Below are 288,358 nucleotides of genomic sequence, written 5' to 3'. Positions count from 1 at the left end.
AGAGGTGTTAGTGGGGGTTCGAGCGGGATACAGAGGGCGCCCCGATTCCAGAGGCGCCCCTGGTTCTTTTAAGTGCCCGGTGTACAGCACCGATACACTGCACCCCCGTTTAACGTCCCTCGCGGAGGACTAGCTATAGGGGACGCCCTCAATTGACCAGTCGCCAAAGTATCGATCGCTCCGCCCACATTTTTCGATCAGCCAATCAGATATCGATTTTTCACACACCGCTCAGCAACGCTTATCTGGCCGCCATTTTGTCCGACAAACAAAGCGTGTTGTACATATGGAATGGACGTAATTTTTAAGAGTTTACAAAGATTTTATATCAAATGCATGATCATTACTGTTCGATCATTATTCAAAATTGTAGGTGCTATACATACTTTATAAAAGGTTATTATTTTAACTTTATTTCTTGAACATATGAACGAGTAAAGAGAAAACAAACACAATAAATAGTTTAACCACACCAGGTGTGTGTTCTATAAAACGTGTTATACCGTTTGATGCACAATATTATTAAGCAGTTTGGGCAACATGATAATATTGCCACACGTGCTTATTAATCTCAGCGTAATTGTCGATGATTAATAAATAACAGTATGTTGCGTGGATCTCAGAATGAAAGAACATTAAGGCATTGTTAGGTACTGTACACAAGAAAAGAAAACTATTTAATAACTTAAATGATTTCCAATTATAAATTTATTTTCTGTGGATCATAAACAAGGGAAATCATTATAAATTGTTAACTTAAATATTGTTTTAACTAAAGGTCAAAACAACAAAAAGGTGATTTCAACGCGGCTTAGCCAGCTTAAAGCGACTTAAAGTGTGAAATGTACGGCTTATAATACAACAACAACATTTCTAATACAACATATATTGCTACGGGGAGAAATGTGAAAATTGCAATAAATATATAAGGGCCATCTTGTTATAAATAAGCAAATGCATAAATGCTAAATCTATTCAATTCGAATGTTCGTGAACAGCACCGTAATACCAACATTTCATTTTTTGATAGTAAAATGTAACAGGTTCGCATTAAACATAAATGAAATAAAATGCATATTAGAATATCTGTTAATGAAACCACGAAATAAGCCTGTATTAAATTATGGTTACAATCAAAATTTAATTTATATCTAAATAAAAAAATCGGTGTCTTTTAAAAAATAACACAATAAAACAAAGATCTAAACATTTTTAATAAACAAAAAACCCATCATGATATGGATATGTCATTTGCATTTAATAAAAATATTTTTAAAATTATATATGAATAGCCACCGGGTTCACTGTCAGACGGTTGAATACAAGTTCAAAATCAATATGAAATAAATGCTCATTTTTACAACGCATTTTTCATCAACTAATATGTAGGGCCTATAAGAAACGTTTCTGATAGTCAGTCTGCCGTTAACTCATTTATTTTGATTACGCCATTTCTCTCTAAAGTATTTATGATTGTATTAACGTTTTACAAAGCAGTTTAGTTTAGTGTGCGGCTTTAATAATTTATATTATAGAAAAGAGCATAATACATCATTACAAATATAGAATTTCCCTCACGTAATCCGCTATAATTGCGATCTGCTTGTCGGAGTTTTCTAATCACTAGACCACGTGACTATGTGGGCGGAGCGATCGATAATTTGGCGACTGGAACCACACTTGAACATGCAAGACAAAATTTTGTCTCATCGATCATGCGATATAAAATTATCAATTTCTCTTGATACTGTCGACCACCGGTACAAACTCAGCAGTAACAATTGCTTTCTAAAGACACATACAAACCTCAACAGATCCTTATAAATTATCATGCATTATACCCCAAGAACAGTTATCCCATCGAATTCTCCACAGGTGGTTAGCGTGTGGCTATGATATTAATTAGTGAAAACATCATTTTGAATGATAAATAATCATATTATAACGAAAAATTAACTTTTCTGAAAAAAAAATTTCACTATCAAATATATATATAACAAGGTATGCAACTCAAAATCACCCCAAAACGGGGTGCATCGCTTTGAACAGCCATATCTTCATCAATTGTGCAGCGATTTTCACGATCTCGGTCTTATTCAACGCAGAAATGAATTTCCTTTCTGGAAATGTATATGTCTTGCAATATTTTTACAAATGCTGGGTCAACTTTTAAGAAATAACACGATACACAACACGCATGACCCAGTTGACAGTGATCATGTATTCTTTATGAATGAAATCTCCAGTTGTAAAGACACACCTCCGCATTGGACCAATGAAATCACTCGTATGTTTAAAATGTCAGTTAGTTGAAATGTATGTAAACAAAGGTTTCAAACGGCGCTGGACAGTTAGTCTTGATGCAGAATGTAACGACAAGAACGGTAATAATGTTTTTTCATACGTTTTATTGAATTATGGTATCGAACTACATGAACTTTGTAGGGAAGTTGCCCTTTACTCCGTGAAGATTTCAGTCTTAAAGACAGCATGATCACTGTCAACTGGGTCATGCGTGTTGTGTATCGTGTTATTTCTTAAAAGTTGACCCAGCATTTGTAAAAATATTGCAAGACATATACATTTCCAGAAAGGAAATTCATTTCTGCGTTGAATAAGACCGAGATCGTGAAAATCGCTGCAAAATTTATGAAGATATGGCTGTTCAAAGCGATGCACCCCGTTTTGGGCTGATTTTGAGATGCATACCTTGTTATATATATATTTGATAGTGAAATATTTTTTTTTCAGAAAAGTTAATTTTTCGTTATAATATGATTATTTATCATTCAAAATGATGTTTTCACTAATTAATATCATAGCCACACGCTAACCACCTGTGGAATTCTCTACCTCTCCACATGAGGCAGCCGCAGCAGAATTTTTCAAAAGCTTTACAAATATGCTGACATTTTCCACCTTATCCACAAATGTGGACACTTACAATGTACAGAATTTTACATTAACACCTAACTGAGAACCTTTGTACAGTTTTCACCCCTTAACCGGTACAAAATCTTTTATTTAGAAGAAGTGCGGAATCAGAGGAGAAAGAAGGGAAATATAAAAGATGATTGAGGAGGAGAAGAAGAAGAAGACGAAATATTCATGTCCTTTAGCGGTTCAAAAATTCAATGGAAATGGTTTCGAATTGTTACAAAGTCACTACGGTTTGTTGAAACGATCTGTTTTCTGGTGAATGCGTAACCTTTTCGTGCTGGTAGTTTGTTATTATATTATTAATAGTTCTCACAGGCACCGTCTGTCACACACTGGACAAGAATAATGCTGTTATTTTTTATATAAAAAACACTAAGGAAACACCATGGGTATTTTGGAAAAGATTGCTGATATTGAGGCCGAGGTAATAAACACATATAGATATAATTAATATATACAATTTTGCGAAGGAAATATCAACGAAAAACTTTTATGTACACAAGTGCATACATTCGGATGTGATATTTTCGGATATTTCAATATGGTGTATAGTGCTATTGTATTAATTTTATTATTGAAGAACAACTGTCATGCATTGTGTGATAATGAAGATTAAAATTAGGTTAACATGTTCTCTAAAACGATTCTTGGTCAGAGATACTCATTTTGTCCACGTTATAATTATTAGCCATGTAATATGTGTCCCTTTTAAAAACATATTTTGAATATTTTAACATTTAAGATGGCCAGAACACAGAAGAACAAGGCCACTATGTATCACTTAGGCCTGCTAAAAGCAAGGCTGGCAAAATTGAAGCGTGAACTGATTGAGCCCAAAGGAGGGGGAGGTGGTGGCGCTGGAGAAGGCTTTGATGTAGCCAAAACAGGAGATGCAAGAATAGGATTCGTTGGTTGGTCATCTATTTTTTCTCAAATCTCATAAAAAGTGTGAGCAAGAAAGCCTGAATGTTGATACTTTTTTTCTTGATATCAAGAAAATATTACTATTCCCAATATAAAATCTAATCAACTTCAAGGCAGTATCAAAATTACCATACATACTTGCAAGCTTTCGTTTTTATCCCTTTTATCGTAGAAGTACCTGTTTCCAAACCTCACCTATTTTCGAACCTTTCAGTTATTTACATTTTATTGGCATGTAGAGATGTGAACTACATCATGGTTTTATGTGTACTGGTGCTGGTGTTTTTTATCACTCATGCATAGCTTTCAAACAAAGAAAAGATGTCATAGACCAGGGCTTTCCACAGGATTTTTGTCAGGCACCCTGAGGCTGATAGGGGTGGTTCGGGAGGGGTGTCCCCTCCCGATGTTGATTAAAAAAATAATTAACGTTTAATTGACGTTCTGTGGTGCATTATAACTCAAAGAAAAACAGCTCAAAAGACGTAATTTGGTGCACTATGACTCTTCAAGAAAATCCCCCAGTCATTTAAAAATATATATATTGTTTAATTTATTTAAAACTTTCCTGCATAGATAGTAAAATCACGACTCGAACAATTCCTCCTATACATCTGTTTTAACCCGACTCTATTACTGTATACTTACTACTTTTCAAGTTTCTATTTATTACCCGATAATCCGGTTTATTCCATTTTTATAAATCACTTTCTGGTAAATATTTACGATAAAAGCTCTCAATTATTTCTTTAACACAAACCTTGCCATTTTTCTATAGTCTCAAATAAATTTTTAAGTTACTATTTATAGATTTGATGAAATATTGCCTCTGTACATGCGTCAATCCCCTGACGTGTTGTGTGCTTGTTAAACGCTCAATACACGCACGCTTTCTATGAAAATGACGCGACATTGTACATGCTGCATAATGTTCGCGCTCTTTTTAATTGAGAAAAAGATTCGACACAAAATAAATTGGAACTGCTATTTTGAAGCAAGAATATTTCAACATTGCGGTAACATTAACATTCAGAAGTGTGTTTCGGATTAAAAAACGCGTTTACATCGACTTACGGGAATGGGTTTCGGATTTCAAATTTAATTATTCCCATTTGAGATTTCAACAAATATTAACAGTTGTGTTATGAATTCAACGATAATTTGTTTAAACACTTTACGAGGTGAATAAATGTTTTGCAGAATCATGCATGAAATTCACGTTGTCCACGAGGATTACGGCCGGTTGCCATCATCAGTCTTCTAAGTAACTGGCTAAGATTTATGTGACAATTACATGTACGTCATGAGTCGTCTGCATTATTTAACTGCAGGTATTGCCTGCCTACTGCTGTCGCTCATACAAAGTGTGTGCTCTCATTGGCCAATATTGATTTTCTAATACAGCGACGCTCCGCCTTAAAGGTTAAGTTGGGTAAAGCGACAAAGGATCATAAATCGTATTTCCAAATTTTTGGCGCAGTCAATATCACTTTGAACTTAAGCTGCTATAACTATCAGAATACACTGATCGAAAAATTTCAGGCACCCCGGGGACTCTGATTTTCGAAATTCAAGCGCCCCGCTGAGGGATCATTAAATTGCCTGTGGAAAGCACTGTCATAGACATATAAAATATGCATTTTATATCTTAAAGTCGTAAAAATAAGTGCATTTCTTACTGCATTTTTCATCTATTTATATTATTACCAAAACAAATGTATAAAGAATGATAATTATTTAGTTCTGACCAACTTTCAACTGACCCCATTTGGCCGCTGCAACAAGTCGTCATGTGACATGTTTATTTTTAACTGGGTCAAAGTGACCTATCACCAAAATGTTGGAATAGATTCATGTGTGTCCTCACTGACTTTGTTTTTCATTTTTTTTATAATTTATTAAATTTAATTTATGAAAATAACAATTAAAACACAAGGAATATTCTCCATCACCTCTCATAAAATTATCTTATCTTGTTTAGAAATCAGGGATGCCTGATCAAACTGCCGAAAGTCAAATAATGTTGCAAACAGACAGGAGTCAGGTGAAATTATGCTTGTGTTATTATACTGATAAATAAAATGAAAAAAGAAAAAGACAATTGTTGAATAAAAGTTTGTATTTCGAGTTTTATTGTTACATTTAAGTTTCATACTATTATGAACAAGTCTAGAATAAGTTTTATCAAATTAACAGTAAACAACTGAAAGGTTCGAAAACAGATTCTCATATTTTTGCGGCCACGACAGTTTTACTTGGCAGGGTGATGTTGGCTACTTGTGATTTTAAAATAACAGCAACAGATTTGTCACTTTAATAAAGTTTGCAGATACGTAAGAATAATCTGTTTATCCAAATGAACACACTATTATCTTTTTAAAATATTGCAAGTTTTGTTTGAAACCCATCAAATATTAAGAGGTTTGAAAACTGGTACTTCCACGCTACTACACTCCTCCAAATTTCTGAAGACTCTTCTCAGACACTTGCTATCGGAAATGCTATCTTGCTTTACATAAATCTTTTTTAATTTCATGTCAGATATTGTCCAAAGGTTTGTCACATATTGTTATTATGCCCCCCTTCGAAAAAGAGGGGGTATATTGCTTTGCTCATGTTGGTATGTTGGTCTGTCGGTCGGTCCGTCCACCAGGTGGTTGTCAGATGATAACTCAAGAACACTTGGGCCTAGGATCATGAAACTTCATAGGTACATTGATCATGACTCGCAGATGACCCCTATTGATTTTGAGGTCACTAGGTCAAAGGTCAAGGTGACCCGAAATAGTAAAATGGTTTTTGGATGATAACTCAAGAATGCATACGCGGCCAACAGGGCGAACTCTGAACAATATAACTGAAGCAACTGGTCTGTAATCCTAAATCTATAATTATCAGTCCAATGAAACATCATCCTTTGAGTAAAATAAAACGGATCAGTAAAAATATTATCAGAATATGAGATTTTTTGTATATTTTGTATATTATGCCCCCCTTCGAAGAAGAGGGGGTATATTGCTTTGCTCATGTCGGTCAGTCTGTCGGTCGGTCTGTCGGTCGGTCTGTCGGTCCGTCCACCAGGTGGTTGTCAGACGGTAACTCAAGAACGCTTGGGCCTAGGATCATGAAACTTCATAGGTACATTGATCATGACTGGCAGATGACCCCTATTGATTTTGAGGTCACTAGGTCAAAGGTCAAGGTCACGGTGACCCGAAATAGTAAAATGATTTCCGGATGATAACTCAAGAACGCCCACTCTCACCCCCACCCCCCATACCCACCCCCCTACCCCCCCCCACCCCCCATTTTTTTAAACATCTAATAAATAAACCCTACCCACATTATACCCCCCTCTCACTCCCCCGACCCCCCCTACCCCCCCCCACCCCCCCATTTTTTTAAACATCTAATAAATTACCACACCCCACATTATACAGCCCTCTCACTCCCCCCTACCCCCAAACGCCCCCACCCCCGCACCCCCCCCATTTTTTTTATACATCTAATAAATTACCACACCCCACATTATTACCCCCTCTCACCCCCCTACCCCCCCCACCCCCCCATTTTTTTAAACATCTTATAAATTACCACACCCCACATTATACCCCCCTCTCACACCCCTACCCCCCCACCCCCCCATCCCCCCCAATTTTTTTTAAACATCTAATAAATTACCACACCCCACATTATAACCCCCCTCTCACTCCCCCCTACCCCCCCCCCAATTTTTTTAAACATCTAATAATTACCACACCCCAAATTATTACCCCTCTCACCCCCTCACCCCCCTAACCCCCCACCCCTCCCCCCCCATTTCTTTTAACATCTTATAAATTACCACACCCCACATTATACCCCCTCTCACCCCCACCCTCCCTACCCCCCCAACCCCCCCCCCTCAATTTTTTTTAAACATCTAATAAATTACCACACCTAACTTATTACCTACCCCTCTCAACCCCCCTACCCACCCCCACCCCCCACCCCCCCCCATTTTTTTTAACATCTTATAAATTACCACATCCCACATTATACCCCCCTCTCACCCCCACCCCCTACCCCCCCCACCCCCCCCTCAATTTTTTTTAAAAACATCTAATAAATTACCCCCCCCCCCCCTACCCCATCCCCCCACCATTTTTTTTAAACATCTAATAAATTACCACACCCCACATTATTACCCCCCTCTCACCCCCACCCCCCTAACCCCCCTACCCCCCCCCCCCCCCAATTTTTTAAACATCTTATAAATTACCACACCCCACATTATACCCCCCCTCTCACCCCCACCCCCCTACCCCCCACCCCCCCCCCTCAATTTTTTTTAAAAACATCTAATAAATTACCACACCTAACATTATTACCCCCTCTCACCCCCACCCCCCCCCAATCTTTTTTAAAACATCTTATAAATTACCACACCCCACATTATACCCCCCCTCTCACCCCCTACCCCCCTACCCCCACCCCCCTAGCCCCCCCCCACCCCCCCCCCCCAATTTTTTTAAACAGCTAATAAATTACCACACACCACATTTTACCCCCCTCTCACTCCCCCCCCCCCCCCGGCCCCCCCCCCAATTTTTTTTTTAAACATCTTATAAATTACCACACCCCACATTATACTCCCCTCTCACTCCCCCCTTGATCATGACAGATGACCCCGATTGATTTTCAGGTCACTAGGTCAAAGGTCAAGGTCACAGTGACTCAAAATAGTACAATGGTTTCCGGATGATAACTTACATTAGGTCAAAGGTCAAGGTCACAGTGACAAAAAACGTATTCACACAATGGCTGCCACTACAACTGACAGCCCATATGGGGGCATGCATGTTTTACAAACAGCTCTTGTTTTTTGTTTGGTTTGTCAAACTGTCTGATACATGTCATAGAGTGTTTTGAAAAATATCATTGTTAAATGGGTTTTTAACAAAATTTGGATGAACAATTGGCTGCCCATGTCTATTGTCCAAGAACCTCTGAATTTAATAATGCAGAATTATAAACATATTATTCCCCATTATTATTATGAACACATTAGTAATGTCAAATATTTATTTGAGAGATATAGTTTGTTCTTTATTTGTTTTAGGATCCAACCGTTTTACTATGTTGTCTTAATTGTTTGAAGGCTTTCCGTCAGTTGGCAAATCCACTCTGCTAAGTAACCTGGCTGGCGTGTACTCAGAGGTTGCTGCCTATGAATTCACCACTCTGACCACCGTACCTGGTGTAATTAGGTACAAAGGTGCAAAAATACAGGTATACTGAATAACCTTCTTCATATATTAGAATCTAGTAGGAACAGAGATTCACGGTGCAATATTTGAAGGTTTTTTCTAATATGCTGATGATGTTCTACATTGTCTTGGGTAAAAGAAAAAATTTGTTCCTGATAAATTGTTTTATGGCAAGGTGTAAATCCAAGATGGCCACCAAAAAGGCCAATCAAAAACCTAGAAAATATAGTTTTTCGCAAATGACACAGCACATATTTTACATACATTATAACCTTGGGTATAATTATGACATTTCAAATGAGATCAGCAATTGATAGCTTTGTAAGATATGCAACAAATATAATCAGGTAAAATAAGTGATTTTTAAACCAGTTTACACTTTAAAAAGAAAATTTTGTACACCAAATCAAATTCTAGAAAACTGTTCCTATTACATTGGGACTTGTTTGTTTTAAAATCATATCCTAAGTTTTAAAATCATATCCTACCAGTTACTTGCTGTCATTAGGAGTACTATTATCAACACATACATTTGGATCTGTTTCAGTTGTTAGATCTGCCAGGCATTATTGAAGGAGCCAAAGATGGCAAAGGCCGAGGGAAACAGGTCATAGCAGGTCTGGTGTTACGCAACAAAAACATAGCATTAGTCATCCAGTTGTTCATAGTTTTGTGTGTAAACTGACAGAAAAACCACTCATTGTGTTGATGCCATAATATCTACGTATTCAATTCAATGAACTGCATACTAAATTTTTTTCCTGTAATGGACTGATGCATATTTATTTCATAACCTATGATATACACACTGAGAGAGTAAATTATTTCATCAGTACATATAAATTATAAATACATAAATCATGCATTTATTAAATACAGGTTATGTTGTGTTTTCAGTGGCAAGAACATGCAACATTATATTTATTGTTCTTGATGTGTTGAAACCTTTACAACACAAGCGGCTTATTGAGCATGAGCTAGAAGGGTTTGGTATCCGACTGAACAGGGATCCACCAAACATTGTCTTTAAAAGGAAAGATAAAGGCGGCCTTAATCTGACAGCAACAGTAAGTAAAAAACAAATCTTTTGCTGATAAAACTAATTAATGTACATATGAAAAATAAGTTTCTTTACCTTTTGAAGCTTCACTGTAGTAAAAATATTACGAGGAATGCTTATATCAAGTATAAAATTCATTACTCATGGTAAGAGTACGGATGGCGGAGTGGTCTAAGTGATAGACTTTTACACCAGGGGTCAGTGGTTCGAGCCCAGTTGTGTGTTACTTTTTTTCTGTCTTTAATTTTATTCTTGTTTTTTTACTGGAGCTTTTTAGATCCAATGTTTACATTTATCAATAAAAAGCATTTAATGACAAACTTCAATACATGCCAAAATCTGTGAAAAGGTCCCTTTAAATGAATGTTAGGATCACTGAACAATTTACCATATTGATGAATTGAATCATTTGTGTTAAGACTCATTTATTGGATACTGCTGTTACACCATTACGTGGGGATATTGTGGTTATCTCCGCTGTCTGTCTGTCCGTCCGTCCTGGCCACTATCTCCTCCTACACTATAAGCACTAGAACCTTGAAACTTACACACATGGAAGCTATGAGCATATGTGCGACCCTGCACTATTTGGAATTTTGATCTTACCCCTGGGTCAAAAGTTATGGGGTTTGGGGTGGGGCCGGGTCAGAGGTTTTCACTAATTTTTTTATGTTATTTTACATTAACTTCTTCATTTCTACACCGATTTACTTCAAATTGATACTGAACATCTCTTATGACAAGGAAGTCAATCTCAACTATACATGGCCCCATTACCAACCCTGGGGCGCCCCGCCCACATAGACCACGCCCATCAAAAATTGTGTTTTACTATAATTTCTTCTTTTCTACACAGATTCACTTCAAATTGATACTGAACCTCTCTTATGACAATACAGTCAATCTCAACTATGCATGGCCCCATTACCAACCCTGGGGCACCCCACCCACATAGACCAAACCCACCCAAAATTGCCCTTTACTATAATTTCTTCATTTCTACACCGATTCACTTCAAATTTATACTGAACTTCTCTTATGACAATACGGTCAATCTCAACTATGCATGGCCCCATTACCAACCCTGGGGCACCCCACCCACATAGGCCACATCCACCCGAAATTGCCTTTTACTATAACTTCTTCATTTCTACACCGATTCACTTCTTATTGATACTGAACTTCTCTTATGACAATACGGTCAATCTCAACTATGCATGGCCCCATTACCAACCCTGGGGCGCCCTGCCCACATAGGCCACACCCACCCAAAATTGCCTTTTACTATAACCAAGTCATTTCTACACCAATTCACTTGTAATTGATACTGAACTTCTCTTACATGTATGACAATACGGTCAATCTCAACTATGCATGGCCCCATTACCAACCCTGGGGCGCACCGCTCACATAGGCCATACCCACCCAAAATTGCCTTTTACTATAATTTCTTCATTTCTACACCGATTCATTTCTAATTGATACTGAATTTCTTTATGACAATACGTTCAATCTCAACTATGCATGTCCCCATTACCAACCCTTGGGCGCCCCGCCCACATAGGCCACAAACACCCAAATTGCCTTTTACTATAACTTCTTCATTTCTACACCGATTCACTTCTAATTGATACTGCACTTCTCTTATGACAATACGGTCAATCTCAACTATGCATGGCCCCATTACCAACCCTTGGGCGCCCCTGGTTCAAACATGCGGCGTGGGGATACGTGTCGGCCTCTGCTGCGCCATTTCTAGTTATTATTGTTATGCCCCGGCCCCGGATTGAATGATCGAGGGTATATAGTTTTTGGCTAGTCTGTCTGTCATTTTATGTGTCTGTCCCAAATTTTAACCTAGGTCATAACTTTTGCAATATTGAAGATAGCAACTTGATATTTGGCATGCATGTGTACCTCATGGAGCTGCACATTTTGAGTGGTGAAAGGTCAAGGTCATCCTTCAAGGTCAAATATATTGCTTCAAAGCGCAGTTTGGGGCATTGTGTTTTACAATACAGCTCTAGTTTTAATAACAATTTGTGGTCATTTCATTCTTATAATTATGAATAAATATATATGTTAATGCAATATTATAAAAATGCATCAATATGATCACTTCTTTTGTCGTTTGTATTCAAGGGATTTGTTATCCAATGAGCAACATTTCAATTAAGCATTTGAACATTGGTATTAAATAAACATGATGCATACGGAGGGGTGAATGGAATTTTCATTGCTGTGTCTATTACACACTTGATTCACATTTAATGCCTTACAAGCCAGGAGGAGTCTGAATACATTTGTGTGTGTTTTTATTCATTATTTTGTTGATTTTAAGGAAATTTAAATTGCGTAAAATAAATTAAAAATGCAAAACGCCTTTCAAATTTTGTTTTGTATCTTTGGTAACATTGAGGTATCAATCACATATTTTTGTTATAAATTATTTTGTTTTACTAGAAAGGGTGCTTAAAGTATACTTGCATGCACAGTATCTAATCATCCAAATGGAAAGCTTGTGCATATTGATTGCTCTGCAAAATTTGTGATGCATGAAATATTGTAATCTTATTCTCTTTGCATACAAGTTTGATAGCGCATTTAGAGAAAATAAGGTTGCTTAAGAAGTCATTTTAACAACATTTCTATTTTCATTATTGGTATGACACAGATAATTGTGTCGCAATAAAAGCCTTCACCATCACTAAATTCGGATCAAACTGAACGACTTTAAGAGAATCTGATTAGATTACAAATTGTCTTTGTGTACGAAAAACAATGCCAAGAATAAAAAAAAAAATTCTCCACTTCAAGGTTCTTTCCCATCACTTTATAAAAAAATGTTTCCCACAAATAATAATGGTCTTTACAATGAATTCGTTATAATACCATATTATATATTGAGTTCCTTATACAGTTGGAATTTAACAAGGTAACTAAGTTTAACAATTTCCAAGAAAAAGCGCTGTTTTTTATGTTATTTTATTTCTAAAAACACCAAGTTTCACAATGTTGTAATGTCAGTTAAAGCTCCTTTGCATTGTTTCTGATCTATACCATGGACCATGATCCTGATTGAAATTATCATCGTAACCAAGTAATTTTTATATAAGCTATATGGCAAGGGAGTTGGAAGGCTACCGTTTAAAACAATATCCAGATTTTTAGATAATTTAAAACGATGCATTCGATTGGCAATGTGTTACTATTGATAACCCTTGACTCCTTCCCCTTTCCCATAAGGTGAGTCAGTCCGAGCTGGACCAGGATCTGGTGAAGACCATCCTGGCGGAGTACAAGATCCACAATGCTGACATCACACTACGCGGGGACTACACCACCGAGGACCTGATTGACGTCATAGAGGGCAACCGCATCTACATCCCTGCTATCTATGTCCTCAACAAAATAGACCAAATCTCAGTAGAGGTAGTAATATTGTCTAGGTTTCTTTGTTTCAACCTTTTCTGCCATTGCATAGTTTTTTTTTAATTCAACTGCTCCATCAGTTTCATCTTATAACTTACATGTACTTGTAACTTGCGTGTGAACAACTTCATTCTCATTATTTCCGTTTAAATTGAAAGTTTTTGTATTAATTGGGCAAGGAACAATAATTATTATTTTGCTTGTAGGAGTTGGACATCATTTACAAGATACCTCACTGTGTGCCGATCTCGGCTCACCACAAGTGGAACTTTGATGATCTGCTGGAAATGATGTGGGACTACCTGAGGCTGGTCAGAATGTGAGTAGTCTTCGATTGCAGTTATGTGTGGAGAGCTTGAAAAGGAAACGAATAGTCGTTGATGTCAAAAGCTTAATATTTATATTATGTGACAAGTCATGGATAGTTTGTCATGTGCCAGAATCTAAATAAGATATAAATAGTCTTTGATAGCAATCATTTGTCGGACACTTGAAAATGACATCAGTCGGTCTTTGATGGCATTTTACATGTTTTATGCTTCTTAAAGTCTTATGAGTCATTAACAGCCAATTGTTTTTCAGAATCTTGATAAGAGTAGTATGGTAGTTGTTGATAGCAGGTAATTGTTGATAGCAGGATGGCTTAAGCTATGCTCCCTCCCAATTTTAATTAGCTCATCATGCATCACAATTTACAGGTTCAGTAAAGAGTTTGATTCTTGATAAAATGAAAGTAGTCTTTTCTAGAAGTTTTGTATCATTAGTTTGATATATAATTAGCAGTCTTTCTTAGTCAGGCATGATAGCGTGTATTTATTACATGTACCTATGGTTTGCAGTTAGTTTTATTTTCACAGCTACACCAAACCTAAAGGACAGCTCCCTGATTATACATCACCAATTGTGCTTAAGAATGGAAAGAGTTCTATAGAAGATTTCTGCGACAAAGTTCACAAGTCTATCATCAAAGAATTCAAACAGTAAGGAAACCAACTACAGTAAAACAAACGATGGCTCGAACTCGCTAGGACCGACAACAAAAGTTGGAACCAACCGGAATTTGAGCAAACCGATTTTTTAATTCGCTTTTGTTTATGAATATGAATCTGCATAATTAGCATCTCCAGTTGAAGAGTATTCATACTTCCGTACTACTTTCTGATATTTAATGAATAAGAACCAAATATTTACTTCATACTTTTATAAAGCAATACATTTACTTGGTTTCACATACAATCAAACAAATATCATGTTATAAATTATATCAGCGCATTTTACTAAGCACATTTACAGAAACATGTAAGAAATATCATGGTATAAATTATATCAGCGCATTTTACTAAGCACATTTACAGAAACATGTAAGAAACCTCACTTAAAAACTTAACATGCATTTTTTACTCAAATCAATTTAGGATTGAGTTGATGACATGTCTGCAAATGGTGTGACATCAAAGATGGTGTGTCTTTAATCAAGCACTTCTTATCAATTATCAACCCTGGCTGTATGGGTCCAGTTGCCAGTTCGAGCCATATGAACAAAAGAGCGTGTGAAAATTGTGACGGGGACTTTAAAAACAGTTTTAGCCATCTGATAATTCAACCCTCGCGATTTCGAGCCATCGGACATAAATTTAAATGAATATTTAGCAATATAAAATTTGTGTTTTGAGGAGAGTTTGAATCAACCAGAAATTCGAGCCAAGCAGGTTTCGACCAATTTTGTTTCTACTGTATTATCATAAATTGGTCTTTACATGATAACAGCTGTTAAATATAATTTGATATGTTAACATAATTACCACCGTGCTTACAACACAGCGTACCTGTTCAAAAAATATAAGCATTGAATAATATGAACCTTTTGGTTGTATTTAATTTGTGTCTGTTGTTTGAGTCTTATTTGAAATAAACTATTCTTTTTGTATATACAGGTATCAGCTATATTGATGAATAAGACAACTGTTAAACATGAACATATTTGAAAAACATCGTAACTAAAGCAGGGATGGATGTTAATCAAAGCTGCATTCTCCATGAACAAGATAATTATAGTTTTTGTGTTAATAAGTATATAAAGTCAATAGTTGATTTCAGCTTACTTCACCGACTCTGCTTAGCTATGAAGCACTATGTAAGCCAATTTTCCTAATCTTTTTCTAGCGCTCTTGTATGGGGATCCTCTGTTAAGCATCAACCTCAGAAGGTGGGCAAAGACCACATTCTCAATGACGAGGATGTTGTCCAGATTGTGAAAAAGTAAGCACTTTTCTATCTCTTTTTGTTAAACCTATTTATTAAAACTCAAACATATCATGCCTATTACTTGTTGCTTAGTGAGAGAGATCTGTGTTAGATGAAAGGACTATTACATGAATGTGGGATCTGTTCAGGGTTAGATGAAAGGATTATTATATTAATGTGGGATCTGTTCAGTGTTAGATGAAAGGACTATTATATGAATGTGGGATCTGTTCAGTGTTAGATGAAAGGACTATGATATGAATGTGGGATCTGTTCAGTGTTAGATGAAAGGACTATTATATGAATGTGGGATCTGTTCAGTTGTTTTGCAAGCAGATTGTAAGAAGTTGTATTTCATGAGTCTGAAAGGTGATTGGTATGCAATGTCACACAATCAATCAGTGTGACATAAACCATTGAAACACCATACATTTTGGGTAAATATAATTTGTTTATGATGTACCTTCTTGTTATGAAAAATTGCATTTTCATTCTCAAGATTAGATTATCCATGTAATAAATTGTGAGGTCGGCTCCCCTAGTAGGGGTAAAACATGACATATAACAAGGGTTTACAATATATATAACTCTGTTGTGACTTGGCCCAGTTGTATTTGTTTTCAGTATAATAACCATTTAAAAAGGTGAATTTACAGTATTTTCTTTTCTCAATTTTAGTAAAAATATGACAAACATGTGAATAGGTGAGGTACAAACTGTGTGTGATATTTTAAGATTATTTTGTTTTAGGATATGAAGAGGAGTATCAACTTTCAGAATATGGTCCTGGGACTCTATAGTACTTCACAAGACTACACATCTTTTCGTGCATTCATGCAGATAAACTATACAGTTATATACACGAGGAGAATGTTTTAACCTTCTTGACAACTGATATTTATTTGGTTGCATGTATATGCAGTTTAGTTAAGGTTTGTTGATATTGCACACCTGTACATCATTAATTTGTTCATAAATATTCTCTAACTATTAAATGATTAAAAAGAATATTTGATTTGATATTGTATGATTTCATGATACAAAATTAGCTATCCTCCTTCCCAACTAACAAATTCAACGGAATAGAACTAAGTTGCAGTGGATGATTTTGGATATTTAAAAAGATGAAGCTATCTCTGTCTTAACTCGAGGATTCAGATGAGACATTTAAATGAAAAAGACCAGGCGAATATCAAGAGTACATGAATAAAAAGTATGCGTTTTATTTGCGTTAATCATGTAAGGTGAAAATGAAATGTTTGCAGCAATTAAGTGTTGATGACATTGTCTTCCTCATTGAAATTTTTACCCTGTTTGACTTAGTTGTAGTATTTTCAGATTGAAACCAGTTTAATTTTTACGATTTCCTGAAGGGAAAGAGCCTTAAATTGGCTGCTTTGTCTGTAGCTCGATAATAACATCGAAGCACAGGCTTGTCTTTATGAATGTATATGAAATGCCGAAGGAATTTTTTCAAATAGATTATTTGCAATGTAAAAATTGTTTCCTACTTTTGCCTAGCCCCAATTATATCCCCAAGGTGGATTAATTGTTGCTTGTTAATATTTTGATATCAAGTAATGCTGATGTCAATGGTTTTATCGACCGTAATTTTACTTGGAATTAACACATGATGCACAACGCTTTCAATGCATGGGCTTAACAAAGATAATTTGCTTGAAAAACTCGGATAATTTTAATAAAGTTTGATTTATATGTACAGTACATGTATACACCTCTTTCCGGTATTCCTGTACATTGAGATGGCGTCAAGCGCTATAAACGTTTGATTTTACCTGACCGAAGTATAGCTGCAGATACTTTATGACTACCTTAGCTACATCAATTCTTTCGTTCAGTATCATTCACGATTAAATGGACATTTTTTAGACTTAAAAACGTAACTTAAAATGTAAAATCTACGTTCATTCACAAATAAGCTTGACCAAGTTTCATGAAGATTGGACTATACATGTGACCTCTAGAGTGTATACAAGCTTTTTTTCTTTATTTTGACCTATTGACGAACGACGAACAAAGGTGATCACGAAAGCTCACCAGCAGCACGCTGTGTTCAGGTGAGCTGAAACATATTTCTGAATATCTATGTAAATCAAATACTTTTTATTTGTAATGTTTGTGTAAATGCAATATAAAAAAGTATACTTAAGCTTATACACTACCGAACGTTTGCAAGTTTAAACTTTTAACATTGAATAATTTAATTTGACAACATAAAAATTTAACAGTTTTTATGCAAACGTGCAAGTTGCGTGCATTTAAATAAAATCCGAACAAGGCCGGTGATCCCATGTTTTTATTTCATTTTTAAAAAACTTGTAATTTTTAATCATGTGCAGGCATCATGATCATAATCGTCATCAATAACATCAGCAGCAGCACGCATCATCATCAAGTCTTAACGAAGAATTTTATTTTATTATTATTTTATAAGCACGGAAGGATACGGAAGTCATTGAGAGATCAAACAAGATCAAGATTCGGGACGATCAGTGGATTTTTTAGCGTCGACTGTCTTCCCAAGACCGTCATCCAGGTGACAACACAGCACCAATGCGGACGAACCCGGCATCAACACGCAACCAACACAACGCTCATATCATGTTGTATATTTCAGTTTGTTCCAGTTCTTCAAGTTACTAGAGTTTTTATTGCGTCCGAATTGTATGTAAAATGAAATCATTTTGTACAGATCAAAATATATATGCACATTCAAAGTTGCATACGTAATATAATAAGCATGCCGTTTATTTAAGTTTAAGCACCGATATGTTCTGTCTATATGCACAAATAGTATTCATTATTAATTTAAAACATAATCTTTTCTAAACATAGATATTCATGTTTGCTATGACGACATTTTAAAATTGTTTCTTTTTAACGCATTCAAAAGGAAAAAAAAAATTATTGTCAATATGTTTGCAAATTTATTTAACACATATTCCTTCCAAACATAGAGCATACTTTTATTTAATACACGTTTTTTCTTCAATTTATGTCGATGTATTAATCACGATAAGCATGTACTGTTAAATCGTCAATAACATTATTTTTCTATTATATTATGCTCTTATCTTTGTATATTTATCTTTGTTAACAAAGGAAAATATGTGAGCGCGAATTTCGCGAATAGTTAAAACTACTTTTTCGTGTTGAGTCGGCAACTTAATTGACTCTTCGGTAAACATTCACCCAACAATAAAATAAATTGAAATTTAATACAGATTTATGTGAATGAAACGGAGATTTCACCCGCATTTTATGACTACCGTGTGGCTCTTAAGGCCCATATATCAATGTTTGGCATGTTCGCAGCAGACATTACCAGGGTAGTCTGAACAGTTTTATTGATACTGCATAATGGCTGGCGGTGTCTGTTTCTCGAAAGCAATACATAATTATGATCGTGATGATAGATATTTTATTACTGGTATGTAGATATAAAAAAATAAACAAACTATTTTGTGGTTTTCTATAACCAAGCTTTATTTGTTTTACATTGTATAATAATTAAAGCAAAATTATGATTCAATTCAAAGGCACATTTAAATAACGCTACATGTATGTAAATGGGTAAAATATAAAAGCAAGGTGCACGAATAAATTGTAACGTGTAGTTACTGGTGACAGAAAAAAACGTTCGATTGGCCAATATTTATTAAATATGTTTGCACTTGAAATTAAAATAACACTAATATGCACATGGTAATCAAATATTTGTAAAATCGATTCAGAAAATAATTTCGGTATCACCACTTGGCCGATAAATAAATCTAAAGCAATCATTTCTTGTATAATTAATAATATATCTGATTATACTAATTTACTACACACATTAACGGATATGAATGCAAAATGTATATACCCAAATAGCTTTGTATATGTGATACGTGTTTTAAATTGCTAGCCCTCTAATGTATAACTAAATCCATGTTTCTAGTCATGCGCCTTTTCACATTAATTTGTTACAAATGAGCGCTTATAACGGTTGTTATTTTTACATTATCTTAATTCAATAAGATTCCCAAATACTGTTTGAGTCATTCTTAATACAAGAAACCGGACGATACTGATAGGATTAATATATTTCTTCCTTTGGAATAATAGTCCAAAACATCATAAAGATATTACATTCATTAAAATATTTCCACAGGCTATACGCTTTTTATGTGTCAAAATATCGTATTTTTCTGGGTTATCTGTGAAACAAAAAAAAGTATATTGTATATAGTTATATATAACATAACAATTCTAGTGTTATATATTTCTTGTCAAATAATATTTTTCAAACAATAAAAAGCTATATGCATATATTTAAGGTTATACATAAATTTAACATGACTGAATTTAAAAAACATTCAATACGCAAATCACGCGAAATAAAGTCTGTACTAGTCGGAAGATATAGACCATATGAATTTATATAATAATTATACAAAAACAAGATTCACTGATTCAATCTCGGTATGGATTTATCTTTCGGAATTGGTGGTGTTTAGCCTCAAAGCGGTGTTCTGACCGGTCCTTCACATTGTTTACACACCGGTCTTTCTGTGACAATAACGTAGTGACGTCACCATCTATGTATATAATGCGGTCCTTCAGGTCATAATACACCAAATAGTTTCCCTATATAATTCAATGTAAAAGCGACAACTTTGAGCGAAAATAAATGCAACATTTTGCACATAGAGACCCCCATAACCATACCTTTTCTTAAAGGCCATTCTAAGCGGAATCGATTTATGCAATAAAAAAGATATGTCATGTACAATGCAAGAAAGAACTTGACACAAATCAAAATCGACTGTTTTTGCAACTTTTTTTTCGGCCGTTTCTTAGTGGAATGTAACCTTTTCTAGTGCAATGGTTTACTATAGTCTTCAAGTGTATCATATTTCAGGGATTCAGTAGTGAACACCTATTCATGCCCTACCATTATCTCCGCAAGATAACACCTGAATAATGGTAAAAAGTGTAAAACATGCCTTCCTGTCAACTATGATATTTTTTTAGAGAGTACAGCCCTACATGAAGCGTAATGAAGCGATCATTTAGTGTATTGTAACCTTCATATTCGCGGATCACTCTGGATCAGCTGACGATTTATTTCAGAAATCCGAGATAGCCGATGTATCACGATTGATTCGCGGATATGAATTGGTAGTTACTGATATTAAAATGCCAATGAAAAACGCTTTAAAATACCTCCGATCTGAACATTACACATGCACGGAATGTATTTTTGTTCATAGAACGATTTTCATATAAAAAATAAAGGAAAACAACATTTAAAAGCCATTATGTGTTCATATCCGCACTTTTCAGTCATATCCACGGATATGAGTCATATACGCACTTTAGTCGTACCCCTCCCGGTTAAATCTCAACAAACACGAAAAAGTGTTGCAAATGAACAATACATTGATGAGGTTGATAAATGCTATGACATTGGATCAATATTCGCCGTTAGATTTTCTAAAAACGAGTATTTGCATTAAAGTACATGTATATTTCTATTATGTGAAATTATTAAGAATATTTACATTCTTACTTGAGGTCGATTTACATCGGGGTAGCTTACGTCTAATTATTTGGACTATTACATTCTAGGTCAAACGCATATAACAATATCACAATAGTCTACATAAAAACATAGTTACACCACAGTTATTATGACAGCTGTAATTATCAAATAATATATAAATATTTAAATAAATTCAAATCTATATTTAGTATAACAGTTATAAAAATTAGTTATCAATTGAAATCCCTCCATTGTCAACAGAGCTAATGTTATCCCTGGTATAAGCGACCATGATGCAGTCCTGGTCAACACAAATACATCTGCCCGCATGAGACCTCAAAAACCTAGAAAAATACATCTCTTTAAAAAAGCAAACTGGGAGAACTTTAAGGCTCACATTAATGAACTGCATAAATCTCTTACCAGGTCAAACAACTATAAGACACAATCTGTAGAAGAACTTTGGCATTCTATTTCCAGTTCCATAGAAGAAGGGGTCAACACTTTTATCCCGTCAAAACAGTCATCCTCCAAAAACAAGCTCCCATGGATACAGGTCACCCTCAAACGTCTTTACAGGAAACGGGATAAATCATACAAAAAATACATGCAACACAAAACTGACAAACACAAAGAACACTACCTTGCTCTCAAACACAAATGCAAAAAAGAAACAAGACAAGCTTACCAAAACGAATTATGGAGGTTTCGGCGAAACACCAGTTCGGCGAATCGATTATAAATAGTAGGTGTTAAACCGTTTTGTATAATTTAATTAGCGATATTGTTTCACACTTATTATAAAGAACGCTTGGCTCAAGTGAGGCTGTCAAATTTCAACACCTGAAAACAGCTCACAATTTGGTATCTAGTGATGAATGTCATATTATGCTGACTACTATAAAAGGTCGACACTTATGTTTTATTCTAGCTATCATGGCGAATGAATACTCTTGTATAAAATGCTTGAAAAATGTGACTCGGCGTATGCACGCCGTAAGTTGTGACGGTTGTGGTCGGTGGCAGCATCGTAAATGCGACACCGGTTTTACATCTTAGCAGTACCGCTTGATGTCAAGCGGACAACTGACCATGGAGTGGTCTTGTGTGTATTGTAATTTGGACAGTGAGGTTCGTCAATTGTCGTCAACAACAGTGTATGACGAAATACCCCCTGATACAAGTATCCCTAATTCTCCAATCCGGGAACTGTCCCAAACATGCACTGTCCAATCTGATGGTGACTTAGACGTAATAGAACCAGAAGAGGATAGGATGGAAGAAGCGTCAAATACCATAGATGACCGGTCGTTCAATATATCGAACCGAAATATTGAGCGACTACATGTGTCGCTTGACGAATCACTACCCGATCGACCACTTGATGATGTCATTCCCAACGCGGTACCAACAACGTACGAAGTAGTGGAAAGTGGCAGTAAGCGTGGTGGTCGACTACTCGTGAGCAGTGACGGCTACACATACAACGCAAGGAAGACACAAAGTGGAAGAACGTACTTGACATGTAGTGTGAGAAATAAACAAGTAACATGCTTCGCTAGTGTAAAACAGTTTGGCGACATGTTTACAGCCAGTCTAAATGGACATACACATCCCGCAGATCCAGGGGCATATAAAATTTCTAAGATCAGAACAACTGATGCCATCCACGACGAAGATTGTTAAAAGCTATGCTCTCATGTATATTGAATTTTCTGTGTTGTATCATTTGCGAATTGATTACCTTAGTACATGATTGCCTTAGTACATGTGTATGTGTAAATGCATATAAATATTGTGTATTCAAAGTGTTTCATGTGTTGTCTTGTCATTGCATATATAATGGTGTATTGTATAAGTAAAAAAGGTTATTATGACTATTTCTTATGTACAATAACTTGCAAGTTAATTTGTGTTAATGAACATGTTGAACAATCGTTAAAGGGTATTTCAATAAAATATTACTCTACACACTGTTTTTCCTTTGTTTTATTCACACGATTAAATACTCATGCATACTGTTTAATTTCTCCTCGTGCGCTGATTTGAGCAATCAACTACAATAGTAAATGATCTGCTAATGGGCAACACAATAGTGTTTGCTAACACTTCGCCGACAATTTGAATGTGATAGCAATGCTGTACATCGATATATGCACACCTATTAAGTAGTTATTTAAAGGCGTAATCAACCATAAATCATTTCGCCGAACCGGTTTAACACCTACTATTTATAATCAATTCGCCAAACTGGTGTTTCGCCGAAACCTCCAGTAACCACCAAAACTACCTTGCAGACATTCTCAACATCAACAGTACACCAGAACATGAACACAGCAATAACAGACCAAACACCAAAAAACTATACTCATTACTCAAACATGCAAAGCAAGACTCCACTGGCATTGACTCACTCAAGAAAAACAATAAACTGCACACATCTGACCAAGACAAAGCCACAGCACGTAATGAACAATTTCAGTCTGTATTCACTTCTAAATCTCCTATCTCGCTCAAATCCCTGGCCGAAATGAAGGTACAGGACAACGCAGATACAGGAAGAGAGACTCCAAATGAAACGTTTAGCCCTCATAACCCCATGCCTGACATTGAACTCTCCATTAATGGTATTGAAAAACTCCTGAAAAATCTCAATCCTCACAAAGCTGCAGGGCCTGACCAAATTAGACCAATAGTCCTTAAAATGCTCAGTAAAGAACTTGCCCCAATCCTGTTAGAGCTATTCAAAAAGTCACTGCAGCATGGCTCCCTCCCTGAATTATGGAAAATGGCAAATGTGGCCCCAGTCTACAAAAAAGGCTCAAGGTCAGACCCAGCCAACTACCGCCCTATCTCTCTAACCTGTATCCTGTGCAAAACCCTGGAACACATAGTCTCATCAAGCATCACTAAGCACTTCACAAAATCTAATCTGTTCTATGAACTGCAGCACGGGTTTCGAGAAAAGAGGTCATGTTAATCCCAACTCCTAATGCTTATTGATGATATTCTTCAGGCTGTAAATCTTAGAAGCCAAGTTGACCTCATACTTCTTGACTTCTCAAAGGCTTTCGATATGGTCAATCACGAAAAACTACTTTATAAGCTGCACTACTACGGAATCAGAGGCCATACTCTTAAGTGGATAAAAAGTTTCCTCGACAATAGGTCACAATCTGTAGTTGTCGATGGCTACACTTCCAGTACCATCCCCGTCAGTTCCGGTGTACCCCAGGGTTCGGTCCTCGGGCCTCTCTTATTCCTCATCTATATAAATGACCTTCCTGAATATGTCCGCGCCTCTAAAGTCAGACTCTATGCTGATGATACTGCCATCTATCTCTCCCTCACCGTTGCTTCTCACTCTAGCCTACTCCAACAAGACCTACAACAACAACTTGAACAATGGGAAACAAAGTGGGACATGCAATTTAATCCATCAAAATGTCAAGTCATCCAAATCACAAAACGCAAAACAATCATACCAACACAATATCTCTTACACAACACCATTCTAGAATCTGTCCCCTCTGCTAAATATCTCGGCGTCACTATATCTCACGACCTTTCCTTCAATACACACATCGACAACATCACACAAAAAGAAAATCAAACGCTAGGCTTTCTCAGACGCAACCTCAAAGTGCATTCCACAGAACTCAAATCCACCGCATACAAGACACTGGTCAGACCCCAGCTGGAGTACAGCTCCTCCGTGTGGTCCCCGCATGCAGCAACCCGCATTGAACAGCTTGAGTCGGTTCAGCGTAGGGCTGCCCGCTGGGCCAAACATGATTTCAGTAGGCTGTCCAGTGTCACAGACATGCTAATTTCATTAAACTGGCGACGCCTTGACCACCGCCGTATCGACCAGCGCCTGGTTATGTTTCACAACATCCTGCATAACCAGGTAGCCATTCCTATACATGACTACCTCAAACCAATCACTAGACCATCAAGAACCTCCCATACAAAAGCATTCCAGAACATCCAAACCACAACTGATTACCATAAGTTTTCATTCTTTCCCAGAACAATCATCCACTGGAATGCTCTACCTCCTGACATTGTAAACCTCCCTGGACCTGAGTTCAGCCTGGCTGTTAGCCGGGTGGAACACACATCCCCATAGAATACCTGATCTGTTTTTAACCTGTTTTTAATAACTAACACACTCTTACTCTCTCTTTTATATCCTTTTATTTCAGACTTACTAACACTCTTGTCGGTCGACGCGCGACAGGTCTATGTCCTCAAAAGGGGTTCGACCTTAATGGAAGATAGATAGAAATGCAATATTTTTACCCATGGATAACCCATTAAGCTAAAAGCTTATTTCCAATGGGGTCCATTAAAAGTACGAGAACAAGATTATTGTAAAATGTTTTCTTAACATGCATTTCAAGATTAATTTTTTAAATATAATACATTAACAAAATGTATTTGCATTGAACATTTTACATATTTCATTTTATACATTAACAATATAGAGAGATAATACATATGTTACTATATATAGTAAAAAATTTGTACTGTTTTTCATGCCAAGTGCCATTATCACCATTGCAGGGTCATTATAAATAATCGGCCCTCAGAACATATGCTCGTGATGCCCAGTCTACGATGATCAATAACATTAAGCCAAAACTCAACCAAAGAATCGAACATAGTTATTATGACACATAGCACACAATTTGGATAATACAAATATCGATTGAAACTGAAACTCATCTGCACATTAAGTTGATGCCTCTATGTATGCTTTAACAAGATTTGTCAAACAGCAAAGTTTATTGTAAAAGACACACTTGACTCGATGACAACTTAAATCCGGTTCATATAAGACTAAAATAACAAAGATTTGTAATTCCATTTTCTGTTATTCCATTGGTTTATCTATATTGATTTTAAATCAAATTTTTTTTAAACGTTTGTATCGGATGTTAAACACTGTCTCCAAAAACACGATTTACCAAATCTAATTTCGAAGCGATTATAATAATTGTATTTCTATGGAAGCTCCCAATTATGCAAGACAAAAACACAATCCGATATACGTTTTGGAATAGTTTGATGCTTAAAAAATATTTAACTGTTAAATAAAATCCCTCCCAAGTCCGAATTGTTGTCCTTAAATCCAAAGCGTCTAGCTAGTTTCGTCATTGAAATGACGTCAAATGAGATACGTCATAAATTGCGTAATCAATTGAATGAAAATAAAAGTACGGAAAGCTGGTTCTTCATAAATTTTAGTGAAGGTCCAAAATAGTATGACTCAAAACCTGTGCCCATCTATAATTTGGTATAAAAGTAATATATATATATTATAGACGTTAAGACACTGCTGAGCAGGGCCGGGCAGTTATTATCGGCCCCAGGTAGCTGTTATGCTCCCTGGGGGCCGATTATCACTGCTTCCGGCTCAGCCCTGTATTATCCTCTAATTATTACATAAATATATTAAACCATTTCCAACAAATTGACAATATTTACAATACAAGGAACAGAAAGAACGTCACAAGATGTATTTCATTTAAAGATTTATTTTATATGTTTATATTATGCATTAACAATATGGAAAGTGAATACATACATATATTTAAAAAATGTTTTGATGCACAAGTACACAAATATATAAAAAAAATACAACAGCATACTATACACAAAGCAGATATATTACACGTTTCAGAATTCCTCATTGTTGTGTCCAGTCCCAGGCCTATGATGTGACTGCATGCCCTCTGGCTCAGTAGTTAAAAGTAAATCATTTTTATTTTAATATATATAATTATAATTGTTAACACTGTTGCAATTTACTACATTAATATACCTCCTGTTCTGATTCACACCTATACAGTATTATTCAGAATTATCCGGCCATATTTTATCAGTGGGACGAAACATCTGCCCATTTTCAACACAAATATCAGTGGCACATATTGGTAGTGGCAGGAAACGTCCATAAACCTTTATGACGGTAGAATTAAAGTTAATTCTATTAGTTTTATTGTCCCCTACAGGTGAAACCGGAAGGGACTTATGGTTTGCACTGTCTGTTTGTCTTTCAGTCAGTCCGTCACACTTTTCTGGATCCTGCTATAACTTTAAAAGTTCTTAATATTTTTTCATGAAACTTGAAACATGGATAGATGGCAATATAGAGATTATGCACGTCATTTCATTGTGTTCCTACGTCAAAAATTCTGGTCGCTATGGCAACAAATATATATAAAAAAAATATTTTTTTTACTGACAATTGTGGAGTTTCACCGGTAGGGGGCCATATTGCTTGGCAATCTCTTGTTTTAATTCAGTTTTACTTTAATAATACACATGATAAACACGAAAAATAATCTTTGATGTGTAAAAATGCCCATTGTGTTCATGAGTTTAAAAAAAGATTTAAAATAAAGTGTTGTTTGTTGCATGCTTATGTTTATTTAATTATTTATAGTCATTGTTTTAATATTTTATCAATTACAAGTTATTTGTCACCTTTTTCAATAATTATATTTAAGGTTACATTGAAAATGTATTGTTATTTTTTACTTATTGATGAGCTTGAAGCCATGTTCATGACCGCTAATAATTATTCGAACATGCTTACTAAGAGTAACCACGTTTGAGCAAAAACAAGTCAGTCGATACCATGATCATCACTATTACTTGATGATGAAACAAAATGGTAACAACAAAAAACACACTTTACTATGTCAAGATAAAGTTTCCAAAACCATGCATAAATGAATATAAAAATGTTTGTAGAAGATTGTATTCTTTCATTTGAATCATTCAGGGATTGGCTTCTATTGCAAAGTACCCATTACCCGGTATTGTTGACCAGAGCCCTATTTTAAAACAAGTTGGCTTCCTACCTAAACAATTCATATCTTAACGCTGCATACAAAAAATATTGAAAAAAAACCCACATGCACTAATATATCAAGATTAGTTTTTCAGATCAAGTTAATGTAATGATTGTAACTGTAAAGTGGTTTGCAATATTTTATACACATTTGTGTTGTGACCATATCTGTCTCATGAAATTACCAATGAATGAACATTTTCAGAATGACACATACACAGAAAAGTGTTGCGGCCTCCAAAAAGTTCAAAATGAGAAAACGAAAGACAGAAAGCAATACCTGGGAAAGTTACAATAAAAGCAAGTGTACAATTAGAAAGGACTTTGATTCCAAAACCCAAACTAGTGTTAACACTATACCGGCTAGGGTAAGTCCAGAGACATTAAATTCAGACCAAACAACAGATGACTTGAACTCTGTTTGTGTCAAAATTGAGACTGATGAATGGTATAATATGGCTGCTGATTTTTATTCCGTTTGTGCCAAATCAAAACAGGTTCTATGGGAAGAGAGACATCCAGATTGCAACAAACAAGATGGCTTCACCTCTGAATGTGTGAAATCAGAACAGACGGAATGTGAAGTTATGCGTCAAGATGTTACAGATCAGGGTTATATAACAACAAATGACTTCAATAATGAATGTGGTATAGCTAAACAGTATATAAAGACAGAAACAGACAATAAAAATACAACAGCAAATACAAGTACATATTCAAAAACACAAGAGAATCAAGCTAAACTGGTCGACCAAAATTCTGTAAATCTGACAAGGGAAGAGATTGAACTTTCAAATGTTGACAAACATTGTGCAAAATCAGCTGTGGGTGGAGGGACAAAACAAATGGACCAATTCTCCAACTTAAATGTTCCAAGACATTCGAACTCGGTAAAAGGTGACTAATTTTCATTTATATGCTATAGGAACACCAATGGCTGGCGGGCGATTTGGGGGCGTTCAGGTTAATTATGTCCACTCAATAACTCAAACAATTAACATGGGATCATCATGAAACTTTTTAACAATGTAATAATATCAAAGCACAGTTTTTACAACAAGCCAGATTGCATTAAGCTGTTCGTAGTTATGGCCCATTATTCGTAAAAAGGCTTAATTTACCTTCCCTGCTCACTTAATCCAATTGTTTACATGGAATCATCATGAAACATGGTGGCTATATTTGTGGGCATTAAATATCCAACAAGTTTGATAATCAGCCAAATTGCATTAAGCCCTCTTGTATTAAGGCCCTTGCATTATCAAGTATTTGCCAAATTAAAGTCGTCTTCTTGTCTGCTTTCTAATAGGCCGTTAAAAAGCTAGAAAAAATTTCATTGGAACCGAAATACAATAAAAGTGATGTGATGTCCCGGAAAAGCATGTTGAGGGTTAAATGTGAAACCGTTGTATCTGCTGAACATTTCTAGATTAGATACAGTAGTTTCACACTCATTGACTTGACCCTTTCTGTGGAGATCCAAGATGACAGTTAACACACATGAATTTTTTCTTCATTTCTTATTGCTGCTGTTGCTGCATTCAATATTTGACTGAAACGACTGCATAAGTATTTTATTGTCACTTGAACGTTTTATTAACCAGGTTTTCCGAAGGAAAAAACTGGTTATTAGATTGGCGATGTTGGCGGGCGGGCTGGCGGGCGGGCAGAACAAGCTTGTCCGGGCCATAACTTTGTCGTTCATTGTCAGATTTTAAAATCATTTAGCACATTTGTTCACCATCATTAGACGGTGTGTCGCGCGAAAGAATTACGTCAATATTTCCAAGGTCAAGGTCACAATTTGAATTTGATGGTCAAAAATGGCAATAAATGAGCTTGTCCGGGCCATAACTTTGTCGTTCATTGTCAGATTTTAAAATCATTTGGCACTTTTGTTCACCTTTATTAAACGGTGTGTTGCGCGAAAAAACTGCGTCGATATCTCCAAGGTCAAGGTCACAATTTGAGTTTGAAGGTCAAAAATAGCCATAAATGAGCTTGTCCGGGCCATTACTTTGTGATTCATTGTGAGATTTTAAAATCATTTGGCATATTTGTTCACCATCATTAGACAGTGTGTCACGCAAAAGAATCACGTCAATATCTCCAAGGTCAAGGTCATAATTTGCGTTTGAAGGTCAAAAATAGCCATTTATGAGCTTGTCTGAGCCATTACTATGTCATTCATTGTGATATTTTATAATCATTTGGCACATTTGTTCACCATTATTAGACGGTGTGTCGCGCGAAATAATTACGTCAATATCTCCAAGGTCAAGGTTTCCACAACTAAAAATAGATTGATTTTGAAACAACTATGTAACTATAAACAATCAGTAACAATGCACATTTTGATTTTGAGTTGTCTCTCTTTATCATACTTTTTTTTTCTAATTGAAATCAAGGTCAGTTTTACACATTGGGGTTAACAATACACATTTTAAATTGTCTCTCTTTATCAGACTTTTTTCAACTGAAACTGGTTTTGTGACAATTTTGTCCCTTGTTTTGAATCTTCTTAGAGGTGCTATGAATTTATTTATTTTTGTTGACATCATATTTAGTTGATAATGTTTACAAAATCTTGCATTTTCTTTGGAACTTGTATATGTGGATTGTTTAGAATGTCTGATGTAAGACTTCAGACTTGAACATTTGTGGGGCATTTGATTTCACGGATGAGAGGACCGAAAATCTTAACAATATGTTAATAATATTATATTTCACATTATGCTGCCCTTGTTTAAGTGTGCCAATTATGGATACTCATTACACTTGAAATCGCGTTTAAGAAAAAAGAGTCACACAAAATCAGTATTTTTGTGATAAAAGAGGGTATTGGAAAAGTTACTTAGTAATAACAGAAGTTTAATTTTAATGATATGCTTCCAGAGAATGCTGTGACATGGACTGCTCCCCTTTTTCTGGAACCAGCGTTGATTAAAAGGAAGAAAAAGATTGACCATGTGAAGAAAGTTAAAGTATGTATAAGTTTATGTACATGTTACCAGTATTTTGTTTTCCTCTTATTGCAATCTATTATAGGGAGGTATTGCACACTGTACTGGTCCATACCTACATGTGTCTGTCCTGAAGATTGTGGCTCCAACCTGTCTTTTACTACTGGGTGGATCTTGCTCAAACTTTCAATGTTGAATGACTTTCATGTGTGATTATTATCAGGGGGTCCTGCGTATACGGGAGCTTACCGCGTTTAAGTGAGAAAGTTGGAGCAAAACTTGAAAGATGGCGTCGTTTGTTGGGTTTTCTTAAAGGAAGGGAGGATATTTTCAACCGGTAAGCCCCTTTGTATTTATAATTATTTTAAATGAATACGCCGTTTCGGCCCTCGGGTGTTTGTGCTTCCCTCTGTTTTTTGTTTCAAGATCGTAGACGTAGAGATTAAAAAGTTATTGAAGGAAAAAGTCCACAAATCTGGTGTCTCCTTACGTGACGTTCAAGAAATGGGTTGTACAAATATCATTTTCTCTTATAATACACAGTATTGACGCACATGTACGGTAAAATATAACTAATCATGATTATTTCATTTTCCCGATGCCGTTTTATCTCTGATAACAAATTTATTGCAAAAAACTATTGGTTGAACCCCTCTTTTTGGAACTGACTTCCTTTTAAGCACATTTTGGAACATGACTTCCACATGACCAACACAGCTCATACCCATGTAAGAAGAACTTTCTGTCCTGAATGAATTTACCATTGATATGAATGTTTTAAAGAACGTTTCCTCTGTTTAAATGTATACCTCTTTCATACTTTTCAAAGATACGAAACCTCAAGCTACATTACAAAAGATGAAACATAACTTGTATTGTTATAAACTGCGACATTATACGCGGGGAGCTTCACTTTTTTTTGCATTATACATGTACTATTAAGCAGCAGAGCGCCCTTTTTGGAAGGGATATTATGTTCTGATGTTATGTAATCGACTTACCGGTTCGGAATCCATTTTAAACTGATTGGCAGGTGCACACAGCAGCGGATAATATGCAGGTCAAAAATAGATTTTACATCCGGTGATGCTGGTTTTGACACCCGACGCATATATACATTCATGAACGATGACGTCGCTCTGGGTTACCAGAAATATTCCCACGTACGGATTTCAACCGTCATTGTTTACAATCTATTAAGTGCACAAGTACTGGAATTGGTATAGCGTTTTTTAAAGGTGTATGTCCAGCGCGTGTGCCGGTAAAAAAGGGCTTAATGTATTTTTTTGTTCAGCTCTATAATATTTATATCAATTATGTATGAAAAAAGTCGGTGAACATTAATTCGGTGTTAATTTTTAGCTCTTCTATTTTTTGAAAAAAAATTATGAGCTATTGTCATAACCTTGGCGTCGGCGTCCGGTTAAGTTTTGCGTTTAGGTCCACTTTTCTCAGAAAGTATCAATGATATTGCATTCAAACTTGGTACACTTACTTACTATCATGAGGGGTCTGGGCAGGCAAAGTTAGATAACTCTGGCATGCATTTTGACAGAATTATGTGCCTTTTTTATACTTAGAAAATTGAAAATTTTGGTTAAGTTTTGTGTTTAGGTCCATTTTATTCCTTAAGTATCAAAGCTATTGCTTTCATACTTGCAACACTTACTAACTATCATAAGTATACTGTACAGGCAAAGTTATGTAACTCTGACTGGCATTTTGACAGAATTATATGCCTTTTTTATACTTAGAAAATTGAAAATTTGGTTAAGTTTTGTGTTTAGGTCCACTTTATTCCTACAGTATCAAAGCTATTGCTTTCATATTTGCAACACTTATTAACTATCATAAGGGGACTGTGCAGGCAAAGTTATGTAACTCTGACTAGCATTTGGACGGAATTATGGGCCCTTTATACTTAGAAAATTGAAAATTTGGTTAAGTTTTGTGTTTTGGTCCACTTTACCCCTAAAGTATCATAGATATTGCTTTCATACTTGGAACACTCGCAAACTATCATAAGGGTACTGTAAAAGGACAAGTTGCATAACTCTGGTTGTCATTTATATGGAATTATGGCCCTTTTTTGACTTAGTAACTTTGAATATATGGTTAAATTTTGTGTTTCGATCCACTTTACTTCTAAAGTATCAAGGCTATTGCTTTCAAACTTCAAATACTTTCATGCTATCATGAGGTTACTGTACCTGGCAAGTTGAATTTTACCTTGACCTTTGAATGACCTTGACTCTCAAGGTCAAATTATGAAATTTTGCTAAAATTGCCTAACTTCTTTATTTATGATTAGATTTGATTGATACTTTGACAAAACTACTCTTACCTGACATTCCACAATAGACTCCACCCAAACCATCCCCTGTGCCCTCCCCCCCCCCCCGAATCCCCCCCCTATTTTTTTTATTTTTTTAAGATCATCTCACAAATGACCACCACACCCTCACACTATACCCCCCCCACCCCACCCCCCAATTTTTTTTTTTTTTTAAACAGTTAAAAAACCCAAATATTTATTTTTATTATTTTATTTTTGAAATACCGTCCAACCATCGCACCCAGAATCCCCTCCCCCCCACCCTCCCCCACCCCCAATTAAAAAAAAAAAATTTTTGCATTTTTTTCCCGCATTTTTTGAAGATAATGTAATAAATGTCCACACCCCCACACTATACACCCCTCTTCACTCCACCCCTCCCTCCTTTGTGATTGAAATTGAGAGTCCCTTCACCTTTAAAAAGAAAATAGATGAGCGGTCTGCACCCGCAAGGCGGTGCTCTTGTTAAAAATATTGAGGCGTTCATTAATTATGGATCTAAAACAGAGCATTATCCATCATATTAAAAAAAGCACCGGGCGTATTGCATTTTAGTTCGGAGACATGAAACTATTTCGATAGAAAGCAATAAGAGGTTCAATTCTATATGAGCAAGTCTTGCTGCGCACGATTACGCTCTTACTTGTCGTATATAATTCACTCTTATGAATCTTGGCAAATACCTAGTGTTTCATTTTGCTTAATCTAAATTAAGTTATGCATCTATATGTACTTTAAGCAGCATAACATGACTTCCAAATGACCAACAGCTCTTTCATATGTGAAAGAGATTGACACGAAATACCTACCCATCTATAATAAAGTTTATATGTGTACTTCAATATTATAGTTTTATAGCATTGTATGTGGTGCAATATAAGTGTTTTCTTAATCATTTTACTGTAGAATTATAAAAATGCTGTACACAAAACCTGCTGACCAACTGAATCAATTCACCGATTTTAACTAAGATGGGTTGTGGGTTTGCTGATGTACGAGATAGTAGAATGTTCATCAGCCCTTTCAGTAATATTTAATTAATTAAATGTATTTTATTTCGTGTTAAGCTTATTCTGATATGAAATTTTCTTTAACCATTCTTTTACTGTCTTTTCAGATGATGAAGGTTAAAGGGTGATGTCATGTATTGTAATGTAAGGGACACAACTCGTATTGTCTTGTTAAAGCATGCAGTCATGAGTTATTTGTATTGAGGTTTATATCTGTGTGAATGTATGAATAAAGTCAGTTGTGAGTTACCCACCAACGAGTTCAGAGTTATTACATGGTGTCAGAATGGTTGTGAATAAATAGCTGGAATACAGAAAACAATAGATGCTAGACATTTATTGATGAAGTTTTAGACAACTGGGAGCAGTATGGCTGCAAAGGGAATTAGAAATTTGCAGGAATTTAATTCAGCAGATGCAGGAGCCGCAGAGTGGGAGATTTACAAACGTAATTTCCTAGTTCACCTGGATGCATTAGGTCTGCATGACAAACCAGGGCGTCGAAAAGTTGGAGTATTATTATCCAATATGGGTCGTGAATGTGTCAAAATTTATGATTCGTTTATATGGATGCCAGAAGTGTTGGCAGATGAAGACAACGGTATTGCACACAGACCCGCAGAAGATAGATATGATTTGGACACTGTGCTAACAAAATTTGATCATCATTTTGGTGTCCACAACTTCAGAAACATTAAGCGGCAGGAATTTCTGAACACCAAAAGGGGTCAATTATCTGTTATGGATTACATAGCAGAATTGCAACGAAAAGCTGAGTACTGCCAATATGGAACGCAAAAGGATGGTTTCATATGTGACATGATTATTAATGGGATAAACGACAAAAAGTGTTCGGAAAAACTTATGGAAATTCCAGCAGATCAATTAACATTGTAAAAGAGTTATTCAAACGTGTCGTCACATCGAACTCACAAACGCTCACATTAAGACTTTGCAAGAACATCCAGCTGTACACGTGGTGCGTCCGGACAAATATGGCAAACATGGTGGAAGACAAAACAGTTCCAATAGTATCATGTCATTTTGCCAAAAGTGTTGCAAAATGCATGCGATTAAAAATTGTCCAGCATTCTACAAAAGATGCGATGTGTGTGGTCAAAAGGGACATTTTAAGGCGTCTAGCTATTGTAGAGGACGTGCAACAACTCGAGGTCGTTGGCAGCACCGTGGTGGCACTAAGCCAAGCCGTGGCTATGGTCGTGGTCGTGCTAACGTTCGTGTTCACTTCGCAGAAGAAGACAAACTATCTGATATGTTCGAACAAAATACATCAACACATGATGTTTACACAGTACAAAACAATGGCAATGAAACGAATAACAAGGAGTGGACAGTAAACATGAAGGTCAACAACAAGCATTTGCGTTTGGAGATAGACAGTGGTGCACAATGCAACGTGCTCTCGAGACAAATCGCTGAGAAATTTTGTGCGGAATTTCCAATATTAAAGAGTGATGCCCGCATAAATGGTGTGAGCGGAACGCTGATCAAGGCATTGGGCAAAATAACTTTACCATGCGAATACAAGAACGTGAAACATAATTTAACATTTCAAGTGATTGATGGACAAAGAAATTTAAACCTATTGGGCAGAGATGATTCAGTTAAACTAGGCCTCATCATGAGAGTAAACAGTACCCAGATGGAAATAGAGCAACTGATCAAAGAATTCAGTGATGTTTTATGCGATCAAATTGGTTGTTTGCCAGGAGAGTATGACATCAAGATCAATTAGACAGTGACACTGGTGGTTCATGCACCTCGTTCAGTTCCAGTAGCTATACGGGGTGAATTTAAAGAGCAATTAGACCATCTTGAGCGATGCAAAATAATAACAAAACAAACAGAGCCGACAGAATGGGTAAATAGCATGGTGTGCGTGAGAAAAAAGAATGGCAAAGTTCGCATATGTATTGATCCAACTGATCTGAACAAGGTGATCATGCGTGAACACTATCCGATGAACACAATTGATGAAGTTGCAACAAGATTGCATGGAAGCAAATATTTCACCACATTGGATGCGAACATGGGTTATTTTCAGGTGAAATTGACTGAGAAGAGCTCAAAGCTCACAACATTTAACACACCATACGGTCGATACCGATACCTTAGAATGCCAATGGGTGCACGATGTTCCAGTGAAGTGTTCCAGAGAGAAATGGAGAAGCATTTTGGAGCAATGGACGGTGAAGAGATCGTTGTTGACGATATTCTAGTCCATGGAAATACCATAGAGGAACATAATGTGAGGCTACGAGCTGTACTGGAAAAAGCAAGGAGCATTAATCTAAAACTCAACAAAGATAAGTGTGTATTTGCACAGCCTGAAGTGAGTTACGTTGGTCACAAACTGACAGGAGAGGGGCTGAAACCGACAGAGGAACGCATTGCGGCGATTGTAAAAATGAAAGAGCCCGAGAATCAGAGTGAATTGCTTACGATACTAGGAATGCTTTCTTATGTTGCTAAATTCATTCCTGGATTGAGTGAACTGAATGCTCCTCTACGAGACCTTAAAAATAAGGAAAATTAGAATTGGACAAACGAAGCTAGAGAAGCCTTCAAAATGATAAAGGAAGCGCTTATGTCAACAGAAGTTTTACGTTACTTTGATGTATCAAAACCGGTTACGTTAACCGTGGACGCATCTATGAGAGGTTTAGGAGCTGCAATAATTCAAAGCAATGGGGTAGTAGCATATGCATCTCGTGCTCTGACATCAGCAGAACAGAAGTATGCTCAAATAGAAAAAGAAATGTTAGCGGTAGTATTTGGCTGTGAGCGATTTCACAAACTACTGTACGGGAATACAAGGATCACAGTGGAATCCGATCATAAACCACTTGAAAGCATACTGAAGAAACCCATACATACAGCACCATTACGGATACAAAGAATGATGCTGAAGTTACAGCCATATGAATTCAAGTTGATGTATCATGTATTTATAATTTAAAAAAAAAGAAAGACAAGGGGATGTCATGTATTGTAATGTAAGGGACACAACTCGTATTGTCTTGTTAAAGCATGCAGTCATGAGTTATTTGTATTGAGGTTTATATCTGTGTGAATATATGAATAAAGTCAGTTGTGAGTTACCCACCAACGAGTTCAGAGTTATTACAGGCGATAATAAGTGCATCTTTCGCTGCAGTATAAAATTACGTAATTAGGAATTTAAATTTTTTATTTTTTTATTATTCAATATCATACATACAATGTAAACATGTATATGATCATACAACATAGTGATTGTACAAAGCAATAAAGTTCAGACATGTTATACAAGATATGCTAATATATATTTTTTTAGAGAGAAAAGAAAAGAACAACAGAGGAATAGTTATGAAAAATGATGAGTTGTATAAAGTCGGAAGAAAGCATACTGGACTTGTGTGTTTTGTTGTATATTCACAATGATCTTGTCAGATTGAAAAATAAAAATGAGAAAAAAAAAAAAACTATTTTAGAGAGATAAACTAACATTAGAGTAAAATGTATATAAGTGGACAAAAACATTATGAGAGTTTAATCCGATTCCATTTTTGTTCAAAGATTTGTAATGTGTCATTACTGAGGGCTATTTCTTTCTCAATTTGGATTTTTAGTTTAAGACTATGGACAAAACAATTAAAATTTGGTACTTGTTTTTTGTACTTCATGTTTAATATAAAATATTTCATCAATATAACCATAAAATTCACAATATTATTACAGTCTATTGATTTCAATGAGTTAATTCCGAAACTTACATTTAAGAAAGATAGTTTAACGTTTAGTTGATTTTGTTCAAGAAAAGATATTAATTGATTCCAAATAGGCTGGATGTGTTTGCACTCCCAAAAAAGATGTTCTATAGTTTCAATGTTTTCACTGCAGAAGTCACACAGATTTGAGTAACATAATTTGCATTTAAAGAGATATTTATTTGTAGCTATAATTCTATGGATGTATTTATATTGAAAATTTCTCAGTGTGCTTTCAATAGTTGCTTTATATGGCATGGTAAATATGTGTTTCCAATTAAGTTCATTTTCTCCAAAAAGGACTTGCCATTTATTTTTGATTTTGGAGTTTTCTGTAGGGTTTTTAATTTGTAGTGTGTAAAATATTTTATTTGTTTTGTTTTTTCTTCCAAGTATGTTTTCTACAAATGTTGTTTGAGTACATGGTGTATTATTTGTATTGATTTCAGATTTAATATGTATGGGTATGCTTTTGATTAGTGTGTAGTACTTCAGAAAATTATTTGAAGGTATTCCGTATATGTAGCATATATTATCAAAAGAGTAGAAATCCTTAATTCTGTAGTCATATAATTGGTCGACATATTTAATGCTTCGTTCAAACCAGTCTTTATAGAAAAACGTCTTATTGTTTGAAGTTATGTCTTTATTATTCCATAAAATTGTTTTACTGCTGGTTTGGGTTTCTAAATTATGAGTGACATCACTCCACGCTGATAGAACATCAGACAGAAATATGTTTTCGTTTGCAATTTCATGTAAGATAGTATTGCTGATGTTACATTCAAAGAGTAAGGAGTCACCATATATTTTTAGGATTTTCTGGTAGAATAATTTCCATTTACTCGTGTTGGTATTATCTAGGTATCTTTTAACCCAGCTGCATTTGATTGCATTCAAGAATGAGTCAATGTTCGTTAATTGGATACCTCCATTTTCTACAGATTGAATTAACTGAGTTCTTTTTATTTTATCAGGCTTACCGTCCCATATGAAATTAAATATTGCTGATTTTATATCGTTAATAACATCATTTGGTGGATTTGGGAGAACTGTTAATACATATATTAATTTAGGAAGTGCAAACGTTTTCAATACTGTGTTTTTTTCCGATTAGTGTAAGTTTACGATGATGCCATGATTTTAAGCAGTTTTTTAAATTCTGTAATTTAGGTAGTATGTTTTTAAGAACTGTATCCTTTTCATTATTTGTGAAAGTAATTCCTAACGTTGTGGCTTCATCGGATATCCAATTAAATTTCATTTCTTTTTTATATTGAACATTACTTTGTTTTAATTTACCTACTCGTAGCACAGTACATTTACTTTTGTTGAGTTTAAGACCCGATGTCATTCCGTAAAGGGTGAGCGACTCTATTAGGTTATGGAAAGAATCGTAATTGTCATTTAAACAATAAGTTGCATCGTCAGCAAATAGGGATTGTTTGATTTCTTCTTCAGGTTCTAGTGATATGCCTTTTATGTGTTTATTTGATTGGATGTGATGTGATAGATACTCGATGCAAATAATAAATAGCGATGATGAGAGTGGACAACCTTGTCGAACCCCTCGTTCGATGTTAAAACTGTTTGAAAAGAAGCCATTGTTAATGATTATACTGTTAATATCGGTATAGAATAGTTTGACCCATTGAATGAGACTTTCACCAAAGTTCATATTTTCTAAGCAAGAGAACATAAATGAATGATCAAATGAATGCCTTTTCAAAGTCTGCAAAGAATATTAGACCAGGATTATTTGAATTGTTGAAATAGTTTATGCATTCTTGGATAAGACGAACGTTTTCACCAATGTAACATCCTTTTATGAAACCAGATTGAGATTTTGAAATGATTGATGGTAATATTTTTTTTATTCTGTTTGCTATACTTTTAGTTGCAATTTTATAATCATTGTTTAGTAAACTAATCGGGCGCCAGTTTGATAAGGATTCTAAGTTTTTTCCAGGTTTTGGAATAAGTGATATAATACCTTGTTTTTGTAGCGTAGTTAAGTTTTCGTTGTTAAATGAATAGTTAAGTGAATTAATTAGATGTGTTTTTATATCATTCCAGAATATTTTATAAAATTCGATTGTGATGCCATCAGATCCTGGGCTTTTTAAAATGGGAATTTAAAATTAGCGGAGGACTGGGATACCATTCCCCATTCATGGACCACATGAGCTTAAATGTAGAATATGCAAGAGAGAGTCCTTCAACAGAGCCGGACTAAAACAGCAAATAAAACAAACGAACCAAACAAACAAATGTACAGCTGATGTATTATGTGTTTTTGTTTGTTTGTATTATTTTATTATTTCTACATAGACAAGTCTGACATATAATTGCTATGAGTGCTACGTAATTACACGTTTTGTTCCGTATATGTCATGATGCTAGTTTCTCACTTTTTATGAAAATAAACTATTATCTTTGTTACGTCATTTCTTCCAACGATGTCTCTGCATAATATTCAATTGTATTCAGGTCTTACATACATGATAAAAAAATATTTGGGTCAGAATGAATTCGTTATGCATTTACCATATTAACATTACTTACGAATTTGAAGGCAATGTTAAGAACAAACGAAATAATCTTTCTAAGTTAACCAATACTTTATTCCCTCAATACAACAGTCTTAAATAATATGTATTCACATATGTATAAAAGAGAAAAAAGATACATGGTATATATTGATCACTTCTACTGAAATCATATCGTGTATTGCATTTGCACAAATCTTTCTATCCACTACAAAATTACTTTTTGCGATTATAATATAGTGACCAATTCAGAACTGGTTTAAAAGAAGGTCGTCCAAAATGTGTCACATCAAAGTCACATACATGTATCAGTATCGTTATGGTAAATTGCGTCAAATGTGATTGTATTAAATAAACAATCAATATTTAAGTTTTCATAAAAAAACATCCACCGATATGCATCTTCTAAGCAGATGTCAGGTATTCCAAATTGCTTCATGTATTCCGAATCGCAACAATGGCAGTATTTGGTTACAGCAACCTTATACTAGTATCAAACCGGCTTTACCCTTTTCTGTTTTTCATAACATTTATATTGCACCAATATGTGATTGTTTGGCGTGGTACTTCAACGTTATCTTGTTTGATTGGTGGGTTTTCATGTACCTATCGCTTTATAGAGCGGTACACACTTCGTTACACCGTCTTTTTATGCTCCCCCCCAAAATTTTGGGGGGAGCAAATAGTCGCCGCTTTGTCCGTCCGTCTGTGTGTCCGTGAGTCCGTCCGTGCACAATTTTTGTCCGGGCTATTTCTCAGCAACTAATGACCGGAATTCATTGAAACTTTATGGGAAGCTTCACTACCAAGAGGAGATGTGCATATTATCAGCGGGTTCTGGTCGGATGATTTTTCACAGAGTTATGGCCCTTTGAAATTTTCCATTAACTGTACATGCATGTATAGTGCAATTCTTGTCTGGGCTATTTCTCAGCAACTTATGACTGGAATTCAATGAAACTTTATGGGAAGCTTCACTACCAAGAGGAGATGTGTATATTATCAGCGGGCTCTGGTCGGATGATTTTTCACAGAGTTATGGCCCTTTGAAATTTTATATAAAAAAATTCTTGTCCCCCAACTACTGTGCCCTCAAGACGTTTCCTTTTATCTGAATATATAGTGCAATATTGTGAAAAAATTAACCTTTGGGGAGCATCACCCGTCTCCGACGGTTTCTTGTTAAATCTTGGCATCCTCAACATATATATAACTGGCGTCTTGATATCTGGAAATAGTAAGCATAGTTTTCCGTTTGATGCATATTCGAACATAAGTATGTCCATATGTGTAAAATAAACAGGTAAGAATTACACTGTGTTAATAATACCGTCGAATGTCTCATATTACACACACTAAATCATAGTGTTAAGTACGCGATAAAACATATAATAATAAAAATTAATAATATAACAATTAATAGAAAAAAGATAACTCTTGATTTCCTCAAGTGAAAATGTTTTCCAAAACATTCGCACCAATGCGGAATTCATTCAGAAAGTTATTTCGCATAAACTTTCTAACATAGGAAAGAGCTGTTTATCATTTGGAAGTCAGGTCCGAAAATGTGCTTAAAAGGAAGTTTAGTTCCAAAAATGGGGGTTAACCCGTTATAATTCGGCATTAAATGAATTAATAGACATACAAATGCGTCGAGATAATTAAATAATCGTGTTTTATGTTATATTTTACTGTAAACATGCACAAATACTGTTTATTATGAGAGCAAATGATATTCGAACATCCCACATCTCGAGGGTCAAGAAAAGAAACAACAAATTTGTCAACGGTTTTGCTTCAGTAACTTTTTTATTCTGACGTCTACGGTATTGGATCAAAAAACCGAAGAGAGCACAAATACCGTACAGCCTAAAAGGGCTTATTCATTAAAAAGAAATATAAATATAAACTGGCTTTTAAACTTATAAGGCTTATAAACAATTAATATTTAAGTTTTCATAAAAAAACATCCACGGATATGCATCTTCTAAGCAGATGTCAGGTATTCCAAATTGCTTCATGTATTCCGAATCGCAACAATGGCAGTATTTGGTTATAGCAACATTATACTAGTATCGAACCGGCTTTACCCTTTTCTGTTTTTCATAACACTTATATTGCACCATATGTGATTGTTTGGTTTGGTACTTCGACGTAATCTTATTGTGTGATTGGTGGGTTTTCATGTACCTATCGCTTTATAGAGCAAACACTGTTTTATGTGAATTGGGAATAAGACATCAATTTAGGAATAAATTGTGTTTTATCTAAAGTGCATAATATGCAGTTTTATATGTTGTATTTATCTAGTTTTACAAATGATAATTAAAACATATACTTGCATATATAATAGCATCATTTAAATTGATTTTACTTCAAAACTGGATTTTTTATAAATTAAAAAAAAATCCTCATGAAATGAAACTGTGTCCATGCCGCGCATGGACACGGTTTAAAAATACACTTTAAATGATAAAAATTCAATCACTGTTAATGAAAAAGTCATGGAAAATTTCTTATTAAGCTTAAATTATAGATAATATATTACACAAATATATGTAGATCATGAAATGAATAGTTTTGTTTGAGAAAATCACCAAAATGATGTCCATTCCCAGTTTGATGTCTTATTCCCAATTCACATAATACAGTGTTAGCAGTACACACTTTGTTACGCTGTCTTTTAATACTCCCCCGAAAATTTTGGGGGGAGCATATAGTCGCCGCTTCGTCCGTCCGTCTGTGTGTCCGTGAGTCCGTGTGTCCGTCCGTGCACAATTTTTGTCCAGGCTATTTCTCAGCAACGAATGACCAAAATTCAATGAAACTTTTTGGGGAGCTTCACTACCATGAGGAGATGTGCATATTATCAGCGGGTTTTGGTCGGATAATTTTTCACAGAGTTATGGCCCTTTGAAATTTTCCATTAACTGTACATACATGTATAGTGCAATTCTTGTCCGGGCTATTTCTCAGCAACTTATGACTGGAATTCAATGAAACTTTATGGGAAGCTTCACTACCAAGAGGAGATGTGTATATTATCAGCGGGTTCTGGTCGGATGATTTTTCACAGAGTTATGGCCCTTTGAAATTTTATATAAAAAAATTATTGTCCCCCCAACTACTGTGTTCTCAAGATGTTTCCTTTTATCTGAATATATAGTGCAATATTTTGACAAAATAAACCTTTGGGGAGCATCATCCGTCTCCGATGGTTTCTTGTTTAATCTTGGCATCCTCAACATATATATAACTGGCGTCTTGATATCTGGAAATAGTAAGCATAGTATTCCGTTTGATGCATATTCGAACATAAGTATGTCCATATTTGTTAAAATAGTAAAAATAAACAGGTAAGAATTACACTGTGTTAATTATACCGTCGAATGTCTCATATTACACACACTAAATCATAGCGTTAAGTACACGATAAAACATATAATAATAAAAATTAATAATATAACAATTAATAGAAAAAAGATAACTCTTGATTTCCTCAAGTGAAAATGTTTTCCAAAACATTCGCACCAATGCGGAATTCATTCAGAAAGTTATTTCGCATAAAACTTTCTAACATGATAGGAAAGAGCTGTTAATCATTTGGAAGTCAGGTCCCAAAATCTGCTTAAAAGGAAGTTTAGTTCCAAAAATGGGGGTTAACCCGTTATAATTCGGCATTAAATGAATTAATAGACATAAAAATGGGTCGAGATAATTAAATAATCGTGTTTTATGTTATATTTTACTGAAAACATGCACAAATACTGTTTATTATGAGAGAAAATGATAATCGAACATCCCACATCTCGAGGGTCAAGAAAAGAAACAACAAATTTGTCAACGGTTTTGCTTCAGTAACTTTTTTATTCTGACGTCTACGGTATTGGAACAAAAAACCGAGGGGAGCACAAATTCCGTAGAGCCGAAAGGGCTTATTCATTAAAAAGAAATATAAATATAAACTGGCTTACCGGGTGAAAATATCTCCACGAAAAACACTAAAACGACGCCATCTTTGAAGTTTTGCTCCAACTTTCTCACTTAAACGCGGTAAGCTCTCATATACGCAGGCCCCCCTGTATTATAAAGTAAGGAACATTGGCTGCAACAAGTTTTTACAGAATTATGGTCCTTGGTCTGTTTTTTCTGCATAAGAAAATATAGTCCCAAAATGTATGTGTTTTTAAAATCTTTAGCTGCTTGGCAGATTTGCTCAAACTTTCACTGCCTGATTAATCTTAATGTAAAGACAATGGTTTTTGTGAATGAGATATTTCATAGCTATAAGCCTGTTGCATGGAATGCTTTTTTTATTTGATTTAAAGATAAATGTTATCAGAATAAAATGTGTTAAATGTAATGTATATTTTAAGCTCATCTATTTTTAGAATTTTTTTATAAGGGGACTGGGCAGGCAAAGTTAGATAACTCTGGCGTGCATTTTGACAGAATTATGTGCCCTTTTTATGCTTAGAATGTTGAAAATTTGGTTCAGTTTTGTGTTTAGGGCCACTTTATTCCTAAAGTATCAAAGATATTGCTTTCATACTTGCAACACTTACTAACTATCATAAGTATACTGTACAGGCAAAGTTATGTAACTCTGACTGGCATTTTGACAGAATTATGGCCCCTTTATACTTAGAAAATTGAAAAATTCATTAAGTTTTTTGTTTTGGTCCACTTTTCTCCTAAACTATCATAGCTATTGCTTTCAGACTTGGAACACTCGCAAACTATTATAAGGGGACTGTACAGGACAAGTTGCATAACTCTGGTTGTCATTTTGACGGAATTATGGCATTTTTTTGACTTGGTTACTTTGAATAAATGGTTAAATTTTGTGTTTGCATCCACTTTACTTCTAAAGTATCAAGGCTATTGCTTTCAAACTTCACATACTTTCATACTATCATGAGGGTACTGTACCTGGCAAGTTGAATTTTACATTGACCTTTGAATGACCTTGACTCAAGGTCAAATAATTAAATTTTGCTAAAATTGCCATAACTCTGTTATTTATGATCAGATTTGATTGATACTTTGACAAAACAACTCTTACCTGACATACTACAATAGACTCCACCCAAACCATCCCCCATGCCCCCCCCCGAACCCCCACCCAAAGTAATTTTTTTGTATGTAATTTTTTTTTTTAAAGATCTTCTTATAAATTACCACACCCTCACACTAAACCCCCCACCCCCATCCAACTATCCCACCCAAGAATCCCCCCCCCCAATGTTTTTTGGAAGATAATGTAATAAATGACCACCCCCCCACACTATACACCCCTCTCCACCCCACCCTTCCATCTTTTTTGATTGAAGTATTGAGATAGGTCCCTTCACCTTTAAAAAGAAAAACAGATTAGCGGTCTGCACCCTCAAGGCGGTGCTCTTGTTCATATTCAACACCATTGCAGAGAATGAAGAAAACAAGGTCCCCAGAAAAAGACAAGACATACAGTCTTCAAGAGAGGAACGTAGCCAGCTTTAAGAACCTTCAACCTTTTGATGATGACCATTTTCCCTGTAAGCACTGGAACAAAACATCCATTTTCTTGCACTAGAAAGTCTTACGAAAGACCAACAAACATTATAATATAATTTTTAGCTCCCTGAGCACTTAGTTTACAAGTTGAGCTAAAGTGGTAAGTTCGGCGTCATGTGTTGTGCATGGTCAACATTTGGCTTGTTACCACTCTACTGACACCAGTTAAACCAATATAGAGAAAACTGTGTCAGTATGTTTATAGGGAAAATATTGAAACCAAGTTATAACCCAGGTCAAGTAGGTTAAAAACTAGGCTAATTTGTTAAGTCATAATGATTGAAAATCTGTATAGGCACATTTATTAATCAGCCTTGATGGAACTTGGTAAAAATTCTAAACTTGGCAAAATTGGAAATTATATTGGGTTAAGTTGAGTGATATCTAGGACAGCAGGTCAAATTTTGCAAACCTAACATTTTAAAGCCTTTTTTATGATTCAATCTTCATAAAAATTGCTCAGAATTTGTATATAACAATTTCAAGGCCAAGTACAACTATACAGTGTAGGTAAAAACTTGGTCACTGGGTTACCATATGACAAGCCATATAAATAGTCAATCTTGAAGAACATGTGTCAGAATATTTAACTTGGGAGTATGTAGCTGGTTAAATTTTCGCTCAGAAGTGGTAAAAAATTAGGTCCCTTGGTCAAATCTGAGAAAATTAGTGATAACACTTAAAATGCCTCATGTGTGGCTGTTTTGGATTAAACTTGTTTCTTTTTTCGGCGTAAGCTGAATAAGCCAGCTTTTCACCTTAGCCTGACCTTTGTAAGTGTCCAATAAAATTCCAATAAAATTTCCCGCGGCTAGGTACGAATGAATACACTTCATTTATTCCATTGGCTGATTTGAGTATACCACCAGAACATTGGAAACATATCCGCGTCTTTGTAACACTGTTTTACTGTATGAAACAATTTTATCTCGAATGAAAAGGCTTAATAGATAGAACAGTTTTACACTCAATTCTCGACATCAATACAGTTTGTGCGTACACCTTTTATTTTCAGAGTATTACCAGCGCAAGAGCGTTTATACTTAAAAGGCTATGTTCTCATATTTAGTACTTACTTCCTTATTCCTGTCAACATGTTAACATGTAAAAGTATAAAGAGCAATGGAAGCGAGGCCTCACTTTAAAGCATTGCATTTCAACCCGCGAGGTATATCGGGTCAATTCGCGGACATTCAGAGTTTATATACAGGTCATCACCGGAGTTGGCGGCCAGTAAAATAATCGTTATGTAATAAAGACGCTATCCGTGAACTAGGTGACCTGGAATTTTCTTTAGACCAGAAATATGTTAAATGAAGATATTCAGCAATATAATTATGGTATGTAAATAATAGATTCTTAATGTGTTTTCAACAATACAATGATAAATATTATTGTTGATAAATTTAACAATAATTATTCGTCCATATTGCCTAATGTACTAAAGTGATATTATGAGCATGTAACAGTTTATAGGTGTCTATCGCAACCGTTGATTATTTTTGATGTTTCTACTTCATATACACTTATATTAATTAATGCAGCATCATCATACTAAAACAATATACCAGAAAGAGAAAAATAATGCATTTGAATATCAACCGTACTTTCGGTTGACAACTGATCATGCGTTTACGAGTTGAACCTAAATTTAGTTTTAGTGCAGATTTGTTCATACGACACAAAGACACGAAATTGTTTTACGGATCATTTCAGCTTACAGGACTGGGTGGGTCACGTAAGAATATCAAATATAAAATATATTTTTATAAACAACTGGTAGCAAGGTGAGTTGCAGATAATTAATCAGTAACCACATTTTAACTAACTATTTTGACCTGTTAATTCTTTTCAGCTCAATTCAACAGTGCAAAATGCCCATAATATCACTTTAAGCATTAGCACGATGATAATTGATACTGTTAATAATCGAATCAAATAGCAATGCCGGACAAACCACTAAAACAGGTTTGTGCGAAGAACGCGCCTATAAATACGGATACTTCTCGTGTGGCCGGTTGACTCATATGTTTAAATTTCACTTCCATTCTTCTTTTGGTTTTCTGTTTTGTATCTATAGGTTTATGACCAGCAATATGTTATAATGTAAAATAAGCCGCGAAAACTCCCCGTAACATCCCGTACTGCGTGTGATGCAGCCAAGAACTGCACAGAAAAAGACATTCGCTATACTTGATCTCATTCATTAAACTATTTACGCCGTATATCTTTTTTAAAGATATTTCTTGTCATATCTAAGCTTAAATTAAAAGTGGGTCAAATGAAGTAACAAACTAAGTCACAAGGTCAAATTATTGACTTACCTTTACAAATTTTACTTTGAACTTTGGTCAGATTGAGTGTTGCAAATAACTCAGGAAGTAAAAGAACATTTGATGAAACGATATGAGTTATTATGTGAACCGATGACTCTGGGAATAGAAATAATGAAGGGTCTTGTGATGCAAAGGCTGTCTTTCAGATATTTTCTAAATTAGCGGTCTTATACTTTTCATTATAAATATAAGTGGGTTCTTTAAATCTGATGTTCTGGTAGCGGATATAAGTCTTTGACTTTGTTTGATTATTGCCCTGTGTTTATTTGCTCTCTTAGACTGTGGAGAATGCAGTAAGGAGTTTGAAGGGGACTGCCCTGTCCATGGACCCTATATCTACATACAGGACAAAGAGGTGAAGCTGTATTCACTTTAAAAACATAAACTAAATGTTATAGAAAATAAGACAAAAACAAACATATTACTATTATGGTATCATGATAAAGTATCGGTATAAAGTATCATGGGCATATGAGACTGTTACTTAGAAAGTGTTTTACCTTTTATAATTTCGATTAATGTAAAAAATGCCTTAAATATGCACTTATTGTTCTATGAATAAAATATAGTGTTTACACTACATATACTTTAATATAAACTGCAGGTGCCAGAAGAAGACCCTCTTAAAGCTGAGCATACCTTGCCAGATTGCCTTGAAATCAAAAGATCCAAAATAGCTGGAGCTGGTCTTGGAGTGTTTTCCAAGGAGGAACTGGAATCTAGGATCATGTTTGGACCGTATGGGGGAGATATCATCACTGACAAAAATAAGTCAGGGTATTGCAGGCAAGGGAAGGTGATGCTAAGCTTGATGCATTGATACTTATTATACTCCCATTACCATTGGTAATGGGGGCTATATAGGAGTCACTTTGTCGGTCGGTCGGTTGGTCGGTCAGTCTGTCCCAAAATTGCATCCGATCTTCACCAAATTTGGTCACAAGTTGTATCTGGATGATGTATAGGTAAAGTTTGAATATGGGTCATACCGGGTTAAAAACTAGGTCATGGGGTCACTAAGGGTGGGTTTTAAACCGAAAGTTTGTCCGGACCATAACTATGTCATTTATCGTTAGATTTTAAAATAACTTGGTACATTTGTTAACCATCATGGGACAGTGTGTCGCGTGAAAAAGTACGTTGATATCTCCAAGGTCAAGGTCACACTTGAAGTTCAAGGGTCAAATGCTTGTCCGGGCCATAACTTTATCATTTATTGTGAGATTTTAAAATCATTTGGCAAATGTGTTCATTATCATGGGACGGTGTGTCGCGCGAAAGAATTACGTCAATATATGGAAGGTTAAGACTGCACTTTGAGTTCAAAGATTAAACATGGCCATAAATGAGCTTGTCTGGGCAATAACTTTGTCGTTCATTGTGTGATTTTTAAAATCATTTTTGCACAATTGTTCACCATCATTGGACGGTGTGTCGTGCAAAGAATTACGTCGATATCTCCAAGGTCAAGGTCACACTTTGAGTTCAAAGTTCAAAAATGGCCATAAATGAGCTTGTCCTGGCCATAACTATGTCATTCAATGTGAGATTTTAAAATCATTTGGCATATGTGTTCACCATCATTGGACAGTGTGTCGCGCGAAAGAATTACTTTGATATCTCCAAGGTCAAGATCACACTTTGAGTTCAAAGGTCAAAAATGGCCATAAATGAGCTTGTCCGGGCCATAACTATGTTGTTTATTGTGAGATTTTAAAATCAATTTGCACATTTGTTCACCATTATTGGACGGTATGTCGCGTGAAAGAATAACATTGATATCTGCAACGTCAAGGTCACACTGGTGAGTTCAAAGGTAAAAAAGGCCATAAATGATCTTGTCCGGGCCATAATTTTTGTTTGAAATGCGAGGGTAAATATAAAAAGTCTAAATGTTTGAAAATAAAGTCCTGAATTTTCCACATATGAATTCTCTATCTAGAAGTGTATAAAGGGGATTTAATGTTTATTATACCTCCACAGAGTAAGAGGGATAAAACATTATACTTGCCCATCTGTCCCTCAGCTTGTTTGTTCACCCCATAGCTTGTATTTTGATAACTCTTTAACTAATGGTTTGATCTTGTGCATACTGTTTAATGACTTTATTGTGTAGATGATTGTAAAAAAAGGTATTGGACATTCCAGGAGTTTGGGCAGTATTATGTATTTTTTTGTCTAAAGTTTAAGTTCAATTCTGACGCATGTGTTGTCAATGCCTCTTTATCTATTTGGTGATCTTGTTCAAACTTTCCAATATGAATAACCTAAATGCATAGATGATTGCAACAACAACAAAAAATTTGTTGCCGCAAGTTCATGGCAGAATTATCACATTTCACTGTTTTACCACTATGGAAAATATAGTCACAACGTTGTTTTTTTCAACTCATCTTTAACTACCAGGTTGATATTAATCAAATTTTCATAGTGGGGTTATCATTATTTTCTAGAGATAATAGTTATGAAAGGAACGTTTTCTGTGACAAGATTGGGCCCTTTGTTCGGTTTCCACTATAGAATACAAAGTACCAAATATTACTTTTTAATTACACTTAAGTGCTTGGAAGAGTTTCTAAGACTTTAAATGTTGTTTGTGATTAGTGTGCAGATGATTGTTAAAAGAGAAATGTTGAGGGCAATAGCTTTGACTGAATAATGGCCTTTTTCTGTTTGTCTGCTATGGAATTAATTATTGCTTTGACTGTGTACGTATGTTGTTTGGTCATTAGTATCTGTGACACATTTCTAGCTGATATGTAATCATGCTGGGATGTAAATATTTCACACATCTTGTGAAGCTGATTCATTATATAAAATAAGTGTGTACTTCAAGGGGTTTAAGTACTGTACTAATAAATAAAAGTAAAAAAATAAGAACAAATTACTATGTATGTTTGTGCTGTAGAATATATTGTATGATCATTGCCGCTGTTTAGTTTATAAGTGCATTATTTGGTATTCTTGTCTATCAATGTTGCATTTTATAACAAGTATATAAGGTATCAGGTTTTCTTGTGTAGCAATTATATTGACTGTTGGTTGTTTATAGTAAGATTCTATTCATTTCAGATCTATAAGGATGGCAAAGGGAGTCACTTTGTGGATGCCCAGAACAAAGCCACCTCTAACTGGATGAGATATGTGAACTGTGCTATGACGGAGGCAGATCGGAACCTTGTAGGATATCAGTACAAAGGAGGCATCTATTACTGCACATTGAAGCCAGTTTCACCAGGTATAACCCCTGTTGTATGACTGAAGATATGAATGTTCAATGTGGATCTGTCTGTTTAGAGCAGTATCACCTTGGTAATACGGGTTCAATTTCCTGTACTAGCGGGTGGGAGTTTGTATGATTGTCTCCGTACGGGAAAGGTGTTATTTTCTCTGTATTCTCTGATTTCCCCCACAGCGCAACACAGCTTTATGAATATCTCAGAGGAATAAATAAATAGTTGGACATTGCAGCTTTAATTCAAATTTCTTCCCAATTCTGAGTGCTGTCTTAGACATACTCCAGGTCCTTGCATAAATTAATGCAGCTTCAGTCATAGAAAAACCTAATAAACATCATTATAAACGTCATTATATATACTTCATATACATTGTAAGGTAAATCCAAGTTATTGAAAAACCTTCTCACTATGTCAAAACAGTCTTGAACAAATAATGTTTGTTTTACCAACTTGCCTTTCTACTCCATCATTCCCTTTAAATTATTTAACATTCAGAAATAGCAAGAAAACACATAAATAACCAAAACTTTGAGTTTGAATTAAAACCTGTCCTATATTTCAGTCTAAGAATCAAAAATAGAATATGTTGAGATCAACAAGAAGAACGTACAATTTGTATGGAATAAAATTAACACATTTGCACATTTGTATGTCCCCGTCTGTCTGTCTGTCCGTCTGTCTTTCCGTCACACTTTGCATTGAGGTTTCGCATTTAGGTTTTGAAAAATGCTCATAACTTCTATGTCCCTTCACATAGCAACTTTATATTTGGCATGCATGTGTATCTCATGGAGCTGCACATTTTGAGTGGTGAAAGGTCAAGGTCATCCTTCAAGGTCAATGGTAAAAAAATATCAAAGCGACGCAGTAGGGGGCATTGTGTTTCTGACAAACACATCTCTTGTTATGATACAAATGTATCAGTCATATTTGTTACAAAGTTCTAGTTGAGACATCCAGTGTTTGTTGAAAAAAAGTTTAAGATTTGCAGATGTTTTATAAATAACTTGTTAATATTTCTCTTGGTTCAGGTGAGGAACTGCTGGTCTGGTACAGAGATGAATTAGCAAGAGAACTTGGCCTCATCAGACCCAAAAACCAGTCGAGCAGTTATTCAAGTAATAACAGTGGTCACTTTAAGGAACACACGAGTATACATGCACGAGAGAGACCGTACAAATGTGAGGAGTGTGGTAAAGCATTTAAACTGAGTGGTGACTTGAAGACACACATTAGGATGATACATTCAGGGGAGAGACTGTACAAGTGTAAGGAGTGTGACTATGCTTGTAACCAGAGTGGTCACTTGAACAGACACATCCAGATACATAAAGGAGAGAGAAAGTACACGTGTGAGGTGTGTGGTTATGCATGTAACAGGAGTGACTCCTTGAAGAGACACATGATGATACATACAGGAGAGAGACTGTACAAGTGTGAGGAATGTGGCTATGCTTTTAACCAGAGTGCGCTCTTGAAGAGACACATCCAGATACATACAGGAGAGAGAGAGTACAAGTGTAAGGTGTGTGGTTATTCATATAACAGGCAACAAACCCTGAAGAGACACATGATGATTCATACAGGAGAGAGACCATACAAGTGTGAGGTTTGTGGTTATGAATGTAACAGGAGTGAAACCTTGAAGACACACATGAGGATACACACAGGAGAGAGACCGTTCAAGTGTGAGGAGTGTGGTAAAGCATTTAAACACAGTGGTGACTTGAACAAACACATGAGGATACATACAGGAGAGAGACCATACAAGTGTGAGGTGTGTAGTAAAGCATTTAAACTCAGTGGTAACTTGAACCAACACATGATGATTCATACAGGAGAAAGACCATACAAGTGTGATGTTTGTGGTTATGAATGTAACAGGAGTGATACCTTGAAGACACATGTGAGGATACACACGATAGAGACCGTACAAGTGTGAGGAGTGTGGCTATGCATGTAACCAGTTTAGTACCTTGAAGACACATATGAGGATACATTGAGGATATAGACTTTACAATTGTGAGGAGTGTGGCTATGGTTGTAACCAGAGTTGTGACTTGAAGAAACACATGAGGATACATACAGAAGAGAGACTGTACAAATGTGAGGTGTGTGGTAAAGCATTTAAACAGACTGGTACCTTGACAACACATGAAGTTACATGTACATACAAGGGAGAGATTGTTCCAGTAGGATGTGTGTGGCTTTTCATTTAAACACAGAAGTCACTTGAAAAAACACTTGATGGCACATTAAAAAGAGAAACACGTGTGAGTTGTGGTTATGCATGTAAGAAGAGTGGTCACTTGAAGACACACATGAAGATACATTCACGAGAAAGGCTGTACAAGTGTGAGGAGTGAGGTTCTGCATCTAACACGAGTGGTAACATGTAGAAGCACATGAGGATACATAATTGAAGAAATATCTAAAACAGGAAAATATCACTAATCTCTGATAAAAGAAGTGTTAAGGCTTCTTGGGATTAATATAAACTTGTATAATCAGATAACTGAACAATCTTTCCTTAAACGATAAGACATGAATGTTTAACATTTAAAAGTAAAATAATATTGTGTTCCTCTACCAAGTTTGTTAAAATCATGCCCCTATGGTAAAAACTTGCCTTGTCCTGAATATTTTTTATGCCCCCTGAACAAAGGTTCTGGGGGCATATTAAAATCGCACCGTCCGTCAGTCAGTCAGTCCGTCCGTCCGTCCGGATTAGTTTCCGCTCAATAAGTCAAGCAATTGTCATCAGATCTTCACCAAACTCCATGACAATGTGTAAGGAAATAACATCTAGGTCAAGTTTGATAATCGGCCAAATTGACTCAGACACTCTTGAGTTACGGCCCTTGAATTATCGTAAAAAAAATTATTTTTAGCTCACCTGATTGCTCAGGTGAGCTTTTGTGACCGGTCTTTGTCCGTCGTATGTCCGTCCGTCCGATAATATTTGCTCATAAACACTATATAGGCCACATTTCTTGTCCCATCTTCATGAAACTTGGTCAGAAGCTTTGTCCCAATGAAAACTCGGCCGAGTTCGAAACTGGGTTGTGCCGGGTCAAAAATTAGGTCACTAGGTCAAAAAAAAGAAAAACCTTGTAAACACTGTAGAAGTCACATTTCATGCCCAATCTTCATGTAACTTTGTCAAAATGTTTGTCTTAATGATATCTTGGTTGAGTTAAAAAGTGTTTCCGATCCTTTAAAAAACATGGCTGCTAGTGGGCGGGGCAGTTTTCCTTATTTGGCTATAGAGAAACCTTGTAAACACTCTAGAAGTCACAATTTTTGCCCAATCATCATGAAAGTTGGTCAAAACATTGGTTCAATTTATGTCTCGGACGAGTTCGAAAATGGTCGAGATCGGTGAAAAAACATGGCCGCCAGTGGGCGGGGCATTTTTCTCTTTACGTATATAGTGGCAGTTTTCCCTATTTGGCTATAGAGAAACCTTGTAAACACTCTAGAAGTCACAATTTTTGTCCAATCATCATGAAAAATGGTCAAATATTGGTATTATTCATATCTCGGATGAGTTTGAAAATGGTCAGGATCGGTGAAAAAACATTGCCGCCAGTGGGCGGGGCATTTTTCTCTCTATGTATATAGTGAAAACATGTGAACACAGAAAAAGTCACATTTTTGGCCCAATTTTCATGAAATTTGCTCAGAACATTTGTTTCCTTGATACGAGAGTTGAGTTCAAAAATGGTTCCAGTCAGTTGAATAACATGGCTGCTGGGAGGGGGGCAGTTTTCTGATTATGACCCCCCCCCCCCCCCCCTTTGGAAGAAGAGGGGGTATATTGTTTTGCTCATGTCGGTCCGTCCGTCCACCAGATGGTTTCCGGATGATAACTCAAGAGCGCTTATGCTAAGGATCATGAAACTTCATAGGTACATTGATCATGACTCGCAGATGACCCCTATTGATTTTCAGGTCACTAGGACAAAGGTCAAGGTCACGATGACCCGAAATAGTAAAATGGTTTCCGGATGATAACTCAAGAATTCTTATGCCTAGGATCATGAAACTTCATAGATACATTGATCATAACTCGCAGATGACCCCTATTGATTTTCAGGTTACTAGGTCAAAGGTCAAGGTCACGGTGACCCAAAGCAGTAAAATGGTTTCCGAATGAAAACTCAAGAACGCTTATGCCTAGGATCATGAAACTTCATAGATACATTGATCATGACTCGCAGATAACCCCTATTGATTTTCAGGTCAAACGCCAAGGTCACGATGACCCGAAATGGTAAAATGGTTTCCGGATGATAACTCAAGAACGCTTAGGCCTTGGATCATGAAATTCAAAGGTACATTGATCATGACTCTCAGATGACCCCTATTGATTTTCAGGTCACTAGGTCAAAGCACAAGGTCACGGTGACCCAAAATAGTAAAATGGTTTCCAGATGATAACTCAAGAACGCTTATGCCTAGGATCATGAAACTTCATAGGTACATTGATCATGACTCGAAGATGACCCCTATTGATTTTCAGGTCACTAGGTCAAAGGTCAAGGTCACGCTGACCTGAAATAGTAAAATGGTTTCTGGATGATAACTCAAGAACGCTTATGCCTAGGATCATGAAACTTCAAAGGTACAATGATCATGACGCGCAGATGACCCCTATTGATTTTCAGGTCACTAGGTCAAAGGTCAAGGTCACGGTGACCTGAAATAGTAAAATGGTTTCTGGATGATTACTCAAGAACGCTTATGCCTAGGTTCATGAAACTTCATAGGTATATATCATGACTCGCAGATGACCCCTATTGATTATCAGGTAACAAGGTCAAAGGTCAAGGTCACAGTGCCAAATAACGTATTCACACAATGGCTGTCAAGGTCACGGTGACTCAACTTAGAAAAATGGTTTCCGGATGATAACTCAAGAATGCTTACGCTTAGGATCATGAAACTTCATAATTACATTGATCATGACTCGCAGATGAAATAATTATGAAACTTGACCAGGATGTTTGTCTGGACAATATCTAGGTCAAGTTTGACATTTGGTAAAGATTGAATGAACCGACTCCTCTCAGGTGAGCGAACTAGGGCCATCTTGGCCCCATTGTTTTCCTTATGTTATGAAGTTGTGCATGTTGGATTGTTATTGTCCTATCTCAAAACTTTACTTTTTTGTCCCCGGGTAGGATGGTATAAAGCAGTCGCACTGTCCGTCCGTCTTTCTGTCCGTCTGTCGCACTTTTGCGTTTTGGTTTCGAAAAATGCTTGTAACTTCTATGTTGATTCAGACCTTCATATTTGGTATGCATGTGTATATTGACAAGGCCTTTTCATATGCACACAAATTTTGACCCCTTTGACCTTGAACTTGAACTTAGGGTCAGCATTTAGGTTTCGAAATCTGCGTTTAGTTTTCGAAAAAGCGTTTTTTGGGGGCATATGTCTTCCGATGGAGACAGCTCTTGTTGTTTCCATATAACTTATATATTGAACACTTGAAAGATCTTTCTCTCTGAAACTATAAGGCCCAGAGTTTTGGTATTTGGCATCTTACATAAATTGAGCTTCTGTACTTAGTTTTGTTCACAACCGGCACTTCCTGGATGTAACCTGTGTTCCATATATGTTGTAAAACTGTGGTCGGTCAAGTATTTTTATATGGTTACAGTGAAACATAGTGAGCAATGTAGAATAGTATAAATATAACGGTTACTCGAGTTATTATTAGTTATGTGCATTAATTGTTTATATTAATGACCTGGCTAAAATCACATACGAAGGGCGAATTTTTGTATGTATATGTACAGCAAAGACATTATTGGCATGTGAATTTACCCAAAATTAATAATGATAATGAAGAGTATTGGCAGCGGGTGCTGGAGGTTTCGGTAAATGACAAGTTCGGTAAATTGGATTTATATAGTGAATGCCGTGGAGGTTTCGGTAAATTGGTTTTTATAGAGGTGGTATACCTACAATTAGGTGTTAATGACACCTATTATTGGCTTACAATAACATCAGGGGCTTATATTTGCAAACTGTGGATAAATTTTTAGTCGAGTAATTAATGCTATGCCTACGGTAAAGAATTAAGGGGCATTTAATTTAATCTGAACTTTTTAAAACGAATTCTTTTAGGAAATTGTTGGTACCAAACCAAAAAATATAGATGGAATTTAAAATGAAACTCTATAGAAAGTAAATTTACGATATAAACAACTCAATACTATTTTTTTTAAATAATTGGTGCTTTTATTTAATTAACAGAATAGTAATAATAAATGATGATTTACGATGGAATCAATGTAAGATCTTCAATTAAGTATAACGCTATTTAAAAAAGGTTCTTGTAAATTATTGTAGACATGATTTATTAAAAATGATTTAAGTTTAAATATAAAGCGCAATAGTATTTTAGACCACCTAAAAGCACTTAATTTCTCAATATATATACATGAGGTAGTTTGCCAACATAATGAATATGTTGCCCAGCTCTTGCCACGTGGAGGCGACCTCTTGTAAGAGCCAAATGTTGAATTTTATACTACATAATACAATACACCATCAGCGGCCGAGCGCAGAATACGCTACATAAATTGTGGGTTGCTTCAAATTAAAGGTCGAATTCCGAGTGCGCTTTATATATAACACTGTTTTATTATTTCTTTCTGGTTGAGAAAAACACAAGAATTTTTTTATATAACATATAATACGTGTACGTAATTTATAACAAGAAATATAATGATACGCGTTATGTTTTATAATTTTGTTAAGTGCGCGTGCCATTGAACGGTGAGTTAAGCGAAGAGATGCGAACTAAATTACACATAATTAAAAACTGATAAAAATGACATCTGACATAACGCTAGCAGACCCGAATGAGTACACTGTGTATTAGCAACCTTCTGTGGTGATCCCTATCTTATCAGCTTAATACACAGGCAACTGGCTACTGTATTGGAACAATGGGATTTATGGCCAAAATAACTGATTTCATTTTTTGCCTGAACAAATCCGTTGAATAAAAAAGTACTAACTGATTAACTTTGTAATCCGTTTTATTTACCACATAATATAAATAAGACTACCTTTTTTATGTGCTGACCTGCTTGTAGTAAAAAGAATCGAAAATTTTATTCATATATATATAGGATAAAATTATTATTATTTTTATCTGATTCACTTTGAATAAGATTTTCCAACTAATTGTATAAAAACCTATATTAAAAACAAAAAATCATGACCTTAAGATAAACTTTTAATATATAAATTACCTCCCTTGATTAGAATATCAATAGGTTGCAAGTCTGGATATTTAATATTGACACTTTGCAAACATCTCTAAATTGATAACATCAACTCATTACATTTTAATCAGATAATTTAATTAGTGCCAAACAACTCAATTTATGTACACGCTTATCAACTAAAGGTGCGATAATCCCTATTTATACCAATTTACCGAAACCTCCACGGCATTTACTATATAAATCCAATTTACCGAACTTGTCATTTACCGAAACCTCCATAACTCTTGGCAGCTAACTACCCACTTTGCTCGTGTACACACCCCTGTAACATAATTCATGTGCTTGGAATTATGACACTTTCTGTTACTAAAAGACGTCACTAGACTATTCACTACATGTTTTAAAACCCTAACACGACTCCTTGTGTAATTAAATGTCTTGCGTTTGCGTTTTTCAATGTAAAGGCTATATTTTATTATGCTCCCCCAAAATTTGTTGGGTGAGCATATAGTCGCCGCTTCGTCTGTCCGTGCACAATTTTTGCCCGGTCTATTTCTCAGCAATCAATGACCGGAATTCAATTTAACTTTATGGGAAGCTTCACTACCAAGTGGAGATGTGCATATTATCAGCCAGTTCTGGTCGGATGATTTTGCACAGAGTTATGGCCCTTTGAAATTTTCTATAAACTGTACATATAGTGCAAAAGTGCCGGACGGACGGAGGGAAAGACGGAAGGACGGACAACGCCAAAACAATATCCCTCCGCCTATGGCGGGGGATAGTAACCTGTACATGACCCTAGACAAGGGTTAGAGATCAAAAGAAAGGACAAACTACTTTTGTGAGTAACACTTACTATTCATATTAACCCGGGGCATAACAGTTTTATATAAAGCCTGCAGATTGGCAGGCTAGCATCATTTCTTTTGAATACGCCGGGATCGGTGGCTCTTCGTGTCGTTTATGTTTACGAAACTGTTTTTCTTTATTATTTATCATTAGGCTGCACAGGGCATGCATTTTTCTGTTTATGGACAGTGTTCTGGCTACAGTGGCCAGAGAGCTATATTGTCTTCCGTGTCCTAGTTGCGAGGAACGACTTCTGGAGAGAGTCATTCGAAATGAGCTGGCAATGGAAAATTTACAAAAAGAAATGGGATCAAATTAAACGCCATCAAAACCGCGATGGCAAACATATACAATGCCGTTTCAGAGATGACACAAAAAGCGACAATGACTGGGTTGCAGTTGAAGAAGGTATGTTTTAATAAAATAGCATAATATAATAATGCAACTTACAAACATCTAACGAGACTTATGTTGATTTTGTTGATTTTGATTGATAGTCTCTGAAATAATTTGCTTTTTTGATGTTCGAAAGGTGTTACTCAAAATTTACTCAAAATTTCTGATTCGACGTACGATGTTAAATTAGACCTGCATTTCACTACACAATTGCATTTAACATGACGTAAAATGACAATTACATGTTTACCTTATATTTGTATTTTTCTAATCTTTCGCAAAAAACAAACGTTCAATATGCAGGCAGTGCAATAGCGAAAGTAAAACGCTACCTACATGTTTTCAAATCTTAATTCAAATAGTATTTATTGGATGATTAGAATGCAAAATGAGTGCATGGCTCATACACACTGTAAATTAACAAATGCAGGTTACTAGAACATAAATTAGTACCAATTAAATATAAACTTTAATTAAGAACAGCCCATTATGTCACTTGAAAGTTACACTTATTTGACTATGCCTTGTAGAAATCAAAATCATGATAATGATTGTTATGAAAAGTATATGTGTTATTTGTATTTTCTGGTCATATATGTTTATTTGATGTTCGAACATGATTTTCTTCTGTGAATATATAATGTTGATTATTCGAATTATAATCGTGTCCGCCTGTATATTATATAGATTGCATAAGTGACAAACGCGTTCACAAATGGTACATACGTAGATTTTAACAATGCATGGTCGCAAACAGTTACTGACGTAAAATCCTGCTTTTTCAGATAGAAATACATATACTACGTTGTTATCTGTCGCAATTTGTTGAGACAGCATTTATTTGTAAAAAGCAAAACTATGCGCTGTCCAATGTTTGCTTAATTTGTAAAACACGCGGATTAATACTAAGAAATATTACGAAAAGATCGGTTAAATGCAGACGTCTTTATGACTGAAAAGAAGTTATACTGTACAATGAACGTACAAATAACGTTTTTAAAGTACACCCTGGTCAAACGGTTACAATAAAGTCCCGTTGGTTATAAGCTGGTTCTTTTGCTTATAATACGGAACTCTTAGAATCAAAACGCTTACATACGCATACGATTATATTTTATAACTTTCTGCTTATATTTTGTTACACCTAACCGTTATTTAAGAATATCTCAAAATCTTTATATTAAAAAAAGGCTTATGTTAAAACTTTTAAAAAATCCCCTAGAGCGGTGATATTTTTCGCAACATAATAACACGTGGACCTCGGCCATGATTGCTGTAATTTGGGCTCTGGGATCATTAAGTTACAAAGCATATTTAAACAATGGATCATATCTCGTTAAACTGACTGAATTAAATATCCATAATTAAATAACAAAAGCACTACCAATACTGGTCTATTACGTCGATATGTTAAAATGTTTTAATAGTATATACCGCAATGCATTATATTTGAAAATGTTTAAATCTTGTATAAAAGGTAAATTGCTTAGAATTGTGAAGGATATGTATGCAAATGTTAAGTCACGTGTTAAATCATGTTCATCTTATTCAGATTATTTTAGTTATGCTGTTGGACTGAGGCAAGGGGAGGTAATGTCCCCGATTTTGTTTTCTTTATTCGTTGAGGATCTTGAACTTTACATTCAAGACAACATTAACTCTGGTTTGAATATAGATGATATTGTGTACATAGAACCTTTTCAATAATCTACTTGTAGTTATGCTTTACTAAGTGAATTAAATAGAGTCCCTTTAGCCGTTTAAGCCAAACTAATGGCATTGCGTTATTGCATAAAAATTGTAAGTAATCAAAATTTGATATAATATAAACTGTTTATGGAACTGATGAATATTTTAACAAATGTTAATTGCAAGAACAATAATCTATGGTGCCATGCTTTGAAATTAAATATAGACAACCTTGGCGTGGCTATGCGCTGAATACTCCTGAATTATCTGGTGACATTGAATACATGTTAATTCGAAGACTGGAAGATCAATTCGAACAAGAGTGGAATGATACGTTAGACTTGAGACCAAAACGTACTTCTTCTAAAATTAAAAAAAAGTTTTGAAAACGAAAAATACACTGACTGTATATTAAATAAAAATTCAAGAATTCATATGAGCAAATTAACCAAAACGGACTTCTTCGAATTAAAATAAGTTTCGAATTCGAAAAATACGTTGACTGTTTATCAAATGAGAATTCTAGAATTCAAATGAGCAAAAGTCGATCAAGTTTCAATTGTCTTAAAATAGAAGTTGGCAGATATAATATGACATCCCAAGAAGACCGGAAGTGTAAATTTTGTAATCAGAATGTTTATGAATAAGAATGTCACTATGAATGTGTTACCCAGTATATAACGAATTGCGTAAACAGTTTAACATTAGGACATCCTGGCCTACCATAAAACATACATATCAATGATGTCTTGCACAAATGCGCAAAAGCTAAAAAAAAATGCAATTTTTGGTAGAAGCTTTTGAATTTAGATCTCATAACGTAAATCTTTTAGCTGCTGAATAATTGCATGTGTACGCAATGCATGTATTGCATTGTCTAACATGTTATTTGCTTTTATGCAAAAGTTTTTTAATTGTCGTATTTGGTTAACCTCAAATATGTTATGTTGCAATTTGTATGCTTCTCTGTCTTGGCCATCTCTCGTCTGTATATATGTTCTTGGCTAAAGGCAGAATATCGGATTGCCAATAAACTATGAATGAAATGTTATATCATAGTATCTATTACACATCTGGCTCTGATATTGAAAATATGCGTTTAACTATGTTTATTGAATATCATGCCTTACAGTCTCACGACCACTAGTGATGTTTTGCTTATGTCATGTCCGTTATTTTCATGTAACGTAATAGAAGTAAAGATATTGTGTGTGATATATTTTCAACAAGTTTATATATAACAGTCGTTAATAATTTTGACATTCTGCTCACTAACGTAATTTCTCTGTAATTATATACATTGGATACGGAACCTTTTTTGACGGCGGATAATAATGGGGGATAATAATACCTTCAGTCCAATGGTCCGGTAATTAACCGGAATTTATTATATTGAACAAATCAAATATTTGAGATGAGAGAATATCATTAGATTATATAATATATTCATTTAAAACGCTGTCACTTCCATAAGCTTTAAATCGTGTAAGCGATTTGAAAGTAGTTGTTATTTCATGCACCACTATCGGTTCATGTTATTCAGGATATACCTTATAAGGAAGATTAAAATCGTAACATCAAGTCGAATTTTCCGATTCTGAATACGATGCACCACAATTATCCGAGCTAGTCCTCTACAAATGACCCGTGAATTCCGCTAACGGTATATTATAAGATCCATAGACTTTTTTTAACTTGTAGTGTTTTAAAAATTGCATTGGTTAAATTTTCATTAATTCTGTTATTTTTATCCATTATTCGTTTATAATCGCAACATTTTTCTTTCTGACAATATATTGTAAACTTGTTTCTTTCACATAAAACTTGTCTGTTTGTATTAGATTGATCAGTGTTGAAGCATCGAATTGCATCTTAATGACGCACATCTATGCATTCATTGTCAAACTACAAATTGCATCTTAATGACGCGCATCTATGCATTCATTGTCAAACTACTCCATCTATGGATCCGGATAAGGCCAAGTTGATTGTAGCGTGTCGACCTTCGAGGTCGACGCACGACATTCATGCGACGCACGATATGACACTCGACATTTAAAGTCTACATGCGACAATCAAGATTTGAGTTTCGCATATCGCGCTGGGTGTAAGAAAAAAAATATTGCAGAAAATCTTGACTGTCGACATAATTGTCGACTGTCATATCGTGCGTCGCGATGAATGTCGCGTGTCGCTTCGCATGTCTTCAATTTTCGCATGTCGACATCAATTGTCGTGTGTCGACCTTCTAGCGTGACACTCGACTCGACCTCGAATGTCGTGCGTCGAAATCGAAGGTCGACACGCGACAGTCAACTTGGCCCTATCCGGATTCCGTATCCATTTGTACTATGATAATCTAAAGCCGACATCATCTCTTAAATTACACTCTTTAGAAAACAAAGGGTCAGCTATATCACGAATACTGTTCGTAAATACAAGTAACATATTGTTAAACGAATCCCTGCTTAAACAATTTGCAATATTAACAATGTTATTATTATACCAAGGCATAATCCGTGAGCAATATAGCTCTCTACACGTGGAATCCCATTTTTATCTGGTCTCTGAAAAGTATGAACCAGCATGGGGAATGTTATTACAATTTAGCTAAAAGGGCAATCGAGCGTGATCACTCCACTCATTGAGTGGGCATATTGTAAATGATTTAATCTAAGAAAAATTACATTCCTTTGTTAACTAGTTATCGATATATGAGCAACCATGATGGGACAAAAATGTATTTTGGTCAGTATTGCTTATACGACCGTTAATAAATCTTTCAAATAGATCGAACAATTTTATCTCGTGGTTATTATGTGACATGTCATTGGATGCCCGTGTAGGTGTGTTATCGTAAACATAATCAGAACTATCACAACATTCATTTTAATGTCATAAATACTGACCTGTTATCGTATGCTTATACTTTCCAAGGGGAAATAACTCATCCGGAATTTTAACTGGGAATCCGCCACCTCAATACCGTAATACAGGCCAGGTTAAACATAGTGCAATGCAACCTAGCCAAAAATCGGTAACCAACCCTCAATATTCTTTCCGGATCAACCAGGTGTATACGTGTCTTTTACGGCTCTGAATTAAAATATTGTTTTTCGATTTATTTCGCTTGGTTGATTGGGGTTTTGAATAGATAAATTGTGTTATTTATCTTTTTATTTCTCATTCGGATTAATTTGTGTGGATTTAATGGATTTTGTTTCATTTGTAACAAGAAATATCTTTAAAAAAGATATACGGCGTTGATTGTGGTCGATGTTTATGAATGATCAAAAGTTATCTCTATGAGATAAAAAGTAGCGGATGCCTTTTTTTCTGCGCAGTTCTTAGCTCCATCACAAGCAAATCAATTACGGGGTGTTGCGCCAGATTTCGTGGCTTATTTTGCTTTATGTGATATTATTACTTAGATATCTATATTTACAGAATAGAAAAACACAAAAAACATGAAAATAAACGAGTGCATATAGGTCAGCCGGCAATACTCGAATCTTATTTAATTGCATAATTATAGTATAGTGAATTATTGTGCTCATGCTTAATAAACTGGTCTAAATGGATAAATATTTCTACTTAATTTTATCAAAATTGGTCCTTATCATGCAAATGTTGAAAACATATTAAAAATCGATGATTGACATACCACAATAATATCGCCGAATATCTTTATTTAGTATCTTTCTGATCAAAACAGACTTCAAGTGCACAAAGTTTACGAGACGGCGTTTATATAAAGATTTCTGCAACTGACCGCAAACTGACCTTGATACCTTGCGGATTGGAATGCTATGCATTAAAGTTAGGTAACAATTCTCTGCTGAAACAACGGCTTGTTTACGCCAACTGTACACGACCAAGGCAACAGCTGTGCCTAAAATATTGATATATCGACAAAGCGACTAAACGAACTATTTACTCAATCAGACAAAATAGCATAGATTCCAATTTTTTCCTTCAATGAAAAGATCGCAACCCCTTCTGCGAACTCCGGTGATGAGCTGTATATAAACTCTGACTTTCACACACTGGCCGCGAATTGACCCGAAACCTCGCGGGTTGAAATACAATGCAAGTAAGTACTAAATATGAGAATATAGTCTTTAGTATAAACGCTTTTGCGCTGGTAATTCTCTGAAAATGAAAGGTGAACGCACAAACTGTATTTATGTCGAAAATTGATTGTAAAACTGTTCTATCTATTGAGCCTTTTCATTAGAGATAAAATTGTTTCATGCAGTAAAACAGTGTTACAAAGACGCGGATATGTTTCCAATGTTCTGGTGTTATACTCAAATCAGCCAATGGAATAAATGAAGAGTATTCATTCGTACATAGCCGCGGGAAATTTTATTTGAATATTATTGGACACTTACAAAGGTCAAGTCAGGGTGAAAAGCTGGCTTAATACAGCTTACGCCGAAAAAGGCAAGCCATGCTTGTTTTTATCGAACAATGGTTTATTTCTACCATGCTGGGTGTTTTCAGGCGCGAACGACCACGTGCAAAGCGTGCTCTTCTAATACATTGCTAGAACGTGCAAAGCATGTTCTTCTAATGTGTTACGAGATCGCGCAAAGCGTGTTCTTCTATTGACAGACTGTTTATCATTTGCCATTGTGTGCAATAATGATTTTAACGTTCCGTATGACAATCTAATTGATCGTCATTTTATTTTTCATCTGTTTTGAATTAAACTTTTGTTTAATTTATGATCTACGGCAGTATTATTATAATTTGCATTATGGTCAAATAATGATTTTATGTGCCGTATGATAATCTGGTCTGTGACCAGTTTATGGTTGAATATGCTTTGCTCTTGTTTTTCATATATTCGACTACATGATGGTCGCAGAAACAAGAGTGGATAAATACCCGGTGACTTCGCAGATCATGGATGATAGTTGCAGTATCAGTCACCGGGTATCGGGCACGATCGCGACCGTACTATGCTAAGTCTCTTGGACAGTCGGTCAACATCAGACCATATGGCGACACCCGTCAGCCGGTCTTTGCCCGATGGCATTGGTCAAGGACATCGACCAATGCCGGACCATTTGGCATTCGCCATACGGTCATTATCCGGTGACAACACTGGTCATGATATGACCGGTACGTCACCAGGGACGTTGATCACGGACCTTTGATCGACGTCTGACCGGCCGGTCCGGTCACCGGTCATGTCACCGGTCCGGTCCGGTCATTGATCACCGGTCCGGTCCGGTCACCGGTCATGTCACCGGTCCGGTCATCGGTCATGTTACCGGTCCGGTCATTGATCACCGGTCCGGTCCGGTCACCGGTCATGTCACCGGTCCGGTCATCGGTCATGTTACCGGTCCGGTCATTGATCACCGGTCCGGTCTGGTCACCGGTCAAGTCACCGGTCCGGTCACCGGTCATGTCACCGGCCCGGTCCGGTCATTGATCACCGGTCCGGTCTGGTCACTGGTCATGTCACCGGTCCGGTCATGTCACCGGTCCGGTCCGGTCATTGATCACCGGTCCGGTCAACAGTCATCAGTTAGGCCTGCCACCGATAACACCAGTCACCGGTCAAGAAGAAGAACTCGGTCTTCTTCATTGAATTATTCTCCTATTCGTCGTCGAATACATCGTCTTCATCAAGGAGTAGACATCGGACACGCTCTTCTTCGTCGAGCAGTTCTCATCGTCGCGGCTCTCGTAAGCGGTCACGTCGTCACTCACGGAGTCGGTATTCTAGAAGATTTCGGTCTCATCGCAGCCGATCCACATCTCGACAGCGCAGCCGATCCAGATCTCGACATCGCAGGAAACGAGGACGTCGTCAACCTTCACGTAGACATCAGCGGACTTCATTGAGCACAACAGGATAGTTATCGAACATACCTCTCCTTCATTGAGCAGTTCTCGGCGTTGATACGCTCGTAAGCGATCACGTCAATGCTCACGGAGACAATATTGTAGAAGACAATATTTCCAGCGTAGCAGAACAATATTTCGGCATCGCAGTTATATGGATGTCGCCACTTCTCACGTAGGCGTGAATGAACCTACTGGTCATATCGACGTTCTCCATTTTATTCCTTTAGGAATATCATGTCTCCATTCCACGTGTGATGGTTTTTCTTATGGCATCCACACATGTTGCAGTCACCGAGCCGTAGTTGTATACGAACACTAGTTCGTTTAACTTTCAGGCTTCGGGATAAGCTGTTCTTTTCTCCACTACGACTACAAGGACACTTATGCCTATTAATACTGATAATCGACCGTTGTTTTCCGGTTATTATTATCAGATGACTTCGTGGATGGACATTCTTCTGCACCAGATATTTCCATTCTGACGCAGTTATATTATACCGGTCCCAATCACCGGACATCGGTCACCATTCATCGTTCATATCACCGATCACTGATCACCGGTCAGAATAAGTGATGTCTCATCGCCATCGGATTGGATTTTTGGCACGATCTTCTTTTCCGAGCAGTGCTTGACATTGATATCAGACCATATGGATTCCACCATTTTTCGGTCTTTAACTGGTAACGTCACCGGTCATATTATGACTGGTCCGTTCACCTGGCTACAGTTACCGGTCATTGACCGGTCCGGTTCGGTCACCAGTTACCAATTACCGGTATTTCACTGTGTTTTCATCGGTCAATTTTTAGTATCACGGTTATCGTCTACATTACCTAGTTGTATACCCCTGGCTATGATTGTTTTGAATACTATATTTTATGGATTCAACAATCTACATGACTTTTTGTGTTTTTCAATACTGATGTTCTACTGGCGACGGTTACCAATCATGCTATATCTGTTATTTGTACTTCTATCTCAACCGGCTACATGCAGACTACTGGTCTTGCAGATAGATCGGCTGAAGTGGGCTCGGAGACTAGCATTGAGGTCGAACATTACTATTTGACCTCTATTAATTTATGTTCGAGACCCGAAGGATGAATTGTTTTAACCGCCTTTACCTGTCGGCTACAGACTTTGCAGTCAGTGTCACGGAACAGTTGGGACACATTAATGACGCTAGCAGGATTAGCAAGACGACATTTTGTATCGACTTCTGCTTTTCTATTGCTCCTACGACAGTGCATATTTTCAAGCTACTGGAATCAACAAGAGTTCTGATACATAGGATTGCCTATCAGATTGACCGCATAGCGGCTACAGTCTTGTAGATGGCTTAGGACATATTGAACTCAGATCTTAGATCCAAGGATCTGGAGGGACCTCATCTTAAGTTATTCTTCTATTACACTTCTGGCCATAACAGGCCGTCTTCCTATAACTGGTCGTATTCCTTCGTCCCGGTTAGGAGTCTTGAAGTAAATGGATTAATCAAGTCAGAATTTAAGACTTCCATGCATTCTACCGGCAAGCGTGGACCCCCTTAAGGTTACTCCTAGGGTTTTAACCTTTTTCTGCCATCACACCTCCGATTCCGGAGGTACCACTGTCAATCATATTTCCGTACTTCGCAAATCAATGACTTCACCACCTGTATTCTCCAGGATTTTAAAGGCGCCTGTTATTGGTTCAAGAAGAGGCTATATTCTGTAGATAGGTCATAAACTTATAAGTGTTAAACACTGTCCTATTCTACCAATTTTCAAGTGTGTTTGGAGTGGGAAAGTTCGGCTTGCCGTGGTTTCTTTGCCCACCCATGTTTGACAAATGGTTCCGGTCACCGGTCGGTATTTACCGGTCCGGTCACCGGTCTTTCTGCTGAGACGTCTTTTCTTACGTCCGTTTCAGCTTTATTTTTTAAGTTAATTGTATTAATCTCGGGATTATTCAATGACACAGATTTCCATCTTTTTGTCATTATTTACCACTATTCAGTGGTGTCTAGACTAGAAGATTATCTTGGCAAGAATATAGTTTATTCTACCACAACCTTCCTAACATCTTATACAGATGTGAGCAGAGAAGGTTATGAACGATCACATAGAACAACGTATCTTGATTTTCTCAATTATGTGGTATCCTAATGAATATCACCTGCACATCTACATCTTGAAAAGCGAAAATTCTTTTTAGCTGTTTTTCATTTACAACACATTTTCACGATTCCTTTGTGATGGTTTCAACTATCACACATCGGTCGTGGTTTACTTACAGACACGGAGGTGATCATATTATCACTCCTTGTAACTGGAAATCAGGAACTTATTCGTTCTTTGCAAGAACAACACATTTTCTCTATCGTCTTACTCATACCAGGTCGTCTCAACGCCCTGTTGGACGTTTTGTCCTGCAGTACTTTCTTTCGAATTATTTTTCCGTTGGGTTCAAATAATGTAATTGCGCATGCGCGGCAGTGAAGTTGCATGGTGTACATAGTATATCAAAGAATGTTGTTTATCATCAAAAGCTAGTAATTAGCGTTATGCGATCGTATATCGCAGTATATACCGGTATGCTGAACAACGTCAATAATGCAGTTCACAGAAATCGATCCAGCGGGGTGTGCGATTGTTATACATTTGTCCATTGACATAAACTGGAATATATTGCCTTCTTGGTGAGTTTTTGCAATAACTGAGTTTTTGCCATAATTTTATGCAATATACTTAATGAACCATGGGATTATGGTTCTACGACCTTTTAAGTCTCCTGTACAATTATTTTCAAGAAACTTCTTCACAGGTCAAATATCATATCTCAGAGAGACATATTTTTACTGATCCAAACATGTGCCACTACATGTCTGGCCATTAATAACTTTTAGTTATCTCTACAGAAGAACGTTTTTCTGTTAGAGTTTCAATCCTTGTTACTTGTGCAAGGATAATTCCATCAGAACTGTATAAAGGTTCTATGGAAATTCATTTTTGACTGGGTATTCGAGAGCATAGTTATTACCTTAATCACTCTGCTAGATACATAGAGGTTTTTCTCAACTTTTTCTTGATGATAAGAAATTTGTTCTTTTCTTCATCAAAGGATAGAGATTATGCTTTCGTATACCTTGTTTTGTGTAAGTCATCGCAACTCTGTGCTGTCTTACCTATTTTGGAACTGATCCAAACTATGGAACGTCAACACTATGTTTTTCGTTCCTTTACCTTCTTAAGCGGTGTTGACTTGTGTTACACGTTGGGATGCTTAATGAGCTCCCTATGAACCTTTTTCATCAGGCTTATTAACAGTTCCAATATAATTTTAAGACGGTTTTCCTTCTTATTATGGCTTTTACCATACGGAGAAGTGAAATTCATGCTATTTCTGTTGAATACGACCAATGCCAGTTGGATCTATTGTCGTTTTCACTTTGTTGTGTCAGCCAGGATTCCTTGCTTAATATCAAGTCCTCTATATGGCTTCTACCTTCAAGTTTCCAAGTTTTTCTTAAACTGGTAGTCATGAAGATGAGGATAAACTTCTTTGGGCAATCAGGGCTTTGAAGTTCTATCTCAGCAGTGTTAGTCGGAAGTCCATTCGAGGTTCTCAAAAGACACTCTTCATTTCCTCAAAAAGGGGGGGGGGGGAGATGTGTCTGCGGCTTCTATTTCTTCTATTAGACCTCGACTAAGGAAAGTTACTCTTATCCTATCTAAGGATTCATTCCTTTTTAGGATCTGACCGCATGAATTAAGAGCTCTGTCTGTTTTGTGGGCATATATTAATCACACCCCACTTTTTGACGTGCTCTAAGCTGTTTTCTGGAGGAATCCGACCACCTTTGTCATCTTTTTATCTTCGTTTTCTGAAGTGCCAACAATACAATTTGTATATGTTTGGGCTTGTTGTGGTTTCACTAACGGTAGTGTCTTCTTTATGACATAGACATATTACTCTGTCCGAGAAGTCATAATTAATACCGTTTTAACGAAGATTACTTGATAACCCTTGTTTAGGGTTGTGCTATCATTAGCTGATAACCCTGTTTATGGGTTCTACTGTGTTGGGAAAATATATAAGATCCTTCCCACCGCAGCTGCAAAATCAGCATACGATAACAGGTCAGTATTTATGACATTAAAACAAATTTTTAAAATAAAATTCATTTTAATTATTAAATACTTACCTGTTATCGGTAAGTCCCACCTCCCACCCCGCTTTTCGATTAATATTTTTGTATATATATTGAAAGAGTATTGAGGGTTGATTACCGATTTTTGGCTAGGTTGCATTGCACTATGTTTAACCTGGCCTGTATTACGGTATTGAGGTGGCGGATTCCCAGTTAAAATTCCGGATGAGTTATTTCCCCTTGGAAAGTATAAGCATACGATAACAGGTAAGTATTTAATAATTAAAATGAATTTTATTTTAAAGAATTGTTTAACTTGTGAAAAATAATATAATCATTTTTCGGACCGACTGAACTGTTTAAACCGCCGAAAATAAAACACTACCTAGGCTTCAGGGATGCGGTGTTTTAAACAGCCAACACGCGGCCGATCGCAGACAAGACATGCGATTAAAAGATGATGCCGTGTGATCTAGTTAATTGGCATGACACCTTATCACCTCATAACAATGCACAGTTCATTGGCATGTGAAAAACAGCGTCCATCTCCTGCAAGTGACTCTCTCTTCCCACCGCGAGCGATTGCGGACACGTATTACAAAACACGTAGGAAAAATACACATTTCTGAATCAAACATTCTAAGTACTCAGAACTTAGCTCCATCATGCAGCTTTCTTATTAAAGAATGATTAATTTTATTAATACAATAAAGGAAGCCAAAGAATCACCGTATACCCTTTGTACGCATTGAATGTTTTTCCGTTTGATATCACTGTCTCTGAAGAGTGTTTGCCATTGTAATAGGAACTATGATTGTTCAGTTAATGTCAGTTGGTTCAAATAACATATTGAATTATTATATGTTTTGCTTTTTAATGTTGTATTATGAATACTGTTTGTGATCATTATGTGTTTTCTACTGATATTTGAGATTATATATCTAGCGAGGTGCTTTCTATTAAGAAGTATCACATAAGATAATTACTTGTCGAAATGTTGTAAATGTAACAAAAATTTTCAAAATTGTAAAATTTATTAGTTCGATAATATAATAACTGTCCAACATGTTTAATGCCTCTATCAAGCCTATTATTGTTGGCATCATGTTGTTATTAACTTTGATATCATTTTTGTTCCAAAGTATTATTTTACACACATTTGTTTTGCTATATGCTTTACAATATTTGTCCATACTTCTAATGTATGGTGTAACACATTGATTATTTTATTCACTTGATCTCGGAGTTGCATCCAAAAATCTATTTTTGTGCATACTTTAAGAATAGAATAGAGCATATCTTTATTTTTGTTTTCATGTCACATAAAACATGATACATACATTGTCACAACAGGTTAGCGTCTAGTTCCCCAAAAACTATTCACAAAACAAAGGTTCAAAAAAACAAAACAATGAGGTCACTATTTGGGGAAGGTGATCAGGAGATTTACTAATTAATTCCTTTAACAGTATCAATCAGTATTCATTGTTTTATCTATGAAATATGTATATAAAAATGAGTCATCAGATAGGGATAGTAACAATGAATTCGATGATTAGGAATGAGGTAATCCAACATTTATTAAAGCAACTTATTAAATGTTATAAGATAACATTATATTAGAGATTGCATTTATTCCCCAAAAAAATACACAAAAAAAAACCGTCGAAAATCAAAACAAAACAAATACATTAAGCAAAGTTGAACGTGCGAAAGTAGGAGCTTGGTTTAAGTTAAATTAGGGTTTCGATTTAGTAGTTAAAAAGTCGCTGAAAAATTGAATTCAACATATTCACTTTGTTTATGTTAAAATCCCTTGCTATACCAGACTAAAAATAGGTACCAATTAGTGCAAACAGTATAATGAAAGGGGGTTAATAAAAGCAATTTCTTATTAGAACATCATTTTTAATGTTGCAAATTACGCAATAGTATCTTATTCGTAACATCATAAAGATCACGGAGCATGCATTACATTATCGGGAGGTTAACTTATGAATTGTCATGTTAATGTTATTGGCGTCGTACTGAAGTGCGGCGACTCGTATGTAATACGTTTTTTTTTCGCTTATGGGAGGAGAAGTTATTTTACGGATCAATGTATATATTTTAGTTGTCAGAATATCTTGCATAGTGGTGATTTTTTTGTGTAAATTAGTGTAAATCAGTACTGCATTTGTGCCTATTACATTTACTACAACATTTATTGCCAATAATGCAAAGCTAATTCTTTTAATTAATAACTGATCACAGGGACTGGGCAATAATAAAAGATCACAGGGACTGGGCAAATACGCGAACCGGTGAAACTTTCTGGTTTTGTATTAAAACAAAAATAATCAAAATATATTTATTTTGTGTTTTTTTCTAACAATAGCGCAGAATTTTGCTGTTCGAGTTTTGTTTAACGCGTATTTTCTTCAATTTTACAAGACGACAGCGATAACACTGTTAATTGCTTAATTGATAACCGAACACTACAGTCATTTATTAATATCCTAGTTAGAAGGTGATATTTCAAGCGGTTCCTTAGTGTAGTGGTTACACACTCGCTTCATATGTGATAGGCCCAAGGTTCGAGCCCCAGTAGAATCAAATTATTTTATTTGTGTTCTATGTTAACTTTTTGTTTTGATGTAGACATTTTAGTTTAAATAAATATGCTGTTTTATTGTGACCATTTTTTGTTGTTATTATTCCCATGAAATATATATGTGTGAGTGGGGGGGGGGTACGTAAACACATTAAAACTTTAACAGTGTTTTCATATCAATGAGTACTCAACCCCTATCGTAAATGAGCAACGTAAGAATAAGTTCAGAAAATCATCTCCCCTTGAAGTTGAGAAAAATATGAAATTACGCTTACAAGATGAAGCAGATTTTTAAAAACCTACACAGTTGTGTTCCATTAATGAAAACTGCACACGGATGCCAGTAAAAAAGGATACCAATGTAAATAAAATGAACTATGAAATATTTGGGGGTTACAACACAAAATCATAGATAATGGTTATTTGGGGGTTATAACACAACATCATAAATAATGGTTATTTGGGGGTTATAACACAAAATCATAGATAATGGTTATACCAGTATCTTTTTCTATCTTGTTTAAAATAATCGGCCAATATATTAATATTTACAGTAGAAAAAAAATCGTTCAATGTAACTTCATTGAGTGCCTTTTACACTGAAATTCCCGACGCCCTTTGATGCTTTGCATCAATACTTATCTTGTAAATAATGTACAGCTAAGATCAACGTGAACAGAGTTTAGGTTCAATTGGCATTTCATGTACGTTGAAAAAAAGTTCAACTTAGCGGTTTTTACCCTTCAAAATCTGTAACACAATATCATAACTTTTAAAACATAACGTACAGAACAGTATAAAATTGTTAAGCTAGAATCAATACACAATGTTTGTCAATTAGGAAGATTCACAAAGTACTGAATCATATACATGACTCGTTAAATTATGGCCTTCATTTATTGACATTCATTCGGGTGTTAAAAGCTAAAGATAGGCGACTTGTGTGTTAATAATAAAGCATTTCCAGCTTCCATTATTTTGTTTATCAAGCAATCGCTTGACCCGGCTAGTTTTTATGGAGTTAACATATGGTTTTATATTTCTTATTCTTAGACCGTCTTATTCTATTAGTTGCAATCAAATTATTCCTTGTTATTTTGTGGTGTTTTTTTTACATCCCTATGAAATGACTTATAATTATAACATTTGTTATCTACATTTTGAATAGGCAATACATTTGTTCAAACATAAACTGATTTTTATAGCGAAAACGTTCCTAAAACTAATATATTACCAATAAGAGTTTATTCAAAGAGCTGTCAGCTTTTTATTCAGTTTAAAATTTGTTGTAGATGTGTGGTTATATTTTGGATTATTGTTTCGCTTTTTGTTAACTGTTATGCAAAGAGCAGTGGCTTCTTTTGAAGTCCAACCAAATTTCATATTCGTTATCAATTCAATGTAAGTGTTTTTCTACTTTCCAAATTACAGTACATTTATTCTTTTAAAATTAAGTCCTGAACCTTTTCAAAGCATATTAGTGTTTGAAGTTGGTATTCTGTTAGAAAAGTATTGGGTAATAACAAAAAAATATTTCCTGATATAGTTTCTGAAGTTTCTTAGTTTGCTTTATCACATGCCATACCCTGTTTCCCATGTAATATAACTATTGCGAATATTTTTATCTTACACATGTGTAATAAACTTTTTAAGCGTTTTTATGGGCTTAGTTTTAGTTTGATTGAACAATCGCATTTTGTTATTTTGCTGAAATGACGTTGCATCGTCAAATGACGTAACAAAATGTAAATAACATTCGAGATTTATCATTTTGTTTGCGTAAATATTCATTTAATTTGCTCATTTAAAGCATGTGATAAAAAGATATGACACTCGTTGTCATATCATTCGATATTTTATTAAACTCGTCCAGGAAATTCGATAGTAAGCTCGCCAAAGGCTCGCTTACGAACAAATTCCTGAACTCGTTTGATTAAATATGGTATGATATGAAAACTCGTGCCAGATCCTATATATATATATTAAATACTAAATTAGTCATATGTGTTCCGTGTGGTTGCAGTAGAACGTTACCCCATACATATGTCCGATACTTACGACACTAAGGAACTTAAAGATGCCATACTATTTTCTCGCGTTTTGTTTCATTTGATGTCCTCATCCTGGAAAATAGGGTTTTGATTCTGGATGACAGGAATATCCCCCCCCCCCCCCCTAGCTATATTGATACATGTTTTTTAAAGTTTTGTTAGATCTTACATAATTAAATTCAATACGAATTTAATGCAGATTATACATAAAGCTTGTTATTGCAATGCGATTATTTCTCCAAAATGAAGCGAGTTATTAAAGGATGCAGCTGAGTTCTGTTTGATATTGTTCTAAAACAGTTTGAAGAATTCCACGGTTATTTAATCCTAGCGTGGATTTGTTTAAATTGAGACAGTCAGAATTGGCTGGCTGCCAAAACCCACGAATGAATGAATTCCCAAAAGTCCGATTTACCACTTGGCGGTCATTCATGCGCAATCAAAGAAGTTCTTCGCAGATCTCAATAACCCGCCTTGTAAATACAGACCTTCACTATATAACATGACAGTGTCATAAAACGTGTAAAAAAATATTATTGAAGCAAAATTTCTAAGCATCGGCTATGACATAGTTTTTATTATTGTTTGCATATTCATGCGAGAACAAGTTCCTCACTTGACGATCCAGGCCGAAAAGATACGAGTGTCTACGGAGACAGTAATTGCTTTTCTTTTCGTCACAGTTCAATAAACATGCGTGTTTACTAATGCACGAGATTTTCGTGAGTTTTGGCGGGTATAGCGTCATTTGAGGTCCGCTTACAGGAGACAACGCACGTTGTGGTTCAATATATTTGTTTAAAGTTTGATATTGTGTTGGAAAAATGTCGGAAAATCAAGAAGTTGTGTCGGGGAATTTCAGCAATACATCGACTGTGGAGCAGTCGTTGCTCAGCAGGGAAGTAGAATGTTCATTTCAGTGTAGAAAATAAATAAACAGTATCAAAAAGTTTAGGGATTGATAATTTGTATTGTTTTTTATGTTTGGCTAACGTGATTTACATACTTTAGTTTATTCTTTGTTTTTTCGATAAAAGCGGACCGCTTTCTACATTTGGTGTTGTAATGTTTGTTGTCATTTGTTTGCTAGTAAGCAAAGAATTAATTTATTTTCGGACGAACGAAGTGAGAAAGAAAAGAAGATTTTTTTTCTGATACATTTTTTAAGACATTACATTTGGTATTTATAAACATATTTTAAGATATTGTTATTTTATTTTGCGTAAACGAGACATCTAAGAAAAAAGAAAATGAAAAAAACAACAACAAATATTCATGATCATTCTCGGAAATATACGAAGTTACCGGATATGATATTTCACTGCGCAGATCGAGCACGCAAATCGAGCGCAAAAAGTTCTACGTGAGACAACGTACACAATCTGTACACCTTTCTTTATCAGCGTAAAGGCCCAGTCTCACTATGATGCCGACGGAGCCCCGGTGCGTGATCCGCTATCTACCGGGATAAACCGGGACTCTACCGGGATGAACCGGGGCTCCATTTGGGACGAGCGGGATGAACCGGGGAAAACCGGGGCTCCACCGGGAAAGTATTAAAATGTTTAATACCTCCGGGATGAACCTGGAGTCATCGGGAAGGACCGGCAACGATCGGCGCGGCATCGGGAAATTACCGGGACGGCACCGGGAACAACCGGGACGGCACCGTAGCTCCACCGGGGCCCATACAGACCCCGGCAGAGCTACGGCAACGCCAAGGTGAATGCCGTTAGAGTCCCGGTATAGCTACGGTATATTAGAAAACCGGAACGCCACCGGCATTTACCGGGGCTCCGCCGGGGCATTACCGGCGACGACCGGGGTGAAACCGGGGCTTTGCCCTAGCTCTGCCGGGGTCTGATGCCGGTATAGATACGGTGAGTGCCGGCGGTGTTACGGTATACCGGGGCTCTGCCGGGACGCTGCCGGCTTTCACCGGGGCTTAACCGGGGCATAACCGGCGACAACCGGGGCTATGGCGGGACGCTGCCGGCTTTCACCGGGGCACTACCGGCGATAACCGGGGCTTCACCGGGATAAACCGCAGCCAGTCCGGGTTGGCCGGGACTCTGCCGGGCTGTTGACCGGCTTCAACCGGGGCGGCACCGGGAAATAGTGTGACTGCGTTAAAAAAAATCTACGAATCATCCCGGTCCTCGCCGGTCGACCGGCGTTAGCAAACCGGGATGGACCGGGGCTCCACCGGCAAAAGTGATACTTGGGCTTAAGTGGATTTTTTTGTATACACATTAAAAAGGAAGTATGCGTGTTTTCCTGATCTGTTAATAATGTAATAGAAAGCTATTTTAGGCTATTGAAAGTGATTTATTTGACGCCAACAATAACCGTTTTTTGCGGCCATGTTGTTGTTGTTGTATATCTTCACCGCCTATGTAGACGAACCTCTGCCAGATTTGTAGAGTTGAACAACCGGTTATCGTTCTCACAACAAGTATCGTGTTGTCCTACACCGTCTATGTACACTGTAGTATATACGCAACTATTGTCTTTTCTTGCAGTATCTGAGCTTCTGCACTCAACCGCTAGGGTCAATCCGTATAAATTCGGACAAAGTGAGAAATTCGGACAAAACATCCTAAATGCATTTTACGTCACACTAAACCTAGCCCCAGGCCTTCAGCGCCTTCATCGCTTTGATTTAAGATCTTGTTTACATTCGTCTTGTGCAAGCGGACCGTCTTCCATATCTTTTGTATTTTGAGTATTGGATGGGGTATTTAACAATGAAGAAATCTCAATACGCCTTAGTGAATACATGTACATAACAGATCGTTGTGCGTCTAAGAGATATGTACATGTGGTTTATCTCTTCATGCTTGTAAAGTATTTTGTATTTGTTTCGTAATGTTCGAAAAAATTGGCATTACCTCTGAATAAGATTCCAATTAGTTTATTATAATGTATACCTTCAGATAAAATAATCTAGTCTGCAAAATATTATAGGATTGGAATTAGAATGCCATGTATATGTGTGCTCATCGGATGTAATGTACGCTAAACGTCAATAAAATCACCGTTCGTCCAATACATGTAAATTATTGAAAATGTTGCTGCTGTTTGGATGCGAGTTTAATTTCATAATTTGTTTGTCCATTAATGGCTTAATGCTGTGTTTAAATCAACTAATATTATTACGTTTTTGCCAGTGTTGTCGATTATTTAAAGGTGCAGATTTTCATAACATTGAGCATCATTATTGTTGTGATCATGTATGCTGTTAATACGAGTATTACTTATGTCGATATTTGATGCGAGCCATTCTGTCCGTCGTAATCTAATAAAATAGTTTTACTGTTATACCATTTTGTTTCCAATTAGAATATTGCAACCTAAGTGTTCTCCGCTATTTAATATTTGACTGCCACACACACCGTGTTAATTCTAGTTGTAGATCAGATTACTTTCTCATAATGAACAAATATGAAATTGTATGATGTAATCATATTTGTTAACGATTTATTAATCATAAAAAAGACAAACCAAGTAAAACATTAATATGAGAAAATCAAAATCGTTCTTGGTTTAGATGATCAGAAATTGTGTTTGACCGAATTGGAAGCCTTCTGATTGGCATGGGTGCGTCATTTTGACCCGCATACATTTGACACTGTATGTGGTCAGTTAACCAGCTTCAGGTCACTTCACCTCAGCAGTTTGGTAATACAAACCAATTGATATTATTGTTTAATTGCATGCTCAGAATTTCCCTTGTTTTTATCATACTATGTGTTGTACTTCAAACAAGAAAATTATTATTATGTAGTAATTTAAATATGTGATAAAACACATCTGCAATATGTTTTTAAGCTCATACAGTTCGAAAGATAATGACATCAATTTAGTCAATGTTATCCTTATTGTCAACACTTACCCGACCATTGGATACACTTATTCCCTTATACTAGTAATTGCTAGTGTTCATTAACTTTGTAAACTACACGCCACGATCAAATCACATTAATTAGGATCTTGAACGAAACAACAACAAAAACAAAAACACGTTATCCCTCACATTATCGTTTTAACCACTGACTCAGATGCGATCGTTAAGCGCATTTGATATTACAAAAATAGATTCGGAAACATATTCAACAAAAAAAAAGTAAATTAAACTGTCAAATGTCAAACGACAAATTAATATTTTTTGTTTATTTTATTGACGTTTTGAGTCATTGAACATTAAAATGCACAAAAAGGAAATGTAAGCTTCCAAAAAGTCAGCCGCGTTTTGTAATCGTTTTATCAATGGAAACTACAAATCTCGATTTTGGAAATGGAAAAATGGTCGATTAAATTTGGCAAAAATAAATAAACAGAATACATGTGGACAGCTATGAGAAAGGCAAGTGCTATAATGTTCACAATATTTAGAACAAGTTCTTGAATGTTATAATGACAAGACATAAACACACAAAGCAATATATAGTCATTCAGTTGTGTGCACTTCTGTTATATACGAATAAATAGTGTTAGTTACACGGCTTTTCTGATCCCGCACGGTGTTATACTCAGTAATATATTAGCAATGAAAGCAAATGTTATGTGCTGTTAACTGTCAATATTATTTGCCTGAACGTCGGTTTACGATTTGCATTATTTGAAAAAATGTTTCTATATTGTGAAATTGGAGTGTATTAACAATAAATGATACATATAATACTATATTGAATGACCATAAGAACTTAAGATTTTCGTTACAAATATACCAACGTGGTGTTTAAGAAGTGTTCATATCGAACAGAACAGAACAGACTTCAGTATGTTAAGCTCATCATTATTACATATATATATATATATATATATATATATATATATATATATATATATATATATATATATATATATATATATATATATATATATATATATATATATATATATATACAATAACAGCATGAAGTCACTACCAATCATGCATCATTTCGAAGACAGATAAATCTACGATATCATAATAAACATGTTTACGTGTTTTCGAGAGAATATTATTACATAGTGACCGCATAATGTGAAACGTAATTTTATAATTTCAACACGTATTACATTATTCTGGACAAAATTTCATTCATTAAAAAAAAATATCATTTAACAATTATTTTAAACTTCATATATGATATATTTTCCTCCTTTTTAACATTCAAAACTTTAAGGTTTTTTAATCATAATTTTACATTAAAATGAAGCTAGACAAAGGACATATATAAACGCATACATCAAAAGTATTCTTGAATCTTATTTTCACTCGTATTAAAATAATTTTAGAAATATAAGATTTAGAAATAATGATAACGTAAAAGCTATTTTATATAAAATAATACATTTAAACGTATTATCCCTCAGTTGACCAACTATATGAAAAAGAAACTATAGTTGGTCTATAGGAATATGGTTTCTCAGTGAATAACATCATTTTATCAAGAGAGCAATCTTTAAGTATTATTTTTATATATCCACCAATATACACTTATCAATTTAATTTTATCATACACTAACATCGACCTTCTATGCGAAAAATATATAGATGATCTAGGAAGTATTTTGCTCGTAGAAAATTAAATAATATCGCACCATTTAGACAACACGTGCGACAAAATTACTTTAAAACATTAAAGAATACATTCAATATTTGAAAAACAAACAAACAGCATATATATATATATATATATATATATATATATATATATATATATATATATATATATATATATATATATACATATGGAGAAAGATATGCGTGAACAACCAGATACACAGACAAACAAACAGACATACATATTCCTATTGGAGACTTCGGCGTGTGCGCCTAGCTACGATGCAGAATGAAGCAGACATACTGTGAAATCCCCATCCCCAAGAAAATGATGGTTCATTCACAGTTATATACCTCACACTTGCACCGCAACACATCTTCCAACGTTTGAACAGTTTGCATACACAGAAGGGACATTTACATGAACATGTATTTACAAACATGAAACCATAGTTGTATTTGGGCAGGATCCGATCAGGATTCATAACTACCCTAACACTATGTTAGAGACACAGCGGAAATACGTTGGCACTTAAGAACAAAATGGAACTCGTCTTCAATTTTATTAAGTTTTCTATCTTTTCATTTCTTGGCATATTATATAAATATATTCTTTCCGGATATGGATATATATGAGGCACTAAAGGACAAAATGGAACTTGTCTTCAATATTATTAAGTTTTCTATCTTTTCTTGGCATATTATAGTGACGACCGATTTTACTATTAAAATTGTGGGATTATTAACATAATTTGGCCAATATAGTTCTGTATTTTAGATAATATATGCTGATTTTTCATAAACAAGTTTTAATGTTTTTGTTTACATCAATAGACGTAGTTTTGTCTAGTCCTGACCGCAAATTACTAATATAGGTATCGCGAAATCGGGTTCTTAGCTTTGGGATGAATGTTTCTATTTTAACTTAGTTCAGATATATCCATATTTCAAGTAAACTAGAGCGTTTAAGTATAAGGAGCATCTGTCAGGCCCAGTTTGTACAAGAATTGTTAACGTTTATGTTATTATACAGTTTTTTTTAAATGGTATTTAAAATACAATGTTCTCGTTTAACCGAGTGAATCTTTAAAAAGAATTGCATTATTCTAATGTGGCTTTCGATATACAATGTACAAAGGAAATCTAGCCTACGCTCTATACAATGCAATAATTTTTGTAGAGGCTTTGAAGAACGCAGTTACAAAACTTTGTGTGTACTCTTGTTTAAGTATCACCGTGATCGTTACCCCAAATTTCTTACTTAAACAAAAAATTTAGACTGATAGTACACACGCGTCGAATATGTTAAACATGATATTTAGTGGCACTTAATTAAATTCATTAGTGAATATACGGATCGCAATCCTTTTCCCGCAAGTGTGTTCATAGCTTACTACTTTTGCCCTCAACATACACACCGTTCACTAAAATTTTATTTGGCAATCTCACTCCGGAGTTTTGATCATTGTCATTATTAGATATAATTTTCAAATTTTTCCAAATATGTGCCGTACTAGTACCATTTTTAACAGCATTGTTGTAATATTCTTTCTTGCTTTTGTGAATTAATGCCGTAGTTTTATTTCGTAACAGTTTATAATTGCCCCAGTCTTTAATTTTGCGGAAATGATCTCTATCGCGCATACTTTTAATCACTTCTTGGTTTATCCATTTTGGCATATGTGTGCTTTTTATTCTCTTTTGCTTGTAAGGGGCGTGCTTTTTTAAAACGCTATTCACAATTCTATATAAAGATTGAAGGGACATATTTGGATCGTGAACAGTTTCAATTAAATTTAGTTGCGAAATCGATATCTCAAACAGGAAATCAGATATTACAAACTTTGTAAAGTATCTATATCTAATATTAGAATGTTTCGAGATTTTATAGTTAATTTTCCTTGTCATGCATACCGGATAGTGGTCGCTTATAGATATTTGTGGGACATAAGTAGTACTTACTCTGTTTGTTCGATTAGTATATATATGATCAATTATTGAAGACGATTTAACTGTGACTCTGGTTGGTGTGTTTACCAGTTGCACGAAGCCATGCTTTAATACAGTTTTTGACCACATTTTGCATTCATAGGACTTGCTGTCAGCAATGAATTTAAAATTGAAATCACCTAATATGTGATACTCAATGTTTAAACCCTCAAACTTATCAAGTAATGCATCAAATTTTTCTATCCATTTCTGCGTCTCATTAGGTGGACGATAGATAAAATTTAATAGAAAAGATTTTGTGTTTTTAACGCATATCTCAATACATACAGATTCAATCTCATCAGGCTCTAAGTCTGGTCTATGTTTAAATGGTACATGGTTACCTATATAAAGCAAGATTCCGCAACCCTTTTTTTTACTTCTGTCTTTACGAATGTATGTAAAAATTCGGAATATTTAAATTTACATCAGACAAATTTTCGTTTAAAAATGTTCACAAAAACCAATAACATCCACATTACATTTTTGAGACAACAAAACGTACTTAATTTCATCAAGTTTTGTCAATAAGTGTTGAATATTTAAACTAACGATATAAAGTCCCTTTTTAGAAAATTCTAAGGTAGACCCTGTTGAATCATCTTTATCCTCGCAAAAATTTAATCTTTCATTTGCAATAGGGTTTGAGAATGAAACATCATTATTATTGCATGGCATATTATTACATTGTTCTGAGTAATCAGAAACTTTAATACTGGCATCAAAGACAAGGTCTATATCACCATATTTAAGCACTATTTTGGATTCATTACATATACAAATCTTAAAATTACAATTTTCATAAACCTTGTTAAGTGCTTTAAATTTGTTGTGTATCAGTACATGTTTGTGTCTGTCTACGCGTTCCTACTGAGCCGAACTCATTCGTCTGCATTCACTAGTGTAGTGATTATTGTAATGACAGTACTCACAATGTCTTTGTTGTTGCCCATAATTGCTATTATTCTTATATTAATGTAGATTATTCTTCTTGCCATCCCTACCGTCACGTGAATCGCCATTCCTTGAGCCTTTATTCGATGCGTAATTTCGGAAACCGTTACTTCCTGATTGCGTCTGATAGTCATCTCGCCCGTCACGTGAGTCGCCATTCCTCAATCCATGACCTGGTGCATGATCTCCGTAGCCGTAACTGCCGGTTTGCGTCCGAAAACTGCCTCTTCCGTCACGTGAATAGCCATTTCTCGAGCCTCGTCCTGGTGCGTAAATTCCGTTTTGCAATTGATAGTCACGTGAATCGCCGTTTCTCGAACTGCCTTGGCCAGGAGCATAATTAACGTAACCATTACTTCCGGATTGGGTAGAGTGAGGGGTTACGCTACGATTAGCTTGTCGATCTTTTAGTCCGCTCGTCTTCTGTTTTATGATGTTTACGGCTTTGTTTATGTTAGCCACTAGCGTACTGCAGCCTCTAGCGTGCAGATGTATCCCATCTCTGCCATACAAATGTTGAGCCATGTTACCATTTCCACAAATAAAGGATGTACGCAGTTCAATAGATTGCGCATCAGTTTTTTCGCATATTTGTTTAATTATATCATTCAGTGGAACTACATCTGCGTCTCGTCTTGGGGCAACTGTGCACAAGTATACAGTGCAGTTATGTCCATTAAGTTCATGTAGCAGTTGCTTTATTTCACGGTATGCTTTTCTTGGGTCTCCTCCTTCCGCCATGTCATTCCGACCAATATATATTATCACTTTTTTTGTATTTTGTCATGTCCCATGAATCCAGTGTTAAACGAATGTCTTTAATTTTCCGCCCTGGTAGAGTTTTAATGTGTGTATTTTTATTCAACCCACGCCTGTTAATTCCACTTAGAATTGAGTCACCTATTATTAGAGTTTTATCTGATATATCTGTCGTGTCCACAGTATCAGTATTTTCATCGAGTTTTTGTTCCGTTGGAGACTGTTCTCTCTCTTTTCTTTCATTATTATTATTTTTTCTGATTGAGTCGTTTCCGTCGTAGCTCTTTCGCGTTCACTGCGTTCATTCTGTACCAACCGTTCCACCATATTCGCTGTCGAGGGGGTTATTTTCTTTATAGTATCATGCACTGATTGTAATTTTCTGTGAAATGCGTCGTTGGCTTGTTTCATATCTTTACTGAGTTTATCCGTACTCTGACTAATTGTTTGTACTTTATCTGTTGATTGCTGGTTAGCTAACGAGATTGTATTTTTAACACTTGCAATTTCATCTCTTAACTGTGAAAGTTGCAATCTAGTCTCCTGTTGGAAATTGTTCAATCGGAATTTTTTTTCTAACAGCAGTTCATTCATCATCTTCATTTCCTTTAGAATGGCATTTCCTACCGAGTTTGTTTGGGTGGCACAATTAATATCAAAACTAGCCACACATTCTACTTCTAAATCAGTCTCTGTATCTTCAGTCAATTCATCTCCAGCTTCTGTCGCTATCTCGATTACCGGGACAGATTCATTCTCTTCTATTTGGGAGTCATTGTGCACTACTCGGGAGGCATTCTCTACTGTTCGGGAGTCCTGCTCTACTACTAGTGGGGCATTCTCTTCTACACGGGGGGCATTATCAACTTCTTGGGAGTCATTCTTCTCTTTTCGGGAGTCCTGTTAACAAATACTGTTTAGAAGCGTGTCAGATTCATCAACTCCATACGTTACAGACATTTTCGGTGTTGGGCGCTCGGGATTTCTACGCTCCAAGTATGATAGTATTTGCTGTTTCATGTATTCATTTAATTCACCTATTGATTTATTATTTGACTGAATGTCAGTTTTCATTATTTGGAGAATTTTTGGAAGGTCTGTGTCAAAGAAGTGAGCCACGTTTCTACCATTTATCAAGCATGATGAAGTCGTGTGGTACATGTTAAACGTGTACAAGTGGTTCTTCTCATCCGCGACTTTATGACTAAGCTCCACTTTATTGGATTTTTTGTCCTTTGCTGGTTTACATAAGTACTTATACTTAAGTGAAATAATAAAAAAATACTTTTTGCTAGCAAATTTTAACAGTTCATAAGTACCTGTCTTTAGTACGAGTTTTGTTCCTCCGTTTGTTTGTATAATTTCTAACGGTTCCTTTTCAGTAGATCTTAATTTCTTCTTCATATTTACATTTTCATTCACACTGTAATTTTTCACTTCCACATATTGTTCGCCCTCGCCAGAATTAATTGTCAATGGCGTAAGTTCATAATTATAAATTTTTCTTTCTTTCTCTTCCATTTTTAGTTTTTTCTCAACAGGCGAGCGTCATTAATGTCAAATAATTTGATTTTTGCATGAACTTCCGGTTGATCTTGCGCGACCGCTGAATCTTCGTTGTCCATTTTTTGCCGTCAACAATCACTTACGAAAATAGTTTTAACATGTAAATGTAGAGAATTTTTAAAGCTTTCTTCCACACTATTTTTGTTTAATTTACTTTATTTATGACCGAAATATTAATTATTTTCCATTTTAACTTAAGTTCCTTTTATAATTGTTTATCCGGACGTGACGTCATAATCCATTGTGTTCTCGGTCGCGCAAAACAAAATGAAACTCCATCTGTATGAGCAGCTTCGAAGCGCTCAATGGACAGTTCTGCATGTTCCTATATTAAGAATTTTACTGCCGCATGTATACATACATGTATACATTTTACATAGGAATTCGTCTTTTCCCTACACGTGTATGTGAAAACTTGAATGTATACTTAGATTTAAACTGGAAATAAAATATGGATAATGAACAGCAACTTCCATTGGGTGTGTACTCGAGTATCCAGTAGCAAACCGACGCTCAACGTTTTGTAGACATAACAACCATATATCTTAAAAATCTGTGTGTGTATAAGTATAAAATGCAACTATAATATATTTATTAATAATATATTTTGACATTTGCGTAATACGGGAAATTACTCTCTATTGCACCAAAAAAATAAAATATAAATTATATAATGGACATGATATATGTGTACATGTATAAATATATGCTGTTTAAAATCTCAAATAGCTTGCTCAATAAGTCATTCAATGTGCTTCATTGTCAACCTCTGAATCGCCGTGGTAGCTCGCTGCCTTGTTTCGCCCTCAGAATTTCTATGAAAGTTAGTTCGTCTTTTATCATGAAATCACAATCGTCATACGTGATGTTAAATTGCTCATTCCATCGAGTCTCCAGCATGTGCAAGGGCTCATCCACATTTTGTTCAATACTATCTGAGTTGCAAAATGCCGATACTTCTTTCAAAATCTTTTTAAAATTGAGCACTTCCATATGAATATCGTTTGATTCAGCTTCAAATTGTCGCCAAAATCGCTCGAAGAAGAATCTATAAACAACGTAGTCAAGTTTATTGCGGTTCCGAAACGTGTTAACGTCCAGCAGAGAGAGGTCATTAATGGAATATCCATTCTGTTTACGTACGTTGTTAGCGATGAAAATGATGTCACGAACCTTCCAACTCAAATACCGTTTCATCAAAATCAGTGACTCGTCAAAGTGTTCAACAAGCAAAACAACAGTAAAAATGTTGTTCAATTCTCCTATTTTGTTCTTGACTATATCAACGTCTTCAGATTTAGGGAACCCAAAGTCTCTCGCCATCGCGTTCTTTGTGTATGAAAAGAAATCCATATCATATCTGTGATTTCGAATAAGGTTTTGCACTTTATTTCCCGGAACGGCGCCAATATATCGAATTAACTGCGATTTCTGAGAGAAAAAGTTAACACTTGAAATGAATAGGTCTAAAGGGTCTCTAACGATGGCAATGTAACGAGTGTCTGATGGAAGCAGACGAGAAAATGTTGAGATATTGAACACCGCGTGGTTACATAGAATGTCATATCCGTTCCTGAACCTGGGACGTATCACTGGCAAATGCCTCGATGCTTCTCTGGAAAAGTAGTTTGGATGGTATGTGAATACGAAGCTCAGATTGCGAGCCATTCCAAACCGAAAGAACATATTCTGCATCGTCGTGCTCGCAGCTTTGTGAACTTTTAAAAAACCAATATGGCGGACTTCATTATTTGCATGTCTGGAAAGCTGTTCCGGAAGTTTGTAAGATCCGTATGTGCATGCATCCGAAGAAAAACATAAATTTTCCGAGAGAAAGAACTGGTAAATAATTGTCGAGGTTCTATTTCCGCCAGAGAAACCTTCCGGATTGAGCGCCCTCTTTCGTTCGATTTGAACTGCCCTCGGAGTGTTCGTCTGGGTTCGGGAGAGAAGCAACACTAAAGCCACTCCACAGATCAATAAACTGGAATGATATAAACGAGTGACATAGTTAGAAACAAGGGCTGTTTGTAAAACATGCATGCCCCCCATATGGGCTCTCCGTTGTAGTGACAGCCATTGTGTGAATATGTTTTTTGTCACTGTATGTCAATGACCTGTGAAATGTATCCAATTAATAGTGCAAAAACCAATCAGGACCTATACTAATCAATTATATCCATTATATGATTGAGTCTTTGATTTTTTGGATTCCTTTCACACATTTTGACTTATTTGACAATATGTGAAACGTGCACACAATTTGTAATGTTTTATTTATTAATGGTAATGAAACATGTTATTTATAGCAGTTAACTCCCCTAGTCAATGACCACCATAGATAGCAATGCAATCTGATTAAAAATAGCCAAGGCTAGTGTTGTGTATTGGGCAAATGTATACAAGTGCAACTTGACCACATGACCAGTATCATGTGTTTACCACACACAGAAGTCAGTTATGTAATAGACCATTAATTCCGCTCCCAACTTTGGCCACTTGCCAAGATACTGACCAGTATCAGATGGGGTTGTGAAACTGTGTAAACAGTGAACACCAGTCCATGTCATACTGGCCTACCACTTGTACTAGTTGATTTGGAGTTAATACAGTAATGCATGTACAAATGAGACACTAAGCTCAAAAGTTAAAAATATTGACTGGTAAAGCAGTACATTGTACTGAAATCAAAGTTGCCATGGAAACAGTTTCATTGAACTGTTCATTTGATACAACAAAACACAGTTGGTACACTTGGCTCATCTAAAGATCAAACAACAGGCTCTCCAGTGCATTAGAAAATTACATGTATATTGGCATAAACACAATAGCTGTATTTAATTAGATGCATTCCACTTCCTTTATGTACAAAAAATTTATGAACGAAGTCCCACATATTTATTTGCATTGTTTTATAAGTAGTCTTAAACAGATTTTGACTTTGGTACGATTGTTGGACATTTTGGATAGTAAAATAATTGTACATACGAAAAAATTAGGAGAAACAAAATTTGGATAAGAAAGACACAAAAGAACAAGAATATGAAAGAAAAAAAAATTAGGTTTGGAAAAATGTTCTTTTTTTTTTGAATGCTACATCTTTTTACACTGCAATGTGATTGAGAAAACAAAGTGGTGTGATGCATATTGCTACATGTTATTGTAATTTATTCCAAACAGCAATACCAAATATGCCCTCTTGATAAAACAAAAAAAAATTGGGGGGGGGGGGGGTTGGGGCGTGGGAGGATAAGGGTGAGAGGGGGTATAATTCGGGGTGAAGTAATTAATTTAATAAGATGTTTAAAAAAAATGTGATGGGGTGAGGGGGGGGGTGGGGGCGGACGTTGACCTTTGACAAAGTGACCTGAAAATCAATAGGGGTCATCTGCAAGTCATGATCAATCGTGACCTTGACCTTTAACCTAGTGACCTGAAAATCAATAGGGGTCATCTGCGAGTCATGATCAATCTACCCATGAAGTTTCATGATCCTAAGCGTATGCGTTCTTGAGTTATAATCCGGAAACCATTTTACTATATTTGGGTCACCGTGACCTTGACCTTTGACCTAGTGACCTGAAAATCAATAGGGGTCATCTGCAAGTCATGATCAATCTACCCATAAAGTTTCATGATACTAAGCATATGCGTTCTTGAGTTATCATCCGGAAACCATTTTACTATTTCGGGTCACCGTGACCTTGACCATTGACCTAGTGACCTGAAAATCAATAGGGATCATCTGCGAGTCATGATCAATCTACACATGAAGTTTCATGATCCTAGGCGAATGCGTTCTTGAGTTACCATCCGGAAACCATTTTACTATTTCGAATCACCGTGACCTTGACCTTTGACCTAGTGACCTCAAATTTAATAGGGGTCATCTGCGAGTCATGATCAATCTACCCATGAAGTTTCATGATCCTAAGCGTATGCGTTCTTGAGTTATCATCCGAAAACCATTTTACTATTTCAGGTCACCGTGACCTTTGACCTAGTGACCTCAAAATCAATAGGGGTCATCTGCGAGTCATGATCAATCTACCTATGAAGTTTCATGATCCTAGGCGTATGCGTTCTTGAGTTATCATCCGACAACCACCTGGTGGACGGACCGACATACCGACCGACCGACCTACCGACCGACCGACCCATAAAAATGTGGCTATGGTGACCGCTATACCATCACATACATTCTAGGTACGTCAATTAGGAAAGATTATACAGGCTGACATTGTTTTTGACTTCATGCGACATATTTTTAAACTTTGCGTAGTTCTGAGTCAAGACAGACATTCACATAGATTTGTATTCCATATAAGGTAACTAATGAGACAATTATAATATGTAAAAGTGTTTTATGACGAATTAATAGTGTGACATCGTTTACAACTCCACTTAACCCTAGTGGTCAAAATATTGTAAAAATTAACATTTAAAGTTCTTACAATATTGAGTCATAATGTGTTTTCAATGATATGACACCTTGACCATGTTTTAAGACACAATTGAACCAGACTTCTCCTAGATATTGTCAAGATTAAACTATCTAACAAGCAAACATGCTGCCCTTAGGTTGGTAACGAGCTAAAAGTTGACCATGAACGACGCCGGAGAAAGAGACATAGACCTACGGCTCACAAGATGAACTAAGCCCACAAAGACAGTCATGTTTTTCAACGGACCAAGTTAACTTTTAAACTCGGCTTTGATATCATTTAAACTAATGTTCTGAACCAGATTCATAGAGATAGGGCAATCATTGTGAAATCTTAAGTGTCTATGATGTAATACTTTATCTAAATATTGAAAACACCCACGTCCCATGTCGCCATTTTTAATGATAATATTTATATTTTATAGGACCGTTCCGATAGTCGAACTCGGAAAAGATATTATTAAAGCAAATATTACTAGCGATCGACGGAAAAAAGTCGATCATAAAAGCTCATCATCGGCACGTTGCGATAAGGCGAGCTAAAAAATAGCATTATCACCAAAAAGTAAAATAACACTCCAAAGAAAAAAATTAAAGTATTTGTTCGTTTGTGATAATGATCAATACGAGACGTTAAAGGTATAAAACGTTTGTAACACTTTTCCGTGAGAGTTTAACAAAAATAAACAGGGATTTACCCTGCAGATTCAAAAGCCTGCACGATGAAGTGATTGCGAGCTGGCCTGAATGATGAAGTGCTAGCGACTTAGCCTGTATGATGAAAGTCATAGCGAGCTGGCCTGCATGATGAAGTGATAGCGAGCTGGCCTGCATGATGAAGTGAAAGCGAGCTAGCCTGCATGGTGAAGTAAAAGTGAGCTAGCCTGCGTTATTAAATGCAAGCGAGGTAGCCTGTATGGTGAAGTGATAGCGACCTAGCCTGCATGGTGAAGTAAAAGCGAGCTGGCCTGCTTGGTGAAGTGATAGCGAGCTAGCCTGCATGATGAAGTGATAGCGAGCTAGCCTGCTTTATGAAGTGATAGCGAGCTTGCCTGCATGATGAAGTGATAGCGAGCTGGCCTGCATGATGAAGTGAAAGCGAGCTAGCCTGCATGGTGAAGTAAAAGCGAGCTGGCCTGCGTGATGAAGTGATAGTGAGCTAGCCTGCGTGGTAAAGTGTTAGTGAGCAAGTCTGCATGGTGAAGTAAAAGAGAGCTAACCTGCGTGATGAAGTGATAGCGAGCAAGTCTGCATTGTGAAGTAAAAGCGAGCTAGCCTGCGTGATAAAGTGATAGCGAGCTAGCCTGCATGGTGAAGCAAAAGCGAGTTAGCCTGCGTGATGAAGTGATAGCGAGCTACCTTGCATGATGTAATGATAGCGAGCTAGTCTGTATGATGAAATGATAGCGAGCTAGCCTGCACGGTGAAATAATAGCGAGCTAGCCTGCATGATGAAATCATTTCGAGCTAGCCTGCGTGATTAAGTGATAGCGAGCTAGTCTGCATGATGAATTGATAGCGACCTAGCCTGCGTGATGCATTGATAGTGATCTAGCCTGCGTGATGAATTGATAGCGACCTAGCCTGCATGATTAAGTGTTAGCGACCTAGCCTGCATGATGGAATGATAGCGACCTAGCCTGCATGATGAAATGATAGCGAACTAGTCTGCATGATTAAGTGATAGCGAGCTATCCTGCGTGATGGGATGATAGCGACCTAGCCGGCATGATTAATTGATAGCGACCTTGCCTGCATGATGAATTGACAGCGACCTAGCCTGTATGATGAATTGATAGTGAGCTAGTCTGCATGATGAAGAGATAGCAACCTAGCCTGCATGATGAATTGAAAGCGAGCTAGCCTGCATGATACAGTGCATGATGAAGTGATAGCGAGCTAGCCTGCATAATAAAGTGATAGCTTTCAAGCATGCAATTTGAAGTGATAGCGACCTAGCCTACATGATGTTTTTATTTCTTTTAAACAATTCCAAACATTACAAGTAAAATAGTTCAATGAAAATTTTCAAAATACGGACATTTGTGAACAGGTCCCTTTTTTCACTCTTCAATTATTCTATGCTAGGTAAGTCTTTTCTGTCTGCTAGACCAATAGACAAAGAGTCAAACTCATCGTAGATCACACTTTGGCGTATGCAATGAGGTCGTTAAACAGGTAATTGCGTGATTTGGACATATTTTGTGCCCATTAGCAACGGACCTAGAATGCCCCCAATATTGATTATTGGAAACGAAATCGAAAACAAAAGTAAAATGTGAGACAAGGTGTAAACCTTTGCGGAAGACGTAAATATTTAATAACGCCCAAGAAGGCGAAGTAATTAACGTATTATTTGGCAATGAATTGGTAATCAACGATTGATCGCAGTGTACATGTAATGCCACGTTGGTTTTTACCTGAAATACTATATTCTCGCAACAGAATAAAACGACTGTCTTAACATAGAGTTTGTTAGTTAATTATTTTGTTAGTTAGTTCGCTCTTCGTTTGTTCGTTGGTTCGTTTGTTGGTTAGCTAGTTAGTTAAAGGGGCCGTCAACGTTTTGGTAAATTGACAAAATTTAAAAAAAAGTTGTTTCAGATTCGCAAAGTTTAGTTTTTGTTATGATATTTTTGAGGAAATAGTAATACTGACCATTTACCATGCTCTTAAATATCCATTATATGCATATTTTGACGATTTGAAAACCTGAAAATTATAAAGCGTCGTGCGACGCGAAACGATTTAATAATTCGGAAAGTTCTGTTGCTGTAGTTATATTTTGGAAAAACTACAAGGATTGCTTATATAGGTAAAAAGAAATACATGCGCTCTTAGCATGAGCATGTATGGTCGAGTGGTCTAGGCGGGAGACATTTTACTCCAGGAATCTAGGGGTCAGTGGTTCGAGCACTGTTGAGGGTTACTTTTTTCCTTTTTTAATTTGTCTTCTTGTTTTTTTACTGGAGATTTTTAAGTCAAATGTCTAAATTTATCAATATAAAGCATCTTATGACATGCTTCAATACATTCCAAAATCTGTTGGACGACCCCTTTAAGTAGCTAGTTCGTTAGTTAGTTCGTTCGTTGGTAAGCTAGTAGCAAGTTAGTTACAGATAATTTAGAAATAATAATTCAAGTCAAGGCCAATGCCACGAAGGATTCAATGCGTGACTAATGTGTATTTATAATGGTGCAATTATGTTTGTCTTCCAAATAATTGCACCCTTAAAATATTTTAGATTATAGTGAAGCTGACTAAAACCTAGAGCAGCAATCGTATTAAATACCATATAATGACGCAGTGCGTCACAGTGTACCGGTGTTTGAACTTGCATCACAGAGAGGAAAAGTCATCGCTCTCGGTGTCAATACAATCGTGATACATCGGCTATCTCGGATTCCTCCGTAAGATAGGCCTCGTGGCTAACGGTCGCCATTTTGCCTTGTATTACTACTTTACTACCCAAAAGGTTGTCAGTCTATTGTTATGAGGCTGTATACGATGCGCGTTGAACTAGCGCCAAACTTTTTACCGAAACTTTGATATAAATAGCACTATTAACGTTCATTTGTGTTGCATTTTGACCTATTATCCAAGTGATTTACTTTTCCATTATTATTTAATCACCCTATCATCCAATTTTTAAGATGAAATTACGGTGTTTACAAAACCAACCAAACCGAAAGTGAAACTGGATGCATTACGTTTCGCGATGTAAACATTAAATATTTGTTCAGTTTGAGGAAGCGAATCGATAATAGACGTTAAAATATGTATGCAATACAGACTATCATTGCCGATTGTAGTACTGGCTAAAAAATACCTTTTATGACAGGTCATGTATACTGTAGAACGTTAATCAAATAGTGACCATAAATCACTACAAATGTCTGGGTTTTTCATTAATATAATTAATGCACGTTTCTGATCTAATTGCCTGTATCTAGTTGTAATTAATATGATATTGATACAATTAAAACTTTTTTTTTTCATAAATTAACATTACATGTTTTATTTTTATCATTTAGGGAATATATAATTGTATCATTATCATCATTAAATATTCTGAAAATGATCTAAATTATCATGATTACTTTAAAGTAGAATTTTTAAATTTTACTCATTGTTTTTAATGAATTTGCACATTTGCTTGATTCAAAATAAAATGTATTAATAAGGGTTTCAGTTGTTAGTTTTAACCCATTTTTAGTTCGATTAAATTTAAAGTACTAACTACGTACATGTATGTGAAATGCTCTTGAGTTCGTTTCCTGGGCCTAGAACCAGTACTTGGGTGTCTCTTGGAGATTTCTTAAGAATGCTCCCACACTGGGGATCAAACCAGTGACCTCCAGATCATTAGGTGGACACCACATCCATTACACATCAGCGACCTTTAATTAGTAAATTACTTTAGTATTGCAGCATTATATAATGTAATGTTGCTACATATTTTTGGAAAATGATTAATGTGCAGTACTAAATAAATCTAAATGCATACAATTTTAATTGTGTATATTGTGTGATTATTAGTTACAAATTCCCTTTTTACAGGTATACTGGATTATGAAAGACTGATAAACATAAAATTGACAACTCATCTCCCCAACGATACTTTGTGTGGCTCATTCACGGAACAAACCCATAGTCAGTGAGAAAACTACAGTGTAAAAAGACCACTTGATTGTGACAATTATGGCTGACCAAGCAAATGTTATCATTTAAAATAAAGAAAACTTCCAGTTCAATATACATTTTATACCAATTATGACATTGGCCAACACAGAAAATAATTATAAGGTTGATTTTCTCAAAATTGACTGTTACAATTGGATACTGTTTTAAGCTTCACTCTACTTTGTCTGAAAATAAAAGTCCTAAATGATGTAATAGAAACATACATATTTAATTTTTAGTTTTACAATGATATATATATATACATATATTATAATATCTTTTTATTGATGGTCAATCAATTTAAGTTTAACTAATATATACATACACATTTTATACATGTGTATGCTTTGATTTTTTTTCTATTGAAGCCAAATTTATATCCTATTAGATAGATAGATAATATCACAGCAGTATTCCTAGTTTGTCTGCAAGTACTGCAGAAATCATGGACTATTATTTTACTGAGTCAGCCTTAATCTTTATATTATAATTGTTAAAACAGATTAAAATGTGCATTATACAATTGAGGATGCATCAAGATTAAAAAAGGGTACATGTATAAATTAAAAAAGAATCAATAACAATCAGAAACTGTGCATTTTTTTCAGTATTGTGTGAAAGGATTTGAAGTAATTATGTGTTTTTGAAATATGATTTATGTGAATTTGAATAAATATATAAAATTAGTGATTTTCTCAGACAAAACTGTTAATTACATTCTAAAGTATTCAGAATGTATTATTGTAATATTCATTCGAATTGTTTAGTACAAAAAATACTTTTCCCTGGCATTTGTATTTATAGTAATTGCATATTTTATAATTCTGACAGCATTTATAAACTGTGTTCATGCAAGCATGAAACCGGTTTCATTTTTTGAGTATTTAAACAAGAGGGCCATGATGGCCCTGTATCGCTCCACTGCTGAAAAAAGGCTGAAACAAATTTCTCTGCATGTGCAAATACTTAAATATAGGCCCTATTTAAGCACATGTACACTTTTGTGACCTTCTGGGCTGGGTCAAATTTAACCCCAGGGGCATAATTTGAGCAAATTTTGTAGAGGACTACTATATCTCACTACATACAAAATGTGGTAGCCCTAGGTCCTAGAGTTAAGGACGAGAATATTTTTAAAGTTTTCACAAAATAAGCAAGATATAAGCGTATATAATGTTAAATTTTGTGACATGCGGGTCAGGATCAAATTTGACCCAAAGGGCATAATTTGAACAAACTTGGTAGAGGACTATAAGATGTTACTGCATACCAAATTTGGTAGCCCTAGGCCTAATGGTTATGGACAAGATTTTTTTTTAAGTTATCACAAAAAAGGCATTATATAAGCATATGTTCAATTTTGTGACCCCCGGGGCAGGGTCAAATTTGACCCAAGGGATTAAATTTGAACAAATTTGGTAGAGGACTATTAGATGTCACTATATACCAAATTTGATAGCCCTAGGCCGGATTGTTATGGACAAGAATTTTTTTGAAGTTTTCACAAAATAGGCCTTATATAAGCATATGTTCAATTGTGTGACCCTCGGGGCAGGGTCAAACTTGACCCCAGGGGCATAATTTGAACAAACTTGGTAGAGGATTAAAGATGCCACTACATACCAAATTTGGTAGCCCTAGGCCCAATGGTTATGGACGAGAAGATTTGTAAAGTTTTCACAAAATATACCCTATATAAGCATATGTTCAATTTTGTGACCCCCGGGGCAGGGTCAAATATGGGTATAATTTGAACAAATTTGGTAGAGGACTATTAGATGTGTCTACATCCCAAATTTGATAGCCCTAGGCCCAATGGTTATGGACGGGAGATTTTGAAAGTTTTCACAAAATAGGCCTTATTTAAGCAAATTTTCAATTTTGTGACCCCCAGGGCAGAGTCAAATTTGACCCCAGGGGCATAATTTGAACAAATTTGAAAGAGGTTCACCCCAGGAACATTCCTAAGAAGTTTCATCAGAATTGGACCAGTAGTTTAGGAGACGATGTTTAAAGGAAAAGTTTATGCATAGATGCACGATGGACACAGGACCTTTGGCCAGTGGAACTAAAAATCAAATTAAACATTTAGTTTTGATGTAAAATCAGTTTTTATATGCAAGTGTCTATTTCACTTATAAATTAAAACAACATATTATTCATTATTGAAAAGATTATTCCAAGCTTGATGTCATATTTCAACTTTGCATAGTGTAGTTAATTGAACATTGTATTGAACTGTATGGGCAGCTATATTTTTTAATTTATGTATGTTGTATTATACAAAATGCATTATTTCTACCACAAGTAGACCATATAAGGCCTACTGCTGCTAAATAGGCACTGGTATGAATTTGACACTGTTTTTGATGCTCATACAAAACTTTAATTATAACTACACTTCAGTATATTAAATATTTTCAAGTTTTTGTTCAACATTTTTTGCAAAAGAAAAGAGTGTCTTAATGCATTTGAAAATATACTTAAAACAAACTAAAAATGCATTTTAACATACCTTTTTCCTGGTAAAGTGTATTTGGGATGATAAAAAATACACTTGAAGAGTATTAATGCTGGAAAAATGCAGAAAAAAATACATTTGTTTCTGTTAGAAGTGTGTCTTGTCTGCATTTTTAAGTGTATTAAATGCACATCAAATGCAGATAAATACAATGCCAATACTGTTACATGTATTGTAATGGACATAAAATGCACTTGTTCTTGTAATTAATTCTTTAGTGAATTGAAATAACCCTTTTTAACGTTTTAACAATTAATAATACCTTTTTATATAAATTTTCTTTTGAAATGTGACACTTAAATGATTTTTGCACCACTAGTAAGAGGTATAATTTGTGCTCATAATGCTTTATCATTACACTATATAATATCATTTGTTGTATGAAAATTGCCCGTAAAATTCATGTGAAAGCTCAAGAGATCAATAGCAGCGTGCTATACCCTGCTCCTTTTTACATGACTTGATGGTATTTAGTCCCCAATTCTACATGGCTAAGGGAAAATTAATGAGCAGATTTGACAAATAAGTCTTAACTGGGGTCCAATAGGCAGACTTTCATATTACTTGTATTTAATTTAAATCATGATCTGAATTGCTCTTTGGCAAATCTTTGTTGGTCACAGTATTCAACTGAATTTTGTTCACTTTGTAGTGATTATATTTTCTATATTTATCAGACAACATCTTTCTTCAAAAGTTTAACATGATTGCTTGGTTAATTTAGATACAAGATCAATGCATCATAACATAAAATGAAAATATGTGTAATAGTAAAAATGGCAGCAAAAAAGCACTAGATTATCTGCCTTTAATCTGAGACGATATGTTGATGTATTGGAATTTTTCATAAATAATGTGTTCCATAGTTGTATAATTGTATAGTCGCATGCATGAGTGGTGTCAATGTCACAATACCAATTAAAGCATATAATTTACTAAAACAATTTGAAGTTTGATGTGTGTTTTTTTCAAGATCTGTTATATATAATTATATATACATTTATATATATATTGTTGAAAAGTTAACATGCAATAAGTTTACTGTAATTAAGTGACAAATAGTTTTACTGATTTGGTTGGATGCATATATGCAGATATATCATGGTTTGTGCAGAGGACAGTAGCAAAAACAAGAGCTGTCTCCGTAGGATGACATATGCCCCCGATAAACGCTTTAATAGAAGTTATGAGCATTTTTTAAAACCTTAACGCCAACCCTAAGTTCAAGGTCGAAGGGGTCATAATTTGTGTGTGTATGGGAAGGCCTTGTCCATATACACATGCATACCAAATATGAATGTTACATCTGAAGCGACATAGAAGTAATGAGCATTTTTTCGAAACCTAAATGCAAAGTGTGACGGATAGACAGACGGACAGTGCGATCACTATATGCCCTCCTTTGGGGGCATAAAAATGTGTTTCACATTGTTTTGGTAAATTAGTAATGTAGTTAAAAGAACAGAATCATCAATTATAAAGTTATTGATTATAAAGTGTTGCTGGCATATTTGATGCATTCATCTAGCTATATTAAGAAGGTCCCTGTTTTATCCCCACTGGCACTGAGTGAGGGTTCTCAAAATCTTTAAACAATATGAATAACTACATATAGAAACAAGAGCCTTGTTGATATGGGGGCTAAACACCTGAAATCAAAGCGACCCAGGTTAAAGGCCGAGGCCAAATAAATAAACCAGAGGCCGCATGAGCCTGCTATACTCTGAACAAGTATTGTTTCTTCTCAGAAAACTGGCTTAAGTGTCTTACTAAGCTTTAGACTTTGAGTTTCAGTGCAATCAATCTAAAATAAATTGGTCAAATTAAATAATAATTTGTAAAAAATAAACATTCTGCACAAATTCAATTATTTACTTTACCTGTGTGCATGAATCATTTCAGTGATGGTTAGTGAACTATGTCAAAAGCACCATATCTATGAAACACTTGTATTTTGAATAGTGCAATGTTCCACAGAAATGATGCTGATGATAATTCTACACGATGATGAATTATTAGATATATTTCTGAATTCCATTTCCACTAGTCCAAATAATAAGACGTAAGCTACCCCGCTTACGTCTAAACGGCTACCGTCGTTTTCCTATAGCAAATTGAGTGTAACTTAAACTTCAGGTTTTCTCGTTAAATCTTTGCTAATGCATAAAATTATCATTAATTAGACATAAATGTAAGCGATTACCTCTTAAATGTGTAAAAATTGTGCTTTTAAACCACTTATGTACATTTTTAAAAATAAACATACACAACACACGAAGTGTGTTTGTCGTTTATAGAATTACATTGAATTATTTTGAACGAAATTATTTTTGAATAGGTTACACATAACCAATTGTTGTTGTACAACAAACCACATCACTTTTTAGCTTTCTGTACTCTTTAATTAAATGAAACCTATATGTGTGTGTTAAAACTACCAGTTGTATCACGGAGTGCATATTGATAGGAGATGAATCGAGTATTTGACCCTTACTGTAGTAAATTCAATCTTATGCAAAAACTATTCATCCGATTTTATTGGTTTATACGTTATCTTGTTGCTTATTAATTCCTCTTTCAAAAAATATACGTTTAGTATATTCCAGTTGTTATTAATGGATTTATAGCGAGATAAAAACAAGAAATACACATTTTATGTTTTACCAACGCGCGTTTTATCGTGTTGTGGCTATCGATCTTGTACAATTAGCGTACAGCGAAGCGCCGAGGTTATACATTTTGATGTACCCACTCACGTCTTTTGTTGAATTATAGTTTCATTTCTCGGCCGATTTTGACAAATTATATATCATTAGAAAGCTTACGTTACGTAGTAAACAGATATATGAATATATATTAAGTTTTTCTTCTGATTTCGACAGCCCGGCGATTTATTAATTTAACTTAAATAATAAGTTGCAAATATCATACCGTTTTGGATTTTAGAATCTAGATTTACGGTTGACATGTTCGTACTTAATACCAATTTGTAGCGTTCTTCTGATTTCGACAGCCCGGCGAGTTATAACTTTAACTTTTGCAAATATCATACCGTTTTGGAGTTTTAGAATCTAGATTTACGGTTGACATTTTCGTACTTAATACCAATTTGTAGCGTTGATATTTGGAGTTCAGTTTTAAAAAGTACATCTTGCTTAGGAGAATAGAATTCTGTATACGATAGAAAAACATTGTTTAAAAACGAAAGTAATTAAGGAATGAATGCGGAAGAAAGTAGCGCGCGTTCCTAACGCACTGAACTGATGCTACGGTCTTGGCGATTATGCTTTTGTTTAGAAACCGGCCATTGAATTTCCTTTGCCATGATTATTATATGTTTATGGAATATATTGTAATATTTTGTTCACGAAACATATCAATAAAGCTTATTATAAATAAATCTTAATAAATTAACGATTTCAGCTCTTGTTTATAACACAGAAAGGGTGTTTTTATGATGAAACAGCGTATATAGCGGACCCTCACGATTTGATTCGGCTTTGCATGCATACTTGAAATAAAATGGGTGTCAAAAACATTCATCGTTTGCTGTTAATTATCAACGACGGAATTATGTATAATTATATGAAATGTTATTTACCTTAAATTATCAATTTATTAAAGATTCTTGAAAATCACGGTCGGTGTTACGCGGGTCATTTCGTATTTTGACATCAGGGCATCATGTCCAACTATTCAAAATCAGATTTTTTTCACTGGGACGATGACGGCTTAGATTTAGACAGGCAGACAGATAGTTTATTCAGACTTATACAACAGTACATCGTCTGCAACTCAAATATATAAAGTATTTTTAGACGAATTGTTAGGTGATTACACTTATAGCAGTGATGATTCTGAGAATGTTGCCATGTTTCTTATCCGTGTACCGGTAATCTAGAGTCCGTGGTTTGAGCATTTTTATCGCGGTGTTCAATAAAAGATATCTCAATAATCTTGTTTATTGATAGATCTGTGGTTTTATTGCCTCTGTGTTCAGCACAAACCAATTATCTCGTTATGATCAGATACTGTGCCGACCAATACTAAATAACACTATGGTGTCATACGCCACAGCAGGGACCTATACTTGTGATCATGGAGTCTAAGTGCAAGACTTAAAAAGTATGTTGTTTCGCTTGCGGTTGTTAAAGCCAAAACGGGGCTTCCCAGCTGGCACAGCTGCTGATATTCGGATCTGAATACTTAAACTTATTCAGACCTTATTCTTAACCGTTGCGCGTTTTACGATATCGGATTTTAGGCGGGAATACAACTCAGTGAAACTATTCAATTTCTTATACAACATTAAGCATATTAACAGTTATTGAAATTAACAATATCAGCGACATCTCTTTAAAGACTAAACACCTTTTCAAGTATCGAATTTAACCTGTCAATAAAATATATTAATACCAAAAAAGGTTTCATTTAATATTGTTCACATTAAACCTTTAAATGAAAGTGTCGCTTTAACTATTTTCCGTGTCTTATTAAGCCGCGAATCGTTTGCTAAAACAGTTAACAAAAAGGGCTACACGTTCTAATTCTTAATTAAATACAAAAATAAGTATAACATAATTAATAACGTCCATAAACACACACGGCAAGATCAAAGTTTTAATGGAAAACTAATATGACATTCCACGTAAATTATTATTTTCGTCTAAATCGAATACTATATATAGAGAAACAATGTATTTATAACCGACCAATGAGGTAACATTATGCAACTTTCAATTTACACAGTGCTATATGGCAACAATATGGAATTTGAACAGTGGTAGTGTTTTAAGGTCTGGACTATCATTACTTGTAAGTTTGTATAAACATTTTTCTAATGCAATTAGTAAAATAATGTTTATATTTAATGTTTAATAGTTTATTGCATGATTATTTTGTGCTGTTATATGAATCTGATGCCGTTAAAGCTTCCGACATGAATTCATGTCGGAACGATGCTATTGCAAAATAACGTTAAACGATATGAGGTCGATGTAAATCGACCTCATATTTATAGGAGTACATTTCCACCAACAATTCGGTTATTCCACTACCAGTTCACATGCTTCATACACAGTTGAAAATAACACTATTTCACTCAACAACCGTGACACATGTACTCAATTTTTCAACTTTTCGCAAGTAAACTTGTCTTCTACTGTTATTGTTGTTGTTGTACTTTTTAAAGTAGTTCGAAAGATGGCGACCATTAACCCAGAGATTGATTTATGAAATAAATCGTCTGCTGATCCAGAGTGGGTGTCAATATACTTTTGATTTTCAAAGGGGGATAACAACACTTGTGTACTTATATGTTCTTTATTTCAATTGTAAAACCTCATTTGCTATAATGATTGCTAATATAAGGCATTTATGTATAAATATATACCAAATCAATCGTGCTTATCCACATTTAGGTTCATAAGCGTTAATGAGTATGATAAACATGTGGGAAAAGATTGAGGACTGGCAATTTAGAATGTCTGAAAATGCTTAATTAATATGTATTTTTTCTCAAATTTTGATTTTGGAAGCAGATACCATGTTAAACTAACAAATGCAAAGACAGAACATTAAATCAAAAGGTTGCATAATAGTTCTAAAGCCTTAAACACATTCGAACTAAAATATGACGATGGACAAGATCACATGCTGGTTAATATGTTTGTTAAGTTCATCAATGCTTTCTGATTAACGCGCGACTTTGGTTGTGTCGAAAACACCCGAACCATCATATGAGAATGGGCAAGTTCACGTGCAAGTTAATACGTCTGAAAAGGTTCGCGCAACGTAACTTTGCAACCAAAGGACGGACTGACAGACGGAAAATTATATGTGCCACTCTAAAAGTGAAAGTGGCGGCGTAAATATGTATGTGGTTATACGCGAACGTGCTTTTGCTTTTGAATGACTAGCTCATATATATACATTTACGGTTTATATTAAATAATGTCATTCAATCAATAAAAAATGTATGTAAATGGTTTAAATGGCAAGGAAAATTCAAGTTTTATACAAGAAAACAAGGCATAAAAAGCATTCGCACCGGGCCTAGAGCAAAATTCTGTCCCGCCATGTTCATATGTAGCCTATGTGTGAATTTGTGTTTGACTTCGCAAATAACGACCATTTAATACAGAAACTACCGTCGTTAAGCGTTATTATAGGCTTAATTTTTCCTGCTTAATACTCATCTACTCACATACATTATACCATGTTTAGACCACATATATTATGCCATGTTTAGGCCACATATATAATACCATGTTCAGACCACATATATTATACCATGTTCAGACCACATATATTTTGCCATGTTCAGACCCCATACATGAATATAATACCATGTTCAGACCACATATATTATAACATGTTCAGACCACATATATTATATCATGTTCAGACCACATATATTATACCATGTTCAGACCACATATATTATATCATGTTCAGACCACATATATTATACCATGTTCAGACCACATATATTATATCATGTTCAGACCACATATATTATATCATGTTCAGACCACATATATTATATCATGTTCAGACCACATATATTATATCATGTTCAGACCACATATATTATACCATGTTCAGACCACATATATTATATCATGTTCAGACCACATATATTATACCATGTTCAGACCACATATATTATATCATGTTCAGACCACATATATTATACCATGTCTTTCATTAATGTATGTTCATTATGTCACTTTGTCGTTTCTAAGTATACGTGTTTTCTTTGTTGGAATTAATGTTGAAAACATATAACGCAAATTCGTAAAATCGTTAACTGGTCAGTCTCTGGACATAGCAATTAAAACCGCAAATTGATAGTCATGTCGTCGTTGAAAAAATATATTCAGGACGAGTTCGCTTTTCATTCGAAAAACGCTTTTTGTCTTGTTGCTGTTTTCAATATGACATGAATTGTATAGTTTTGTAAAAATAAAAGCAAACATCATATATCGAGCTCAAGAAAATCATCAAAACCATTGATAAAAAAGAATAACGCATTTCCATTGTAACGCGCGTTTAAGCGGTTCTAACAAAGCAATTAAACACATCTTAGTTGTAAAATATTACTGCACTGACGAACAGTGCGTTCATTTCATTGCTACATCTGACGAACAGTGCGTTCATTTCATTGCTACATGTATAAATGACTGCGCTTAAGATGAATATGATACATATGTCCATATAGTATTCAAAGAAATCATTGCATGTTTAAAACAGCAAAGAAATTCCACTTACCTGAAATGTTAGTACTAACATTAAACTCGCCTAATCTATAATATTTTGCGAGCATACTCATGCTTCGTGAAGATGTATTTATAAAACTAATATAATAGTGTATACCTCAAATCAATCCATTGTTATTTGTAACAATTCACAAGTATAAACAAGTGTAAACTCCACGACTCTTACCCCAATAACTTCCTTTTCTTCATAGTGAGTCGTTCATAGAAAATTCGTGTTTTTCGCTAGTTTATGCCGTCTGCAGAGAATTGCGTGTATTGATAAATCGCAGCCTCCCTTACCACAGACTTCAGCCAGCGGCATGCTATGATGCTGTGCTGCGTTGTGAGTGGCTGCTTAATAAACTGCTTTATATCACGGCCTTTAATCACGGGCTTCACCTCATTTTGGAGATGCATTCATAAACGAGCATTTTGTATTTTTTAGGTGGCGCTCACGACAGTAAGTTTTTATAACGATTGATAAATATAAGTAATGCCTTGATGGATTTAAACTTGAGTCTTAGAATAATCAGAAATTAAAACGTAATACAACTTTTGGAGTTTCTATGAACGGGCGTTTGACATCCGTGCTCGTGATCCGCGTTCGTGTGTGCAACCTAATAAGACTCCCGTCGAAAGCTTCATATGCACAGCTGATTATCCTAACATTTATACTCAACGCAATAATCATCGGAAGTAGTCATAGTGCTCAGGCAAAAACATCGATTAGCATTTCAAAACTCATCCACGTAACAACTTATACACGTGCTCACATTTCCAAACGAGATAAGGCTGTTCCCGAGTTTTTAACGAAGGCGTAATATTTGGGAAAAATCAACATATACAACCTTCACACTATCGTGTTTTTTTTTAAACTTCAGGTTTTAAGCTTCACCTTAGAACATTGATAAGCTCATTTATTAATGCACCTCCAAAAAGAGTTGACGCCATTGATACACGGCCATATTATACGATGCCGCAGGAGCGCGTGAACACTCACACATTAACCCTTTCAGTGCTGGAACCGGATTTTGAAGGCCTTTGCAAACAGTTTGGATCCAGATGAGACGCCACAGAATGTGGCGTCTCATCTGGATCCAAACTGTTTGCTATTCTTATAGTATTCTTTGAAAAAAATGAAAGAAAATGCTAATTTTAGAAATTCAGTAGAAGACATTTTAGCAGACGACAAATTTCCCAGCATGCAAAGGGTTAAACAGTCCAGAGAATAATGCCAGGAAAAGTGCTTATTCAGGCTGGTCATTGACAACCATATGTACAGATAATGGCAAGATGCCCATTAATGTGTGCTGTGGTCAGCATCCCATCATGATAAGAGTAATTAAGGGGCCATTGTAGTTGATAAGAAGTTGGCTGGTATGCCCAAACTTCAATTCTGAGGTACCTTCTGCGTTTTAAGTATTATACAGCTTCACAGTGTTTTATTCACTACAAAATCCTGGAAGCACATGCAAAAATTATTGGAAATCGAGATTTGATACCTTGTGCATAATAAACATTGCGAGGAAATTGTTTGAATTTGTTCAACAACAACCATTTCTACAGACATCTGAAAAGAGAAGGTAAGTTAAATGTATGTATAATTGTAAATGTTGAGTGCCGGTCCTGCAGATTAATGACAGCACAAACTATAATAACTCCTGTAGAAGTTTGACATGATTTTGCGCCCAGGCATCGATATCAGTGCTCCAGCCAGGATTTGAAAAGGGCAGGGGGGCTTTTTTGTCAAGAGGGCACCTTCGATGCACAGTATTTTGTAAAAAGGGCTTTTTCAAGCGCGCGGGTGTTTCTGGAATGCTTCCTGTTGCATCTTAATTTATATGTTATTAATTATTGTTAGAATATATTATTTCCATTAATATAAAACCATTATTAAACCATTTAAATTTAATGTCTACAATTAGGAATAAATAAGCTACAATGTAATAAGAGATTTATTAATCATCATATGTAAACAAATTAGGAATAGATTACCTACAATGTAATAAGAGATTTATTAATCATCATATGTTAAAAAATAATATATTTTATTTTTTTTAGGGCAGGGGAGGCCATAGGAAGGGCAGGGCGGAGGTTCGGGAGGGCAGGGCGTGGCGCCCTTCAATTTAGGCCTAGCTGGAGCACTGCATATGACGTGTTTCTGGTTAAACCGTTTTTTATAATGATTGCAGGTTTGCTCATTTGCAACTGGGTCTCAGCAATCTTATTAACTTGAATTAGATTGAATGATCTTTGTATGTAAATAAAATAAAACATGATGCATCATTTAGTGTACCAACTGTTTGTTTCTGTATATGTAACAAGTACGTCTTCTTTTTTTTTTTACATTCAGCATTTATGAGGTAATGGGTTGGTATACAGTCATGTAGTGGGTTGTTTAACATTAATTAATCAAAGCACTGAAGGCACTGAAGTTGTTCGCTATTGTATAATCTTAGACACAACTCAGTTTCCAATATGTTATAGCTTTTTATATCGCAACTTGACACAACCCATTCAAATTTATAATGTGTGTGTCTTAAAGCACTGGTCGAGATGTGTTTTTTTTTCCAAATCATTAATAAAAAAGATACGTAAAGCTTCATTTTGGGAAAACAGGGTTTAATTTTTAATTTTGTAGTAGTTGACGCGAGGGCGTTCAGGCTTGTGTGTATGCGTGTGATTGCAGGCCTGTGTGAGCATGTGTCATATTTACATGCAGAGAAGGTTTTGAACTTTTATTTTATTTATATTGAACTATATACATAATAAGTTTTTTATACATTTTATATAAATTCATTAATAGTTGACAAGATCGTACATACTCGCTTTAAGTCTACCCAGAATAAGGGTGGTCTTGATTAGCAAAAGACGACTCAGGACATCGCCAGGGCTGAATGAGTTCAGTATATGATTGATAACTCTCTGTGCAAATGATAGCTGTCTGAAACAGTAGAAACTTTGTAATAGCACTGTGTTATTAATTATTGTTCATTACAACCATGTTCATGTGCATGTATCAACATTCATATTTACAATGATTAACATTTATGATATTTGTATTTTACCAAGTTGCTTTTTTAATTCCTGACACATATGAAACTATGATGTAGCTTATGGTTGTTTATAATCAAAAGGCGTAAAAATGGCGGAATGTACAATGGCTAAGCGGGTTAATGCAACTGCTGCTGGTTGCTCAATAAGACGTTAGTGTTTTTCGTATTATGTTTTAAGTAAATTGTTGTTATAACATATATGGAGTGCTAAATAAGTGTACGTATAGAATTTAATCAAAATATCAGTTTAGACGTGCTTGTAATGAGGATATTAACAATCAATAATTCTTGTAAGTTATTAGAGACATATTTGTTTATGTAACATAGTCTTGTATGTTTAACAGTATGCAATGAAAGAAATTAATTTTAAATCAAGATAAGTGAATTGAAACATAAGAAATTATAACAAATCCAGATCCAATATTAGTTCAATCATTTGTCTATGAATATTCAAAGAATTTAGTTGTGTATGCCTCAACAATTTTTTTTATTGGATGAAAGGTTGGATAATTTATAACATCATATATTTTGTGCCAAGCATTGTTTGCTCATACATAAGCAAACATAGTTTATCCTAATCAAGTACATCCTGTAGGAGCTGTCTCATCAGAGTATACTTATTTTGCAAAAGTCGTTCAAGGCGTCATAAGGGCTGAATTTTCCTAGTACTATACCTCTGTAATAGTGTAATTTGTAAGTTGTTTACTTGACCTGGAAATTATCTCTTAAATAGAATATGCGTGGTCTGTATCAATATTATTGAGGACTCATTTAAAGCAATACATAATTATACCTTTGCATGTGTGTATTAAAAAAGGTTAATGTTAAGTAGAACCTAAGAAACAATTAAAGAGCCATTCAATAAGCTTTCCGTTGTACATCAAAGTGTTGTATCTTTTGGAGAGTCTAGAACACATTTAAGCTTAAGTTATAAATGATTGAGGACAATTTTTAGCTCGACTATTATATATGAAATAAATATAGTGGAGCTATCCTACTCACCCCGGCGTCGGCGTTTCCGTTTCCGTAAGCGTGCAAATGTTAAAGTTATCGTACTACCCCAACTATTTTCAATGTCCCTTGACATATTGCTTTCATATTTTGCATACTTGTTTACCATCATGACCCAAACCTTTAAACAAGAGCAGACAACTGTTTCAAGCATGTTGACAGAATTATGGCCCCTTTTATACTTAGAATATGCATATTATTGATAAATCTATGTTAAAGTTTGCGTACTACCCCAAATATTTCCTGTGTCCCTTGACATATTGCTTTCATATTTTGCATACTTGTTTACCATCATGACCCAACCTACAAACAAGAGCAGACAACTGTATCAAACATTTTGACAGAATTATTGCCCCTTTTATACTTAGAATATGCATATTATTGATAAATCTATTTTTATAGTTTGCGTACTACCCCAAATATTTCCTGTGTCCCTTGACATATTGCTTTCGTATTTTGCATACTTGTTTACCAACCTATATACAAGAGCAGACAACTGTATCAAGCATTTTGACAGAATTATGGCGCCTTTTATACTTAGATAATTGAACATTTTGCTTAAATTGCCATTACTTCTTTATTAATGATCAGATTTTATTAATACTTTGACAAAACAACACTTACCTGAATACCACAATGGATTCCACCCAAACAAAGCTCCACGCCCCAACCCAGAATCCCTGCCCCCACCCCCCCCCCCATTTTTTTCCTTTTTTTATTTATGAAAGATCATCTTATAAATGACCACACCCCACATTATAGCCCCTCTCACCCCCCTACCCCCCCCCCCCCCGAAAAAAATATTTTTTTTTTCCTTTTTTTTTTTAAAGATTTTCTAATAAATGACCACACCCAACATTATACCCCCTCTCAACCCCCTTCCCCCTCAATTTTTTTTTTCCTTTTTTATTTTTAAAAGAACGTCTAATAAATTATTGAATATGAACAATTTTCCCCATGATGGCTTACGTAATACTGTCAAGCACTCAAATAGTCGAGCGCAGTGTCCTCTGACAGCTTTTGTTACTCTGCTTGTTTGTACATTTATTTTTACTTGTAGTGTTTAGAAATTGTTCAACATGTCAGTTAACTTTATATTTAAAAAATTAATAGATTTTAGATTTTATGTATAAAATCTCATGCATACAAAATCAAAGGATTTGCACTGTGTCGATAATAAGCATTTTTGTCAGTTGCTTGGCAAAATTTTTGTTAACTCCCGTGGATTAGTGTTATTTCAGTGTTAACTTCGAATAAAATATCTTAAAATGTGACATTTTAGCATGATTAGCAAAACAATACACACTGTGAGCTTAATTACTGCATTGATCTGTGAATAAACTTGTGTGACATTGTTTTTTCTGGATATTTTGTTTTGTTTTTATTGCAAACAATACATTTTGAAATTAATAATGTAGCAATATGTCTCAAATGTCATGACTGCATTACATATTGTTCATACATGTACCTATTTTTTTTATCAATGCTGAATTTTGAAATATTCTATGTATTTTAAATATATTGTATATATTACTGTATTTTAATAAACTTATAAGTCTAAGCATGTATCATGAAAACATGCAAAACTATTTATTAGAATACATGGTTAAACAGTACTTGGAAGCAACTTGAAACCACACCGGTCCTGTGCAATTTTATGGCAGTGTTATGGTCCCTTATTACCCTAACATGCTGAGAGACTGACTACAGCCCTCATGTGGCCCATTAGCTTAACTGTAAATATGCTTCAGCCAAGCCAGCCTGAATGAGCCCTTTTTGTGGCATAATTCTTTAGACTGTAAACACGAAAACACTAATTAAATGTCATATGCAATTGTAGGATCTGTAAGCTCAGCTATTATAATAGAATTAAACCGGCACTTGCGCTTAATTATGTTCAGGAAGCGAATGTTTAAGTTTTCGAGAGGAGGTGACTTAGTTTGCTAGAGTGCGGTTAATTGGACCTACTGAAATACTTGGGCTTCAAGTGCGATATTAGATATAGTATCAGTTGTTGTTGTTGTCGTTGTTGTTCTTAAAAAAGTTGCGTTTCAAACAAATATGTAGGAATGGCAAATAATGTAACATCATTGTTTTTGCAACATATCAGAAAAATAATGTAAAACGTTGTTAAAACCTCGTTGGAATATGAAGAATACGACTGACTTTCTAGACGTCTGCGCAGATTCTTTAGTAGCACACCCGGTGAGAAACAAATCTTGCAGAAACGCGCAGAATAACATTCCATGAAATGAACTTCATTGTTTAAGTTGCAATGACTTTGATTTCGAAAAAGAACACCATTTAATGTGTATATGCCGCTTTATCACTGGTCTAAGCAACACTGTATAATCCGTAAATTTTATATTAACCATTCTGTCTATAAATTTAACACATTTTTAGTTTCAAGTCTTAAATAAGTAATTTCTAGGGTATGCAAATCTACCAAAGAATCTTTTGTTTAAAAAAATAAAACTCGTAAGAATACAGTTCAATAAATACCATAGCCGTCTCGATATACCTTACGTGTTTTTTTCCATCGAAAATGCTTAGTTGTATTATATAATGATTGCTTCATGTAATGTTATGTTGTTATACCTATTTACGTGACAGAAAATACTGGGTAATGGGTTCGTCCATCCGTCCGTCTGTTTGTCCGTCTGTCATTCTGTTTGTCAGTCTTCGACGTCTGCAATCTTCATTATCACAATGCATCTTTTTCTTGTTCATGGCAACAGTAGTGGTAGAAAATATGATCGAATTCAGCAAAATATTTGCGAAAATTCAACCTGCAATACACACAAGTAAAGAGTCGGAACCAAAGATAAGGTTTGAGTGAGTTAATGGAACAATTTTGTGTACGCCTCATTCTTTAGTTGGTTAATACACGCTTAACTCGACGATGCCTTAGACAAGGGATTCCTATCCCTCGTGTTTGTATCGTCTTTACCGTTGACTCTGACTGAAAACAGGCGTAATGTTAACTTGTTATCCGAGCATTACCGGAGGAGAATTCATTGGGTCATAATAAATTGTCATCAGCGAACCATATCCCAAAACGCTTGAATGTCAGCAGTGGCGTAGCTGCTATTAACATATATACATTTTTGAAACATAAAAAAAAGGTTCTTCTTCGAAAAACGCATTAAAATGTCGACCCTGATGGGTGAAGTGTTAGAAATCTGCATTTGATATTGACATAATCCTCAGACAATAGATTCTGGTCGTGTTCAAAGACATATCTTCCAATTATCAACTCTACTTCTTCATATGTGCATAGATTCTAGCTCGTTTATTTTCACGTGACTTGCTGTTTCAAGTTTACATAGATCTACATGTAGATATACTTGTCTCCTTTCAACACTATATTAAGTTGTAATCAATTATCGTTGGATTTTTAAGAAATATTCCAAATAATGTTTGTGACCGCGGAAAATTAAAATGGAGCACTTGCCCCCTTATCCCGATCTTTTGACTGAATCCGAGTCGGTTCGGTCCCTTGATGCCGAACAAAAATGTGCCGTTATAGGCATGCAGAGAGTATTATTGGAAAAAATTTCCATGGTTTGACTTGTGAATAAGTGGAGTGTTACGCTTTTAAATGTTTCACTGTTCCATATTGTTTTAAAAATGAGTTCTCTGGTATAAAGATAATACAGTAAAAAGTTCTCTGACATTGAGATAAAACAGTAAAATATCAAAGAAAAACAGGCCAAAGTATTATATTTTATTATCTTATTTTTTTCTAGATATGCTTTAAATCTCACCACAGGCGTTATAGGATTTAAAAAGTGTCAGGGGGAAGGGCCCCCAGATCTTCCGTTTTTATGTATCATATTCGGGCCTACAGCTCAAAAAAATGCTAGCTACGCCCCTGGTCAGTTGAAAGCATTCAATCGGAAACCAAAATGTGCACATGTTTTATAGGGGCCTTTTCACAGATTTTGGCATGTTTTGAAGTTTGTCATTAAATGCTTTATATTTATAAATGTTAACATTGGATAAAAAAAAAAGCTCCAGTAAAAAATCAAGAATAAAATTTAAATAAAAGAAAAAAAGGTAACCCTCAGCAGGGCTCGAACCACTGACCCCTGGAGTCCTGGAGTAAAAAGTCTACCGGTTAGACCACTCGGCCATTCTTCCGAATACATTGGCAGATGTAATTTATACTTGATATAAGCAATCCTCGTAGTTTCACAAAATATAACGGCAAATGCAGAACTCTCCAAATTATTATTATCGTCAAAAGATTCATATAATGGCTATTTTAGAGCATTGTAAATGTTCAATATTACTGTTTCCTCACAAATATCATAACTAAAACGAAAATTTGCGAATCTGAAACAACTTTTTTCAGTTTTGTCAATTAACCCAAACGTGAATAGGCCCCTATAAAAGCTCTCTATAAGACTATGCGATAGTTAGTCAATGATATATGTGATACTGATGTATACGAACTTTCACATAAGCATTAGAATGTTAGTGATAAATGACGTCTGTCGATGAATGATCCCGCGCAAGTGAAGCAAATTTCATACAGGACGCGACTATACCAGCTTCGTAGTTGGTTGTTTACTTTTATCTTGTTTTAGGCTTAAGTCAATGAAATTCTTGTATGGGACTTTTGGAAACTGAACGGATTCCCACTGTACGTCGAAAAGTAAATATAACAACGCTTAATTGGCTGAATGGTCACGTTTTCAACCTACATTTAGACTACGCGTGACTGTACCCACATGGCATCTCATTTGATTACACTAAAAGCGCCTAGTAATCCTTAGTCCGCAACAACTCTTGTTTTGGAGGTTTGCACGTTTGGGCACTGTTCGTTTCAAATTACAGCAAACGCCAACTGAGAATAATGACTTCGTGCACGTGAAATTACAGAAAACGCCAAATGAGATAAATTACAACGTACACGTGAAATTACAGCAAACGCCAAATGAGATAAATGACGACGTGCACGTGAAATTACAGCAAACGCCAAATGAGATAAATGACGACGTGCACGTGAAATTACAGCAAACGCCAAGTGGGATAAATGACGACGTGCACGTGAAATTACAGCAAACGCCAAATGAGATAAATGACGACGTGCACGTGAAATTACAGCAAACGCCAAGACGACGTGCACGTGAAATTACAGCAAACGCCAAATGACGACGTGCACGTGAAATTACAGCAAACGCCAAATTAAATAAATGACGACGTGCACGTGAAATTACAGCAAACGCCAAATGAGATAAATGACGACGTGCACGTGAAATTACAGCAAACGCCAAATGAGATAAATGACGACGTGCACGTGAAATTACAGCAAACGCCAAATGGGATAAATGACGACGTGCACGTGAAATTACAGCAAACGCCAAATGAGATAAATGACGACGTGCACGTGAAATTACAGCAAACGCCAAATAAGATAAAGCCAAATGAGATAAATGACGACGTGCACGTGAAATTACAGCAAACGCCAAATGAGATAAATGACGACGTGCACGTGAAATTACAGCAAACGCCAAATGAGATGAATTACGACGTGCACGTAAAATTACAGCAAACGCCAAATGAGATAAATGACGACGTGCTCGTGAAATTACAGCAAACGTCAAATAAGATTAATGACGACGTGCACGTGAAATTACAGCAAACGCCAAATGAGATAAATGACGACGTGCACGTGAAATTTCAGCTAACGCCAAATGAGATAAATGACGACGTGCACGTGAAATTACAGCAAACGCCAAATGAGATAAATGACCACGTGCACGTGAAATTACAGCAAACACCAAATGAGATAAAGGACGACGTGCGCGTGACGAATTTAAAAGAAAAAAAACATATTATTCCAAAGTCCGGAAAAACTCTTGTTAGAGACTTGTATGAGCTCAAAATTGTCTGCCGTATGGACTCATAGAAAAGTGCATGATCTCTCACCTGCAAGGGGCGACTTTAAATGCACGCGACTATATCAGCGTGATAACTCTCTCTGTTCTTTACAAGCACGAATTATTGGATAGTCCATAGTCCGGGAAAACTCTTGTTTTTGGACTTTGGGAAACAAAGACAGTACGTTAAAACTAATAATAACGTTAATTATGAGGAATAGTTGCTCATGACAAATGAAGACGTGCTAGTTGTGTGTTTCCTTTACACGCACGTTTTAGTGTTTATTCTGCGAAAAAATCTTGTTTGGAACTTTAAGCATCTGCAAAATGGGCTCGGAAAGTTAAAAAGATGATAATACTTAAAAAAAATAGAAATAAATTGCATGACTGGTGATATAAATTGAATGAATGGTCAATGCATAGTACGTATTGATGAATGTAACGTGTGTCCAAATCTGTCAATGTATATCAGCTAACTATTGTAATTCGGCTGCGTTTTAACACGTCTTCCGATTTAAAGGGGCATGCTTCTAAACTGTAAAGCGGGTACATCGGCTGAATCGGGTACATCGGTTAATTTTTACACATATTTTGTCTCTCAGCAATTCCTTTCTTTTGCAAAAAATCGTTTTGAAATAAGATTCAGGGCCACTCTCCGAAATCACGCGTTAATTATCAGCGGGTGTCTCGACACTGCTTTGAACAGCTGAACTGGTCGTGCTAGTTTCGCATGTGACCACAGCAGATAGTTATAACAACACGTATCTTCGACAAAATATTCAACGTGCGTAAAATGTCAATGAATATACGACATTTAGATACTCAAACGCCGCTTAGATAACACAAAATACCAAATACAACTGTTGTGAGATACGTTGCTTAGTATTAGTACGTTACACATCAAGGGATATATAACATTTATGGTTTATTTTATCACAATAATTAACGCCTATTTGAACGGTTCAAAACAATGTCGATACACCCGTTGATAATGACACATGCTTTTGAAGACTTGCTGTCTGTGAACAGCAATTATCTGTATTAATAATAACAAAATAGAACTGAGCTGGTCATGTGTGAAAAAATAGTTATAAATAATGAATGAATAAAAGGTTGGCATTTAGCCTCCGTAATTGTTTATAGTGAGTTTGACCTTAGAAAGACACATAGTAGTATATGATTTACCTAGCTACGTTAATTGTTTTACAAGAAAACATTGACTTTCAAGCAAACACATACCGTATTTACTCTATGTTTTCGGACACTCTAAGTTTTCGGACACCCCTTTTTTAAGGAAAAATAATTATTTTTCGTGACTCTTAATTTTCGGACATCGATCATGGGGTTTTACAACCAGATTAACATCATAAAACAGGGCAGGTGCATGCCTGAGGGCAACGGACCATTACATTTGCGTCGATCAGCCAATCAGATATCGATTTTTCACACACCCCTCAGCAACGCTTATCTGGCCGCCATTTTGTCCGACAAACAAAGCGTGTTGTACATATGGAATGGACGTTATTTTTAAGAGTTTACACAGATTTTATATCAAATGCATGATCATTACTGTTCGATCATTATTCAAAATTGTAGGTGCTATACATACTTTATAAAAGGTTATTATTTTATCTTTATTTCTTGAACATATGAACGAGTAATGAGAAAACAAACACAATAAATAGTCTAACCACACCAGGTGTGTGTTCTATAAAACGTGTTATACCGTTTGATGCACAATATTATTAAGCAGTTTGGGCAACATGATAATTGCCACACGTGCTTATTAATCTCAGCGTAATTGTCGATGATTAATAAATAACAGTATGTTGCGTGGATCTCAGAATGAAGGAACATTAAGGCATTGTTAGGTACTGTACACAAGAAAAGAAAACTATTTAATTACTTAAATGATTTCCAATTATATATTTATTTTCTGTGGATCATAAACAAGGGAAATCATTATAAATTGTTAACTTAAATATTGTTTTAACTAAAGTAAACAACAAAAAGGTGATTTCAACGCGGCTTAGCCAGCTTAAAGCGACTTCAAGTGTAAAATGTACGGCTTATAATACAACAACAACATTTCTAATGCAACATATATTGATACGGGGAGAAATGTAAAAATTGCAATTAACATATAAGGGCCATCTTGTTATAAATAAGCAAATGCATAATATGCTAAATGTATTCAATTCGAATGTTCGTGAACAGCACCGTAATACCAACATTTCAATTTTTGATAGTGAAATGTAACAGGTTCGCATTAAACATAAATGAATTAAAATGCATATTAGACTATCTGTTAATGAAACCACGAAATTAGGCCTGTATTAAATTATGGTTACAATAAAAATTTAATTTATATATAAATAAAAAAAATCGGTGTCTTTTTAAAAATAACACAATAAAACAAAGATCTAAACATTTTTAATAAACAAAAAACCCATCATGATATGGATATGTCATTTGCATTTAATAAAAATATTTTCAAAATTGTATATGAATAGCCACCGGGTTCACTGTCAGACGGTTGAATACAAGTTCAAAATCAATATGAAATAAATGCTTATTTTTACAACGGATTTTTCATCAACTCCCTATATAATATGTATAAGAAACGTTTCTGATAGTCAGTCTGCCGTTAACTCATTTATTTTGATTACGCCATTTCTCTCTTAAGTTTTTGTGATTGTATTAACGTTTTACAAAGCAGTTTAGTTTAGTGTGCGGCTTTAATAATTTATATTATAGAAAAGAGCATAATACATCATTACAAATATAGAAATTCCCTCACGTAATCCGTTATAATTGCGATCTGCTTGTCGGAGTTTTCTTATCACTAGACCACGTGACTATGTGGGCGGAGCGATCGATAATTTGGCGACTGGTCAATTGATGATACCACCAAGTCTTCTCTTTCTGGTAGTATTAAGCCGTCATTTGGCATTGTGTACACACCGGTCTTACTGACAATAACGTAGTGACGTCACCATCTATGTATAGAATGGTCATTTGGTTTAATATTTTACCTCCGACATACTTAACAGTTGCGTACATTAGATATGTTACATATTGTACAAATTAAAAGTTATGTCCAATATAGAATATCAGAAATTGTACACCGTAAAGATACTAGCCCGTTTAATCCCTGGTTTAATTTATGAAAAAAAAGTATTTGATAATTATAAAATTAACATAACATTTAACGTATTTAGCGGGTATCGGTTAATTAAAACTACCTCATTTCGTATGAAGCTTTAATGTTATGGCAATGCACGAACGACATCATAAAAACAAGAAATTACATTTGACACCAACGGGGGTAAATAATGTTTAAAACAATATGTATATAGATATATATGTGTTAAAATGTTAGATATTTGCCACTCATACTCACTAGTAACGAGTTTTCAATATACATGAATACACAGTTCAATTTGCATCATGTAAAGTTGTGTTTTTCAGTTGTATGTTAATATTCCTAAATAGCGTCATTCTCTGTACAAAACCCATCAAATTACAATTTCATGTAAATACTGTCATGCACTTCGCTTTTAATAGGGCTTTGTAGTACGTTTATTTTCAATGCACCCCTTACACTTTCTATCACTCACGTGTTTATCACATTAACGTACTCTTGTCATTCATAATTATATTTTTAAAATTAGATGTATTACTATTGTAATTTATTGAAGCTTTTCTGCAAAAAATAATACGGCTTATGCATAGAGCTCTTTGTTGTGTCAAATTGTCGGCCTTTCAGTCTTCAGATAATCTTTACTTTGATGCTAATGACGCGTTTTTTAAGACACCAATAAATGTATTAATAAATTATTTTGGCACTAAATAATATATTTTTGAAATATTATTTAGGTGTTTTTTTTTTCGGAGTTTCGTTTCGATTAATTGACTAAACAAGCGTCGTTATCCATATGTTTTGCGTTACTGCAAAAACCTATAAAATACATTTTTAAAGATTTTAAGCTTAATAGCTGTTAAATGATTCCAAAGATGAAAATCTACTCAACTAAATATATTCACTTTCTCTTCGTCTTCCATATAATCTCCTAAAAGATCGTCAAGATCAATATCACTCTCCCAAAAGTTCGGGTTTTTGTACGAGACATAATTCCAGCTCACAAAATAAAATTTAAATCCAAACAACAATGTGTTTATATCTGATTTCAGTTAGAACAAGAAAAATAATGGAAGGCGTATGAAAAATACCATACTTAATACAATGTGTTATGATTTTAGAGTATAGAGTTTTACCCATTTCAAACAATTAGCGTTAATAAATTGCGCGAGAATCTTTAATAAGTATAATCTGCTTGATGTTGCGGCTATTAAAATCAACACAACAATACATGCGTGAAATGTTTGTAACAAGTAATAAGTAAAATGTCTAATCAAAATAATATGAGCGACTGAACCGGCAAATTTTCGCCGATGATTATCACTTGTTTACACACACACAAAAAACACACAAGAGCATTTTAATTTTTTTATTTGTAACAATCAATCTCAACTTCAAACAATCAATTTAACAACAAAAATGTGATAGTCGTCTGAAAATAATTCATTAAGTAATTTATTAATCCGACGTCGGCGAAGCGGGTATTCGCTACGTCTTTGGCTTTTGGAGGTCATAATACACTAAATAGTTTCCCTATATAATTCAATGTAAAAGCGAAAACTTTGAGCGAAAATAAATGCAACATTTTGCACATAGAGACCCCCATAACCATACCTTTTCTTAAAGGCCATTCTAAGCGGAATCGATTTATGCAATAAAAAGGATATGTCATGTACAATGCAAGAAAGAACTTGACACAAATCAAAATCGACTGTTTTTGCAACTTTTTTTTTCGGCCGTTTCTTAGTGGAATGTAACCTTTTCTAGTGCAATGGTTTACTATAGTCTTCACGTGTATCATATTTCAGGGATTCAGTAGTGAACACCTATTCATTCCCTACCATTATCTCCACAAGATAACACCCAAATAATGGTAAAACGTGTAAAACATGCCTTCCTGTCAACTATATTTTTTTAGAGAGTACAGCCCTTCATGAAGCGATCATTTAGTGTATTGTAACCTGGAATCGCTGACTCGCAGAAGTTGGCAGTAGTGTAATGGCGGACAGTCACGTGACTGACAATATGGCGGCGGTCAATTTATCGATTCTGGAACGGTCTATTACAGCATCTGACCAAATTATTTACGACAAACATGCGTTTTCAATCTGATTTAATCCGTCGCTCATTGTGCATGTATTTGTAAAGCGTCTGTACTTTCAGTTTCTATAACGATGCGAAATAAAAATGTCTAAGAGAGGTCCAAGAACCAAGAAAGCAAGAGCCATTAAGTGACAAATCATTCGTGTTATCGATTTTTTAAGTTTAAAGTTCATATTATGGACAGTTTCAAGAATTTAGGATGTTATGAAACATCAGTTTATGACAGTTAATTAAACTAGTTTACAGTTTTATTGAATCAAAACAAGTGTGCAAATTCAACAGAAGTAATCTGAATCTGAATTGATACGTTGAAGTGACCAAGATCGGCTTGTATTCAACGGGGAAAGCAGCAAGAATTTTAAGGTATGAATTATTATAACTCAGTTCACCCTATTTCAAGACCGAAATCACCCTATTTTTAAAAATCAATGGGTGAAAACCCTATTTCCCAAATAATTATCTAGGGCACTGTAGTTTTTTTAAGAGGGGTGGTGGATTAAGGCACCATCCGTCATTTTTACACAATTTAGGCTTTCAATATTGCTTTTTATTTATCCTTTACCCAATAGTGATATATTCCAAGAATATGTCAGCCAATGCATTTCGAGTCCAACTTGACTGAGGAGATTTTTTTTCGCTGATTGTTTAAAAAGAATAGTTTGAATAGCTCCTCAATGTGGCGGAATAATGCACAGCACCATTACTCTATAAACTAAAGACTTGTTTTGGATGCTTTAATTCAATATATTCAATATATGTTCATGTATATAAAACATTCTATGAACATCATGTTCAATAGTATGCTTATAAGTCAACAAGATAATACAATAATTGAGAATTAAGTAGACAACAAGATAATGAAATAATTGAGAATTAAGTAGAATAACAGAAAACAGTGTGGCTAAATCATACAAATGAATACAAACTAATGCCAATTGGTAAAAAGTTGTGTGAACATAGTGTATAACATATCACAATCTGTCCAGATTAGCACCAAATGTACACTGCCTAAGATAGCTGAAAGGCAGCTTCCTTTAATAAAGTATTTATGTGATTTGCAAGTCCATAATGTATGTTTTAGCTCCAAAGTAATCATCTAAAAATAATGCCACTTGATGTAAGGCATGTGAATTGCTGCAGACAAAAAGTTGACCAAACACTCAAGAGACTACATGTAGATTAAACATGTCTATGTCACACTTTTGTGAATTATTCAAATACAATTAGAATAATAAATGTGCCTAAATTACAAAATTTTAATAAATATTCTTTGTAAAGCCAATAGAACAAATTAAGCGACAGAACTATCTGCTCTGATGCCTACCAGCCCCCAGCAACAATATAAATAATATAACTACCATACATAGATGATAAATGACTTAACAGTTCATCAACAGAATACAAGAACACACAAAATAATATATTGCACATCTACTTTGTATAATGGTGATAAAGGCAATCAGCGTATACATAAGTCACTGGTAACACTTTTCACTTACATTAGATTGTTAATACCACAGTATTGAACCTGTTTAATTGATAATAAAAGAATACATGTCATATCACATCTTTTGGTCCCTGTAATTTGTTTTTACTTTGTTATTTTTAAAAGTTAAGTGTAAAATATCAAAGAAAATAACAAATACAAACTACTCAATTGGTCCCAATATTTAGTTTCCCTTTCTTGACTTGAATACTTAATAAAAGGGACCTTTTCACAAATTTTGGCATGTATTGAAGTTTGTCATTAATTGCTTTATATTCAGAAATGTAAACATTGGATCGAAAAAGGCTCCAGTAAAAAAACAAGAATAAAATTAAAGAAAGAACAAAAGTAACCCTCAACTGGGCTTGAACCACTGACCCCTGGAGTAAAAGTCTAGACCACTCGGCCATCTGTGCTCAGACAATGAGTGATGAATTTTATACTTTATATAAGCAATCCTCCTAGTGTCACAAAGTATAATGAAAACAACAGAACTCTCCAAATTATTCAATTGTTTCGCTTTGCAACGCTTTATATTTTCAGGGTTTTAAATTGTCAAAAGATGAATAAAATGTATATTTAAGAGCATGATAAATGTTCAGTATCACTGTTTCTTCACATTAAATATCATTACTACAACGAAAATTTGCGAATGTGAAACTCTTTTTTTTAATTTGTCAATTTACCAAAAGAAGAAAAGGTCCCTTTAAGGGTAAAGTGTAAAAAAACAAAAACTAGAGGATCATGGGCCCTAAGGCATTCACCTGAGACCCAATTTAATAACTATACTGAGAAGTTCAAAATAATGAAAGGCACATTGTAAAATTTGAACTCACATGAGATGTCATTAGAACAAATGTTCTAATTAAAGTTTATGAAGATTGGAAAAAGTGACTTCTAGGGTGTACAATTGCTTTTCTATAATTTGACTCAGTGACCTTTTTTAAAGCTCACATGGCAAAGTTTCTATCTCAGCCGTGATTTTATTGGGACAAATGTTTTGACCAAGTTCCATGAGAATTGGCTAATAAATCTGGCTAATAGAACTTTTCACTATTGCCATATAAGAAAAACTCCCCTGTACCTTCGGAGCAATATTTTTTAAACAAATCAGATCAATTGTGAAACTCAGCCATGAATTCCTTGGATCATATGTTCTGACCAAGTTTCAAGAAGATTGGAAAATAAATGTAACTTCTAGAGTACTAATAAGGTTTTACCATAATCATATAAGAAAAACTGCCATGCCCCATTATGGCCATTTTTTCAAGGAACACGAACAATTTTTGAACTCAGATGGGATATCATTCTAACAAAGTTCCTCACTACCTTTCATGAATATTGATTGGACTATAAAAGTGCTGACTTTAGGTTTTACTTTAGCCGTATTAGGAAAACATGGCGGCCATGTTTTAAACGGACTGGAATTAAGGGTGAACTCGGCCCAGATATCATTAGAACAAATGTTCTTAACCTGTGTCTCGAAGATTGGATTTAAATTGCAACTTCTAGAGTTTTAACATGCTTTATCATGAAGTTTACCAAGTGACCTAGTTTTTGACCTCCCTTGACCCAGGTTCGAACTCTTCCCAGATATTATTTTGACGAATGCTCTGAAAAAGTTTCATTAAGATTGGAAAATAAATTGCGCCTCTAGAGTGTTAACACGGTAAATGTTGACAACACACAAAGGACAAACATCGATCACAATATTGGGGAAATGTGATCTCCCTGGGTAGAAATTACTAGAAAAAGAAGCCTGTTTTAATTATGTATCAAAATGTTGGGGATTATTACTTTGAATAAAACTATAAATTTAAAGATTAAACAATGTAGGTGATGTTTAGTTTAATAATAATTATGCTATATGTTACAAGAGACATATTGCATAAAAATACATTTGAATGCACAAATCTCACTTTTGTCCACAGTTTTCATAGGCACAGACACTGTACTTTTTTTTGCAATACAGTGCACTTGAAATATACATAATGAATAGATCAGTAAAAATTGATCCAATTGAACTTTATGCATAGCAAGTGAAAAACATCAATACACAGATGGAAACAGATAGAAATATTAATGTTTCCAGATCACAAAAAATAAAATAAGTCATAAACTAAATATCTAATTAATGTTATGTATCTTGCTTTTTATTTGTGTTTGCATTATAGGATACATAATAAATAAACAGGTATAAGTCCTTACTGCATCCATAACAAAAAATTAGATGTTGCATACAAACTGTATCAAATGAGGAGTTAATATAAGGTGCTTGAAATAAGGTGCTTCTTACTGGAAACTAAAAGACCTTTTATTGCATTGGATGGCCATATGGGAGGAAATCCAAGTGTCACATGTATATATATATTGAGCAAAATCTTAGTGTATCTTGTACATTGGGTGAGATCGCCAAAAGGGAGAAAATCCAAGTGCACACTTGTATTTAAACAGACCTAAGGAAAAGTGCCAAAAATACTTAATACTATTTTTTATTATGTACAGAAAGAAAAAAAGTTGAAAGTATTCTTATGTAGCACTCAAATTTTTCTTAAGATTTGTTGACCATTGCAGTTCCAAAAAGAAAATTGTTACTTGATTATTTTTTTTTCAAAAACTGTCAACTTTAAACATAAGTATTGTTACAATAAATACACAATTTTTTCACAGTGTAAAGAGGGAATGAACTTGTTACAATACATGTTATGTATTACAATATTCAGAGGATAAACAATAATCAAAATCGCTACAAAGGAAGAAGCAGGTAAATATAGCAAGGCACAAAGGATGAAGAAGTTTGTCAAATTAAGGGGTGAAACCCCATGTAGACAATAAAATATTCCATAGATGGATTACCATTAGTGTAAAATAGGTTATTCCTAAAATAGGATAACAGGAGTACCAATACACACTTTTCATAAGGCAATTGATGTTCTGATTTATCCTTGATAATAATGTTCAATAATGTTTCCTTCATGCACTTCAAACAAAAAGAGCTTGATAAAACCATAGTGTGAACCATGCACACTCATTCAGTACCAGTATCTAGCTTCCCTGCATCTGGCACATAGTGTGAACCATGCACACTCATTCAGTACCAGTATCTAGCTTCCCTGCATCTGGCACATCTTCACCTTGTGCCTCACTTTCTGTTGGCAAGACCTTGATACTGTTGTCATCAGGGCAATAATTACAGTCATGTCTGTGATCAGGTGATTCTTCAACATTATCAGTCACGTCACAAGAGATGTCTTCAATGTCATGTTTTGTATTGTTTATACACTGTGAAGTGTCATGATCAGTATGTTTCTCAGAGTAACTGACTTCAGTATTGCTGGAATTGTGTCTCTCAGAGTCACTGACTGAAGTAGTGCTGGAATTGTGTTTCTCAGAGTCACTGACTTCAGTAGAGCTGGCATTACAGTCTGTATCACAGCTATTATTGTCATTGCTGCACTCACCATCCATGTGAGCACTGGTTGGGTCACTATCACTACTTTGAGCAATGGAATCACCATTTGTGCATGTGCCATTTTTCAAAGTTTCACTTATTGCCTCCAAATTTGACCTCCGTCTATTATTCATTTTGCGAGTGCCCTTCTTCTCATTGGTCGCACTCTTGCTAGGCAACACTATGCCTTCATCACCAAGCTCAGTGACTTTGACCTCTGACTTTGCAGTCTTAGCTATGACCATGGCCTTCATGTCTTTGTAGAACTGTACTGGGTCACCCTGGAGTTCCTTTGGTAGAACCATGCCATGCTCCAAGTGAAACAGGATGTTTTCGGTCCACAAGTTCACTTTCTCAAAGGAAGGTCTAAAATAAAGAAATGAATACCTAACTTATCATTATAACATCAAAGCATGTTTAAATGTATAGACATTGTTATAAGGGTATTAACTTGTACCATTGATATCAGTGTGATCACTTTTATAAGTATTTAGTTAAATATGCACTTTGTTACTACACATACTGTACATGAAATATACAAATGACCTAACTTTTGTACTATTTAAAATCAATTTAAATATATTCAACAATCAATTGTATACACTTTATACAAGTTGACAACTGTACATTTCTTTTATAACTAACACAGGATTAAAGTAAATACACTGATTACTGGAAATTGTTTTTGAAACTTTAAGTGAGACCAACTGATCACCATCCACAGAACAACCTATGAGACATAACAAGACCTGTGCCACAGACAAAACAGCAATGCATTCCCTGTGTTGGAGTAAGAAAAGTTCTCCTGAGTTTCCCTAACCTTGCTTAAGTACCGCATATAAATCATGACAGGATGCAGATTTTAGCTCTCAAGTTATTTCTGAAACCATACCAACCAAAATTATGATCTGGCCAAAAAACTGAAATATTGTGCATATTCCCAAATATTTCCCTTTATCCATATGCTGAGTTCCATAATCCTACATTAAGTACTTTTTCAATAATCACAGGCTTCATGGCTCCATATTATTAACAGACATAGATACACAAAACTTAAATAGTGTGCATATTCCACATGTAGGCCCATATCAACATACAGATTTCCATCAACCTAGATTAAATTAGTTTTTGTGTTGTTGCATGATCCAGGATTGTAAGTGTTCACTTATTCTTTTTGTAACCATAGTACAATGTTTGTCTGAATGCATATTTCCTGTATTGCCCCTGATCAACCTAGCTTAAGTATTTTTTAGTTGACGCTGAATTCATTTTTTCTGATAGACGCAAATGAAATCAATGTGCATATTTTCAATACTGCCTATTATCCATGTATAAAGTTCCATCAACATAGCTTATGTACTGTTTGAGCTATAGCTTATGTACTGTTTGAGCTATAGCTTATGTACTGTTTGAGAGCTATAGCTTACGTACTGTTTGAGCTATAGCTTATGTACTGTTTGAGCTATAGCTTATGTTCTGTTTGAGCTATAGCTTATGTACTGTTTGAGAGCTATAGCATATGTACTGTTTGAGCGCTAGCTTATGTACTGTTTGAGCTATTACAGCATCCATATTTTATTTTTAAATCGTTTCTGTAATCACAGCATTAGTAATGATAGCAATCTCAATATTTTTAACTAACAAGAGATGTGTTTGTCAGAAACACAATGCCACCTATTGCACCGCTTTGAAGCAATAAATTTGACCTTTGACCTTGAAGGATGACCTTGACCTTTCACCACTCAAAATGTGCAGCTCCACGAGATACACATGCATGCCAAATATAATGTTGCTCTCTTCAATATTGTAAAAGTTATGACCAAGGTTAAAGTTTTGACGCAGCTTTGAAGCCATATATTTGACCTTTGACTTTGAAGGATGACCTTGACCTTTCACCACTCAAAATGTGCAGCTCCACGAGATACACATGCATGCCAAATATCAAGTTGCTATCTTCAATATTGCAAAAGTTATTCAATATTGAAAAACTTTAACCAAGGTTAAAGTTTTCCACAGAATGACAGACAGACAAGCCAAAAACAATATACCCCCGATCATTCGATCTGGGGGCATAAAAAGTTAAGAAAATTTATTACTTTTATTTTTTGACCTTAGACCTTGAAGGTTGACCTTAACCTTTCACCACTCAAAATGTGCAGCTCCACGAGATACACATGAATGCCAAATATGAAGTTGCAGTGTTTAATATTAAAAAAGTTATGATAAAACTTTAACGAAGGTTAAAGTTATAGGAAATTAAATACGATGATATGTGACCTTTGACCTTGAAGGCTGACCTTGATCTTTCACCACACAAAATGTGCAGCTGCATGAGAAGTAAGTAAGAGATTGAATGGAGAAATGAATTTGTTTTTAAAATTTTGACCTTTGACCTTGAAGGATGACCTTGACCTTTCACCACTCAAAATGTGCAGCTCCACAAGTTACACATGCATGCCAAATATGAAGTTGCTGTGTTCAATATTTAAAAAGTTATGATAAAACTTTAACGAAGGTCAAAGTTTTAGGAAAGAAAAATTCAATGATATTTGATCTTTGACCTTGAAGGATGACCTTAAACTTTACTTTTCACCACTCAAAATGTGCAGCTACATGAGATACATATGCATGGTAAATATCAAGTTGGTATGTTCAATATTGCAAAAGTTATCAAACTTTAACCAAGGTTAAAGTTTTGGGACAGACAGACAGACAGACAGACAGACAGACAGACAGACAGACAGACAGACAGACTGGACAAAAAAAATATACCCCCGATCCATTGATCCGGGGGCATAAAAATACAAAATATGAAAAAACGTGCGTATTACCCATAGGCTATCCGTTTACATACCAAGTTAAATCAACCTACATGTAGCTTGAGTACTTGTTGAGGTTTTAGATTATGATATTAAATTATTTCCTCATTTCTATAGCTATGAGAATTTTTATCTGACAAAAAAAAAAGAACTAACATGCATTTTCCTAAATGGCCCACTGTTCACATAACAACTTTTGTCTACTAAAGAACACTTTGAGGAATCACAAGATCAAGATTTGGACAGCCACTTGGACAGCTAACTGCAGGACATATGGAGGACAGATGGGAAGAAAACCTATAGTCCCCTTTGTTTACACCTGTAGGGAACTAAAAATACATTTCCATACTCATGCAAACCGATGACTAAAAATACATTTCTGATCTATTGAAATGGATTACTATGTATTAACATGGAGTAATGGATATGAGTCGTGTTCTGAGAAAACTGGGCATAATGCATGTGCATATAGTGTCGTCCCAGTTTAGCCTGTGCAGTCGACAATCAGGGATGACACTTTCTGCCTAAATTGGATTTTTGCTAAGAAGAGACTTCATTTTAACAAAAAATGTCATAAAAGCGGAAAGTGTCGTCCCTGATTAGCCTGTGCGACTGCACAGGCTAATCTGGGATGACACTTTACGCACATGCATTATGCCCAGTTTTCTCAGAACACAACACATATGGATTGTGGGATCAATGTATTTCTGTCAGTTGCTATAACCTGTTGTCAGGGATCATCTGTGCACACACCACTGCTAGCTTCAGGAAACAGTCCGGACATTCCCAACAAAACTTCTCTTTAAACGCCTCTACGTTTAAACCAAAGTCGTAACTTCTGGGCAGCAAATCTGGATCTGCATAGACCCTGCCAATAATCTGGAATCAATTTAGAGTTGAGTGGAAAACTGGTAAAGAGTATAGAAATGTAATGCAGATACAAAATCACAAAAAAATCAACAATGTTTAAAAAGTGTCACCGGCTACTTCTTTGAAATACAATGTTGAAGTTTCATCTTAAGCAAAAATACAATTAGTATTTGGTTTGAAGGACAAAAAGTGAAAAAAGTATACTCCACTTTAAACCTTGTTTGCAGAGGTAAAAGTTACAAACGATTAAATACAGGAATAAGGTCTATGCAACAAAGCTCTTTAAACAAGGGAATAAACACAAGTACATTTACATCTCATTCAACAACAAATGCCATGCATCTCACCTCACAGAGAACGATTCCAAATGAGAAGACGTCAACTTTTTCATCGTACTTCATTCCATTAAGCATCTCAGGAGCCATCCAGAATGGATTCCCGACCACGGTGTATCGCTTCTTACGCTGGTATCGTCTTTTTACTTGAGATTTCGCAGGCACAGGAGTTCTTGGAGGCTGCCTAAACAACTCATGGTCTGATATCACACGCGCCAAACCAAAGTCTGCCACCACAACAGTGCCATCCTAAACAATCCAATGCTTACTTGATTTTTTATGCTAATTTCAACGTTTTTTTCAGTCACATAACCTATGTTAATCTATTTCACAGTTTTTCTCAGTGGCCCGGTTGAGCATAACTAACTACACATACATCACTGAAAATTGCCTTACTTGAATAAAAGGTAAGAGTGATTGGACAACAAATAAACTCGTCAAGAAGTGAAAGCTTGGAGTCAAATCTTGTTGGAACAGCAGACAATAAATTGATAAATTTACACAATGACAAGGGCTGTTTGTAAAACATGCATTCCCCCATATGGGCTGTCAGTTGTAGTGGCAGCCTTTGTGTGAATACGTTCTTTGTCACTGTGACCTTGACCTTTGACCTAGTGACCTGAAAATCAATAGGGGTCATCTGCCAGTCATGATAAATGTACCTATGAAGTTTCATGATTATAGGCCTAATAATTCTTGAGTTATCATCCGGAAACCATTTTACTGTTTTAAGTCACTGTTACCTTGACCTTTGACCTAGTGACCTGAAAATGAATAGGGGTCATCTGCCAGTCATGATCAATGTTCCTATGAAGTTTCATGATCCTAGGCGTAAGCATTTTTGAGTTATCATCCGGAAACCATTTTACTGTTTCGAGTCACTGTGACCTTGACCTTTGACCTAGTGACCTGAAAATGAATAGGGGTCATCTGCCAGTCATGATCAATGTACCTATGAAGTTTCATGATCCTAGGCGTAAGCATCCTTGAGTTATCATCCGGAAACCATTTTACTGTTTCGAGTCACTGTGACCTTGACCTTTGACCTAGTGACCTGAAAATCAATAGGGGTCATTTGCCAGTCATGATCAATGTACCTATCAAGTTTCATGATCCTGGGCCTAAGCATTCTTGAGTTATCATCCGGAAACTTTTTTACTATTCAGATTTACTGTGACCTTGACCTTTGACCTAGTGACCTAAAAATCAATAGGGGTCATCTGCCAGTCATGGTCAATGTACCTATGAAGTTTCATGATCCTAGACCTAAGCGTTTTTGATTTATCATCCGGAAACCATCTGGTGGACGGACGGACCGACGGACCGACATGTGCAAAACAATTTACCCCCTCTTCTTCGAAGGGGGGCATAAATATTTGTTTATAAAGTTATTTAACCACAGTAAGTTTGTCATAATAATATAATACTAAAGCATCAGAGTTAAGTTAAGTAAAATTTGTTATAGATACAAACAATTATTTTGGTTTGTATTGCTTTCGTTATGATCTTGACCTTTTTGGTTGCGGTGTCAGTTTTAATTATGATTTTTGGTACGACAACATTAGTTACTGTTAACAGCCACTTACTGCTCTGCACAGGCAGTTGTTGGAGTTGAGATCCCTGTGTATGATATCCATAGAGTGCAGGTACGCCATTCCAGAAGAAATGTCTTTTGCCATCGTCACCTTCTGTTGCCATGATAACGAGATATCAATGTTCTGTAGAAGGTCCTTCAGCGTGCCCCCCTCAATGAATTCCGTGACCAGGTTCAATTTTTTCTCCTTGTACATCACACCGAGAAGCTTGAGCACGTTCGGATGATCGAGACTTTTGAGGACCGACACCTGCAAATAACAGCATTATATGTTAGTATCATATAAAATCCATGACATTACAGCCTGTAACATTGTAACTGATAATTTGCCAAAAACTACAGTTATTTGTTGTATTTCTATTTGTCTATGTTTGTTCTTCTAGGTCTGAGGTGAATTTATTGGATTAAGCAACCTTGTTATTATTTATCACTGAAATATAAACCCATGATAACCTTTGGTGAAATCACACTTCGTCAAGTAGCAAGTGGTTAGCGTACTAATAGCATACAAATCATGAAGTACTGGAAGAGCCTGCATGTGACTTGAAATATTTTATGCATTTTTGTTCTATGCTTTCGTTGTTTTACCAGAACATTTTTTAGTTATCTTTGGTTTCCCAGTGTGACCCCCAATTAAGAGCCATTTTACCAAGGGATTTATTTTAAAATACATGAGGGGTGCCCATCGGGGAATTATATTGTCTGCAATGGCAAAAATCCAAAAATAATCATTTGTAAGCATAAAATACAAAGAAAATTTGTTGGATTTGGTGGAATATTGATTTTATTCACTCATGATCATAGAAAAAATATATTTTCACAAATGGCGCGAAATATCATTTTCTATGATCACTTGTGAATTAAAATCAATTTTCCACCAGATCCAACAAATATCCTGTATTTAATTTACTTTAAAACATAAAAAAGATATTTATGTTCCATTTTTAAAAGATTATTTTGTAGTACGTATAACAAAGCTGTGTTAAAAGTATCATTTAACATTCACCTCTTTAAGAAAACTTTTCTGAGCATCTTCGTCAAATCGAAACAGTTCCTTCAACACCATGACCTCATTTGTGACCTTGTGAGTGACCTTGACTGCCTGCCCAAAGAAACCTTTCCCAAGAATTTGTCCAGGAACTAGGTCACTGGTTCGGAACACCCGGTGGGTTTGTGGCATGGAACGAAATGACTGTGCGCGACTGAGATCGACACTCTTCTGTCGTGGTGATGGCATGGGTGAGGGGGACTTGCTTCGTCTACGAACATGGCTATTCCTGTGAGAAATAGATAATTTCAGCAGTGTTTTAGGTTAATGGTCTGAAACATTACTTTTATTCTTATATTACATTACCCACACTGAAAAGACATTCATATATATATCAGGGGTTTTTTTTACAAAAAGGGGAAGACGCTGGACGCTGGGTAAAAGGGGAAAATCGAGCGCGAAAGAGACATATTTGGGGAAAAAATAAAAACTGCTCATTTCAATGTCTATAACTCACCTACAGACTTCAGGTTTTTTTTTTAGAAAAAGAGGCATGTCTCTGACCTTTTTGTTCTTAAACACATGAACAAGTATGATATTAAAGTCAAAGTCCTTAATAAAGTTGCAGGTGTAGATCTAATAATGGGAAATGTTTTCAACTGGGGCCGGGGAATGATGTCAATATTATGATTTCAATTTCATGATGAATGGGTTGACGATCTAGATCTGCTACAGTATTGGAAGGGAAAGGTGCGGCAGCTGCCGATTGTATACTTTCACTTTCACAATAATCCGACAGTATTAATCGATGTTGATTACATGTACCTCCGAATCTTGCTGGGTTTCAACGGTTTTTGATGATTCATTCTAAAAAAATGCGTCAACGCAATTAATATTTTCCGAGTCCGAGCGTTTTATTTTGTATGAACGCCAATTGTGAGACTCTTTTTTCTGTTTTAACGTTTATATCTTGGCTTTCACATAACCCGGATGAAAATTCGACTGGTTTCCGGTTATTAATTGACGAAACACCCTTCTCGCGCAAGACCGGAATCCAGTAAAATAGTCACATGATTAGTTGCCCGGTTTCCATGACGTAATTTAACAGCTATATATAGAATCACTGGGATTCCGAGATTTGAGTGTTCGTCGGGAGAGAGCGAGATCGTTGTACATGGTACAAATTGGATAAGTGTCGACTTCCCAAAAGAAAAAAAAACATTTCTTTGAGGGTAAAATATTATATTTTGGTGAAAAATTATATTTTTGGAGGGGAAATGGTATTTTTAGGGGAAAAATTCTGGTAGGGGAAGACGCCGAATATCGGCGTCATTTTCTTAGTAAAAAAAAACCCTGTATATGTATACTAGAATGTTCATTAAGAAAACAACTTAAGCAAAATCTAACAAAAGATCTGATTTTAACATCTGTACTCATAAAGTAATTTGGAAAAGAAAATTATATTTAATTTGCCAATACAGAATACCTCCAGTATTTAAGCTGCTTATAATTGTAAGTTAAATAAAACTACTAACTGCTTTATTTGCATCAACATGTGTCCTGCCACAGACAATGGACAGAGACTTTGAATCATGTTCACATCATAATACAGAAATAATAATTTCATTAACAAAATTGGAATTTTTCACAAATCCAGGCAAGTGTGATGCTACAATGACTGCATCTAACCTATGTTCATTTATAAGTTCCTTTGGGCGCAAGAGCACTTTGGTTCCCTCGATGTCCACAGATCCAGGCGACTGAGCTGATCCACTGTCGGAATCCTCGCTGTCCGATTTGAATGACCTTGACCCCTGCCTAGACGGCAGCGGGGACGGGTCACGCTCCACTGTGAGTTTCAGTGGCGTGTTTTCATCCCTGAGAATGGACGTGATCTCCAGCAGGTGCCTGTCCTGTACGCTGTAGCCGTTCACTTCTATGATCTTGTCCCCCACGCTGAGGTCCTCAATAATGGGACTTTCAATTCTGAAAGGATGTTCAACAAAACATTAGACTTATCATATAGTATTTTTTTGTTATCAAAAATCATTTTTATTGCACATCATTTTAACTACAATGTGTATAGCATTTACAGGATTAATCTGCAAAAACTTTTTGGCAAAAACAATAATCCATTTCTTAGCAATTTATTCTTCAAAACACTGTAACAAAGGTGTTTTCTTTCCCTCACTTGAGTTAATAATAATAGGACTTTTGCTAATTTTATTACTAAGAATAAACTAGTGATGATCATGATTTGAATTTAGCTGATTCATAATTGGGACAAATGTTTTAACCTTGTTTCATATACATACGCTAATAAATATGACCTCTAAAGTGTTAACAAGCTTTTTTTTTTAACCTAGTGTTTGACACAACATGATCCAGTTTTAACAGAATGGTTACAATGTTCAAACTTATTTCCTGAAGATTGTACAGCAAGTGTAATAGCTAGTGTTCACAAAAATTTCCTTCAATTTGACCTAGTGACCTAGTTTATAACCACACATGACAAAGTTGGTCATTTAAGGTTGTTGGTAAGCTAAATGTTGATGTACGGCAACACACAAAAGACAAACGGTGATCGCTAATGGTCAACATGTGTATATGCTTTAGAAGGTAAACATTAGATCAGTACATCAGAATTATGGAAAATAAATGTAAGTATTTACATGTTTTAGTTTACTACAAGTACCATCATTATATTCTCATCTTCTGTTTTAATAAGCATACTGTTGTTTTTACAAGAATAATAATTTGTTCCAGTAACAATCAAATTTGTCTCTGTGTTTACAGATATAAAGAACAGCACTTAAAACAATTGAAGATGGAAGTGAATTTTCTACAACATACTTGAAGTTAATAAAATAATAGACCAGCACATTTTATGTAGGAAGATCTTGTCCCTACTAAATAAACTACATGATATAAATGATAAATCATATTTCACAGAAAAGCTTTATATAAATCAGACAAACATAAATGGACTATAAAGCAGAAAAGAATACTGCTTGCTTGTGTCAATAAATACTAAGTTGTGTATAAGATCAACAACTGAATTTAAGGCTATCTCCACTGAATCCATATTCATGATTCCTGGCCCTGTAATTCTAGTCTGGATAGACTGCCACAGTTCATGATATTCAGATCAATGTAATTCAGACGGAAGAGTACACAACTGAAAAGCCTGTAGTCAATAACAACTGGAGATTTATTTCACAATATTAATTCCCAGAAGATATCAGCATTTTGTTATACATCTGAATATCTGTACTACTTCTATCTAGATTTTCTGGCTAAAAGATAAAATGCTGTTGTTTCAATAATTTAAAACCAAACTTTCAAGTTTTATTGCACAAATAAAAGTGCTTACTTTCCAATGACTGTGTGCATCTGAGCCTAACAACAAAGGTCAGTTTATTCAACAAACATTTAAGAATAAAAAAGTAACAAAATAAAGTACTGAAAAACCCTCTTTATTCTCTTTTATATTTAATTTGGACTAAAACAAACACTCTGATTCAATCGTACACACTGCAGACTGAAACATGGGAAAAACAATCAGCTATTTTAAGGAATAATTCTGAGTACATACTTGGAAATCTTCAATTGTGAGGAGGGCATGTTCTCAATATGAAGTGCCAGCCTATTTCTTTGAGCAACTTTCTTCTCCACGCTAAAATGCAGCCCACGACGATTGTCTGGTGTTGCAGGGACCTCTATCATCTGTATGGAATGGGGTTGTCGTCGGCGACCAGGTGTCTCCATTAGCAACGACTTCATTTGCATGTTGTAGCATTCACCACTGGCAAAGTCAGAATGACTCATTTATATGAGCCACCTTCTGGGAAAACAGGGCTTAATGCATGTGCAAAAGGGTGTTGTCTCAAATTAGCCTGTGCAGTTTGCACAGGCTAATCAGGGACAACGCTTTCAGCCTAAACCCGATATCCGCTAAGAAGAGACTTTTTTAAACAAATATAAAATAAAAGCAAACTGTTGTCCGTGATTAGCCAGTGCCGACTGCGGAGGCTGATCTGGAGAACACATAATGCACAAACATTAAACACTGTTTTTTATTTTAGCAAGTCTGACATACCTTTATCCACTCTTATAATTAATATCTGTTTTATTGATTGATAATGTTATAGGAGAAAAATCCTCCAAAGATACTCTTATTTAAAGAAAATATGTGTGACATGCTGGTTTAGGGAACACATTTCATCATAAAAAGATCTTTATGCCTAGTATCTAAACTAGAAATGTGTAACAGGCACTAATGCCCCCACAACATATGTTTGGAACAAGAGATGTGTTTGTCAGAAACACAATGCCCCCTATTGCGCCGCTTTGAAGCCATGACCTTGACCTTTCACCACTCAAAATGTGCAGCTCCATGAGATACACATGCATGCCAAATATCAAGTTGCTATCTTCAATATTCAAAACATTATGACCAAACTTTAATAAAGGTTAAAGTTTTAGGGAAAATACAATGCTATTTGACCTTTGACCTTGAAAGATAACCTTGCCATTGACTTTTCACCACACAAAATGTGCAGCTCCGTGAGATACACATGCATGCCAAATATTGCTATCTTCAATATTGCAAAGGTAATCAAAACTTAAACCAAGGTTAAAGTTTTGGGACACACACAATGAATGAATGAATGAATGACAGACAGACAGACAGGCCAAAAACAATATACCCCCGTTCTTTCGATCTGGGGGCATAAAAAAAAAAAATCCACTAATCTAACATGGATAAAAGGCCATAATTCTGTTAAAACTTGAAGCATTTGAAATTTGTTTGTTTGCAATTGTCTGCCCATTTAGGTCATTTAACGTTAAAGTTTTAGCGGATATTACAATTATATTCTGACCACCACTGTCCTGTATTATTCTCTTTACATTGCATATTGGTCAGACTCCAGTAATAAAAATTCACCAGAATTTTTGCTGAATGCATTGTTGTATATCTTAATTTACCAGAATAGTTTTGAGCGTTCCACTAGGGCATATTTCTCTCCATCTCCTATATATGTATGGCAGCTAGCACACTGGAAACATTCCGGATGATAGTTGTGGTCACCAGCCACCTGAAAATATAGATCCAGATCACTTCCTGCCAAGTAGAATACATTGTTCGATTATTAAGCAATTAAAATGATGTTCTAAAGAGTCAACATAAATGGTTATTGTTTTAAAACAAAGTGTGAGGTGTTCCACATTACAGAAAGAAATATGGTACTGAATGAGAAAGACATGATCAAAACACGTCAATACCTTTATTATAAGCAAACATTAATCAGTTTAAAAATACGTCTCGTATATGCATGTTCATTAATAGTATATTGCTTGAACTTCAATTACACAACATTTATTACAATACTACCTGCAAATGTTAAGAATATACATTACAATTAAGCAATATGCACATCCTATACATGTTAAAGAACCTTCTGCAACAGTATAGATATATCGTTACCAATAAATGCTTGAAAAAAAGGAATGTATACCGATGCATATCAATGACAAATTGAGTATTGCCAGGGAAACACCAATTATCCATCAGAAAAAAAGATTGACAATAAAAAATAGTGGCAATATAGCGGCACACATACTGATGAGCGAGAAAAAAAGATAAATCGTTGTTTAGACAACAACTAAAGCACATCAAGGAACAAGTCCATTTTCTTAATCATATCCCTAAAGATTTAATGACTTTCATTATTCCATTGACACCTCAATCTGGTTTGTCATTATTACAAGGAAATTTACATGAATGCATTAAGATGATTCAATTATTCTTTACAGACAGCAAAGCAGAAGGAAACGAATGGATAACTATTAATAAGGAACAGTGCACAAAAAGTGAATAATGAAGAAACTGAAAGGTGGGGTATTTGCTTGAACCAGTTTATTATTGCTAAGCTGTAAAACCTAACTTAATACATGCACATTGTTAAAAATATCCCCCCAACCAAATCTTGGACTAGATATAAAAATTCTCGCTGAAAGGCAGTCACCATAAACACAAGAACAAAATCACTGTAAAATTAAATACAATCAGCAAATTCGTTTCATTGATTTCTCTCCCAAAATACATTTTGCTCCCTTGATGTATGGTAAAATCCTAATAAAATAGAACAAGAGCACCGCATAACGGGTGCCAACGATCGGCTGCGGGTGCAGTTTTGAATAAATGAAAACTTGTCACATTAAAATAAATAAAAATTTAAAGGTCACAGTGACCTTGACCTTTGACCTAGTGACTCAAATGGGTGTGGCGTGTAGAGCACTTTGATTTTAGAGCCAATGTTAAGGTTTTAGCACGGCGGATGGCGAGCTGGCTATGACAATACCTAGGGTTTTCTCCGAAAATAGTCGAGCTAAAAACTACGTGTAAGGTTATTGTTTGTATGAATTGTAATTCTTCTTATTGATACACCCATAAAGTTTCATGTTGAAATCCTGTTTGATATATCAGATATAGTCCTGAAAGTTACATCATTCAAAAACAACAAAGGGCAAAAATTCAAATTTAAGAAAGTGTAGGATTATGTTTTTTGGGTTAAGAACTTCTTCTCGTTGATATCAATACATCCATGAAGTTTAGTGTTGAAATATTGTATTGTATATGAGATAAAGCCCTGATAAGTTACATACTTCAAAAACAACAAGGGCAATAACTCTCATTAAAGAAAATGTAGGGTTATGGTTCTTGAGCATTCTCACTAGTCGCTTCAATCCCAGGTACATGTTTCTTGTTGAAAGCTTGTATTTTATCTGAGATATAGCCCTGAAAAACTACATCATACAACAAAAACAACGAAGGGCAACGTAGAGTTAAGGTTCTTATGCATGGCACTTTTCCTCATTTATATCTAGTATAATCTCATGAAATTTCATGTTGATATTGAGTTTCTGAGATAAAGCACTCAGAAGTTTGTGACAGAAGGATGGATGGACACCTGAATTATATATCTCTGCCTTTAGCCGGTGATAACAAGCAAACCTGCCAAACAATTTTCACTCATCCTGATAACACATGCACTCTTCGTTATATATGTGTGAAATAAGAGAGCACGAGGCTGATATGATTTTAATGTTTTCTGAAAAGTCAATACCTTACAGTTCCATTAATTCCATTCCGGAAAGCATTAAAATATTTGATTTCATATACAACATTACGTCATTCTTCCTTGAGGAAAATGTGTTACCATCTATTGGTAAACAACAACCCCATCAAAGTGTGTGAAATGACCTGTGAATGTCTTGCATAAGCAGTTTCCTGTATAAGAAAACACCAGAAGTTACTCAATAGGAAAACAATCAATTATTTATGACAATCAGAGGATGATCTTCAATGACTTCCTCATACTTGAAGGGGGATTATACCCCCAATATTCTTTGACATTTTGGCATGCAACTACATAAGGCTTCCAACCATACTGCACAAATGTATGTGAATGTGTTTAAAACTTTCAGGGCTTTTTTAGGCTTCAGTAAGGACCTGGAGTGTGACTCAGCATTGCAACTTAGTTAACTAACTAGATTCATGAAAACTGCAATAAATCAAACATTCCTATAAGTTCTGGACCGTCGGACCTGACCAACGTTTTTAAGACAAGTCCGATTGAAAATGCTATGTTGCCGGTCCAAATGTCTGGCAAATAATTTAAGAGCTAAAGTTTATTCATTTCCTAGAATTAAAACCTGAAAATAAAAGGAAGCTAATATGAACTATGAGTAGTAAAAAGTATGTTGTATCTTTTTTTAACATGCATGAAATGTTACTGCGCATGTGATTCCTCCTATGCGAGTAAATCTGTTGATAGTCTTTTACAGATAAACAAAAACACCTTTTGCAACTCAGATCGTTGAACTCAGTATATTAACAGTTAGTTCCCTGATCGAAATTACTCTTCATAGTGCTTTTTTATTGATTTATTTATCTTTGTGGCCAGTTTGTTTACATTTAAAGTTTAATGTTGAGTTGTCATACAATTTCACGACCGGCAAATTTTTGTCATAAAAAATTTCTCATTTTAGATAATTGCTTTGTGTTAAAAACTTAGTCTTTTAAAGAATGTTATTGATATCCCACACATGTTCTGTTGTTATAGGTACTTCTTTAATTCCTAACAAGTATAAATGTGATTAAAATAAACAAATAGTTTATTTACATTCTTCAGTAACTGTCCAATTAACTAGCAGTATCTGCAAACACTTGTTTCAAGAGCAATTGGAATACCAGTATACAAGTCTTGAATTTTAAATTGAGAAATTGCATTGTTTTTAAATATTTAGGATTAATTAATTTTCTTTAGAATACTCTGAGTGTGCTGTGCTTTGTATGTTTTCATTGTTCAGAGTTGTATTTTGTATTTTCTATTTCATTTTTCCAAGTATCATTATGTCAATAAATTTGAGTTGGTGACGTGATGTTTCAGTTCTATGAATCCCAGTCCAGTCCTGCAAGTTTTTAAAGTCCACAGGACCGAATGTCGTATGGACTTTTGGGATGTCTGATTAATGTTATAAGTATTATAGCTGCTATTTCCAGCTATTGGTATTATGTTTGTTTCTGTATGTATTTAATCAACTTTTGTTTTTGTCTCTGTTTTATGGTCTCATGCTGTAGGAAATGGGGAAGACTGGGGTTCACAGAGACCCCCCATAGAGCAAATAAAGCACAAACGTAAGTTCCACTCACCATAACTGGTCCCGTGATGACCTCGGAGCAGCCGTTACAGGCCTCACCGAATGTGGACCAGTAGTCTGACTTGCAAAACAGCTCACCATGCTTCTCAAAGTACCAGTTAGACAGGCATTTGTGGCACTTAGAGCATCTGGAACACACAAAGGTCATGTTGGTTGTTACCATTGGTTACTGAACGAGGCATTCTTGTAATATTTTAAAGGCCTTATGAATATGTGAAGTATTGTGTACATGTAAATGTGTACGAAAAATCACATGACTATATTAATTATCTTTAAAATCTAAAAATGCTTTTTAGGTAAAGAAAAACAAGTGAACCTCCTTAACAGAAACACAAACAAAGAAACATCTAACATGCGCTATATTAACCGTTGACAAAAAATGTATACATTCCTATTTAAGTGCCATTTTGTTATTACAAGACATTCATATGTTAAGGAAATGAATTCAAACATGAATTTTGATCCATCTTAAACCAATAAATTAAGCAACCAGAAAAATGTTCATAGGAAACAAATGGCCCCTCATTCAGCTTTTGTTTTACAACTCGACATCACGAAAACTTAACCAAAATATGGTCGGAGGTGGGCAAGTTCAAATGCTGGTTTTCATTTTTTAACAATATATCCCTGTAGTAGCAATACTTTTTGGTGATGCGCGACATAAGTAACACATGTTGATTTTTTGCTGAAAATGGGTCATAATTTCAGTTTTGTAGAAAACATCCAAACTTAAATATGGAAGTGTACAACATCACATGGGATACAAGAGGGAAACATAGGTTTTATCCATGTCCCTCTTTATGTATGACACTTCTGTTTGTAAATGTCTGTGTACAACATCACATGTATTCAAAGTTTCAATATTTCAGCACTAATATTTTTAGTTAGGTGTGAAACAAAACAAGAGGGCCATGATGGCCCTGAATCGCTCACCTGACTAACCAAATACAATCCAAACTCAGATTTCATCAAAATAAACATTCAGACCAAATTTCATAAAGTTTGGATGAAAACTGTGACCTCTATTGTCTACACAAGGTTTTTCTATTATTTGACCTAGTGACCTAGTTGTTGACCCCAAGTGACCCAAATACAATCCCAACCCAGATTTCATCAAGATAAACATTCTGATCAAATTTTATAAAGATTGGATGAAAACTGTGACCTCTATTGTCTACACAAAGTTTTTCTATTATTTAACCTAGTGACCTAGTTTTTGACCCCAGATGACCCAAATACAATCCCAACCCAGATTTCATCAAGATAAACATTCTGACCAAATTTCATAAAGATTGGACGAAAACTGTGACCTCATTGGCTATACAAGGTTTTTCTATTAATTGACCTAGTGACCTAGTTTTTGACCTAGTGACCTAGTTTTTGACCCCAGATGACCCAAATACAATCCCAACCCAGATTTCATCAAGATCCATTCTGACCAATTTTCATAAAGATTGGATGAAAACTGTGACCTCTACTGTCTACACAAACAAATTGTTGACGGACGGACGGACGCACACACGCACGCACACACAACGGACGCCGGACATCACACAGTCACATAAGCTCACCATGTCACTTCATGACAGGTGAGCTAAAAACCAGACATTTACAAACAGAAGTGTCATTTATAAAGAAGGACATAGATAAAACCTATGTTCCCATCTTGTTACACTGTTAGGGTACCAACAAACTCAATAGCCTAACAAACTAGGATTGTATGCAAAATGGTAGAAATAATATATGCTCTATAATGATCAAGGATCACATTTATTGAATTAGTAATCAAAATTATATATTCATAAATTAATCACTTCCTTCCCACTTAACATCAATTAAATATTTCCTGATATGACATGTCCTCTTCATAGATGAGTTTCTGTTATAGTATTATGATCTTGTCATACTGCGTACTTAATAATTCACATCTAACAGTCTTACGTTCATAAAGAAACAAATTCCCACGTATGTTATGCAGATCAATGTTTTCTCAGGAATATCATGTTTGTGTGAAATTGTTCAAGATTATATTGATTATTCCACACCTCCACAAAGAATGACAGTCAGGTAAAAGAGGATTGTCAAGAAATTGATCCTATCAGAGCTGAATACATATCACTATTTTCCACAGCAATATACATGAAACAGCAGCTACTAATTGGTATAAACATATAATTATCATACTATCTTTGTCAGGATTGCTTACTTTGATAGCACTAACTGCAGTATATCTTTGTTGGGATTGCTTACTTTGGCAGCACTAACTGCAGTATATCTTTGTTAGGATTGCTTACTTTGGCAGCACTAACTGCAGTAAATCTTTGTTAGGATTGCTTACTTCAGCAGCACTAACTGCAGTATATCTTTGTTAGGATTGCTTACTTTGGCAGCACTAACTGCAGTATAGGATTGCTTACTTCGGCAGCACTAGCTGCAGTATATCTTTGTAAGGATTGCTTACTTTGGCAGCACTAACTGCAGTATAGGATTGCTTACTTCGGCAGCACTAGCTGCAGTATATCTTTGTTAGGATTGCTTACTTCGGCAGCACTAACTGCAGTATATCTTTGTTAGGATTGCTTACTTTGGCAGCACTAACTGCAGTATATCTTTGTTAGGATTGCTTACTTCGGCAGCACTAACTGCAGTATATCTTTGTTAGGATTGCTTACTTTGGCAGCACTAACTGCAGTATATCTTTGTTAGGATTGCTTACTTCGGCAGCACTAACTGCAGTATTTTTATCTTCAGTTTAGCACTAATGGTTAAACTGTAGTATTTTTATGCCCCCAGATCGAATGATCTGGGGTATATTGTTTTTGGCCTGTCTGTCTGTCATTGTATGTGTCTGTTTGTCTGTCACAAACTTTAACCTTGGTTATACTTTTGCAACAACTTTTGTAATATTGAAGATAGCAACTTGATATTTGGCATGCATGTGTATCTCATGGAGCTGCACATTTTGAGTGGTGAAAGGTCAAGGTCATCCTTCAAGGTCAAAGGTAAAAAAAACACTTATGTTAAAATTGCTGTATTTGTGTATGGTCAGCTGCGCAGTAATGATTTAACTGATCTTTCTTTTTGGTTTAAAGAACAAATTGGCTGAACTGACAGATTTAGATGAATGGAAACAATAGTTATGCAGATAGTTATTACGTTAAATATATTTTGTTTACACTTAATTTAACAGGGGAGTCCACCTATAGACTGGGAGGCCACTGGTTTGATCCCCACTGTGGGAGCATTCTTTAGATCTCCCAAAGACGCCTAGTACTAGTTCTATGCCCAGGAATTGACTCGAGAGCGTTTCTATAAGCCTGAGGGGTTCCATGCAATCGAGCTAAAATAAATAGGTCTAAACTAAACAGGGGAGTCTAAACCAGCACAATGTTTCTCAAAGTGAGAAAACACTTTTTTTTAGATTATTCACTTTCTCAATTGTCAATTACTCATAATGTGCATGTGGCTTTTTAGAGCGCGTATAAACGTATAAACACCATGTACATGTAATTATCAGAAAGTAATCTGATAGTTAACTGATTACAAGTAAGTTTTGACCACGCCAATGAAGGCTGTTACGCTCACACTTACACAATCATTTGCTCACTAAATAACTGTAAACATGTATCAAAATGAATATTTTACCCATTTTGCTTAAACTCTACATTCATAAATTTAAAGTAACCATGAAATATTATATCCACGGAATTCTTAGTTTTCGCTGTATGGACTGTAAATTGATAATTGAATTATTTATCAAGCACACTACTGTAATAATATGAAGGTATCTTACTTTTAAAAGCACATGAATAATACAAAAATGTTAAGGAAAACAAGTCAAACATTCCGCACAGTTTAACCATTCTGTTTCAACAGCCCAAATACGCCAAATGTATTATATATTACTGGACCTGTATTGAGCACCCCAAAAATCAACAAGAGATGTGTTTGGCAGAAACACAATGCCCCCTATTGCGCCGCTTTGAAGCCATATATCTGACTTTTGACCTTTAACCACTCAAAATGTGCAGCTCCATGAGATACACATGCATGCCTCATATCAAGTTGATATCTTCAATATTGCAAAAGTTATCGCAAAACTTTAACCAAGGTTAAAGTTTTGGGACAGAATGACAGACAGACAGACAGGCCAAAAACAATATACCCCATTCATTCGATCCAGGGGCATACAAATAAATCATCCTCTAACGTTCCATGAAGAAGACATACCAAAAATACTTTCCATGAAGAAGACAGAACAAATAAGTAATACATGCATTCAAAGTTAACAACTTTGTCATAATTATTTTATAGAGGTTCAATTTGTAACAACAACACCATTTAAATTGTAATGAGTGGCTAAAATGAACAAACACTCCTTTTAAACATGTCATTACTTAAAGTCAATTTAAATCAGACCTCACTTGATGTATTGGGTACATTGATACCACTGCACATGGTGTGATCGGCTGAACATAGTGACACATGATTTTATCGTGGGAGTGAAAACTTTTATTGACATAATAGATACCGGCAGATGCAATCTTATTGACTTCACCATATTGATGTTAATTAAACTAACCACAATACGTATGTATCATAAATTAAACATAAACATGTAGCAAAAATTACTTACACATTCATAAATATCCTCGCTGCAGAAAAAATATAATACTCCATTATTAAACATTATTTTTTCAATAAAAGAAATACAAATTATAAAAACACTTTGAAAAACAACATTGAAAGTTTGTAATCTTTCAAAAGGTCCTAAAAATGTAATCCATTTTTAACAGACGAAAACCGTCAACTCTGGAGACAAACTTTATTTCCATGAGTCACACCACAAATGGAAGTTTATTCTGTTAATGATGATGATGACTCAGCAAAGAATGAGAGTCCTTCAAAGGCAAGCGATCAATATTGAGTACTAGACCAGAACACTAGACAAATGGACCAACAATACATGCAGATGCATACAGCTAGGAAAATACTGCATCATCAATAGCTGCTAGTTCAATCGAGGCTCGATCAAATATAAAAATAATTAGATTGGTTCAATTTTTAAATTATTATTTCTGTCAGTATTAAAACAGCCTACATACATTACATAATTGTACCTACAAATATCAATGTCTCCTGTCGAAACATTGCTGAATAATTGAACGTATTTAATGAAATAAATGGAGTATTGACTCCGGTTAAGTAGCTCACACATAGTGCAACATTGCAAAAATGACAAATTGCCCAGAATTCACTATAAATTGCTAGTATGGACAATCAAAAACGACATTTGGAAATTTATTCAATATTATATGTTTTAACCTATTATCTTTATTTCATTGAAATCTGTAGGCTTATCTTTATTTCATTGAAATCTGTAGGCTTATCTTTATTTCATTGAAATCTGTAGGCTTATCTTTATTTCATTGAAATCTGTAGGCTTATCTTTATTTCATTGAAATATGTAGGCTTATCTTTATTTCATTGAAATCTGTAGGCTTATCTTTATTTCATTGAAATCTGTAGGTTTATCTTTATTTCATTGAAATCTGTAGGCTTATCTTTATTTCATTGAAATCTGTAGGCTTAGTGAGACACTCTTGAGTCTGTTTCCTAGGAAGAATGAGTACTTGGTATCTTTGGAGAAAATCTTGAGAACCCTTCCTGAGAAGGAATCAAACCTTTAACTTCATGATGGATATATGAACACATGCAACCTACGCCGCCAGTACCTTATTTTTTCATGTATTTGAATAAGTATTCTTGAATATGTATTAATTGTAAGTCTCCTAGTGATTAAGCTGAGAGCAGAAAGGCAGCTGAGGAAAAGGGCACAACAATTAAACCAAGGAGAACAAAGCTAAATGACAAGCACAACATTTCATTATCAGCGAATTGTTCGCCCAGAAAATACATTATTACAAGGAAGTAATGATCCAATTATTTTAAATGATTGGTTCAATAGTTAAGTAACTCAATGGATTTGATCATTAATGTGTAAAACAAATCATTCGATTCAGTCATTAGGTAATCTAAGATGACTGCCCAGTATTAGTAATACAACCTCTTCAATGATAATTGAAATGTAAACTTTAATTGTGAAAAGTCTTTTTTTAGGAAGAAACATATCAGAGGCTGATAAATCATGCTGTGCTTTTTTGGATAAAATCAACAAAATTTGCAACTACTGAATACTAAATTCTAACAGAATGCCAACTAAAACTTGGGTGAATGAATACTTATAACGTGCCTCTGTTTTAAAATGAAACAAGTGATTTAGCTGAACCAATTTTTCTATTCATTAAACTATGTCCTTGATCTTTACCCTATGGTTCCATATGTAATACATGTACCAAACAAGGTATACATCTACTGGTTCAATATGTAATACATGTACCAAACAAGTTATACATATACTGGTTCCATATATATAATACATGTACCAAACAAGGTATACATCTACTGGTTCCATATGTAATACATGTACCAAACAAGGTATACATCTACTGGTTCAATATGTAATACATGTACCAAACAATACATCTACTGGTTCATTATGTAATACATGTACCAAACAAGTTATACCTCTACTGTTTCAATATGTAATACATGAACCAAACAATACATCTACTGGTTTAATATGTAATACATGTACCAAACAAGGTATACATCTACTGTTTCCATATGTCATACATGTTCCAAACAAGTAATACATCTACTGGTTCAATATGTAATACATGTACCAAACAAGTTATACATCTACTGGTTCCATATGTAATACATGTACTAAACAAGGCATACATCTACTGGTTCCATATGTAATACATGTACCAAACTAGAAATGGCGCGGCAGAGGCCGACGCGTATCCCCACGCCGCATGTTTGACTCAGGGGCGCCCCATGGTTGGTAATGGGTCCATGCATAGTTGAGATTGACCGTATTGTCATAAGAGAAGTTCAGTATCAATTAGAAGTGAATCGGTGTAGAAATGAAGAAATTATAGTAAAAGACAATTTTGGGTGGGTGTGGCCTATTATGGGCGGGGCACCCCAGGGTTGGTAAAGGGGCCATACATAGTTGAGATTGACCGTATTGTCATAAGAGATGTTCAGTATCAATTTGAAGTAAATCAGTGTAGAAATGAAGAAATTATAGTAAAAGGCAATTTTGGGTGGGCGTGGCCTATGTGGGCAGGGCGCCCCAGGGTTGGTAATGGCGCCATGCATAGTTGAGATTGACTGTATTGTCATAAAAGAGGTTCAGTATCAATTTGAAGTGAATCGGTGTAGAAATGAAGATATTATAGTAAAAGGCAATTTTGGGTGGGCGTGGCCTATGTGGGCGGGGCACCCCAGGGTTGGTAATGGGGCCATGCATAGTTGAGATTAACTGTATTGTCATAAGAGAGGTTCAGTATCAATTTGAAGTGAATCGGTGTAGAAATGAAGAAATTATAGTAAAAGGCAATTTTTGGTGGGCATGGCCTATGTGGGTGTGGCATATTATGGGCGGGGCGCCCCAGGATTGGTAATGGGGCCATACATAGTTGAGATTGACCTTATTGTCATAAGAGAGGCTCAGTATCAATTTGAAGTAAATCGGTGCAGAAATGAAGAAGTTAATGTAAAATATCATAAAAAAATGAGTGAAAATCTCTGACCCATCCCCGCCCCAACCCCCATAACTTTTGACCCAGGGGTCAGATCAAAATTCCGTCACTGTCACCGTCGCACATTTGCTCATAGCTACCATGTATGTAAGTTTCAAGGTTCTAGTGCAAATAGTGTAGGAGGAGCAGGTGGCCAGGACGGACGGATGGACGGACGGACTGACGCGCATCAATACAATATCCCCACTTTTTCTCCGAAAAACGTGGGGATAACAAGTTATACATCTACTGGTTCCATATGCAATACATGTACTAAACAAGGCATACATCTACTGGTTCCATATGTCATACATGTTCCAAACAAGGTATACATCTACTGGTTCCATATGTAAAACATGCCCCAATCAAGGCATACATCTACTGATTCCATATGTTATACATGTACCATACAAGGTATAAATCTACTGGTTCCATATGTAAAAAATGTAACAAACAAGTTATACACCTACTGGTTCCATATTTAATACATGTACCAAACATGTTATACAGCTACTTGTTCTATATGTAATACATGCACCAAACAAGTTATACATCTACTGGTTCCATATGTCATACATGTTCCAAACAAGGTATACATCTACTGGTTCCATATGTAATACAAGTAACAAGTAAGGTATACATCTTTTGGTTTTTTATGTAATACAGGTAACAAATAAGGTATAAATCTACTGATTCCATATGTAATACATGTACCAAGCAAGGTATTTCGGTGGAATACCTCCATCCAAACTTATGTTATTCACTGGAAACCATTATACTTTTTTTAGTTTTAGTTTGATGTTTACGGTTGACCTGACTAGCCTAAAATGTAATCCAAAGATAAGTCTGCATGTAAGATACACTCACAATTTAAGTGCATAAACTGTATCCAAACTAACGTTACTGGGTGTATGACTATGCTATTTGTCTATTTTTAATAAAAGTGACCTTAACCTACCCCCGACACACCATAAATACAATCCCAAGCTAGGTCTACATGCAAGCTTGATAAATATATCAAAAGTCACTAATGGTCCATGCAAACTGAAGTAATTTACCGGACACTGTTTTATTCTGCCTGATGGCACACCAGCCTGTCTGCAATATCACAACTTAATTATTAGGATTTTTTAACTTTTTGAAAACCAGGTTAAAAGTATGTTATTATCATTTCTTATAATTATGTTTATTATTCTAGTTGTGTTAAAGTGATATTTTATCAGTCTTTTTATGACAACAATAAACTAGAAATGGCGCGGCAGAGGCTGAGGCGTATCCCCACACTGCATGTTTGACCCAGGGGGCGTCCCACGGTTGGTAATGGGGCCATGCATACATGTAGTTGAGATTGACCGTATGTTGTCATAAGAAGTGTTCAGTATCAATTGGAAGTTAAACGGTGTAGAAATGAAGAAGTTCATGTAAAAATAACATAAAACAAGAGATGTGTTTGTCAGAAACACAATCCCCCCTACTGCGCCGCTTTGATTAAAAAAAATCATTTGGCAGGTTGATTAATTACCTCCCTTTAAAGATTATTACTTCCCTTGGATTTGTTTTTTTTTACCTTTGACCTTCAAGGATGACCTTGACCTTTCACCACTCAAAATGTGCAGCTCCATGAGATACACATACATGCCAAATATCAAGTTGCTATCTTCAATATTGCAAAAGTTATGGCCAATGTTTAAGTACATAACCCCACCCCAACCCCCATTTTTTACCCAGGGGTCAGATCAAAATTCCAAATAGTGCAGGGTCCCACATATGCTCATAGCTACCATGTGTGTAAGTTTTAAGGTTGTAGTGCTTATAGTGTAGGAGGAGATAGTGGCCAGGACGGACAGACAGACGGACGGATGGCGGAGATAACCACAAAATCCCCACGCTTTGAAAAAGCATGGGGATAATAACCTAGAATTTCTGTCAAAGCTGTTTGAACATATAAATAATTGATGTTTTTGAGTTTTAAAGATTATTTTTACCTTTCAATTTAAATGGCAACACAAAAGAAAACTTATTGATATGTTGATTTTTATTTTTCATCGATCACTACTTGCACAGAAACTTTTAAATATTTTAATTACTAATACATTTATTAATCTTTTAACACATTAAACAAATTACATTTCAAAAGTAATTTATTAAAAAATATCTTAATTTCCGACCAAAAACAAATTATTTCAGGAAAAGAACATAAATAATGTAATGACAACATTGAAGATTATGTGAAGCCAGACATTGCTCTGCCTACATTTATTGCATTTTAAGTGTCAGGAAACTGCCATGTTGGGCACATAAGCATATCAATTACTTAAAACCATATCAGGGAAATTACAACAGTGAAATAAATGCCAGCTTTTTATTTCAATTTGACAAGTTTACCAAATAGTTTTGAAATGAATCATTCATGTATCTAAATTTATATTTTTTAAGGGAAATGTTTGAATGAATGAGTCAATAAATCCAAATTAGTGTCAAAAACAAATGTATTGTTTAATAAACACTGTTACTTTATTATCATATGATGCAGCCATATGACATTATGATAGTTTAAGTGTCACAACATCAGTGAAGAAATCTATAAAAGCTATAAATTTTACCATAAATTTGTATAAAGTGAAATTATGTGCATTTCGTTTTTATTGAGACATATTGTGAGTAGGACATATCAATTCATGTAAACAGTGTGCACAAGTGCAGAGGTTGGTATGTGAGGTATGGTGTGGTAAATGTGGTGAGAAAGCCCTGAGGACATTTAAGTGACATTCATTCAGCTAAAATGCAACCACAACATTGTCAATTGACTTTACAACTAGACTCACATATTGCAATCAAAATCTGTCTTAAGTTAACCAAGTTATGAAACAATATATTGTATAATTGCAACATTAAAACTTCTCAATTCTTTATCTCATTTAATAAATTCTACAACTAGGACAATAATTTAAAGTGTTCACACTTTTAAAAACTGCAGAGCAAAGATTCTTTAAAAGTCTCTTCACTTAATTTTTTTTTACAAATAAATATTTTAATAAAGTTGAACTTTTTACAAACTTTTATCAATCATAATCAATAGAATAGAGGCGTGGCATGGCCAAACTCAGGGCATTATGCATATGGACACAAGCTACTCTGGTGCTGAATTTGACATGTATATCGCATTAATGTTAACCCTTTGCATGCTGGGAAATTTGTCGTCTGCTTAAATGTCCTCTGCTGAATTCTATAATTAGCATTTTCTTCGATTTTTTTCTAAGACCACTATCAGAATAGCAAACAGTTTGGATCCTGATGAGACGCCACGTTCTGTGGCGTCTCATCTGGATCCAAACTGTTTGCAAAGGCCTTTAAAATTCGGTTCCCGCACTGAAAGGGTTAAGAAAAATCCTTCTTGAACCAAAACAAAATACACAGAAACAAAAGTGTGGGGACTGCACTCATATAAATCTGGGACGGCATTTTAAACCTGTGCATTAATCCCAGTTTCCATCTACTGATAATTCTTATAAATTACTGAACAGATTACGAGGATATAAATGTGAAGATTTACTTGAAGCAGGACTCATGCCAGTCACTGTTTAGGGCTTCAATGTACGGCTGGTCTTCTAACTTCCCCGAACAGCCCGAACAGAATCTAGGCTTCTCTGAAATCATTAAAAATCCATCATCAAATTATCATCCTTTAAATGATTATTTCTAATAATTGAATACCATAGTTTAAGATTAACAAATCAACATGTGTGTATGTTCTCTTCCAAAAAATGTTCCTAAAATGAACTTATGAAATACTATTTAGTTGTAAATTCTAATTTCCATTAGATTTTTAATCATTCACAGATATAAGTAAATATAAAAGATGCAATCATATTTTTTATAAGCAGAGTTGTTGCTTTTTAAATGAAAATTGAGCAATATAATTATTCAAACATAATATTAGCACATCTTTTGTTCTCAAACATCACAACATAGACATACCTAAACACATCATAATTTCTTCTGATGATGGCATTCTGATTTTACTTCCAGTTTTTATGAGTATGCTAAGATTTATTTTCATATAATCTTAATATTCATCCATCAACAATCGTATTGTAATTGTTGCCTTCATTCATATAATACCTGAAAAAGTTAGGCACAAAAGTGTTTATTTATTACTACACTCTAGACTATCAATTAAAACTACTTTTTCACAGCGCACTCCCTATGACGCAAATACTGTCCAAATTCCATTCAATATTGTATTGTATACAAATAGGATTTGATATCCTTACTTTGTATGATGTCCTATACAAGAAAGAAACACTTCAAATAATCAGCATATCTGTAACTGACCCACTGTGAAAGTTTAAAACCAGATATGTAAGTAATATAGCAGGTGAATATTGCCAGCTATCAAACCAAGCTAGATAGTCCTGTATACACCGACTTCATGGTTACTGCACTTGCCGCTAATGAGGTAGAAAACTGGAGTTTAAAGCTGAGTGTAAATAGCTTTTCTTTTCAATATACTTGACAGTAGTATATTTATCACTTGCAAGTGCACTATTAATGTCCCATACCCACTCAGAAAAAAGTGAAAATGGCTATGTGCAAACAGCATAAAACCAGAACAGCCTGCAATCTGTTTAGGTTTAATGCTGTTTGCTGCTCATCAGTATCTTAGGGTTGAAAATGAAGCCTTGCAAACTTGAAAATATTCAGAAAGGACTTGAATTAAATTTCATTTTCTAAAGGACTTCAAATGCGTCAAAGTGCGTTTCTGACTGGTAAAGAGATCTAGGCAAAAATAGCCACTTGTAGAGTAGAGAGAGACCAAGATTAAATTTGAAAAAGAGATTTTACATCAGTGATCTTGATTTTTGAATCAAAATGAGTATCTTTCATCAAAGGTAACAAACACACTAATTTATATAAACCTGTATATAGATTGTATGGAAACAATTTTCATGTTTCAAACAATTGTGACCTTGATCTTTGACCGGTTGACCTCATATTTTTCTTCACAAGTAACCAGCAAAGATGTTCACAATTAAAAACATTCTCTTAAAATTGTAAACAAGAAATATCTTTAAAACAAGAGGGCCTGAAAGGCCCAAAGTCGCTCACCTGAGATAAAAAGAAATGACCTGTTCTTTGCAGCCCAAGTTATCAATAGAACAAATGTTCTAACAAAGTTTCATGAAGAATGAACAACAAATGGCCCCCTGGCAGCCATGTTTTTCAACAGACAGGAACCATTTTTGAACTCGTCCAAGATAATATTGGGACAAATCGTCTGACAAAGTTTCATGAAGATCCAGCAATAAATGTGGCCTCTACAGTGTTAACAAGGCAAATATTCATGATGCAAAATGGAAGACAGACAATTGACTAAAGGTGATCACAAAAGTTCACCATGAGCAAAAAATATTATGCTCATAAAGATTGTCACCATTTGTGAAGAACAGCAAGTGTCATTCAGATTGAACTAAAAATGTGACTAAAAGTATTCACAATGTTTCACTATAAACAGCTGTGGTAGTGCGGTCTTGTTCACTTATTCAAGTGAACCGGTCACGGGACGGTTACAAGTTATGTAACTTTGTGAGCACTTATGTAATACGGAAATATTTATCAAATCTTATTAAAGAACGCTTATTTCCGGTAAGGATAACACCACTGACTGGTTGTAATTCAATTAAATAAAGGCGTCCAGTCAGATACGCCTGAATACACTCAAAGAATTAATCTATAAGTGAAAACCAAAGCAGCTTTAACGAAAATAACTTACTTTTATTCTAAGAACTAGACAAGAGGGCCTGAAAGGCCCAAAGTCGCTCACCTGAGATTCAAAGGAACTGACCTATTCTGTGCAGCCCAAGATGTCATTAGAACAAGGGACAAAATTGTCACAAAACCAGGTTTTCATTGTGAAAAAAAAATCTGATAAAGGGAGAAAACTCAAACTGAACTTTTGAAATAAACAAACAAAATTAACCCAATTTGTAAGTTTGTTTAAAAAAAAAATCTATTTTTAGTCGTGGCGACCTTGACATTGGAGATATTGACGTGATTCTTTCGTGCGACACACCGTCCCATGATGGTGAACAAATGTGCCAAATGATTTTAAAATCTCACAATGAATGACATAGTTATGGCCAGGACAAGCTTATTTATGGCCATTTTTGACCTTTGAACTCAAAGTGTGACCTTGACCTTGGATATATCGACGTAATTATTTCGCGCGACACACCGTCCAATGATGGTGAACAAATGTGCCAAATGATTTTAAAATCTGACAATGAACGACATAGTTATGGCTCGGACAAGCTCATTTATGGCCATTTTTGACCTTTGAACTCAAAGCGTGACCTTGACCTTGGAGATATCGACGTAATTATTTCGCGCGACACACCGTCCAATGATGGTGAACAAATGTGCCAAATGATTTTAAAATCTGACAATGAACGACATAGTTATGGCCCGGACAAGCTTGTTCCGCCAGCCCGCCAGCCAGCCAGCCCGCCCGCATTCGCCAATCTAATAACCAGTTTTTTCCTTCGGAAAACCTGGTAAACAAAATGTTCTTACCAACTTTCATGACTAGTGAACACCCTGGCAGCCACGTTTTTCAACAGACCAGAACCATTTTCATACACATCCAAGATATCATTTAAACAAATATACTGACAAAGTTTCATGAAGATTCATAAGTCCATATAAGGAAAAATGCCCCGCCCACTGGTGGCCATGCTTTTCAAGCGACTGGAACCATTTTCGAACTTGTCCAAAATATCATTGGGACAAATCTTCTGACAAAGTTTCATGATGATCATACAATAAATACGGTTTCTAGACGCCAAAATTCACTAGTAAGGTACAAATAAGCCTTGCGAAATGATAGATTTTCAACCTTTAAACACATACCTGGAACATATTTCTCCAGTTGTAACAATATTTTTTTAATGCTTATGCAAAAATTCAACCGTGAAATATATTTTGTTAAGATTCTATATGACTTTGAATACTGTCTCTTGAAATCTGACGAATGCTGATGAATACGTACGTTATATAGAAATGACATTGACTTAAAGGCACTTTATTTATAGACTTAGACACTTAACGTAATGCTATGTTTTTTTTTATCAATTTGTTTGTACGAGAGATCCATTGAGAAATGTTTGCATGACCACTTTGTGTGTAATTATATCTATTCATTAGTGTTAAAGATAACTGAAAGAACACAGAACTGATTTATTTTCACAAGATTAAAATCAAGTTTCACAACGTTTTTAGTAAATAATTAAGGAAGTAAGATGACAACAAAACTAGTTCGCAAAAACCTTTCACAAACACATTTCAATGTAGTATTGACTTATTTTTTATACATAAACAGGTTGATACTGTATCCATAATGATAATCAAGGCATCTATCAACGTGTAACGTATGTATGAAAATTTATCAACATTCTGTAAATGACATCTTCTTCCAGAAGCAAGTATTTTCTTTAAAAATCTTTTTTTTCACTTAAAATTCAATCTGTCAACAAACAGATAATCACTTGTCATTGTATGTTTGATGGCTTAAAATATTTTAAAATCATTTTAACATGAATTTACAAGCACATATGTGATATTGGAGCAAAACGTATAACAATTTCTAAACAAACAAAATATTGAACAAAACTGGCTTTTAACACATAACAAACTGTTATCTAACACATATTTTAACAACCTCCTCTAAACATAATCAAACGACTTTCAAACTTACAGTCACGTTTGTATCTGTAATTCAATAACGTATGTATCATCATCAATGACACAACTGATACGCATTATAGAATTAGCGATAAAATGAGCATTTGTCTTACACAGATACACTAGTGTCATTTATCCAAATATAACCATCTTCTGCATTTAAATGTGCATGCAGTTACACGTTGTGTTGCTTTTGGGTAACGTATGTATCACTGTTGTAAGTGGGTTTTAAACATCTTGTTAACTGTATCCAATTCCTCTTGTGCGATTTTGAAAAGTCTCATACTCTTTCCAGATGGCTCTAATGTGTTGATTTTACACAAAATGTTTTTGCTATCTAACCACAATCAATCTTTTTTCGGAGGCCATTTAAACATCTGTTTAGCTCTTTGCATGAAGTTTAGTTTATAGTCTCCTTCTTCGTCATCCTTTTTTTCAACCCTTCCTATGTACCATCGCCCTTCATATACAGCAGCAACGAGGTCATTTATGTGTATGTCATTCAAGATAATATTTTCTTCATTGCTTTTCTCTGTCTCTGTAAGTGTCTGTTCAAGACCATGAGCACCATCTTCAGTGTCCGGCAAATCGTTATCATTACCAGGCTGTATTTCTTTCTCTGTTTCGCCAAGAGTCTCGTCAACAGCACCTGCACGCTCTTCATTAACAGCTTTTACACACTTTATGTCTTGAGCAGCCCATGAATCACAATATGATCCAGCTATACATGTGGCACAGTGGCATGACATTTCTCTTGTCATCAGTTTTGTTTTGTTGTCTTCTAGTTTGATCCCAACTGCGTGTAGTTTTATTGTTCCTTTTACTTTGTTTTGATCAAAGCCATTTTATCACGCTTCGTCTTGGTTACATCACTTGAGACGTACAAGAACTCAACTGCCTTCATACTTGACTGTACTGCCCAAGCGTAAAAGTCTGCAGCATCTTGTATAGTGACATTGCCTTGTCTAATAGCTTCATCAGCCATTCGCTTTGTTGTACCACCAAGCCCGTCACATGCACTCTTACCATGGCCCGTCTCAAAGTAATTCTATCTTGCCTGTATCCCGTACATATCATTGTGCATGGCGATGGTACGGAAGATGTATCGGTTTCTATATTGGCTTGATGGTGAGTCTGTCCAATAATGAATGGTGGACAGATTGGGCTTCAGTGTCTTGATGGCGGGAATCAATTTATCAAGGAAAGCACAAACTGTACTTGCAGCGTGAGATGTTTCGTCACTTACCACCACAAAACTTTTGTGTTTAAGTTTATCGTTTTCTTTGAAGTAACATACTGCTGGGTGCAAAGTAACCTGGGTTTGACTGAAATATGCTGTTTGAATTTCGTCTAACAATCTGCAAGAAAAGTTTTCAGCAAAATCCATTTGCAATAGGGTTTCATTTTCAGGCAAAATGACTTTTAGTTTGCGTATTTGGCTGTACTGTTCCTGTACTCTGAGTACATGCTGTGAAAACGTCTTTATCTGGATCTTTAAGTGAGGTATGAAGATTGTCTTCTCTTCAGTTTCCTCAACTATTGTCATCTTTGTTTTCCCATTATTGATTGAACTTTTTTCCAAACTCTGTATGGTACTCTTTCTGGTAAACCTGCAAGTAGCTCATCTAAATCGTTCTCATGGCTAATTAATTGTTCTGGATTTTCGCTGATTTTTACACCATGCTTTCTTAAAGTCTGAACTTTCAATGCCGTGTTTTGGTGGTATATACACTGGCAGCTGTTCCCTGATATGTATGATGTCAGCAAAATATTAGGAGGTCTTATGCGTGTGAAAGTGCTCAAAGAGATGTTTTGTTCAGGATTTTCAGACTTGTACTTCATATGCAAGTTCTTAAGATAGTCAGTAAGTACTTTTGTCTGTTTCTTTTCCTTATGTCCATTTACTTTCTTGGCGTCAGCTTTCCCTGGCTGAATGCGACAATTATCTTCTTTGCCAAGAAAATCAATTACAGATTCTTCTACAGACTTGGATATGCAAGTTCTCATCTCTTTCACCATACCTATGGTTTTGTCTTCGATCAGTCTGAGGGATCTTCTACTGAGGCGTGTGCACTTACTGATCTGGTTCAACATACTATATTTCTTAGGTATTTGGCCTGAAATTACTCTGTGGATATTTGATACTTTCTTCTTTCCAGATGCACGTTTTGCTCTATCAATTTCTGCCATCAGAACATTTCCAGTTAGTAATTTTCTTCGAACTAACTTTCTACTTCGTGGTGTAAGGTTAAGTCTCGACACCTCTGCTTCTGTTTTCTTCATTGGAGTACAAGTAAGCTCGTGTGAATTTAACTGTGATGTAGATGCATAGCTTTCTGTCTTATTATTGATGCGATCTATTTTCCTGTTTTTTATCTTGATCTTCTTTCTCAGCTGTATCACTTCCGACTTTAATGACTTGATTTCTCTGTGAGCTCTACTTAATGCTCTTGCGATAATTTTCTTAGCACCTGCACCCTTCTTGGTTAAGGGTAATTTTACAATTAATGCCCTTTGCTCTGTAGGCTGATTTCTTTCATCATCACCTGTTTCCATTGACATGCTTCCATAACCACTAGTTTCTTCAACATCGTTTTCGGGTGTCTTTTTTCTCAACCTAGATAGTCTGTTTCTCAATTTTGCCTGGTTGTTTCGAGCTTCTTTCTTTTTCTTGCTTAAATGTGAAGCTGGAACATAATTTTGTCTTTGCCTTGCTCTCTCCTTGGATAAGAACACTGGTCCCTTTAACTTCTGCCTTTCTCTATAAGCTTTCTGAATTTCCACCCAAGATTTGCCCATTCTGGTCTGAAACAAAGTGTTTTGTAAAGTAACGCATGTATCGATACATACGTTACCTATTTAAAATGTAACGTACCTCTGTGTATAAACATTTAAGTGTTTAATTTCTATCAAAATCAATCTATAGTTATTGCATTTAGTTCTCATCTCTATATATATGCTATGAAAACATTGCTTGGGAAATATTTATGTTGAGGATACGATTTTGATTATAGATGAAGCTTTTCTTTTGACATCACTCCGGTAGAGATTATTGATTTCAATTTAAGATACCATTAGCTCGATCAAATATATTTAAAAAAGTACAGCAGTGGATCTATTATGATATATCTTTAGTATTTGTTGCATTGTTTAATTTTTAAATACAAATTTGTTAATGAACTTACAGTGATACATACGTTACCGCTACGTTACCAGCGGTAACGTATGTATCATTTGTTTCTGACAACAGTTTCTAACCTCATGATGACAAACTAAACAAAGTTTTCTTTTATTATACATAAACGACTTAAATGCATATTGCTGAACTTTATAAACTATATATATTTGCTGATAAAATCGAAACATAAAACAAAATGTCAACATACCTCTCAACGAAAGCTCACATCCCATGTGTTTACATGAAACAGTCTGAATGATGGAGGGCGATAGATTCAAATATCGCAAGAATTCAAAGAAACTAGTTTGACGTCAGAAACCACCCTTTATGGTGACGTAATACACAAAGTTAACACATTATGTAACGTATGTATTGATCACGTATGTATCATACTGTAGTTGTAATGCATGATGCCTATGCAGAATAGTAAAAATACGAGATAAAATTGTTTTCTGTACGCAGCAGTGCTGTCCTCTGAAATTTTAGAGGTGCACAAGTTAACATAATTACCTTATTTATAAGCAATATAGTTGGTTAACGTATGTATCGCATCTCACATACGCAGCGTATTGCAAACTGTAAATGAAATATTTCATAAAAGCCGATAGATATTCATGTTAAATGACGTTTTAATTTGGGACATATATTATTTGTACGTTGAAAGGTTAGTTTATCATGCGTGTTTATAGAATAGAATCCGTGAAAAGTCCTGCATCAAAATCAGTATAACGTAAGTATCAATGGCCAGGCGTCATCAATTAACCAGCAAATAATGGTAGCATACCACTGTTATATATATATGGCACTTCTTGAGATTATTGCTTAACACGATCTTATCATCTTAGCTTGCTTTATTGAAGGTTTTAAGCATTCTTTTGTTTTTGCTTAACTCATAAATGTAAAAAACATAAACTGGCGTCTGTAACGTATGTATCGTTTTACTTAGTATAAGCTTGTGTAAAATAAAAACGCATTGTGATAAACCACCTGTATTAAGGTGAAGAAATAGTCGAGTCGTACTTAATGATTTGGCATACTTGTTTAATCTGGTTATCTGAGTTTATTAACTCTAATGCATGGAACATGTATTTGCGCCTTACTAGTGATTTTGGGCGTAGAGTGTTAACAAGGTTTAACTATAGCTATATTAGGAAAAATGCCACGCCCCCTTGGCGGCCATGTTTTTCCACCAACCGGAACCATTTTCGAACTCATCCAAGATATCATTGCGACAAATCATCTGACCAAGTTTCATGATGATCAGACAATAAATGTGGCCTCTAGAGTATTAACAAGGTTTTACAATAGCATGATATATAGCCATATATTAGGAAAAATGTCTTGCCCTCTTGTGGCCACGTTTTTTAAGCAACCAAAACCATTTTTTGCAAGCAAACGTTACCATTTTCTAACTCATCCAAGATAGTGTTTTTCCCAGGAGGGCAAAGGGGCATGGCGCATTACTTTCAAAAAGGGCATTTTAGCGCGTAGTTAAGGCAAAAAAGGGCAAAAACGTTCCCTGAATTACGGGGAAACATGTTATCGCATCAGAAGCAGTTGTGGAAAAAATAACATATAAACAAGCACATTTAATGGTAATTGATGTATTTAACTTACTATGATTTATATTAATATATTTTCCTTGCAATGTACATTTAAGTTCCATGCTGTTTCAATAAACTGTACAGCACGACAAACATAATAAAGCAATAAATGCATATGAATCTGATTATACCCAGATCCACTAACATATAAATTAAACCATGTTTGTCTTATCCCATTTTCTAAAAATAGTCTTGCAAGATGTTTAAAATAACATTGCGAGTAAATTGACCGCTAACAATATGCAAACACTCGTTTCCGTGACATACATCCACCAAGTAGATTACAAATAAATAAATAATGTTGTTGCTATCTAAAACATTTTAATGCATCGTTGATTATCACAGACATTTCATTAATTCCTACTTAATGTATAACCTCCATCGTTAATTCGATCGTTTACGACGTTATTTGCCATTTTTGCCGAGTCACAATTTAATTCTGTATAGTCCGCCATGTTGTTAAAATGTCAAATGATGTAAGCGAAAGGTGCGCATAGCAACGTTAAATCGTATACGCGATTCGCATTTTGTTAAATTAGTATACGTCTCAGTAATTATTTCTATAATTAGATTTAATTATCTTAAAGACGAAAACGATAAAGAATAAATTTGTTTGTGTTTTCAAATGTAATTATGCGTAAAAATATATGTTTTGATATAACTGAATAATGCATGCAATGCACAATTGCCACGAGAATAACATCGATTTTTTCATCAAAAGTCTCCGAAGTTACGATTTTATCGTGGAGGAGTACACATTGCCGACCGAAAAGTGCGCTTGGTATAACATAGCCTCTGGCATTATCGATTGATACTGACACGGGGTTATTCACGCATTACTAATTCACAGCTTTGGAGCAGTCAGTAAGACCTACCTACATGTATAAATCGAGCACTGTAATAGATTAATCTGCTCAATTAATATAGTCGATTAGACGTTGACGTCTCTCGAGTAAATCAAGCACAGTCGGAGCATCACAGACAATCAAGGACGCTGATTTTGCGGACCAAGTAAGGTCATAAGGCAATAAAGATGTTATCGATAAGGGCGCGTGGCGAAATTTGCCTTTGAAAAGGGCAGAGTGGCTATCCGTGAGGGCGGCGTGGCTTTTCGCCACGCTAAAATGGCCTGGGAAAAACACTGCAAGATATCATTAGGACAAATCTTCTGACCAAGTTTCATGAAGATCGGAAAATAAATGTGGCCTCTAGAGTGTTAACAAGGTTTTACTATAGCCATATAAGGAAAGATGCCCCGCCCCCTGGCCATGTTTTTCAACCAACCTGAATCATTTTTTAACTTGTCCAAGATATTATTGGGATGAATCTTCTGACCAAGTTTCATGAAGATTGGACAATAAATGTGGCCTCTAGAATGTTAACAAGATTTTACTATAGCCATATATACATGAAGCCATATAAGGCAAAATGCCCTGCCCCTTGAAAGCCATGTTTTTCAAGCAAAGGTTACTATTTTCCAACTCATCCAAGATATCATTGGGACAAATCTTTTGACCAAGTTTCGTGAAGATCGGAAAATAAAGGTGGTCTCTAGAATGTTTACAAGGTTTTACTTTAGCCATATAAGGAAAAATGCCCCGCCCCCTGGCGGCCATGTTTTTCAACCAACCCGCATCATTTTCAAACTGTTCTAAGATATTATTGGGATGAATCTTCTGACCAAGTTTCATGAATAATGGACAATAAATGTGGCCTCTTGAGTGTTAACAAGATTTTACTATAGCCATAAATAGCCATATAAGGCAAAATGCCCTGCCCCTTGGCAGCCATGTTTTTCAAGCAAAGGTTACCATTTTTGAACTCATCCAAGATATCATTGGGAAAAATCTTCTGAGCAAGTTTCATGAAGATCGTAAAATAAATGTGGACTCTATAGAGTGTTAACATGGTTTTACTATAGCCAATTAAGGAAAAAATGCCCAGCCCCCTGGCGGCCATGTTTTTCAACCAACCGGCATCATTTTTTAACTTGTCCAAGATATTATTGGGATGAATCTTCTGACCAAGTTTTATGAAGATTGGACAATAAATGTGGCCTCTAGAATGTTAACAAGATTTTACTATAGCGATATAAAGCCATATAAGGAAAAATGCCCTGCCCCTTGGCAGCCATGTTTTTCAAGCAAACGTAACCATTTTCGAACTCAACCGTCATATCCAGAAAACACATGTTCTGACCAAATTTCATGAAGATTGACCCAAAAATGTGACTTCTAGAGTGTTCACATGTTTTCACTATATACTTATTGAGAAAAATGCCCCGCCCACTGGCAGCCATGTTTTTTCACCGATCTGGACCATTTTCAAACTCGTCCGAGATATCAATGAAACCAATGTTTCCACCAAGTTTCATGATGATTGGGAAAAAATTGTATAAGGAATACTGCCCCGTCCCCCTGGCGGCCATGTTTTTCAACGGACCGGAACCATTTTTTAGCTCAACCAACATATCATTTAGACAAACATTTTGACAAAGTTACATGAAGGTTGGGCATCAAATGTGACTTCTACAGTGTTCACAAGGTTTTTCTTTTTTTTGACCTAGTGACCTAGTTTTTGACCCAGCATGACCCAGTTTCGAACTCAGTTGAGGTATCAATTGGACAAATGTTCTTACCAAGCTTCATGAAGATCGGTTAATAAATGTGGCCTCTAGAGTGTTCACAAGGCAAAATGTTGACGATGGACGAGGGAGAAAAGGCGATCACAAAAGCTCACCATGAGCATGTTGTGCTCAGGTGAGCTAAAAAGATACACGGCGTTGATTGTGGTTGGAGTTGGTGAAAGGTTAAGAGTTCGATGAATGAGATCAAAGATAGCGAATGCCTTTTTCTGTGCAGTTCTTAGCTGCATCACACGCAGTACGGGATGTTACGCGGAGTTTTCGCGGCTTATTTTACATTATTTTAATTTAATTTGGTATGTTTGATTTGTTTATGCAATAATAGCGAAAATACACATTTTCTCGGACATATTCATCTGCGGGCGCTCTCAAAATCTGTTCCGTTCAAATTCCGAACGGATTTTTCGAGTGCCCGCAGATGATCATGCCCTCGAAAACGTGTATTATCCCTATATTATTACATATTGCTGGTCATAAACCTATAGATATATAACAGAAAACCAAAAGAAGAATGGAAGTGAAATTAAAACATATGAGTCAACCGGCCACACGCGAAGTATACATACATATTTTTTAATATTTATGCAAGCGTTTTTCGAACAAACCTGTTTTAGTGGTTTGTCGGGCATTGCTATTTGATTCGATTATTAACAGTATCGAGAATCATCGCTCTCATGCGTAATACATTAGTCAATATGGTGGAATAATTCTTGTTAAATTAATCAAAAATAATATTTATCATGGTATTGTTGAAAACACATTAAGCATCTTTTATTGACATACCATAATTATATCGCTGAATATCTTCATTTAACATATTTCTGGTCTAAAGAAAATTCCAGTTCACATAGTTCACGCGATAGCGTCTATATTATATAATGATTATTGTACTGGCCGCGAACTGACCCTGATACCTTGCGGGTTGGAATGCAATGCATTAAAGGGAGGCCAAGCTTCCACAGCTTTTTTAAGCCTTTATACTTTTACATGTTCAATTTCGAAAACAATTTAAATGGTTTGGCCAAAACGAATATCAGGATAGGGAAAAACGATACTTTTATGAACTTAAATATACAAGTACACAGACGGGAATATGGAAGTAGTTACTAAATATGAGAACATACAAATGTAGCCTATAAGAACAAACGCTCTGGCGCTGGCATTCCTCTGAAAATAAAAGGTGCACGCACAAACTGTATTGATGTCGAGAGTTTAGTGTAAAACTGTTCTATCTATCAAGCCTTTTCATTAGAGATAAAATTGTTTTATGCTGAACACGCAGTTAAACAGTGTTACAAAAACGCGGTCATGTTTCCAATGTTCTGGTGGTATGTTCAAATCAGCCAATGGAATAAATGAAGTGTATTCATTCGTATCTATCCGCGGGAAATTTTATTTGAATTTTATTGGACACTTACAAAGGTCAGGTAAGGTGAAAAGCTGGCTTATACAGCTACGCCGAAAAAAACAGTCATGGCACAAGCCCCTATAATATTGATCTTTGACCCAATTACCTCAAACAGGCATCTTCTTTTCATTTCAAATATCCCAATTTGCATGATCATAGGTCAAAGCATTCTCAAAATATTGTGAGCACAAATTGCCTGTTACATGCTCCTGACACTGTGACCTTTGACCTGCTAAAATCAAAAGGTATCAATCTTTCCTCTCTATGTATTGACAATACCAATTTAGATATTCCTAAGTCAAAGTCTTCTCTAGATATCATGCAGAAACCAATTTCTAGATATGAGCTCATATGACCAGGTCCTTTGACCAGGTGACCTCAAAATGAGTAAATCAAAATTCGTCCTTTTTCATTCTATGTTCTTATTTAGATGACCTAGTAGGTCAGTAGTTACATTCTGTATATATCATGCAGAGACCGATTCCTTGATAAAAGCTCATCAGACATTAACCTGTTGACCTTTAAATATATACGCATCTTCCTGTCCACCTGGTCTACATGCTGGCAGACCTACCTAACAACCTACAAACAGGTGAAAAGCAACATAATCCTGCTTTTTTTAAGGAAGGAGGGGTGGTGCATTAATATCAAAAGGGCTGTGTTATTCAATTAAACTGTCAGTTTCAATAGAATGGACGTTACGCTATTAAGCTGAAATATATTTAGCCAAAACCATTGATCAATATTTAGTAATTATGACCTTGATGTCATCTGCAAATTCAAATGAAGTTTCAATGGAACAGATCTATCTATCATATGTAGTTGATTATAGCTCAATTTTTGGGGGGTTACTCAGAAACCTAGTGGAGTCCTTTTTCGTATTTAAGTTATCTTGACTTGGCCCTTGACCTCATGCCCCGTAGGATATAAACAGGTATTTATATTTTAAAGATTCATAACACGGCTAAATTGTCTTGTTTTACGAAGAACTTTTATCTTCACTAGTAAAAGTTCATCGTTGCCATTAGAATGTTAATATTATAGGTAATTTTGTAAGTTTGATTGAAATCATTGGTATAGAATAGCATTCTACCTTTCATATGTGTATAACTAACCCGCCAGTTCAATGAGTTCATACACTGATATCTCCGAAAAATGCTCTTAAATAATAAATGTACCTTTATTAGAAGAAAATTTTTACTCTACTTGAGAATGCTGTACACGGTATACTGTGCAAGTTTGATGAACAACATCATGTTAAACAGTTAAGCTGGAATATAATAAGCTGGGCCTTAGCTGGCATCTGCTATCCTTTGATATTTTTTGGGACCAATAGATTGACAAAAAAAGTACTCTTCCCAAATTGAAATGAAAACAACAGGTAAGCAACAATTGTCAAAATATTATTTGATCACTGATCAATATGAAATATTAGTCTGATAAGTTGCCATTAAGCACAAATTTAGAGAAACTAAAACTGCCTCACTTCTCCCTCTCCAGAGCTTAGGGAGAAGTGACTTCTCCAAAAAATTGGAGTCTAGCTTGATCCTTGTACATGTATTATATATTTTAACATCATGCTATTCTAATGCAGAGGTACTGCTTTTGTGTGCATAATATATACATCAAACATCATTTTTCTATAAAGTATTTGATAATAGGATGAACATGCTGGTTCTTCATGTTTTATATATTTTTATGTTGTTATTGTTTTTAAACCCTACATGTTGATTTGGATAACTGTACGTCTAGGGACTGAACTAAAGAAAAATACCTATCATTTAAAGCGAGATTATACCATTTTTATATGTGTTATAACTGTTATTAATAACTAATAATTGTAAAAAAATACGGTGGTTGACGGTCTCTGTAAAGTGATATTTCAACTTGTTAGAAATAAAACTGTAGTGTAAAACTATAATATTTGTATCATGTTTTTTATTTGCACTCCTTATAAGTGCTAGAAAAAAAGCCGTGAAACCATAATTACTTTATCGTGTTTTTTATTTGCATTCGACATCTTCATGATCTTGTAACAATGTATCTTTTCCTTACATAAACATTCAAAATAGTTTTGCTATATGAATTAGAATTATGAATACATTTAAAAAATGGACATGTCAATTCCTGTTTTGCAGTTAAGCTCATCTGTTTTAGAGGTTTATATCATGAGATCTACATGACAACAAAATTAAAATTCATAAAAAGAAAAGATCTGGGTACCTTCCGGACTTTCGGACATCGCGAACTTAGATTACATCCTACAATATTTCGATGAATTGTAACCGTAATTTAAATTTTGCTTTTCTAACAACACATAAATTATTCGCAATGGCGTCGGCTGGAAAACTGAAAACATTCGGCGACAAACCAAAGTCGTTTGCTTTAGAAGAAGATGGAGAAACATATTACATAGGTTCAGAGGTATTCAATATATGCATTCTGAATATTTCAGTGATTTTGTTTCATGAATGCAGTAGTTTCATTAGTTTTCGGCGTTCATTGTTTGTCGCCGCTAAGGTTACAACACACTTACATGCTTGCCAGGTAATAACTATGATCTGATATGCAAATGCTACGTCAAGATGTGTATATCCTCACAAACTGGGATGCATTTGGCTTTGTTCTAGTCCGTCTGCATATACATACATCCTTAAGCTCTGCATTTGACCATGGACCAGGGCTCGAATTACTCTTTTTTTCAACTGACAACTCGCAAAAATTGCGAGTCAGCGTTCTAGATAAGCTGCGTATCAGCGTAATATACACATTAGAAATATCAAGATACGCTCAATTTATCATTTCCGTGCGTACATTTAAGCAAGCCAATCTGGACTAACCCAAATGGTTGTTCAGAGAATAGTTAAACGTTGATGGTACACATTGTTTCTGCATTGTCATGAGATAACACTTTGTTTCCTTAAACCTCATTCCCCAGTTTTTTTATCATTTTTCAAGTGAATGTAAGTCCTTCTTTAGGTTGATATGATCTTGGTAAGAGTTTATTGGTTGATACAAGAGACAATCGTCGGCAAAGAGACGTACTTGTGATGTTACACGGTTCGGGAGATCATTGATATGGCACAAAAATAGTAGGGGACCGAGCACTGTACCCTGGGAGCACTCCAGAGTCTACTGTTCATGTAGAAGAGGATTCGCCTTTTAGAATAACTTTTTGGCTTCTTGCCATTAAAAATGATTGAATCCATTTGAAGATGTTACCCTTTATTCCATAATTTTCAAGTTTGTAGAGTAGTTTCGGATGTGGTACTGTATCAAACGCCTTACTAAAGTCTAATATAACCATGTCTATTTGTTTCTTTTTGTCATACATTTTCATAATATCATCCTTAGTTAGTATTAACTGGCTTCCACATGAATGTCCACTACGAAATCCGTGCTGGAGTTATGTAAGTATGTCATATCTCTCTAGATGGTTTAAGATTTGTCTGCAAAAAATGTGTTCTAATGTTTTACAACAGACGCTTGTTAAGGATACTGGGCGTTAATTACTAGCTTCATTACGATTGCCCTTTTTAGCTCATCTATTTTTTGAAAAAAAATTATGAGCTATTGTCATCACCTTGGGGTCGGCGTCCCGTTAAGTTTTGCGTTTAGGTCCACTTTTCTCAGAAAGTATCAATGCAGGGGTTCCGCTGTCGATCGCCATTGGCGCCAAATGGCGCTAAATTTTTAAATGTGGCTCCAATTTTTTAAAAGTGGCGAATTTCAAAAAATCGGTAAAATCCTATCCGAAAATGTACTGCGAGTCGAAAGCACGCGACCGAGCATTAGCGGCCAGCGTCTGTCAGTTGTAAATATTGATTTACGACGATGTAAGCGACCTACAGTGAGGAGTGCATTAGAAATCACCGAAGCGTGTAAGTGTTACAAACGGTGTTTTTACTGCTATTGTCAAGTTTTATGGGGGTTATTATCGGATTAACGGCTCCTTTATGATATTGAGCAATAAGTTAAGTAACACGGGGACAAACTGTCACGACGATCAATAATTATAATGATTATTAGGGCCGCTATTTCTTTGTTAAAATCAAAACCATGGGGCTGGCAAAAGCATTTAATCGCATTTAATATATAATAACATTTAATTTCTCCACATCAACAAATAAAAACTTTTTTCAACAGGTATTTGTGAGCATTTCTGTTTAATAGATTCATTATTGTAATGTTCTGGGAAGGATACAAAATTGATTAAGATAACAACAATTTCTGAATTAAATATAAAACATTCACTCGATGTACTATATTTCGGATATGTTAAATTCGGACATTTAAAGATAGGGACATTTATGTGTTGGTTTGATGTTGATAGTTTGTAAAAATATGTTTTATTTTCAGGTAACTAGAATGGATGGTGGCAATTATCTGGGCCTTTCTGTCAGGAAATAGGCGTGAACAACAGTCATTTAACCTGGAAATCATCCACCACTAACAGAAAACTTGTTAACAACAGAAGCTGATGTATATCATGTTCAAATGACCAAATATAACTGTTAAACACTTTGAAGTGAGATGCTTTATTTTCTGATTCCCTTTCAAATGATGAACATTGGTGTGATTTTATGTTTAAATAATTAATTTCGAAACATTTATGCAGCATACTGTTTAATACATTGATGTTAACATTATTATATTATTTTGGTTATCTGTGTTGTTTATCAAGTTGAAAAAAATGTTATTTATATACAAATAAAGCTTATTAAGACTTATGAAGGTATGACTTATGAAGGTACTTATTGTTTTTTTTATGAAATAACATACTTTTTAAAGTGATAATATAGTCAATGACATTAATGTAGTAAGGTTTCTTGAAATGATTGTTCTTATTAATAAGGTTGAATAACCGACAGTATTCACGCCGCGAAAAAGTGGCGACAACTTTTTTTGGGCCAGTGGAACCCCTGTCAATGCTATTGCATTCAAACTTGGTACACTTACTTACTATCATGAGGGGACTGGGCAGGCAAATTTAGATAACTCTGGCGTGCATTTTGACTGAATTATGTGCCCTTTTTATACTTAGAAAATTGAAAAATTTGGTTACGTTTTGCGTTTAGGTCCATTTTTTTCAGAAAGTATCAATGCTATTGCATTCAAACTTGGTACACTTACTTACTATCATAAGGGGACTGGGCAGGCAAAGTTAGATAACTCTGGCGTGCATTTTGACAGAATTATGTGCCCTTTTTATACTTAGAAAATTGAAAATTTTGGTTAAGTTTTGTGTTTAGGTCCATTTTATTCCTTAAGTATCAAAGCTATTGCTTTCATACTTGCAACACTTACTAACTATCATAAGGGGACTGTGCAGGCAAAGTAATGTAACTCTGACTGGCATTTTGACAGAATTATGTGCCCTTTTTATACTTAGAAAATTGAAAATTTGGTTATGTTTTGTGTTTAGGTCCACTTTATTCCTACAGTATCAAAGCTATTGCTTTCATACTTGCAACACTTATTAACTATCGTAAGGGGACTGTGCAGGCAAAGTTATGTAACTCTGACTGGCATTTGGATGGAATTATGGGCCCTTTATACTTAGAAAATTGAAAGTTTGGTTAAGTTTTGTGTTTTGGTCCACTTTACCCCTAAAGTATCATAGATATTGCTTTCATACTTGGAACACTCGCAAACTATCATAAGGGTACAGTAAAAGGACAAGTTGCATAACTCTGGATGTCATTTTTATGGAATTATGGCCCTTTTTTGACTTAGTAACTTTGAATATATGGTTAAATTTTGTGTTTCGATCCACTTTACTTCTTAAGTATCAAGGCTATTGCTTTCAAACTTCAAATACTTTCATGCTATCATGAGGTTACTGTACCTGGCCACCAGCCCCCCCCCCAATCCCCCCCCCCCTATTTTTTTTTTTTTTTTTTTTTTTTTTTTTTTTTTTAAGATCATCTCACAAATGACCACCACACCTTCACACTATACCCCCCCCCCCCCCCCCCACCCCACTCCCTCCCCAATTTTTTTTTAAACGATTAAAAAACAAAACTATTTATTTTGATTATTTTATGTTTGAAATACCGTTCAACCGTCGCACCCAAGAATCCCCCCACCCCCCCTCTCCCCACCCGAATCCCCCCCCCCCCCTATTTTTTTTTTTTTTTTTTTTTTAAGATCATCTCACAAATTACCACCACACCCTCACACTATACCCCCCCCCCCCCCACCTCACCCCCCCCCAATTTTTTGTTTTTGAAACGGTTAAAAACACAAATATATTTTTTTTTTATTTTATGTTTGAAATACCGTCCAACCATCGCACCCAAGAATCCCCCCCATGCCCCCCCACCCCCCCTCGATTTTTTTTTTTCCTTTTTTTCGCATTTTTGGAAGATAATGTAATAAATGTCCACACACCCACACAATGCTCCCCTCTTCACTCCACCCCTCCCTCCTTTTTGATTGAAAATGAGAGTCCCTTCACCTTTAAAAAGAAAATAGCGGTCTGCACCCGCAAGGCGGTGCTCTTGTTAAATATAGGTGTACTGTTCGCGTTTCTCCAGTCTGTTGGTAGAATACCTGTAGATAGGCTTAACTGGAAGATATGGGTTACTGCAGGTGCAAGTTCCTCTGAGCAATGGCGGATTACTTTATTCGGGATACTGTCCGGTCCACTAGCTTTATTAACATTCAGTGCTTTTAGAAGTTTTTCTTCACCAGGGATTGTTATATTAAATTCTTTAATTTCTGGGTAACAAAGTCAGTGCCCTCACACTACTTTGGGGGAAGGGGTCAGCAGCCCTAAGAAGGGGGAATATTTGCGGCGTTTCCCTTTTTGGGGGATTTTTTTACTTACTCTCTCATTATTACATTTGTACATGTTTGCACTATATTCATTGCATTTTTCATAATTTAGTATGTTTGAAAGATTAAATTGAAATAGAATTGAGATATAATAATCATGAGACACATATTTCTAAAAAAAAAAAAAAAAATTTTTTTTTTAAGGGGAGTTTTTCCCCCCAAAATGGAAAAAAAGTATACTTTTCAGGTGGGGGACTGCCGCCAAAATTCGGCTGCAAATTTGATAGATCGAGGGCCCTGAAGGTTCACCTAACTCAGGGTTATTTTCTTTTGGGTCTTCCTTGGTAAATACTGATTTAAACTGGTTGTTTAGAATATCTGCCTTCGATTGACTGATTTGATATAATTTTCCATTACTTTTTAGTCCTGATACACCCACATTGTCTGTGCGTTTTGATTTTATATACTTCCAAGAAGACTTATTATTCCCATGGACTTTGATAGGAATTCATTCACGTAAGACCAGTGTGCATTCCTTAGTTCTTTCTGAAATTTTCTTTTATAAAGTTTAAATTGGTCCCAATCTTCTGATGCCTGTGTTTGTTTAGCTCTTTGGTGCAGTTTATGTTTTTTCTTGATTTTATTTTTCATACTTGATCAGGGCTTTCCTTTGACCCGAGCTCCCGGGTTTTGACGCTTGAAAATTACAGAAGACCCCTTTTTGACTCTTGAGAAAATTACGTCATGCGTCACATTTGACCCGGGGGAATATACTGACTTGTATAATGATGTAATCCAACGATGACTTTGTTTTTTAGATGTTAGATAATGGTACGTTCTTATCGAGTGCACTATTAATACCATTTTAAGCTCACCTGATTGCTCAGGTGAGCTTTTGTGACCGGTCTTTGTCCGTCGTATGTCCGTCTCTCCGTCCGTTAACATTTGCTGGTCAACACTCTAGAGGCCACATTTCTTGTCCCATCTTCATGAAACTTTGTCAGAAGCTTTGTCCCAATGAAATCTCGGCCGAGGTTGAAACTGGGTTGTGCCGGGTCAAAAACTAAGTCACTAGGTAAAAAAACAGAAAAACCTTGTAAACACTGTAGAAGTCACATTTCATACCCAATCTTCATGTAACTTTGTCAAAATGTTTGTCTGTATGATATCTTAGTTGAGTTGAAAAGTGGTTCCGGTCCGTTGTAAAACATGGCCGCCAGTGGGCGGGGCGGGGCAGTTTTCCTTATTTGGCTTTAGAGAAACCTTGGAAACACTCTAGAAGTCACAATTTTTGCCCAATCATCATGAAAGTTGGTCAAAACATTGGTTTAATTGATGTCTCAGATTAGTTCGAAAATGGTCGAGATCGGTGAAAAAACATGGCCGCCAGTGGGCGGGGCATTTTTCTCTATATGTATATAGTGGCAGTTTTCCCTATTTGGCTAAAGAGAAACCTTGTTAACACTCTAGAAGTCACAATTTTTGCCCAATCATCATGAAAGTTGGTCAAAACATTGGTTTTATTGATATCTCGGATGAGTTTGAAAATGGTCTGGATCGGTGAAAAAACATGGCCGCCAGTGGGCGAGGCATTTTTCTCTATATGTATATAGTGAAAACATATGAACACAGTAGAAGTCACATTTTTGGCCCAATTTTCATAAAATTTGCTCAGAACATTTGTTTTCTTGATACGAGAGTTTAGTTCAAAAATGGTTCCGGTCAGTTGAATAACATGGCTGCTGAGAGGGGGGCAGTTTTCTCATTATGCCCCCCCTCCCCTTTCGAAGAAGAGGGGGTATATTGTTTTGCTCATGTCAGTCCGTCTGTCCACCAGATGGTTTCGGGATGACTCGCAGATGACCCCTATTGATTTTCAGGTCACTAGGTCAAAGGTCAAGGTCACGATGACCCGAAAAAGTAAAATGGTTTCCGGATGATAATTTAAAAACGCTTATGCCCAGGATCATGAAACTTCATAGATACATTGATCATGACTCGCAGATGACTCCTATTGATTTTCAGGTCAAAGGTCAAGGTCACGGTGACCCAAAGCAGTAAAATGGTTTCCGGATGATAACTCAAGAACTCTTATGCCTAGGATCATGAAACTTCATAGATACATGTACATTGATTATGACTCGCAGATAACCCCTATTGATTTTCAGGTCACTAGGTCAAAGGTCAAGGTCAGAATGACCTGAAATAGTTGAATGGTTTCTGGATGATAACTCAAGAACACTTAGGCCTAGGATCATGAAACTTCATAGGTACATTGATCATGACTCGCAGATGACCCCTATTGATTTTCAGGTCACTATGTCATGGTCAGGGTGACCCGAAATAGTGAAATGGTTTCCAGATGATAACTCTAGAATGTTTATGCCTAGGATCATGAAACTTCATAGGTACATTGATCATGACGCGAAGATGACCCCTATTGCTTTTCAGGTCACTAGGTCAAAGGTCAAGGTCACGGTGACCTGAAATAGTAAAATGGTTTCTGGATGATAACTCAGAACGCTTATGCCTAGGATCATAAAACTTCATAGGTACAATGATCATGACTCGCAGATGACCCCTATTGATTTTCAGGTCACTAGGTCAAAGGTAAAGGTCACTGTGACGTGAAATAGTAAAATGGTTTCGGGATGATAACTCAAAAAAGCTTATGCCTAGGTTCATGAAACTTCATAGGTATATTGATCATGACTCGCAGATGACCCCTATTGATTATCAGGTCACTAGGTCAAAGGTCAAGGTTACAGTGCCAAAAAACTTATTCACACAATGGCTGTCAAGGTCACGTTGACTCAACTTAGAAAAATGGTTTCCGGATGATAACTCAAGAATGCTTACACCTAGGATCATGAAACTTCATATTAGGTACATTGATCATGACTCGCAGATGAAATAATGATGAAACTTGACCAGGATGTTTGTCTGGACAATATCTAGGTCAAGTTTGACATTTGGTAAAGATTGAATGAACTTGTTAATGGCTGCACGTGAAAATTGCGCTCTCGAAAAATTTCAATAATTTCAAAAATGGCTATCGATACTGTGCTTTACAGGATGCGAATTGGATTATTTGTGATGCCAAATAAGACAAGAAGTAGATTGTGTACACTGTGTGTGGGTAAAAGGAGTGTTAGTGTCTGTTTGCGTCTAGCTGTTTTCCTGTGTATGTTGATGTTACTGGGTGGGGATGTGGAGACGAATCCTGGACCGCCGCGTACACAAAAACAACGGACTTTATCGTTCGTTGAAACAGCAGCGAGAGCTACGGAGACGATTGCAACGCCCGCGAGTGCACGGGACGCTCATTTAAACACAAGCCGATCTAACCAGGACAGTGAGGTAATGTGTTTTCTCAGAGAAATGAAAGCCGAAGTGCGCGCTGATTTGTCAACGATAAACTCGAAAGTTGATGACATAAGTAACACAGTAAATTTGTTAAAAACAGAAAATGAATCGCTCAAACAGGAAAATCAAGAAATGAAGAAACAAATTCATAGCCTTTGTTCGAAAATTGACAGTTTAGAGGGTCATTCGCGGCGGAATAATTTGCGTTTTCTCGGGATCCCGGGAACAAGCGGGGAGAAGTGGGAGGAAACGGAACTGAAGGTACGACATTTCATCAATGACACACTTGGTTTGCCCGATCTTGAGCACGTCGAAATAGAAAGAGCGCACAGAGTGGGTAATAAAAATTCTGAAAAGCCCCAGATTGTCGCTAAATTTTCTCGCTACAAAGACCGTGAGACCATACTCAAAAAATCAAGGGAAGTTTTGGACAGGAATTCTCAATTTTCCGTACGCGAGGATTTCACTGAGCGAGTGCAACTACACAGGCGTGAACTGGGAAAGCGGTTAGTTCAAGCGCGAAGTCAAGGACAATACGCTTCATTGCGCTTTGACAAGCTATTTATTGATAACGAGGTGTACCAGTACGACGACTTGACCGGCGAAATTACTAAAATTGGAAATACCCGTGGAAGACAACATACACGCACGAACAATAGCCAGCGGAATGTGGTGAGAGGGGATTATCGCGAGGGCAGTGAGGCGGAACGATCCGATGACGAAAGCGAAGCTGGGGCAACAGGCGGGGTGGAATAGGATCGAGGTCAAGGCCCAACAGAAAACATTACCATTATAACATGGAATGTGTGTGGTCTAAGGAAACTTGTAAATAATTGTGACTTTGTAAATTATTTACTTTCATTTGATATCATAGGTTTATTAGAGACATGGGGTGAGAAAAACAATGAATTTTGTGATTTATTAGCAAATTATACATGTTTTGACTATGTGAGAACAAAAGTAACTAATGCATGGCGTAATAGTGGTGGAATAGCCGCGTATGTAAAAAACGATCTGTTAAAAGAAGGTTTCATTTCACAAATATGTCATAACTATCAGGATTGTATTGTTCTGTATATCAAAAGTTCTATGTATAGCTCTTTAAAAGATATCATATTATATATAGCCTATGTATCGCCAGAAGGTTCACCAATTTATGAGCGAATGAATGAGAATAATGGTATCACTATTATTGACTCTAATATTTCTTCTTTAAGAGTACTTTATGCTGATGCATGTATATACCTAGCAGGAGATTTAAACGCACGTACAAAAAAATTATTAGATTATATACCTGATGATAATGTGGATAACATTTTTAACATAGAGGTTGATTATAACACGGATCCCTTTGATCGCCCACGTAATAACAAAGACTCAGAACGATATAACAATTTTGGGAAAACACTCGTTGAACTGTGTTGTACGCAAGGTATGCATATTTTAAATGGGCGTAGCTACGATGATTTTTTAGGAAATTTTACATGTCTTACAAATAATGGCGCTAGTGTTGTTGACTACCATGTTGTATCCACTGAGCTATTTTCTCATATTACTTATTTTTGTGTGGAGATTAGGGATGAGTCTGATCATTTGCCTATTAGTTCTAAAATAGTTTTGGGGAAAAAGAAAATTATTCGTGCTAATTGCGGCAATCAACATTACTTTAATAACGGTAGCGAACACTTACCAAAAATAGAAAAGTATAAATGGAAAGACGCACACAAGCAAAATTTCATAAGAGTATTTGAAAACAGTTTTAACATTCAGCATGCGCAAATATTTGAAGCAATCGCGTGCACGGATATTGACGAAGCGATCGATAAAATTTTTAATTTGTACAAATACGCTGCATCCGATATGAAGGCTAATTATAAAACACACTATCTTAATAAAAATGACAATTCATTAAATCAACCGTGGTGGGATAGAGAATGCAACGCAGCTAAACAAACGAAGTACGCAGCATTACGAAGATTCCGTTTAAGTAATGATGCATCGGATTATCAATACTATATATCACTCCGTAGAGGGTTTAAAAATATGTGCTCGGACAAAAAACAAGCGTATCAAACGACGAAAAGAAACAAATTGGTTTTATCGCGTACTAAACCAAATTTGTTCTGGAAATTAATAAAAGGTAGTCATAAGACGAAAAACAAAGATTCTTGTAATATAGATCCATTTGCATGGTACGGTTATTTTAAAGGCCTTCTTTGTAAAGAAAATCAACCAAGTCTAATTGATATACAGCTAGAGGTTAACGAAACTGAAGATGATCAAGATCAAATTTTAAACTCAGAAATCACGAACGAAGAAATAATAAAAAGTATTTCAAAACTCAAAGATGGAAAATCGCAAGGGACCGATGGCCTTGGGGCAGAATTTTATAAAAGTACGATGCATATGATAAGTCCTTTACTTCGAGATTTATTTAATAAGATTCTAAATACAGGGCATTTTCCAAATATCTGGCGGGATAGTATAATTGTGCCGATATATAAGTCAGGCGCTACAGATGACCCCTCTAATTATAGAGGTATATCATTAATTAATGTAATGTATAAAATATTCTCCAATATCGTATACAACAGATTATGCAAATGGGCAGATTTTAACAATAAAATAGAAGAAGCACAAGCCGGTTTTCGCAAGGGATATTCAACCATTGATAATTTATTTACTCTTCAAAGCATGGTCCAAAAATATACGTGTAAACCTGGTGGTAGGTTTTATGTTCTATACGTAGACTTCCAAAAAGCATTTGATAGTTTGATTATTCATAAACTATTTACAGCTATGTGTAAAAATGGGGTCAAGGGGAAGCTTTTTCAAGTATTAAAATCGATGTATTCAAATCTACGCGTATGTGTACGGGTAAATGATAAAAATGTCACGCAAAACTTCAATTGTAACATCGGCACTAGGCAAGGGGACGTAACCAGCACTATAATTTTTAATTTATACATGAACGAGTTGTCTACCTTTCTAAAATCTAAAGGTCATAGGGGTATTTTTATCACCGAAGATATTTCAGACATTATTTGCATTCTTTTTGCCGATGACGTTGCGAGTTGCGCCGATACCGCGATCGAGCTACAATCACAATTGAACTCTATATCAGAATTTTGTGATAATACTGGTATGACAATTAATCAAAAAAAGACTGAAATTATTGTTTTTAGAAATGGAGGTCCGCTAAGAGCATACGAACATTGGGTCTTAAAAAATAATCCCGTAAATGTCACATCTGTATATAAATACATGGGTCTTCTTTTTACACCCAAATTATCATGGAGGAAAGCGAAAGAAAAACTTGCAGCTCAAGCCCGAAAATCTATTTTTGCTATTAAATCATACCAAAGAAACTTTGGATATTTTTCATACACGGAATATTTTAAATTGTTTGATTCAATGGTTAAACCCATACTTACATATGGCTCTGAGATATATGGAATAGAATTCTCAGACATTCTCGAAAAAGTACAAATCGAGTGTTGTAAATATTTCCTTGGTGTAAATAAATCTGTAAATGATAGCATTGTATTAGGAGAATGTGGTAGATTACCTCTTTGTATAGAACATCATGTAAAATGCGTTAAATATTGGTGTAAATTGATAAGTATGACAGAGGATCGATATCCTAGAAACTGTTATATTATGTTAAAGCGGCATGACGAAATCGGAAGAACTAATTGGGTGACATCTGTAAAAAATATTTTGTACCGTTATGGATTTGGTTTTGTTTGGATAAGTCAAGAGATAGGAAATGTGGAATTATTCTTAATGTCATTTAAACAAAGATTGATTGATTGTAATACACAGAACTGGCTTGAAGCTCTTGGAAATTCACCAAGATGCGATACTTACAAACAGTTCAAATCTATGTTAAACCCAGAAAAGTATTTGTTTATCGATATACCATTTTATGTTCGAAAGTCAGTTGCTAGATTCCGTTGTTCAAGCCATAAATTAGCTATTGAAACTGGTCGACATTTAGGAATTTCAAGAGAAAACCGATTATGTACATATTGTTCAGTCGTTTTTAATAATATGTGTATTGAAGATGAGTTTCATGTATTTTTTAAATGTCCAAAATTCAACCAAGAAAGGCAAATGTATATCTTTTCATGGTACAATGGTGAACAAAATTTCTTAAATTTTTGCAATCTTATGCAAATCTCTGATGAAAGTAAACTTAAAAGCATAGCCTTTTTTGTAACTGAAATAATGAAAAAGAAAGATGTAGATCAAAATTGATGTTCAAACTTGATGTATCACAACTCAAAAAATAACATGCTGTTACTTATGTATGCTGTATTTTGGGCCGGTGGCCTTTATTTACAAAATAAACTTTTGTCTTTGTCTTTGTCTCAAAGCCAAAATAGGGAGAAGTGGTAACATCTTTTGGAGAAATGGTACATTTGCATCATAGATCTTAGTTTTACATATATTTTGCTTCAAAAGATAGAATCAGGGCTCAGCCTAGGTTCAAATTTACACCATGCCAATTATCATTAATTAGAAACAACTCTCATTTCGCACTTTTGGGAACAACATTTACATACAAACACACACACTTAAGTGTTAATGTTGTGTTATTTCTGTATTAAACTGAGTTTAATCAATTTATTTAACACTTAATTCACATGCTATTTATGTAATAACTGGTAAGCGTCATTACTGCTGAAATAATTTCTATAATAGAGACTGAAATTGATGGTGGATTTCAAAAGGCAGCATTTCATTTATAGTAAGACATGTGTATAAAATCTACTTTTTTCTTCTTTGTTATTGACTGTAAATTTATGATGCTACTTTTAACATACTTTTTTCCTGTACAGGTGTATCAATTAAAACTTCAAGTGTAACAAAACCAGAAATGTACAGTATCTTTTTACTTCCTTGTAAAATTTAAGCAATTCAACATTAAATCAAATTTATATTTTGTTACAATTATTTGCTTTTAATTAAAAAATCATTTAAAATCTCTTTTTACAGCAGAGATAACAAATAAGACCTGTAAACGAGCCCCATACATGTATGTATTGCCAATGCTAGGTTACCTCTTCCCATTTGATCACTCTTGAATATTGTTTTAATGGGCCATTTAACTTTGCTGAATCATAGTTATTGGTAGCCAGCACAAGGCAATTAATCATTGCATCATCTATTAACAATTTCAAGAAGTGTAATAGCTCCAGACTGTTCTTTTGAATGTTCAACTTTGCATGACCTGTAAATCGGGCAACTTATGGCTGAGAATCCTCCTGTGTCAATTTTCCACATCAAATTGATTTTAACAGAGGTGTCAAAGTTCAGGATTATTCCTGAAATCAGGATTTTGGCCCTTAAGGACCAATTTTGATATTGATATAAATCAGAGGATTTTTTCTGGAATTTTAAGATTATTGTCACAAAATGTTATCTTAAACACAAATTATTTTACTTTAACATATTGTTTACAAAGTTATAAACACTAGTTAACAAAGTTACATGAATTATTAACCCTTTTTTGCTCTGGCCCCAAAACGATAGGCTTATTTTCAGGATTTTAGATTTTGGCCAATTGACACCCCTGTTTAATCAGTCAATGTCTGGCACAAAGTAAATCATTAAAAGGAGTAGAAGTCACTTCGCCTTCATGAAATTCATGTGTGAAGTGCAGATTAATTTAGAGAAGAAATCGCCCACTTCGCCCACTCGCAAGACCCCTGATTCCTCTGGTGATGACATATTACACACTTAGGAAGATAATTCAGCCATGTTTGTTTGTATAATACTCCAGTTTGTTTTCTTATAATTGTAGATCTTCCTTCTTTTTGGTTTGTTATACCTTGGCTTGATGTCGCAGTCTATTATCACAGTTTCATGGTTGAAGCCAAAACAAATTACTTCTCAAAGTAACATTGATTCTTTTTATACGGCAAAAGTTGTTTCCAGTAAAAAAAAATGTACTGCTAATACTGAATTATTTAATTTCCTCTGTTTTCAAATAAAAAAAGGGCACACTTTAACGCCAATACATGTAAAACAACTGTTGAAAGTTGGCAAAACAGTTTTCCGTGGCTCACAGTGGTGGACGGTAAGGACGAAGTTCGTCTTAAATGTCAAATCTGCCAACAATACAAGGCTGATAATGTTTGGGCCACTGACGGAGCAATCAACATTCAAAAGTCGGCAATATTTTTACTTTTAGCAAATTACCCTTCAAGAAAGGCAAAATTTGACCATTTACCCCCATGCTTTGAAAAGTGGGGGTATTTACCCCCATGGGTCAAAAATTATCTATAACGCTGGCGAGTTGTTAATATTTTAACTCGCCTTTTTTTCTTTCCAACTCGCAATACAAGTTTTAAAAAAAAAGCATTCTTTGGTAGATCTAAACTCAAAAAATAAAGCCCTGAACTTGTAGTGATACTGTGGTAACAGATACACAAATATAAAACTGGTGGAACTATGTTTATTTTTACTAAAAATGTTTAAAAATGCAAGAACAGTGCAAATTAGTTAATTACAATATTTAATGGTATACTATAATCTTGGTCTTTCTCAGCAACTTTCAGCCTTGTGACACCTTGTCGAGTATTTTTGTTTTTAAATAAAGTATACACTGATTGCAAAGCTCAAAAATGAACTGTTTGATCAATAACCCAATGTTCAAACCTTTTTTTAGCTCACCTGAGCACAACATGCTCATGGTGAGCTTTTGTGATCGCCTTTTGTTCGTCGTCCGTCCTGCGTCGTCCGGGGTACGGCGTCAACATTTGCCTTGTTAACACTCTAGAGCCCACATTTATAGTATAATCTTCATAAAATTTAGTCAAAAGATTGGTCTCAATGATATCTTGGACGAGTTCGCAAATGATGCCGGTTGGTTGAAAAACATGGCGGCCAGGGGGCGGGGCATTTTTGTCCCCTACCGGTGAAACCGGAGGGGACTTACATGTATCATTTGCACTCCGTCTGTCAGTCTGTCTGTTAGTCAATCCGTCACACTTTTCTGGATCCTGCGATAACTTTAAACGTTCTTCATATTTTTTCATAAAACTTGAAACATGGATAGATTGCCTCATTTATTTTCAGATCTTCATGAAACTTGGTCAGAAGATTTGTCCAAGTGATAGCTTGGATGAGTTAGAAAATGGTTTCAGTTGCTTAAAAAACATGGCCACCAGGAGGCGAGGCATTTTCCCTTATTAATGGCTTTAGTAAAACCTTGTTAACACTCTAGAGGCCACATTTATTGTCCAATCTTTGTGATATTTGGTCAGAAGTTTGGTCTCAATAATATCTTGGATGAGTTCGAAAATGGTTCCAGTTGCTTGAAAAAAATGGCTTCCAAGGGGCGGGGCATATTTTCTTATATGGCTATAGTAAAATCTTGTTAACACTCTAGAGGCCACATTTATTGTCCGATCTTCATGAAACTTGGTCAGACGATTAGTCCCAATGATATCTTGGATGAGTTTGAAAATGGTTCCGCTTGGTGGAAAAACAGGCTGCCAAGGGGGCGTGGCATTTTTCCTTGTAAAGCTACATGTACACATGGATAGTAAAACCTTGTTAACACTCTAGAAGTCATAATTATTGTCCGATCATCATGAAACTTGGTCAGAAGATTTGTCCCAATGATATCTTGGACAAGTTCGAAATCGGTTCCAGTTGCTTGAAAAAGTGGCCACCAGGGGGAGGGGCGCTTTTCCTTATATGGACTTATGAATCTTTATGAAACTTTGTCAGAATATTTATTTAAATGATATTTTGGATGTGTATGAAAATGGTTCTGGTCTGTTGAAAAACGTGGCTGCCAGGATGTTCACTAGTCATGACAGTTGGTAAGAACATTTTGTTCTAAGACATCTTGGGCTGCACAGAACAAGTCAGTTCCTTTGAATCTCAGGTGAGCGACTTTGGGCCTTTCAGGTCCTCTTGTTTTTAAATGCACTAACAATTTTTAACAGGAAGTTAAGATCTCAGGGTTCTCATTTTTATTCAGCAATCAACTATTTGATCCCAGGCTTTTCTTCACAAAGAAGTGCGTGATGTTGTACATGCAATCTTAGAAGTTTTGCATGCTTTTAGTGATATGATGTAACTGTAGTGTATTGACTTCTCAGAAAATGGTTAAGGTCATGTCAGCCTTGTGCAATAGTAACATCTGACATATTTGAAAGATGAGGGCATGTGTTTGCAGGATGAGTGAAAATTGTAAGGTGCATGTCCCACAGGACTAGTGCATTGATGAAATATTTTTGTCCCCTGCTAACTTAATCCAGTTTATAAGAAAGTCACAGAAAAGTGCTTATTACATGTATATGAAAATGATAGTAAGAATATTTTTTATTTTTACAAAAATACAATTGGAACACTAATGAACAGTTTTGTTTGAAAATATTTATTTTTTTTAATTTTGATGTCTATTGTCTTATTCAAAATTCACACAATACAGCAATGTAGTGAAATTATTTAAGTATCAAAACCACAAAAACCTAACTTTTTCAGTGTAGCTTGTAAAATAATCTGCATTGATCAAAACCACCAAAAAGAAATTTTGTTTGCAGAGTTCTAATTTAGATTTGGCAGCTCTGGTGGCGGATGAAGGGCAAGGGCAGATTTAAGCACTGCATTAGAATTTCTCAAAGCCCACATAAATTATTCCCTTTTTGCAAATTGTGTAAAATGCTTATAATGTCATGATCTTATTATAAGTGAATATTACAAATGTACAAATATTCAGACTAATATTTTATCCATTTGTTTTTTTTTATATTAATTTGCAGGTAGGCAACTACTTGCGAATGTTTCGGGGTTCCTTGTATAAAAGGTTTCCTTCTATGTGGAGAAGACTAATAACAGCAGATGAACGAAAAAAATTGGCACAAATAGGTAAGAAACTACTAGCACAACCCTAAAGAAAAATCTAGGATCACAAAGTGCAGGGTGGAAACCATTTAATCATCTTATGAAGTAACAGTAATGCTAACCATGTTGTTTTGTTATTAGGTCACCTGAGCACAACGTGCTCATGGTGAGCTTTTGTGATCGCCATTTGTCCGTCCTGCGTTGTCCGTTGTGCGACGTCAACATTTGCCTTGTTCACTCTCTAGAGGCCACATTTATTGTCCAATCCTCATGAAATTTGGTCAGAAGATTGGTTTCAATGATATCTTCGATTAATCGGAAAATGGTTACGTTTGCTTGAAAAACATGGCTGCCAAGGGGAGGGGCATTTTTCCTTATATGGCTATATATGGCTATAGTAAAATCTTGTTAACACTCTAGAGGCCACATTTATTGTCTGATCTTCATGAAACTCGGTCAGAAGATTCATCCCAATAATATCTTGGACGAGTTCGAAAATGATGCTGGTTGGTAAAAAAACATGGCCGCCAGGGGGCGGGGCCTTTTTCCTTATATGGCTATAGTTAAACCTTGTTAACACTCTAGAGGCCACATTAATTTCCAGATCTTCATGAAATTTGGTCAGACGATTGGTTTCAATGATATCTTGGATGAGTTCAAAAATGGTTACGTTTGCTTGAAAAACATGGCTATCAAGGGGCGGGGCATTTTTCCTTATATGTCTATATATGGCTATAGTAAAATCTTGTTAACACTCTAGAGGCCACATTTATTGTCTGATCTTCATGAAACTTGGTCAGAAGATTCATCCTAATAATATCTTGGACGAGTTCGAAAATGATGCCGGTTTGTTGAATAACATGGCCGCCAGGGGGCAGGGCATTTTTCCTTATATGGCTATATAAGGCTATAGTAAAATCTTGTTAACACTCTAGAGGCCACATTTATAGTCCAATCTTCATGAAATTTGGTCAGAAGATTGGTCTCAATGATATCTTGGATGAGTTTGAAAATAATTATGTTTGCTTGAAAAAAATGGCTTCCAAGGGGCGGGGCATATTTTCTTATATGGCTATAGTAAAATCTTGTTAACACTCTAGAGGCCACATTTACTGTCCGATCTTCATGAAACTTGGTCAGAAGATTCATTCAGATAATATCTTGGATGAGTTCAAAAATGATGCCGGTTGGTTGAAAAACATGGCTGCCAGGGGGCGGGGCATTTTTCCTTATATGGCTATAGTAAAACCTTGTTAACACTCTAGGGGCCACATTTATTTTCCGATCTTCGTGAAACTTGGTCATAAGATTTGTCCCAATAATATCTTGTTATCTCAGGTGAGTGATTTGGGCCTTTCAGGCCCTCTTGTTATTGCAGTTTGCCTAATAGTAATAAAGTTTTGGACTTTTATAAAAAACATAAAGCATCTTCTTTCAGCTGGATTTGGACAACATTCTTTAGCTACCAATATAACATTGTTGCGCTCAAAGGAAGTTGATGAAATAATAGAAAGTGGTGGTGAAAAGTACAAGGATGTGGCTGTTCCAGCAGAAGTTAACTCAGTAAAAAGGTATGTTGAATATTGTAAACATGCAGATGTTGACACAAAATTAATGTTCGCAGATCATTTTTTCTTAAATTATATTGATACATGTTACATCAAATAATATAAAACATAAGTGTAAAAATGCCTTTTGTTGATCTAAATTATGATAATACAAAATCTTATAATGGAGTAAAAGTTACAAGAGGTTGGCCATTAATGCATCTTTGATCCATCTACATTTATGCATTGCCATTGAAGCAAAAACGGGGGGATTGTGTTAATAATCAAGGCAGGGCTGTGGAATTTCTATGCCAAACTAGACCAAATAATGACTTGTTGTCCAGGAACAGTGCACTAATCCATGTAACTTGTCCACCAAAAAAAGTGAGTGAATGAGGGAGATTAGGGAAGGGAGAGAGGGAGGGAAGTTTAGTTGCCCATACACATAATCCGTCATTATTGTAATATGGCAATCAGTATCAACAGCAAAGCCGTGTCCTCCCGATTGTCCCACATTCAGAAATCCATTACCACGTTCAAGTAGGTGTGAAGAGGGTTGTGAAGGAAAAGTTAAAGGTCAGTTCACAAATTGCAGTCCACAAGTATTGGACAAACTTGCATGCGTTATAAACATAATTTAAGTATTATAAATAGGGATGGCAAACCTAAGCAAATCCGTAACCGGTTAACCTGTTTTGATATTCGAGCGGTCATCCGGTTAAGCGCCTGTCTTTGTACCACATAAATAAAAAACAACATCCGAAAAACGTATGAGTTTATAAACAATTTTTCATATGCTTGTCGGTGAACTGTGATATTTCTTTGTTGTAATATTAGCTTCACGTCATTTACACATAATTATTGTTCTACATCTCGATCAATAAAAGCTAGTGCAGAATTTCAATTGTGTTGTGTTTTATTAACACCCATTATCCTTAAAGAATTACATGCATTAACAGTTTGCTGATTAATAACAATTGTCAATTAGCGTAAATATATTTTGCAACAGGCAAATCGTTAAAGTCTGCAATAGTTATTAAAACAAAAGTGATGGGGTGTAATCATTTTCACGCTTTATTGATTTTTATCAAGAAATGGTAGTCAAACTAATGGCATACTTCACGGCACGTGTAAATTGTGACATATCATATCATGAAAAAAAAAATTGTAATTGACTCTCTTTCTGAGCCAGTCATCTTTTTCGGAGTATTTACATAGCAGTCCAGTGATGTCAGCTTTACTGGAGATGGCTCACATCGAAATTCAGCGGGGTGTTTTAATCTCATGTGATTAGAGAGCTTGGATGTACCCCCCTGCAACGACAGTGTCGTTGGGCATAGTATGCATGTAGCTGATTTCTTGTCAGCAACCTGTTTGAAAAATTTCCAGGCATCCGATGAGAGAGGCATGATTATAGATTGTCGCTTACTTTTAAAATACGTGCTATCTGATCAAGCTTTACCGACTTTATACTGGATATTCACGTTGATGTTCTATTTATAAAAAAAAAGGACATATTGCAGTCAAATGTGCTAATTGACAAGCGTAATTGGTCGGTTTATAATTTAAATTTATCAATATTTGAATAATTGAAACACAATAGACTGTGAAGTGCTGAACAAACACACTGCAGAGTAGGTGCCTGCTCATGATACAGCTGCACCCGGATGGTTTACAACTCTGATCGCTTTCGATCCACAGGGGGGCATCACGGGGTGGTAATTGCCGATAATTTGCGATCAGATTAGCGGATTAGCCAATACAGTGAAATGAAGTAAAAACAAAACTTACGCTTTGAGCATTAATTTTGTTCAACAAAAAAATGCGTTTTCTGCAAGAGTAACCGAATATTAATTTTGTAATCGGTTAACCTCCTTAAGAAACGGATAACCGGTTTACCGATTAACCGTTGCCATCCCTAATTATACAGATCATAACTGGGCTTTATTTTGATTAAGTTTGATCAAAGTATAGAAAACAATGATTATATATTCTTTGTTTGTCATACAAACACAATATTAATTTAAACTTAAAAAATCAAAAGAAAAAACTGTTATTTTTATATAATTCAATAACGGTCGAAAATCACAAACATTCATTAAACCGGCAAAACAATGTTTCTGGGGGCATTTAACGTTCTAATGGTCTGATAAATTATAAGCCTTGTCTTCGTATTTAACAAAATATAAATAAATTAAGATATTTGTATTTGTTCAAATTGATGATTAGTCTTGAGGATTGTACACCTCTACAATTCAAGGAAAACATTCAACAAAAACAGGAGAGATTTTTGTAACCTCTTTGAAGACTGTCATTTTTTTAGACTGTTTTAACTTTGGGTTATTTTAACTTATCAATTCAACTGTTATCTGTTGATAATTGTCAGAACTGCTGATTTTACAAAATTAACAAGTTTGTTTAAAGAACAGGAAGTTCAAGAAGGATTAAATAAACATTATTTGCTTTTTTGTGTGTATTTTTGTCTTGAATGTTTGAACAACACTGTTGTTCAGTTTTCCAACAAGTGAGTATTGAATGTCCACAAGATGAATCATAAGTTGATTTTTCAGTTTCATTCCTAAATCTGTGCAGATGATTATTGTGATTTTTACCGTGACTGGAGAATCAAAGAAAATGTGTTTGTTCAAATGCAAGTAATTTCAATCAGTCATGCAAAGCAAATTGATCTTGTATCGGAAAAACAGAAAATTATTATCCCTGAACCATTAATGCATTATGATTTTTATTTGCTTTGTTAAATCGTTGAATTCTGAATGAGCATAATATGTGATGTATCTAATTAGTTAATGATTGTTTGCATTTCTTTTACATAGGGGTGACCCAAAGACAAAGCGAGCCACTTGGGTACCAACCGTTCCAAGCTCTTCTCATCATCTTGATGCAGTGCCTTGCTCTACTCCAATCAACAGAAACAGAATAGGCAAACCAAAAGTTCGGACATTTCCTTTATGGTATGTACATAATACATTTGTTTAAATTTTTTTTTTTTAATTTAACAAAATCCTCTCATTTATTAGACTAAAGATTATGTGATTATTGAGTTTGAAAAGAATTGAATGGTTTTGATTTTTAGCTCACCTGATTGCTCAGGTGAGCTTTTGTGACCCGTCTTTGTCTGTCGTATGTCCGTCCGTCTGTCCGTAAACATTTGCTCGTAAACACTCTAGAGGCCACATTTCTTGTCCCATATTCATGAAACTTGGTCAAAAGCTTTGCCCCAATAAAATCTCGGCCGAGTATAAAACTGGGTTGTGCCGGGTCAAAAACAAGGTCACTAGGTAAAAAAAAGAAAAACCTTGTAAACACTGTAGAAGTCACATTTCATTCCCAATCTTCATGTAACTTTGTCAAAATGTTCGTCCGAATGATATCTTGGTTAATTTCAAAAGTGGTTCTGATCCGTTGAAAAACATGGCCGCCAGTGGGCGGGGCATTTTTCCTTATTTGGCTATAGAGAAACTTTGTAAACACTCTAGAAGTCACAATTTTTGCCCAATCATCATGAAAGTTGGTCAAAACATTGGTTCAATTGATGTCTCAGACGAGTTCGAAAATGGTCGAGATCGGTGAAAAAACATGGCAGCCAGTGGGCGTCGCATTTTTCTCTATATGTATATAGTGGCAGTTTTTCCTATTCGGCTATAGAGAAACCTTGTAAACACTCTGGAAGTCACAATTTTTGCCCAATCATCATGAAATTTGGTCAAAACATTGGTTTTATTGATATCTCGGACGAGTTTGAAAATGGTAGGGATTGGTGAAAAACATGGCTGCCAGTGGGCGGGGCATTTTTCTCTATATGTATATAGTGGAAACATGTGAACACAGTAGAAGTCACATTTTTGGCCCAATTTTCATGAAATTTGCTCAGAACATTTGTTTCCTTGATTCGAGAGTTGAGTTAAAAAATGGTTCCAGTCAGTTAAATAACATGGCTGCTGGGAGGGGGGCAGTTTTTTCATTATCCCCCCCCTCCCCCCCTTTGGAAGAAGAGGGGGTATATTGTTTTGCTCATGTCGGTCCGTCCGTCCACCAGATGGTTTTCGGATGATTACTCAATAGCACTTATGCCAAGGATCATGAAACTTCATAGGTACATGAATAATGACTCGCACATGACTCCTTTTGATTTTTAGGTCACTACAGGCTGTCAAGCGGTCATATTTTTTCCTACTATTTCCTACTTTTTCACCAGGATCCTACTTTTTCCTATTTTTTTACCAAATCTTCCTACTATTCCTACTTTTTCATTTTCAATTGAGAATATTTTTTTTTAAGAGTTTATTTAGTAAACTTGCAGTATGAATGAATCTATGGCATGACTGTATCCCTGTTAATTTGCATTCATCTAGATGAGACCTGACAATTAACCCTCAAACAAACCCATGCTGACTGTCTGCTAGCACTCATTCAGGAAGCATAAATATTTATTTCTTATGTAACTTTTCAAATTATTGACAAGTTTTTTTTTAAGTAACAATAGTGCCTTGTTTACTTCCTTAGCATTTGTTCACTGCAGACTTCACTACCTTACACAGTTCCCAGTGATGCAAGAGCTGAGGGAACCCATTGTTTATTCCAGTTTTATTTTGTTTCCATTGACAACAATTTGACCAAACCTTATGCATGTTTACATGATATTGCTGTTTGGAATGTAGAGATATAGAGATACCATGTATTGTATGAGTGGTTATGTAATATGGAATTTATTACACAAGTTATTGGAAAAAGATAAAACTGATGCTTTGCCGAGTTTTCATCATTTACAAATATAATGTAATAAATTCTGTATTACATGACAACGGATATGATGTTCTATTGATATCATAGGTACATCCTGTTTAGTATTTAAAGATAAATGCACAGAGCCTAAATGCCCTGATACATTTTTATGCTCCCGGTAGGGTGGCATATAGCAGTTGTACTGTTAGTCCGTTTGTCTGTCTGTGTGTCCGTCCGAGAACTTTAATATGGGCCATAACTTTTGCAATATTAAAGATAGCAACTTGATATTTGGCATGCATGTGTATCTCATGAAGCTGCACATTTGAGTGGTGAAAGGTGAAGGTCATCCTTCAAGGTCAAAAGTAAAAAAATACAATCCAAGGAAAGTAATAAGCTTTAAAAGGGAGATAATTTCTAAACCTGCCAAATGATGAATTTGACATTTTATTTCAAAGCGGCGCAATAGTGGGCATTGTGTTTCTGACAAACACAATTCTTGTCTAATGATGCCATAGCTAGTGAGGTAACTTCAAGGTGTTAAAGCGTAGTATTAAAATTATTTAACAGCATTATTACACTCCCGCGAAGTCATCAATAATGTAAAAACCATTATTTGAAACTGGAATAAACAATGTAGTGCAACTGTTTAATTGCCCAATCAATGATGTCATAAAAGATGTCAGGTGATAAGGTCCTATCTCCAGTTGCAAAATCTGCTCTGCAATGACCAGTCATTTTGAATGTAACTTAAGTTATTATAACTGCACCCTATTGTCAATTTAAAGGTTTCACAATGTAGCTGTAGCAGAGCATTGACACTGCTTTATATACTAGTATTAATCTTGAACAACAAGTTGGTGTATCACTAAATAAATTTGGTCTTCTGCTTAAGGATATAACATGCACAATATATTACCATTTTTATATCGATACACAGAAGACCTCTAACCACTTATTTGATGATACACCAAAATGAACAGCATCTAATTATACTTCTTTATCAGGGTAGCTTTGCTTGAAACTTAATTATCATAGATACACTATAAGTGCTAAAATGCCTAGTGGGAAAACAAAGTTTAACCCTTCATGGATGGAAAAGTTGGACAACAGTGGAAAAACACTTGAATCATGGTGCAAGAGAGATACTGGCAATGAGTTTGCAAGATATTATACTGTCTGAATGAAGTCCATCTTGTTGTAATTCTGGTGCTAATCAACTGATAAGTCATGCAGATGGATAAAAACACAAGGAAAACATGAAATACATGCATGATAATTCACAAAAGCATGGAAGTGCCCCAAAGCCAAGCAGCTCTCAGGGTGGTGGGGATAAATCTATCTGTATGCAAGTACAACCATCACACAAGGAACAGATACAAAAGGCTGAAATCTTCTGGGCCCTTAAGGTAGCTTCAAGTGGGTATCCATACAGAACATGTGATGGCACTCCTGCTCTGTTTCAAGCTATGTTTCCTGGACCTGTGTCTAAAAAATTAGTATTATGTATTCCTACTTTTGAGGGAAAAGTTCCTACTTTTTCCTAATTTTTTATTACTTTTCTTGCAAAAGTAGTTCCTATTTTTTCCTACTTTTTGAAAAAAGGTCACTTGACAGCCTGTCACTAGGTCAAAGGTCAAGGTCACGATGACCCGAAATAGTAAAATGGTTTCTGGATGATTACTCAAGAACGCTTATGCCTAGGATCATGAAACTTCAGGTATATTGATCATGACTCGCAGATGACCCCTATTGATTATCAGGTCACTAGGTCAAAGGTCAAGGTCACAGTGCCATTTAACATATTCACACAATGGCTGTCAAGGTCACGGTGACTCAACTTAGAAAAATGGTTTCTGGATGATAACTCAAGAATGCTTACGCCTATGAACATGAAACTTCATAGGTATATTGATCATGACTCGCAGATGAAATAATGATGAAACTTGACCAGGATGTTTGTCTGGACAATATCTAGGTCAAGTTTGACATTTGGTAAAAATTGAATAAACAGACTCCTTTCAGGTGAGCGAACTAGGGCCATCTTGGCCCTCTTGTTTTATGTTAAACAGTAGTTATTTAGTTGTTCTTCTTTGGCAAGTATTGCATGTGTGAACTAGAGAGATGTCAGGAATACCTATATAGTGAGTGACTGTGGGTCAAGCCTGATGTTTATCAGTTAGCCTGGCTCTGGTAAAACAGGTCTTAATTCATGTGCGTACAGTCTTCTCAGGCTAATCAGGGAAGACATATTTTGCTGTTATGGTATTTTTTGTTGGAAGGAAGTCTCTACTAAGCAAAATTCCAGTTTATTTGTGAAGTTTTTGCTTGATTAGCGTGTGCAGACTGCCCTTTACTATCACATGAATTAAGCCCCATTTTCCCAGTGCAAGGCTCAGAGTGTATCGATCCTTTACTGCGTGTTGCAGCTTTGATGACTCAGAGCCGTCCCAGATCCATGAAAACAGCACTCAGCCAGAGAACCTGGTGCCAATACGCCTTGACATGGAGTATGAGGGACAGAAGCTCAGGGACTGCTTTACATGGAATAAAAATGGTTCATAGACCTTAAGTTTCACAACATTATAGTGCACAGAGATGTTTGGGTTATAAATAGTTCTCACAACATCTGCACACAAATGTTGCTTAATCTTAAATCTTAAAATCTCAGAAACTTTTTATCTAGTGTTACACAGTTTATTCCCTATGTCTTGCACAGGAGGGAAGCCCATAGTATTTTATTATTTTTTTTCTTTTCATATACATGTATATGCTTTACTAGAAACGACCAAACACGATTGGGTCAACAATTGAGGGCTGGTATCGAAATACTGCTGGATAAATGGTACTGATGTTAATTTTTTCCTGATAAATTATTTTATTAGCTTTCGAAAACAACCGGTGTGTACATGTAGATGATTCGTTAAAAATTGTTCTAGTTACATGGTTTACAGTAAAGATGGTGTAGTTTTTCGGCAAATGAAGTTGCACTCCTTGTTTCTATTACAGCATATATATGGAAAAAAAAAAATACTATGGGCTTCCCTCCTGTAATGTCTTGTTGTGGGATACTAACTATGTCTAAGCTATATATAAAAATAAAAAAATTGTTTATACCAAAATAATTGTTTCTTAATATTTTATTACAAATGTGTTGTGTAATTTATAGTGCATAATGCTATCCTTAATAGTATTCAGCTATCATATTAACTATTTTTCTGCAAAGTGCCTTTTCTTTATTCAGAACTTCAATTTGAACAAACATAACTACTCAAATACACTTATTATTCACTTAGTAATTCAAGTCTCCATCAGATATCAGGTACTGCATTGATTATTCAGTATCTAGGATTAACAATTATGTTCTTCTATGTCAAGTATTTTGCCAGTGAATATATTCATTCAATTTTGTTTCCAGAAATGTCTATAACCCCTGAAATGTTTGCCGAAGTGCTGTGTGATGACCTTGACCTGAATCCAGTGAACTTTGTGCCTGCCATAGCACAGGTGATACGGTCTCAGCTAGAGCAGTACCAGGCAGATGCTGTCGAACCCGTCTCAGATGAACCTGTATCAGATCAGAGGGTTATTCTTAAGGTAGCTCTACAGTTGACCTTTCTAGGGTAGTATTCATCAATTGAGTTTTAGACATCATTGTTAATAACAATTTTCTTTTCTTTAAAAGATTCACAAATATTGGCATTAGTGATTCAGGATGATGTATTAATCACTTAAAAACATTGGTACCCAGCTTTTAAGCATATTCAGAAAAGGTATTTTAATTAATTACTCAAACCTTCTTATTTTCCTCAGCAAGTTGATTCTTAATCTTGTTTCATAGCCTGATGATTTTCATAGACATAGTGTGGTTCTGTTGGTCAATTAAGATAAAATATAACATTCTTAGTCATATTAATGACATTTGTAAGCATATTGTATGGACAGACGTAAGATATTTCGAAGTCAAATGGTGAACACACAATTTTGAAAAATCAATATTGAATTACTGATTAAAGTCAAACATGCACTATCTTATTTTCATGAATTGGCTATTTTGTTTTCAGTTACACATGTAAGTGGGTAATATATCTCTCATTTTTTAGCTCGGCTGTTTTCGGAGAAGCCAGCTCGTTGTGTCTGTCGTCATGTCGTCCGATTTTTGCTAAAACCTTTACATTTTGTAAAGGTTTTGAACATTGGCTCTTAAATCAATGTGCTTAAACCTACAACTTTGAAACTTCGTATGTAGCTGCACCTTGACTAGTTCTACATGTACACCCATTTTTAGGTCAAAGGTCAAGGTCACTGTGACCTCTAAAAAAAAAAAAATTCTGACAAGCTTTCATTTATTCTAAAATGCACCCGCAGCCGAACGTGGCACCTGTTATGTGGTGCACTTGTTAATATGAACACTCATGTGGGTAATATATCTCTCATGTTTCATTTGAATAATTCAACATTCATGTGGATAATATATCTCTCGTGTTTCAGTTGAACATTCATGTGGGTAATATATCTCTCATGGACCAGTTTGAGTGGGATATTTCTGAACCAGACAACAGTCCAGAAGAATTTGCAACAAAACTCTGTGCTGAACTTGGTAAATCTTTCTACCTGCTGTTTAGTAATAACCTAGCAATATATATATAAGACAGTTCTGGGAAAAGCCATATTGTTGTCCCAGATTAGCCTCTGCACGTTGCTCTGGCTAATGAGGGACATCACTTTCGGTCTAGACTATATATAGCAGGGGTGTCAATTTTCCGGATAATCGCGGAAATCCGGATTTCAGCCGACCATTGTGGATTTCGAGATCAATTAAAATCAAATTAGATAAAAAAAATTAGGAGGGGGGATGAGGGTTAAAATCGTTTGAAAGCACGATCAATGGAAAACAAAATTAATATATTTGTCAAAGCTTCATCGTCTTTGTGCTCGGTACCGATTTTGCTAGGCTAGCCCATGGCATCGACATGAATGATAACTGACAGAAAATCTTCACTACTTTCCAAAATTCTTACAAGTCAACGAAACGTTGCAAATATCCGCCATCATGAGATATTCTAAGTGATCGATTAGCAAAGTTAAGCAGTTCAATAGCATATTCTAAAGCAATATGTTAACCAAATTATATTTGTTTTTCATTTTTCGGCATTCATACAATATGCACATTTTATCACATGCCATACCGTGTTTCCCATAACCATTACGAATATATTTTTATCTTACACATGTGTTATATACATTTTAAGTGTTTTCATTGGCTTAGTTTTCGTTCCATTGACCAATCGCCTTTTGTTATTTTGCTGAAATGACGTTGCATGTCAAATGACGTCACGAAATGTGAACAACATTCGAGATTCATCATAATTTTTGCATAAATATTTATTTAGTTTGCTCATTTAAAAGCATGTGATAAAAAAGATCTGACACTCGATTTCATACCATATTTTATTAAACTCGTCCAGGAAATTCGTTAGTATGCTCGCCAAAGGCTCGCTTACAAACAAAATTCCTGAACTCGTTTAATAAAATATGGTATGATATGACAACTCGTGCCAGATCCTATATTTGTTTAATGTTTAAAACCCATATATTTTTTGGAATTTTTCGGATACAGCAATTTTCGACGAATGAATTTATTTCTTACATCCATTATAAACAAACCTATAACGACGAATACAGATGCTGTGATGTGGACAGTCTGATTAATAATATTTGCTTAGTTTTCATGTTTGTCTATTACACTGTCCTTTTATAAATTATATTACATATTTACTAATAGGTTGGGGAATCAATATTTGAATATTTGATCCGTCATTGTATATTGTAAAATTATAAGGTTAATATTATGTGTTATATATGTTTGTCCGCCAAACAACGTAAGGTTTTTTGTTTTTTTGTGTGTGTTTTTTTTATGACTTTGACATCACTTCCTTTATTTTTGTTTACTACTGATGAAGGCTATAATGGCCGAAACATTTTTAGTATTTTAACAAATTTAAAAGTTAAGTATTTGTACTGATTATTTTATTTTATTCTTAGTTTTCACTAGAAATTGCAACTAGAAATACTATAAAATAGTACAATTATTAGAGAGGGCTCGAGGGGGGGGGCATTGCCCTTAAACTCCGTTGGGGACCAGCATTCCCAGACTACCGGCCTAATTTTCCCAATTTTAAACTTGGAACAATTGACATCCCTGTATAGATTATAGATAACATAGATACTAGATTAAAGATAAATATAAATCACTTGCGATACTTTTCATCTGTAATAATTTAATTTGTTAAAAATTCAAAAATCCGTGAGGTCCTTTAGTAATGTAGTACTGACGTCATATGTTTTTTGCAGGTCTTGGTGGTGAATTCGTCACAGCAATAGCTTACAGTATACGTGGTCAGATCAGTTGGCACCTGAAAACATACGCCTTTAGGTACGAAAGGTTTGAACCATTTATTTACCATTTCATCAATTAACCATTTGTCATATTTGTGGTAGATGGTATATCATTTTCTTTATTACACAAATGGAACCGTTTATTAATTTTAGTTTACAACTGGAGCATTCATAGGCAATATATAAGATTGCAAGAAGTACACATATCAATTGACATCACAACTTGTACAGTGATTTGAGAGCGGAATGTGTCCAGCTCTAATCAATATCTGTTTCAATGAAATCCAGATAATTGGGGAAAAGGTGTGTTCATTTATTTTTATGCCCCCCCTTCAAGAAGAGGGGCATATATTGTTTTACTGGATCAGGATGTCAGTCGGTGTGTCTTTAGACCAGTTCGTTTCCGATCAATAACTTGTCAATGAATTGACAGATTGGCTTGATACTTCACATGCGCATTGGCCTTAGACAATAGATAGCCCTTATTGAAATTAGGGTCACTAGGTCAAAGGTCACTGTCACAATAAGTGTGAAAATCGTTTTTTATCAATAACTCGTCAACAAATTGACAGATTTGCTTGATACTTCCCATGTGAATTGGCATTGAAAAGTAGATGACCCCTATTGTCAGGGGTGTAGATAACCTACAAACATTGGGGAGGCGGTCCAGTTTCTGTGCTTGGAACATAAAGGGGTTCATTTTAGAGGGTTGTCCTCTACCGTGGTTCCGAACATTTTTACAATTACAATTAATATGTCGCGTTTAGAGGGAACTTTCATGTTGATATAAATGCTTGATTTTTGTCTCACTCTCAGTTTGTCATGAAATCAGTTTGTCCAATGCTGCAGAAGACAACCTAGAAATCTCAACAGTTATTTTTTTCTTTCCAAAAACTCGTGCTAATTAAAACATAAAATAAAGTAAATGTTTATGTATTTTAACGATGGAGTTTAACAAGTGATATGAGAAATAATAACATTAACATTACATTCACAACACTAATATTTTATTACTGATGGACATGTTTAAAACCTGAAATGGGAAGACTGTAATAAATAAGAAATAAAGTATTGTTCTGTTCACACAACAACCAATACAATACAAAAATATGTTCAATCAAATTAATGTTTTTCACGCATATATTTACTCAAAATTGTTTTAAGTGGCAGTTACCTTTGAATTAAAGCGATCAATTAAAATAAAAAGAATAGCCTGTCTTTAATCAAAACACCAACAGTGCAATTACGGAAAAGAACAATAAAATAATTAACACAATGACGTTTACCCTGGCCCCTGGTTTATGACACCTAACAAGGGATATTGACACATCACTATTGGCAACCTCGGAGCAGATAGAGAGGGGACACATGGCTTCTGCACTGACGGTGCGTGATTACAAAAATACTGGTTTTGGGGCGGCAATTGTTGGGGATTTTCCTTTACGTTTTATTTATATAACGACAACTAGCCGAAATATTGCTTTTCGGACAAAAAGTGGGGATTATGTGGTTATCTCTGCCATCTGTCTGTCCGTCTTGGCCACTATCTCCTCCTACACTTTTAGCACTAAAACCGTGAAACTTACACACATGGTAGCTATGAGCATATGTGCAATGATGCAAGTGTTGGAATTTTGATCTGACCCCTGGGTCAAAAGTTATGAGGGTTGGGGTGGGGCCGGGTGAGAGATTTTCCTGCGACCGCGATTCGAAAAAGGCTCATAGCTACTGTGTCCCTTCAAATATTGCTTTCATATTTGGTATGCATGTGTATCTAGACAACACCTCTTCATGCGCATCCAATTTATAGCTCGGCTGTTTTCGGAGAAAACCCGAGGTATTGTCATAGCCAGCTCGTCCTGTCCGCCGTCCATGTAAAGGTTTGTAAAGGTTTTTAACATTGACTCTCAAATCAAAGTCCTTCCACCTACAACTTTTAAACTTCATATGTAGATGCACCTTAATGAGTTCTACACGCCACACCCATTTTTGGGTCACTAGGTCAAAGGTCAAGGTCATTGTGACCTCTGAAAAAAATTAATTCTTACAAGCTTTCGCAGCCGAGGGTGGCACCCGTTATGCTGTGCTCTTGTTTACCCCTGTGACCTTGACCTTGAACTTGAGGTCAGCGTTCAGGTTTCGAAATCTGCGACCGCGATTCGAAAAAGACTCATAACTACTGTGTCCGTTCAGATATTGCTTTCATATTTGGTATGCATGTGCATCTGGACACCACTTTTCCATGCGCATACAATTATTGACCCCTGTGACCTTGACCTTGAGGTCAGCGTTCAGGTTTTTTAATCTGCGACCGCGATTCGAAAAAGGCTCATTACTACTGTGTCCCTTCAGATATTGCTTCTATATTTGGAATGCATGTGTATTTGGACAACATCTTTCCATGGGCATAAAATTGTTGACCCCTGTAACCTTGACCTTGAACTTGAGGTCAGCGTTCAGGTTTCGAAATCTGCAACCATGATTTGAAATTTTTTAACTTGGGGTCTGCGTTCAGGTATCGAAATCTGCTCATAACGTCTGTGTCCCTTCAGATATTGCTTTCATATTTGGTACGAATGTGTATCTGGACAAGACCTTTCCATGCGCATAAAATTTGACCTTGAACTTGGGGTCCGCGTTTAGATTTTGAAATCTATTATGTGGTTATATCCGCCGTCTGTCCGTCCGTCCTGGGCTGGTCATGGCCACTATTTCCTCATACACTGTTAGCACTAGAACCTTGAAACTTACACACATGGTAGCTATTAGCATATGTGCAACGATGCACTATTTGGAATTTTGATCTGACCCCAGGGTCAAATGTTATGGGGGTTGGGTGGGACCGGGTCAGAGATTTTCACTCATTTTTTAAGGTTATTGTACATTAACTTCTTCATTCCTACAATGATTTACTTCAAATTGATGCTGAACATCACTTATGAGAATACGGTCAATCTCAACTATGCATGGCCCCTTTTCCAACCCTGGGGCGCCCCTGGGTCAAACATGCGGCGTGTGGATACGCGTCGGCCTCTGCAGCGCCATTTCTAGTTTACAAATGCCTTTATACATGGGCAAGGGCAATTTATATGCCACTCTGAAAGTAGCGGCATAAAAACTGCATCCTCATCAGTTTTTGGCATAAGCTACAGTTGTAATAATGAATATGTAATATTTCAGCCTGTCTCTCCAAAATCCGGAGTTAACTCATGTGCATAAAGTGTTTTACATATTTGCTCGAACAATCTGCACAGGCTTATCTGAGACAATACTTTATGTCCGTTTTCTGAGCGTATCAATGACATAAAGCAGCCCATTGTTCTGTTACAGTGAGACTCCACTGCCTGTGGTTGAAGTTGCCATCAGGAGTCAGAACGAGGCAGATAACTGGTGTCCCTTCCTGGAGATACTCACTGACCAGGAAATGGAGAAAAAAATACGAGACCAAGACAGAAACACACGGTTGGTTGCCCAGTCATATAATCATTGTCGCTGCATATCATTATCACTAAGTTTTGTTGGAGTGCTTTCTTAATTTACATGCAGGTGTGCCTGTGTTTTTTTTTTCTTAATTCAATCTGATAACACAATGTATTCACAACTACACATGTATAAAGACTGGCTATGTTTCTACCTGCTTCTCCTTCATCATTTTATTTAAGGCTTTTTGTTATTTTCAGACGTATGCGTCGCCTGGCCAACACAGCACCCACTTGGTAACATGATGGTTTGAGGTTACAAAATGCGCAAGCTTCCGAGAAGTGTTCACCCATAAAGATGAATAGATCTTACTTTTATAGAATAAAAAGGAGCTATCATGAACATTGTTATGTTGTCTGCAATTTGGGCAGAAGACAGGGTTAATGTTGTTGTATGAGTGTCCCCTAACGTTGCCACTAAATCTTCCAATATAATTAGCACTCAAAAAAGTGATTTAAAATGACTGACATTCTAAATGGATCAAAAGACTTTATTATAGCTCATCATTTTATTACAACAGCTAATGAAGCATTATTAGTTTAACAACCATTTAATATGCATCATGAATATATTTGTTAAACTGTTCAGAAAAAAATAAATTTACTAGATCTTAAAGAGTGTAAACTGTTGTCAATAATTTACTTATAAAACAAACTCAAACAAAAAGTTATGGAACTGACCATAACAGTGTTGTGAATTGAACTCACTAGTGTCCATCTCTGTTTAAATTGATCAAGAATTTAACTGTACAATTTATTCACAATTTAACAGATTAGGGTACAGATAAATACATAGGCAGCGGATACCTTTTCATTGTATTTTTTACCTGTCATAAGGATTGTTTTGAAGAAAATTCCAGCCAAATAACTAGATTTTTTAAACTGAATTTCTTGCTAGTTATATAGAGATAACAAAGTACTTGATTTTGTTCTCTTGTCCTGTCAGACTAGCAGATACATCATTCTTTAATATCGAGCCCTTACATACCTTAACAGGCCTTTGAAACTGCAGACTAAAAAATTACCAGTCCTTCTACAACTTAGTTTTTTTAAATTGTTAAGAAGACAAACCAAAGGTATTGAGCTTAAAGCCGTAGAGACTAAGTGCATGTTGCTTGGTAGATTTAATGCTCTTCAAATGGTAAAGCTTATGATGAAGGTTTTGTTACATATAATTCTCATTCATTGGGTAGCTGGCATGTCCAATGATGAGGATTCAGTTGGAATGATTCTTAATAACTTAAAAGTACAGTATGGATCATAAAAATAATATATTACTCGTCATCTTTTATATGGCAAAGATCTGGTGATGAGTGGTAGTTACATTGAACAACCAAACATGATGCTTTATCTTGATTTATTACACAAATTAATCAGATTATTAATATGTAGAATTTCCATTATGTTGTCATTTCATGAATCATAAAGACGAACACATCAAGGTCGTTTTTTATTCGTTTTTTATTACATTGTTGACCAGGCCTATTAGCCCAGTTTGTATAGCACTGGACTTCAAATTGGAGGATCGCGGGTTTGATCTCTGGCCCACCCAGATGAGATCCTTTCTACTGTCATTAAGCTCCTACTTCTGATTCAAGTAGGGCAATTGTTACTGGAATAAGTGTATGCACTTAGTAGTGGTAAACCAGCTATTCCAGGAAAAGTGAGAGTTAGTGAAACTGACCGCCAAAATGAGAATGAAATACTGTTAAAAACTGTGAAAATGCTACTCAACAAATTAGGAACCTACAGTTATAATCATGAATGTGTTGTTTATTTTTATGTATGTATAATGTCATCACTGTGCAATTATAATAAAATTGTTGTAAGAGTGTACATCTTTTTATCACAAGCACAAGATGTGGCATAATTGTATGTTACTTCTTCTACACTTAAACTATCAGTGGTGGTTTATTGTCCCCTACGGGTTTCACCAGAGGGGACTTATGGTTTGCCGTCAGTCCGTGCCCATTTTCTGGATCCTGCGATAACTTTAAAAGTTCTTCATATTTTTTCATAAAACTTGAAACCTGGATAGATGGCAATATGGAGATTATGCATGTCATTTCATTTTGTTCCTACGTCAAAAAGCCAAATAGGTCAATTTGTAGCCATTGGCTTATATGGTGAATGGCAGATTAAGCCTTGTATTTTTTCATGAAACTTGAAACATAGATACAGTCCACTCTTGTTATCTCGACATTGGATATCTCGATATGTCGAAGTAAGCTCAATGTCCCAACTTTTCCTTTTTTATCTATGTAAATAAACATCGCATATCTCGATTTTCGTTATGTCGAATAATTCGATATCTCGATATAAAATTTTGTCCCCAGTCCCAATTTTTCATGTATTTACTGTGGTTTATTTCCAAGTGCTAATAACTGTTCCAGGGTTGGCAAAAGGTGAGAAATTTTTTCTTTGATACTTCACCGTCCCGCTTCGCCCGGCTGCTCCCGATACTGTGCGGTAGGAAATTGATCCGTTAATTGCATCAATGATCACACGTGTGTAATGTCGTTAGCCATTAACATTTGAGTAAGGCCTGTCACTTTAACTGCCACTTTAACATCAATGAACTGCAATTAATACACAGCCAAGGAAGGCTTCCACCGTGGAACTGATTGTTCAGAGACAATTTCTGCAGTGTCTGTTCTAAGCAGAAGGGCATAACTGAATTCTTCAAGCCTGTATCTAGATCTGGAGATGTTGAGTAATAAAGACAAGACTCAAATTGGCTTTTCATTTTTATTTGTTCCTGTACTAATAATCGATTGAACTTTGTATTTCAAACTACAAATGTACAGTGCAGTATTTCAGAACGTTATTTAGATGTTCAGATAGAAAACCAGCGTCTTGATTGGACGTCAATTGCATCATAACTTTAAATAGCAACATTACCGGATGTTTACTCGACAGTTTAGAACAATTATATCCGCATGTGTTCATACGATTCTGTAATCATTCTTTAAAAACGTAATTTTAAGCATTTAAATAGCAAAATTAATTGTGCCTCGTAAAACGCATATATATCAGGTAGAGAGTATTATGCCATACGGTGATAGCTTTAGTTAGACCACTTAGCAGTTATTTTGGCGTTAAAAATAAGGTAAATTTTCGTCTCATTTTTCTTTGAAAACGCCTAATCGGATATCTCGAAATCTCGTTATTTCGATATTTTTTCTTGTTCCTGCCTACTTCGAGATAACGAGAGTGGACCGTAGATGGCAATATGGACATAATGCACGTCATTTCATTTTGTTCCTATGTCAAAAATTCTGTGGCAACAAATAAAAAATTCTGACAATGGTGGAGCTGGCAAGGACATATTGCTTGGCAATAGTCTTGCTGAACATATTATTTAATGTTCTTTTACAACTCTGTTTGAGATCATGTTGAAAATGAAACAGAAATAATGTCTGGTGACAACAGCATTTATTACACAAATAACATTTCAGCAACAATAAGTCCATATTATGTAAAATTTATAAACATACACCTGATACTTGCAAACTTTTTTGGAGCATAAACTACATGATTTAACTGTTACCTATATTTGTTGGGTTTTTCACAAGTAAAATGACACTGTGGCAGTATATTCTTTTGTTCTTTTCACTCAATCTAGTACAGATACATATTTTCATAAACAACAGTAATTCAAACTATTCAAGCATGTTAGTGAATTTTAAATGGTAACATTTGTAATCTGACACATGAGAGATGTTTGTTGATGTGAATGCACCACTTATGAATCAAAGAGGATTATTGGGCCTTCCGAATTATTCTTATTTAAAATTAGGTCAAGGTCAAAATGAATTGATGAGATATGGATGTTTTGAGATCGTTCGTAGATAACATCTTTAATTTTTTACAGCAAGCAGTATGGATGTTATTGATTACCAAACATGTTGTTAGGGTTCAGCATCATATGGACAAATGGACTGTGCAATGAACAATTATTGGTAATCAAATACTAGTATTACAGACAGTTTAAACATCGGTACTGATTATCCTTCAGGAAACATAAAACAACCATTTCACAAACTTTCTTCAACATGAAATCATGATATGGTCTGTTGCGTGAAATGAGCAATGAAATAAAAAGTGAAATTTTTTCTATCATTTTTTATAATGAGATTGACAATACATGTTACAAAATCTAAACAAGACTCAAATACAAAGGTGAGCAATGAACACTAGACTAATGATGCTGCATTCTCATAAAACTGGGCTTTATACATATACATCAAGTGCCATCCCAGAAGACATTTTCTGATTTCATGGGGAAAAAAATCCTATTATGGAAAGTCTCTTAAACTATAATCCAATCTAGGTAGAAAAAGACGTTTTTGATAAGTACTGCACAGGCTAATATGGGACAACAATTTATCCACATGCATTAGGCCCAGTTTTCCAAGGGCTCTGTTCATTTGATTCTTATTATTACAGTACTGATACTTTTTTAGCAGGCATAAACCCAGCTTCTCCCAGAGTGCGGATTCCAACTCGTCCGTTTGGACGGATGTACACCCAAGTGATGCTTGCATGGTTTAGACTTATTCGTAGCCAGGCTTCTGGTGGAAACTGTAAAGCCCTGCAACAGCATAACATATATTATATTAAGCTTTCGCTCATACCATTCCATGGGATGATATATTAAAACATTTGCAATGTCACACAGTTTTACTCTGTACCTCTTGTAACCATGTTAAGATTTGAAGAATCAAACGGCTATTATTGTCAACAATTGCCAGAACAGAACAAGGTTTACAAAGTCCAACATACAGGAGACAACATTTACAATGTATACAGTGCAGGATTAGCACCGTGGAGGCACATAGGCAGTGAAACATTTGGGGCCCATGCCCCCGGCCACTAGAGAGCCAAGTGCCTACAAGAATGCCAGTGCCCAGTCGATTACACTAGTTTCAATTGGCCTATCACTGCAAAGGCAGGCAAGACATACCCGGTAAATGTGACAATGTCAGAACTTAACATTGATATAACATAATTTATTTTTTCAAGTCATTAGATTAGGCTAAGAAGTACACAAATTAATTTATCATGGTCTCATGGGGCAAGTTGTAGGGCCCGTAGGCAGTTGCCTTCTCTGCCTAATGGGTAATCCAGGACTAAATCTATACAAATAAACGTGATCCAAGCAAGACTACAAAAGCTCATATTTATTTTGTTGCTAGAGCAGGGAATCAAATCCTTTCTACGACCAAATATATAGCATAGTAAATGAGTCAGAGCAGGACTGGTGCAGCAAGTCTAGTCCAGTATCCTGAAAATGGGACTCTTTTATATAACAAGAAGTCCGTGGGCCCTAATACACTCTGACTCTGGTGAGACCTAAAGAAACTTAACTTATCAAAAACGGCGGATTTCAGAAGAATAAAAAGTACAATATGAAAAATATTTATTTAAGGCACATAAATATGTCATAATGATAAACTTTATAATTGGGATTATTTCCAATGCAGAACATATTATTTATGGGAAACAACCCAATTAGCCAGTTGCTAGTGTTGTCTCGAGCTAACAAGGCTTTCTATACAAAATTGATTAGGTCACTTGTGAATTATTTGTAGATCAAATAGAGGATCCAAATACAGCTTCTTATATACCATGCATTATTGGATGAAAGGATACATAAGTTGAACAAAAACTGTTCTTGTTTTACTGGATTCAACATTATCGGTATGTCATTTTCGAAACAAAATTAAAATAACAATCTGAAGTAATGGAGCTATTTGAGCAATCAATATCATTAGGAATTTTTGGTTGTCGTTAATGTTTCTGAATTCATCATCTAGGAATTTTTGGTTGTCGTTAATGTTTCTGAATTCATCATCATCTTCAATAAAAATGTCAACATTGTGCTCTCAAAGTATCACTTTAATTGTTGTCATCAACTTCATAGTGTGTTAAAAGGTTGCAGTTTTACCAAAATAACAAGCTTAACTAACACAACCAATGCCATCCATATATTTCAAAGGACCAGAATGGTAAACAAGAGCTGTCAGAGGACAGCGTGCATAACTATTTAAGTGCTTGACAGTATAACGTAAGCCATGATGGGGAAATTGTTCATATTCAATAATTTATGAGACTATCTTTCAAAAATAAAAAAATAAAAATTTCGGGGGGTAGGGGGGTATAATGTGGGTTGTGGTCATTTATTAGACGATCTTTAAAAAAAAAAGGTAAAAAAAAAATTGGGGGTGGGGGGTTGGGGGGATTGAGAGGGGGGTATAATGTGGGGTGGGGTTATTTATTAGATCTTTCAAAAATAAAAAAAGGAAAAAAAAAAAATTTGTGGGGGGGTGATGGGGCAGGGATTCTGGGTTGGGGCGTGGGGTATTGTTTGGGTGGAATCCATAGTGGTATTCAGGTAAGTGTTGTTTTGTTAAAGTATTATTAAAATCTGATCATAAATAAAGAAGTAATGGCAATTTAAGCAAAATGTTCAATTATCTAAGTATAAAAGGGGCCATAATTCTGTCAAAATGCTTGATACAGTTGTCTGCTCTTGTTTATAGGTTAGGGTCATGTTGGTAAACAAGTATGCAAAATATGAAAGCAATATGTCAAGGGACATAGGAAATATTTGGGATAGTACGCAAACTTTAACATAGATTTATCAATAATAGGCATATTCTAAGTATAAAAGGGGCAATAATTCTGTCAAAATGCTTGATACAGTTGTCTGCTCTTGTTTATAGGTTGGGGTCATGATGGTAAACAAGTATGCAAAATATGAAAGCAATGTTTCAAGTGACATTGAAAATATTTGGGGTAGTACGCAAACTTTAACATTTGCACCGTACGCCAACAGACACGGGAACAGGAACGGCAACGCCGACGCCGGGGTGAGTAGGATAGCTCCACTATATATATTTCATATATAATAGTCGAGCTAAAAATGTAACTATAAATGAGTTAACTAGGTTTGAGTACAGCTATATCAGGTAAACTTCCCTAACCCCGGATTTTCTACAAACCTGACGTATTTTTGAACTGGGCAATGATATCATTAGAAAACATTTTCTTAGCATTTTTGCATGATTATTGAGCTTAATTTGTGACTTTAGAGTGTTAACAAGGGTTATCAATAGCCATATACGGAAAACTTCCCAGTTTTCATTTGACTTGAACCATTTTTTATCTTGACTGAAATTTGATTGGTATCAGGAAAATTGGACTAAATTATGTGTTAACAGTTTGTTAGTTTTTGACCTAGTGACCTAGATTTGATCTCCCTGACCCAGTTTTGAACTCTGACAAGCTTTCCTTGGGAGAAATGTTCGGACCAAGTTTCATGAAGATTGGAAATAAATGTGGCCAATAGAATACGAACAAGGTTTCACTATAGCCCTCTGGCAGCCATGTTTGGAAACAAACTAGAATCATTTTCAACTTGGGCAAGATATATTTAGAACACATGTTTTGACCAATTTTCATGACTCGGCTAAGATTTCATTTGCACATATGTTTCGACTAAGTTTGATAAAGATTTAATATCAAATGTTGCCTCTAGAGTGTTTGACAATTCCTGACAAGAGACAGACAAAGGGGGATTACAAAAGCTAAACATAAACACATCGGGTAACATAAATTAAAGTTGTTCTTTTCTTTGTTCTAGTGATGTTAAAAATCAACTATTGCAGTGGCTGATCATTTTATATAACAGAGTCTGAATTAAGTCCTACTTGCAATCAAAAATGTTATTTAAATCATTCAGTTAAGCCCTAAATAAAAACTTTCGTCAGCTTTTTCAATCCTCATTTTAGCTATGTATCAAATTCCTAGGCTAGGGCCTCTTTCTAATGAGATAAAAATAGCCCTGTACTGTTCTATCTGATAGTGAGAAACAAACCTGCAAACAAAGTATCTGATCACATTGGCGTGGCAGACCATTATTTCATAGCTGTCATTTACTTGGTCCGCCCCAGCTCGATAGAAAAACTTTCGGAATGCTGCTTCAATCCTGGCCCCATCACTGTAGAACTGCTGAAAGAAACTCTCATGGATGAGCACACAAGACACACCAGTTTTGCTTTATTTAATTGTCAATGCAGGTATGTTGTAATTGATCTACTATTAGTTCTTTTATGTTTACCTCCATTTAATCTTTTTCAGTTGCCAACCTGATATTGATGCATGATCACATTTATATTATTTAAGCATTCACAAATGCTTCTGCGTTAAGATGTAATTCATCCTCCTTTTGTATGCTAGACTTAGTTTTTACATTGTATATGTATCAGATTTACTAGTTTCCTTCATAGTTGTATGTGGGTCATATCACTTTTCTATCTGCTTTAATTCACAAGTGATTCTTGACTTCCCGACTGAACAATCACATTTACTTTGGACAGGACTTGTTGACAGGTTGTAAAAATGACGGTTACAACTTTTTGTCACAGATTTAAAAAAAAATCCAGAATAACAAGGCGTAAAATAAAACTTAAGCCATGATTACTTTACAGTTTTGTTTGTGAATATTTATTATTTGAAATTCGATTAAATTATGTTGTTGTTTTATTTGTCAAATTGTGTTTCATCACATGTATCAGATATTTTAACTATTAAACGCATTCCAAAGTATAATAGTCTGAATTTCCGGGTGAGCAATAAACTTTTAATCTAAAATATACGAGTTTCAGCCTGAATGGCTACAATCTTGTGTTTTTTTAAGTGTTTCTTCTTATTATGGAGCACTACAATTCAAATGATAAAATCTTGCAATTGAAGCCATTTCTTGATACAATTCAAAACACGCCCCATTCTGTGAACAAGTAGGTCACTCTCACTTAGTAATGATAACAGAACAAAATTTGTCAAGGACATTAGAAAAGATCTTTGGTTTCAATCAATTTTAATATATATAAATTTCCATTGAAAAGCGTAATTGCAATTCCATATACTTTCTTTATGGTAGAATATAAATGCTCTAACATAACCCTGTTACCTACTTCGGCCTCTGGTTTCCAGTTTCCAGAGGGGGGTTCAGGGGGTATGGGGGCACCCTCCCGCAGCAAATCTGTCTCCTTCCTCTCCAGATCTGGCAGGTGTTTGTGAATGATGTCCGCAGTCTCCCGGGCACGCGTCATTGTGGAACATATAAGCTGAGTATATGGGTAATTCAGCTCTGCCAAACGCTTCCCTACCATGTTAGCTTGTTCACGACCTTACAAAAATTAAAATACAAGACTTACAAATACAATACTTTGTAATTCCTCTTTCATTTTTTCATTATTTTTTTTTATATTTTGTTTAAGAGAGTATGTTGCTATCAATAGATCAACACAACCAATTACAAATACAATACTTTGTAATTCCTATTTCATTTTTTTTTTCGTAATTTTGTCTTAGAGATTATGTTGCTGTCAATAGGTCAACACAACCATCAACAATTGCCAACCTCCCTCATACAATGAGTATTTAAATTCTTAATGCCACTTCTATTAAAAAAAGAGCTGCTTCTAAACAGCTATGCCCCATCCAGGCTTAAGTAATCTTAACAATAGCAGATAAATAATCAAATTTGGATGGAAACTCTTTAACAAAGGGAGTGAAAACTGTTCCAGTCCATTTAAATACATCAAGGCCAATAATTCTGTGCAAAATTTAAACTCGAGTATCTTTATCAAGTTTTTTGATTATCAGATAGAATAAAAAGTTTGGTGATAATAAAATATGAAAAAGAACAACTTTACTTGAAGAATACAGAAAATTGGATACAGTATTCATTAATAGCCTTTAATGGTCAATATTAAATACAGTTATATAGTGCAATCTGAAACTTATCTTTCATTATTCCTATTTCAAGCTTCAGTTGAAGGTCCCAATGACTTTGAAATAATGAAAATCACAGTCCATAACTCACACTTACACTGATAAACGTGTTAATGAAAGATTTAAGAGTTGATGGGCCGAAGTTGTCTTCCAACCAACTGACAGTTGCAAACCAAAATACTATGCCATTTTATATTGAATGCATAATTATGAACTAGTTAATCGTACAACAAGATACAAGAACAAAATATTGGCATACCCAGTTCTGTAAGTTTTCTATCTTTGTCCAATTTTTCAGTGTCAAAGTACTGGCCATGGCGTATCATAATGATGTGACGAGTTGCCTTGGAAACATTTTGTTCTTCCTTTTCCAAATGTTTCAGCTTCTCCTCATCTGTAGCGGATTCTTTTAATGGTTTCACAAGGTTATCAGGTTGTCTTCTGAGAAAATAGAATTATGAGCCATTAAACAACCTAAAAAACATAGTTTTTGTTTATTTGTATTTTTATATCTTAAACCCATATTGATTCAAAATGTACAGGAATAATAGGCGTTAATGTACTATGGTCGCCATGGTGTAATGGATATGGTGTGCGCCTAGCAACCGGGAGGTCACGGGTTTGATCCCCACTGTGGGAGCATTCTTGAGATGTCCCCAAAAAGACACCAAGTACTGGTTCTAAGCCCAGAAAACAGACTTGAGAGCATTTTGATGACTGGTAAGTAAGAAGTACTTTAACAGCAATCGAGCTAAAATAAATAGGTTTAAACTTAACTAATTTAAAGGATTGAAGTACAACTTTTGATAAGGATTAACCCAAAATTATCCCTGAGATGCTCCTTTTAAATCTCCAAATTGATTTAGAATGAGTTGTTATTTTAATGAAAGGGTTTCAAACAATACATTACAGACTAAAAGGCAAATACATTATCGATATTGAAGCTCAAACTAAACATGTTATTCTCAAGTGTCAAAGCTACCAACAAAAATTCGAGATTTTTTTTTATAGAATGATGTGGGTTAGGGTGTACACAGGTTGGGTGTTTCCAATACATATGTACTTGAACAGAGTGTTAATCTCATATATGAACATTCTTGTATGAAGGTAACAATCAACACAACATCACATTGTGCCTATGACTATGAAAAACTGAGTCTCCATGGACATTCATCTACAGAGCGGGAGGTCGATGCTCATTTGTCTCACATGGGTATGATTCTGACATTGCTGGTTGCCTACACAACAGTTAATTAAATCAAGGATTGCCTTGCTGCATAGCGCCCTTTTTAAAGGATTGGGAGTAAACTAAAAGATATATAAAAAGGTACCTCATGAGTAAAACTGGATGCGCTTAATTGCGTGGGTTGATTATATAATATGCACGTACTAAACATTTTATTTTCACTGTTGTATGCACTGGTGTGACAATTAAATTTCACGTTTGGTAAATTGACAAAATTTAAAAAAATGTTTCCGATTCGCAAATGTTTGTTGTTGTTATAATATTTTTGAGAAAATAGTAATGCTGAACATTTACCACACTCTAAAATATCCAATATATGCATCTTTTGATGATTTAAAAACCTGAAAATTATCAAGCGTTGCAACGCGAACAATTGAATAATTTGGAGAGTTCTGTTATTGTCGTTATATTATGTGATATATCGCTTATATAGAGTATAAAATACATCACTTATTGTCTGAGCACGGATGGCCGAGTGGTCTAAGTGATAGACTTTTACTCCAGGGGTCAGTGGTTCGAGCCCTTGAGTTGAGGGTTAATTTTTGTCTTTCTGTAATGTTGTTCTTGTTTTTTACTGGAGCTTTTGACATCAAATGTTTACATTTATCAATATAAAGCATTTAATGACAAACTTCAATACATGCCAAAATCTGTTAAAAGGCCCCTTTAATGCATGGTACCTGTCCCAATTGTAATCCCATTTCACACTTGGATCATAATTTGTCGTCCAAGAAGAATACACTGGTTGTTGCCTAGCCCTGTCATAAATAATAATTCCAACAACTGCAACAGCACCCGCAACTGTCAGTCCATATACTTTCGTTATTTTGTAACATTTTTCAAAAAACTTCTTCATGCTTCCAGCTTCTGTCTACATGTACATGCATGTGTTTGATAAACATTTGAAGCAATCCGAATGAATCAACATGGCGGCCTCCATGCAAAGAAATGTTGCTCTTTTAAAATTAAGTAAATTAGCTAATATTAAGGTAACAATTACAAGTATTTGAATTGTATTGTTAAACTTCAATATATAGCTGTTATGATAACCTTCCAGATCACATTGTATGGCACAGAGTGTTACATTTTCTTGTACCAATGTGTAGTGGGTGGGGAAAGAAATGTCAACAAAAATTAAAATTATTGAAAATTTTGTTATTTAAACAACATGGTTTGTTTTGAAAAATTACGACCCTGACATTGGAGTTATAAAGCAACATTATTTTAAAATTAAATACGCACATTGTAGACATATATGTTTTAACATTTTATCCCATTTTATTACGGCCTTATTTTATCTCAAAAATTAAATATCCCAGTGTGACCCAAATTCCACGATGTAACGGTTACATGAAGCAATATTTAGCAAATAATGAATGAAATGTTTAATAGCACAAAATAATAATTTTAAACTCTGCTGTATTACTTTGAAATGATTCCAAGACAATAATCATCCATTTAATCGATACAAATAGAACATTGTCGAATTTAGGTGTCGTCGAATTTGGGTTACGGTAGGAAATATGGTAGGTTCTTGTTGAGTCATGGGTTCTTTTTGAGTCATGGCTATAGGGAATTAGAGATGGCGTGAAATCATGTGATATAACACTCCCAAATGATGCAGTCGTTACGGAAAAAAGTTTTGAACAGGTCACCATCGTTCGCTGATAAAAAATGCAACAAAAACAGGTCAATATTGTAATTCATCAGAACTCTTATAAAATGTTTTCTCTGTTATGAATTTATTCATATAGTGTTCCTGACATTTTTTCACAAGAAATTCACCTCTGCAATGTAAGTTTTAAGGCTATTTATAGTATGCAAATCTTGAAATTGGATCAGAATATCAGAATATACGGCTAAACAAGAACCGATTTTCAAGATGGCTGTTGCACACTATCAACACAATCAATCACAGTATTTATTATTATTAGACTGTAAAAAATTGAAAAAAAGTGTTTATCCAAGACTTGTGTTTTTTTAAATCATTCAGGTTTTCTGCATCCACAACATCTTCAGGGTAAACTGTTCCTAATTACACTGTAGGAGAATTGGTTCAGTGAGCATGAAAGTGCACCTCTTGATTTTTCAAGTTTCAAGGAGTGTCCTCTTTTGATGAAATTTGCAGTTGTATTTTTTTTTTCAAAAGGGCAAGGTCATTCACAAGCCTAAATGTCTGATTACAGTGCTCCAGCTAGAATTTGAAAAGGGCAGGGTGGCTTTTTTGTGAAAAGGGCACTTTCGACGCGCAGTATTTTGTGAAAAGGGCACTTTCGACGCGCAGTATTTTGTGAAAAGGGCACGTTCGAGCGCGCGGGTGTTTCTGGAATGCTTTTATTTGCATGTTAATTTATATGTTATAAATAATTGTATTATTCCCATTTTTATTAAACCATTCAAATATAATGTCTACAATGAGGATTAAACTAATTACAATGTAATAAGAGATTTATGAATTATCATATGTAAAAAAAAAAAAAAAAAAAAATTTTTTTTTTTTTTTTTTTTTTGAGGGGGGGGGGGGGGCAGGGCGGAGGTTCGGGGGGGCAGGGCGGAGGTTCGGGAGGGCAGGGCGCGGCGCCCTTCGATTTAGGCCTAGCTGGAGCACTGACTGAATCATATTGCTTGTAGTCTTCTGTGTGCTAGTGTTAGTAGTTTAAGTTCTTTGAGTAGTTTTAGTCTGGTCTGGTATGATATGGCAGAACTCTTAAGTTTGGAACCAGGGCCCTCACACTACTTTGGGGGAAGGGGTCCGCAGCCCTTAGGAGGGGGAATTTTCGCGGCGTTTCCCTTTTTTGGGGAATTTTTTACTTACTCTCTCATTATTTCATTTGTACCTGTTTGCACTATATTCATTGCATTTTTCATAATTTAGTATGTTTGAAAAGGTTAAATTGAAATAGAATTGAGATATAATAATCATGAGACACATCTTTCTCTTAAAAAAAAAAAAAAAAAAAAAAAAAATTTTTTTTTTTTTTTAGGGGGAAGTTTTTCACCAAAAAGGGGAAAAAAGTATACTTTTCAGGTGGGGGACTGCCGCCGAAATTCGGCGGCAGATTTGATAGATTGAGGGCCCTGGGAACAATTTTAATTGCTATCATTTAAACCTGTTCAATGCGCCTAATAGCCTTACGGAGGTATAGGTGCCAAACTGCATTAGCAAATTCCAGGTGTGTCCTCACCCCCAGTGCCCTCACCAATGCAGTGTAAAGTCTCAAGAAGGAGTAGTTATCAAGATAACAAATGACCCTTTTATAAGTGCTAGTACAAAAGTTGGCCTGATTTATCTTCTTGTTTATATGTTGATCGAATTTCTCTTGTATTGATACTAAAAACACTCAAATATATGCATAAAATGTCACTCTTTAATATAAATAGTAAAATGCCATTATTAACTTGTGCATTTAAATAGGTTTCATGTTATTTCAAATCGGTTATTTTTCTTTTGTATCGCCAAATAACGACAAGACATGGCAAGAATAAATATAACAGAAGGTAAATGTTGATTACAGGTTGTTCTTTGCATACTTATATCACAGGCATTTCATTTAAGTGCAATTATTGCAATTTTACTCTATATATCTTTTCTTATGTTTTAAAGATATCCGTTTCAATACATGTGCATTGTGTTTGATACTTCAGTACATAGTTTATACTTTCAGATATGCAGCTGCAATATGGGATTCCTTAGCCGACTGAAGATTTTAAATAAAGCCAAGGAAATTGAGAAGATTAAGAGTGAAAGCATGAAAGTTGTGCAGCAAGTGGAGACACAGCCTGAGGATTCAATGCAAACTCTGAAGAAAAGACAGTCAGTCTCTTTACCAGTAAACCTTGCAATATTCAAAATTGGGTCTTGTGTCATAAATGACCAGCGTAGCTCCAGACCAGCCCGTGCATCATAAATTCACTGAAGTCTTTAGGGTTTCATTGATCTAAATGTACAAGCCTGCCAGCCCTGTATTGTTAAGTGTTGAACTTGACCTGCTCAGAAGGAGAGCTTGTAACATTAGTTTTGGTCTCAAAAATGTAAGAATTAAGGCATGCTTTGTTAAACTGCTTAATTTAATTACTTATATTTATGCCCCCTTTCGAAGAAGAGGGGGTATATTGTTTTGCACATGTTGGTCGGTCCGTATGTCCGTCCGTCCACCAGATGGTTTCCGGATGATAACTCAAAAACGGTTACACCTAGGATCATGAAACTTCATAGGTACATTGATCATGACTGGCAGATGACCCTATTGATTTTGAGGTCACTAGGTCAAAGGTCAAGGTCACAGTGACTCGTTCTTGGATGCAGTTTAGGACCACATTTGCAGATTATATTATGTACTGGTGTCGTGGGGTCTCCGTCCCCACCAGATGGTTTCCGGATGATAACTTAAGAACGCTTTCGCCTAGGATCATGAAACTTCATAGGTACATTGATCATGACTGGCAGATGACCCCTATTGATTTTGAGGTCACTATGTCAAAGGTCAAGGTCACAGTGACTCGTTCTTGGATGCAGTTTAGGACCACATTTGCAGATTATATTATGTACTGGTGTTGTTGGGTCTTCGTCCCCACCAGATGGTTTCCGGATGATAACTCAAGAACGCTTACCCCTAGGTTCATGAAACTTCATAGGTACATTGATCATGACTGGCAGATGACCCCTATTGATTTTCAGGTCCCTAGGTCAAAGGTCAAGGTAACAGTGACTCGAAATAGTAAAACGGTTTCCGGATGATAACTCAACAATACTTACGCCTAGGATCATGAAACTTCATAGGTACATTGATCATGATTGGCAGATGACCCCTATTGATTTTCAGGTCACTAGGTCAAAGGTCAAGGTCACAGTGACTTGAAACAGTAAAATGGTTGCCGGATGATAACTCAAGAATGCTTACGCCTAGGATCATGAAACTTCATAGGGACATTGATCATGACTGGCAGATGACCCCTAAAGATTTTCAGGTCAATAGGTCAAAGGTCAAGGTCACAGTGACTCGAAAGAGTAAAATGGTTTCCGGATGATAACTCAAGAATGCTTATGCCTAGGATCATGAAACTTCATAGGTACATTGATCATGACTGGCAGATGACCCCTATTAATTTTCAGGTCACTAGGTCAAAGGTCAAGGTAACAGTGACAAAAAACGTAATCACACAATGGCTGCCACTACAACTGACAGCCCATATGGGGGGCATGTATGTTTTACAAACAGCCCTTGTTCTTTTTTTTAAGGTATGAAGGGTAGCTCAAAATGTGGCTCAAAATTTAACGCAGAAATAAAAAAAGGTGTAAATAAAACATGCCTTTGTCTCTTACAGAGGAATTGAAGAGCGGCGACCTTACCGACCAGCAGGTGATGTGGAGTCACAGATACAGGCAATAGTTGAGGCAATATATGGACCCTCTGAAAACTGGATGGCCACACCTCTAACAAACAGAATGCACAAGTTTGATGTTAGTATGAAGATTTAGAAAATATCACCATCTAGGATGTTACTCATTCTGCTTATAAAAACATAAGATTTTTATGCCCCAGAAGGAGGGCATATAGTGATCGCACGTTCGTCTGTCCGTCACACTTTGCGTTTAGGTTTCGATAATGCTCATAACCTCTATGTCGCTTCAGATAGAAATTTCATATTTGGCATGCATGTGTATATGGACAAGGCCTTTCCAAACACACACAAATTTTGACCCCTGTGACCTTGACCTTGAACTAAGGGTCCGCGTTTAGGTTTCGAAATCTGCGTTTAGGTTTAGAAAAAAGCTCATAACTTCTATCAAGCGTTTATAGGGGGCATAAGTCATCCTATGGTGACAGCTTTTGTTTCCATTTATAATGTGTTAGAGATTACTGCAAGAATCTTTTGATCGTGTTTTTAATCTAAACAAAATATAAATGTCAACAAGAATTTTAAGTATTTGTTTGGAAATAGTAAGATCTTTTTTAAAATTTGAGCTTTTATAAATATTTTATGTTTTGCAAAATGAATAGTTTTTACACACTTTTTAGCTCGACTATTATATATGAAATATATATAGTGGAGCTTTCCTACTCACCCCGGCGTCGGCGTTTCCGTTGGCGTTTGCGTGCAAATGTTAAAGTTTGCGTACTACCCCAAATATTTCCAATGTCCCTTGACATATTGCTTTCATATTTTGCATACTTGTTTACCATCATGACCCCAACCTATAAACAAGAGCAGACAACTGTATCAAGCATTTTGACAGAATTATGGCCCCTTTTATACTTAGAATATGCATATTATTGATAAATCTATGTTAAAGTTTGCGTACTTCCCCGAATATTTCCTGTGTCCCTTGACATATTGCTTTCATATATTGCATACTTGTTTACCATCATGACTCCAATCTATAAACAAGAGCAGACAACTGTATCAAGCATTTTGACAGAATTATGGCCCCTTTTATACTTAGAATATGCATATTATTGATAAATCTATGTTAAAATTTGACAAAACAACACTTACCTGACATACCACAATGCACTCCACCCAAACCATCCCCCACGCCCCCCCTACCCCCCCAGAACCCCCCCTCCCCTAATTTTTTTTATTTTTTTTTATTTTTGAAAGATCATCTATTAAATGATCACACACCCACATTATACCCCCCCCCCCCCTCTCCATGATGGCTTAAGTTATACTGTCAAGCACTTGAATAGTCGAGTGCGCTGTCCTCTGACAGCTCTTGTTATTTTTCAATGTCAGTGCAAAATATTAAATGTTGTATTACAGTTGATCACAAAGGCAATGTTAGAGTTGGACCATGATGTTTCCAACATGAGTCTGCATGAAATGAGGACAGTGGAAGATGTGGTCAAATACTTCCAAACTGAAGTAGGTGATAAATCCAGACTGGAAGATCTTACCAAACTAGATTTACCAAAGAACTTGCACATGAATTTGGACTATATTCGTTTTCATCCAGAAACAGACAAAATTCATGATGGATTAACTGCGTTTCCGGGTCAAGCGACAAAAGTTCCCAGTATCAAATATCGAAAGAAATATGTTGGTTACGATGGAGGGGATCCCATTAATGACCCTGAAAGTTTGAAAAGACATAGATAGGTATAAAATGGGTCAGTTTGTGTGTATAATATAGTAAAAGGTCTTTTCAGGCAGGTAAATGTTTGAATAGTTATGCCATTATTAGGCTTATTTCTGTCCTTTGGTTAACCACATGTTGAACACTTCCATCAGATTGTCATATCAACAAAATAGCCAGAGGAATGGTAGAGTAAGACTACTACACTCGAATCCAAATAAAAACATACAGATAGCTTGCTTCCATGTTACAATGTGTCTCAATGTACCATTGTACATTTAAGTATTGTCCTTGTAACACAATGATATGTACCGGTTTGTCTTAAAAACAATTTATGCAGATTGTTGTTTGCAAACATGTATGCAAATGATATACACATGTTTGTTAAGGAATCTTGTTAACTTGTTAATCTAAAGCATCATTTAAGAAACTGCAAATGTTACTTATTATTAATTTGCACATAGTAATCCTGTAATTTGTAGGTGTGACATTTAACATGTGTTATGTCCAACAGCCTATTGTTCAGCATGCTTTGTTATTACTGGTTGATGTTCTACATATTCTGCCTTATGTAAACCTGGTATGGACAATAATTATAATACCTTGAACAGGGTTTTAGTTAAACATTGTTTTCTTAGCCTGTATCTGACATTAGAAAAATTGTTTTGAATAAACTTGTCTGTACACAACTTCTTTTCAATTTGTTTTCTCTACAGCATTTTAAAAAGTAAATCCTTACAAATATGGCCTTTTTGGTCGCTAAGGTGCTCCAGTGGAGGGGACTATAGGCATATTGTCAATCCACAGACAAAACTGGATCCTTAAACAAAAAGCACTATGAGCTGAGGTCTAGAAAAACATGGCATATTATTAAAGTGTGTAAAGTTTTATTCAGATGCACATGTGTTGACTGTACACTTTCCGCTTTTATGAAATTGACCATTTAATACATGAAGTATCTTCTTAATGCAAATCAAGTCCAGACAGAAAGTGAATTCCCTGAACAGCGTTTGAAGACTAAACATAAAAAATTGCTTAAGGTAAATGTGCAAGATCTCCATGTAGGTAACTGTTTCCGCTGAAGGTATGAAAGACAAACTTCAAACACATGTTTAGGGGTCATTGCTTCAGGTCAGTGACCAAATTCTATAACTCAAAATGCTATTTATTTGAATAATGCCCTTCGCACTATGAACATTTGTGAACTCTTTCAGTGCTGGAACCGAATTTTGAAGGCCTTTGCAAACAGTTAGGATCCAGATGAGACGCCACACAATGTGGCGTCTCATCAGGATCCAAACTGTTTGCTATTCTGATAGTAGTCTTTAAAAAAAAATCGAAGAAAATGCTAAATTTAGAAATTCGGCAGACAACATTTTAGCAGACAACAAATTTCCCAGCATGCAAAGGGTTAAGGTAAAGGTTCATCATCCCCATTTAACTGTTTCTGCTTCTGGTATACAATTGAAATTTCAAATTTCCTTGTGAGACGTAACTGCCCAAGTGTCATATCAATGTTTTTACTTTTATTTGTACTGGTGTACCGGGTCATTGTTTGAGGTCACTGATCAAGTTCTGTAACTCTTTCCTGCAATTTGGCAGAATTACCAGTATGCCCCCTGTTTACCTAGAAAATTGTTGAAGGCAAACAAGCATTGTCTTCTAATCACCGTTTTTTAGCTCATCTTTTTTTTGAAAAAAAATTATGAGCTATTGTCATCACCTTGGCGTCGGCGTCGGCATCAGTTTAAGTTTTGCGTTTAGGTCCACTTTTCTCAGAAAGTATCAATGCTATTGCATTCAAACTTGGTACATTTACTTACTATCATGAGGGAACTGGGCAGGCAAAGTTAGATAATTCTGGCTTTCATTTTGACAGAATTATGTGCCCTTTTTATACTTAGAAAATTGAAAATTTTGGTTAAGTTTTGTGTTTAGGTCCATTTTATTCCTTAAGTATCAAAGCTATTGCTTTCATACTTGCAACACTTACTAACTATCATAAGGGGACTGTGCAGGCAAATTTATGTAACTCTGACTGGCATTTTGACAGAATTATGTTCCCTTTTTAAACTTAGAAAATTAAAAATTTGGTTAAGTTTTGTGTTTAGGTCCCATTTTTTCCTAAAGTATCGAAGCCATTGCTTTCATACTTGCAACACTTACTAACTATCGTAAGGGGACTGTGCAGGCAAAGTTATGTAACTCTGACTGGCATTTTGACGGAATTATGTGCCCTTTTTATACTTAGAAAATTGAAAATTTTGATAAGTTTTGTGTTTAGGTCCACCTTTTTCCTAAAGTATCAAAGCCATTGCTTTCATACTTGCAACACTTACTAACTATCGTAAGGGGACTGTGCAGGCAAAGTTATGTAACTCTGACTGGCATTTTGACAGAATTATGTGCCCTTTTTATACTTAGAAAATTTGGTTAAGTTTTGTGTTTTGGTCCACTTTACCCCTAAAGTATCATAGATATTGCTTTCATACTTGGAACACTCGCAAACTATCATAAGGGGACAGTTAAGGACAAGTTGCATACCGGTAACTCTGGTTGTCATTTTTACGGAATTATGGCCCTTTTTTGACTAAGTAACTTTGAATATATGGTTACATTTTGTGTTTAGATCCACTTTACTTCTAAAGTATCAAGGCTATTGCTTTTAATCTTTAAATTCTTTCATGCTATCATGAGGGTACTGTACCTGGCAAGTTGAATTTTACCTTGACCTTTGAATGACCTTGACTCTCAAGGACAAGTTATTAAATTTTGCTAAAATTGCCATAACTACTTTATTTATGATAAGATTTGATTGATACTTTGACAAAACAACTCTTACCTGACATACCCCAATTGACTCTGTACATACCATCCCCCAATCCCCCACGCGCCCGAATCCCCCCCCCCCCCAACTAACCAAGGTCCATAACTCTGACCCGCAATTTATTAGAATGATACCCCTTTTTGTACTTAGAAAATTGGTTATGGTTTACCTTCAACATCTCTTTATCACTGTATCTACAAAAGGTTTTCATTTGAAACTTCATTTCTTGGGGTCATTCCGTGAGGTCACTGATGAAGACCTGAAATTCTGAACTGCAATTTTGCAGAGTTCTGCCCCTTGTTTTTTAGTTGTCTCTTTCGTGCGGCTTTTCCATGTCTCAATATCTATTACAAATATTGAAATAACATGTTAGATATGTGTTCTGTGTCTTTATTAAAAGCACATAAACCCTCAAAATCAACGAATATTTCGAACAAAATAAAGTTAACACATAACAAATTAATGTTCCTTATAGCAATAGCCAAAAATTTCAATGCTAGCTGTGGTCTAGTAACATACATGTAGATTTAACAAGATACAAAATGCTCTGTTTTGATTTTGCGGGACAAAATACTCAACACATGTTCATGTACCAAGTTCGTGTTGGTGTGTCGTATGAATACCGGTAGATATTGCTGGAAATTAAAATGGAATATACTGTGCTACAAAAAAATAAAAATTATCATTTTGTATCTTTTTTTATCTTTGTTACCATACCGCATCTAGCGTTGAAATTTTGGCTTTTGTTATAAGGAACACTGATATTTTATGGGTTAACTTTATTTTACAAAATATTTTGCAAAATATTTTTTTATTTTGAGTATTTACATGTATGATACTTTTAAATTCGCTGACAAATATTACTGTGACAAACTATTTGGCATGATTATGTCTGCTTTTAATACTTATAAAAGTCTGTTAAAGGTCTGTGCTCAAGATGAAATGTACATGTAAACCAATGTAAATTGATTATGTAAAATCTTGTTTTATCTTTGGGTTTCAAATGTTTCATGTTGAGAACATAATTCATGGCTTAATTTTGAATTGATAAGTAGCAAAAGAAATTACATGTATTTGGATGTTTTCAGAAAATGCAGAAAGTACAGCAATGGTAAGAATTAAAATTGAGAACCCCATTGTCTGTACTGATCTCAAAGATGGAACAAAATAAATATTTGATGATTACCAGTGATGATTACGGATACAGTGACACAAGAGATGATGGCATACTGGAATGTTTTAAATCAGGGGCAATAACTGGAGCTGCTGCCATTGTGAATGGGGTTTCCATAGAATCAGGAGTGGCCAAGGCCAAGTTGTGCGGAATGCCTTTGAGTAAGTCATTTGGTGTATTGTGACAGATTTTTGTTGCCTTAAACAAGGTTACAACACGATGATATTTCTTATCAGATATATCTTGTATATACCGGTAAACTATTTGCGTTAATTAGTGATACACTAAAAGGGGAAATATGGGATGCACATTGTTGATTGGTTTCATAGTCGTTCGAACAGTCAGCCTGCATAAAATGGTATAAATTATAAAAAGCCAACTTCTTCCACACTTCTAAAGTTTATTTTCAACTTAAAATATGTCATTACCATGAAGTTTAGATTTGCATTAAACTTTTCTATCCAAATTGATCGGCACTTTCCTGTATTACGGTAATTTCGCTTGAACATAGCTGACAAGGTGTGGGGATACAAGTCACATTTGTTACAAAGCACTAGCTTCAATTACTGAACTAAAAGGGAAACAAACAATACATTCTTTGTGAAAAGAGTGGTCATTATGAGCAGATATAGTATTAACATCTTATTCCATGTGAATAAAAAAAATCAAAATTAAAACTATTTAACTTATATTCCAACTTCAATTCAATATAGCACAAATCGCCTTTGAAAAAATGTGCACAGCATATAATTTGATTTCTAGTGCATGTAAGCACTGTTATGTTATTGTATAATAACAATGTGCAAATTTGAGAATTAATAGAAATGAGCTGTGCTTTGAGAAAACCAGGCTTAATACATAACCGTCGAGTATCATCCCATGCTCTTGACACAGGCTAATCAGGGACGGAACTTTCCGTTTATATGGATTTTTTTGTTTTAAGGAAGTTTGTTCTTAACAAAAAAATCCATTCAAGGGAGAAATTGTCATCCCTGACTGGCGTGTGCGGACTTCACATGATTATCTGGGAAGACACGTTACGCACATGCTTTCCCAGAACACCATTAATATTTCTTGTGGCAGCCTTGCATCTGAATCTGACTGAAGGACATCCTGTTGGTAGTAACTACACAACACTTACCAACAAGCATGGATCATTGCTTGGAAAGATGGGGTTCCAAGAAGCAATCAGTAGAAATTCCATAAGTGGGCAAGAGGTAAATTGGACAGTATATTTTGTTTGCTTTAGAAACTGGAAAAGGGTACAAGAAATAAGAGGGCCATGATTGCCATTGAGCCCTCATCTGAGTACCCAGATACCTTGATGGCCTTGATATTGTCCAGATAAAGATTTTTACCATGATTTATCAACTGAGTCATAAATGTGGCTTTTAGAGTTGAAATAGGATTTTTAGAAGATTTGGTGACCTTGTTTTTGACACATAACAAACATTCAAACTTTTACCAAAATATTTTCTAGATAAACATTCTGATTAAGAAGATCAAGAAGATGGAGTCAAATATGTAGCTTATAGAGTGGTGATGAGGTTTCACTTAGATTTGCCTTGTGACTTAGTTTTTGACACAATAACCACATATTCTAACTTAGCCTTGATGTTATTAAGATAAGCATTTTGACATAGTTTAATCAATGTTTAGTCATAAATGTGATTTCTGGAGTGGACTTACTAGGATTTGACATGGAGATACAAAGTTTAGCCACACACAAACTAGACTCAAATATGGACTAATTATTGTCAAAATATTCTCACCAAGTTTAATCAAGATTAAGTATTAAATGTGGTTTGCAAAGTGGCCACATATTATAATTTGTGACCTTGTTTTGGAAGATATGTGATCCAGAAGTGGACCTGGCCTAGAAATACACATGTTCTACTGATGTTCAATTGATCCAGAAGTGGACGGGGCCTAGAAATATACATGTTCTACTATGTTCAATTGTTCCAGAAGTGGACCGGGCCTAGTAATAAACATGTTCTACTGATGTTCAATTTAAACTGCACATTTTTCTTCAAAGTGATTATGTTAGATGAAAAGCCGTGGCAAATAACTGTGACCTCATTTGTATTTTTGAATAATAACAAAATAAAAACATATTTATAAAATTCTCAAAGCAGTAAAGAACAAGGTTGCTTGCAAGTACTTACTTCAGTATTGAACTGATACAGATTCAGTCTCGCACATTAATTTCATGATTTAATATGACTGACATGAGCCCATTATTCCGTCAAGATATAAAAACTTGAGTGCAGCCTCTTAAGGCATTTCTTATAATTTATATAATAATATATGAATAATAATGTTAAATAAGCATGAGCGTACAGTACATGTGTCCATGTTTGTTCTCACTGTATAAGCACACAGTACATGTGTCCATGCTTGTCTTCTCAGAATGAGCACACAGTACATGTGTTCATGCTTGTCCTCACTGTATGAGCACACATTACATGTGTACATGCTTGTCCTCACTGTATGAGCACACATTACATGTGTACATGCTTGTCCTCACTGTATGAGCACACATTACATGTGTACATGCTTGTCCTCACTGTATGAGCACACGTTACATGTGTCCATGCTTGTCTTCACTGTATGAATACACAGTGCATATGTCCATGCTTGTCCTCACTGTATGAGCACACAGCACGTGTCCATGCTTGTCTTTACAGTATGACCACACAGTACATGCGTTCATGCTTGTCCTCACTGTATGAGCAGACAGTACATGTGCCCATGCTTTTCTTCAAAGTATGAGCACACAGTACATGTGTTCATGGTTGTCTTCACGGTATGAGCACACAGTACATGTGTCAATGCTTGTCTTCACGGTATAAGGACACAGTACATGTGTCCATGCTTGTCTCCACAATATGAGCACACAGTTCAGTCCATGCTTGTCTTCACAGTATGAGCACACAGTACTTATGTCCATGCTTGTCTACACATTATGAGCATGCAGTACACGTGTCCATGCTTGACTTCACAGTATGAGCACACAGTACAGTCTCTGCTTGTCTTCACAGTATGAGCGCACAGAACAGTCCATGCTTGTCTTCACATTATGAGCACACAGTACATGTGCTCATGCTTATCTTCACAGTATGAGTACACAGTACATGTACCCATGCTTGTCTTCACCATATGAGCGCATAGTACATTTGTCAATGAATATCATCACAGTATGAGCACACAGTACACGTGTCCATGCTTGTCTCCACAGTATGAGCACACAGTGCATGTGCCCATGCTAGTCTTCACAGTATGAGCACACAGTACACGTACCCATGCTTGTCTTCACCATATTAGCACATAGTACATGTACATTTGTCAATGAATATCATGACAGTATGAGCACACAGTACACTGCCCATGCTTGTTTTCACAGTATGAGCACACAGTACTTGTGTCCATGATTGTCTTCACAGTATGAGCTCACAGTACACTGTCCATGCCTGTCTTCACAGTATGAGCACACAGTACACTGTCCATGCCTGTCTTCACAGTATGAGCACACAGTACTTGTGTCCATGCCTGTCTTCACAGTATGAGCACACAGTACACTGTCCATGATTGTTTTCACAATATGAGCACACAGTACTTGTGTCCATGATTGTCCTCAGTGTATGAGCACATAGCACATGTGCCCATGCTTGTCTTCACAGTATGAGCACACAGTACATATTTCCATGATTTTTTTCTCAGTATGAGCACACAGTACTTGTGTCCATGCCTGTCTTCACAGTATGAGCACAGATTACATGTGTTCATGCTTGTCTTCACAGATTCGTGATGAAATCCAGAGCCAGATTGACCGATTCACACAACTGACCAACTACAAGCCACCTAAAGTTGATGGTCACCAACATGCTCATGTTGCTCCAGGTAGTTCATAGCACTATGAATGAATAAAAACTGTCACGTGACCACAAAAGTCAACGTCAGTAGTCATTTTATGACAACAAACAACCGCGCAAGGTAGGTTTTTTCCAATATCTTTACTGATCATCCTCTGACTTTCATACGACCTAGTGCAGGCAATATGGCATGCATATAGCTTTCGATCGGTATATCACGCGTTTTGTGTGTTGCTCTGGTTTTCAAGAACACTTCGGCGCAAATTTTCATTTAAGAAGCAAACGTCAGTAGTAAAATTACAAAGAGTCAGTGTTCTCGAAAATTAACAATCACAGAACTGTCTATGCTTTACCGGACGAACATATATTACATATGTCTATGCATAAACAAACAAAAATATCTTCCAGATATTAAATAAACGTTTAAAGAGTGAAAACAAATATGGCAAACGTCAGTAGAACGTTTAGGAATGGCAAACGTCAGTAGCAATAATATGCAAACGGCAGTAGCCGAATAAATGCAAGCGTTTAATTTAATGAAAAACATGTGAAACAATAAAATTTATACTAATTTAGATTTATATTAGATATAAGATTGATGTCATAAATTAATGCACGACATATATAAATTCTGCAACAACAAAAATGAATTAATGTTTAAGTGATATTATGTGCATCTAACAGTTTATAGGTGTCTATCGCAACCGTTGTTTATTTTTGGTGTTTTCACTTCATATACACGTATATTCGTTAATGCAGCATCAACATATTGAAAAAATATCCCGGAAAGAGAAATATAATGCTTTTGAAAATCAACCGTACTTTCGTTTTGACAACTGACGACAGGAATGATTCGATTTACAATGTGAATCTAAATTGAGTTTTATGCAGATTCGTTCATACGACACAAAGACACTACTAGTATTTTGTTTTACGGATCATTTCGACTAAGAGGACTCCCCAGTCACGTAAACTATCGAATATAATATATATTTTTTATAAACAACTGGTAGCAAGATGCGTTGCAGATAATTGGTCATTAACCACATTTTAACTAACTCTTTTGACCTGTTAATTTTTTCAGCTCAATTCATTATATCACTTTAATAAAATAATATGCAATCTTATTGATTTGTGAATTGTACTATTTTACTTGTTTGAACATTACGAAATGATCCGTGAAACAAAATAAGTGTCTTTGTGTCGTATGAACGAATCTGCATAAAAATCAATTTAGATTCACATTGTAAATCGAATCATTCCTGTTGTCAAAACGAAAGTACGGTTGATATTCAAAAGCATTATATTTCTCTTTCCGGGATATTTTTTTAATTTGTTGATGCTGCATTAACGAATTTACGTGTATATGAACTGAAAACACCAAAAATAAACAACGGTTGCGATATACACCTATAAACTGTAAGATGCACATAATATCACTTAAACATTTGTTCATTTTTGTTGTTGCAGAATTTATATATGTCGTGCATTAATTTATGACATCAATCTTAACTTGTTATATCTAATATAAATCTAAATTAGCATAAACTATATTTTGTTCACATGTTTTTTTTATTAAATTAAACGCTTGCATTTATTCGGCTATACTGTCGTTTGAATATTTTTGCTACGGGCGTTTGCCATTCCTAAACGTACTACTGACGTTTGCCATATTTGTTTTCACTCTTTAAACGTTTATTTAATATCTGGTAGATGTTTTTGTTTTTTATGCATAGACATATGTAATATATGTTCGTCCGGTAAAGCATAGACAGTTCTGTGATCGTTAATTTTCGAGAACACTGACTCTTTGTAACTTTACTACTGGCGTTTGCTTCGTAAATGGAAATTTGCGCCGAAGTGTTCTCGAAAACCAGAGCAACACACAAAACGCGTGATATACCGATCGAAAGCTATATGCATGCCATATTGCATGCACTAGGTCTTATGAAAGTCAGAGGATTATCAGCAAAGGTATTGGGGAAAAAAACCTACCTTGCGCGGCTGTTTGTTGTCATAAAATGACTAGTGACGTTGACCTTTGTGCTCACGTGACAGTTTTTATTCATTCACAGTGATAGAGTAGGACACACGTTGATTTAATGGAGGTGCATAAAGTGTCATCCCAGTTAGCCTGTGCAGCCCACACAGGCTGATCAGGGACAACACTTCTTCCTAAACTTTCTAAGCTTCATTTCTGCTTAGAGACTCTTTGAACAAACAATATCATAAAAGCAAACAGTGTTGTCCCTTATAAGCCTATGCAGACTGCACATGCTTATCTAGGATGATTCTTTACGCACATGCATTTGAACCGCTTTTCTCTATTTACGTATTGTTTTTGATTTCCTGTGAAGAAAATGTATTCATGTATTACAAAATTTGTCTCATTTAACTAAATTAAACATTTTTTGAAAATAATGACTCTGAGCAATATGATACACTATAAATATATAACCTGGTACACGCGATGGAATAGCCATTTTATTTGCTTTTTTAAATAAATAATTGTTTATGCATTTCAGCAAAGAGTGAAACTACTTTATAATAAGTATGAAATTATTTGTAAATATTATGTACAAATAAATGATTGTCATTGTAATGATATTATAATTGTTAAAATGTATTCTAGTATCAGGGGTCTTACATCATTAGTTTAGTACCAATATTACTAACTAGGATGTCTTCAAGATAAACTAATATAAGCAACAAATCACTACTTCATCAAAAGGATGTTGTCTGAACTACATCATATTAGGTGTTTTTTAAACTTAAATTATACCAAAAACAGTAACGTACTTGATCCTGATTCCAACTTTGTCAAGATATTTCCAAGATTAAGATTTTAAGTTTCATAAAAATTAAGTCAGAAAGGTGGCCTCTAGAGTGGTTATAAGGTTTTATAACATTTGACATGTTAATTTTAATCAAGGGGCATTATTTGAACACACTTTGTAGAGAACACACTTTGTAGAGAACCCGTACAGCATGTTACATACAAAATCTTTAATCCCTGACTCATACAGTTTCAGAGATTAGTTGTGTTATTTACTGTACAAGTCTATATAAAAAATATGAACCCTGGGGCATGGCAATTTTTCACCGAAGGAACATGATTTGTATAATCTTCACAGAGGACCACAAGACAATGTTACACATAAAATAGGAAGCACCTGATCCTTAAGATTTTAGAGATTTATTTAGTTATTTACTTTATAAGTCTATAGAAGTCATGTGAACCACAGGGGTTGACCCGAGTTTTGATCTCAGAATACATTCTAACAATATTTGTATAGGACCACTAGGCAATTTTACGCACCAAATATTAAAACTCCACTTTTGTTTGCTCTGGTGACCAACATTTGCTGAGGACTGGAAGGATTTTAACAACTTCAAAAGATGGTCACCAAAAATCATCCTGTGAAGTTTCATGGAAATCAGCCAAGCGTTTAAGCAGGAGATATTGATTGAAGCAAATTGTTGACAACACACAAAACTTTACGCAGAAGGGCCACCGTCCACAATAGCTCATCACGAGCTTTGAATTGAACAAACCTTAACATTGTAATTAGTAAAAAAATACATACGATATGATCATGAAACATGATATTATTGTTTGAGTATAAGTTGCTATTTGTCTACATGTTAATTGTTTTCTCTGTTTACCCATCCGCCCATGTGATCATTTGACTACATGTTGTGCCTGCTCACGTAAAATCATGTATTCATGACAATCAGAGGCACGTGGGGTACACAGTCTGCAACATGCCAATTACACGGTTACACTGCTGTGTATTCATACCCAAGCAGAATTGGGTTGTTTTTAATTAACTTGATGTTTTCTGGTGTAAGAACCCATCTAGAATGATGAAATTTAAAACATGAAATATCTTTAAAAAAAGATATACGGCGTTGATAGTTCAACGAATAAGATCAAGGATAGCGAATGTCCTTTTCTGTGCAGCTCTTAGCTGCATCACACGCAGTACTGGATGTTACAAGGAGTTTTCGCGGATTATTTTACATTATTACATATTGCTGGTCATAAACCTATAGATACAAAACAGAAAACCAAAAGAAGAATGGAAGTGAAATTAAAACATATGAGTCAACCGGCCACACGCGAAGTATCTGTATTTATTGGCGCGTTCTTCGAACAAACCTGTTTTAGTGGTTTGTCGGGCATTCCTATTTGATTCGATTATTATCAGTATCGAGAATCATCGCGCTCATGCTTAATACATAAGTCAATATGGTGGAATAATTATTGTTTAATTAATCAAAAATAGTATTTATCATTGTATTGTTGTAAACACATTTAGAATTATTGACATACCATAATTATATCGCTGAATATCTTCATTTAACATATTTCTGGTCTTAAGAACATTCCAGGTCACCTAGTTCATGGATAGCGTCTTTATTATATAACGATTATTTTACTGGCCGTGAACTCCGGTGATGACCTGAATATAAACTCTGACATTCACACACTAACCGCGAATTGACCCGATACCTCGCGGGTTGAAATGCAATGCACTAAAGTGAGGCCTCGCTTCCACTGCTCTTTATACTTTTACATGTTAACATGTTGACAGGAATATGGAAGTAAGTACTAAATATGAGAATATAGCCTTTAAAGGGGCCTTTTCACAGATTTTGGCATTTTTTTAACTTATTCATTAAATGCTTTATATCGATAAATGTAAACATTGGATTGTAAAAGCTCCAGTAAAAAATCAAGAATAAAATTAAAAAAAGGAAAAGAACATTGCCCGGACCAGGTTTCGAACCAGTGACCGCTGGAGTCCTGCCAGAGTCCTGAAGTAAAAACGCTTTAGCCTACTGAGCTATTCCGCCGAGTACATACACTTGAAGTATTTTATACGTTATATAAGCAATCTTCGTAGTTTCACAAAATTTAACGACAAAAACAGAACTCTCCAAATTATTCAATCGTTTCGCGTTGCAACGCTTTATAATTTTTAGGTTTTAAAATCGTCAAAAGATGCATATAATGGCTATATTAGACCATGGTAAATGTTCAGTTTTACTGTTTCCTCACAAATATCATAACTAAAACGAAAATTTGCGAATCTGAAACAACTTTTTTCAAATTTGTCAATTTACCAAAGCGTGAAAAGATCCCTTTAAGTATAAACGCTTTTGCGCTGGTAATTCTCTGAAAATAAAAGGTGCACGCACAAAGTGTATTGATGTCGAGAATTGTGTGTAAAACTGTTCTATCTATTAAGCCTTTTCATTAGAGATAAAATTGTTTCATGCAGTAAAACAGTGTTACAAAGACGCGGATATGTTTCCAATGTTCTGGTGGTATACTCAAATCAGCCAATGGAATAAATGAAGTGTATTCATTCGTACCTAGCCGCGGGAAATTTTATTTGAATTTTATTGGACACTTACAAAGGTCAGGTAAGGTGAAAAGCTGGCTTAATACAGCTTACGCCGAAAAAAAAATAAGAATGATATCAAGTTTAACCATTCCCACTTGCAAATAGATCAAACTATACCTACCCCACGTTCTATTAGTAAGGATTGCAATCGTCATGGATGACTGATTTTATCGTGAGCTTGGACGAATTTGCATAACCCATTTTCACTATAATTTTTCTGTTGAATTAAAAAAAGCTTAACAATTGCTGTGCTAAATGGACATTGGATTTCATTATGAAACGTTACAAGAGTACAAAAAAACATACAAAGGGCGATATGAACATAATACACAGTTTTAATGGATAGGGGGTTCACCCAACCAGTAGTTGACTCCTGTATTAAGTACAATACTATTATAGTCTGTGTTTATGATCAGAATATTCATTTATTGTATATTGTTTCACTGCTTTCTTGGACTTAAATTCCATGCTTGCGATGTTTCTTCAGGTGTGGCAGAGATATATGCAGATGTATTACACCACAACGGAATTGGAATGACAAGACTTCCTATAGAAACTGAAGCAGAAGGTTGCTATACATTTTCATTACAATCTAAGTAAACCTTTTGCATAAACTATTTTTGCACAAATAAATAATGGTCTTATTCTTAAATAAATTACCTTTGACACTGAACAAACCTATTGGTATATTGTATTTAAGATCGTAGATAAAAGTACAAAAGGCCAAAAAGGGTACAAATGCAATTGTTTATAGTTTGTATACACCGGTTCCCCTCTTGCTGTTCTATGACAAGCTGGAATAAAACAACACATTAAACCATAGATGCTGCATCATGTGAAAATTGGTCGTCTGCCATATGTGGCCAGTGTAGATCCACCCCAGCCCGCCTGTCCGCGTTGTCTGCTCTGGAGCTACATGTACCCTGTCGTTTAATTAACCCTTTGCTAAAATGTTGTCTGCTGAATTTGTAAAATTAGCATTTTTTATTTTTTTCAAAGAATAGACTACTATCAGAAAAGCAAACAGTTTGGATTCTGATGAGATGCCATGTTCTGTGGCGTCTCATCTGGATCCAAACTGTCTGCAAAGGCCTTCAGATTGCTTGTCTGGTCATGCTTGTCTTGAGCTTGCTTCATATGGCTGAAGACTAATCATTAATAATGCTGGTTATACTATGCATGATGATGACCCACTAAAAATAAATGTTATAACTACAGACTCTGCAAGAAGCGAATTTCTCAAAACAATTGTGATACAATCCATGGCTGCGTCAGTTACTTGTCAGGAGAAGAAAATATGGTAAATGCATAAATGATTATTAGATCTTTTAATAAACAATTTAAAGTTTATATGTTAAGGCATTCATGAACAACAAGGTCAGGAGGGTTCTTTATAATGCCCCCACAGAGTTAAAGGCCTGCCAAAAAATATGCACTTGATCGTCCATCTCAAAGCTTGTGTTTTAAACTGTAAATAAAATATAGTTGCCTAAAGCTTGTTTTCATTTCTCCTTTAACTAATGAGTAGATCTTGCTCAAACAGTTGAATAATGTGTATAGATTTTAGAGTCCCAACATTTTGTTTTGTCTCTCTTTAAATACTGGATGGATCTCACTCAAACTCTCAAAGTTAAATGACCTAAATGTATAGATGATGGCAAAAAGGAATTATTCTAGAATATGGATGTTCCTCGGGTTTTTCACTATAGCCTAGAATACATACATGAAGTCCTAAACTGTTGTGTTTTCAACTCGATCCCTTAACTAATCTTTCAAACTTTCACACCCTAATGTGTAGATGATTGCAAAGAAAGGAATATTAACTGCGACCAACGGCTGGACTACATCAGTTTGTCTTCCTGTCTACTGTATAATATATAGTGGCTTTGTCTGTGTCCAAACATTTGTTGTTGGAGCATTGGTGTCTGTGACATATTTCTAATTTTTTATCTAGTTTAGTGATTATTTTTCATTTCATTCAGAAAAGCAAAAAAGTAGTCATCATTAGCAACATGTTTTCACTACCAAACTTAATATTTACTCTTTTAGAACATGGAATCAGCATTGATTTCAAGTTGCATATTTTAGGCGATAAATCTTGCACAGATATAACCTAAGCAAGTGTACATAACTAATTAAGTTCTTGAAGACAATACAAATTTAGATTATTTTGTATCTAGGAGCGCATTCAAATATCGTCAATCGAAATCGAACACAAATATAGGTTACGATGGCTTCATTTAATTAATACATTGCATTTTTTGCAGTCTTTGAAATACCTTTATGAGTGTAACTAAAACATTTCATATTGTATTGAGCTTTTTTATGCGACTGATTTCAAGTTTAAACCAATTTATTTTAGCTCTTTTGCATTGAAAGCCTTCGGCTTATTTGAACCACTCTCGAGTACGTTTCGTTGGACTAGAACCAGAACCAGTGTGACTAATGAGCTCTTGTTGCCTTTTCCAGGTCCCCCAACTTTGCTGGTCTGGATACCATGGGAAACAACATGACACTGCCACGCTTGCAGCAGAGTGTCCTTAAAGCCTTTCAGAGGAGTTCTCCCACTCAAGAAGTTAGCATTGCTGTTTCACATCGGCCTGCAAGTTTCAGAGAACCACCAGCAGACCAATTCTGTGAGTTGATGGTGCACCCTGGGTACAAAACAGGGGAAAGTGGAGGCTGTGGTGACGGGCCTGACGACTTCTCTCGAAGTGGTGACCGTGAGCATGAAATGAGAATTCTCATGAGTCAGGATATGAAGGACTTCTGGGCCAAGCAGGATATAAAGCTTATTTCTTTCAAAGACATAACTTTTATTTAAAATTACATTTCTAATACACATATGTATTTAGTAACAAAACTTTAATACCAACACATGATTAAAAATAAGAGGGCCTGAAAGGCCCAAAGTCGCTCAACTGAGATTCAAAGGAATTGACCTGTTCTGTGCAGCCCAAGATGTCATTAGAACAATATGTTCTTACCAACTTTCATGACTAGTGAACACCCTGGCAGCCACGTTTTTCAACAGACCAGAACCATTTTCATACACATCCAAGATATCATTTAAACAAATATACTGACAAAGTTTCATGAAGATTCATAAGTCCATATAAGGAAAAATGCCCCGCCCACTGGTGGCCATGCTTTTCAAGCGACTGGAACCATTTTCGAACTTGTCCAAAATATCATTGGGACAAATCTTCTGACAAAGTTTCATGATGATCGTACAATAAATATGGCTTCTAGAGTGTTAACAAGGTTTAACTATAGCTATATAAGGAAAAATGCCACGCCCCCTTGGCGGCCATGTTTTTCCACCAACCGGAACCATTTTCAAACTCATCCAAGATATCATTGGGACAAATCATCTGACCAAGTTTCATGATGATCGGACAATAAATGTAGCCTCTAGAGTGTTAACAAGGTTTTACTAAAGCATGATATACAGCCATATTAGGAAAAATGCCCAGCCCCCTTGTGACCATGTTTTTTAAGCAACTGAAACCATTTTCGAACTCATCCAAGATATCATTAGAACAAATCTTCTGACCAAGTTCCATGAAGATCGGAAAATAAATGCGGCCTCTAGAGTGTTAACAAGGTTTTACTATAGCCATATAAGGAAAAATGCCCCGCCCCCTGGCAGCCATGTTTTTCAACCAACCGGCATCATTTTTTAACTCGTCCAAGACCAAATTTCATGAACATCAGACAATAAATGTGGCCTCTAGAGTGTTCACAAGGCAAAATGTTGACGACGGACGATGCACGACAGACAAAAAGCGATCACAAAAGCTCACCATGAGCACGTTGTGCTCAGGTGAGCTAAAAAATGTTTTTCATTTAATAACAAGCATTGATTTGCGATTAAGAAGCATCACATACAGAATACAACAGTACAACAATTGTAGCAGACTATCATGAACTATAAATTAATGTATACTGTTTAAAAATGTATTAATAAATTGAATACCTTTTTAAGTCAATTACTGCTGTAAATTTGTTAAAAAAATATACTTAAGCATTTATACATGTACATATGTATATAACTCATGAATTCAAGAACTAGTCGATTTTATATAAGTTTACTATTGCACATGTCAAGCTTAAACCCTTCAAGTTGATTGAAAATAGCCTATTTTATCATACTGCTACATTGATGCTGCCTGATATATCTTTTCATATCAGTTCAACAGGAAGTTGTTATATCAGTCAATGTTTGGCGGTAGTTCACATTAATCGAAATCAACTATCAAATCTAAATTTTTGTTAAAATAGAATCGGGTTCAACAGGACAAACAATTTGATAACAAGATTATATATATTTTTACAAAAAAAGCAAAATAAACAGTGCTTACATATTTTACAAATATTAAACCAAAGTACTCATGACGTCATCGAAGTAAAAAATCATATTCATTCCTGCAAACAAGAGGGCCTGAAAGGCCCAAAGTTGCTCACCTGAGATTCAAAGGAACTGACCTGTTCTTTGCAGCCCATAGATGTCATTAGAACAAATGTTCTAACCAACTTTCATGAAAAGTGAGCTCCCTGGCAGCCATGTTTTTCAACAGACCGGAAGCATTTTTGTACACATCCTAGGTATCATTAAAACAAATATTCTGACCAAGTTTCATGAAGATTTGACAATAAATGTGACTTTTAAAAGTGTTAACAAGTTTTACTATAGCCATATATGGAAAAATGCCACGCCCCCTGTTGGCCATGTTTTTCAACCAACCGGCATCATTTTGAAACTCGTCCTAAAATATTAATGGGAGGAATTTTCTGACCAAATTTCATGAGGATTGGACGATAAATGTGGCCTCTAGAGTGTTAACAAGGCAAATGCTGACGGACAAAAGGCGATCACACAAGCTCACCATGAGCACATTTTGCTCAGGTGAGATAAAAGAAACTGTGAATTCATTATGCAAAACTTGAAGGTTCATTTTTTGTTCATTACAGCCAGCAGGTAAAACAAGTGTCTTTTACTGGTAGACAAACTAGACATGCCTATTAACCCAAATTACACAAATGAAACAGTCTACTGACTGCTTGCATTAATCTTCCAAGATTTATGATCACCATCCAGTTGTTCAAATGTTCACCAGATTCGTGAAAATAAGTAGAATTCTGATAAAATGCAACTGTCTGAAAACTATGACTAATTACTTGCAGGTGAAAATCTGGCTGGCTGAAAAGTTTGTCAGAATTTTTGTTTGTATAGGCTATAAAAGAGGGTGTCTTAAACTAAGACTGATTCAGTTATTATTCATAAATCTGTATACAAGATGAAAACAACTTTGAACATTTTATATTGTCTGGAATATGATAAACCCAATGTTTTTGATACATGTATCATTTGGATAGGCTAAAGTTTGTTCATTTGATTATAATCATCTATATTTTAAAGTGCAAATAGGCATATTAGTAAATACATGTACAAATAGCAAGAAATAAAACTATACATTATGCTATTAGTCCTCTTGATTTAATTGTCATTCTTCAAAATTGTTTGAGTTACACAAACAAATTATATCAGTTATTTATTTCATATATATTCTGATGAATTAATAAACATGAGCAAAGAACTGGAAGTCTGTTATGTCAACAAGCTTCAAGCAGAGCGACTTCTAAGAGAGCCAAAACCGTTGATCTAGATATCCTTCAGGCGGTGAGAAGTGCCCGTGATTTTTTACGCTGTTTTCCAGCAAAACCTGTAACCGAGACAACCCGCCTCTACCAGCTGGCGATGACACGTCCTTAAGTTTGGGCAACATGTCTTTGCAAAGTGTTCGCAATAGCTTCAGGAACTGTTTCTTATACTCTCTCAGTAACGCAAATCCTGCCACCTGCAGGAAGTCGAATATCATTGTTGATGTTATGTCGGGCTCGGGCTCAAGGTTGAGTACCCGGGCGATCCAAGCCCAGGCATGTTGGACACCGTGTGGGTGCTCTCCCCTTGGTGGACTGGACACAATGATTGAGAAATACAGTCTCATGATACCAGACATTCGCTTCAGAAACTTCTCTTGTTTTTCCACCTGGCCATCTTCATACTGGTATCCTCGGGATCTGGTATACAATATGATCCACTATTTCATATGAGCTGTTCTCTGTGAAAAAGGGGTTAAATGCATGTACGTTAAGTATCGTCCCAGATTAGCCTGTGCAGTCCACACAGGCTAATCAGGGAAGAAACTTTCCGCTTATCTGGATTTTTGCTAATAAGAGACTTGGAAAGTGTCGTCCCTGATTAGCCTGTGTGGACTGCATAGGCTAATGTGGGAAAACACTTTACATACATGAATTAAACCCCCTTTTCACAGAACACAGCCCATATATTAAGATTCACCAAGATAATTATTTGAGGATGAAACTTCCCATTTCGCTAAAAATGGTCAAACTAGGTTTTTTATTCAATATTATATTTTTAAGACTTCAAAGCCACATTGAATTAAAATTTCATTTCACAGCCTTTTTAGAACAGAAAATATTTTTCAGAATATTTTTTCTTTCTTAACATATAAGTCTAAGAATTGATTCTGGCTTTGTTTCTTTGATATATGATAAGACTACTGTGCCCTGGGGCAAATTACTTCACTTATAATCTGTGCCACGACCCCTTGATCATTTAGGTCAATACCAAACATGTTCCTAACCTGAAGTACTGTTCATCTGTTTGTCCGTCCAGTTTTGGTGGATAGAAAGGTGCAAGGTAAGGGCACGCTGCGTAGAAGTGTCCTACAAATAGATCGCCTAGGTCTGGTTGCTCCCGCCACAGCCCCACTGTCACCATAGCAATGGCAAATGCTGACTCGTAGCTTGAGGAAACTTGCTCTTCTCCCTTTTTCTGCATCAGAGATAACAATGGGTGATTGACTGCATACATGTAATAACAATCTTTATTGGCTTTTACTTTGCCCTCTTCAGAGCAGGCCAATACAGTGTGTCAAGTTCATACTAATTTATCAACTTAACTACAATTTACAAAATAGTCCTTCACATAAAAACAATAGTCATATCTTGTTCTTGCAGTAAAGTATCGTGGAAAACTGTAAATTGGATGAATTAATTTGAATCTTTATCTTTATGTGTATTTTATTACTTGTTTGTCAGCACATTCAGAAGTCAACTGTTTGGAGAGAACAACGAGGATTTCCAGTTTGTATATTTAATGCAGACATACAATCAAATTTTTCTAGAATTAATTTAACCCATTTATGCCTAGTGGACTCTCCCATCCTTCAAAATTGGATCAATTTATTTCCAAAATTAGGGATGTCTTGTATATTTATTTCTATATTTAGAATATTTCTTAAAGAAATTCCTTTAAGCAAACAGCGCAAACCCTGATGAGACACCCCATCGTGCGGCTTCTCATCTGGGTCTACGCTGTTTGCAAAGGCCTTTTTTCTAGACGCAAGGCATAAATGGGTTAATAAGTCGATAAGAACAAACAGTTGCCTTACCACAACCATCTTTGCAATTAGATTTTTACAGAAAATGCCTGCAGAAGGGTGCTGTTTCAGGGTCACAGTGTGACCGGAGATGTCCACAGTCTGTCCAGCCAGGAGAGACAGTAGACGCTTCAACTTGTCCCGCAGGTGGTCACCGCTGACACCAGATATCGCGTTGATGGGGGTGTTCACTGCCTTCTGGATGTCAAACTTCAACTTCTTGAGCTGCAATAAGGATTCATATATCACATATGTCTGTTATCACAATATAACCAGCACTAAAAGTAATCACTAAAAATCCATGTCATTTGGAACTTAAAGATAATTTTCGATTAAATTGTGCAAAAACAGTTCTTTTATGTATACTATTGGATCTATATCACAATGACATTATACTTTCTGTTATTATGACAGTGTTTATACTCTGCAATATGCATGTAGATAATTAATCATCATTAAATAAATTAACATTTAAATCAATCTAATTGAATGAAGAAGTCTTTCACAATACATGTATTGTTAAAACAAATGAGTACATTATCAAAATAATGAAAGCATAAAATCACTGGAGAGCTTATTCTTTATTGTATTACTCTCTTAACAACCTGCACAACAAAGTTATATATACATTGACATCAGTTGTAAAACGTTCGAAATTTCAAGAATATACAAATGCTTGAATAAACAGGAAGAAGTACCATACTAAAATTTTACAAGTTAGTACAAATACATAACAAGGGCTGTTTGTAAAACATGCATGCCCCCCATATGGTCTGTCTGTTGTAGTGGCAGCCATTGTGTGAATACGTTTTTTGTCACTGTGACCTTGACCTTTGACCTAGTGACCTGAAAATCAATAGGGGTCATGTGCGAGTCACGATCAATGTACCTATGAAGTTTCATCATCCTAGGCATATGCATTCTTGAGTCATCATCCGAAAACCATTTTACTATTTCGGGTCACCGTGACCTTGACCTTTGACCTAGTGACCTCAAAATCAATAGGGGTCATCTGCGAGTCATGATCAATCTACCCATGAAGTTTCATGATCCTAGGCGTATGCATTCTTGAGTTATCATCCGGAAACCATTTTACTATTTCGGGTCACCGTGACCTTGACCTTTGACCTAGTGACCTCAACATCAATAGGAGTCATCTGCGAGTCATGATCAATCTACCCATGAAGTTTCATGATCCTAGGCGTATGCGTTCTTGAGTTATCATCCCTAAACCATTTTACTATTTCGGGTCACCGTGACCTTTGACCCAGTGACCTCAAAATCAATAGGGGTCATCTGCAAGTCATGATCAATGTACCTATGAAGTTTCATGATCCTAGCCCCAAGCGTTCTTGAGTTATCATCCGGAAACCACCTGGTGGACGGACCGACCTACAGACCGACATGTGCAAAGCAATATACCCCCTCTTCTTCGAAGGGGGGCATAAAAATCACTTCAGACTTATGCTGAATACTGCTCAAAACCAGTTTCCCATCTGAACGTGGAGCTTTTCAATTACCTGAGCAGTGGAGGAGAGGACATGTACGCTTTCCTCTACAGAGGTCAATCTGCCCTGAAGATCCAGGTAGCGTTTCACTGCCATTAAATCCAGACTAGATGATGTCACTTTAACTGGGAAAGGCAAATAGGTTGCTAACAATAGATTGTTCATTTTTTATAAGTTAACTGTAAAATGCTAAGATTTAAACAAACAGATAACTAGAGCTGACACTGAATGTGATTAATACACCCACATATCACTTTGATATACTGCTCATAGGTTTTACAATTATAACAGTATTTTGATTGTCTAAGTATGACCATGAACTTGAAGGCCCCCCTTTCAGATATGCTAATGCAACACACTGTCTCATGTAGGTAAATATTTCAGTGTCTTGCGAAAACAGGTCTTTTCCCATATTTGGTGTATAAAAATGTTCACAGACAAATTAACCAATCAACATAGAGACTGCAGTAAATACCCTTTTAAAATATTTTGCTGAGGTATAAATATGTATTGAACAAGACTATTCAACTGTAATAGTCTAGAAGTGTCAATAGCCATCAAGTGTGTATGACTGAGGTATCTCACCAGCTGGTTTTATGACTGGCTTGACAGGGACTGGAGTTGAGGCTGCAATGGGTGTCGGTAACTCCGCCTTCTTTGCCTCATCTTCCTTCTGTTTGGCAAGCCTCTTGGCCTCCAAATGTGCTTCCTCACCAGCCTTCTCTGCCAGCTCTGCAAGGAAATCAACATCTGTTTGCTTTTGTGGCAGCAGCTTCTAACTGGCATATGAGAATAAGTGGTAGAGGAAGAGAAGCTGTTTGGGGCTTTGCATTGTCTTCCAGTCATATAACAATTATCAACTTACCTACACACACCTTTCCTTGAAAGTGTCCCTGATGGAAGCAATTTACCAGAACTAAATGCTCATACTGCCGTACATAAACTACAAGTTTTACAATAGTATGATTGAGCTTGGTGTTATTGTTTTTGATATTTGGATAAAAGACATCAATATGAGGCGTGAAAAACAAATAAAATGTATCTTTCTAACTGCAAATATCAACCTACCTAGTTCCGTCCTGACATGTTTATATAGATCAGTAGCCAAGTCCAGGATATTTGCACATTGTTGGAAATGTTCTCCTTGCACATCACCAGACTGCTCACATTGGCTCACAATGTTATTCATATTGGCCACCAAAGTTTTCATCTGTGCCATGGATAACTGAGCCGCCTCTGAGACATGGGAAGAGTACCTACAGGCTGAATAGTCCTCGGTAATCTTCGCACTCAGATGTCGTAACTGGCTAGCAGATTCAGCAAGTTTGCTTTGACGTTCCTTTCTTTCTCTGTATCAATTCAAGTTACTTACACTCAAACAACTGACATTTTAGTATTCACACTGCTTATGCAAAGAAGCAAGCTATTTATTAAAAGTTCTTATTCTATTTTTGATATATTGTTATTCTCATGCTTATAGACTGTAATGCTTAAAAAAAAATTCCTTTCATACTCTTCAATATTATAAGTGGGGAAATATTGTAATTTTTTGTGGAATATATTTAATGAGCACCTCCTTAATCATCCTGTGTAGCTTATTTCTACACTTAACTTTCGAGACCTATTTCAGGACAGACATTAGAATAAAACAAGAGCACCGCATAACGGGTGCCACGCTCGGCTGCGAAAGCTTGTCAGAATTTTTTTTTTTTGGGTGTGGCGTGTAGAACTTATGAAGGTGCATCTACATATGAAGTTTCAAAGTTTAAGGTGGAAGCGCTTAGATTTTAGAGCCAATGTAAAGGTTTTAGCACGACGCCGGCGGACGACGAGCAGGCTATGACAATACCTTGGGTTTTCTCCGAAAAAAGCCTCGCTAATTATGAAAAAATATGTTTAATTCAACAGCACTACAGCGATCTACAAAAAGTTTGCCTACTAAAGAAATGAAGAATAATGATAACCTGAGATTTATTTATATACCTTTACTTTACAAGTGTTATGAAAGTAACAAATACAACAATAACACAAGTCCCTACTTTTGTTCATTTTTTTCCTGTTGCAGTTTTCTCTTAGCATGCTCAGCTTCTTGAATTTGACTTTCATGAATCTGGAACACACAGAGTCCAGTCGAGATTTCTTTACTTGAACATGGGAATATCTAAAATCACATCTCTCTCTTGTGTGCACTTCTGCAGCACTAAATGATGCTGTGTACAGTTGCAACACAAGCTAACAGATGTGCCATAAGGAATATACATATTGTCAGGTCTTTTCCTCACAATTTTGGGACTATGACCATTACAAGTGAATTTGTGAATTTGCACTGTATAAATATAAGTGCAAAAGTCTGCATAATACAGAGGTTTGGTAAAATTTGCATCAATATGATTATTTGCTGGAGTCGAAATTTTTAACACTGCAAAAATGACGACAAATTTATTTTCAAGTGAACCGTTTGGTAAAATTTGCATCAAAATGATCATTCGCTGGAGTCTTCAAAATGTTTATACAAAAGAACAGGATTCTGCTTTGATTCAAATCCCTTATTATTGATAAAAATTTCACTAAACAGAAAGTACTGAACATAAAAATATCAATTTAATGTTTAAAGGGTATAACACAAGCAAACTTGTTATTCATATACTTGATAGCTTTATTTCCAAAACATCTGAAACATCAATGGGGATTTTTGGGACAGGAATTGGGAATAAAAAGATACTATTTGCCATTTTGAATAAACATCTAAATGTAGCTGAATCATAGCAATAGAGTCAGCCCAGCTTTTATTTACAATTATAAGTCTGATAAATGACATAACATTTGTCAAATCGCACCATATCAAGGAAAGCATGTATCAAGGAGTAACCAATCGCTAAAGAAGTACCAATAATAGTTAATTTATATGTTGTTTCCACATGAGGTTAAATTAGTTTACAATTAAATACATATTACCACAAACTAATTAAAACTCAATTAAAACAAGCAGACTTTAAAACAATAACGAGTGTTCACAATCAGCATCAGAAATTAAAGTCAGTAAATATTTTGTTTGCGCAAAAAGATCAATCACTAAAGATTTTATTTACAGGTTAGCTAGCATTATTTCACTATAATAGTTTTTCATTCTTATACTTAACCGAATGTAATGCTACCCATAAATTCACTCACCTGTTTTCGATGGGCATGTGTCTCTCGAAGTCTCTTATGGACTGCATCTATTTCAGCTTCTCTAAAATAGAAATTATGCTTCAAATATTCCATAAGACACCTCAGAAAATATTATTAAATTGCAATTGCTTAAATATGATACTGTTTTTCACACAGCAAATATGGATGTCATTTATCTTGGCAACAAGTTTATTCATTATTTTACCACGGAATGCCACTTATTTTTTAATACATTACAGGAAATAGAGTATGGATAATTCAGTGTTTTTTTCACCATTTTGGGAATTGGGCCAGGTCCCATTGTATTGGGAAAATTCGCTGTGTTTTGACTAAAATTGGGAAATTAGTGTGTTTGTTGTTTTGCTAACAAATGCTTCAAAATTGAGGAAACAAGTGTGTCCAATATTATATTTACTAAGTTTATTCTTATATGGATGGGAAATGAACAAAATATTAATATCTAAAAAAAAACAATTTTTTTTTTTTTTTTGAAACCTTCCATTGGCAATTTTTACCTCCCATTTGGGAAAAATATATACTTTTTTCCATTGGGAATGGTTCCCATTTTGAATGAAAAAAACACTGTTATTCTACAATGCTTAATCGAATGGACTTCCAAAATGTAGTTTTCCCCTATGTATAAGACTTTTTCTATTCTCCTTGACTCTACTTACTGAGATTTGTATCTGTGTTCAATGTTCTGCACCTTGGTTCTGCTCTCAAAAGAGGTACGCTGTTCTATACCTACTATCCTTCTCTCTGCATCTTGTTCTATGCGAGCTTTATGCTCTTCAAACTCCTGTTTCTTTTGCAAAACCAGCTTCTGTAATTATTGTAAGAATAAACAAGAGCTGTCTCCATCGTAAGACATATGCCCCCGAAAAACGCTTTTTTCAAAACCTAAACTCAGATTTCGAAACCTAACATGGACCCTAAAATTATGGTCAAGGTCAAAGCGGTAAAAAAATGTGTGCGTATGGAAAGGCCTTGTCCATATACACATGCATACCAAATATAAAGGTTACATCTGAAGCGACATCGAAGTTATTAGCATTTTTCGAAACCTAATCGCAAAAGTGTGATGGAAAGACAGACGGACAGTGCGATCACTATAATTATGCCCTCCTCGGGGGCATGAAATGTTCAACAAAAAAAATCAAATGCTGAAAGGGGCCAAAACTTTAACCAATAGTCCCGTAAGATAACACAGATAAGCAACTTATCAAACATGGTCCCCCACTTAAAACAGCTTGTAACCTTAGGTGACACTGGTTGGCGACTCATATCTGATACAGTTTACAAATCTAAGTCTGTATCATATATTTCATTGATTTTAACTTGACATTATTTCTAATGTTGCTCGGGTACTTTTTACTTGCCACAACCTGCACAGAATAACCGGCTACTGTCCTATTCTTGTTGCGGAACATATCAAGTGAGGCTTAGAATGAAACAAGACGGCATAAATGCCCAGAGGCGCTCACCTTTAAGTTAATGTCTAGAAACTAACATGCTATTTGTAAATTTTGTGTAATGGCTGTAGTATTTATCTAGTGTTTTTTTTACTCTGTATAACACAGCCTTAATATGGTCTAAGACAGTATAAGAACAAATTTTATAAGTTTTTACTTTAAACATATAAAGCAAAACAAGTAACCCCTACAGTGAGGCCTATTTAAACCAATTGGCATGATCAAAAACAAACTTAGTAGAGGACCACCACACAATGTTGCACATCTAGCAATACAATTCTGCATCCTGCGATTTCAGAGATCAATTTTTTACATTATTTACTATGCAAGTCTATAAAAACGTAATCCCTGGGCATGGTTACACATAGTTTTGACTCCTGTGCATGATTTGAACAAACTGAGAAGAAAAACTCTGCCAAGGACGGTCCCAAGCCCGCGCTGAAAAAGGAGGAGGGTTGGGCGTAAGGCTAGCTTCCCTACCCTGTTGAAACCTTATTGCTACAAAAACGCCAAACAGAATAACAACAGAAATCACGGACCTGGGAGAAGTTGGACCTCCAGCTGGAGGACGTATGACGCCGGACGATGAAAGCCAGTGTCAACTGGAAGCCATCAGGCCGAAGACCATCATCTCCACCAGGACCACTACCACCATCGGTACATGGAATGTCCGAACCATGTATGAGACGGGGAAGACAGCACAGGTTGCCGCAGAGATGAGGAAGTTCAACCTCACCATCCTAGGGATCAGTGAATCAAGATGGACTGGCTCTGTGCAGAAGCGACTGACTTCCGGTGAGTTACTGTTGTTCTCGGGGCATGAGCAGGAGGATGCAGCATACACCTAGGGAGTAGCCCTAATGCTTTCCAAGTCGGCACAGAGAGTGCTCATCGGGCGGGAGGCACACAAACCTCAGATCATGACTGCCTCTTTCCTTACAAAGAAGAAGAGGATCAACATGGACATAATCCAGTGCTACGCTCCAACAAACGATAGTACAGAGGATGAGAAGGACAACTTCTACAATAGACTGTCAACCATCATACAAGACAGACCAAAGAGAAACATCATTATTCTAATTGGTGACTTCAACCCCAAGATCGGCAGTGACAACCGAGGATATGAGGAGATCATGGGAAAGCAAAGGTTAGGAGAGATGAATGACAACGGGGAGATATTCGCCGACCTGTGCGCCACAAGTAACCTGGTCATCGGAGGAAGTGTTTTCCACCACAGAAGGATACACAAGGCAACTTGGGTGTCACCAGACCTGTCAACGGAGAACCAGATTGACCACTTGTGCATCGCAGGGAGTTTTTGTCGCTCTCTTCAGGATGTATGTGTCAAGCGAGGAGCAGACGTGGCTTCGGACCATCATCTCCTTGTCGCCCAACTGAACTAAAGCTGAAGAAGAGTTGGACAGGGGAGCCCAACCAACACCAACGGTACAACACTGCCACTCTGAAAGAAAGAAGAGTTTAAGATCACTCTCTCCAACAAGTTCCAGGTCCTAGAGGTGCTGCTTGAAGAAGGGACGATAGAGCAGAAGTGGCAGAAAGTGAAAGAAGCAGTGACTTTAACATGCCAAGAAGTACTGGGCCCCAAGTCTTACACCCACAAGGAGTGGATGACAGCAGATACGCTTCAGAAAGTTGAGGAAAGACCAGAAAAGAAGGCAAGTGTAACCAACAGCAGAACACGCGCCGTAAAAGTGAAAGCACAAGAAGAGTACACCGAAGCAAATAGGAGCGTCAAGCGAAGTATCAGAGAAGACAAGAGGAACTACCTAGAGACGCTTGCAACAGAGGCGGAAGAGGCAGCCTATCAGAACAGAACTAAATATCTGTACTCCATCACCAAGAGATAAGCAGGAAAGTTTGCCAAGCCAGAGAGGCCAGTAAGGGACAAAATGGAGGAGTAATACCAGATGATGAAGGGCAGAAGAAGAGGTGGATTGAGCACTTCCAGGAGCTACTCAACAGGCCTGCACCTGTGAACCCACCGGAGATTCTGCCAGCTATAAGCAATCTGCCAATCAAATGCTGCACTCCCACAAAGGAAGAGATCAGTAGCGCCATCAAACAATTGAAGAACTGCAAATCTGCAGGACCTGACAGCATACAGGCAGAAGCGCTTAAGGCTGACGTGGAGACCAGCGTGGACCTACTACACCCGCTCTTCAGCAAGATATGGGAAGAAGAAGAAATCCCAACAGAGTGGAAAGAGGGTTACCTCATCAAGCTTCCCAAGAAAGGCGACCTCAGTTCCTGCTCCAACTACCAATGAATCACGCTGTTATCCATCCCAGGAAAGGTGTTAAATCGCATCCTACTGAACCGAAAGAAAGACGCAGTAGACCCGCATCTCCGTGACCAACAAGCAGGCTTCCAAAAGGAGAGATCGTGCACGGATCAGATCGCAACCCTATGCATCATTCTGGAACAATCCCTGGAGTGGAATTCGCCGTTGTATGTCAACTTTATTGACTATGAAAAGGTGTTCGACAGCGTTGACCGGGAGTCCCTCTGGAGACTTCTGAGACTTCTGAGACACTACGGAGTGCCAGAAAAGATCACCAACGTCATCAGGAAGTCTTATGAGGGAATGACCTGCAGAATTGTTCACGGCAGACAGCTCACGGAAGCCTTTGAAATGAGAACTGGTGTAAGGCAAGGCTGTTTACTCTCACCTTTCCTGTTCCTGCTGGCCATAGACTGGGTAATGAAGACATCAACGGAGCAGAAGCAGAATGGAATTCAGTGGACACTCTGGGAACAGTTGGAAGACCTTGACTTTGCCGATGATTTGGCTCTTCTCTCCCACACCCAACAACAGATGCAGGAAAAGACAAACACGGTAGCGGAAAACTCAGCTAGACTGGGCCTCACCATCAACAAAGCGAAGAGCAAGGTGTTCAGGACCAACGCATCAAACAACACACCTATCACAGTCAAAAGCGAGGCGCTGGAGGAGGTGGACAGCTTCACCTATCTTGGCAGCATTCTGGACAACCAGGTAGGAACGGATGCAGATGTCAGAACCCGCATCGGCAAAGCACGAACAACCTTCCATCAGCTGAAGAACATCTGGGGATCCAGCTTAATTGGCATCACCACCAAGATTAGGCTCTTCAATACCATTGCGGCCTTGAAACACCTGGCGCCGTGACCTGGATGCAGATGCTAAGCAGATGGGCCAAACATGGGGGCAGCTTGAGAGACTCGCCCAGAACCGAGACGCCTGGAGGAAGCTGGTTGGCGGCCTATGTCCCAGATGGGACCACAGGCGAAGATGAGAGATGAGATGATGAGAAGAAGAAAACTATACTTTGTTACACACCAAAATATCAAACCCATGACTCTGCAGTTCCAGTGAAGTGTTTTGAAGTTTGAACAATATCAACAATAGAAGTCTGTATACATAATTTGAGCCCTGGTGTGTTACAAGTTTTGACCAAAGAGGCATTATTCTACTTTAATAAACTTAGCAGAGGACCACTTTAAGACGTTACATGCCCAATTAATAGTCTCTTGGTCCTGCAGTTACCACGAAGATTTTTAAAGTTTTCACTATAATATACATAAGGAAAACAAGTAACCTCTAGGACAGGGGCTAATTTTGACACAAAGGGCCAAAACGGTCCAAAACACTGATAATCAAACTTTTGACACTAGCAGTTTCTGAGATTTTAAGATGTATTTACTATACAAGTCTTAATAAATCTTGCAATCTTTGGACATGGCCAGTTTTGGACCTTAAGGCATGATTTCAGGACCACAAATATCAAACCTCTCAGCCTTGTGGTTTCAGAGATCTTAGGCCTTGCAGTTTTAGATAATATCTTTTAAAGCTTTCACTTACTAAATACATAAAGGAAAACAAGTAAACCCATGCTTGATATTAACACCTACTGTTACAATTTTCAAGATGAGTTCATAACTTCAATAGTCACAACGCAGTATATAGACTCATAAAATGCATTTTATTTACACACTAATATAATAAATATATATATAAATTAATGAATAACTCACTCAAACTTCTTGTATCAGTACATTTCAACGCGGCTACGCTCAACTCCACTCTCACCCAGATTCTCCCTGTTCCTAGCTTTTATTCAAATCTGCCTACCCTCCCATATTTGGATGTTGTGATATTGTGGATTGACACTGATAGGCCTCTTACATTTTACTAATATTTATTACCGCAACTTTTGAAATATCTGACAAACAGACTGTGTCGAGCAACAGAACAGACCAGACTTCGCTAATTTATAATGTAAAATGATGACAACAAAGTACCAAGATATGTTAAATGATGTCCACCATGCCCCGCTGCATCAAAGAAAGCAGTCTTGAGTTCGTACACTAAAAGTTACATCACTACAAACCAGCTATAAAAATAAATCAGACATTTATCAGCAAAAATAATGTACAAACTGTTTGGTGATGTATCCTCTCCTACAATGATGTTTGCTGCACTCAGAACTTTTTTAAGTAATTGACATATTCTTTAATTTTCTTTTCAAAAAGGTTTAATATGAAGTGTAAACATTTGTTGCTGGTTTATTCCATAGACATCTTCTATCCCACTCAGCTGCGGGTGCAGTTTTGAATAAATGAAAGCTTGTCAATTAAAAAAAAAAAATTAAGGTTACAATAACATTGACCTTTGACCTAGTGACCCCAAAATCGGTGTGGCGTGTAGAACTCATCAAGGTGCAGCTACAGATGAAGTTTCAATCTTTTAGGTGGAAGCACTTTCATTTTAGAACCAATGTTCAAAAGGCTAACAAAATGTTAAGGTTTTAGCACGACGCGGACAGCGGAAGACACAACATGAAGAGCTGGGTATGACAATACCTTGGGTTTTCTCCAAAAACAGCCGAGCTAATTATGTTGTAAAGCTACCAAAACATTTTTAACAATGATTAGTAAAATGTCCATATGAAAGTATTTCTGCAAATGTTTTGTTATAAATAAAGCATATTTATAAAAGGCCCCTTCAAAATAAACAGCAGTGTCCTACCCTTGTTCTGCTCTCCAACTCCGTCTCATACTTCTGTATTGCCAGTCTGGACTTGATAAACTCCGGAGATGTCACACAGCTCTTCTCTACACGCACATCACTATTCACAGAGCTAAAAATTGGAATAAAAAAAGTGTGATTTAGTCCACGACTTTCATAAACTGAGCATTGTCCCCAAAACAGGGATTAAACAAAGATATCTCTTTTTTTGGGATATTTAATGCACAGTTGAGCAAACAAGGGCTGTTTGTAAAACATGCATGCCCCCCATATGGGCTGTCAGTTGTAGGGGCAGCCATTGTGTGAATATGTTTTTTGTCACTGTGACCTTGACATTTGACCTAGTGACCTGAAAATTTATAGGGGTCATCTGCCAGTCATGATCAATGTACCTATGAAGTTTCATGATCATAGGTGTAAGCATTCTTGAGTTATCATCCAGAAACCATTTTACTATTTCGAGTCACTGTGACCTTGACCTTTGACCTAGTGACCTGAAAATCAATAGGGGTCATCTGCCAGTCATGATCAATGTGCCTATGAAGTATCATGATCCTAGGCGTAAGCATTCTTGAGTTATCATACGGAAACCATTTTACTGTTTCGAGTCACTGTGACCTTGACCTTTGACCTAGTGACCTGAAAATCAATAGGGGTCATCTGCCAGTCATGAACAATGTACCTATGAAGTTTCATGATCCTAGGCCTAAGCATTCTTGAGTAATCATCCGGAAACCATTTTACTATTTCGAGTCACTGTGACCTTGACCTTTGACCTAGTGACCTGAAAATCAATAGGGGTCATCTGACAGTCATGATCAATGTACCTATGAAGTTTCATGATCCTAGGCCTTAGCGTTCTTGAGTTATCATCCGGAAACCATCTGGTGGACGGACGGACCGACAGACCGACATGTGCAAAACAATATACCCCCTCTTCTTCGAAGGGGGGCATAAAAAGAATATGTTCTACTGAGAAGAACCATGTATTAATGCTCACAAATTTTGACTGATAATTTAGTAAATTATGTTTCATACATATGTAGCTACTCAAAGTAATTGTTTAACTTAAGGCCAACAAATAATTAATCGCAGAAAGATTCACAGATTCACTCATTAACTTAATTAACAACAACCTTTTATGTGTGTAATTGCTAATATGACTTTCTGCTTACGTACCTGTCTGATTTATTGCTCGTTTCTCGTGGTGGAGAATATTTTCCTGAACATGTTGGTGACTCCAACAACAGGGTGACTTTCCCTGTGTTAGCTTTCTCATCTTGATCTGAGACATATTTTTCTTTCAGTCGAGGCTTTAAAGACTCTGAAAACTTTGGGGAGATGTGAATTTCCGGTGGTGATGAGCAACTGGTTAAAAATTCCTGTAAAATATGAGGCATTGTATGATATGTCTATCATTCAGGGCTTAGTGTAATAGGCTGATATTTGCAAAACAGATGGCTATACAGTTACCACACTAACCTTAATTGTGGGTAAAAATGTTACAGCATGTAAGCATAAGTTTGCAGTGTAGTGCTGAGACTAATGATACCAATGGACCAATAGCAAAAAAGAAGTTAAAAGTCATACTATGACCATTTGTATGAAATTATCTATATATTTTGAAGGGATTTACTATAAATACAGATTTTTTTTTCAATTCAGCAGTACAGCAGTAAAACAGTTCTGTTTAAGCCTAGGGCCATTATGTGAACAAGCATCTATGCACTACCCTTTGGATCACCAGAGAAGATTATTTAGGAGACAGCTATATCCAGTACATTTGACTTGTTTGACTTTGCTGTTGTAATCTTGATTTTGAGCCAGTCTAATAACATACAATTTCTTCAGTAAGTGTTGGAGTTTTGGACTAGACACCAAAACAGTTTCTAAAAAAAATTACCATGAAGTATGACATTGAAGTTGTGCAGGTGTGACTACCTTCTACACTTAGCCGCAATGACATCAACATGGTGGCCAATCAACATCCTTCAAAGGGTATAGGAGATATGTAAAGGACTTTGAAGTATGACCAAAACGTTTTTACCAAAGTTATACAAAAAAAAACTGCTAAGGGTTTAGGAAATGTAGAGCAGACATGAAAATGGAAGGCTCAAACCACTGACGTTTAAGTACAATCTTGCACGGTATTATTTATCTTAAACAAACTTGTCTGTTGATGAAGTTTTTTTTTTAAAGAGAAGTTTGTTCAAGATAAAATGCTGTTTTAAGGTAATCGGCAGCGCGTTTTATAACATTGGATTTAGGGTGGGAATACAACTTGGGTACAGTCTAATATCGACTGGGTACTTTTAAGTATATTTACCGTACCGGGGGTTCAAGTAAGTAAACTTAAAAGAGTACCTGTGGTACATGTTTGTAGTAGCTGAGCAAACAATGACCAATCAAGTCCCAATAAGATCAATACAATGCGCATTCTTTTGTCAACTGATTGAAATAAAAATTATAAATACAAGTGGCACCTATAATCTATTGCTAAACCACATGTATTACACATTTCAATTATCAACAAAAGGACAGGGAAACTTGTTTTGCATACATGTGAAAGCAAAATGTTTTCGTAAAATTATTTAAAAATAATATGTAATTCCAAATAGCTGTTTTGATTGCTAATAAATTAAGAGACATAATAAACAAGACTATTGTCAAGCAATATGGTCCCCTACCATTGAAACTCCACCATTGTCAGATTTTTTTAAATTTGTTGCCATAGCAACCAGAATTTGTGACTTAGGAACACAATGAAATGACGTGCATAATCTCCATATTGCCATCTTACCATGTTTCAAGTTTCATGAAAAAAATATTAAGAACTCTTAAAGTTATCGCAGGATCCAGAAAAGTGTGACAAACTGACTGACTGACCGGTATGACTAGATACCGAAAACAGTACTGTTTTCGCAAAACAGTAAAATTTACCAAAAACAGTGTTTTATTATATGAAAACATTGAATATTAAGACGAAAACATCGCTTTTTTCCTATGCCTTGTTTAAAAAAGAATAGTAGTTTAAAGATATTTCAACATATATGTTAAAAAAATTTAATAAAATTTATTTTAATAAAAATAATCCGCATTCAGTTTTTTCACAGACGAAAACAGTAAAATGTACTCCCGAAAACAGTGAACAATTATACGAAAACAGTATGTATTCAATATGTTAGCAACAAATAGATATGGATAATACATCACCAATTCTACTTTATTAATTTGTATAGATGTCTATTAATTCAATTACCCTAATTCACAGTAAGAAACAAACAAGGGCTGTTTGAAAAACATGCATGCCCCCCATATGGGCTGTCCGTTGTAGTGGCAGCCATTGTGTGAATACGTTTTTTGTCACTGTTACCTTGACCTTTGACCCAGTGACCTGAAAATCAATAGGGGTCATCTGCGAGTCATGATCAATGTACCTATGAAGTGGTATGATCCTAGGCAAAAGGGTTCTTGAGTAATCATCCGGAAACAATTTTACTGTTTCGGGTCACTGTGACCTTGACCTTTGACCTAGTGACCTGAAAATCAATATGGGTCATCTGCGAGTCATGATCAATGTACCTATGAAGTTTCATGATCCTAGGCGTAAGCGTTCTTGAGTTATCATCTGGAATCCATTTAACTATTTTGGGTCACCGTGACCTTGACCTTTGACCTAGTGACCTGAAAATAAATAGGGGTCATCTGCGAGTCATGATCAATCTACCTATCAAGTTTCATGATCCTAGGCGTAAGCGTTCTTGAGTTATCATCCGGAAACCATTTAACTATTTTGGGTCACTGTGACCTTGACCTTTAACCTAGTGACCTGAAAATCAATAGGGGTCATCTGCGAGTCATGATCAATCTACCTATCAAGTTTCATGATCCTAGGCCTAAGCGTTCTTGAGTTATCATCCGGAAAGAATTTTACTATTTCGGGTCATTGTGACCTTGACCTTTGACCTAGTGACCTCAAAATCAATAGGGGTCATCTGCGAGTCATGATCAATGTACATGTACCTATGAAGTTTCATGATCCTAGGCCCAAGCGTTCTTGAGTTATCGGGAAACCACCTGGTGGACAGACCGACCGACCGACATGTGCAAAGCAATATACCCCCTCTTCTTTGAAGGGGGGCATAATAAATACTACCGAAAACAGAAACCGAAAACAGCATAGCAAATGGGTGTCATAATTAATTGCTTTAATATATTAGTTTGCAAAGTCGGCAATGTTTGATTAACGTATTGGATCGTGTTTAGTTACTTATATAAATATTTTCATTTTATTAGAAATATTTCCACATGATTTATTCTTGTACAGAAAGTTAAGATACAATAAACAAAATATGTAACCTATGAATGCTTTGTTTCCTCGTCAGTCGTTGTCTAATACCTTCAATTGTTTGTATAACAATTGGCGTGCATAACGTTTTTTGGAGTGTTAAGTATATTTGTCACAGATGTGAAACCTCTGTATAAAATCGGCATACATGGTTTTAACACTATTACGCAAATGTAATGGGCCATAGCCCTAACGGATTCATCTGCCAAGTTTTATTACTTTAATCTGGTCATGAAAATGCATGATCGAAATGACACAAGATAAGTGAAAATAGGGAAGAAATCTGGTAAAATAACGCTGTAAAATGTACTGTTTGAAAATGATAAGTGAATTTACGGACGAAAACCCGTATGTCTGAAAATTAAGAATTACAAAAAAGAATTAACTGAAAACTAAGAGTAATTAGGGTATGTTTCATGCTTGTATTTATCATTTTCCAAAATACAAACGAATTCAGAAGTGTTTTTTTTTCATTCGTTCAGGTATACCATACCTGGAGTTATTTTAAATACCAGAGTATCAAGAAATCTCTTGAGAAAATAAATAATTAATATGTAGCATTATTTAAATGAGAACTTGAGTAAACATTCATTTAAATCAAAGTTTAACGCCACTATCACGATGTAAAGGTGGAAAATTTAATTGATTTCGGTAAATCAACTGTTTTCGTTATCATGTCCTCGTATTATATAATGCTTCCGTTTTTAAACAGTGAATAAAATGATTTTTTTAAAGACATAATTAATATATAGCATCACTTAAATGCGTACTGGTATAAACATTAACTAAAATCATAGTTTAATGCCACTATCACAATGTTAAGGTTAGAAATCTACCTGTTTTCGGTAAATTTACTGTTTTCGGTATCATGTCCTCGTAATATATTATGCTTCCGATTTTAAACAGGAATAAAATGATGTTTTTTTTTCAAAAACAAATAATTAATATATATAGTTTCATTTAAATGCGTACTGGAGTTAACATTCATGAAATTGTATTTTAACGCCACTTTCACGATGTTAAGGTGGGAAATCTAACTGTTTTCGGTAAATTTACTGTTTTTGCGAAAACAGTACTGTTTTCGGGGGTGCCGGTCAACTCGTACCTAAGTCAACTCGCACGGTAGTCAACTCGCACGTTTTTTGGTCAACTCACACGGCATTTCTGGTCAACTCGCACTTTTCAAAGTCAACTCGCACGCCTCGAAAAAATATATAGAAATAGATGAAGGATGTAATATGATCAGTAGTTTATAAGAAGTTTATAAGTAATAATAATAATACTTATGTCCTTTTTCAATAATCTGAATATATGGTTGTCACATTTAATGGCTCTTTTACACTTGTGGTCGGTGTTTTTCACGGGTTATATGAATGTTTGTAATAGGTGTGAAAGGTCTTATATACAACTAACAATTATTAAATGCATGCATTATTTATTTGTTTATTAATTCCATGTTCTATTTACTATTTGTTCATGTATTAAATATTTCTACAACTTCATAAATTACAAGCATGATTTGAACTATCAAATGGAAAATGTGTTTACAAAATGAGTATTGCTTTGAGAAACCGGGTCTTAACGCAAGTGCGTAAACTTCTATTAATTTGATATATTGTTACCCGAAAATAAGATGCACAATTCCGGACATAAAATTAAGCGTTTCTAACAGCATACAATAAATATTTGAGACTTCGTTAATTGAAATTAAATAAATCTTTGTTAATTAGGATTAATGAACGCCAAGATCCATGGTTGTGCCTTCCATTGGGGTCAAGCCATTTGGCGCCAAGTGCAGGTATATCATTTTAGTATGTTTTTTCCGGTAATAAATTTATTTATACTGATAAAGTCGTCTAAATAAATAGGCACGTGAGACTAATATTATTTAATGTTACATTTCTATTTTAGGCTAAGGGGCTCGCTACCGAGTACGCCACGAGAAGAGAAACGTACGTGTACATAAGGAAAATACTGTGTCTGCCGTTCTTACCGGCAGAACACATTCCCGGGGTGTTCGAGTCCATGGTTGACATCGCGCCTCTCAGATTTGATGGACTTTTGAGCTACATTCGCTCAACATGGTTCGTGTCTTCAACTTGGCCTGTGCCATGCTGGTCGGTGTTTGGCATGGGCATTCGAACCAACAACGACGTAGAAGTTAAAAAAGAATCTGATGCTATTGCCATCTAAACATGTGTTTTATTGCGACTAATTTTATTATGATTTTGTAATGCTAAGTAATGACGAAACATTAATTTCCTTTCAAATTTAACTTCAGGTTGGCACAGACGTCTCAATGGGAGAGCGGGGATTGCCCTTCCCATGTACCTCCTCATCCGTCTTCTTTCTGACGAGGCAAACGTTGCACTTCGGAACGTACAGCTGGTTACGGAGCTGCAACTGACTCGCTACCAGCGACGCCAGCAGAAAACCATGCAAGGCCAGATTGCCAGGTTGAGGTCATTGTACCGGCGTGGCAAGGTATCCGCAACGGCACTATTGAAACAGATGAGCACAAAGTACAAGCACTGTGCTTGAAAAGATGTATAAAACAGATGAGCACAAAGTACAAACACTGTGCTTGAAAAGATGAACAAAGCAAATGAGCACAAAGTACAAGCACTGTGCTTTATTGAACTACAATATCTTGTAAATATTGAAAAAAAAATACTTAGATGCATCTCTCCTTGTGTATATATTGTAAATCTTTGATTGTGTGAACATTTAGAAATAAATATTAAAACAAAAAATAAAGATGTATGTCTCCTTGTGAATATATTGTAAATCTTTGATTATGTGTGAAAATATTGAAATAAATATTTTTTTTTAAATTATATAGATGTATATCGCATTGTGTTTATCTTTTAAATGTTTGATTATGTGTGAAAATATTTAAAAAAATATATATAGATGTATGTCTCATTGTTTACAAATTGTAAAGCTTTGTTATTGTGTATAAATATATTGAAATAAATATTACAATAAAAGTATATAGATGTATGTCTACTTGTGTACATTATATAAAGCTTTGATAACGTGTATTAATAATGTAATAAAAATTAAAATAATTGTTAAAAAATATTTTTTTAAAAGTACTTAAACTGTCAGTTTTAACGTGCCGATAACATTACATTGGTATAAACAACATTTTGTAAAAAAAAAAAAATTGTTATTTTGTAAATATTTTTCAATAAAAAGTATTAACTAAACTCTGAAAGTATTAATTATTTGTTTTTATGCATAAATTACTCATTTAGAACCCATTAATACATCAATATTTTGACTACTGTGCGAGTTGACTTAGGTAGGAATTAACTTCCGTGCGAGTTAACCAAAAAAACGTGCGAGTTAACCAAAAAACGTGCGAGTTGACTACCGTGCGAGTTGACTTAGGTACGAGTTGACTGTAAACCATTTTCGGTATCTAGTCATTCACGATTTCGACATTGTTAAATCACGCGTAACGAGACTGCCGAGATAACGCGAGATCAAGGGTTCGGGGGGGTTCTGACAGTATTCGTTCTACAGTAGACACCTTACTTATCCGATATTTTGACTTTATAAATAGAATAAAAGCGATAAATTGCCGATTTATTACTAATAAAAACAATCATTATTTTTATTATAACGTTCAACGACCATCTGCTCATTAATAGTTCAGTATCATTGTAATTAACGGCTCCGTAATTAACTACCGGTACTGACAAAAATAACAAGATCATACCTTACTCATGTTACTGTACTGTGCGCTGAAATGTCAGAAATTAAAACAACCCCAGACTATTATAATTTTTGAGTGCAAGTTAATTTAAACCCACCCACTAATTAAAAATAAACATTTTTATTATATTAGCTCATTTGTCTAAATTTTCAGAAATAAAAACCAATTGGTATTTGCACATTTCAGTAAACATAAGACTACTTTATTGTTAAATTTGTAAATTGTATAATAATCTATATATTTTTATTACTTCTGTTGCAAGCACAACTTGTTGTGCTTTTAAAATACATAAAAATCTATTGTTGACAACTATAATATTATTTAATATCATAACTAAGCAAAAGTAAGTCCCCAATTCCAAGCTTACCCCGGCCAGTTAAACCGGTAGAGTGCTGATCTCTGACTCACTCATGGGTTGGTAAGTTTAAGCCTCAACTCGGGTTCATCTCTTAGAAATAATTACACTTTAGGCTACCCTGTCTGTAACCAAAATTGCAGTTGAGGGTCACCGGCATACATGTATAAAATACATTGTAGCTATGTGCTTATGTTAACATTTCCTGAAGATTCAACCACTGAGCAAGATTACTAAGTTAAACCCATTTTATTAATGAAAAAAATTAAATATACTATCAGATGTATTCAAAATGACAAACCAACTGGTACCTACTAGTACTATCATAAGGAACATCATCCATTAACCATTAACCCCCTGACTGACATACTGACGGACACATAGAGCGCTAACCATAAGTCCCCTCCGGTTTCACCGGTAGGGGACAAAAACTACACATGCCCATGAACTAAGAGGCAAACTAAGGCCCTTAGAAAAATCTATTCAGCGTTTATGCCAATAAGGGTACACAAATGTTGAGATGACAAATCAAGCCATGGCCCATGCGCGAAATAGTATTATTTTTACATAACGCATAATTAAACCTTTAGTTTATCGCTCGAAGTGTTCCTTTCATACGAGAGTCGCCCTTTATTTGTATGCCTAAGTTGGTCCCCAACACCCATTTTCTGTTTTCGTTTATGATCAGTCTGTCATTCATTATCAGTTTACCCCAAGATATTTTCCAATTTGATTCTATTAATAGCCTATCGGATCATAGTTGATCACGTGCGGCGGAAATTAGACAGTAAAACATTCGAATTAAACTGCTTCATTCAACATTCATTTGAACAAATGTTGCTTTACAATTAAAATAGTTCATTCATTTAAAACAGTTCAATAATAATTGTATCAATCCGTATCCTGAAGTTTTATTCATGGATCTATATTTCAAAGCGCTCTCCTCTAGTGTCTAGTGCGAATGTGTTATACGGTCAACAATAACAAAGATCTGCAGTGCAAAGTAAGTTGAGCGGTAATTAATGCTTAACATTATATGAAAGTTTAAGTACCAAATGCATATTTGACTGTTTTAGCTATTTAATTCATGCATTTGCAAAGTAGAAGAACAAAAATGACCCTATTTATGCGTCATACATTTTGCATACTTTAATGCGACAGGACATCACTCTCCACTTCCAATACAAACTGAAGTTTGAACCAATCTAAACGAATCTTATGCTGATCATTCATGACAAAGCAGTCATTTCATATATATGCAAGATTCAAAAGCAATGTGACTGAACATGTTATAAAAGATGTTAGCTCATATCATTTCCTTCTTAGCCCAGCATAAATACATAGTACACTATTTGCCATGGGCACAATATTTTTTGTTACCACACATTATGGTCAAGGATTTAGTAAGAATGCATGGCCTTAAATCACAGGCGCCACCACCTATTTTTGAGATTTATTAATAAATGAGCCAATGAAACTTCCGAGATGGCACTCGGGCCCGTATGTTTTGAAATTTTTATGGATATTTTTATAGGGTGACTAGGTTTTATACATGTTTATGTTTTTCGGCATAGCCTCTAAACCTATAAGTTTGTGCACCTTAAACTTCAAAGGCATATATTTCATGAAAAATCATTAGACAATAACTAAACTTAATATATACTTTATGATTTATCTTTTGTTTAACAAATAACAAGTGAAATATGTCAGATAATAATTGTCAGATAATAATAATGGAGTAACATACCTTTAAACATTCATGTTAATCATAGTCTGCGTCACACAGAATTACCCTATAAGATCGTGCACCAATTTTGATGACGTCATAGCGATGCCCTGGGATGTGTTTATAAAATCCGATATATGTTTTTGTGAATAAGTGTTTATTTGTAGTAAGTATGTGTTGTTTTAGACGAATTTCGTGAATAAACTGTATTGAGCAGAATGGTTTTAACAAAACTGGTCTTCATAAAAACGAAATATGAAATGTGATAACTGTATTCAGAGGTCTAGATAAAGTGTATTTACTAACGGAAAATAGCTAAATAAAATTATATTCACACTTGGGGCATAAAAAGCTGTCGCCCCTTCTAATGAAAGTTGTTTTGTTACAAAATCCCAAATGGACGCAGTGAGAACATTTATCGCAATAGGCCCAGGTCACAATCTTAACATATGGTCTCGTGTCATCATTTTGGGGTAAAATTGTCCGTATACACAGCCAACATTAATTGTATTGTAATGCAAAGTACGCATACAATACTGTAACAGATACAAATTCGAGACGGGCCTCCAAGGGAAACTTCCTTTACAATATTTTACGATCAAAACATTGACAAACATAGCCGCGTCCGTCTGGTGAAGGAAATGTGCAGATTTTAAACATTGTTTAGGCTATTTTTACGGGAACAAGGTCAGAAAATTGGACAATTTATATCATTTTATTGTTTTTTCCTCATGATTGTTGTCTTAGCGACTGTGGAAATTCTCGCGTTACAAAAGTGAAAGGTTTCGGGCACGTGTGTCGAATGTTGCTTAGAAGTTTATGTCATAAAAAAGTACACGATCTTATAAGGCTGCACGAAGTTATAGGAATAAAGGATATATAGCATTATTTTTTAAATTGGGCAATGTATTGCGATTTAGTGAAGATTAATTCATCTAAAAATATACAGAAACATTCATATTCAACTCAATAAAAAATGTGAGAACCTTTAAAAGTTGTGACATGGTGGAGTGTTAAAAAGAATTTTGATTAGTTTTTCCTGTGTGACAAGCACACTTCTATCCATGTACATCACTAACGACATCAAACGATTGCATACAACATACAACTTCATGCACAAAAATACTGGCTTCTTGTTGACATAATAGATAATTTTGCGTTTTTCCAAAAGAGATGGAGCCAATGCTAAGGAGATGGCGCTAATGATGGGATAAACTGCGCAGCAGGATGTATCAATAAAAAGTCATATTGCATTGACATCATCACATGACGTACATTTGATAGATAATGTTATTTGTTATATTTACCTTTTACTTATTTACAAATCTTTACAAAATACACATTCTCAGTGCTCCAGCTAGGCCTGAATTGAAGGGCGCCCCCCCCCCCCCCTGCCATCTCGAAGCCCCTCCCTGCCCTTCCGATGCCACACCCTGCCCTTTAATTATAAAAAAATCTTTTTTGTAAAGACATATTATAATTTGTAAATCTCTATAACATTGTTATTAATTTATTCCTCATGGTAGACGTTTTATTTGCATGGTTTAATAATAATGGAAATAATATAATTTCAAACAATTATTAATAACATAAAAATAAATATTCAACAGGGAGCATTCCAGATACAACCGCATGCTTGAAATAGCCCTTTTGACAAAATTCTGTGCGTTAAAAGTTTTTGACAAAATAGCCCCACTGCCCTTTTCAAATCCTAGCACTGCATTCTATTATAATAAAGATGTAGTTTTTTTAATATATAAGTTATCAACCCAATTAAGAAGTCACAAACTTTTTTGTATTATACCGTACGTGTGTAATGTTCTTATCTTTATAAGACAAACGTTTAAATCCATCAAGACATTATTAAAAAACTACCTTTTCTAATTGTATATGCATGCAACTCAAATGTGCCGAAGTAGTCAACCTACATAAATAAATGTAAGTCCTGTAAACAAAATAGCAACCATTACATAAAATTTTAATTACCGGTACAACCCAACCGCCACTTGGCACAGTCTGAACAGGAGATACCTTATTAATATAAGACCACAAAACCTTGCAGGATTTAATAGCGTCCAGCCAAGGTTTTTTTTCACAATTGTGGGAATGGGACTGGGTCCTTTTGGATTTGGAAAATTGGCTGTGTTTTGACTAAAAATTGGGAATTAATGTTGTTGTTGTTTTGCTTAAAAAATGCTTCAAAATTAAGAATATAAGTGTTTTTAGAACAGGCCTTTCCACAGGCTATTTAACGATCCCTCCCCGGGGCGCTTGAATTTCAAAATCAGAGTCCCCGGTGCGCTTGAAAATTGGAGATTGTCAAACATAAATCAAGGTTTCTCTATCAGTGTATCAATATTCCCTGTTTTAAAAGAGCACTCGGTACCTACTTTCACAAGTAATCGCCATAAACACCACATGGGGTAATGGATAATCCACTGATAAGAGAATAGCATGACGCGCGTATCGATTATTCTAGCCACATAACACAGTCATTTAAATGCTGACAAGGATGAATCAGGTAACTTTCCAGTCGTCAAACTGTGATGTTCATCGTCCAATCGGTTACGAGAATGTTTATGAGGGCGGGGTTAACTATCGACAATTATTTTTGATTGACGTCGGGCACGAAGTAAGAGTTTATCGCAGCTTGATTAAGCAAGAAGTTGTGCCAGTTACGTAATATAAAACCGGTAACCAGTACCATTTACGTAATATAAAACCGGTAACCAGTACAGTACAGTACATTAAAGACGGTTTCGGGCATCATCATCACACCTTTGTACTGTAAACAAGTGTTACCGATGACTCATAGTCATAATTAATACGAGAAATTAATTGCAAGTGGTAAACAATGAATTACTTATAGCGAGTAAGTTGTGCACATAACTCCCGGTTACAATTATGGGATAACAATTTAATTCCAGTACATGTATATTTCATCATGTCCATGTATAGAACTGATTCACCTCGTTTTTCTGACATTTATTCGACACGTAATGCGCTTTAACAAATGTTCGTTGAATTAATTACACACTTGTGAATGTTTCGTCCGATAATCGATACTTAGAAGACTGATGATGGCAACCGGCCCGATTGGCCGTAATCCTTGTGGACAACTTGAATTTCATGCATAATTCCGTCAAAACATTTATTCGACTCGTAAAGTGTTTAAACAAATTATCGTTGAATTCATAACGCAACTGTTAATATTTGTTGAAATCTCAAATGGGAATAATTAAATTTGTAATCCGAAACCCATTCCCGTTAGGCGATGTTAACACGTTTTTAATCCGAAACACATTTACGAATGTAAATGTTAAAATATTCTTGCTTCAAATTAGCAGTGCAAATGTATTTTGTGTCAATATTTTTCACAATTAAGAAGAGCGCGAAAATTATGCAGCATGCACAACGTCGCATCATTTGCATTGAACGCGTGCGTGTATTGAGCGTTTTAACAGGCACACAACACGTCAGGGGATTGACGCGTGTTCAGAGGCAATATTTCATCAAATCTATATATAGTCACTTAAAATTTATTTGATACTATAGAAAAATGGCAAGGTTTGTATTAAAGAAATAATTGAGAGCTCTTATCGTAAATATTTACCAGAAAGTGATTTATAAAAACGGGATTATCGGGTTATAAATAGAATCTTGAAAAGTAGTAAGTATACAGTAATAGAGTCGGGTTGAAACGGATGTATTGGGGAATCTTTCGAGTCGTGATTTTACTATTTGTGCGGGAAAGTTTTAAAACAATTAAACAATATAAAAAATTATATACATTTTTAAATGACTAGGGGATTTTCTTGAAGAGTCATAGTGCACCAAATGACGTCTTTTGACGCTGTTTTTCTTTGAGTTATAACACACCACAGAACGTGAATTGACACGTTAAATTAAAAAAAAAATCAACCACCCCTATCAGCCACGGGGCCCCTTACAAAAATCCTGTGGAAAGCACTGTAGTATTATTCACTTAAGTTGAGCTTATAAAGCTGGAAGCTGGATGGGAGATTAGCAAAATGTTTAGATAAACAAATAAAAAAATAAAATTGAAACCTCCATTTGAATTTTTAGGTTCTTTTTGGGGAAAATGTATACTTTTTTGAATTGTGAATGGGGCTGAACAACTGACCGGATTTTGAAAGAAAACAACCACTGCCAGCTAGCATATCTTATGACTAGACTGCGCACTTTTGCAGCTAGGGATTAAGCTTGCTGGCAGAATGCCATTAGACCAACTTTTGAATGACACGGCTCTTAAAGTGTGAGTTGAAGATTTGGAAAAAATTGTTTATCAAATATTAACATACTATTTATTTTATTGCGAAGAAAAAAAGCCTCATAAAAAGCCATGTGAGGACATAATAGTATATGATCTTGCAGATATTTATGCCCCCTTCGAAAAAGAGGGGGTATATTGTTTTGCACATGTCAGTCGGTCCATCGGTCGGTCCGTCCACCAGATGGTTTCCGAATGATAACTCAAGAACGCTTAGGCCTAGGATCATGAAACTTCATAGGTACATTGATCATGACTGTCAGATGACCCCTATTAATTTTCAGGTCACTAGGTCAAAGGTCAAGGTCACACTGACTCGAAATAGTAAAATGGTTTCCGGATGATAACTCAAGAATGCTTACGCCTAGGATCATGAAACTTCATAGGTACATTGATCATGACTGGCAGATGACCCCTATAGATTTTCAGGTCACTAGGTCAAAGGTCAAGGTCACAGTGACTCGAAAAAGTAAAATGGTTTCTGGATGATAACTCAAGAATAATTATGCCTAGGATCATGAAACTTCATAGGTGCATTGATCATGACTGGCAGATGACCCCTATTGATTTTCAGGTCACTAGGTCAAAGGTCAAGTTCACAGTGACTCGAAACATTAAAATGGTTTCCGGATGATAACTCAAGAATGCTTACGCCTAGGATCATGAAACTTCATAGGGACATTGATCATGACTGGCAGATGATCCCTATTGATTTTCAGGTCACTAGGTCAAAGGTCAAGGTCACAGTGACTCAAAATAGTACAATGGTTTTCGGATGATAACTCAAGAATGCTTACAACTAGGATCATGAAACTTCATAGGTACTTTGATCCTGACTGGCAGATGACTCCTATCAATTTTCAGGTCATTAGATCAAAGGTCAAGGTCACAGTGACTCGAAACAGTAAAATGGTTTCCTGATAATTCAAGAATAATTAGGCCTAGGATCATGAAACTTCATAGGTACATTGATCATGACTGGCAGATGACCCCTTTTGATTTTCAGGTCACTAGGTCAAAGGTCAAGGTCACAGTGACAAAAACATATTCACACAATGGCTGCCACTACAACTGACAGCCCATATGGGGGGCATGCATGTTTGACAAACAGCCTTTGTTATTGTTTTATTGATTACCTAAAAGTTCGTCATTTTCAGCTCTCTATCATCACCAAGTTCAAGCTACAAAAAAAAATATGATTAAAGTTATTGGAAACCCTTTGTTTATTGTTTTAAAATGTTTTTATGGTATTATTTAAAAACAAAAGCTGTCTCCATCGGAAGACATATGCCCCTGAAAAACGCTTTTTCAAAACCTAAAAGCAGATTTCGAAACCTTAATGTGGACCCTAAGGTCAAGGTCAAAGGGGTCAAACAATTTTATGTATGGAAAGGCCTTGTCCATATACACATGCATACCAAATATGGAAGTTACACCTGAAGCGACATATAAGTTATGAGCATTTTTCGAAACCTAAACACAAAAGTGTGACGGACAGACGGACGAATGGATAGTCTGATCACTATATGCCCTCCTTTGGGGGCATAAAAATGCTATTTGTTATCAAATGCACAATCAGTTTTTGTTTAATTAAATTACATAAATTGTTTATGAAAATGAGAAATACAAATTTTCATGCACATTTGTAAACTACATGTAGTAGGTATTTTGTTCAACTATCCTCTCTCTGGTATGTTTGGCTTATTTGATTGAACTAACATTATTAACCTATCAAAAAGGTTGCTAAAATGAACTTCAGTTTTGAAATAAGTTATTTCAAAACTGAAATTCATTTTAGCAACCTTTTTAATAGGTTAATAATGTTAGTTCAATCATACAATTATAGGCAATATAAAAATGCTGGCTCATGACCATACATGTACATGTTGAATGCAGCCAACACTGAGCAATTACATGTATTATGCTGCAAAAAATCTTAATTGAATGTATATTTCTGCATTAAAAGAATAGTTTCTTTGATTTATTCTTGCAAAAAAATGTACGCTGGAGGTCTTGAGCTGAACAGGGTTGGCATATTGACCGGTCAATTGAATATTGACCGGGCCGGTGGTCAATACCCGGTTAAAACCAGTCAATACTGGTCATTACTGGTCGATTCTGGTCAATACTGGTAGATTGAAAATTGTAGCATTTAAACATCACAAAGAAGCTATTTTATATTAGTCAATAATTATTAGGTAATTTATTAACTTTTTTTTAGTTATTTATTGTAAAAAAATCTTTAAAGCTGTAAAAAAAATACTTCTTTATTATTTATGGAAACGGCCTCAAATACATAAGGACTAAGGCAATATCTTTATCTCAGTGTATCACATCTGTTATTAAAGTATTATTACTATTGTATTTACCATAGTATTTCACTTATCTATTGATATATCTATTTGATAAGCAGATGGACAATCAGAACTCTTGTGTTTTCTAGGGTCATAAATTTGGCCCCTAAGCCTTAATTGGTCATAAAATGCATGCAGTGTTATGTCTCTGATATTGACAATGAAGCAAATCTGCCCTTAGGCTATTTCATATCACTCACACAAAAGGAGATTACTTGCTATTAATTTAATAGTTACTTCTAATTTGTCTCATTTCTGTATTAAGAGTGTTTTTTCCTTTCATATTTAAAAGTTCAATTGGTATTCAAATGAATAAGCAATCAAAGTTCTTGATTTTGACAACAAATAATGTTTTCCAATTGTGGGTCTACTCTAGACCCTTCTTTTCAATTATTTTTTCTTTTACAATTCCTCATAAATTTCATTTGCATTCTGTGATTGTTTGAATCATTCCGGAAGATTGGCTTTTGTTTCAACCAAAAGATGGACTTTTGTTGGCATATTGTCTCTGGTGTTGAGAGCAATAGACATTTGTATATGGTGTCTGCATTCTCCTCCATGAAAAAATGTTAGTCAAGTCTGAAGTCCATCTTATGGGGGAAAGGGTTAATACAGTTTGGAAACAAAAATGTATCAAAGTAGTCTATCACCAACAGATTAAGTTGTCTAACAGATCTAATACAATATAGGTTGTATGCCTAGCTTTCACCAGTGGATAAAGCCATAAGATTGTAACTTTTGACAACAGTAAATTGTTTTTTATGTTTTTTGTAAGATTATATAATATTATACTGATTATGTTTCAAAAAAATGTTTAAATAATATTATGCAATGTTATCTAATCCAATTTAAGCATGAGCATGTGATATCTTATCTGTATGCTTCATGAAACAAATATATTTATTTAATAACATGACATAACAACATGCACGATTTAAACAATTATTATTTCCGGTAAATTCTTTCTTTTGAAAACTGGAATATAATGTGGGTGTTTAATTATATGTCTAAACTTCATTGTAGTATATTTTTTCTGAAATACAGTCCTGTGTTGTGAGTTTTTTAAGTTGATTTTTTTGATGTTTTCAACAGAATGTGTTTGATACATGAAGACAAAGATGACTTCACAATTCATGAACATTCAAGCTGTTGGTTTTCACAAAATCGTTATGTGTGTCACAGTCTGCAGGTTAATTATTGATGGTTTAACTAAGACTTGTTCTGGTACACCTTTTTGTTAGACATTGAGCATAGTGTGTTTTTTTCCGCAAAACATGGTGGTATAGGGAACAATGAAAGTCTTAATTTGATCACAAAAGATAACAGCTGAGTGCAGTCAACCATTCATAACCATGTTGGGGAAGATTGCAACTCACAAAGGAAAAGTAAACTAAGCATCAGTGGCTGAATCTTTGTTACCAATTAACTGTTTTCTTTGTCCTCCTACAATTTAAGCTCTTAGTACATGTATTTCAAAAAGTTCCCAAATTATTTATTATCTAAATATGAAATTTAACTTTTTTATTGTGGATTGAGGCTTTAGTGTTTTTCATTGAACAGCTTGTTCATTTTGTTTAAGTCTATCATTATTTTTTAGTCAATTTATTTAAAATATATTTGGTCAGTGTTACCGAACACATGAGTGCAATGTTTAGGATAATCCTGATTTAACTTCTTTGTTTTCTTCTGTTACAGGATTTCATTGTGAAAGAACACTGTAAGGAATTATTTGACAGAGCAACAGAAGCACACAAAGTTTGATGTACACTCAGTGAAAGCTTTAAACAACAAAATTACAAAGACAGGAAGCTACACAATTTTCTGATGTAAATAATGGTTTGGTTAAAGTGCTAGTCTACATGCTGACAAGTAAGAAAGATAACAGTCACATGTAAGTGCACAGAATCAAAATTATAGCCAATGCACTTGTTCAAACGTAAACAAAAATGTGTAGAACGTAGATGACCTCTTGTCTACAGCGTTCTGTGTGACCAATGAAGCAGAGTCAGGGACAGCAGTTCTGAAGATTTCAAATAGTGAAACTTGTGTGTGGTTTCTGAGAATTTCCAGCCTTGTTGTGTTGCTAGGGGCTTTCCTTGCAAACCATTTAGGTCACCATGGGTACCCCTGAGGAGCAGATTGTTGCCGACTCGGCTAACATGTCGTAAGTAACAATTAAGAAAATCTATATGTATTAATAAATATATCTGGCAAATAAAGTTAAATAAGAAGTGTATAAATGTCAATGACTCAATCTGTGTGTCTGTTGTTGACCTTGCGAAAAAGCGCTTCGAGGCATGTGAGAAATCTCTTGTTGCCATGGTTTAAATGGGAAGTAAGAAGTATTGTTATACATGTATGAGGTTATTGCCTTAATACATACATGAAGTTATTGCCTTTTTATGCCCCCGGATCGAAAGATCGGGGGTAAATTGTTTTTGGCCTGTCTGTCATTCTGTCCCAAAACTTTAAGGTTACAGTAAAGTTTTGCAATAACTTTTGAAATATTGAACATAGCAACTTGATATTTGGCATGCATGTGTATCTCATGGAGCTGCACATTGTGAGTGGTGAAAGGTCAAGGTCATCCTTCAATGTCAAAGGTCGAAAATTTAAAAATTTAATATAGTAAAGTTTTGCGATAACTTTTGAAATATTGAACAAAGCAACTTGATATTTGGCATGCATGTGTATCTAATGGAGCTGCACATTTTGAGTGGTGAAAGGTCAAGGTCATCCTTCAAGGTCAAAGGTCCAAAAAAAAAGCGGTGCATTAGGTGGCATTGTGTTTCTGACAAACACATATCTAGTTACATTCTAATCATACATTTTTTATGTTTACATTTTTATAGTTTTAGTGATAGATACATGTACTAAATAAGTGTTATTGATCTGTCAAGTACATGTATGCCTGTTGGGAAGTGATTTTCCCAATATGTTGCGAAGGTTATTGACGTTCACCCTATCTGGTCTAGATTGCAGTTTGCATGGTGAGAGTGATAAATGATACGATATGTGTACTAACCACTATTTGTGTATATTGAATGATGTTATCTCTAATGACACAGTCTCATTGTAAATATTGGTATAGATTATCAGAGTTAACTGTTTAAAGATACTGTATGTCAAGATTATTTTTAAGTGTCTAATCCTAAGATTTGTGTCAGTAATTCCCTTTTCTTTTTATTGATATGATCACTACTTAAAGACTGGAAGCAGCTGGCTTGTGTTCATTTATATTTTTAGGGTTAAATGAGCTCAGTTTGATTCAATCTCTGATCAGGTGTTTGGTAAAGAATGAAAATGAACATTTTATTGACAATAACAAAGATGCTTGGAAAAAGTCTGAATGTAGTGAGTCTTTGTTTGCAATTTACAGATTTTTGCCTATGCAAAGATTTGTCAGCATATATACTAGCCAAATACTAATGCCATTCCCACATCTTTTTCTTTGATTAGGTATTTCTAATTGCTGACTTGTGACTGATTTTACACTGTGACATAAAGTTCTTTTAGAAATATAACATTCACTTTCACTAACTCCATAAAATTTGCATCCTTCATTGTTTATATAAAGAAAAACTATTGCTACATACTATTTGGATTGTTTTTGAATTTCCTCTTTGGCATGTTATCTTTATTTTGCTTATTTCAGAAGTACTTGTTTTTAGCGGATGAGTTGAGATATTAACTGATTAATTTCATGTAACTGTTTGACACTTTTCATACATGTAGATACCTTGTTGCCCAGCGGAACTACCAACTTCTTACACAGACTTGCCCGGGTCTAAATATTCTTGCCACTGGCAACCTCAAATTTCTATCCATGCGTCGCCGGGTTAAGGATACTGTAACTAAGAACAGAAAAATAGTTTTTGCTCAATAGCTTAAGTTTGGATCGAGATATTGCCCTGAAATGTTGTGTGCAGGTGGCTTTCATTAAGAGCTACATTGTACATGTAGCTTTGAATTTCATTCTGGGCTAGGCAGGTCAAGGCAAAGGTTGCTGTTAGGAAAAATAGTAAAACAAAAAATAGGAGGTTTCCTGTTGGTACATGTATCTTTGGTGTGCATATAACAATCATGATCAAACGTTGTTAGCAAGCTTGCTAGGACACCTAGTTATGGCTTGTATTTTAGAGTTGTTGGGTCAAGTTTAAGGCCACTGTTACTTAAAATAAAGAAAAAAAAAACATAGCTAATAAATGAATTTAGTATGGATGAACATATTTCACGTAAATTTAGTTTAACACTGGTAAAAATTAAATTGTAACATAAAGGTAGAAAATCTTGTTTCTTGGTGTTGCCATAGTTTTTACAATGATATTATGGTTATGCTAAAATTTGAATTGATTTGATAATTTCAATGTTACATATTCTTTTTCAGTGCATTATCAATGATGGACTCATCACGTGTATCAACATTTGTTATCTCCATTCTCCTCATTGTGTATGGCAGCTTCAGGTTTGTTATTTCATATTGAAAGTGACCATGTAAGAAGAACACAGTAAATGACAAAATCATTAACTTAAAATATTGCGGAGAGTATTCAATAATGAAGAACGCTTACATGGCTACATTTAACTCACATACGATAATCCCTCTGTGTAGCTCGAATACATTTGGGCCGTGTTCTGTGAAAAGGGGATTAAATGAATGTGCGTTTAGTGTCATCCCAGATTAGCCTGTGCAGTCTGCTTCTACACAGGCTAATCAGGGACGACACTTTCCCCTTTTATATTTTTCGTTTACAGAAAGTCTCTTCTTTGCATAAATCCAGTTAAGGCGGAAAGTGTCGTCCCTGATTAGCCTGTGCGGACTGCACAGGCTAATCTGGGACGACACTTTACGCACATGCATTATATCCTCTTTTCACAGAGCTCATTTAGTTAAATTGTTTCTTCAATTAATGTAACATTTATTGAACCATGCAAAAATTATATTGGGACTTTTGTATGGTGCTGCAAGTACAAATGGGCATACTTGATTGACAGTTAAACTGTTCAAACACTAAGACCTACTTTTTGATTGCATCGTATGCTTATACTGTCAACATTGGGACTTTGGTCTTAGCAGGTATCAATGAATGTCCTATATTGCCATGATAGGGGACCGTCAATTATAGGTATGTCAAATATATTTATAATTGATGATCTGCTAGTTGATGAAGGTATAATGCTTAACTGGCAGTAAGTAATTTGTCATAGTGTGATAACTGCATTAAATTCTTCAGGTCCTTGATGATAGAACAAGAAAATAAAGAGAAAGAAAAAGAGAAGCCGTATGGTTCAGAACCAGAGACCAGTAAGTTAGTTTCTTAGAAACCTGTTGATGATGATGTCGACATATTTATGCCCCCCTTCGAAGAAGAGGGGGTATATTGCTTTGCTCATGTCGGTCTGTCGGTCGGTCTGTCGGTCCGTCCACCAGGTGGTTGTCAGACGATAACTCAAGAACGCTTGGGCCTAGGATCATGAAACTTCATAGGTACATTGATCATGACTCGTAGATGACCCCTATTGATTTTGAGGTCACTAGGTCAAAGGTCAAGGTCACGGTGACCCGAAATAGTAAAATTGTTTTCGGATGATAACTCAAGAACACATACGCCTAGTATCATGAAACTTCATAGGTAGATTGATAATGACTATTGATTTTCAGGTCACTAGGTCAAAGGTCAAGGTCACAGTGACAAAAAATCGTATTCACACAATGGCTGCCACTACAACGGACAGCCCATATGGGGGGCATGCATGTTTTACAAACAGCCCTTGTTATTAATATTTTTACTGGATTTGCATATTACACAATGTTCATGAATCTTTGTGGAAAGCAAATGAATGATTGAAGTTTATGTTTTTCACAGAAACTCATCTCTCATTATACCAAAAAATATTTTACTTACAAGTTATTTCATTTTGTTTTTAGAAAATATAGAAAAAAACATGAAAAGTTTTGGAAAAATGAGACAAATAATTGAGCCTAGCTGTGGGGAAAAGGGGCTTAATGAGTCAAGTGTTTGTCCCAGATAAGCCTGTGCAGTCCACACTGGCTAAACAGGGACTTCACTTTGCTAAAAAAATAATAAAAGCGAAACTTACTTTAAATGAAAAAAAATACCATTAAAGCATAAATTGTTGTCCCTAAAATAGTAATTAGCCTGTGTTGACTGCACGGGCTTATCTTGAACGACATTTAATGAACATGCATTTAACCCCTTTTCACCAGAGTGGCTAAATTATAAATTCATTGCCTCTTGAACACAGTTGCATCTTACAAACATGACCCCACTTTTCTAGACATCTATTACAATTCAAGTATGTTACTTAAATATTACAGCCATCCGTCACCACAATGTGCCTTTCATTATACCAAATGTCCTCTATCATAGATGTTCAGACCATTGACATGTGTCAGGCTGCGTTCTTGCCATTAGGGGCTTCCGTATCACTCCTTGTCATGTTCCTGTTTTTTGACTCTCTACAGATGGTCTTCGCTATATGTACAGCTGGTAAGTCAGATATTCAGTTGATATTGCATTTATAACGTTTTGTGTCTTTCACTTGTGTTTGGGACTGTGGCAAACCTTTGAGAAGGTGATTGAAACTTGCAGTTTTGTCACACAAGTATGAACTTTAGTTACATCGCTGAAGAGCGGGAATATGTGAAAGACCTTTCTATATAAAAGTACAAGGCTGATTTTTAACTCTGATAAAAGTCAGATAAAAGTAGTATACTTGTTCTGTGTTTAAACTGTTTTAAAAGTTGATAGTTTTTATTAGCTCTATTGGCCGAAGGCCGGAAGAGCTTATGTCATGGCGTGGTTTCCGTCGTCCGTCCGTCTGTGCGTGCGTGCCTTAGACTTTTTCTTGTTTACGCGATAAAGTCCACAGTTTTCATCCGATTCTTGTCAAACTTGTTCAGTGTCTTTATATTAATGAGGACTCGAACCCTATTGAAAATGGGTTACATCAGATTAAAAAGTCCAGAATTATCTCCCGTTGAATTTGAGAAAATTGTGAAATAAGGCTTGTTTACGCAATGAAGTCCACAGTTTTTATCCAATTATTTCCCAACTTGCACAGTGTCTTTATCTGAATCATGAGTCAAACCCTATTGAAAATGAGCAATATCGGAGTTATAAGTCCAGAATTATCTCCCCTTGAATTAGAGAAATAAATGAATATTCAGTTTTTTTATATGATTAAGTCCATAATTTTCATCCAATTCTTGGCAAACTTGCACAGTGTCTTTGTATCAATGAAGACTCAAACCCTTTTTTAAAAAGAGCAATATCGAAGCAATGAGTCCAGAATGACTTCCCCTTGAATATGAGAAAAGTTTCAAATCCCGCTTGTTTACGCAATTAATTCCACAGTTTTCATCCAATTATTTCCAAATTTGCACAGTATCTTTATATCAATGAGGACTTGAACCCTATTGAATATAAGCAGTATCGGAGAATTAAGTACACAATAATCTCCCCTTGAATTTGAGAAAATTCTCCATGTTTGCGCGATTAAGTACACAATTTGCATCTTATTCTTTCTAAACTTGCACAGTGTTTATAGCAGTGGAGAGATTCAGGCCCTCATGGGCCTCTTGTTACTAAAACTTGTATTGTAAAACTTGTTGCATAATTTTCACAAAGGTATTTGCCATTTGTTCTACATGTATGGCATTACCAAAAGTCATCTTAGTCAAGCAGCCAGACATATTAAGGAACCATAGCAGTTATAAATTTTAATTAAGAATAGCACATCTGTATCTCAACATAAAATGTCTCGAAAGATTCACATATATACTGGTAAAATATAAAGTATCTCATGATCCTTTATTTAAATAAAAGTTATTCTTTAATACACTGAAATAATATGAGTAGCTGCTTGAAAAGTTTGAGTTTAAACATTCAGCTTAGTTTCAAATCTTGTTCTGTTTCATTCTGAGTGTTTTGTGTCAACCACTTTCCTATTACAGATATTCAAACTTTTGCTCTGTGTTTTGGTGTTATCTAGGTTTTGATACCACATATTTAAACTGTATAATCTTTTCAGTTGTTCCATTTAAATACTGGAGGTATTGTTCATACCTGTTTTCAGTTTTAGCCACTGTAGCCTTTGCTTTCCTCCTGCTCCCGATGTGCCAATACATGATGAGGCCATGTTCTAATAGCCAAAAGTAAGTATGGATAAGAAGCTTTACAGATCTTTTATACAAATGTTGTTATTGTCCCATACCGGTTTCACCGGAGGGGACTTATGGTTTGCGCTCTGTGCGTCTGTCTGTCTGTCACACTTTTCTGGATACTGCGATAACTTTAAAAGTTCTTCATATTTTTTCATGAAACTTGAGACATGGATAGCTGGCAATATGGACATTATGCACATCATTTCATTTTGTTCCTACATAAAAAATTCTGGCTATGGCAACCAAAAAAACAAAAATTCTGACAATGGTGGAGCCGGTAGGTGACATATATTGCTTGGCAATAGTTTTGTTTATTATGTTTATTAAATTTCATTCACAAATATTGTAACGTACTTAAATGCTTCTTTCTATCAGTTTGGAATGTATCTATCGTAGGATTTCCTTTGGTCTGTGTGGCCGTTTCACTGCGGCGGAGCTGGTGTCATTTTTCCTGTCCTTCATCCTAGTCTGTTTCTGGGTGCTGACTGGCCACTGGTTGTTGATGGATGGTAAGTCAGCTATAACAATGTGTCTTGTTCTGAGAAAACTGGGCTTAATGCATGTGCGTAAAGTATCATCCCAGATTAGCCTGTGCAGTCTGCACAGGCTAATCAGGGACGACACTTTCCGCCTAAACTTGATTTTCGGTAAGGTGGGACTTTCTTCAACCTAAAAATACCATTAAAGCGGAAAGTGTCGTCCCCGATTAGCCTGTGAAGTCCGCACAGGCTCATCTGGGACAACACTTTACGCACATGCATTAAGCCCAGTTTTCTCAGAACGCGGCTCAAATTCTTTGCCCTTCCAGTCGGCACACATTCCAGTAGACATTTTCTGGCTAGCTAATTTGCTAGAGTGTTTGACTACAAATACAAAAATAGCAGGTTTGATCCTGAAACAGGGCAAATACCTTGTGTGGGAATGGGTCATCAGATTCTTTCTACTGCCAATCTCCTCCTTGCTAAAATGCAGGAATGGCAATTGTCAGTTACGGGCTTTGATCTGTGCACTTATAAGTGGTGTTTCACCTAAACCAGGAATGTGTGACTTGGTAAACTTATCAATGTGATGTGACTGAAAAACTGTTGAAAACGATAAAAAAAATCCAGCAAACAAACAGTTGTTCACACAACAAGTAGTTTTTAGCTCGGCTGTTCTCGGAGAAAACCCGAGGTATTGTCATAGCCAGCTCGTCGTCCGACGTCTGATGTCCGCCGTCCGCGTCGTGTTAAAACCTTAACATTTTGTTAAGGTTTTGGACATTGGCTCTAAAATCAAAGTGCTTCAACCTAAAACTTTGAAACTTCATATGTAGCTGCACCTTGATGAGTTCTACATGCCACACCCATTTTTGGGTTATTAGGTCAAAGTTCAAGGTCACTGTGACCTCTAAAAAAAATAAATCTGACAAGCTTTCATTTAATCAAAACTGCACCCGCAGCCGAGCGTGGCACCCGTTATGCGGTGCTCTTGTTTTAAGGATATTATCACTAAGAATTCTATTTGTTTACATTTCTTATTAAAAAATGAATGCAGTGCCTTTATTCAGCAAGTAAAATATTTTTTTAAATGGCAAAGTCCATTCTTACAATCTTTCTGCACATAAATTTGGCCTATGCAAGCTTATACAACTTGAATAATTAATTCATTTGAGTAGAAAATTTGTGAATTCTTAATTAGGGCATATTTTTTTAATTTAATGCCATAGATTTTTTTATAAAGCCTCATATAAGACTTCCAAAGCAAATATTGGGTGAACAATTGTGATGGATATGTCCCACACAAGCACACAAAAATTAATGGCTGACAAATAATATTGATTAGTATAAGATTGTCTCTGCTGTTATTTGTGTATATATAAGTTTCCAAGTATATTGAGTTCGTCCTAATTTATATTTGGTTTTAAAGTGTTATTCGGTCAATATGTAATATTCACTTTGTGCATATCGATTTTATTCAATACACAATTGTTTTCCCTTTCAGCCCTGGGAATGGGTCTATGTGTGGCGTTTATAGCGCTGGTTCGTCTTCCCAGTTTGAAGGTGTCCACACTGCTGCTGGTTGGACTATTGATATATGATGTGTTCTGGGTGGGTAGAAGTTTGATTACATATGATATATGTTGCTCCTGTGTCTTCTTACTTTGCTAATGCTTATTTAAGATTTTGCAGAACTCACCCTACAATAACAATTCAATTGCACACAAATACAAAATACTTCAACAACAGGCATGATGAGAGAAAATGAATCAGTTCCACTGATATGCTTGTTTATTGTTATTTCAGGTATTTTTTTCCTCCTACATATTTAGCGCCAATGTAATGGTCAAGGTAGCCACAAGACCTGCAGATAACCCTGTAAGTACACACATTTGCCGTCTTGAAAACATTGTGACCCCCAACACATACACTGACTCATGCATAATCCTGTTTCAAAGTTGAGTTAGCTTTATCTTTGAGTCTGTGTGTCAGAAAGTCTGAAACAAATGTGCAGCGCTCTGCGAAAACTGGGCTTAATGCATGTGCACAAATGGTTGACCCTGATTAGCCTGTGCAGTTTGTACAAGCATATCAGAGACTTTATTATTTAATATAATTTTTTGTTTAAATAAAGGCTCTTCCAAACAAAAGCCAGTCCAGGAAGAAAGTGAACTTTATGCACATGAAATATGTCTTATTTTACCAGCTCAAGGCTTGAATATGTAGCTTTTTTAAGTTGCTAGGAAATGTGTGTCAAATAGGCATGCTTCCAGTTTGTATGCCCCCAATGGAGGGCATATAGTGATCGGACCGTCCGTCTGTCCGTCCGTCTATCTGTCCGTCACACTTTGCGTTTAGGTTTTGAAAAAAGCTCATAACTTCTATCAAGCATTTATAGGGGGCATAAGTCATCCTATGGTGAAAGCTCTTGTTTCTATGTTATTTCAGTGTGAAATGTGTTTTTTTCTATTTGCTTTCATAGTGATATGATATTGAGGATAAATGTAAATCTAAATGATAATAGATAATTGCAAATAACAAAAATTTCTGTTTTGGCAACCACTAATACTATGCATTGTACATACATGTATGCCTGGTAAATAATTTGCCAGAATGGCCTCAAGGGAGCAGTAAATGCATTTCACTTTGTGTTAAATCCACTTTTTGAATGTTTTCTCATTTCTGTACAAGATATGTATATGCCATGATATGTGTGGGTTAAGTCAACATAGTTCAATGCTCACATTTGCTTCCAAAGGTGGGGATGCTAGCCAAGAAATTCCATTTCACAGGCCTGATGAGGGAGGCACCTAAGCTGTCGTTGCCAGGAAAACTGGTCTTCCCAAGGTAGGTTTAAGTTTATGTGCCTGTGTTTGTCTGAGTCCATAGAAGTTGAAAGTAAAAAGATGTACATATTTATGATATATGGCTGCTTTGTATAATGGAGTTCTATATGCTATGAAGACATTACAATGTTGAATGAAACAAAAGCTTGTAAGTTGTTAAGTATGGTGCGATGTTAAATTCTTCCCTGTGTAGTCTTAGTCTAGTTACATGAACACAATATGCTTTGAAACTGTTAAGGGTAATCTTGAACACGTGCATTATTGAACTTGTTTAAGTTTTTGTGAACTTGTCACTCAGTTCCCTGTGTATGAACATGAAATTTAACTGATATTTTTTTATACTTTGTAAAAGTGCAGACATTATTTTTATGTGTATTACGATATTCTTTGCAGTGTTGCTTTTAAGTGCCCTTGAACTTTTGTAAATTTTGGATCTTACATCAATGTATCCTGTTTGTTTGCAGCATGCAGAATTCAAGTCACTTTTCCATGTTGGGTCTTGGGGATATTGTAAGTTATTTGCATCTATTGTGCGTAACTACATGTATGTTTTAGGTTATCTTGTCTCATGCTTAATAATATTCTGCGCTATGATTACCTTTTAATTAGTATACATGTTTTTTGTTTAAATTGAGAATAAAATACTGAAAAAAGCTTATTTTGTAACCTTATGATGTTTTTAAAACATTGAGTGTGTACCTGTTTTTTAACATGGTATGAGTAATGAACACAGGTGATGCCAGGTCTGTTGCTGTGTTTTGTGCTGCGCTATGATGCCTACAAGCGGTCGCAGCTGGTTTCCCCAGACCAGGGCATCCCACCACCGCCAACCTACGTTCAGAAAATCACATACTTCCATTGCTCTCTCATTGGCTACTTTCTTGGTAAGGTTCTCTTATGATGGTGCTTTATTAACCCTTTCCCCTATATGAAGTTAAGTGAAAATGGCTTTTGCAACCAGCGCAAAAACCAGAACAGCCTACGAGTAACTCGCTGTCTGTTCAGGTTTTATACTGTTTGCTGCTTATCAGTAACTAAGGGTTGGAAATAAAGCTGTTAAAACTTGAATTGAGTATTTAAGTATTTAAGGTATTTATTTAAATGTAACTTTTTAAAGGACTACATATGCGTCATAATGCGTATCTAAGGGGTAAAGGGTTAATGAATATTCTACCATTTATCATTATTATGATTTTTATTCCCCCGGATCGAGTGATCGGGGGCATATTGTTTTTGGCCTGTCTGTCAGTCATTCTGTCCCAAATCTATTAACTTGGTTAAAGTTTTGCGATACTTTTTGCAATATTGAAAATGGCAACTTGATATTTGGCATGCATGTGTATCTCATGAAGCTGCACATTTTGAGTGGTGAAAGGTCAAGGTCATCCTTCAAGGTCAAAAGTAAAAAAAATACAATCCAAGGGTATTAATAAGCTTTAAAGGTAGATCATTTCTAAACCTGCCACATGATATATTGACATTTTATTTCAAAGCGGCACAATTGGTGGCATTGTGTTTCTGACAAACACATCTCTTGTTGTATCTTCTTTGAAATAAATGTGCATTTGTTTCTTACATTTTACAATTTTCGTTCATTATTATTCATGTTGGAATAAATCTGGTATTAAAAGTCAATAAGTATGTTTGCCTTGCAATTTGATTTTCGTCCCCTCTTGGACAATTCAATTAGTTTTTTTAAAGATAACTAGGATTGGATCAAGTCATGAAATGAGCAACACAAGTATGAATCAGTCTCGTTCTGCAAACGCAATCCAGTTGAAATTGAAAGGTTGAAACTGAACATGTTATCATGTATAAGCAGTGTGTGTGTAGATGTTATATCCCACCTTGCATGCTCTATGACAGGCCTGCTGACTGCCACTGTATCCAGTGAGGTGTTCATGGCTGCACAGCCAGCTCTACTCTACCTCGTACCCTTCACCCTTCTGCCCCTCCTCACTATGGCATACTTAAAGGTAAGCTAGTCATAGAAGTATTGATAGGAATCTGCTATATGAAAAAATCATCCCATTTGAGTTTAACATGGTTCGTGCTTAGAGCAGGTAAGCATCCATTCAAATGAGTAAATAAATAAATTGTGTCTTACGTTTGTGTTAGTGTTTTTAATGTGAATGAATGGCAATTAATCTTTTTAACAATAACAAGCCGCATTACAGGGTAGCTCCTGTACAAACATTTTGCACAAATGCACATGCTGGGCATTAGCTAAGCTGGCATCATATGGCTTTAGACCCATTTTTGCATGATGCTGATCTCATCAGATTACTAAATATCATCTGATTGTTTCAGGGAGACCTAAGGAGAATGTGGCACGAGCCATTTATTGTGAACAAGGCACCAAAAGACTTGGATGTTTAACATCGAACTTGGATGTTTAACATTGGACTCGAAAGCTTAGGCTCTGTACATAGGAAATCTCAAACTTTGTGATTCTTCATTAAGTCAGTGCCAGTGATCCGAACAATAAGATAAAACTCAATGTAAATATAGAAGTTGTTTCAGATCTGCAATTTGCTATTTCAGTACATGTCAACCACGAATGACGAAAAAAGAAAAGTTCTAAAATACCGTATTTTTTTACAATTATTAGTTTACATTGATTAAAATATCACGACTGGTATATTACATTACTTGAAAAAAGTTAATATTTTCAGTATATTCGGTTATAAAATTTCGCGATGTGAAATCAAAAGTACACCGTGAAAATAGGTGACATAACGATATAAACACCATAAATAACGCAAGTAGATTGATCATTTTATGTATAAAATATATATATTCAATACGCATGCACAATTTGTATTCCTGGGCTTACCACGTGGCGATGATGATCAATCTACTTGCGTTATTTATAGTTAACTGGTAGTTACCTGGTAGACTTACCCAGTAAAATTTATTACCGAATATACTGAAAATATGAAAACTTAAAAACTTTTGTCTAGTAATGTAAAATATCAGTCGTGATATTTTAATCAATATAAACTAATAATTGTAAAAAAAATGCCGTATTTTACAACTTTTCTTTTCTTCGTCGTCGTGGTTGACAGTCCCTTAAAGCGGGTAAAATAAGTTTTGACCATTCTATTGGAGAATTAAACTCGAGTGTGTTAGGAAAGTTTTTTTATTTAAAAAAAGGACAGTGCTAGTGCATAGTGACCTAATATCATTGATTCAATACCTTTATGCTGGTTAAAAAGTGATAACAGTGTTAGTAATTACATTCATAGTGTTTCACAAGCATAGTTCAATTGCTGAGAATAGAGGTATTGTCCTTGATGTCTAATGTGCTGGAGATACAACTGGGGCACTATCATCTCTTGAAGCATTGACATCTTAGTGTTCATAGTGAATGATGTGGAGTGCTGTTGAGAAAGGAGCTGTTAGTCCTCTGTAAATCAGTTCATCTTATGCACTATTATCAATAATTAATATAGTTGGAAGCCAGCCGAGGTGGGATCTGCTATACGATGAAGTGTGAATTATTGTAAACAGGGACAATGAAAGTATTGGATGGTAGGGGCATTTAGTCCTTTGGTTGTTTGCTGTCACTATGTTGAGTTGGATGCAGTACATTTGTATGAATCTGTTATGTGAATTGAATAAAACAGTTGTCTGCTAGAACTGTTTAGTTCCTTTCAATACATATGCATGGTTTGTCAGAATATGTGCTTACCATTCTGTGAAACAATTGGCTGTTCATAATTTCAACAAACCTTTAGAACAAGCATAGAAAAAGAAGCCATAACTGGTATAAATTAAAATATAGTTTGGCAATAGAGAATGTAATAAGTAAATATACATGTTTAGTGGAGTAAAAAATATTGATTTATAATGAGGACTGAAAATGTGTAAATATTAGAAATATGTTGTTATTCAAATGTGATGTTTTTAATCTATTTTTATTTTCCAGTATAATAGTATGCATTATAATTTATATTTCAAAAAGTAACTTCAATGAATGTCTCATGGTTTTTGTAATCATTCAAACATATGTTGTGAAATGTCTGTACAGTCTTCATATTCATTTAGCTCCTTTTCTATGTCAAATGCAATATTTTCTGTTTACAAAAGAGTACAATTAATTTACAGCGACATAAACATGCCAATTATACTGGAATTGTATGATTCAAACACCTTCAATAAAGTGTATAGCAAGTGATTAAGCAAATGAAGATCCTGTGTTTTATTAGTCTGGTTGCTGACAGACTTATTACTAGTGTGCAATTTTAGGTTATACAACATTGTGTACATCGTGTTTTTAAGCTGTATATGATTTGTTTGTATAGATAGTGTGCCATGAAGAAAACAGTTTTGTGATTTCTAGGTCACCTTTTGTCCGTTGTCCCTCAACATTTTCCTTGTGAACACTGTAGAGGCCACATTTAATGGTATAGCCAAATCGTCATAGAGTTTGCCCAAAACTTTTATGCAAATGATATCTCAACCAAGCTTAAAACTGGGTCAAGTAGAATAAACAACTATGTTACTACATGTAGGTAAAAAAGAAAACTCTTGAATAGTCTTTAGACCACATTTTTTTGCACACTCTTCATGAAACTTGAAAAGAATATTTTTCCAAGTGATATCATAATCAAGATTGAAACTGATTCATGTGTGGTCATAAACTAGGTCAATTGGTTGAACAAATAAAAATGCTTGTGAACTATTGGAGAGTTTTATTGTGAAACCTTGTGAACGAAAATTGCACACAACAGTTAAGCTCCTTTGGGTCTCAGATGAGCGTTTCCTAATGTTACTTTCGTTTTTACATGTTTTAGTTATATAGATGAAAAATTAATTGTTTATGTTTTGATGCATTCTGGTACATCAACTGACTTAATGTATCATGTAACATGATGTAAATTTCATAGTCCTATCGCCTATATACATTAAGTGTGTTGCATTGGTTTTCTCGATAAGTTTCATGCCAATGTATAAATGTTGCCATCTTTCTATCTTTCATATTATGTTCATATAATTCATTAAATAGATAGATAGTAATAGATAGTGAATAAATAGTGAATATAATTTTATTTATCACTTAACAGGTACAATCTATTGCAACTACAAGTGTTTTATGACTTCAACTTTGACATTGAGATTTTTTGTACAGTGAAACAAAAGAAAAGACTTTAACAAGTATGATTATAAATTTGAACAAATTAAAACGTCCTCGTACACCATGAAAAATATTTTGAAATGTATACGCTCTTTTCATTCAATTGACTACTTGTTTGCACATTTATATTACCTTTTCTAAAATTGCATTCAGAAAGCCAATAAAAGTACACTATTTTTGTAGCATACCATGATTGTTATGCCCCCACAGAGAAGAGCGCATTAACCCTTTGCATGCTGGGAAATTTGTTGTCTGCTAAAATGTCGTCTGCTGAAATTTTAAAATTAGCATTTTCTTCATTTTTTTCAAAGCATACTATCAGAATAACAAACAGTTTGGATCCTGATGAGACGCCACGTTCTGTGGCGTCTCATCTGGATCCAAACTGTTTGCAAAGTTCTTCAAAATTCGGTTCCAGCACTGAAAGAGTTAAGCAATGCACTTGTCCTTCTTTCTGTTTTTCAAATCCTCTAACTCTGGATAAATCTCACTTAAAAAGAATGACCTTAATGTAAGGATGATTGTTTACTAAAGAACAGAATTTAGGCTTCTACAAATTTTTGCAGAACTATAGTCGTTGTTTTTTTCACAAACAAAAAGCTGTGCTTTCAACTCCTAACTACTTGGTGGATCCAGCTAATATAGTCACATTTAAAGGAATTTTTTGTGTTGCGAGTTTTGGCAAAGTTATGGCCCTTTGTTAGATTTTAACTCAATTGCGCACAAAGCGCTCATGGTAAGCTTTTGTGATCGCTTTTTGTCCGTTATGCGGCGTGCAGGGTCAAAATTTGCCTTGTTAACTCTCTAGAGGCCACATTTATTGCCTGATCTTCATGAAATTTAGTCAGAAGATTACTGCCAATAATATGGACGAGTTCGCAAATCGGTCCAGTCAGTTTAACAATATAGCCACTAGGGAGCAGGGCATTTTACCTTATATGGCTTTTGTAAAACCTTGTTAACACCCTCAAGGCCATATTTATTGTCCAATAATCATGAAACTTGTTAAGATTTTTCTCATGGATATCTTGGACAAGATCGAACATGGTTCAGGTTGATAGAAAAACATGGCTCAAGATCGAACATGGTTCAGGTTGATAGAAAAACATGGCTGAAGATCGAACATGGTTAAGGTTGATAGAAAAACATGCCTGAAGGGGACGGGGCATTTTTCCTTATATGGATGAAGTAAAACCTTGTTAGCACTCTAAAAATTACATTTATAGTCCACTCTTCATTAAACTTGGTCAGAACATTTGTGCTTATGATATCTTGGACTGTACAGAACAGGTCAGTTCCTTTGTTTCTCAGGTGGGCGACTTTGGGCCTTTCAAGCCCTCTTTTTTACATGAATAGTTTTGTTGTTTGCTAAAACCTTATTTTATATATCAATTTATATAAGACAACAATTCAGTTTTTTTACTTACTTTGTTACTTTCATACAATATATTTTGTTGGTACGTAAGGTGTTTGCATTATACATTTTGTGTTGGTCAAACTTTTATACTATTGGCAAGGGTTTTTTCATTGTCTTGTTTTATCAAACGTATTGTACAATGTTTGAGTAGTAAAATAAATTTTATGAAAAGCTGTTTTCTTGTTTCTTTTACATTGAATTAACTGGTGATTAAACATATGTTTGTACTAAGCATTTTGGGGCTTTCTTGATGATGCATCATAATGCTGAAATAAGCTGAGGTGTGGCAAAACTTAATAATACTGAATTTATTTGAAGGCATAACATAAACCTGCTTTAGAGTGTTTAAAAACATGTATAACTCTATGAAAATGATACTTATGTGGTGTATTGTGTGTTATTATCAGAATTGCTAATTATAAGTACACGTCTTACTAACGAGGCTGCATGGCATGTTATCCTACAATAAACAATATGTATGCCATGTAACTTGATCAGTTCTGAGTTTTCCGGTAGTTGTGCCTATCATAATATGTCATGGTCAATGAAGAGAAGCAGAGGCATGTTCTTTTATTTGTCTCATACTTAGTACCAGACTTGAATGTTCTCCATAAGCCCTGGACGAATTTGAAGGAACACTGACAGAGACTTGATTAGAAGTCAGTTAAGGAGTGCATGATCTAGCCATGTCAGGCTTTGCATACATGGCCCATTATGTGTTAAAACGGATTCAAATAATACTTCATATAATAATAGAAGGATTTGAAAAACAGTTAAGAGTAGACAATAAATCTTTACTTTATTTCGCTCATGAGCCTTTGGGATCGGTCTTTGTCCGTCTTCCGTCCGTCCACATTTGGTTTGTAAACACTCTAGAAGCCACATTTCTCGTCCGATCTTCATGAAACTTAATCAGAGGATTTGTCCCAATGATACCTCGATCGAGTTCGCAACTGGGTCATTCTGGGTCAAAAACTAGGTCCAAAAAAAAGAAAAACTTTGTAAACACTGTATTAGTCACATTTCATACCCAATCGTAATGTTACGTTGTCAAATGTTTGTCTTAATGATATGTTGGTTGAGTTCAAAAGTGGTTCCGGTCCGTAAAAAGCAAGGCCGCCAGTTGGCGGGGCAGTTTTCTTATTTGGCTATAGAGAAACATTGTAAACACTCTAGAAGTAAAATTTCTGCTCCATCATCACGAAACTTAGTCAAAACATTGGTTTTATTGATATCTTGAACGAGTTCGAAAATGGTGCAGATCGGTAAAAAAACATGGCCACCAGGGGGCGGGGCAGTTTTCTCTATTTGTATATAGTGAAAACATGTGAACACTCTAGAAGTCACATTTTTGGTCCAATCTTCAAGAAATTTGGTCAAAATATTTGTGTCCTAGATATGTAAGTTCGAAAATGATTCCGGTCCGTTGAAAAAACATGGCTGCCAGGGGAACGTGGCAGTTTTTAGCTCACCTGATTGCTCAGGTGAGCTTTTGTGACAGGTCTTTGTCCATCGTCCGTCCGTCCATCCACATTTGTCTGTAAACACTAGAGGCAACATTTATTGTCCGATCTTAATGAAACTTGGTCAGAAGCTTCGTCGCAATGAAATCTCGGTTGAGTTCGAAACTGGGTCGTGCTGGGTCAAAAACTAGGTCACTAGGTCAAAAAAAAGAAAAAAATTGTAAACACTGTTGAAGTCACATTTCATGCCCAATCTTCATGTAACTTTATCAAAATGTTTGTCTTAATGATATGTTAGTTGAGTTCAAAAGTGGTTCCGGTCCGTTGAAAAACATGGCCGCCAGTGTGGGGGGGGGGCAGTTTTTCATAATTGGCTATAGAGAAACCTTGTAAACACTCTGGAAGTCACAATTTTTGCCCAATCATCATGAAAGTTGGTCAAAACATTGGTTTTATTGATTTCTCGGACGAGTTCGAAAATGGTCCAGATCGGTGAAAAAACACCGCCA

General features: G+C 35.5%; 9 protein-coding genes and 1 long non-coding RNA gene across 22 annotated transcripts; 5 read left to right on the top strand and 5 right to left on the bottom strand.

The window, feature by feature from the left end:
• Positions 1–3,208: 3,208 nt before the first annotated feature.
• Positions 3,209–16,857, top strand: LOC127854551 (developmentally-regulated GTP-binding protein 1). 2 transcript variants are annotated; one of them, XM_052389618.1, is made up of 10 exons: positions 3,209–3,364; positions 3,683–3,851; positions 9,005–9,135; positions 9,661–9,730; positions 10,011–10,180; positions 13,420–13,605; positions 13,812–13,924; positions 14,463–14,585; positions 15,769–15,864; positions 16,600–16,857. In XM_052389618.1, the coding sequence occupies exons 1-10, from the start codon at positions 3,326–3,328 to the stop codon at positions 16,604–16,606; spliced, it is 1,104 nt and encodes a 367-aa protein (XP_052245578.1). In that variant the 5' UTR covers positions 3,209–3,325; the 3' UTR covers positions 16,607–16,857. The 2 variants fall into 2 exon arrangements, with proteins under 2 accessions (XP_052245578.1, XP_052245584.1); XM_052389624.1 differs by lacking the exon at positions 16,600–16,857 and having other exon boundaries at positions 15,769–15,868.
• A 4,117-nt stretch (positions 16,858–20,974) lies between these two features.
• Positions 20,975–61,185, top strand: LOC127854431 (histone-lysine N-methyltransferase PRDM9-like). Of its 6 annotated transcripts, none has more exons than XM_052389471.1 (9): positions 21,242–21,302; positions 27,087–27,156; positions 28,468–29,159; positions 31,158–31,246; positions 46,318–46,426; positions 49,060–49,136; positions 49,386–49,577; positions 51,854–52,019; positions 53,052–61,185. In XM_052389471.1, exons 3-9 carry the CDS (start codon positions 28,469–28,471, stop codon positions 53,960–53,962), a joined length of 2,235 nt encoding a protein of 744 aa, XP_052245431.1. In that variant the 5' UTR covers positions 21,242–21,302; positions 27,087–27,156; position 28,468; the 3' UTR covers positions 53,963–61,185. The 6 variants fall into 6 exon arrangements, 5 of the variants coding, with proteins under 5 accessions (XP_052245441.1, XP_052245431.1, XP_052245429.1 ...); XR_008037060.1 differs by lacking the exon at positions 27,087–27,156 and having other exon boundaries at positions 21,248–21,302; positions 53,052–56,647; positions 56,793–61,185; XM_052389481.1 differs by lacking the exons at positions 21,242–21,302; positions 27,087–27,156 and adding an exon at positions 20,975–21,033.
• Positions 61,186–88,263: 27,078 nt separating this feature from the next.
• LOC127854492 (galactose-3-O-sulfotransferase 2-like) lies at positions 88,264–106,941 on the bottom strand. Of its 2 annotated transcripts, none has more exons than XM_052389560.1 (2): positions 106,764–106,941; positions 88,264–89,652 (listed from the first exon to the last, which is right to left on the bottom strand). In XM_052389560.1, the coding sequence occupies exons 1-2, from the start codon at positions 106,784–106,786 to the stop codon at positions 88,431–88,433; spliced, it is 1,245 nt and encodes a 414-aa protein (XP_052245520.1). In that variant the 5' UTR covers positions 106,787–106,941; the 3' UTR covers positions 88,264–88,430. The 2 variants fall into 2 exon arrangements, with proteins under 2 accessions (XP_052245520.1, XP_052245527.1); XM_052389567.1 differs by having other exon boundaries at positions 106,695–106,764.
• Positions 106,942–121,027: 14,086 nt separating this feature from the next.
• Positions 121,028–168,586, bottom strand: LOC127854370 (LIM domain kinase 1-like). Of its 4 annotated transcripts, none has more exons than XM_052389429.1 (12): positions 168,496–168,586; positions 153,677–153,820; positions 153,252–153,345; positions 142,039–142,174; positions 138,309–138,418; positions 136,915–137,124; positions 135,009–135,305; positions 133,338–133,608; positions 132,324–132,581; positions 130,750–130,986; positions 130,257–130,411; positions 121,028–127,079 (listed from the first exon to the last, which is right to left on the bottom strand). In XM_052389429.1, exons 2-12 carry the CDS (start codon positions 153,756–153,758, stop codon positions 126,350–126,352), a joined length of 2,580 nt encoding a protein of 859 aa, XP_052245389.1. In that variant the 5' UTR covers positions 153,759–153,820; positions 168,496–168,586; the 3' UTR covers positions 121,028–126,349. The 4 variants fall into 4 exon arrangements, with proteins under 4 accessions (XP_052245389.1, XP_052245391.1, XP_052245390.1 ...); XM_052389431.1 differs by lacking the exon at positions 168,496–168,586 and adding an exon at positions 146,683–146,701 and having other exon boundaries at positions 153,677–154,227; XM_052389430.1 differs by lacking the exon at positions 153,677–153,820 and having other exon boundaries at positions 168,496–168,553.
• Positions 168,540–203,283, top strand: LOC127854510 (SWI/SNF-related matrix-associated actin-dependent regulator of chromatin subfamily B member 1-like). Of its 2 annotated transcripts, none has more exons than XM_052389584.1 (10): positions 168,540–168,696; positions 185,202–185,307; positions 186,722–186,854; positions 189,665–189,802; positions 194,003–194,130; positions 194,992–195,170; positions 196,065–196,173; positions 197,928–198,009; positions 201,303–201,434; positions 201,653–203,283. In XM_052389584.1, exons 1-10 carry the CDS (start codon positions 168,547–168,549, stop codon positions 201,690–201,692), a joined length of 1,197 nt encoding a protein of 398 aa, XP_052245544.1. In that variant the 5' UTR covers positions 168,540–168,546; the 3' UTR covers positions 201,693–203,283. The 2 variants fall into 2 exon arrangements, with proteins under 2 accessions (XP_052245544.1, XP_052245537.1); XM_052389577.1 differs by having other exon boundaries at positions 197,928–198,018.
• Positions 203,284–204,869: 1,586 nt separating this feature from the next.
• On the bottom strand, positions 204,870–213,408 carry LOC127854637 (serine/threonine-protein phosphatase PGAM5, mitochondrial-like). Of its 2 annotated transcripts, none has more exons than XM_052389703.1 (5): positions 213,182–213,408; positions 211,515–211,696; positions 210,433–210,647; positions 209,334–209,467; positions 204,870–206,045 (listed from the first exon to the last, which is right to left on the bottom strand). In XM_052389703.1, exons 1-5 carry the CDS (start codon positions 213,355–213,357, stop codon positions 205,895–205,897), a joined length of 858 nt encoding a protein of 285 aa, XP_052245663.1. In that variant the 5' UTR covers positions 213,358–213,408; the 3' UTR covers positions 204,870–205,894. The 2 variants fall into 2 exon arrangements, with proteins under 2 accessions (XP_052245663.1, XP_052245670.1); XM_052389710.1 differs by having other exon boundaries at positions 209,334–209,464.
• On the top strand, positions 213,409–236,856 carry LOC127854616 (carbohydrate deacetylase-like). The gene is made up of 7 exons (XM_052389683.1): positions 213,409–213,490; positions 223,495–223,741; positions 224,664–224,797; positions 227,384–227,483; positions 233,357–233,437; positions 234,088–234,169; positions 235,339–236,856. The coding sequence occupies exons 2-7, from the start codon at positions 223,564–223,566 to the stop codon at positions 235,691–235,693; spliced, it is 930 nt and encodes a 309-aa protein (XP_052245643.1). The 5' UTR covers positions 213,409–213,490; positions 223,495–223,563; the 3' UTR covers positions 235,694–236,856.
• A 1,318-nt stretch (positions 236,857–238,174) lies between these two features.
• LOC127854458 (mRNA export factor GLE1-like) lies at positions 238,175–260,715 on the bottom strand. The gene is made up of 12 exons (XM_052389505.1): positions 260,530–260,715; positions 252,698–252,900; positions 251,519–251,630; positions 245,692–245,840; positions 245,018–245,078; positions 243,886–243,956; positions 242,915–243,195; positions 242,432–242,578; positions 241,859–241,971; positions 240,351–240,563; positions 239,541–239,731; positions 238,175–238,953 (listed from the first exon to the last, which is right to left on the bottom strand). Exons 1-12 carry the CDS (start codon positions 260,608–260,610, stop codon positions 238,512–238,514), a joined length of 2,064 nt encoding a protein of 687 aa, XP_052245465.1. The 5' UTR covers positions 260,611–260,715; the 3' UTR covers positions 238,175–238,511.
• LOC127854814 (uncharacterized) lies at positions 240,901–241,757 on the bottom strand. Its single transcript, XR_008037114.1, has 2 exons — positions 241,614–241,757; positions 240,901–241,474 (listed from the first exon to the last, which is right to left on the bottom strand). It is a non-coding gene; the product is annotated as an uncharacterized LOC127854814 (long non-coding RNA).
• Positions 260,710–286,560, top strand: LOC127854526 (signal peptide peptidase-like 3). The gene is made up of 14 exons (XM_052389594.1): positions 260,710–260,948; positions 270,012–270,480; positions 272,704–272,781; positions 273,551–273,621; positions 274,709–274,828; positions 276,417–276,495; positions 276,901–277,013; positions 278,488–278,594; positions 278,790–278,861; positions 279,742–279,830; positions 280,294–280,339; positions 280,563–280,713; positions 281,696–281,805; positions 282,140–286,560. Exons 2-14 carry the CDS (start codon positions 270,434–270,436, stop codon positions 282,206–282,208), a joined length of 1,152 nt encoding a protein of 383 aa, XP_052245554.1. The 5' UTR covers positions 260,710–260,948; positions 270,012–270,433; the 3' UTR covers positions 282,209–286,560.
• Positions 286,561–288,358: the final 1,798 nt, after the last annotated feature.

The sequence above is a fragment of the Dreissena polymorpha genome, chromosome 1 (assembly GCF_020536995.1).
Source record: "Dreissena polymorpha isolate Duluth1 chromosome 1, UMN_Dpol_1.0, whole genome shotgun sequence".
Classification (NCBI taxonomy): domain Eukaryota; kingdom Metazoa; phylum Mollusca; class Bivalvia; order Myida; family Dreissenidae; genus Dreissena; species Dreissena polymorpha.
Note: the sequence above shows the minus strand (reverse complement) of the source record. Positions and strands in the feature narration are given on the sequence as shown.

Excerpts from the sequence above, each read along its gene's own strand:
- LOC127854551 (XM_052389618.1), top strand. The coding sequence starts at position 3,326 with ATGGGTATTTTGGAAAAGATTGCTGATATTGAGGCCGAG. Across the intron at positions 13,606-13,811 it reads TAGACCAAATCTCAGTAGAG|GAGTTGGACATCATTTACAA; the intron begins GTAGTAATATTG and ends TTTTGCTTGTAG. Across the intron at positions 13,925-14,462 it reads TACCTGAGGCTGGTCAGAAT|CTACACCAAACCTAAAGGAC; the intron begins GTGAGTAGTCTT and ends TTATTTTCACAG.
- LOC127854431 (XM_052389469.1), top strand. The coding sequence starts at position 21,283 with ATGAACAATACATTGATGAG. Across the intron at positions 21,303-28,467 it reads ATGAACAATACATTGATGAG|AATGACACATACACAGAAAA; the intron begins GTTGATAAATGC and ends GAACATTTTCAG. Across the intron at positions 46,427-49,059 it reads TGATGATGACCATTTTCCCT|ACTGTGGAGAATGCAGTAAG; the intron begins GTAAGCACTGGA and ends TTGCTCTCTTAG.
- LOC127854492 (XM_052389560.1), bottom strand. The coding sequence starts at position 106,786 with ATGAAGAAAAGGAAGTTATTGGG. Across the intron at positions 89,653-106,763 it reads AAGAAAAGGAAGTTATTGGG|TTTATTGATCTGTGGAGTGG; the intron begins GTAAGAGTCGTG and ends ATATCATTCCAG.
- LOC127854370 (XM_052389429.1), bottom strand. The coding sequence starts at position 153,758 with ATGAAAATAAATCTTAGCATACTCATAAAAACTGGAAGTAAAATCAGA. Across the intron at positions 142,175-153,251 it reads TGGCATGAGTCCTGCTTCAA|ATGCTCTAAGTGCCACAAAT; the intron begins GTAAATCTTCAC and ends TGTGTGTTCCAG. Across the intron at positions 132,582-133,337 it reads AGAAAAGTTTTCTTAAAGAG|GTGTCGGTCCTCAAAAGTCT; the intron begins GTGAATGTTAAA and ends TGTTATTTGCAG.
- LOC127854510 (XM_052389577.1), top strand. The coding sequence starts at position 168,547 with ATGAATTGTAACCGTAATTTAAATTTTGCTTTTCTAACAACACATAAA. Across the intron at positions 185,308-186,721 it reads AAAAAAATTGGCACAAATAG|CTGGATTTGGACAACATTCT; the intron begins GTAAGAAACTAC and ends ATCTTCTTTCAG. Across the intron at positions 189,803-194,002 it reads GTTCGGACATTTCCTTTATG|CTTTGATGACTCAGAGCCGT; the intron begins GTATGTACATAA and ends TGCGTGTTGCAG.
- LOC127854637 (XM_052389703.1), bottom strand. The coding sequence starts at position 213,357 with ATGAAGAAGTTTTTTGAAAAATGTTACAAAATAACGAAAGTATATGGA. Across the intron at positions 209,468-210,432 it reads ACTGGAAACCAGAGGCCGAA|CAGTTCTACAGTGATGGGGC; the intron begins GTAGGTAACAGG and ends AGTTTCTTTCAG. Across the intron at positions 206,046-209,333 it reads ATCAGATACTTTGTTTGCAG|GGCTTTACAGTTTCCACCAG; the intron begins GTTTGTTTCTCA and ends ATGCTGTTGCAG.
- LOC127854616 (XM_052389683.1), top strand. The coding sequence starts at position 223,564 with ATGGAACAAAATAAATATTTGATGATTACCAGTGATGATTACGGATAC. Across the intron at positions 227,484-233,356 it reads ACATGCTCATGTTGCTCCAG|GTGTGGCAGAGATATATGCA; the intron begins GTAGTTCATAGC and ends ATGTTTCTTCAG. Across the intron at positions 234,170-235,338 it reads TGTCAGGAGAAGAAAATATG|GTCCCCCAACTTTGCTGGTC; the intron begins GTAAATGCATAA and ends TGCCTTTTCCAG.
- LOC127854458 (XM_052389505.1), bottom strand. The coding sequence starts at position 260,610 with ATGGGTGTTGGGGACCAACTTAGGCATACAAATAAAGGGCGACTCTCG. Across the intron at positions 241,972-242,431 it reads GCCAGTCATAAAACCAGCTG|TTAAAGTGACATCATCTAGT; the intron begins GTGAGATACCTC and ends TGCCTTTCCCAG. Across the intron at positions 240,564-241,858 it reads TCCTCTCCTCCACTGCTCAG|CTCAAGAAGTTGAAGTTTGA; the intron begins GTAATTGAAAAG and ends TCCTTATTGCAG.
- LOC127854526 (XM_052389594.1), top strand. The coding sequence starts at position 270,434 with ATGGGTACCCCTGAGGAGCAGATTGTTGCCGACTCGGCTAACATGTC. Across the intron at positions 272,782-273,550 it reads ATTGTGTATGGCAGCTTCAG|GTCCTTGATGATAGAACAAG; the intron begins GTTTGTTATTTC and ends TAAATTCTTCAG. Across the intron at positions 277,014-278,487 it reads CCACTGGTTGTTGATGGATG|CCCTGGGAATGGGTCTATGT; the intron begins GTAAGTCAGCTA and ends TTTCCCTTTCAG.